We start from the raw sequence: 288,358 nt of genomic DNA on the forward strand, positions 1-288,358 counted from the left end.
GTTGGAACCATGTCAACAGTGAACAGCTCTCGAGTTTTTGTGGAGATTTTAATACCATGGTGCAGACTAGATCCTGCTACCACAGCCCAGTTTGTACCCCTCAAGCAAGCCTGTGTATTTATTTCAGTGTGCCTCCCTAAGAGGAAAGAGCCATTACTTCAGTGAGCATGGCCACTGGGCTTTTGCAAGAGCATGATTAATTTCCTCCTAGGTAACTCGGAACTGTTTGTCACAGTAGGAAGTTATGATTGTTACCTGCATTTTTACAGCTGATGTGACAAAAGATACTAAAATTAAGTTGACAGGTATCAATGCATTTGAGAAAATTGTGCCCCATTATTGATAAATTCAAGGATTGTCTTGTTGGTCAATGAATTGAAAACCATGGAAATGATACAGTGTATGTCTTTGTTTCCCTCACTTTTAAATGAGGTATTCAAGATAAAGTAATGAGATTTCTCCATCTCACCTTTTGGCAGTTTTTTGATGCATTGGTTGCTTTATAATTTCATATTCTATCTATTGGTTAATACAACCTCCAGTTGTTTGGATTACATTGTGCATATTGTTAAAATCAGGAAGAGGTTTAAAAAAAAAACCAAACCCTAGGGACAAAGAGATGTGGTTGTGGGCCTGTATAATTTTGGGGACTCCTTAAGTAAACTCATTAAATGTCTACTGTTTCACTGACAAAACTTATGTGTAACATTATAATTACCTATGACCTTAAATTTTCTGAGTTTGTTACATGCCCTGATATCCTGCAGAAGGATTAAAGCATCTGCAAAAAAAAAAGAATTCCCACTGCTTCACTCTGAATTTGCAAAAATTGAAACCAACAGCTGTTCCAGAGGCAAAAATAAATAAAAAGCATGTAGCAGGTGGTACCATGTATGTATGTCTAATTGCAATCTAACAGTCTGCTAGCCAGTTACCAAAAAGTGAGGAATTTGATCATGATTCAGGCAAAGAAGGGGAGCAAAGAGAATGGGAAAGTGAGAGAAACAATTTTGGTCCAGGAAATTAGCATCTTTGTAGAGCAGAGTAATAAGTGTAGCTAGGAGCAGTGAGTCATTATATTATTTCTTTTTTGAAAAATTCTCCTCAGGACTAGTCACTATCTAAAACTGGCTATAGGTGCCAAGAATACTGGTGAAATTATGGCATGTCCAGTATAGGGCTCAGTATAAGTAAACCTGATGGACTTCCTGTCGGGTGACATGCAGCTCATGGTTCAGAGACTCGGGCAAAGCAGTGGTATGTGTGCTTCTGGGGCTCCTTCCATGTAGAATCATAGAACGGTTTGGGTTGGAAGGGACCTCTAAAGCCCATCCAGTCCAACCCCCCTGCAAGGAGCAGGGACATCTCCAACCAGATCAGGTTGCTCAGAGCCTCATCCAGCCTGGCCTTGAATGTTTCCAGGGATGGGGCTTCCACCACCTCTCTGGGCAACCTGGGACAGTGTTCTACCACCCTCACTGTAAAAAAAAAAAAATTTTCATTATGTCTGGTCTAAATCTACCACCTCCTATTTTAAAACCATTACCCTTTGTCCTATTGCTACAGGCCCTGATAAAGAGTTTCCTTGTCTGTCCTGTAAGCCCACTTTAGGTACTGGAAGGCCGCTCTAAGGTCTCCCCGGAGCCTCCTCTTCTCCAGGCTGAACAGCCCCAGCTCTCTCAGCCTGTCCTCAAAGGAGAGGTACTCCAGCCCTTTCATCATCTTTGTGGCCTCCTCTGGACTCGCTCCAACAGGTCCATGTCCTTATGCTGGAGGCTCCAGAGGTGGATGCAGTGCTGCAGGTGGGGTCTCACCAGAGCAGAGTAGAGGGGCAGAATCCCCTCCCTCAGCCTGCTGGCCACAGTGCTTTTGATGCAGCCCAGGATGTGTTTGGCTTTCTGGGCTGCATGTGCACATTGACAGCTCATGTTGAGGTTCTTGTCCACCAGCACTCTCAAGTCCTCCTCAGGTCTGCTCTCAATCCTTTCATCCTCCAGCCTGTATTGATACCAGGGGTTGCCTCGACCCAGGTGCAGGACCTTGCACTTGGTCTTATTGAACCCCGAACACACAGGGCATCTCTACTCCTCTGCTAGCACCTACCCTTTGAAGGATCAGTGATGGGAACAAACATTTTCATTTGCAAAGTCCTGATGGCAATTCATTTCAACCGTGTGAATGGACTGTTTCCACAGAGTTTTCTCCAGTCTCTGTCCAGAAACTATAATTTATCTGGGTTTCTGTTGATGACCAAAATGAAAGTATTCTGCCTCTCCCCTCTAACATAAAGAAAACCTTTGTTTCAAACACACTGCGTGGGAGCATTTGGATGAGGGTGGAGAAACTTTGCTCTTTTAAAACAACAAAAAAATAACTGTCCTCCTTGAGGTCTGAAGTAAAAGAAATCAGAAAGAATTCAGAGCTGCAAAATGCATGGTCTTGTAATGAGGAGCAAGAATAAATCCCTCCACACCAAAATGTGAGCTGTTTGTGGGGAGTGGCTTAGGTGTAACAGTCAATCATGAGACTACCATGAGCAGTCCTGAAAAAGATATGTACTGGGAGATCTGTTTACCTTGAATAAAAGGAAAATTCCTGCTTTTATACAAAGCACTGGTGAGATCTCCTATCACAGGGAAGGATAGGACTATTGTCTTTTACAAGAAGAGACTAAAAGACTGATGTTTTTCTGCAGAAAGGCTGAAATAACTGTTCTCTGTAGAGAGGGAACACTGCTGGGAAGGAAGAAGGGAAAGAATTGTGTGTGGTTCAGGAAAACGTTGGCGTAAGGACAGATAAGCCTGGACTGGCTGTGAATAAATTTAGCCTGGAGGTGATTGGGATCTAGAACAGCTTTCCTCTGGGAGAAGTAGAGCTGAAACCTGACTTTTCTTCATAACACAGCAGGATAAGATGATGATGGGGAACTGGATAGTGTGATCTTTGCAATAGAGAGGAATTGTGCTCAGAGATTGAGGCAGCCTCTTCCAGCACTGCATTCCTTGTCCAAAAATGGCATAATCTGCAGATCTGCCTTGTATAAATAGTCTGGGCTTCAGAGAGAACTCCCATACCAACAGTAGTTGCAGGTAACAGGAGAGGGATCTCTAGGTCAGTCATACACAGCCAAAGCCTTATCTTGACTTGGTTGCTGCTTCTGCTTCAAACATCTGCAAGAACGGGTTTAGAAAATGGATTTGATACGTTAAGACAAGCTGGATTTGGAGATGGCAGAAACCTGATGGCTGTGTGACTTCTAGGAGAGGAACAAAATGGAATTGTGGAGTAAAGTGTAATCTACAGCAGGATAAAACATAAAATAAATTGGAATGAGGCAATGCTATCTATTAAATGTTTTAATAAGATGTTATGAGATGTGATGTTCCAAGTCTGCTAGATTAGCTTTCTGTGGCAAATATTTTATGGTGTTTCAGTTGCATAGAAAAGGAAGTGAAAAGAAGTATGATAAATGGATTTATATTTTGACTAGCAGCAGAAATAAAAGGGTGGCATGGGAAGTGTGCTCCATAAAAAGATCAGTATTGAAAAAAAAACAAACAACAAAACCTAGTAAAAATGAAAAATACATGAAATCTGCTTTGGGAGCTCTGAAGAAATAAATTGCTACTGTTCTTGGCATTACAGATTTTAAGTGAGATGTTGATTCAAAAGAAACAAAAAATGAGCAAGAATATGCCAGCAATTCCCTCCTAAAATAACTTTCTTAAAGCACTGTATTTTTTGTGTGGAGCTCAAGTGCCCCAGTGAAAAAGATGTTCAGGATAGATAGGAACATAAATGTTGGAAGCTCTGGAGTCACAATTGCTAAGTTTGGTCAAAGCTAGCATGGCATATATTTGGCATGTGATTCTCTTCTCACTTGTGCAATGAAAGTCTGAAGTCAGCAGGATTACGCAGAGGTAAAGCCAGCATGACTGAGAGGAGGGAGCACCAGCCCGTTCCCAGCTGCTCTGTCTCCAGGGTCTGATGGTGATTTATTTTAATGCTGAGCTTTTCACTGACCACCTCTAAAGGTATCATTTGTTTGCATTTCTTGTAATAAAAATCAATCTTCCATCTTATTGTCAGCCATGCACTCATAGCAATCCTCAGTGAATTCTTTCATTTAATCCTAGCTTACCATATAGATCAATCATAAATGATTTCATTGCCTGGAGGACATGAAGTGCTGCTAACTTAAACTGATCTATGAAATGCTTTTCCAAAGTTTTACTGGGGAGCTTTTTTTTTTTTTTTACTGGGCACTGAAGATGCTTTAAAAAAATATTTAAAATCAAAGCATTCAGTATAATAGCACAAGTCCAAGAGCGCTCTTCTCCCTTGTTTGCCACTTTCTTCAGTGGTGAAATGTGCTCCTGCATAGTCCCAGTAAGATATGTACCACTGAAGCCATCCTTGAAGGGCTTGTATCAGTGTAACTGTTGTAACAGCCCCCTGATACTAGTGCAATGCTTTAAAAAGAAAAGGAAAAAAAAAAATCTACAAACCTGCAACTGATTTTGCCAGTTTCCTTTAGAAAACAGACTTCAGCCCAGGGTTGCTAGGGTTTTCTATACAACTTCTAAGAGGCTTTGACTCAGATCTAACAGAAGGCAGAACAGATTTGAATTATAATCTTAGAGGAGGGCAAATTGTTGACAGGTGATGTGGGGCAGTTGTTAGTGACCCTCAGCCTGCCTGAAACAGCTGATCTCTGAATGGACAATGTGTGCTAAGTATCTGGGGGCTGAAGCTCCTCTGGCCTGACTCCCACTTTAGCTGCTGTTGAATGCTCCATTGCTTTAGGAAAGTTGCTGAGCAGTAAATCGCTGAGTATAGTATTTTAATTACTCACTGTCGGTTGTTCTTCCCAGCTTCAGCTGATCACAGTAAGTAGCACGTAAGAGCAAACAGCACACAGCGACGGGGGTGCTGCTGTGTAGCTCAGTACTAGGAATATCGGAAGTCAGAGAATTACGTTTATTAGTGCCTGTGCCATTTTGCTGGTCTTCAGCTTGCTGATGAGCTCTGCTTAATTAAAAGCAGCAGGAACAAGTTGACTGCTTTCTGATCCTGGCCCTACTGTCTGAGGAGTGCTGACGAGGCAGATGCTGCTCTGGCACAGAAACAAAAAGCAATCTCTGTCCTGGAGGCCAGAGATGGGATTTTCTCTGTGGAAGTGAAACGGCAGCTTTCAGGTGTTTTTAGCCCCGGAGACACTTGGGAGGGGCTGGCCACTGCCCTCCCCGTATTTACACAACTCATCATCTGCATTTAAATGGGTGAGGGACAGAAGGCTGCTGCCAAGGAAGTTGTTTTTTGGTTTTGTTTTTCATTTATTCAGGTGGGAGGAAAATACAGAACCTGCTGGATCACCTGGCTGGTTTCACACGCACTTCTGAGGATGGTGTTGCTGATCGTGAAGAGCTGTGCTTCCCACAGCTATGGCCTGGAAAAGGTATTCCCTGATATCCTTTCTTTCTTCTCAATGACCTGTTTGTGCAGCTCCTTGTAAGACTGGTGCTAGAAGAAGCATTTTCCAGAACTGTCATTGTCTTTGTTGTTTTAATTAAGTGGCAGAAGATATTTATAAGTGCTAGAAAACAGAGGAAAGCACCTTTTACACGCATGGGTAGCATAAATCCCGCGAGTGTCCCAACAGCTGAAGTATGGGGTTCTGCCATGCTTTTGGGTAGTGCGAAGCCTCAAGTGAAACATGTGCTGCAAGTAAATTGCAGCTTATTTTCTCTTAGGGGTTTGGGGTGGAGGAGGTGTCCAGCACACAAGTGCCATGTGTACCACATTGCCTGCTCCAGTGGGAGGCTGCTGGTCCCGGGGCGGGGGGGATGAAGGAGGCTGAGGCTGGATTCAAACTTAAAGCTTGCCTAAGGGAATGAAAGAGGAGGAGATAGCTAAACAATTAAGGGTTGAATTTTGTCCTTCCCATTTAAGCAAAGCTCCTCACCATGTAACAATTTTTACAAAGTGCCAGATAATCTGTTATGGTCTATTTCTACTTTTCCCAGTGGGAATATGTGTGTGACAGCGATAACTTCAAATTGGTTTTCTTTATACACTAATATCTGGCCATATGTTTAAACTCCTTGTGTTTGGGAGCAGTAGTAAAAGAGTGTGTTTTCTCATGCCTATGAATTCCCTGACTTGGAAGGAATTTTGTCAGCTTGCTGCTGTGAGCCAGTGTTGTTCTCCAAGCGCTTTTAACCTAGTTTGCCACACTTCTCTGGTTGTAAACCATTAATGGCAGATATTTAATGTGGCGGGGGGGGTGGGGAGGGGCAATCCACAAAATTCCCCAAAGCTGCTTTTTTTTATGCCAGGGCATAATTACAGTATCCTGTGACTTTTATTCTAATTTTCTTTTAAACAAAATTTCAGACAACCAGTTTCCTCCTGATAACAAAACTGTCGCTGTCTGTTTTCAACCATTCTCGCTGCTTCCCAAGATCAAAACCAGCACCTCCACAAAATCCCAAGCCTTTTCCGAAAGTTGCCTGAAGTCTACAGGGCTCTTTAAGTTGGCTCCTGGAAGCAGATTCTTCTTACTGGTAGCAGATTCTTCTTACTGGTATTGGTTTCATGACTTTTGTTCTCCAAATGGTCTTTGGGCATAAGGAGCTTGGAGATAATAATGGATCATCTGTATGAAACTTTGCATGGTTAGGGCAATAGCAGGCCTTGTTTTTTAAATTGAAAGTAAAAACATGGAACACTTTCTCATTTCAGAAAATAATTCTGCAGAAACACAACAACTTAGTGGATAGAAAACTACAGCCTAGCTGCTGAAATGCTGGGTCCTTCTGAGATGAAATTTTAGGAAGAACTGTCCTTCTTCTGTATGCAGAAATGCTGAGGTCAGAGTCTAAGGATGAAGAGTCTAGCTTTGAGCTTTGCTTCAAATGTTGTACTTCAGTGTACCAAAAGCAACATCTGTTTCTTAATTAGGTGCTGCAGATTAGTGATACTGCTCTGAAATGTATTCCACTTAAAGATGTAACTCCTATGATTTTATGTCCTACCTGTCAAGATTTTGAGGGCAATCCCATCCACGTGCCACCTTCATGCAGAAGAGATGTTCAATTAAATGCCACTACTCAGGATACTCTCTTGTTATCCATGAGTTTTCTTTTCAGTATTTAATCTACAAGGACTAGGTGAAGCTGCCTGGACTGGCTAGCTGTCTTAACTTGCGACAAAGCAGGAATATTTCAAAGTCAAATCTTAGGTCAAATAAAGTCTAGATGAAAGCTAATGATAAACTTGAGATTCACTATATATGATCTGGAGAGGAGGAAGTCAGCTGGAGGCCGCTGTTCTTAGGTGCTTCACAGTCTTGCATGTGCAGCATAGGATTCCTCTACCTGGCAGCTCTGGCAGCAGAATTCCCCACCTAGAACTGGAGAGTGGCTCGCTTCTATTGCAGCATCTGCCCTGGAATGGGGCTGGGCTGCGATGAAGGGAGGAACACCGGGAGAGCCTCCACATAGGACTCCTTGGAGCAGCATTCCACTCACAGGTTCTCACAGTTCATTGCAGTACAACAGAGTGTGGCCTGCAGGCAACTGCAGTTGTTACCAGGGCTGAACCTAGAAAGTCTCCTCCTCCAGTGACACCTCAGTCTTTGTAGCTCATGGCATGGGAAATACAGGGAAGTCATGTCTGCCAACACACCTGTTTTAAAAGTGTTAAATACTGACTCAAGATCTAACATGTTTTGACAAGGTGAATTATCCTTTTTGAAATGTCCTTGGCTTGCTGCCTCGTTCATTCTCATGAGCCTTGTTTGTACTAGCAGGTTGTGGCTTCAACACAGCAACGTCATCTGGTGCATTTAAGCTTCATACGTACTGTACCTGAGGGACATGCTGCAACCAGCTAGGAAGCCCCAAGAACATGTATTTCAGGTGCCTTAGAGTGCTAATCCTTCCTCTCTTCTCAGTTTAAGGTTGTTTCTGATCTGCGCTCTTTGGGGAAGGACTCTTGCATGTGTGTTTGGGCAAGGGGAAAAGATTATTAAGAACTACTTGTTTAATAAAGCCTACCAGTAAGTGCAGTGCATAGATGAACCCTGTTATACCTCTGGAAATCAAAATCACCTTGTTGCAGGTTTCTGCATGACTATCGGAGCGTGGTATGGCACAGTTGTAGGGGAAACTCTCAATATTGTTATTAGTGCAAGCCATGGGCTGTGGTGTATGGTGTCGAACTTAACAGTTTTAGCCCTGTGTCTTGAATGAAGATGAGAAGCAGATAAATTCTAGGAGTTCTCCTTCCAAAAAATAACTAGTGATATTGCAATGCTTGGTTAAGGTGGTAGTAGTAGTTAATTACCAATTTGTTGACTCATAGATGCTTTTTGAGGAATAAAACAATGTATAAAATGACAAAAAATGGGCACATATATCCATGGCTTTTCTCAAATCTGACTTTTTGAGATGGAAGTAAGTGTACTTTAGCAACTGTTGAAACACGTTCCTTCTGTGGGCAAGCATAGTGCCAGGACTGTGTACTAGAGAACTAAACCCATTTTCTTCTCTCTTTCTTTCTCTGTCTCATTCTCTTTAACCTTGATAGAAGTGATCCTTACTGAATTTAAGTTTTGTGGAAACTTGTTTGCTTTACAAAGCCTCATGTTTATTTGAAAATAAACATTATGTTTATTTTTAATTGTTCATATTTAAATTTACTTAGAGCACAAAGAGGATACAGAGAAGAGCTTTTCTCAGTATGTGTGTTACTCACCTAACAGGTGTCAATATAAAATTGATATGCAACAAATTAATTTACGATACATGAGAACTACCATAAAATTAGACTAAATTAAGCGTGGGACCAAAGTGCAAAACATGTTCTTCTATCAAGGCTACCAGAACAGAGATAGTTGCATGAAGTGCTTTGATGTTTGTGCATCTTTTTCTAAGCAGGGAATATGAAATAAACCAATCTTTGTAGATGAGGAGCAGCTGAGGACTTTGGGTTTGTCTGGTTTGGAGAGAAGGAGGCTGAGGGGCAACCTCATTGCTCTCTACAGCTTTCTGAGGAGGGGAAGTGGAGAGGGGGGTGGTGAGCTCTTCACCCTGGTATCCAGTGATAGGACGTGTGGGAATGGTTGAAAGCTGTGCCAGAGGAGGTTTAGACTGGCTGCTAGGGAGCATTTATTTACCAAGAAGGTGGTCAAACACAGGAACAGGCTTCTTAGAGAGGCAGTTGATGCCCCAAGCCTGTCAAGTGTTTAAGAGGCATTTGGAGAATGCCCTTAACATGCTTTAGTTTGGTCAGCCCTCAAGTGGTCAGGCAGTTGGACCAGATGATTATTGTAGGTCCCTTCTATTCTACAAGTTATAAAGTTGCACTGCCTGATTTTATTTTTATTTTTACCCTGAGGAAAATATAAGCTATAACTCTCAAATTTCATTAACTGGCATATATCCTGCTACAAGCCACAGCACAGTTAACTCTACAAAGCCATGAGATGAATGGTGGTCATTACTGCTGTAACACAGCACATCCCTGTGAAAAGAGGGGTGGACTTTTTTTTCAGGAAATCCTTAGAATAATTTACCTGGCCTAGTGGAGTGAAGCCTGCCCTGAAACCAGGCTAGATATCTGTACTGAGGGAACAAACAACCCAAAGTTGAACTTCATGCAAAACAAGGAATTCAGGTTTTAAGAAGGAAAGCTATTTTATCACACTTAGAGATGTTAATCACCTTGCAGTCACTTGAATCTACAACATGCTGATTGGGTTGCCTACAGCATGAGCTCTCCCACCCATGTCAGATTTCTGTTTCCAGAAATGATGAAATGTTCACATCTTACAGACCTAGCCTGGTTGGTGAAAGCCCAGGCTGTTTGCCCAAATAAAAAGTCAGTTTTGCCCAACAGAAAAGTGACCTGAACACATCAGTCTGGGAGCAGTTCTTGGTCTGATTTCACCATATCTCAGAATTCTTGCAAGAAACCCCGAGTCTGCAATACAGAGCTGTCGCTCCTTGGAGACATCATGGGAATTTGTAAGTTTTCATCATTTTCAGCCCTATAAAACTTAAGTGAAACATCTGCTAACAAGTCAGGCAGTTTATACACTAGTCCTTTGGGTATGTGTTCCTCCTGTCTTGCTGCAAGGTTTTCTCCCGCTCACATGTACATGTCCTCTGATGCTATTCAGAAGAGTCAGATTTGGGGAGAAATCACTAAGCTTCCTTCCATTTTCAAGATGAGACATATCTACCCTTTAGGGAGGGAGTTTTTAAGTTCTTTTCACAATTATATTTGCTTGATGTCAAATCGCTATGTTTTCCTTTTTCTTCTCGAGTTCTGCATTGACAGAATACACCAGAGGGTCATTTAAAAAGTTGGAGAAGCTGTGAAGGCTTTGCTTGTAAAATCAGTTGTACCCTAAACCCTACTTAGACAGAACAGAAAAAAAAAGCATTTCACGCTGGCTTTTCAGGGCTGCCAGTTCTTGGCAGTGTTGCTGGAGCACTGCTTTTTAAGGTAAGCCACTACATCCTATACCACTGCAACAGTGTGACTTATTGTGCTTGCCAGTTCTAGCTGCTGATGTTAAACTATCACTGCTCCAAGAACCACCACAGCATACCCCAGAATGCTCTGTCTCTACTGACAATACATCGCTGTCTTTTCACTATTTATCTGTGGCTTTGGTGTTCCTGGACCTGACAGCCTGAATGCATGGCCAGCCTACACACCTCTGCTACTGCCATGGCTTCAAGAATGAAGATTAAGGGCACTTGCAGAGTAATCTATGGAATGTAAATCTTTGTTTAGAGGAAATTCAATTTCCATTCTTTGTGTCTGTGACTGCATAACCTGGCTGCGATCTTATGACTGGCTTGTCAGAGTGAGTGCACGTTCATAGCAACAAAACTGTGAAATCATCTTCCTGATCAGACATCCTTTAACCATACTGATAATATTAATTCACTGGAGGAATATCAGACACTTTCCTGTCACCCTTCAGGATGGTGGCCTCACAGATACAAGGGCACCAGCAGTCTCCTTTTGAGTCCCTCAGTCCTCTTCCCCTTTGAAGTTTAAGATTTAATCACAGAAAGTCACTGACAGGGCAGCAATTTACCAAGCCTTGACCGAGTCACACATTCTTCTTCCAAGCGGTGCAAGAGAACTCAGTGTCCCCCTTTTTTTCAGAAGGAAGCAGAACAAGCAGAGTCATTCCACCCATCATATTTCTTTCAATCAAGTAATCTCTTGTTTTCTTCCTTTTTTTCAAGCCAGTTCCAGCCTCTTTAGGAGCTTACCTAAACTGCCCAGGCTATTTGGGTGTCTATTAAACCCTCTGATGGTGCCAGGAAATCCACTCTCCTCTGCTGCTGGATTTTTATCCTGGTTATCTGCGTGCAGAAGCTTGCTGAGGTAATTGGCTGAACTGAGTAGTGGAAGCTCATTTCACTCCAAGCATGGGAAATGTAGATAATGAATTACCTGTTGTGTGATGCGTTTCATGATCCCGATAGCCTTTAAACACTTTTCCAGTTTCATTCTTTCCTACAATGTTACAAGTCTGCTTGATGAAGTTGTGGGCAGTCTTGAGTTCTTTATGTGCCGCTGTTGTGAAAGATGCATCTGTTTTTCCATTACTGTCTGAAGTGATCTTTGTATATAAGAGCATCATTTGTAACAGCAGTCCATTGTACTGCTTATCAGTCCCATGTTGGCCACAGCATGATAACTACAGCTGAACAGTGAGCAGAAAAAAAAACAACCTATCAATCCAATTAGAAATGCTGTCTTGAAAACAACAATAAATTGTACTATTACAAATAATAGACTTGAACAACAAATGTGCATTTGAATCTAGATAATTCTGGAGATCCTAAGATAGTTGTAGCATTATTTTATAGAAAAAAAAAGTTGAGGCTTTTTCTCAGCAGTACTGGTACACCTCAGGCTGAGTTCAGTTTCTTATCGCTATTTTACAAGACTATTCAATGTTTCCAGCTCTCACTAGGAATATTTCATAAAGATTTTCCCATGATACATCATATTTTACTTTCACTGGACAAAGACAAGCCTGATTACCTGCTATATTGCATAAGCACATTGCTGCAGTTCATTGAATATTTGACATTACATTTTCATTTGTTCCTGAGTAAAATCCATGAAGCTGCTATATATGTTTAATGCTTCTCTATAACCCCCAAACCTTCTATTTCTTTGTGTTTGACCTGGATTCAGGTGTCATAACTCATCTGTTGTAAGAGGTATGCAACAGAAAATATCCATATCAGGAATCTGCTTGTCCTGTTGGTCTGAATTCGTACTGACTTTGTAGATCCACAGGGAATACTGGAAAACCTATTCACCCTCCGAAGTCACCCTGTTCCCCAGGCTTTGTGGACTGTAGGCACTTAAATCAGTGATGTTCATTTAAGTCAAAACTTTCAAATCATTTCCAAGGGGAAGGGCAATGACAAGCAAGAATTAACTTTATCATCCAGCAAAGTCACCTTCAGGTATTCAGTCAGTCCAATCAAAGAAACTGCTTTTCTTTGTGACCAGCTTCTTTTTTACAGCAGAACTTGCTCTATGCCAGGAATGTGCTCTCTTGTTAGTGATGGTTATGGAAACTGAACTTCCACAATAAAATAGTATATTGGTTTTTATGCTTCACAAGGAGAATAAAAACTAGGGAAAATATTTCTGGTGGATGTTTAGAATTATTAACTGTTGATAAGTGAAGTAGGTATATTTTGGGGGAGGCAATTATTTTTTATCATTCAAGGTAAAATCAGTACTAAATCTCTCATACGCCAGCAGCAGTGTAATCAAACAAGCTGATTGGGTAGGAAATAAGGAACGAGGCTAATCAGAAATGTATATTGTTTGCTGGTGAATGTTTATAGACAAACTCTTATTTGTGTTTGAGAGAATGGAATGACATGTTTCCCATGTGATACCACTTAAGCTTTAAAGGAGATCAGCAGTTTCAGAAAGGATGTTAGTCATTACTGGTAGGTATGACTACAGAATGCAGAAAATGCAAGAAATAATTCATTCCCCTTTTCATTAGAGCTATCATCTCTCTTCTCCCAGCTTTATACATATTCATGCCTGCTTAGAGGGTTCCTTTACACAGCTGAGCATAGAAACTGCTGTTAGTGAAAGTTACTCTACCTTCATGTTAAAATGTGTGATAAAGAAAACGGACTGGAGCAGCTCAGCTACTCCTGGGCACCAAACTGATGAGGGGAAAATATTTATTTAACTGATTAAAATGCTAGACTGGCTTTTCCATAAATAGCATCCAAATCTTACTGGCCTTAGATATCATGCTTTATCTGAAGTACATTTCGTGCTGGAAGCTGGGTTCTACATTATGGGGTCTTAAAACCTGGAAAGCATGCAGAAAAGAAATTTAACATAATGCAGACAAAATAATGGAAATATGTTTTCGGGTTTGAAATAGACATGAAGGAAATACTGCCTGGAATTGGGTGTATTTCCATTGTAAACAAGTAGAGTCATTTAAAGCCAAATGCAGTTAGACCTCTGTGTAGTCCTACACTTCACGCCAAGAGTTTTTTTTGCTGACTTCAGTGTCAGTGAAATTAGGGACAGCATTACATTCTGGGATTTTGCATGGCAAATGTGAGCTTCTCATCACAGCACCATGTAATATGCTAGAAAGAACAAATTACCGAGTTGGAACTTTTAGATTTTTACAGTTCATACTGCTGTGACACGAGGCACTTGAGATACTTTGCATGAAGTCCCAAAGTGCCTGAAGGGCCCTGCCACTCCTGTGCTCTTGCTGCCAAGCAGCACTCTGGCATCTGTTCTTTCATTTGCTCATTTAAAAGAGCATGGACACTTTTCGTAGAGCTATGCAGAAATTTGCCTTTGCTGATGAGATAAAATATAAGCTACTATACGATACAAAGTAAGAGAAGAAAGATAAAGTTTTCAGATTAGATTTGCTGAATCTCTGTGTCTACTTTACTACTACACAAGCGATGCAGAATGACTTGAATTAGGCTAGAAGTGGTGAGCAGACTGCTAATAGATATCTTTGACCTTTGTCAAAATGATAGGAATAAATCAATGTGCTATAAATTTGGTCATTCTATCAATCTCAAATTTAAAAAAAAAAAAATCTAAGTGCCTCTCAGTTGGTTGAGGGTTTTTTTTCAATACACTACAGCTGAATTGCTGCTGCTTTCTTTAGGAAAGTAGAACTGAACAGGGTTATTTATTCTCGCAGAAAGCTGTGGAAGTTTTGCGTATTTGAGGCCGTATAATGCACTCAGCCAATTCTGTTGCTTTAAGAATGGCAAGCTGTTGTGTGCTGTCTCATCCATGCCTGTCTTCCACACCTCCCCCTTTCACAGCAGGGCAAGAAGTTTTTCTTTTTTATCTTCCCACTCATCTTGGCTGGAGAAGGAGAGCTCTACCTCCCCTGGTGTACATCACCCAGAGGCCTTTGGCTCCCCTTGCACTTCCAGGCCTTTGAGCTAGTCGGTGCCATCGATGAAGACCTGGAAAATGGCTCTGGATTTGTGTAAGGATTCCGGGTAGAGATGTCTTTTACCATAACAGCTGCACTGGATGGGTGTTGAGTTGTACAAGATGATGATGTTCTCCTCCCTTTACAGAAACACGCTGTGGTATGTGTATGTGCAACATCCCTGCGCTCAGGAGCTTGTGGAGCTACCGCTGGTTTTTATCACCAGCCAGGGCACTGCTGCTGTTTGCGGGAGAATGACATAACTCGGTAAACGAAAGACTGAATTCAAAACTTAAACGGGCTCGGTTCAGCGAGAAGGGAAAGCTTCCCGGGGATTTCAGGCGCGTTTCGGCCGGTACCGGTTTGCTGGCCGGAGCGAACCCCTCGGCGCGGTCGGCAGGGGGCGCGCGGGGCCCGCGGGGGGCGGCGGGAGCGGCGCGGGGCTGGCGGCTCGGCGCGGTCGCTGAAATCGAGGGGAAAAGCCCGCGCTCGTCCCGTGCTGCGGGGGTAGGAGGCTGCCCGTGGTCACGGCTTTTCCAGCCCCTGGCCGCGGCCGGGGGCGGCAGCGGAGCCTCGCCGTTCTATCCCTTCCGGTTTAAAGTGGTTTATTGCCCACGCGGGGCTGGCAGCAACCGGAAGCCTTGCTGGCGGCGTGTTTTCGGTCACGCTCTGATCACGGGAACCGAAGCAGCTAATGGGACACCCGAGTGCCTGTTTCCACGGGGGATGTTGCTGGGCGCCCGGCACATCAGCAATCGGTTCGGCGGCTGTGAAGTGCGGTTTTGCATTCCGGGGTTTGCGTTTACTCCCCTGTGTGAGGAAGAGGAGGGCACCTTCCTCCCGGTGCTAGGCACCTGCGCTCTCTTCGCAGTCAGCAGAGGGAGAGAGGCAGCTGAGATCAGGAGGCTCTGAGTCACCCTCTAGAAAAACCCTGCCTCTTTTCACTAACTGCAGAGGAAGCCTAAAGAGACTAAATGGAAATTAAGTGCCTAAACCGGGGCAGCTGCTTTGTTTCACCACTGCCTGATGCTAGCTGTGGGCTAATCGCCATGATTTCCATGTCTGAACTACTTCTGCAAACTGTTAATGGAGATAATAAGGTTCCCACTAAAAAGCTCGATTTCCTTCATTTTTATCTATTTTTAGAGTCAAATCTTTCTTCAGTTTTAAAAGCAGAGGTGTATATATTGGAAGAAAGCTCACTTACTCTTTGGAAGCTACATGGTATGTAATGCATGATGTACAGTACTGTGTTGCCTGCTCTGAAGGGATAACAGCTTTGTGGTGCACGTTCTGCTTCCCAAAGGAGAGCATCCCAGTGTCCGCAGTAGCTCCTCTGACTATGCTGCTGAAAAGTCTCATTAGCTGGGAAAAGCACAAACCCTCTCGGAAGCCTCTAAATTAGACTGGAGGTTATTTGAACCAACCCACAGCAAGTACATCCATTTAAGTAAATGGCAAAAGCACTGACAACTGGAATGTTACTAGGACATTTGGGGTGTCCTGAACCTTTTTACAAAGCATGGCAGAAATAGTTTTCTCTGATTTGAATCACCAAAGGATTATTATGAAAGTGAAGCTTAACTGGTGTAAAACATGCAGGGGAGGTAAAGCTCAGACCCAGAACATGTGTGTTCCCAGGTAAATCTTTCAGCAGGTTCAAAATGTTCCCTCCCCCTGTAACCCACTTGATCGGTTTTCTCTGAGCACATCCTGCCTATTTCAAGCACCCAGTAAACATGAACAAAAAGGAAAGAGAGAAAATCGTTTGTCTACTCTTGCAGTGTTACAGGCATACAGTTTCAACTGAGCATTGAGCCAACCTGTTTGGCAGGCCTTCCTGGCTTTACAGCTAAGATTCCTATTTGCAGCTTGCAGAATATGATTATAGACAGTTTGCAGAGGACTGTTCGAGTTCTGCTGCATTGCAGAATTGTGGTAAGAAAGTTCATGGATCCCACCTGGCTCTGTGCAGAGTCTGTTAAGTGTCACGCATGCCTCTGCGTTTGACATGCCCCAGTTCAAGGTGACTTGCCAAAATATTTTTGGCCTTTCTCGTCACTGCATCTGTGTTCCTGCTCAGTGAGAGGACGCTGGGTCAGTTCTTTCCTGTTCTCGGTGGATGATGGTGGGGGGAGGCACACATCGAGAGGCAGAAAAGAGCAAAGTTCTTTTTAAAATGAGCTTGAAAAACAGCACTCCCTGCTTCCTACTGCTCTGATGCTGGAAACCCGCCAGGATCTCGAGAAGGAAAGAAGCAGCAGGACAATTCGGCTTTTGTCCTGGCTTTGTTAGTTAATCCCGAAACACCTCGGGACGCCTCTGGGAAACGGGTATTCATCAAAAAGAAACCGGAGGCGAGAGAAGGAGGAGGGGCTGCGCGCTGGCTTCGGCCACCCTGCGAGGGCAGCTGCCGGGGGCGTTGGTCCCGCATGGCCTTCCCGTGAAGGGCTCGCTCTGCCAGCTCCCCCCTCCTCCTCCTGCTCCCCGCGTCCCTGCGCCGTTGAGCGGGTGGGAGGCGCCGGGCGCCGCTAGAAAAGGGGCGGCGAGAGCCAGGCAGCAGCAGGAGCCGCCGCCGAGGTGTCCGGGCCGGTTAGCAGCGGGCAAGGGCTGCTGGAAACGAGAAGCGGCTTGTACTTGTCGAGGTACGTCCTCTGCTAAGGGAGAGGTACGGTGGGGTTTATTAGAGAGGGACGTTTTCCCCTGGTAGTGACACGATACTGTTTTATCTCTTTAGTTGGTTTAGTTCTGTTCTTGCAGCAAAACCGTTCAACTTCGTTAAAGATAGTGTGCTGGGCAGGGGCTGTTTTGAACCTGTGGGTTGACTGGGCTTGTGTTCATCCTGCCTGATGCTATTCAATAGCATCTTCTGTGCCTTACTTGGCTGTAGTGTGTCCAAGAAGGATGTTCATGTACTTCTGCATCTCTGTCTGTCTGTAGGCGGATTTGTACTTTGAGCGTTTCAACTGAGGACCTCCTGCCCAGTTGCAGTGATGTGGTTCTTGGAAAAAATCAGAGGATCACATGAAAATGGAAACCTCCCTAGCTCCTCCTTCCTGGGACTTCCACCTGGGCAAAATCTGCCTGAAAAAGCCCGACTGGGGGCTGCTGCTTTTCCCAATGTGCTCACCCCTGACAGAATCCCTGAATTCTGCATTCCCCCCAGGCTGACCAGCTCTGGCCCTGTTAAGGGCACTGGCTCCCAGCAGGACCATAGTTCAGAGGATGCAGATCTTAATTCTTCTGACTACAGCTCCAGCTCTTCTCTGCCACATCTCATTCAGGTGGAAAGTGCTGAAGAGATCCCAGCCTTGGAGGAAGAAAGCACCAACTCGGACCCACAGTCCCAAGCGGCACTCTCCCTGCCTCACTTTCCCAGAGCCCCCACTTCCTACGGCTTCTGCACTTTGCTGGAGAGTCCCCACACCAGGAGAAAGGAGTCCATCTTCCATGGTGACCTACATGGTGCTCTGCCCAGCTTGATGCTCTCTCGGTCCAGAGCTAACACATTCAGTGGCAAAGGGAGTGTGTCTAATCCCATTACTATCAGCTTCGCTTCTGTCAGGCTGCCTCCTAAGCATCTCTCTCTGCGCAGACAAGGTGCCTGTGACAGCGATACTGCTTCCTCCAGCGATTCCTCTCCTTTCAGTTCTCCGCGTCTCAGCAGGTCACCTCCCAGATCCTGCTCCCCAATCAAAACACAAAGTCAGGAGGGATTGCTCTGCCGAGCACTGAAAGCCAAGAACAAATCCAGCATGGCTAGGAACAATTCTCTCTCTACGGAGGAGAGTAGCTCCACTGATAACAGCCCCAGTGCCATCAGGCGGGCCTCAGAGGGGCTGCTCGCCACACGGAGCTTCAGCATGTCCTGTTCTCCCATCTTTCCCCTGGACCTGACCCACAGCCGGGAGAGACTAGTGGGAGAGAGCACGGTGGTAATGGACAGGGGAGGCATGCTGAGGCTCTCGGCTGAATACTGCTCAGAAAATGAAAGGCTGCGGATCCGTCTGATCAGTGCGGAGGGTTTGTATGATGCCTCTGTAGAGCCCAAAAACATAAACTGCTGTATCACCTTCTCCCTGGTGCCAGGGAAAACACAAAAGCAGAGAAGCACTGTTATAAAGAGAAGCAGAAATCCCATCTTCAATGAGGACTTCTTTTTTGATGGCATTGCAGAAGACGACCTTTACAGCCTCTCTGTAAGGATGAAAGCAATGAATAAAGGGTGCAGTATGAAACGGGACTGCACCTTAGGAGAACGGGAATTGTCTTTAATTAATATGTTGTCAGTGTAACACTTCAACATTCAAACAGACTAATTTTGTCTTCTGAAAGTTTTCTACTAAATAAAGTTGGAGGTTGACTTTTTTTTTTTTTAAAAAAAAAGGAATTCAGCACTCTGTTGCTTGGTATTACTTTCGTGCTGTTGTGCCTTATTTTGCTGCTTAACACTTCAAACTCTGTGAGGTATTTGCTGTTAAATTAAAAGGTGGCTGTGGAGCAGGCATTCTGCCTGTAGAGTAGGAGAGGAGGGCAGAAGGGCTAGTTTGCCCTTAGGATAAAGGATTAGGCAGTTACCAAGTCCAAGCTGTTCTTCTTTATGGTTTCAGGGTGTGGAAGGGTGGTTTTTCACTCACTCTGGTCCTTACTCAGGTACACAGCATGTGCACACAGTAGGCACTGGGCTCTGTTGCAGTTCCCAGGTGCTACATTAGTTAAATGGACCATTTTGACAGCACTTGTATTTACAGAAATGAATGTTTTAATGTGTTCGGGGAGGGGAAGAGAGAGATTCAGGATAAGATCAGCTTCTGAGCAGCAGCTAAAAGCCACTGCAGGCAGGGTTCGCTCTCTCCACAGACCTGTGCTATCAACACTGAACAATGAGATGGCTCCTGCCTGGAGTCACTATGGAGTGGGTGACTGCTGCAGCATAGTTAGCATCTTCCTTTACCTTTCCTTTCCATGGCTGATTTCACACCTGTCAAGATGAAGGTGCCAGGTGTTTTGGTCAGGAATGTACCCTGGAACTATAACCCTCAGTAATTCCGCTACCGTATCCTTTCTGAAACTGAAGCAGATATCATAAGATAGCAATATGGCAAGGTCAAGGGATAGTTTGGGAGCTCTGGGTTGAATTCTTACTTCAGCTAATGACTTGCTGGATACCTTGTTCAAGTCATTGTGATACAATTAGGGTAATCTGTACCAGCAAACAGTGCGTGGCTGAGGCACTTGCTTTAACACCATGAGAAACACAAAGGTGCAAAGCTCCTGTATGTTTGAGGTCCCTTTTTTTTTTTTGTGTTTCCTTATCCTGAGGCAGACTAGGGGCTAGGTAAAACAGATAAACTCATAGAAACTGCAGCTGTGCAAGTAGGAGGAGGCAGAAACTCTGTCTTGAATGTCCAGGCCTGTTGCTGCCTCCCTTGATTAAGTTGCAGGCTTCATTATGTGAAGGTAGATAAGCCTTAATGGAAGAGAAATCCACAGAGGCCTGAGGCACAGAAAAGGAAGGTTTCCTTCTGTGTTCCCTGCAAAGCTGTAGAAACAGGGCCTTGCTTGTGCCAAATCTACAGCTTAAAAGCTCTTTTAAAAAGATTTCTGGCAGATCCTCCCCTTGCACAATTCTGCAAGAGTGTAACTGACTGCAAATCATGAGACCATTCATGGGAGGTACTGGTATGGCTTGGCTACTGAATCATTTGATTCTGTTTCAGACTTAAGTACCCAGGAAGGATTTTTTTCCTTTTGATAGCACATAAAGCCCAAAGGATGTTAACTGTGACCACTAGTACTCAGCAATGCCCGCTGCCAATCCCTGATCCAGCTCACGTGAGATGCTAAAAACAGAATCCTCATACAAAGGACAACTTCCACAGGAGAATGGCTGGGTATATTCCCAGAAGCTGATTAAAATAAAATGGAATAATAATCCCTTTGTGCCAAAAGAAAGAATTAAATGTACTGACACACTGTGCAGCTGGAGGTGATGTGCTGGTACTTACATCGTTGAATCTGGGCAAACTGACTGAAAGGGAAAACAGGAAGTGAGAAGTGAAATTAAGAACTGTGAATTCAAGGAAGAGTCAATAACGCTGCAAAAAATTAAGCCTATTTAATTGGTTATTGCATGAGGTCTCCTGAAGGAAGGCAGAGATTCCCTCTTCAGGCTCATCACTCATCCCCCATCACATTTTTAGTTCTTGGGACTTAACATCTCTTCACAAGTATACTCACATGGAGAAAGAGGCTGAGATAATACAGAAGAGAACAGTTACATGTGTCAGAGGGCCACGTCACGCTACATTGGGTATCTGTCTGCCCTGTGATACGCGCTGTGCCAGTGCTGTACTGCAGGGACACCAAAGGAAGGTTGAGGTGGGAAGGGGCCCCTGGAGACTGTATCACCTGACTTCAGCAGGTTGCCCAGGACCACGTCCAGTTGGGTTTAGAGAGTCTCCAAGGACAGAGACTCCACAATTTGCTTGGGAACACTACCCCAGTGTTTTACCACCCTAACAGCAAAAAAGTTTTTGTTTCTGTGTAAGTGGAATTTCCTATATTTCAGTTTACACTCGTTGCCTCTTATTTTGTCACTAGCTACCCATGAGAAGAGCCTAGCTCCATCCTCTTTGCTCCCTCCCATCAGATATTCATACACATCAGTGAGATCTTCCCTGAGCTTTCTCTTCTGCAGGCTAATGGGCACAGTGTAGTTACTGGCATAGAAGTGCTTGTAAAGTCTCATCCTTCATCGGGCAGAGGAGTTAAGTCCTTGGAGAAAGTCCCTTCCTGTCATAGGAAAATAAGTTTTCAGCTGGGCTCATCCAGTCAGGTATTTAAAGAGGTGAAGGTTGCATCTTTGCTTAGTTGAAAGAAAACTGAGCTGTTTTTAAGGCTCTTTGAACAGTGACTTATTTCTGAGAAAGGCTCCATACAGAAGTTTGATGATAGGCCTGCATGCGAGAAGGTGACTTGCTGCCTCAGGTGAAAGCAGCAGCAGACTTGCAGACCTGATTCAAAGGCAGAGTTTAAGCATGGACTTTGCCTGTGTTTCTCTGGTAAATAATCTAACTTTAGTTTTTTCTTGATAATTTTCTTCTTTAATATAAGAACTTTGAATTAAGTACCTATTCAGCTACATTAGTCATACTCAGGGGCTAAGTAGTCGTAACACTAGATGGAAAACAGTTTTGATGCCCTCCCTTTTCGTGTGTCTTTTTACATTTCAGGGTATTTGATCCCTTTAGAGCTTTGGGGTGTTGCTTATCAGGGTGTTGTTCTTATTAGCAATGCAAAGCCATAATACAATTTGAACACTTCAATTTGCTTGAATGTTAGAGGGCATAGGACTTGTTTTCTGGTGCTCTTGGAGGTCAACTAAGCTGTAAGTGGTGAACTGCTACAATGCTGACTAGGCTGCAGCTGCTTTTTGAAAGCGTCAGCCTTATTGAGGCTATTACGTAAAACACCTCCATAAGCAAATAAAAAGGCAACTGGACACTTCAGCCTGGAAAAACTCATGATGCCTTGATGCTTACATAAAAGTCAGCAGCAAGAAGAAAACCCACCTCCTAGAATCAGCACACAGCTACTTAGACTTAAGAAATACTCTCTTCAGAACTTTTCAGAACTTTTAAAATACCATGAAAATATGGTAGCGTAAATTACTCTCTCAAGCAAAACTCCTGTTTTGGGGTAGTCTGATCAGGTATGTTCAGTGGTGCTCGCTGGTTGGAGGATCACCTCTTAATTTCATTTTTAAAAAACCCTGACAATTGATTGAGGAAAATAAAGTCTTTCTGCCAAGATCCTGGACTCCTGTTTTGCTAAGCAAATATTATTTGTTTCAGCTGCACTGGAAGTACTACTTGTGCTGGCCTTTTCAAACCCAGTTATTTTAAGCATGCCTTTTCAATTCTGGACAAATGCTACTGTAAAGCAAGTCTTATGTTTTTCTTTCTAGAAATCCAGACAGGTTATACTCAAATACAGCTTGTGGTGCAAGGTACTGAAGTACGGTAGGGTAAAATGCAATTCCTATAACTGTGCTCCTTTTCAGGTAAAGTTCAGGAATAATACCAAAGGAAGCAAATGTCTGTAACCTAAAAAGCCCAACAGGACAGACGTGTAGACTGGGGATTAGGCAGCACAGTGTTTGCAGTATCAAATTCCATTTATTGCACCACTTGTTCTAAGCTGCTCCCATTTCTCAGGCTGGCTCTGGAGAGGCACTGCTGAAAACAGCACCTATGCTGCCTCCAAGTGCCTCCTCTGATGGGGCTCTTTGGGGAGGCTGGTCTCCTGTGACTTGGCTTTTCACTCAGCCATAGTGACTGTGATGAAAGACCGAACATGTGATGGGGCCTGATGGGCAGAAATTCTTCTATTTCTTAGTCTATTAATTGCTGTGGTTAGCTTTTAGTTTCCTCAGAGAACTGAGGAAAGAACAGCTAGATGAATGTCTAAATCTACAAAAAGCCTACCTTTGTGTTGCCAACCTACTTCCCCGAAGGCTGGGGAAGTTGTCCTGGGGAAATCCATGTAAATCAGCCTGCTCAGCATAAGGACCTCTCTGCAGAACCACTGGAGAGGGCATGCACAGGCCATGTGCTCGCTGGGCCGTCCCCAGCTCACCAGCAACTGCTGCCTGCTGCAGAGATGGGCAGCTGTCCTGCATCTAGGTTTGGGATCTTCTACCTTGCACAGGTGGCTGAATTGTTGGGCATGATATTTGGCCAAGGTAGGAAAGGTAATGAGTCACATCTATTGATAGCTTTTTGCAGCAGGATGTTTGAGTAAAACAAACACTAGCCTTACACTCACAAAATGAATGGCGTAATTAGATGCTATCTGTTTTCCATTACTATGTGCTCTGAACAAAAAAATGCCTGTAAGATTAATCTGCATATTTAAATCAGATGGCATTTCAATACAAACTTAATGCTGATGACTGTCACTGAAATGTACCCTAATATCATTATTAATAGTGTCTTACAAGAAAGGACTAAAATTCTGCTGGGCAATCTGTCCCCATAGCAGATGTAAAATGAAGTTTAATGTTGTGGAGTGTCTGTGAACTAACCTACTTCGTGTCAAGGTGACACAGGAGGTGGCAGGAGGGGACAGAGCTGCAGATGCCCCAAACCAGACGTCAGCCTGGTCTGTGCACAGCGTCCTGCTGCTGCAGAGGGCAGAAAAGAGGCTACGTTCTTCTTTGTGTATCAGCCCATTGTGCCTCCATCGGGATTGCTAAGCAAGTCATATGTTTTATGCTGCTGGTTCTTTGCGTTTAGGGGATCCTTATGAGAGGAAAAGAGCTTCCAGTAGTTTTTTGCTCCTGTCAGGAACAGAAATGACTACAGCCCAGGTTTCTGGTGGTATATGGCAACTGCGGTGAGGTATCAGGAATTGAGCACAGTCCCAGAGATGAGAGGAAGGGGCAACAAGCAGAAGTGAAAAGAATTAACAGCCTCTTTTGCCTAGATACCACCACAGGTGACCAGACAGCTCTGTCTTTTGATTTTGTTATTCCTACTGCTATTACTTTTCTATTTCTGGCTATAAATGTTCTAATGCTGCAAAATTAGCTATCCTGAGTGGTACAGTGAGAACCTGACCTTGTCAAGCATTGCATGTACTAGACAGGAAAGCACTGGACAAGACTTTCCAGCTCGCTTCCTTCCTGTTAATTCTTGATGATTTTTCTACTTGCATTTCTCAGCCTCTTCAGTGCAAAATCAACAAGCAGTTGAAGGAGCATAAGGTGAGAGAGAAAGTTGGCTGAAAAACCTTAGAATTGCTTCTTTTTAGTGAGCGGGCCAGCCAAAATTCTGGGTCTTCATTACGTTGCTGTGTTGAAGAGGCATGTACAGGGAAGCAACTCAGAGCCCATCTGTTTAAACTGTTGCTGTGACGTACAGGAGGTCACGCAAGTTTAGTTTTCCAGTGCTTGCATCCCTATGTGCTGTGGATTTCATATGGCTATGTCGCACCATGTTCCTCAGTTGCCTGTAAGAGCTCTTCCCTATCTTAACATAACAGGTGAGAAAGACATGGAGAAAAGCACTCAGGTAAGAGGCGTACATTAAAGGTGCTCATTTTCTCACATGCAGAGGAAAGGATGAGATGAGATAGCTTAGAATGGCACTGCATGACTTATCATGATTCCTTCTATCTTTCCTTTATGAAAGTGGACAGTTCCAGAAGCTGAAACCATTTAACTTCAATCTTTGCTTTTTGGTGGGATTTTTTTCTTGTCAAACCTTCCTGTGATGACCATTAGCTGTTGTTTCCACTGAGAAGTAAACCTGAACTTACCATACCAGTAAATATAATAGCAGTAACAGACGCTGTCTTGAAATGCTAGAGACATCCTAAGTTTGTCTGAGGTTTTCTGATTTCACCACATTATTTAATTCATGTAATTGTTATTCTCGAAGAGACTTTAGTTGTAAGCATGTGTTATTTGACCCCTTCTGGCAGCCCAGTGCCCATAGCAGAGCTTAGCTGCCAGAATTGCTTTCTGCTGAGATCCCAGCCATTAAATTTTGCAGGAGGAGCTGGGCACTGGGCACACCTGGCTTTTGCAGTGCTGAATGTGAGAGCTGCAGCTGAGCTGGAGGCCCCAGCACTGCTCCTGCATGTACTTAAACAGCGTGACAAAGCTTTGGTGTTAAAGACAGGCTCAGCACGAGCTGCTGCCCAGACTGCAGGGACTGCTGTGCTGAGACTAAACCCTGGAGCTGCAGTTGGGGCAGGAATCACCTAGTAAAGCTTGTTGAAGGCAAATAGCTCATGCTGAGTGTTGGCAAAAGCAATGCCACCAATGATGAAAAAGCGACTGTGGTAAATGCTGACTTTCACACCCCTAATTAGCTTGCTGTCAAAGCTCATTCAAGCCAGTAATTCAGCTGTGCAGTCTTGGATCAGTTGGTCTGTGGCAGAAGGTTGAGAGTCAAGCCTCCACACATGATTTTTAATGGATAAGAAAAGTCTCAAATCATAGCTGAGGCTTTTCAGAGATGCAATCAAAGCTTAGTTAGGCCAGCTCTGTACTTGATATTTACTGCCTCAGATCTTGAAACAGCTTGGAGTTCATCCTTTGTGGAGAGTGGGGCAGGGAGAGATCTGAACAGACAAAGCAGAAAACAGCAATGTGCATGGCGATACACTCAGGTTGCTCAGGATGATGTTCAGTCCCATTTTGAGTATCTCCAAAGGATGGAGACTCAACCACTTCTCTGGGCAACCTGTCCTAGTGCTTGACTACCCTCAGAGTAAAAAAGCTGTGGGGTTTTTCTCCTCTTCCTCCTCTTCTGTCATCTTATCTTCAGATTGAATTTCCCGTGTTTCAGTATGTGGCCATTTCCTCTTGTCTGTTCTGATTGCACTGAGAAGAGTCTGGCTCCACCTTCTTTGTTTCCTCAAATCACACTTCCTTTGTTCTTTTTATTCAGTTTCACCTTCCAAATACAGGAAACTACTTTCCTGGATATGTTTTGCTTATGTTTTGCTAATACCAGAAATGTAATACAAGGTATTGCATCCATCTTGGCTTGCTTAAAGTACTACATGTCTGCGGTCTGATCCTGCTTACATTACATGCAAAGGGAATATCAGAAGAATGTCGTAAGTGCCAAGTTAAAAACTTCTAATACCCATGAAAGATGTAATGTCATCAGTATAAATGCAAGTGTTGGAAAACTAAGTGAGACTTAAAATGTGAAAAGCTGAAAGCCTTGCACATTTACTTGTAAGAAATATTACAATATTAAAGCCTCCCCTTCCATTATTTGCCTGTAATGCAGAACTTGATGTTTACAACTGAAATACAAAATTAGTAAAGTGTCACCCATCAGACAAGCGCAAAGCAACTAACTGTCTCTCTTCTTATTGAAAACAGGCATCTTCTGACAATGGGGAACTAGAAAGTCTACAGAAAAAAATTACACAGAGTACAGTAGAGAAACTAATCAGACTGGTGTACTAAACACTAATAAAAATCATTGCTGATGTTTGTTTGCATTCTGTGTGGATAAGTCAGCAAAGATCTTGAGCAATGTGGACTGTGGATTGCAGAGAATTAAAATATTCAGTGCTGTGAGGGGAGGTCTTTGCAGTGATTAGCTAAAATGGATAACAAAAATAAATGTCACTGAGAAGCTCCAAGACTCAGTGCATCTGCAGTGCTGGTATGGGGCAGAGTGGGATGTAAGTTGCACCAAGGTGTGAACTTCTGATAGGCCTAAATATTTACTATGTGTGATGCCAAATACTGGAAGATTTAGTTTCCTATGGAAAGAGAAGATATATGTACCTATACAATAAGAGCGTGGTGCAGAATTTGAATCAAACTTGTTTAGGAACTAATTTGCTTGCAGCGAGTAGGGACAAAATACCTTAATGAGAAAGGTCTTAAACCAGTACTACCCTCCCCGCCCACCCCCCCCCTCAAAAAAAAAAAAAAGGGCAGTGTAGTATATTTATTACTAGGTACTCATATACTCTGTCATTTATGAGATAACTAAGGCCCCGATCATCAAGATATATGCCTAGAAGGATTTGAACTTTTTGTGTCTAAGCTTAAAATAGTAAATGTCTGGACTAACCGTCAGTGATAATTGGTGTGCACAGCATCTGCAGCCAGTCAGCAGTTGCCTTCTTGGGATGATTTGCATAGTTTTGATAACCCCTTAAACTGACCTGATGGAAGTAAGTAGCAATTCATCTGGCATTTGAACTGAATAAGTTTTATTATTCAAACTGCTGAAGCTGAATAGGTAATTTATTTGTGCTGGGCTCTAGTAGTGTGTGGCTGGTGGGAGTTCCCCTTTCTGTAACTGCCGTGTTTTACTTGTAACCAAGAAGCAACCTGCTGGTGTGGAGAGCTTTGGGCAACTCTAACTGCAAATGCCACCACAGCAAACGTGCAAATTCTTGGCAAGCTTTTTTAATCGCTTTGCACAGTTTAACTGCATGCTGTATTTCCCTTTGGGGCAGAAGACATGACTGGGTCAGGTATTGCACTCCTAACAGTGAAAATAAATGGACTGATGCTTAATGGAAATCCTGCCTACATATTGCTTGCTCTGCTAAATAAGGCATTGTATCTATGGCCTTCCCTTTTCTTGAATTGCAAATGAGGCTGAGATGGGAAACACTGCAGGAAGCTACAGGCAGAAGTAATCCAAGAAGCTCCACTTTGCTCACATTCATAAGGGTTCCCACAAGAATCTTAACGTGGGGGTTGGTTGTGCTGTCTGTGCCTAATCTTAAAACCCAGCTAGGGAAGCCCAAACTGTGTGCAGCTTCAGAAGGGAACTGCCGCAGAGAGGTGTTTCTGCAGATGGCAGAGGAGCCACGCAGCTGTCAGTAAGCAGCAACTCACCCTGATGCTGGGGAAAGCTAGCCCAAACCGCACAAACTGCTTCTTCTTGTACCTGTAAGAGGTACATAGCAAAGAGGTCTAGCGGGAGTACAGGCAATTTAAATCAAAGGGAGTCATTTGAGAAAATAGCATCTGCATTGCTTATAATAACCCAATAAAGTGTCTCTTGAAGACACTTATGTGTGGGGTTTTTTGGTTCTGGTTCTGCAGCCTGCAGACATTTGTCACTCAATTACTGCCTACAGAGAGAGAGAGAGAAGCAAGATCTAATCTGATTCAGGCCATCTTTGTATGAGGTAGAGAAAAGCAGTCATTGGTTGTTAGATCAGTGCTGGAGGTGGCCCCAGCAGAAAGCTTGAGAATGAGGATACAGCTCCCTGTATCCTATATTGCTATGTGTGACAGGAGAGGAAGTTTACCCCCTTCCCTCTGTTTTCCACCAGTCCCTCTTCCTCTTACACTGTACAGCCTTCTCCATTGGCCTCAGTATGCTCTCCTCTTCATCCCCATTTCGTTATGTGAGGGTTATTTGAGGGGACTGGCCACTTCAGATATGGGCTATATGCAGAAAAACAGAGTAATCTGAAGTTGAAAGTCTGTGTAGACTGAAGTGGATAAATGCAACTGAGTAACCTGAAAATTATGCTTTTTTCACCTATTCTATAGTACAGATTGTGAGACATAAGACGAAGGGAAAGTAGTGTGTATGTGCCATAGGTTTCCCAATAAAATGTAGGTACAATAGCAGCAACAATGGGTCTATTGAAGGCAGGCTTAGGCCTTGAAACAAAACATAAAATATCTCCAAGTAAAATACTTGGGAAGGATTTTATAAAATGGCTAATGAGAAAAAGATTGTTTTCTAGTGGAGACATCATAAGGAAAGCAAGGGATCAACCCCAGCTTAATTCAGGTTTAATGACATGAGCATTTTAGGCTCTGCAAAGCTACTGAATTGTCACGAGTGCCTCACATTGCCCTGGTGACTGATGTTGAAAAGATGGGTAACACCTGTCTGCTTTGGAAAGAGCTGGCAACATGCTACAGCTTGGCTTGTTAGTGATGCTCTTATACATTGAATAGGAGACTTGTTAGCTACATCTATGTAGCTACAGGGCTGTGCTACCAGAACTTCTGTAAACTACAAAAGGAGAGACTGTAAGATGTAAATGGAAAGGAGAGAGATCCAGCACATCACACGAAACTCTAGTCCTACAGGTTTCTTCTATACCACATCTACTTCAAAGTCACAGAAATATAGCTATTAACAAAATCTACTGACTGAGTAGGAGTTGCTCAGGTATATGAAGCAGAAAACATTTAATGAGGAAACCAATGATTTTAAAGCATATCTTAAAACATGATTATTGACCTCCTAATTTAATGAAGCATTGCACTTCATTGGAACAAGCAATCTGTCCAATAGCAAAGTTCAGGAAATAAAATAAGGCCTCTTTATATCTCCCATGAATTTAAAATGGTTCTAGGGGGAAGGGAAAAAAAAAAAAGCATGGCTGTACTGATGTCAAGCTTACTTCCCAGGTGAAGAAAGGTGGTGGAGTTGCTGATTCACAATGTGCCTTCTCCACATGTTTTTTTTCCTCCCCTACCCCCCACCCCAATTCAGTTTCTGAGCCTCTCTATACTGACACCCATAAATGTTTTGCATGTTAATGACTGATAAATGTAGCAGAATTCTCTGTACACGTGAGTGGGAAGCACACAGCCAGGCTCGCATCCCTGCTCAGTGCATATGGAAGCAGATTCATAATTTATGCTGCTGCTGAATCCGTCCAGGCGCCAGCACATTGTCATGATTAATTTAACAAAGCCTACTTAGAAATGACACCACAAGTGATAGCTAATGGCATGTTGTTTCACTCTTGTAAGTGCATATTAGATGTTACTTTTAAGGAAGAACAAAGGAATGAAAGCCTGTTTTTCTGAGTCAGTCTGACAGATAAAATGGGAGGTTGCATATTTCTGACTTTTCCCACATTGGTACATAATTGTTCAGGTTAACAAGAGAGGATAACAGCTTCTCCCCATGCAAGATCAGGGATTGAAGATCAGTATAATCAGGATGAATATTTATCTCATTCATGAGCCCACAGTGGTTACAGACATCACCTAACCAGGCTGCCAGCACCACCAGCCTTACTTGGGATGTTTTGGAATTAACCATTGCATCACACCTGGGATGCAGCATCCTCCCTCCATGTGCACCCTGGTCAAATGTATTGAAGAACACTTTGCAACTGTAACTATGTGCCTGTCAGCCACTTAATTCCATGAACTGCTGATGTTTCTTGGTGCAGCTTTGACTTACCAAACAGGTTCTTGAGGGAAGGCTGGCAAAACAGTTCGGTTCAGCAGCTCTGCAGTTAACGTACTTCCCAGACTGCATCAAAAACTGTCAGACCACTGGACCTGCCACATAAACAAATAAACTTGATATAAAACTGCTTTTAACGTGTAATTGAATGGTTTTGTGGGGGAAATTGCCGAATCCTCATTTCACATAAACAGATAGGTGAGTCATTACTGTTGAGTATGTTTATTGTACATGGCAGTTCTTTTCACAACACACATGTTTAAACAGATGGCTTATGTTGACTATTAATGCAGTTCCTGCAATTAAGTTCAGTCTGAACGAAGTAGACAGAGACTGACATTCTATTGACATCAAAGCAGGTGTATTGCATCTTCTCCTTATGAATGTTCAAATTCAGATCTGCTACGACAGCCTTGCCGAAATGTCAACTGTGATAAGTCACGATGTACCTGAAGAGGAGAGGTAAGGTACCTTGCATCTTGCTAATTTACTTTTTGTCTGGGATTTACTATTTGCATATTCATGCTGTTATGTTTTAACAGCGAAAGTCCACGTTTGAGCAAATTACTGTAAATAAACATAGCAGTAGGTGAAACTTGGCTCTCTGTCTCTATAGACATGGTGGGCTCAAAGCACAGGCAAGCTAACTTCCACCATACAGGGAAACCAAATGCTCAATGATGCTGTGCTCTGCTCACCATAGTGCCCACTAAAGCAGCTGCATGGCCCACAAGTGCCTCTCTCAGGTTATGGCCCTGCAGGCAAGGCAGCTGTGCCAGAAAACAGGCATGGCCATATGCCTGGTGAAACCCAAAGCTCCTCTAGTGCAGTGTTGTGTTGATGCAGGATATCGCAATAACGACTGGCAAAGAAGGAGTATGCGAGTAGCTCAGGTGACACAGCCCAGACTACAGAGCTGAGGCTGCTTTGGGGCTTCCTGACCTGCAGCCCATTTTGTTGTGTTTAATAGTGCCTGACAGGTTTCTCCACTAAGAATTTGTTGCAGAGCTTTTGGCATTGATGTAAACATTTATTCTTGTAGCAAGGTGTTTCATACCTTAGCTGTGTGTTATGTGAAAAAGTGTCTTCCCTTCTTTTGAACTTGCTACTAGCTTCATTTGATGATCTGCAGGTCTTGCGTTGGAAGAAACACTGAACAATTGTTCCCTATTCATTATCTTTGTGTGACTCATGATTTTGTAAGTCTTATCTATCACCTGATGTGTTTTGCAGCCTGAGGAGCTCCATGCTATTTCTGATACGGAAGGAGTTTTTGTACGTCTTTATCACTTTTTACTCTATTACCTCATCAGTATTTTACTTACCTATCATTTCCAGATAAACTTCTGTAGCAGGTAATGTGTTGGCTCTGAAGCTGGAGTCTCGTGGCTGTATTTCAGCAAAGAGGATCTCTGGCCCTCTGTGGCCTGTTTAGATGTTGATTATCGCTTCTGGAGTAACATAGAAGAACAGGTATGGTTAGGCTTAGTGAAGTAGAGTAGCTGTTTAAAGCAGCTTAAAAAGCATGTCATGTCTATTAGATACTGCTTACCTTTTCCTCCTTCCTTGGTACTTTCCTAAAGCAAATTTAATCTTCTGCTACTTTTTCTGTTATATTCTTCACTTGTATTTAGTAGTGGAAAAAACCACCATAACATGCATTTCACATATGTTTTTGGATAGAGATGTTTTCAAATGTCCTTTGATTATTCAATAGCAACTTTCTAAACATGCATGCATGGGAGTAGCTTTGTTACAGCACAAAGCTGTGTAGTAGTTACGCTGCTTTGGTATCTGCTGTAGGAGGGCCTGTGACACACATTCTTGGAAGACCTCCAAGTGTCAGTGCGTGATGCTGGACAAGGCTGAGGTTGAAGCAGAACAAGGTCTCTTTTATTTCCAAGCCTGGCACATCTTCATCGTTACAGGGCTGGCACTGCACGGTAGGGAAACATTGCCTCCATGGTGAAATACCACCGTCTGTTGGAGAAGAGAGCTCATTTTCAGTCACTCTAATGCAATTACCCAGACAGCCGTATTCAACAACCTAATTAAGCCTGAGCAAGACGAGAAACTTCATACCTACAACCTAAAAAACAACTAATCATCACTCTTCAAGTGGCCATTGCTGGAATTAAAACCCCCACAGCATTTCTGGGAAAGCCTTAGGAAATGTCTTTCAGGAACAACATGCAGTGCTTAAATTTCTTCCGATTTGTTTTTGACTAGCTTTAACAGAATTTACACAACAAGAATAAAAGGGACAACTGTATCTCCCATTACATAAAGTCTGTGAGCTTTCATTTCAGTGAATATACGATAATAAATATGAACTTTACAGAGTTGTTATTCCAGCACTCTAGAATAGTATTCTGTAAAAACAAACAACTAACCAAAAAAACCTCCACGCAAACCCTTGAAATCCTAATGCAAACACAACACCCTAACTCACCTCAACGCCCCCCCAAAACCAAACCCACCCTTTCAGAAAGGGAGCGAAATAGCCTGGTTATAGTAGATTTACTCTCTAAACAGCTAGAGTTAGCGTTTTACTTGACACAGAACTCCAGGAAAGAAGTCTTAGACCCAAAGGGATTAACAGCCTGGATGGTTTTCCAGTAAGGGGTAACTACAGCAACCACCAGGCATGGCTATTAGCTCTCTACAGAAAGAGAGAAGTAAAGTTAAGTCATGATGCAGCTTGATTAAATATTTGTGAAGCTGATTTAATGTCCTTTCACCAAGTGAAAGTATAATGCTCTAAACAGCTGTGTAAAAATAACCTATGAAAACAGATTCTTTTTATAACTTCTCTTGAAAAATGGCTCCAGAGCAGTACAGGTAATGCACAGATACCAGAAACATTAGGAAGTTGATTACAATAGTAGCTCATAACACTGGTTATTCAGGTTGCCTGACACTTCTTGTCATCAGAGCTGGATTGCAGTAATTTGTAACTTTGTCAAATTATAAGTGTTTGGCCTCATGTTTTCTAGCCTGAATGTTAACCTCAGGCTGCATTTTAGTGAGAAACATTGATCAAAAGACTCAGCTTTCGCTAAGGATTGAGTTTAGGAATGAGATCTTGGGTTTTAATTCTTGTTTCCAAAGGCTTGGAAAAATGATTCACATATAGCATTGGCACGGCTCTTGCCACAGGGATAGACCTCTTAATGTTCTCATGCAAACTAGAAGCTTTTGGTGAATTTTAATTTGCACATGCTCTGTGCAGACTTAGATCTTAGTTGCTAAAATCTCGGTCTGTCTTGTCTGTTTTGTGCATGCTTGATAAAATTAATTTTTCTTGTTTCTGATCAAGCTGTGTATGCATGAACTCGAAAGAGTGATTAAGCCTGATTCAGCCCATGCATGCAAGTAGAGTCAGACTTTCCCCATCAAAGCTGCTCAGAGCTTGTCTTTTTTATGCTTGCATCGATCCTCCTGCTAGAACTTAATGGATGTAATTTACTGAGAGATTATAGAGTAGTTAGTTTATGTTGGTTTAGGCAATGATTCAGATTCTCTCTGACATTAAAGAGCAATCTCTACTTCCTTTTGGCTTGTGGATAAATGCAACAAACTTACCACAGCCACACAGGTAAATGAAGGAGCCTTACAGATAAAGCAAGGAAAAAAGAGTGCTACTTTTTAAAAAGTATCACGCTTCAAAACAGCAGCTATAAGTCTAACCTTGTAACTGCTGAGCATCGGTAGGATTCCTGGGCTGTGCTTCCATGTCCTGTGCTGCCAGTTGTGAGGACGGGGTGCCTTCCCAGCAGTAGCCCTAATCAACCGGTAGGCCATAAAGCTTGATACTCAGATAGAAATAGATGTGACTGGTCATCAGATATTTGTTTGGGGTTTTTTTTTGTTTCCTTTCACCTCAACATTTGCTACAAGTGAAGAGATTTTTCTTTTTCCATCTAGCAGCAATCTGTCTGCATGTAACAAAGCACCAACAGTGTTTTTCCTTGCTAGTATGCAGAGTATGAACCATCATTTAGAGAAAGACATCTCATCAGGCAGCCTCCCCATGCTGGTGTCTTTGGCATACTGGAGGTGCCCTCTTTCTTCTCTATGTCATTTGGCTATGGCAACTCTGAGTGCATACAAACAGATGTCTCAAGCAGGATACACACACCCTCAAGGTACAAAGCAATTATTTGTTGCCTTATGCACACAGTTGATAGGTGGGACTAACAAGTTCCCAGGCTAAGGAGAGCTGGCAGGGACCTGGCAGTGAGGGAGGGATGACTGTGGGCCTCCCTTGTTCCCTGGGACAGGCTCACACTCAGAGTTGCTGAGTTGCCACCCTTGATTCCTGTTTTTCCTTAGGGCTTTACGCCTTTCCATCTCAACCTTCCCAACCTCAACAATCTTGCCTCTGCCTGTGACTTTTATCTTTTTTATTTTGCCTGGCTCTAGCTGACATACTGTCTCACAGTTCTTTCTCACAACTTAGAGGTTTTTCTCAGAAGCCTGAGTGAGGATTATGCTGCTGTGCTGTGCAAAACAGAGCCTGAGATTATGGAGAGCTGCACCAAAAGGAGGAGGGTAACAGTGGAGGTGTTGCCATGAAGTCTGCATTTCCATGGTTGTGTCCTGAGCAAGTTGGTCTGCGAAAACTGGCACATCCCTCCACTCTTGTGCTTTTTTTTTGTTTTTGTGCTTGTTTTGTTTTTTAATGCTAAGTATCTCAGCACAGAAATCCTATGAAATGCTATCCTTGAAGTGAGTGGAGTTGAGGTTACATCATCCGTCATAAAATCTGAATAGTGACCATTAAATGATTACAGATGTGAGACTGAGAAACTCAAAACTGCCTGGACATATCAAGTATCCAGAGACTCATAGCATAAGAAATCAGTCCTGACATACTCCTGACCAGTGTGCAAGACACGTAACAATGAATGAATAGTTGTGATTTGCAGTAGAGACCATTGTGTGCTCAACTATCAAACATGTAGGAGGAAAAAACAGATTTGCTACAGTAATACATAATGGCAGACAAATGAGGAGGCTTGCTAAAAGAAAATTTAATTTAAGCTGTGCAGAGAGCATTTAAAGAACTCTTATCAGAGATCTGGATGTATGCACCCCTATCTAGCATGCCTTCAGAAGGATCAAAGCACAAAGAAAGCAGTATGGCTAAACAAGAAAGGGGCCTGGCTGAAGTGAACAAACATCCTCCAAAATAATCACATCCAAATCACAAAACCAGAGGAGAGCAGAAGCTGGTTTTAGAATTAACTTCCCCTAAAAAGGAAGCCATAAGAACTAATAATAAAAAACCCAAATGCATCTGAAGTAAAAAAACTGCCAGAGGGTCTACAGGTTTAATTGAAGAAATGGCATATATAAGATGGTTCATGAAATAAAAGGTTATACCAAAACCCTTTACAAATGGGTCAGGCTGTATAGTGGAGGAAGAGAAGGTAAAGGAGAATCTTACATGAGGGTCTGTCTTTATAGTGACATGGTCAGAGGAATGGTCTCAAATGATACTGTCCAGAGGCACTAACTTTTGAAACGTATGTATAAACTGAACTATATGAAACTGTGAGGATCACACAATTCTCAGTGCTTAGCTGATGACTGGAAGACTGGACAGCAGATGCTTGGAATGACCATGTTCCATTTTCTGTCATGCCTTATGGCTGTTCTGTGCCTGTGTTCTTTGGGCAAAACCAATTAGACAGCACAGCTGGCACTTGTGGTCATCCTTCTATATGGAAAACATGGAAGAACATCTTATTTTTAAGACTTCTCAGGTCAGCCATGCCACTTTAAAATCTTACTCATTGGTTATTCTAAACACTGACTCTTTTTAAAGGAACTTGTTCCATTCATAGTAGTTGCACAGTTCTTACAATTACCAGTGAAGTACAGTTCCTGCCAAGCTTCAGGACAAGAGGAACGTTCATAAACTGCACTTATGTTATGAATTACGTCATGTTGCTATGCACTTGAACCATTCAGGAAATATTCCCTTTCTTTCATAAAAGTCTTTGATGTGCCTCCTGGGAAAAGAAACAGTTTTTAATCTTTTTTGGTTGCAGAGCAAGACTTTAAAAAAAATTTTAATTCAAGTTAATTAAAATTTATCTAGTATCTCCAGGGAAATTTATGGCTGTAAAAATTGCAAATCAGATTACCAGGTGCAGAACACTGACACAATCAATAGAGTTAAAATACATTGCTAAAGACAAACTGTTCTTCAGAAACACCAAAAATATAAAGATTTGGAACTGGGTTGTTGAGCACTCCCATTTTTGCAGGCCTTGTCCTGTTAAAATGTTTGTCCAGAGCCTCACTCTCTGGATTAGCATGCTCCTTATCTTTAACCAGGGTCAATCTTTGTCAGCACTGGCCTCCTTAGCTCTTCTTCCTCTATAACATTTGTGACAGCTATGAAGAAAAGCTACCTTGCTATCATCCTTCAATTTGCTACGCTAATCAAGCCAAGCTCTTCTGTTCTTCTACTGTAAAATACGCTCACTTGTCCTCTGATCATGCTTGTGGATACATTTTAATTCATCTTTCTTGACAAGGGGTGACCTACTCTAATAAAGGTTTTTGTTTTTAAAAGTCCTAACTTGTGTCACATGAGAGACCCACAAAGGGCTATTAAATATGAAGGCATAGTCTAATTCTGTGTGTTTTTTCTTATTTTATTATTTTAAATGAGAAAGGTAAATAAAAACGTCACAGAAGCACATAGGTTCAATTACTGTAAACTTAAAATGAACAATATTATAATCAAACTAAAGGGACAGTTGAGATTAGATCATGTGCTACCAATTATACTGGCTTAGTTCACCAGTTTATGAAGCCATAAAGTTAGTACAGTGTGTAATCAAAGTGTGTGCCCAACAAAGAGAAGAATTGCTACTTGTTAATTTTGCATCAGGTGTCTGAAAGAGGAGTTGTTTCCTTCTGGTAAAGGCCTATCTGTAATAAAGGACTTTACAAACCTGGGGATTGCCAGTGCCAGGGTTCACTCACCAAGCGACGTTTCCTGGAAGGGAGGATGAAGCCTATTTAGGTTGTCCTAAGGAATTACAGAGATTTAAGCAGGCCCTTTGCTGTTTTCTGCTTCAACACTTTCTCCTGAAAATTTCATCGCAGTTGCAGAGCTATTGTTTACCCTCCTTAGTTATTCCTTGCCTTTACCCATACAAGCACAAAGCTTGCCGAGAGCTTTACAACAAGCTTAGTTTCTGGACCAGCCTTAGGACTAACAGCAGTAGGTCAATATGGCCTACTTTCATACGGCTCTTTTTTGATCTCAGTTTAAACAACAGGATTATGAGCTGGGGTTTGCTTTTCAGCTAATTATGGAGTTTCTCTGCAAACCAGTACTGCCTGATCTTCTGCACTGTCTGACAGTAAAGTTAGCTGTGCACTTTTTACACAATTTGTGTGACTCAGTCCTCTTCAAGAGGGAAATCTTTAAACTTAAGTCCTGTTCAGAGCTGATCTTCATCACTCTGTGCTAAAGAAGAAAATCTCAGAAAGGATCCATCTATCTTTTTTTAGGTTAGGTATTGAGAGTCATACAACTGCAAACATTCTTTTTTTTTAAATTTCATCTAAGAACATATAGTAATTTATGTGCCAAATGCATTTTTCAAGATAATTCTTCTGCATCGTGAAGTTTTCCAGTTTCTGGGTAATCTGAACACACATTTTCTTTTATTAAAAATAAATTCTAAAATGTTGGAAATGTATCTAAGTTGCCATCTCTTGTCTTTACAGTATGTAAATGGATTGTCTTTTGGAGTTTGACCTATTTTAGATCCTAGTCTAGCATTGTATTGTTACATATTCTTACTGCTTCTTAATTATTCGGTAAAAATAAGTGTTTTTCAAAATATTTTGTAAGTGAAAAAATGTATTTTTATACAGCTTAATAGCATTAACTATGAGAGATAAAAATTGGAAAAATTTCATTTTTCCAGTCACAGGCTGAAAAACTCATTTATGATTGAGCTGACTGATGTCATTATTAATTATCATATGTTTTTATCCTTTCCTGACTACACCAATTCCCAGAAATATTGTAAGTGGTGCTTCTGCACACAGTTTAACTTCCTAGTAAACATACCCATCTGCTCATTGTTTTCCTTCCTGCATAACTTTTACCTCACTGGTAAAAGCAGCTGACTGAGGGCATTAGGCAAGAAATACATCTGTTCCTAGAGACTGTCTTGTTGTAATGAAATCGGAAATCAGGTGATATTAGTTCTATCAACGATACCTATGTTGACAAATGCCAGATAAAGTTCAAGGATTTGGGTGACAGGAAGCTTTAGTGCCTACTACCTTAAGTACCCAAGTGCCAAGGAACATTTCTGTTTGCTTCTGGACAGCTGTGCCTTGGAGAGTGGTTCAATTTAAAATTGCTTTTCTCAAAATTGTATATTCTCAAAGTAGATAAAATTTGATGTAGTTATGGGCCAAATTGTTGTGTCATGGAAATGATTATGACTCCACTGACTTCAAATATTTTTCTTCTCCTGTGTTATCTTCAGATGTGACTATTTTAATGGCAGAGGTATACATGAAGTGTTCACATGAGTTTAGGATAGTGGAAGGATCTTTCTAAAGTCTGTGAGAGACTGGAGATGGGTTCCCTTTCATGCTGGTGACAAACTTCAGAAGCAGGATGCTAGCAAACTTCAGCTCATCAAAGCTACGTATACTTACTGTCTCTGTACTTTGTACATAAAAATCTCAAGCTTCCAGTTTTACCCCTGGGAATTTTCTGATAGCAACTATCTGTGTCACAGGCCCCACAGCCTCTACAGGGAAGAAACTTCATTGCAGATCAGACAATTTCAACACCACAGTCATGGTTTACATGCTACTCTTGTGCTGTTACACTGAAATGCTGAAAACAGAACCTTGTTTGCTAGTTGCTGTAATGGCAGGTATTTGTTGTGCTCATATGGTATCTCTCCTCGTAAACCAAAACCAGACAAACTACAGAGAAAGTATGTTATGTGGACATGTACCCTACTTACGTGCGCTCAGCTGCTTTGATCCTCGTTGGAGAGCACTGTCTCACCAGGGAGTCTGCCAGCTCACAAGCTGAATTTTTCTTGGAGGCTGTGCGTCTCCGTGCTGACTCCAGCTTCTCTATGAGAGAGCAGAAGACATTTTCTTCAGTTCAGAGGATCAGGACATATCTTCCATGTTTGTCAGTCCTTGTTTTTTAAACTGAGGACTGGCTGTTCTGTTCTTACAAATTGCTTCCAATTTAATGGGGAATATGCTTTTGAAACAAACGAATGTTTAATTAAAACCCAGTACAGATCTTGTCCTGTGCATTTTAGAGGAGAGAAAATTTTAAAAATGAAATTGAAATTACAAGGACTATCTTCTTCTCAGAGTTGCAGGAGAAATATTTAATGCTGGGACAAAACACTTCGATATCTAACCAGGATAGAATTTGGTATTATATAAAGGTGAAGGTGTTGAATAAGGGCAGCATGGGCAGGCAGGCTACAAGATGTGCTGGAGATTATAATTTAGAGGTTTCAGCTAAAACAAAAACATTTAGTTTGGTATTTTACATTATTTTAAAACTGAGATTAAGATAGAGAACTGTTTGAACACGAGAAATTTTCAGTCTAGCAGTGGTATTCAGATGGATCCCTGTGCCCATGCAGTTAACCCATTTGTGTGAGTAGGACTTGCTGTAATGTTTAAGGTAACAGAGCTCTTGATGTGTGTCTGTAGTTCAGGATTGCTACTTTGAATTCTTAAAATGCATAAACCAAGAGATTTGTCATTCAGTCTGATTTGCACAGACTCCTGCAGCACAGCATGCGAGTGCTTAATTAATGTACATGTTTAATATTTAACAGAGTGCTTCTTTGTTATTGTAACAACAGGAAAAAAAGTACATATGGTTCACTGCTGTCAAAAAATAAAGATGTAGAAGCATGGTAAGCACAGGCTCTTAATTTCTTTCTCATCTCCCAAGTACAGCGTTTAACCTAAAAAAACCAATCACCTGTAAAAGGTAGTTGCTATGCTATTATTTTTATTAGGTATTATTAAATAGCTTTTACTTCCTTCTGATAAGGGACAGCTTACAATACTTACAACAACTTAAAATACAATTTGCATCCATAAGCTTCAGCCTTTCCAAGTCACGTATGCTGACTGTTCAGAGGGTTAATGTTTCATGAGAAAGGCAAGCTATTGAAATGAGGCTAAATCTATAAACAGCTTTATTACTGAATGCTGGTGTTCAGGGTTGTGGAATATGGTGAAAGAGAAGGGTTTGTGTTTCCCAATATTTTCTACAAATAGTTAACAAATTATGTAGTCTAGACTAAGTTGCTTTTACTGCTTCCTCTGCTGAGAAGGACGAAGGTAGGGAAAAGAGCAGTAGAGATAGTTTCCTTGGGTCTTCTCTGGTCAGAGTGATGTAGTTCGATGCTGAAGGCACATAATAAAGAGGGAACATGACGGCTGGCTTTGCCCCATACCAGGGGACTGACTCCAGCAGTTAATGGAGGGGAGGGGAGGCTGCTGTGTGCATGGCCTTTTTAGGACCACTGAGGCAGAGCTCAGGGAGACGCTGTCATTTGGCATGCTCTTCTTTCTCCTAACAACCACTGCGATCAGTGATCAGCAGCCAGGTTAGCGCTACTGTGTTTGATAATTAGGTTCTGTACAGATAGGACATCAGTCTGTCTGGACTACATTGTCATCTAATCCTTCCTGAATGATAAAGTAGCCATTAGTGGTATTGGTCACACCGTCTAGTTTTGGCTTGGCTTATCTGCAAATTTCATAAGTATCCAGGTTGTTTTGGAACTTCAGCTCTCCTTACTATTAAATGTTAAGCATAGTAGACATTAATAGCAATCCATGAAGAACACTGTTATTATGAAAAACTATCATTTATGTGATGGATTATTTTTCCATCTTCACAATTTCTCTTTGAAAACAGTCTGTTAAAATCTCCCCTTTATCCACTTTATACTCATATGTATTCTCCTCTCTATTTTAATGCAATAATTTTAAAATAATTTAAATATTTTGAAAGTATAATCAAACTTTAAATAATACTTAAAGAATAGCAATTTACCACTGGCTACTGAGGCCAATGCGTTGCTTATATTTACCTAGATTAGGTCTACTAAATTCTTCTGGTCTGTGGAGCTAGTTATCCAGTCAAAGAAAGATAGCAGCTGGTATGACAGGATCTACTTTTGATAAATCTATGTTGCAAACTATTCCATTCTGGAGACTCAGGCTTAATTTCTTTGGATATCTACACTGCTTCCTCAGCCTAGAGTTTCCCCTCTAGCTCCCATTCACTCATACGCTAAGCCAGGGCTATGTTCTAACCTGGGGCCTGCATGGCTTGTAGTGCTGGAGGGGAACAACACACACAAGCAGGACTGAGTTTGGATTTTAGTTTGATGTGGAGGGATTATGAGAGGCAGTGCAGTTTGGGGGTTCCTCCTCAACTGTATTTCTGACTAAACGAAACAAATGAGTTAAACTGGAGGAGTAATTTGGAGCTAAACTAGAGACAGAGGTGCTCAGCCAGCTAGGCACCAGTCTGTTGCAGGGTATCACCTCCCCTGACAGAGGTAAGAGCAGGTGCTATTACTCCTGCCTGAACTTGCCACCCACATAATCTGGGCACCACAGAGTGCAATTTGACATGATCTCTGTGAGATATTCCTTAGGCCTGTTGTCAATTCTAAAGACACTGTATCTGCTTATATCACTTTTACCTTGGCATTTTGGTACTAGTTCTGAGATTCACATTTGAAGTGACAGTATAATTAAAAATCATTGCTACAGGACTTATTCTGGCTCTTTCAATACTCTGTCACGGAGATGACCAGGAGCAGCTCATATCTGGGCTCCTCCTGAAAAGCTATGATCTCTACTTCTCTGTACTTGCTGCCTTAGGTACCCGAACATTATTGTCCTGCACTTCCTATCTTTACTAAAAACTGAAGTGAAGCTTCCCTTTGGAGTTTGGCCTGTATTTACATTGCCCACAGTCTCCTCTGTATCGAGTCACCCACTTCTCCAGTCCACTTCTCCATTCTTTTTAAATGAAGTCAGCTCTTGGAAGATTTAGCTGTTGTAGTTCACGTAATAATGTCTGATGGTTCTTATACAGTGAAATGTTTTCCTTGTTGACCCCAGGGCAAGGAAACAGTGTTCTTGCTTCAGTCACATTGCGCTGGCACGTGGCTTGGTCACGCTGCAGCTACAGATCCCTGCCTGAGGTCATCAAACAGTCCGATGAGAGGTGAAGGCAGTGTTAACAAGTGCAGCAATATGAGAAACTCCACAAGATTTGGGGGAGCAAAAGACAAAGCAAAGCTGGTTTGTTTTATCTGGCACATGCCAATTCCATGACCTGGAAATTAAAATTTTTCCTCTTCTTGACTGTTTCTGACTTTTACAGCAGAACTATCTTAAAAAGGATAGTGGAAGTCTGTCTGTCTTCAAATTCTTGGAGTTGTTTTCATATTCTGTCTTTACACTAAGAAATTTGCTGATTATATGGCCTCAGTAGTCAGAAAAAAAATCAGTGGTTCTAGGTTGCACGTCTTTAGATGTCAAAAAGAGGCAAGAGTTTCCACAGGTGAGCTCAGTACCTTCTGAAGATCGCAGGCATTCGAAAGCACTTTGCAAATTTTCATGTAAAATTGAGTGATTTTATTAACATGTATTCCTGCAAGAGAAGAATATATTGTATCCCTGTCACAAATGAAAACTGTTGTACCATTTCACATAAATTTTCTTCTGTGATCTTTCACGGAAGGATGTTCTTACATTCTATGGAAAAATGAAAGGTGATGATAGCTTAATAACCTTAATAACATTCTAGTCCTGCTTTTTGATTTGATACAGTTATATTACAGCATTGAAAAACTTCGGATTTAGCACAGAGTGTTAAACTTGACAACAATTTTATGAACTATCACTATTAAAGTTTCCAATGGAAATGAAGTTTAGCTTTCACTAAAGCAGTATCAATATTTAAATGGATCTGCTATTTGGATGATGGCAGTGCAGGACTGTTGCATTGCTTGTGAGGAAAAAAAAAAGTTGCAATTCTTGGCTACAACTTTAAGTATCTGAATGTCAGAAGAAGCCAAACAATACCAAGTTGTAGAGTAGAGAGGAAGGCCAAACACAAGAGTGAAAGTTGAGGCAGACTTTTGTTCTTAAAATCAGGCTATCTGTTTAAGTTCAAGTACAGTATTTGAATAAGTTATATGTTGAGACCTAACCTTCAAGTGCCTTATTTGTGAAATAACTGATAACGTGCCACTTACTTACATTCATGTACATACATACTTCTTATGTGAGAATCCTGCTATAATGAACACCCAGATTATGAATACAAAATAATAAAGTTGGGATAGTAAGTGTACTTATCTACAATGGAAATTTAAATATGATAAACTGTGAAATTAGATAAGCTTTAAAAACACTACTCAAAGGTTTGTTCTCATATGAATAGTTAGTCTGAACAGTGAAGTGGAAATATAAATAAAGACCATGTTTTTCTGTAATGAGAGATTACAATAACCCTCAGGCTGTCTTTGCACTCTTGTTGAAATGTGTGGAAAGACATATCTCCAAAACTAGCTAATTACAGCTCATGAGTATGCCCTTGCAGTGCAGTGATGGATTGCCTTGCAGGGTCTGGAGAACTCATGAGCCACTGGGAAGAAGTCTGCATAAATTCAGCTCTGAATAATGGATTTTGCATCCCTTGAAGCACACAGTTTGTGTCTAAGAGGAACCCTGGGTCAGCTTCATTATTAAGTGTAAAAATGAAAAAGGACATACTTGAATTAAGAAGCGTGGATCTGCAATAATGGAAGAAACACAAAAAACTCCTGTAAAATATGCTATTGGTACTAATAGTATTATAATTTATTATATGATTCCTCCTGTATTGCACCTGTGTCTCAACTTGTTGAAATGGCTGATGTAACAAGTTGCTACAATCTATGTTGAAGTTGGCATTTTATGCAGGCTTCCAACTGTGTCTTTCTTGCTTTTACTGTCAAAAAAGGTTCAGCCACCAGCAACTGATATGGAAACCTTCTTTTCCTTCAATGGAAAAATCTTTTTTTTTTTTTCCCCATCCTGCCCTTTCCCTTTTGCTTGCCTGTCCTTCCTGTCCTGTTGTTAGAACTAGATCATCACATAGAAACATGGGAGATCAGGTCATATCCTTCCCCTTTTCCTGTAGAATGACCTAACTGAGAATTTGTTATGTTGTGTAACTTTCTGTAGCACCTTTTTTTTTTTTTCTTGGTTGGCTTCTGCTTGTGCACTTCGGAACACATTTTGGTGAAATTGTGCCCCTTTATACAACAAGAAATATCAAATGCAAGGTCTTCTTGATATGTCCATAAATCCCCTCTGTCTCCAAGAACAGACAAGATTTCCAGTAAACAGTCCCTTTTTAGGACTGTCGTAATGGCTAGGCTCAGTATATTTTCATGAACAAGATATCATGGACTGCATTTTCAAAATTTTGGGGGAACTTTCCACAAAGAGGTATCCGAGTCCAAGTTTCTACTTGATTAGTTAACATAATGAAGTAATAGGATTAAAGAAGTCACCTGCATTGTTATAAATAGGGATACAATAAATGTTTTGTATTAAAAATAGCTTTCCTGAATTAAATTCTGGAAGAGGCAAAATCCTCCAGTAATCTCTTTAATTTAACAATCTAGCAGTGTGACTATCAACCAGTATTATCACATCTGACTTTCTGCTGTTGCTCTAAATTCTTAATACGTGTTCTTTCCTTATGGTAACTATAACGTTAAATACTTACATATCATTGCTGTTTTCCTGCAGGAAAAACCTTCCCTTAGAAAATTCACTCGACCTGACGCCTTGCTAAGACTGTACAGGCATCACGTCAGCACACTCCTATGGTGCAGGGAGAAAACTCTCCCCAGGGAAAGGTGGGTCCTTGCAGCCTGGGACAGAGACAAATTATCTGTTACCATACCTAATTATGAGTGGTGACTAACAGTGCCGAAGGAAGTGGAGTTCAGCACTGCCTAACTGAGACATACCTCCACATCTGATTTTTAGAGTTGGTGAATTTGAATAAGATAGTTAATAAATCAAATCAAAACCCAAACAATATCTAACTAGTGAAATTAGTTATGGATGGAATGAAGGGAAATTTCAAGTGGATTTAAGGGAAACTTCCACAGTGAGAGTGGACAAACACTGGAACAGGTAGCTCAGAGGCACTGTGCAATCTCTGACTGGAGATTTTTGAAACTAAACTCTACAAGGCCTGAAGAGACCTTGATTCACTTTGAAGTTAGTTTTGCACTGAGCAGGAAGTAAGACTAGATGCTTCCAGAGATCCTCTCCAACCTATAATCATGCTGTAACTGTAAGTTTCCTTTGAATGAGTAAAGTGAAATGGTGAGGGGCACTTGACAGGTTTCTTTTGGAATGCAGAGGAACATCTGTAAGTTTTCATTGTGGCACTAATTTGATTGTTGCTATCAAAAAATTGTAGCAATCATTTCATTTATGTTGATTACAATACTGATTTTTAAAAAGTCTTTTAGAATGAAATGAAAAAAATAAATAATTCAATTCTTTTCTATTGCCAAAGAACATTTTTTTTTTACACCGTGCATAGATCTAGTTCTTTTGGAGTCTGCTTCTGGAAGGAGAGCCTTTTCCAACTTCTATCCTTTGGAAGGAATGCTGAGGTAAGCATCCAGGTAGTCTTACTGTGAGAGTCTCATTTTGTGTTGCAATGATGGACAACTCTCAAATGCTGTTGCAGGCCTCCAGAAAATAAGAAAGCAAGAACATATTTCCCTGATAGTGCACAGCCTCAGTTGCTTCTTTGCAGAATGCATTGCCTGCCACAGGAACATGCTGCAAGTCCCACTTTAGCCTTGTTTCCAATAATTTATCATGTCTGGCAGTTCTAAGCCAGGGCTTGCCACTTGCTGTGAGTTTTATTAAAGGTTGTTTTATTTTTTCCTTGGACTTTATAAAACAGCATTAATATATCTATGCAAACGGTCAGAGTAGAGTGAAACAATCAGGGCCTTGTGGTGGGACTACCCATTTTCAGGTTAAGTTAATAGCAAGCACTTTGACCTAGATGCCTGTTATTCATGTTAACTGTACACTGCACGTAATTATTTTTTCGTGTGTGTGTCATAAATGTAATTCATACTGTGCAACAAAGTATAAAAGACTCAGAATTTCCAGAATTTGACGTTTTCATACATTACAGATGATGAAATACGCACAGAAAGAAATGCTGTGAGATGAACATGAGGTTTTCAGTGGAAGAAACAGAGCTTCACAACGCAATCATTTCAGACTGTGATACAGTTTATGAAAAACAGATCCTCTGAACTGTTTTTTCTTAGTTATTTCCCAAGTGTAATTGTGCTACCTCTGATAATACTGCTACCACAGCTATTCAGTACATGCCATCTGGATATGAGGAATCTCTACTTTACGCAAAAAGTATTTCACATTAGCTCTTCTTTAATGTGCCCCGACAGACTTTTCGGAAGTCTTGCAAATGCTGCAAAGCTCAGCTGTCACTGAGAATTCAGGAACATACAAGAAAGGTTTTTTCTTTGCTTTGTTTGGGTTTTCTTTTGATAATGTGAATTTAATAAAAGTTACGCATTGCATTTGTTTTTTTCCTCACTCATCAATCCAAATGGATGTATTTTTTATCTCACACTTTTCGGTAAACATCAAGAGCTGTGGGCCACAAATTGCTGACAAAAATACTGTGACATACAAAATGCTGGGAATAATTCTTAACACATGTTGACTTTGTATATTGTACCTATATTGATTCTAGCAGGGTTAATACAGTTTTAAACTTACAGAAGAGAGAAAAGAATCACACGTGGTGTTTGTTTTGTTCTGTAATGTACATTCATTGTCATGACAGATAAATATTGCCAAGAAGAAACATCTGAAGACAATGGCTTTTTAGAATAATACCTGCTGCTTAAGATTTATTTTGGAAGCAACTAGCCCTTCTTTATTCAGAGATCTTTTTCTTCAGAATTTTTTCTCTGACCTAAGTGGTGGCTTTGCTAGGTGACCTCCTGGCTGACTGTGCAGTTGGTGTAATGCATTAGCAAATAAGGTTTTCAGCCTCCACTAAGGTTTTGAAAATTGTAGGGCAACTTATAAATAGATACTGTAAAAAGTAGGTGATAGTAAACATTTTGTATTTCCTGCTCCTTAGATTTTTTTTTTTTTTTTTAACTAAAAGCAACACTGTAGTTCAGCAATGTCTGGAGTAACGGTGACTTTTGTGAGAAGTAAGAAACTCTTACTTTTGATTTTTTTGAGTTCATATTGAGTGGGACATTTGGAATTTTTCTGTACAGTATTATTTAAAGACACACATCTGGGAATTCACTATCTCTGTTAGTAAACAGTAACCGTGCAACATCCTACTGTTCTTAACTGTTTCCAAATCAAACTTTGGCTGACAATAAATAAGTGATTGTGCTATCTTTCAGTATCCTATTTCGTCAATATTTTCTTCAATATATTTTCTGTGGGTACTTTTCCAGAAAAGCAACTCAGAGAATTTATCTCAAACAATTCTGTTGTTTATGACTCAGTGGGTTTTGCTGGAGGACTGTTCCAATGTCCCAATGAATGTGCAAATGACTGAAATTTTTAGCAAGTGAAATGGCTTGGTTTTGGACTAATAGATATTTACATCTGGTTTCACAATTAATAAGTTCAAGTTCTTATCAAGTGAACAAAATTACACTTGTAGTGTAAAAGCAAATGCGTTTGGTCCAGAATAGACTATTATTGCTTCCTTCCCCACTCAAAGGCAACATATTCATTAAAACAAGTGCATTTTTATTTCAACCAATTTTCTTACATAGCTTTTTCATCTTCACAGTACATCACTGAAGAAAAAAGCTATGATTCTCAGAAATACCATCAAATAAAACCCTAATGAAAAATTAAGTTAGATTCTTCTTATGATAGAACTTAGCTGTTTTATGAAGATTCCCTGGCTCACGATAAAAGATAGTAATGAAATTTATATTTCAAATCTCAGTTGGTATGACATGCATGTGATCAATACTGATCAGATAGACTAAGCCTCTTGGCTTAGAAATTTCATGCAGAAATGCAGATTCTAATTAATAAATCTCTTAGATGCAGATAAAGTGCAGCAGATAAAGGAAACAGTTCTTCAGACTCCCTTGAAAACCAGTCAGATTGTCTATGGAGCTATCCTCATTTGTGTACAGAGCATTATTTCTTACCATGAGGTATCTACACTACGCTGTCCTTGTTTTTTTTTTATGATCGTATGAATGAAAAGCTTTGGGTCTAGACTTTTAACAAGGAACAGTCAGTGGGAATACCATTTTTAATCTAGATTTCTCTGAAAACTTGTTCATACTAGCCAATGAGGATAATTTTATGCAAAGTTCGTCTTGGAGCATAATGGGAAAGGGTGCACATTTATTTATTTAGAAACAGATGTGGCATTATTTATAGGGGAAAAATATAATAATTGTGATAGAATTTAGACAACATATCTGGCTTCAAATTATCCTGAGAAACAAAACTGAAGTTTCTTCTGATGATTGAAGTTATTTTTGTAAATAAAGATCAGGTTTGTCCCATTTTAAAGTGGCCGTGCCTTGGTGTTAGTAGCTAACTGGGTACTATATACTGACAAACTTCCATTTGTGTATCACTTAGTTCTTAAATATTCATGCTTGGCAGGTCTTTTATATTTTATTGTTCCATTACAGAGAGAGAGGACACACACTGAAACAGTATAATAGCTTTTTGCAGATGTGAGTTCTTCAAGGCTCTCCACTGAGAACTGAGAGTCTCCAGTTGTCACAGGGGAAAAAGGAAAGCAGATTGCTATGTGCTGGCATCTTCTTAGTGCTTCAGACATCTTAATATACCCTAATGTGTTGGTTTAACTTATGGCTACTGTAATTGAGATAAGTGTTGCAAAAGTATCTCAGAATTATCTTAATAATTATTACTTAACAGTTTTCTAACTGCTAAGTAATAGCAGTTATTCTAACTATTCTGCTATTCTAGTTCTTGTAATGTAATTCGGGTGTTTATTTTAGGTTTTGATATAATTGTTTAGACACGTTTTGTTTTCCCTTATTTTCTGCAAATGCATTTGACGTTAATGAAATCTCCTGTGCAATACTTAGAAGCAAGCTTAAAACCAGTGGAAAATGAAGTTACTAAAAAAATTTTAAATAAAAAAGAAATAAAATTAGAAACAATAACAAATACGACTATTTTCACAGAATACTGAACTTTTCTTTAGACAAGGCAATATAGCAAAATAATCAATACTAATCTCTTCCATCTGTTACGTCCAAAAATATGTGCCTTAAATATATAGTTACTTCGGAGACTGCAACCATCAAAAATTGCAACAAGGGAAATTCTGAATAGCTAAAAGGAATAAAACACCCCTTGTAATCAGAGTGGATAAAGAACAGGTTGCTTAGAGAGGCTGTGGCATAACCAGTTTTGGAGATTTTCAAAAATTGTCCAAACACCGCTCTTGGCAACCTGATCTAACGCACCACAAAGTTCTCTCATCTCTGTAGGCTTTGTCATGAGAGTTGATGCCACATTATCTGGCAGATTTCCCAACTGCTAATAGGCATACACTCTGTTTAGTGCGGTACAGTGGATAAAATTTGCCATCTGTTCTCTTGCCAACAGTCAGATGGTACGAGCTGGAGATTTTGTAATATTAATGCAGGAAAATAGGAGAAAAAAGCTTGGTTATTGAGCTATCAATCCCTGTACCCACCTCAGATTAGCGTTAGAATTGCCGCGACTATTATTTATTTATGCAGGCAAGACTGTGTAGCAGGCGGCACTAAACAAGTACTTGTTGTTGCAGTGTGTATTTCTATTCAGAAAACTGAAGCTTTAACTGGTACTCTCGATGCAGATTGCTTGGGTTTTTTTTAGGCTTCATTTTTTGTAAAGGCTTCCCTAAGAGGTTGGAGCAAATCTTGCCACATAAATAGCAAAACCACAAAGTTAAGTGTTACAGTGTTCTATTTATGTTCTCTTTTTAGTAAATTATTATGCAGTGATGGAAACATCAAATCCTCTTATTTAATGAAGTGCTACAATAATACACAAGGAGCCTCTATATATCAACCAGAACATGTTGTTTTTGATGACTTTCAGCTGAGTGAAACTACTGATTCCATTCATATTTATCAAACCAGCCATGTCTATTCAATCTTGGTATTTAGAAAAAAATGGGCAGAATGCATGGGTTTTTCCCTGAGGCGAATGAACATTGTGTATTTAATGAATGGTGAGCAAATACCAAAATGTCTGTTTGTCCTGTATCTGTTCTTCTAGAAACAGAACTCATGCGTCATGTAACTGTGTGTGAGGTTTTTTGGGGAGTGTTTCCCTGCTCCTGCTGCCATTTCGGACTGTTTACCTTTTTCACTGAGAATACACAAGGAATGGTACCTACCAACAGACAGAGCTGCTTAAAAATGTCATTTTTAAGTGACATCCTATCTGCAAGGGAGGCTCAGGAAAACTAACAAAGGATTGTTTGGTAATAGAGCTGCAAAAATAAGTATCTTTATCTTCAAGTAATATCACAGTACTTTAAGTAGTCACACATATGCTTGATAAAATATCTATTAAAACTGCTGCCTTCACAGCTTTTCTGTTCTTAATTCTGTTACATTTACCTTTTATTTTTGAAAATCTATGTAGGTTTTACTGAAATAGGATATATGACACAGACGTGGCTTGCTGGAGTTCTTTCCCAGGTGAAACCACACTACTTCAGGATTAATTTGTTGATCCGCTAGGTCAAACATTTATGTTTGTTAGGAAAGCACATTTGTAAAGAGCAGTAGAAATTTCGGTTACTCAAATATATGCTGTAACAAGATGATTTTAAAAACTCATGGAGTTCTTCAAGTTCTTTAGGTAAACACTTTAGTCAATTAGGAAATTATTCAACCACATACAAGCTATTTTCTTCTTTTACAGTTGTGATTACCTTTTTTTTTCGTTTTTTGTTTTTTTTTTTCTGTACAGAAATCGTTATGACCATTATGAAAACTGAAGAAGAAAATGGATATATCATCCTGGCTATATTGTACAGTTGTTACAGAGAACATTTAATGCCATTGATTTGCACAATTGTTCTTAAATTTACCTACACTAAAAGCATTAGCTGCCACTGATTAGCCAGTACTTTTGCTAAAACATTAGCTATTCAGCTGTGGTTTGTATATACAAAAGCATAATAAGCTAAAGTCTTTTAAAAATTCATTAAAAAAAAATTACAAATGAAAGTTTGTTACCTAACAGACCAGCAGTGGGAGCTCTATTCACAATTTCCCGACACGTTCTCTTGCATTGACACTTCCCGATGATAGGAATGGTTTTGAACAGCCAACACTGCACAAAAGAAGTAAATAAATAAATAAAATATAAATTGCCATTTTCTACAGTTTCTGTAGTTTACCTAATTAGCAATTTGTCTTCCTATCTGAAGCTAAATAGAGCATAAAATGAGAATTCAGTAATTTTTGACTAAAACTCTCTCCTCCACTTCAAACCCTAGGATATGCAGAAATCAATCAAGTGGTGAAGAACTTCTAGGGAATTATGGAAGAGAAGTTGTATTAACATGTTACTTAAGGGTAAAAAAAAATGGTCAGGAATGAATTAAACATTGTAAAACAAGAAAAAATGCCATGAAGGCACTTGAACAATAAAATTAATGCTATGTTGCTCAGGTATTGCAGGAAACACTTCTGTAAGACAGCTGCTTTATTCTAGGAGTCAGTGCAACATCTTCCTATAATGGAAAGGAACAAACCTTCCAATGTAAGCCTGTATCTGTGACAAACGCTACTGCTAAGTCACTAGCTAGAATATACATAGGATACGGTTAGATATGGAGAGACCTCAGCTGTAGAGATATGCATAATTGTAGTGGTCTTTGGTGGCTGACTTCTTATCGTGAGATGAGAAATAAAGGGTTTTGGGTTGATGATTTTGGTTTTCAGCTGACTTAAAACTGTAAAACTTTTCATAATAGCCAGTCTCTTCTTATTACATTAGTCCCATTTACTGGGGCAAAAGCGTGCTCAGTTGACAAGAAACAACAACTCCTGTCTTCCAGGAAACAACCTGGCATTACTCCTTGGTATGCTAAATTCTGCAGTCACACAGAAATTGCGTGGGTTGGTACCTGGCATTCAGAATTCCCTTCTACCCCCTTCCTTCATTAACTTAATGACTTACTAGAGAGGCTCTAGTCAATGCTGGTTTTTTATACAGCTTTATTTAATTTATCCACATCCAGGCATAGACTGGTTTTGCAAAAGGGCTAGAGTGCACTCTGCTAAGATGATTTTGAGCAATACTGTGACTATTGATAAAGCATCTGACAGTGCTTGTGCAAAAACTGCCACAGTACATGGGAGGAAAAAGGCTTCCCGTGTGCATTGATTCATCACAGCCATCACTAGCGGCTGCTTATCGGAGAGCGCAAGGAGACACTTCCCACTGGCGAACCTCCCTAGCATTTCCCTGCTTCTCCAGCATTCAGTAGTATGACTTCCCCAGTCAAACCTGCATCTGGACCATCACATTTAGCAGCCACTGCAGAAACTTTGGTCTTTGTGGGATGAGGGTCCGACTTATCCATTGAATCGCTGATGTTAAAGATGAGTGCAGGAAACGTAGGCATATCCATGTACAGTAATGGGGAACAGGTGTGGCATTTGTCTCTTACAACGTGAAAAAAGGTGCTAAATAATAAATCTTGTGCTGCTTCCATGCTGTGGACTGGACTTTATCACATATTCAACAAACTGAAAATGCATTTGATGCATCATTACTTGGATGTGGGTGATATAATGTGTGTGTCCACTATTCAAATAAAATCAAAAGAGATCCAAGCAGATCCTCAAATACAGGAAAAGGGAGCTTGCAAGCCTGAAACAGAGGCTGTAACAGGACCAGAGGGCTAACAGTCACTGATGGACCTTTCCTTTATCAGTTTACTTAAATATTTTCCTCAAACTATTTGTGGTTTTGTAACATCTTCTTGCACTAAGCTCCACAATATTTGTGTGCTGCTTAAAGCAATATTTGACTCACCTTGTCTGATCATGTTCATGTAGTCTTGATGTATTTTCGTGTATTTTTGAGGTTGAAACCTATTGCTAATTCTCATTGCCTTTCTCTGGAATACATTTTTAGACTGAATGTGTAATTTTGAGCTTCCAAGTGCTGTTCTTCCATGAATAACAGAGCTTCTCTGAGTTCAGAATAATTTTACATGACCAGTTCGAGATTAGCTCCCCTGATATTTAAAAGCTTTTTCCAGTGTTGACATCGCTTCCTGCAGGTTCACTGCACAGCATTAACTCTAAAAAATCTGGCTTTCGCGCTTGACATTCTAACTTGTGTTGTCTTCGTCTGTGAGTTTTCATGTCACTCGAACGGCCGGGCTAACAGAAACGACAGTTTTCTTACGAACTGTAGGCACAAGCCGGGTTCCGCCTAATCCCAGCCGAACGGGGCCCGGGCCGGTGTCCGCCCGGAGGCCGCACACACCCCCCGTGAACAGCCGAAGAGGAAAGATGGCGCTACCGCACTGCAGCCTGGCGGCGGCGTACGCACATTGCCCGGCCGCACCTTTCGGCGGGAACCGCCTGAGCAGCACCGCGCACCGCCCCCTCGGCTCCAGCCGCACCCGCACGCCTTTCCCGGCGTGAGCGAGGAGCGGGGGTGCCGGTGAAAGGCGGAGGGGCTGCCCCGGCTGCGCTCAGCGCTTGGCCCCTGAGGAGCCGGGGGAGCCCAGGCACCGCGCTGCGCCGCGCGGGGGCGCTTCCCGCCCAAGCGCCGGGCCCGCCGCCCCTGCCACGCGCCCGTTTGCTAACGCAGCCCTGAGGCGCCACCGGCTTCTCCCCGCCCGGTTCCTCGCCCCGGCCCTCGGCCCCGGGAAACGCGCCCGCGGGTGGCGCCGGGCCCGCCCCTTGCCCCTTGCGCGGGCCCGGCGACAGGAGGCGCGCAGCCCCGCCCCGCCTCGGCGCGCTCCGTCACCTGACTGTCGGGGGCGCGCCCGGCGCCGCTGTAAGCTGTGCGCCGCCTGGTAGCCCCCGGTGCTGCGCTCCCCTTGGCGGTGGGGGCCCGTCTCCGCCATGGTGCTGGAGTCGGTGGTGGCGGATCTGCTGAACCGCTTCCTGGGCGACTATGTGGAGAACCTGAACAAGTCTCAGCTCAAGCTGGGCATATGGGGGGGTAAGGAGCCCCTTCCCTCTCCCGCCCCGTCTCCGCGGCGCTGGGGGGGGGCTGCCGGTCTCGGCGGGTGCTTCCTTGCGCCGCAGCGGGGAGCGGGTGTCATGGGCTGCGGGCCCCCCGTCCCTTCGGAGGGGTGGGCGGGCTGTGGGTTTGCGGCCCCGTGTGAGGAGAGGGCGAGCTGCGGAGCCGCGGCCCTCCCTGAGGGGCGGCCGATCAGTCTGTGGCCGCAGCCCTACTCCCCCCGCTACCCTTTCCCGCTGTGAGGGGCGGTCGGTCTGTGGGCCGCGGACCCGCCTTCCCCCCCGTGACAGGCCGTCGCTGGTTGCCTGTGGCCCCCCTCTCCGAGGGGCGGGCGGGCGGACGGTCGATCGGGCCGGTCTGTGGGGCTGCGGCTCCCCGCGGTGGCGGCGGGCGGAGGCTGCGGGGCCGTGAGGCCCGGGCCTGCCCGTGAGGGGCGGTGCGGGGGGACCCCCGCGCCGTTCCGGGGGAGCAGGAGCCGAGTCGGGGGGCCTCCCTCCACGCGGGGCGGGGGTGCCAGGTGCTCCGAGGGGCTGAGGCGTGGGGGGCACCTCGCTGGCCTCGGTCTGCTGTTCGGCAAGGAAAAAAAAGAAACCCAAACAGCCCACATTTATTTTTTGTTGTTGTTGTTCTCGAGAGTGTACTGAGTGGAAGCGCGAGTGTCTGCGGTGGAGCGTGGGGTGGCAGGTGCACGGTGGCCCCGGGAGGCGGGGAGGCCGCGGTTGTGGGGCAGCTGACAGGGTGCTTGAGCAGCCGTGTCGTTCGCCTGCTAATTTATACTGAGGTGGTCGTGCGATAACGTGGAGTGGCGATTCTCAGTGAATAAATCGAACACTTCAGCTTGCTGCCCTGTAGGCATGCAAAAAAGTTGAAGTACTGCCTAGAAAAGGCTGGCTGTTTTAGATGCCTCCCGTACATAAGGGATGAGACGTTTCTTATCACTTTAATTTTGCTCTTGCCATGGTAGTAAGTATTTTAACATTTATAAATTATTAATACCTGTATTGAAAATGGAATATAGCTCTAAGGAATTTGACATTGAAGCAGTAAGAGGTATATTATATGTGCTTTTCTCAGGTATAATTTTGTGTGCCGGAAATCCTGTTATGTTGCCTATGCCAGGAAAAGCTAATGGTTTGTGAAAATAGGCATGCATTTTAGTGGCTCTGTGATTCATTATTTTTCTGTTATGTAAAATAAAAAACAAGATAAAATTTTCCTAGTCTACCCTATGTTGATAGAACTGTAATTACCATTCCCAACAAAGTTAATAGTAAGAAAGATCTCCTATTATTTAATAGAGTAGAAACATGTAGATCTTTAAGTTGGTCATATTTCTGAAGTCTTTTCCACTGTGAAATTTTGTCTGAATAATCAGTGTTTAACGAGTCTTACAATTAAAACTTTATTGTGCAATTCTGTAACTGGAGTAAGGTTTTCAGACTTTGTCTGTGTGTATTTGGGAGGGTTGCAGTTGTGTTCCTTGTTGCAGCTTACATAATAGTTGAAGTCACTTGTTCTGTACTTCTCTTTTTTCTTCAGGTAATGTGGCACTTGACAATTTACAGATAAAGGAGAATGCATTAGTAAGTATTCTAACAATTTTAAAATTGTTTTTATGGGTCTAAAGACTTCATTCATAGGATAAAATACTGCTTACTGTAGTCTCACGTTACACAGTATGACTTTTTACTCGTTATTGAAGCTAAGTCCTTCGTTAACTGTGTCTGATTTTGCTCTTGTTACTGGAATAGAGAAAGAAAAGAAGCTATGGTTGAAAAGATAAGTGTGCTTCTTCGGGAGAGAAGAATAACTTCTGAGAAGTTAGCAATAGGGTTTTGAAGTAAGTTTTCCAGTGTTTATGCATACAGGCATATCCAACCTAGTATCTGAGGCTTGAAATGATAAAACTTTAAATAAGGTCTTGATGTATTTTTGTTGCCATTTTGGTCATCCAGTACAACCTAAAGGATTTAATTTCTGCTGTGACTGTTATAATATAATCATACATCTGTTATGTCATAGGGTTTTTTCCTTGTTGGTATGTCCACACAGTAGATGTTCATGTATTTCCGAATGCTTTACTAGATCTAATGGGTTTGCATAGGTCTATGTATTCTTTTCTCCTGCCCTCCCCTCCAACTTTGGTTGAATAAATGGATTTTCAAGGCCTGACCCCTCCAAATTGATTTATCTAATTTAAGTCTTCTGAAAGACAGTGGTTGCTTTCTCAATTGTTGGTGTGGGGATGAAGGGAGAAAAAGTTCATACTTCTAAATTAGTTGATGCAGTTATAACTGGAAAAGGGTTGAAATATTCCATAGCTCTTGTTTTTCAGTTGTTTCTTTGAGGTGCAGAAAAAGAACAAGCCATGTAAATATTGTCACAAGTTTACTTGTGTAAAGTTGGTTGATGTTAGACACCTAATTGCAGCTCAGAATGTTTTTTAAGAACTGTGGAAATCCAGCAGAGATATTAATTTGGATATTGATCTTCTTTTTTTTGGAGCAGCCCTGTAAAATGTTCTTAAGTTGTTGGAAAAGTAGTGGTCAAGGTTGCTTTCTAGTATGTGGGAAAAGAGAAGAGGTTAATTAACATATGTCTCATTTGGGAGAATGGGTTTGTTTTTTATAATCCTTGAGATTAAGACTTCTCTTCAGGTCTTTGAATTGTGGTTAACCTTTTTTAAAAGAATACTAAAGTGGAAGACTGATCTTAAATCTTGATGTTTTAACTTAATTTTTAATCTTTCCTTTTATTTACTTTCTCCTACTTCCTTTGTACTTTGTCCCTCTTTTTGTATTGTTGGTATTCCTGTGGTTCTTTTCCTGTTACACTATATAGGAGAGATACTTTGTGAAGTTTTAATTTATGGTAATAATTGTTCACTTGTGACATATTCCTCATCTTTGTGAGCCTGTCTTGTTCTTGATGTTTGGCAGGCATTTTGCAAAGAACTTTTCAGTATTGTTAGTGAGACTACTTATATGTTTGTAAATACTAAGTGCTATTATCAAAAAGAAGAGACCTATGTGACAAATGAATAAAAACGTAAAATTGAATTCTTGTATATAGATAAAATTTTACTTTTTAGTAACCTTTGGAGCGAGGTATTATCATAGTTGTAGAAGAGAATTGCAGGAGATGTGTAAATGCTTTTTTTAAAGACTTTCTACAAGTCTCACCGTATTTATGAATTCCTGAGTTCACGTGAGTATTGCTAAATAATTAAATCTCTGTCATATGGAGGACTGTTTCTGTTGTAGAACTTCAGTTCTGGGAAAATAGTTTTAACAGAAGTAAAGGTAACAATTTTGATGTGTAAACCAGTTTATCTTTAAAATATATGGATCTGTTTAATATTTTTTTTTTTTTCTTTACAGAGTGAACTGGATGTACCTTTTAGAATAAAAGTTGGTCAGATAGGTAAGTTTTTGTTTCAATGTAAGTATTGAAATAGAGATTTTAGTACAGGCCTTAAAGTCAGGCTGGCCTTTGCATTTCTTTTATCGAGCTTTCTTAAGTGATCTCTGTAATTGTACTCACTGCTGAAACTAGCGTAGAAGTCTAATGTGACTGCCCTGGATAAATCATAAAATGTTATCTGGCAAACCCTGTTTGTGTAACTTTACAGGCTGGTATGAAAAACATGTCTGAGAAGTTGTCCCCGATACATGGAGGATCAAGGAAGCTGTTTAGTGTAGGCAGAATGTGTGTGGCTCTTTAAAGAACAGATTAAGAATATGAAGAGTTTAAGTAAGATTCCTGAAACTAGCAAACGTGCTGAGGGTTTAGGAACTCTTAGATATAAGGTTTCGGGGGTTTTTTTGGTTGTTTTTTATTTTTAAACGTTCCTTTCCCTGGTGGTCAGCATTGCTTTTTCAGGTGAAACATTTGCTAGAAATGAATGTGTGTTTTGTTCTGCTTCCCTGGGAAGATCACTTTCATCTTAGTGAAATGAACTCCAGTCGTTATCTCAGGTTTTGATATGAAGTCTTCTGACTCAAATGGCATCTTCTGGCTTAAATATGTGGCTTATATTTTGTCTGCACGTATTTTATCGCTTTAAGGGCTTTATAAAATGTTTAGGCCCATATGGTTTCTCCTTATCTTTTAAGGTGTTTAGGACATAATGATGTAGGGCTAATGCTTTTTGATGCCCGAGGTGGTGTTTGGACTAAGCGCAGCACAGATTTTTTGTTTTGATGTAACTGTATCTGCTTTGTTTAGATAAACTTACTCTGAAGATTCCTTGGAAGAATCTCTATGGCGAGGCAGTTGTTGCAACTCTAGAAGGCTTGTATCTTCTCATAGTTCCTGGAGCAAGTACGTAAACTCTTCAACAACACAGTTAAATAATGGAAGAGAAAAATATCTAAGGGTACCATGTAACTGAATATATAATAGCAAATAGTTCATGTAAGCTGCCATTTTCACATTCTGTTCCCTCAGACAAATTTGTAGGCTAATGCTGGCAAGTTAGTTGAAGAAGGATGGGAGAAAACAGCACCTGTTGCTTTTGTGGAAATCCTTGGTTGTATCCATTCCAGGTTTTCCTCTGAAGTGTGCTTATCCTGAATCCACTTTTCTGGTGTGGTTTAGATCTTCTCCCTGTTACATAATATAGTTCATCTGCTTCTAACTGACAACAATTGAAAATAGTCATTCCATTAGAACTGTTTAGAGGGAGAGGGAAGAGGATTGGAGAACCTGATTAGTTTTTTTCTGAAACCAGAACCTCTGGTATATTAAGAAAACTTGCAAGTTCCTAGAGTGTTGAATATATGCGTAGTAGAACTTCCAAATCTGCATTGTATTGCACAAGGGTCTGAATTTCCACGGAAGGGTTCTCCCATGAAGCAATGCTTGAACATTGGTATGATCCTGTTGTGTCTTACTGTGTAAAAATAACAATTTGAGAGGCTGGATGCAGCTTTCAGAAATTAAACCAAGAATAGCCTTTATCTCAAAGTGTTTTGCAACCTAGTGTTGAATATGGTGTGCATTCCTTGATTATGCATTTATGTAACTTGAAATTTAGATTTAAACCTGTCCCAACTTGGCTTACAGGCATTAAATATGATGCAGAAAAGGAAGAAAAATACTTGCAGGATAACAAACAAAAGGAACTGGCAAGAATTGAAGAAGCCTTGCAGAAAGCGGCAGATAAAGGTACTGAGTTAACAATACAAATCTCCATTGTAATTTGAGGACTTATTCTGTGCTATGAAAGAAAAGTCCTGTTTTGTGATAGAAACTGAATTGCATGAGGCTAATGTTATCTTGCTTTAGAGCTTCAGTAGTGGATGTTTAATAATGTGTTTTAGAGGTGCATGTGACAGATTGTTCTTTGCTTAGAGGAAACTCTAAGAAGAGTGGTAAGGTTTGTGAATTTTAACTTCAACAATAATGCTTTCATTTCAGTTTCTGTTGTCTTTTTATGATGTACTGTGTTTTGACTGGTTTGAGAAATGACACTCTTGAGCAGGAAACTCTTCATGACACAAGAAATCACTTGAACATGAGCTTAGGAAGCTTTACTTACACTTTTGATCCAGGCTATTAAAATTTTTTAAACTTTTAATTATAGGTTAAAATAATTGATTATTTCAGTCCAGTTAACCTGATTTGTGAGGTTGGTTTTTTTTTTTTTTTTATTGGTTTGTTTGTTTTGTCGTAACAATGTCTCTAACAAAATTATGATATAAATTAGGCTTCTTTGGAAGGAAACCAAGCTCAGAACCAACGACATGTGATAGAGGAAGAAGTTATTGCTGCAGTGTTTGTCTGAAGTGAGAATGTTTGTTGGGCAGTACAATGGTTCTTAAGATGCATCTCTAGGATACCTGTAATGCTGCAAGTCATTTGCCTTGGAAAAGTTATTGAAAATTAAATGATGCTTAGAACACTTTGAAAAAGATGATTTGATTGTAATCTCTTTGCTTATTTAATTTTCCAGTTCCTGGACACTGTGCTGCCATGTTCCTGTTTTGCTAGTTTGAGATGTTCATTTGCAGTTTCCTTCAAACAGCAATCTGGCAATCCGTTTACAGTGAAGAAAGAAACCTTGCTGTATTTCTTGTCTTTAATATGCCAGAAACTGTATGAGAGCTAAGGCAACTTCGCTGAAAGTATTTTGCAGCCCTTACTTCATACTGGAGCAAAGGAACGTTCATAAGGGTTTAACCTTGGTTATGTAGGACTTGGATACTGTAAAGCAGCAGTATTTCAGCCATTATTCTTTGCACCAGTAGCAATGTGATGAAGGGATAATATAGCAAGAAGAATTTAACCTTATGGGCACTGCTTGAGGAATTCAATTTCTGGAACTTCATATAATGAAGAGTGAGTCTGTGTACCTGTGACAGTTGGCTTTTTTTGAAAGAAACTTACTGCATCCAGCATTTGTAAGGCTTTTTTTTTTTTAAAAAAAAAAAGTAAAAATGATACCTCAGCAGCTCAACTCCTTACATAAAGAACTAGGGTTAGATTTAGTCATGTTTTGCACTTTTAAACTTTCCACTTCGTGAAGGAAAACCTAGAGGAACATTCAAATTGGATTATTTTAAATTGCAGTTATCCTGGCGGTCATACTGCAGCATGATCCTTGTGGATCCCTTCCGGCTTGAGATACTCTGAGATCCTATCTCAGTGGTAGCTATTTGTATTTCTGGTGTTGTTCTAGAGTATTGTACTCAGGAGGACTTGTGTAGTTCTTGCATAAGCAGATCTCTTGCTTTTGCTAGATACAGAAGTCTTAGGGCCCAAGTTGCCTTACTGAAGCATAAACTTCTAAGAAATTAAGCTCTTTCTGTAGGCTTTTAAAAGCGCACAGTAGCTGGTGAAAATCTAGGAAATACATTGAACAGGCAGTTATTCAGGTGTTCTGGTTTTGTTAGTGAGGGGGGGCCTAAGGTGGTAGCTTCTGTAGGAAACTGCTGGAAGTTGCTCCCCTTTTTTCAGTGGACTCGGCCGGGCCTAGGGCGGACCTGCTGCTGGCCAAGGCCGAGCTGATTGGTAGCAGAATGTCCCATGATAATGCCTCTGCGATAACGCATTTAAGAAGGGGAAAATAGAAAAAGAGGAGAGAGAGAGAGACTGCGTAGTCTGGTCCCGAGCGGGGCTAAACTACAACATCAGGGTCCATAGATTCTCAGCTGTATCTGCTTTTCTGATTAGTACTCGCCTTAATATTTTAGAATCCTGATTCAGTACTTGCATTTATTTAAGAGTCTCTTGGCATAAAAAGTCCCGGGGCTGTTTTCTTTAGACATGCTATTCAAATATTGAGCAAAATGGTCGTGTCGCTGTGTGGTTAGTGTAGTGTGATGGGGAAGTGGTGACAAACTCTGCTGATACAAGCTGATAAAACATTATTTTCCATTTTCTAAGCTATTAATACCGGTCAGTATCAAAACTCGTATATAGAGACCAAAGCTTGCAGCTTTTGTCTTTTGCTGGTTGTAAGTAAAATGAAAATTGCGCGATTTGCCTACGTAGATAATCTTTGAAAGTAGATATTCTGGAGTGACTCTGCCTGTCAGATACTGTAATGGAAATACTAATATGTCGTATGAGTTTTATAAACTTAACATTAAATCAGGAGCTGATGTCTTTCTTTTAAATAAAATGCATTTTTTTTGGTTATTTGCTGCCATGTGGACCAAGGCACGCACTCACAAGATTCCTTGTATGGGTTGGAGAGCCTGGTTTACAAGGATGCCAAGCCTGGTGGGTATGCGTGGTTACAGTTTGCATATGCATGATGAGTATGCAGCTTACCTTTTTAAAAACAACGCCTCACCCTGCCAAAGCACCCAAATGTAGAAATGAGCAAACAATACTTTTTTTGGTAAGCATCCGCATATTGGTGGTTCTAGAAATAAGATTTTAATGACTGTGGTTTCAAGTGGAAACTTGCAATGCCTAGTCCTGCCTTAATTGAGTGGCTGTTCAAGAAGACGAAGAGACCATTTGGAAAGACTTCCATCAGCTATATTGAGCTCAAGAATGTTATAAAATGCTGACAACATGCTGCTGTAGTTTTAAGACGCTATCTTTGAGTTGTTTTGAGAGTAGAGGGTAATTCCCCTTATTTAACATGTCTAGGATTACGATACTGGAAGTTCAGGCTGTCTTGAAACCATGGATAGGCAAAATGGACTATAGCAGATTGAAGGCATTTAGCATGCTTTTCCCTGGTTTGCTTTGTGTGCGTTGCTCTCAAGTTAGGCAAGAAAACAGTTTCCACTGAAATTCAGAGGAACTGTTGTTATGTTGTACCTGCTGTATTTTTGTCTTCTTGAATCAGATTTTCAGAAATTTATTCTTAGCCAAAATTACTTAATGGGCTTCTACTTCTTCTACAAATTCCATAGGAAGTGAAGGAAGCTGTCTTGTTAAAATATCATTTATAGAGGATTACTGTTAAAAGGAACTACCTGAAAGAAAATGTGTTTTTCCATTTGGCATAGTTTTTCCTTTTTGTTGTTTGTAGGGTGATCACTACCTGCAAGACAGGTTGAAATCTTGTCAGGCACTTTCTCCTTTGTTTGAACAGGCATGCAAATTACACAAAAATAAAGTTGTTCACCAGAGTTAAATATACTGTTGCACTTCCTTCTTGCTTTAGTGGGATACACCCCTCTCTTCTGCAGCCTCTTAAAGTTAAGCACAGGCAGCCCTATTGCCTAGTTATTTTCCCCTGTATGCCCACAGAGGGGAAAGAAACAATGTAACTCACCAAACTGGTTTTCTTGAGAAATGTGGAAAAATATGAGCATTAAATTAATTCATGAAATGGTTGTGATTGTGTGGGTCATAATTTGTGTGTAAATAATATAATTTAATATCATATAAAGCTTTTAAAGAGTTGTCATTTTTGCGTGGCTTTTTTGCAGTTACTGATACCATTATTTCGGGTCACTTTCATACCATACTGTTGATTAGCATGAGAATAGTATTGAAAAGTGCTCTTTGGATTTCCACATACATCTCAAATATCTTACCTTGGAAATTATGCCCTTGCATGGTAGAAGTCTTTTCTGGATTTAAACTTCCATGGTTGTTCTTTTTCTCGCATGTGTATATTATTAACCATTCATTTATGACAATTACGCGTTTGCCTGGGGTCATTAAAGTGCATGCAATGCGCTTGTGAAGAAGATTAAGTATGTATTTGCTGAGAAGCCTGGTGATTATTTGTAACTCCTCAAACTCTTGAGACATTATGTAAGGAATCTATGGAGGTTGAATTAAATACCTTGACCTTACAGTTGACAGGATGATTAATTCAGTAGAAATTTGGATTCTTAATCTAAAGCTTTTACTGGCTGCTTAGTTGACTTGAGCTTTGAAAGTAAATTAGTTGTTTGCTTTTTTTTTTTTAAAAAAAAAAAAAAGCAAGGCTTCAGTTGCTTCCTTGTGAATTTAGGTATACATAAGGTTCTGTGCTATGAGAAGTAGCTGATTTGTTTCCTTAACAGATCTGAAATTGTTTAAAAGCTTTTAATGAGACCTTACTAAGGCATTCTGCTTTAAGACAAGCTAAACTTTCTTCGGTCTTTTCTACTGCTTTCTTACATTTCTGTTTTACTAACTTGAATTTTATCCTTTTCCCAAAAAATTGCTTGCACTGAAAAAGGACGTAAGCGTAAAAAGTATAAAAAGCATTTTAAGAGACCCTTTAAAGGTCATGATCACTCAAAAGGTGGGTAAAAGTTATGGCTTTTAACTTTTTTGAAGACTCTTTTTTTTTTTTTTTTTTTTTTTTTTTTTCTTACTGTCTGTTTGGATTAGTTTTTTCTTGTCTTGCATATACATCTACTAATATCTTTTTTTCTTTTGTTTGAAAGAGAGGGTATAAATTGGAAAGAGCTCTTTATTTTTTTTTTCTTTTTTGCTGTTATCAGTTCTCTGGATCCAATAAGACTGAAGAGAAACAAGGACTCTCTCTACTTGGATAGCTGTGCCTGTTTCTCCAACTTGAGCTATCTGTAGCATTTACAACAAAAATATGCACACTTGGTAGGCTGATTAGTGGCACTTCGCTGTGACTGGTGGAAAGACTGCGTGTAGAAGAGATATGCATTTGTCTAATTCCTGTAGTGTTCTAGTAAGAGCTGAGTAAAGTAAATCTGATACTATACTGACTATATGGCAGTAGAGAGTCCTTTTCAGCACGTTTCAGCTTCTCTTCTAAATAGCTAGCATAGTGTTACGACTGGTATTTTACTAGCAGTGAAACTGATGTTTTACCACAAGAGGATAATCGTTGTCCCTAAGAGCTAAACTGTGCAGGTCTTCAGGTCTCCTAGCATGTGACTAGGAATGGATTGCCATGTCCTGTGTGGTTGTGTTGTTACGTGTTTGATCTTGGAGGAGGCTGCAGCATAGAGTTGTAATTGGAGTGAAAAATTTGTGGGGACCCTAGATAAGGTTTGTAAGATATCAAACTTTTATTGCTGCTGGTAGCTGCATCTGGCTGGAAAAATGTTAGTGGGTTGCCTGCTTGCACTTGAAGGTCATGAAGCTTCAATAAGCACTTCTGCCTTTTTTTTTTTTTTTTTTTTTTTTTTTTTCCCCCTTAATCAATGTTGCGTTGGTTTCTGTTAATAGGGAGTGAGAGCTGTGAATAAGTTATTAATAGGAGGAAATGTGACTTGTGTGTAGAAGTGGTATAATGTTTTAGTTTCTTCTGAGTTCCTGACTGATTTTTTTTACTTGAAATCAAATGCTTTCTTCGCTAAAATAGTGTTATATTGCATTCAATGGCAAAGTAGTTTAATTTTTAATGGAATCTCCTGAACCTCTCTTAGAGCTTAAATAAAAAAAAAAATCCTAATTTTTATAGCAAGATGCACAAAGTTATATATCTGTGTTGCTCAGCAGCATGCACATTAAAAGTTACAAACAGTTAAAGTAAGCAGAGAGGTCAAATTGGGAGTGCAACCCTGAACTTACTCAACAGCTGTAGCCCTTGTTTCTCTCTACTTGGACAGCCACGACTGTTTCTTCAACTTGAGCCATCTGTAGCATTTCCAACAAAAGTGTGCAAGCTTGGTAGGCGGGTTAGTGGCATTCACGGGGATAGCCACTTTGTAAGGTGGACACTGAACAAAGCAAGGTAGCCTGTAAAGGTAGCTAGAGAGCAAGCAGCTCATCTAGCCATATTTTAGATAAAATGTTAAGATACTTGAGATAATATTTTTAGAGTTATGTCATTAAATAATGAGGGATTGTAAATATTCCCCCACGTGTACACTTGTCTTAGGTGCAATGCTGAATTGGTATGCAACTTGTGCTGCCTGATCTTGTTCAGCATAAGTTCGAGTATCACGACATGGCATAGCAAAGTCTGGTATGGACCCAGCTGAAATGGTCACAATGTAAGTCCAGCGTGGAAGAAATAGAATATTTCAGATTAACCGTTTGTTTTCACTTACGGTACCCAGCTTTTTAACGTTCTCGGGCGGTGTTGTATGAAAGGCTGTAGTGGACTGGTCTCTTGTCATGCAAGTATCATCTTCACCTGGTTATTCAAGAGTACTTTGTGCTAAATTATACCTATTTGCTTGTTGAAACTGCTATTTAATTGCTAAGGGACTCTCTTCAACAGAGCCTTTTACTTTTGAAGGAGTGGGGAGAAGTATATTAAACAAGAACTTGCTGCAAGCTAAGCTATTTTGACTGAAACTTAGACATAAATTTTCTTATGTTTGTGTTGTGCGTGCACAGCTAACATCATACCTTCAGAATATGGATGTACAGAAAAGGGAAAAAATGTAAACATGTAATCCCAATAAGTGAAAACTTAAGTGTTAAGTATTCACATTGGAGTAAACATTAAATGTAAATTAGTATAGCTGTTGGTGTGGTTAAACTCAAAATGCAATGACTACATTGAATGCTGACTATTTTAAAAAATTATTGTTTTAGACAAACCAAAGGAGGAGAAGAAAGATACTTTCTTAGAAAAGCTTGCAACTCAAGTTATAAAAAACGTGCAAGTCAAAATCACCGGCATTCATGTTAGATACGAAGATGATGTAAGTATCTGGAACATATTCTCATCATTTCAAATTGGCCTCCAGCGCAGTCATGACTGTCTAGTCCATAGAGAGAAACTGTTGTCTGCTACCTTGAAAAAGTTGGTGTGGTTGCTTCTCCACTTATTCAGATAAAGTACCCAAGATATGACTAAAAGGCAGAAATATTTGGGATATGTGAAATAGATATTCTCTCTTTTGCCTTGTCTGATGATGCCTTGCTCACTAAATGTGGATGGTGGCTGTTTGTCGTAGGCTAGTGTGTGCAGTTGATGTACAGAATTTTTCAGTGTCCTGGGTGAAGTCCCGAATGGCAGAAACTGGTGGGGTTACAGATGAGTCAGAAGGCAAATAGTTGAAAACACCTGATTAATAAATTAGAATGTTTGTATGAACTAAACTGATATTATTGTAGCCTGCTTCCAGCTTCCTAGGAAAACATTAAAGCATTTTGTGATGAGGTAATAGAATGTAAACCAAAAGTGTTGGATATAGAATATTTCTCAAATCTATTTCAGGACTATTTTTAGGGACACTAAATTTAAAAAGGTGGGAGGAATGGAAGTCATAAAATGATATAGCTGACTGAGATGTGGTACTCTGTAGTTCTTATTTCTTTTCTGTATGAGGACCTTTGAAGGTCCCTTCCAACCCTAACCATTCTATGATTCTATGATTTTAGAAACTGAAAGGAAATTTTCGGCTTGAATTGAAGCCCTAAGTCTTCAAATTACAGCCATATTAATTTTGGCCTAATTTAAGGGATTCCAAGAATGCTTCAGCTAGAATAAATAAGCAAAGAAAGATCCTAAAACAGCTCAGGTTTTCTGTCAACTTTAATTAAACTATACATCTCTGTTTGCAGTGAGAGAAATAAAGAGCTGTTAATTTTCTATTTTTGTAGGTCACGGATCCACAGTGCCCGATTTCCTTGGGAATGACATTGAGCGAGCTTAGTTTACTGGTAATGTGTGTGTGTGCATGGATGTTCTTATGTTTTCAATTTACTTGTCTTTGGAGTAGCAAAAAGGAAAAGTAGCGTATTAAGACAAAATAATGAAAGTATGGATGCAGCTGGAACCATGTAGGCCTAATAAATAAATTAGGGCAAACATTACATCATGATGATAAAGGATGTGGTGTTTTGCCAGGCCTTTTGAGAAATGGGGGGAGAAAATTTCAGCTAACTGTAGTTTTCTGTAGATGTTAGGGATTTTATGGGTAGGATAAGGAGTTGAAAATAAAAATAAACTGACAAATTTTATGTTGGATTTTGACTTGTGTGTATGCAGTCTAGAGGACCTGACTCCTGTAATTGAGTAGCACCAAAATGTTGTGTTCTCTGCTTGAATGTATAGGATAAAACAGAAAATGTGTTAAATAAGATGCACAGAATGACTTTTGTCACTTTGAACTTTTAGACAACAAATGAGAACTGGACACCTTCTATTCTGAATGAAGCCGCAAAGATAATATACAAGGTAATGTGTTTGGTTTTTTCCTACACAAGTGAAGAGAGCAACTGATCTTGGAGAGAAATAATCTGAGGTTCTAAATTAAAATTGGAAACATAGTTGGTTTTGCAAATTCTCCTGGTGGTTTTTTTTTTTTTTTTAGATTTTTCCATGTGTTTAAACAGAAGTAGAGCCAAAATAACTGGCTTTATGTAGGACATAACTTTCAGCTCTATGATCTAAATAATTTCCCTTAAATGCAAATGCTGATCCTCTCATTAAATGTATTATACAGCAAGTCTGCATGGTAATTATTATTTCAAATAGGTTGTCAAATTTTAATTTCCTGCTCTAGTTTGTAAGCCTAACATATTTAGGATTCTGGTAGGTAAGCAGTCTCTTCTCTCTGCCCCCCAACCCCGTGCTGAAAGTAGTATGCAAAGATCTAAGAGATTATAGGTACGATGTAAGAAGGTTTTAATAGTCCTGGCTTCTTTATTAGGCCAAATGTAGGTTTTGTGCACCTTCACCCCTGCAGTCCAGAGTTGTGTTTAATGGATGTGCATGAACTTGTGTGCTACAATAACTTGCTTTTTAGCAATACAATTTTTACTTAAAAGATAGTATTATAAGGTTAAATACATCACAATGCCAATGGTGGATTTGCTGTCTAGTCTGCTTTCTTTTGTTTTCTGTTTACACAAGCGGAAACCTGAGTTCATAGAATGGGTTGAATGCTGAGTATGGAATCTCAATATTTTCTTTCCTGCGCAGCTTTTGTGCCTGGACAGCCTCAGTGCTTATTGGAACGTACACAGCAAAATGTATTATCATGGCTCCCGTGAACAAATACTGGTAATGTAGAAGAAAATGGCTTAAACAGTACTATATTCTATAGCTGTTGTAGTATTCAAAACTAGACCATACTAATTTCCACCTCATTCTTCATACGTATGGCCAACTGTATTCTAATGCGAGGGTTGTATGTTGGTCCATTGCACCATTGATAGTTAATATTTTTTGTGAACTTTGTATGTTATCAACTTCTATATGTTTTAGAAATGATCAGAAACTGCATCTGTAAAATCATGTTCTATTGGCATATTTGCCTCGACTTCATGCTGCTTATGCAGTACTGTTTACTAAATATCTGAGCTACATGAGCTATTACATAGCTCCTGTAATGAAAAAAGGCAATGTTGAGATAGTAAATGAACATAGAATTAATAAAAATTCAGAATATTAGATTTTTGTGGGAATAGGAATCTGTGTCACTTGTTGTCCAGATGACCTAAGATGCAAGGCTGAAATTAAGCAATAGGGTGAAGCCAGGTAGAAGAACAAGATGTTATTAAAAAAAAAAAAAAAAAAAAAAAAGGGAGAGGGAGTAGGTTTTGCTTTTCAATAAACCAAAGCTTAGGTAGTTAGGTATCCATTGTGAGATCTAAACAAAAGAACAAAAAATTGCAGAGAGGCTAATGTGGTAGTTCTTTAAGATAACAACCCGTATTGTGCGAAGTAGCTGTGGGAAAATTTTGGAGAGCTTTAGTAGAATAAGTTATATGGATGGGTGAATGAGTATGCTATGCTTGGCAGATGCAAGAGGGTCAAGCTTTAAATGTGGAATGCACAATAGGACTGAATAATGAAGACTTGTGAAAATGAAGTTGGGTGGATCATAGTGAGGGTGGACTGTCCGTAAAAGATGATACTGGGAATACTTTTTTCCAATTTGATGAAGCTACCTCTGGTCACGTAGAGATTCGAGAAACAGGTGATGGTGCTGCAGTGCAGAAGACGAGAGGCAGCATGAGTGCAGCGAGGGTAAATCAAGACAGAACAAGAGGCAGATATCTTAAAATGGTAATTATAGGGAAAGAATAAAATCAAGTATGTGTGTGCAGGCTTCCTGGAGGCTATATCTAGTTTGATTAATTCATGTTTTGACTTGCTCTTAGCTAGATGAGAGTTGAATACTGCAACTTGTAGTATTGTAAGTGTGTGAAGTGCTTGTTTTGCTTTCATTTCATTGCTATTTTATCCCCTAAGTTTTACTTTCTCAGAAGAGGAACTGGGGACTTTGGCAGCATGAGTAGGGCAATTATATAGATATAAATTGCAGCTGAGGGCCCACATCGTCTTTCTGTACAACAGTGGAGGACTACCAAGTTGACAAAGCACTGTTACAAAGTTTATTTCAGATGGCCACTTCATTCATGTGGTTAAAAGAGCTACTTTTTAGGTAATGAGAAACAGTTAGTTATTCTAATGAGCTGTTGGGTAGTACATTACTGAGTATCGTAGGTTCTGAAAGTAAACTTTAGAATGGATTATGAAAACAAGTCACTTTGCTTGAAATAGTGGACATCTGATCACTGCTGTTAGTTTGTCTGAATCTTATTTCATTTTACTGTGGAGAAGGTACGATGTGCAGTGTATGCTGTCTGTATATCTGCATTCTATTTCTGGTGCTCTGAATAGGTGTTCCCGGTGCAAAATGGTACATTTTTGACCCATTATGTTTAGAAAGGTTATACAGGTGTTCTGTGTGTCCTTGTACAATACTACTTGTTTTGGTTTTTTCTTGTGTTCTCCTCTTTTGCAAGTATCTTTGTTCTTGTTTTATTCTCTTCTTAACAAAATATACACTTAACCCGGTGAGCTTGGTACCAGTATGGAAGGTTGAATCAAAACCGTGAAGTGTTTGAAACCAGCCAGTCATTTAATATTCTTTGAATCTTGTCTGTTACGTGAAACTTGAAACCCAAGTCACTTTATTTTTCTTCTGGTTCCCCTTGTACAGCACTGCTTATTGTCTCAAAATTGAGGTGTAAATTCACTGTATGTAGAAGATAGTATGAAGATATTGATTTCTGTTCCTATCTACAGTCTCTTACTTTGCTCTTTAAAGAGAACAAAGTTCTTTTAAGTTCTTTGTTCTTCAAATTTCCTCAGAGCACTTCACTTTGCCTTTTTATCTATCATAGCAGAAATGCATATGTATTTTTAATAATAGCCAAGTTACTTTAGCTATGGGAGTCTTCTGTGGATGTTTTCTTTGTGGTTTCTTGGTCTGAAGTGAAATGTAAACTCAGACCAGTATACAGTTGGAACTGACAGCAGTCTTAGTGCTTCAAAAGTGTCATTCCAGCACTGTTGGAAAGTTCCTTTGTGAATCAATCCTTGACATGCTTGTGGACAGATGGCTTTATGGGTTTGCCTGACACTGTCTCGGAGCTTAGATCTCAGTCCTTTTCAAGGAGACTTCAACTTACTATTGACTAAGCTGCAAGTGAAGATGCTGATATGGTTTTGTTGAATTTTAGTTTTATGTATCAGGAAGTACCACTTTCTATTCTGTCATCAAGCAAGTTTTTACTAGGTTCTTTATGAAAGAACTGGGAATTTTGCCATCCCTGACTGTAAAATGAAGTTGCCTGTTTGCAAAGCCTGTGGCATATCCTGCTTGTAAACTTTTGTTTGAGTGCTGAGGCAGGGTAATTCCAGTGTGGCAAATAATACCTGATATTCTGACTACATGTTAACTTAAAGCATCTCACCACTTGCAGTTTTTCCGATTCTTGAAATCCTTAGCAATTTTGATGCTGTACACTAGTATCATTTTGCATACTTAACAACTCTGTTATTTGGGGTTTTTTTTTGTGTCTTTTGACTGTTTGGTGACTTCTGTTAGTTTAAATTTGTCGATTGTGATTAGTCATCTTTGTGCCCTTGTTCCTAAAGGGGAAGAAAGGAAGAGCAGGAATAAGCTCAGACCACATCTGAGAAGAATTGAAGCAGCACAGGGAAAGAATGGAGTTCAACATGGGCATAAAATTACTTGCCTAAATCTTATCTCTCACTTGTTAAGTCCTCTTTGCTTCAGAATTTTAAAACCAATACAGGAACTGAACAAATAGCAAATAACATGTCTTGTTTAGTTACATTATCTGTATTAAATACCCGAATACATTTTATATGTAATTTTTAGTGTAGTTTGTTTCCTGGAAAACTAGGTCTTCCATCCAGACAGGCTGGTTTTGTCTTAATTTTAAGTGTCATTATCAGGAAATCAGATTTATCATAGCAGCTAATTGGTCTGTGTTGCAGTAAAAATAAGTAGTCTTTTGCAATCTGTTACTTTCATACAACAGTATTCATAATTAAATAACATGAGTATACAACTGGTGGTGAAATTAGCTGTTTTCTCCTTAATCTCATTGATATTTAGCTTTTATTAATATAGATCAGCAGTCAGGGAATAAGTTGAAATACAACTGTTCTAATGAGAAAGAGTACCTTTTATAAAATACAAACCAGTTTTTAAATAAAGAACTGGGAAAGTATAAGGTTGAAGAAATTCGTAGTTACAAAATATTTTCCTTGTGAAAACTCTTACTATTGCTAGTCTTTATAAAATATAATGGGTACAGGCACTTCATCTGCCCTCGTGTAATAGCGAATAGGTACATCTTGCTAAGAGCAGGCCTCCTGCTTTAACTGGTTGTGCTATTGCAACTCTAAACTAGATAAAACCTTTGGGCATTCTCACAAAATTGCTGAGGAATTATAGCATTAGACAGACCTCATTTTAAATTAAGACTCTGTTCTAGCGTGGTATTTCTCTGGCTGTTCTGTTATTTTCCTAACTTCTTTCTGTCTTGTACCTGCAGAATACCAGAAGGCTCAAGTGGCCTCCTTATGTGCTAAAAATAAGGAAGAATAGAATGTGAATAGATACTCCTGGTACCTTAAAGGAGTTTAAAACAAATGCTTCATCTGTTATGCTACATATTTGAGTGTACCTGTGAGCTCTATGTTTCTAAATTAACATGCGTTAGTTGTTATTGCAAGATTTAGAGAGAAGTTAAATAAAAACTGTACTAACCTTCCACTTGATATGAGAAACTTAAAATTCTTTTTAATCTGGTGTATTTAAAACCTTTACTCTTAAGTACTTGCGCTATATTAGCTTTCCTATTTTAGGGGGAAGAGGCTCTTGTGAAATACATGAGAACTTAAGTTGGTCTACTCAAAGCATAGAGAATGGTAAACAAGTAATGCTTTTCAGCAATTGCTACAGTATCATATTCCTTTACAGGATCAGCTGAAAAGAGGAATTCCATCTAGTGGTAACCAGCCTCAAGACTACCAGTATAGTAAGTAAGCAAGGAATGAGTGAGTGTAAACTGTTCTGTGTGTGTTAGTGTTCTGTGTGTGTAGCCTGAGCTGGTCACACAGGCATGCCCATACCAACTTAATTTTACAAAAAACTAAACATAAGAGAGGTGTTAGAGCTTGTATGCTTTTTTGACTACTGCTGGGCTGTCTTAATTTTTGGTAAGAATTGCATCCTGATTCTGTGGGTCTTGAGCATACATATTGTTAATACAAGGTGGTTGGTGTATCAGGCGGTGGAAAGAAGTACTTGAAGATCATTTCTCATACTTTAATAGTAAGCATAAAATTAGTCTGAATTTTTTTCTCTTTAAGTTTTTAGACCAGTATCAGCCTCTGCAAGATTGTATATCAACCCATATGCAGAAGTAGAACTAAAAACTCCCAAACTTGATTGTAATGTAGAAGTACAGAGAATTGTCATTGAATTCACTAAGCCACAGGTAGGTTGGCTTGGTATCCATTGTCACTGATTTCAGAGTTTGTGATGAATTGTAGAAGTTGCTTTTTTTTTTTTTTTTTTTTTTTAATTGGAGAACATTGTTCTTTGGGATTTTTCTGTTTGTATGCAAGTAGAATGTCTAAACTGTTCAGCTGTAACTGTGGGAAAAGTGTAGGATCATTTTCCCTTTGTGTGTCACTTCCTGGTGCTAGATCCTGACATTCTGACCTTGTTGTCTGTGCACCCTGTGGGGACCATCTGATCTGTATTCAGCCCTTCCAATAGCATTCCTTTCATGTAGAGAATGGAGTCATTCTTGGGAGTAGCCCTTACCTTATACAACGGTAAGCCAACGTTATAACTGCAGAGATGCCAAGATACAAGCGAGGGTGGGAATGAATGGAGTACGCTGGCTTCGGCAACAAAGCCTGCTGAAGTGTCAAAGAACTCATTTTGATAGCTCCACAGCAATGTTAGTGTTTTCATTTATTCAGTGATAATTTGTGGTTAGTTTGCTTGATAGCTTTTTAGCCCTTATTGATGTCAGAGTGTAATCTGAGTTCAGAGCGGTACCCATAAGATTAACTAATGCAAAGGCTGTTCTAAAATTGGGGAAACTGTGTTGACAAATAAAGAGAATACAATAGTTTTGAGAAAGCCTGAGACTTCATGCTGAGCAGGCTAACAGAAATACAATTTGTTTTTGATTTTCAAGGAAACCATGACATGGTGGTGTCCTTTGAGAGCAATGGGTCTAGATGGTCCAGTTTAACATACTAATGAAAGTTCATGGGCTTAAAATCCTATGTAGTTTGGGGAATGCTGAAGACCATAGCGTGCTTATACTTTAAACACTGCATGCAACAAAATCTGAACCTCTGCTAAGAAACTTGTTTTTCTGTGTTTAGTACCTCAGCATGATAGACCTTCTGGAGTCCGTAGATTACATGGTTCGCAACGCACCATACAGAAGATTTAGGCCAAATGTATCTCTCCATAAAAATGCCAGACAATGGTAAGCTGTGTACATTCATGCATTCTTTGAGAGATGCTGGAGTTTTCTCCAGTCTCTTCATTCTCCTTTGTGGTGAAATGTAGTTTTAAAACTAGATCACGTATATCATTAGGACTTTCACAGAGCTTTGCTTAGCCAAGTAAAAAAGGCTTGCAGAAGAGAACGTGTGATGAAAATCTAACTTGCAATGCTAACCCTGGTCCCCAAGATCTCTGAAAAAAATGCCGATGCTCTCTCTAGAGGTTAGAATATAATTTTAGGAGGACTGAGAAAAAAGTTAGCAAATGTGTTAGAAGGGAAACATATACATCAACCGTAATTTTTAGTTCTTAATGTTTTGACCTGATAGATGCTTTTGTGGATTTTTTTCTAAGTGCTAACTGATACTGATTATCAAAATGCTTAAGCGTGCTTAGTACTCTTACAGCCCAAATTTGCAAACACGCAGAAGGCGATAGAGAATGTAGATTTATAATTTTTCAGGCATTAAATATAAACCCTCAGTCCATTTCTCAGAAGTGATATTGAAACCATTAAAATTTTTACAAACGAAGTTGCTCAAATAACAAGTGGTAAACAAAGTGTTTGCATATTAATAAACTGCCTCTGCAACTTTTAAGTTCTAATGCGCAAATGAAAAGGCAAGTTGCTCACAAGTGTGGAATTATTGTAGGTGGAAATATGCAGGTAACAGTGTTCTTGAAGTTCACATCAAAAGACATACTCGTATGTGGTCATGGAGTAACATAAAACAACATAGGCAGCTTCTGAAGAGTTACAAAAGTATGTACAAGAACAAGTTGACACAGAGTAAACTGTCAGAAGAAACACAGAGGCAAATTCAGGTATGTGTTTTTACTCTTTGGAGAAAGTATGTTTTGGTCCCTTTATTAAATAGTTATTTAAATATACATGGAAGTCAAGATTGATGGTTTCACGAGAGCAGAAGAGTTCTGTGGAAATACTGTTTTAATCTGAAGTTCAGTGTAACCTGTTGTGGAGATAAACAAAACGCTAGTGAAGTGACATTTAAATAAACCCTTCTTCGTTGTGAATTGATGAATTTTGATGCACTTAAGGATGTGCAAGATTAATCTATTGAAAAAAATAGACTACCTGGCATCAGGTTTTAGCTTCTAGTGAACTTCTGCAGGAGGTATACCTTTGAAAGAAAGGAGCAAATCTAGAAAGAAAATGTAGTGTAAATATGAAGGAGCTGGTAGAGAATTTGTAGTGGTGAGCCTTTCCGTGTTTTAAAATCAAATTATTTCTTCATACACTTTTACAGGACCTAGAAAGCAAGCTTGATGTCTTCAATATAATCTTAGCAAGACAACAAGCACAAGTTGAGGTAAGAATGTTCAGTAATATTGTAACACTTCAAATAGGATAGTTTTATCATGATAGTATCTTGAAAAAAAATTTGTGCAGGTGAGTATGATAGATGGGGAGGTGGGAAGGCAAGTTTCCTATCCATTCAGAACAAGAGTAAATCCATTTCCTAACTAGAAACCAGTTCGAAAAAGCTACCAGCGTGTGCGCACAGTTTTATTGCTACCCACTTTGTACCATTCAGGCAATTATCTAAGGGTGATGATTTAATGATTCTTTTCTTCCTGTGACACTTGTTATTTCAAGATGGGTTCTGCAGCTGTTCAAGATCAAACACGTACAGATGTTTGCCTCCTATCTCCACCTTTAGATTCTCTCGTTTTAGGGACAGCCAATCTAATTAATAAACAAATCTAAGAGAATTGTTAAAAGGTAGATGGAGTCTCAAGCTGCGTTTTATTTTGGAAATTATTTGTGACACTTAACAAGGAGTTGCATGTTATAACATTACAAAAAGTGTTGTATCTGTGGTTAAGATAAAAACCACCTAGCACACTGAGTGCAAGCTCAGAATAGTCATCTTGTGAGAAGCATGCTACTGGTAGCTATTTTCCTAAAATGAAAATGAACATCTGTAGCTGCATCATGTAATTATTGTTCATGCCAATGTAGCCTCAGTGTTTATCTACACATCCAAAATGTGTGTGAAGTGAAGATGAAAAAACAATAATTATGTTATTTTATTTTTGAGATGTTTATGGTCAGACCTTGATTTTTAAAATGCAAAGTGAAAGCCTGAGTACAAATTATATAATTATATTATATAATTATATAATTATTAATATAATTGCTTCTTTGTATCCTGTTAAATATTCTTTCTCATGTGACTCCTGCCTCTTTGTAGTCTAAACGCTAGTAAAATGTGTAGAGAAAGGCTGTCCAAAGTAACACATACTTGTTCCCTCCTGCATGCTCCCTACTCCCATCCTCTTTTTGCTTCTGTCTGGCGAGTCAAAGTGCTCTTAATACCTTGTGGGATGGTGTTGCTGTCTGTCAGTTAAATGTCTGTTCAACATGCATACATACGTACATTATTTACAGAAAAATATAATTTATAGTAATCCTATTTATTACGTCTGGTTCATAGACAATAAGATCAGGACAAAAACTACTCAAGAAGAAAACCACTGAAGCAGAAAAAAAAAGTGGAGGATGGTTTAGTGGCTTCTGGGGTAAAAGAGAATCTAGGAAAAAGGAAGATGAAGAATCACCTGTTCCTGAAAGTAGGTGTTGACTCTAAAGTCTGTAGAAAAGTTAGTGCATTAAGTTTTTATATACATCAAGAAGTTGTAGTATGTTTTGCGTCCTACTATGCATGAGAGTATGGCATAAACAGCGCAATGCAGTATTGATCCATTTTTATAGTTTTATTTACTGTTTACTGAATTTTGAGTTGGCAAATAAGGTGTACTTCTGAAATGGCCGTAAGCATTTCAAACTTCGGTAAGGAGAAGTGTCAAGCTTACAGCTGGCATTTAATAGACAACAAATGGAATGCTGTATTCTGGTGATTTTGCTGTCTGGATCATAGATGTGTTCTAACAGTACTCCTCAAAGCTATTTTACTTGTTAGAAATTTTGGGTGCTCTTGTAGTATAAAATATATAGATTTCTGTGCTGTCTGTAACGCCATATATAAAGACAGCTTCTGTGCAAATTATTTTACGATCAGGAACTTAGTGCAATACGAAGGAACAAAGAAAATAAGGTTAATATGTCAGCAGAACTTAAGTATGGTAAAAAACAAATGGGAGGAAAAATGCTTATTGTTACTAATTAAAGTGCAAGTTTCTGTGGGTTTTTGATTTTTAGCTATTGATGAACTAATGACACCAGAAGAGAAAGCTAAGCTTTTTACTGCTATTGGGTATAGCGACAGCTGCCATCACCTTTCCTTACCAAAGCAGGTAAGCAACTTCTTATGGGGATGGTTTAAAAACAAAGTCAAAACAATTAACAAAATGAACCAAACAAAAAAAACCTTTCAGAGGCATGTTAGCCTTAAGATAAGCAGTAGAATGTGTGTCAGTGTAAGTCAAGCCTATATTGAATGTATAAAGAAAATTAAAAAAAATTATTAAAACCCCACGAAGAATAGCTAGTGTTTTCTTTGATGTTCTTCTGCCTTGTGCACAACCCTAATATGGAGTGATTTAGAAGTAACAGAACGTGAATGATAGATACCTATCTGCAACAAGTTCACTTGTATGAACTTGTGTTCCTGTCAACTTGAAAAGAGCAGAGTAGCAGCAAGCATCTCTTACCAAGAAAGAAGAGACACAACCGGGACAGTACCCAGTACTGGTGCTTTTTTTATCCTTTCTGTTTCACGTGTTCCTTGCTTCCATTTTTAATTTGGACAAATGAAGTGTAAAGGTGTTTTCATCTCTCTCAGTACCCTGAAGAAAGGTGCAGGCTTCACATTCCGGTAGGAATTACTACTTGATTCTTCCTAAGTTGCTGATTGACAGAGTCATAAAACTGTACCTGTGTCAGGAAGCCAAAACTCTTTCTTGACAAGGTTGAGGCATGACATTTAGCAGCAAGAACAACAAAAGCATATATGCGCAATGTCTTCTAAAATGTGGTTATTTGGGATTATGATAATTTTGTTTGTTAATCTTGCTAGCTCTCTACTGAGTATAGTCTAGCTACGCTTGCTTTCGTGGTTTAAAAAACCTTCCCTGAATCCTGAAAAGAGATACAGACTATATTTGCTCTGCATTTGTTGAAATATACTCTCAGATCAGAAAATAAAGACTCTCTACTTTGCTTCCTGTATAGGGATATGTTTCTTACCTTAGTCGACTGGATGAGCTTTAAATACCATGTTTCGTTAGATTAGTTTGAATTAGGAGTTCTGAAAAAATTATTCATATCAAGATGACTAATTTCCATTTTCTCTGTCCTTCTCACTAGTATGTTGCCCATGTTGTGACACTGAAGCTGTTAAGCACTTCTCTTACAATTAAAGAAGACAAGAATGTGGCAGAAACTCTTAAAGTACAGATAATTGATCTGAGTACCAAAATATCACAGCGCCCAGGAGCACAAGCCATTAAGTAATTGGATTGGTATTTTCTTTTTGTAGAAACATCATCTTCCCTCTGCCCCAACTTTTTACATCTTTTCTTGCTTGGTTGGGTAGTGCATTATGTTGTATATTGACTCTTAAATCTATGGACATTCTACAGTTGTGCTCTGTTGAAAAGTTACGGTCACATAATTTGGTGAATAACATAGAATGGGATGAAGGAAGGAATACTGTTTGTTAATCTTCATAAGCAGTATTAAGCTCTTTCTTGAATCCAAATGTTGAAGTTCTGAATATTACTTTTGAGAAGTGATAGCTAAGCAGTGTGAAATGGTCTAGCTAACACACTCCAGCCAAGCTACTGATGTATTGCTTACTTCCTGTAGAAAGCAAAAACGACATCTCTGTGTTGTGGGTACAAGATTAACCAGCATGTAGGAAACTGAGTCGGTCCTGTGTTTTAAGAGAGGGCACACTAGAACTATTGAACACAAATTATTGCGTTATACAGTCAATGAATTAAGGTTTTCAGTGTCTGGAAAATTAGTCTGTGCACTTTTCAGCTTTCTTTTGCAGTTTCTTCATCTTCTGACTTTATGCATAAGATCATCAGCTCACATGCAAACTCTTGAAATATTTTTGCTAAAACCAGTTTTGGTGAATACTAAAGGTGCATCCTGAATGTTGCACAAAATAAAAAGAACTTGAAAATATTTTATATAAACGTGTGCCATATAATTTATTTGGCAAAACTGAAACAGCAGAACAGATTTTTTTTTTCTTGATTTTAAGTTTCTGGAAAAATGTAATTAGGTTATCTCGATGGAGCCAGGCTTGTGACACTGATTATGACCAAACTGTGTTGACCGCAAAAGTTGGAGATTTCAATGGTGGAGACTTAGGACCCAAAAATCAGTTTCATGTCCAATAGATACTTTTAAGGAAGAACAGATTTTATGTGGTTTGATGGCGTTCGTATGGCTTTCTGTCAGAGGCATTTTTCTGCTGACTGCACTTAACACTATTGTCGGGGAAGCTGTCCATGAAGAGTACCGATTTGCACCAAAACAAGTCTCACCGATTTTGAATCGATATGTAATAGTTCACATTCTTACTCTTTTTCTCCTGTAGTACAAATTCTGCCTTTCTCTTCTCTTACAACTCATTCTCTTAATAAACCTAGGCTGCAAGTTATATATACTCGTGTATTGCTGTGAACAACTTGCCTCCTATTTATTTTTCCAATTTAATAATGTAACAATTTTTTAACCATATGGTGTGTTAGTCCTGTGAAGCTAGTCATGTTTGGCTTTATCAAAGGCTTTCTCATCTTGCTTGTCTTTCCTAGACGGAACTGTGTTCTGTATTCTAATTAAGTATATCTAACTATTCATCTTTAGGGTTGAAGCAAAGCTTGAAAACTGGTATGTTACGGGCCTGAGACAAGAAAACGTTGTACCATCTCTTGTGGCTTCCATAGGGGATAGCAAGTCTTCTCTACTTAAGATAGAGTTCAATATTAACCCAGAGGATAGTACTGCTGACCAGAGTCTTACTATTGAATCACAGCCTGTGGAAATAAAATATGATGCAGTGAGTAGTAACCAAAACTCTTACCTCTTTTTCTCATTCTCCATTCTCTGCCATTATTCTCTTTGCTTTGTCAAGATCTGTTTTTGAGTTTTTACCAAGTGACTTCTGTGTGTCTTGATTATTCTTGTCTTTTTTTTTTTTTTTTTTTTTTAGAGAACAATAAATGCAATGGTAGAATTCTTTGAAACAAGTAAGGGGATAGATCTTGAACGATTAACATCAGCCACGTTAATGAAGCTGGAAGAAATAAAGGAAAGAACTGCTACAGGTAAGATAATAACAAATCTCACCTGAGGTGAACCCTTGAATGCCTTAAAATGTTTCAATATGGTTTTCTAGCCACTTGGCTTATGTTTTGATTGCTGGCCAAGTAGTATGATTGGGTTTTTTCCTTGAGTTTTTGACTTGAAGGATTAGTGGATGTTTTGTGATGAGAAGCATTGAGTTTAGTGAGAGATCAGTAGAATGCTACAACAATAAGTCTTTACTCAAGATGCATTATTGTTGACATAGATAGCATCTCTTCATATGTGGACTGGCATAAATGATTCACTTGTGAATAGCATTTCAACTTTGATGTCTCTTCCTTTTTTATTTAAGGGTTAGTTCATATTATTGAAATGCGGAAAGTCCTCGACTTGAAGATCAATCTGAAACCTTCCTACCTTGTGGTTCCACAGACAGGTTTCTACCATGAAAAATCAGATTTGCTGATTTTGGACTTTGGTACATTTCAGGTAAATAAATGACCTCTCTTATAAGCTCAGAGGAAGAGGATACTCTTTTCTCTCAACATAGCTGTCATCTGAAACAATCTTGTTTTCAGAAGGCAAAGATTGTAATCTGTGTGAATGTATTTATCTTTCTATATTTCTTACCAAATAAATTTGAGTCAGCAATTTGATTCATTTCAGAGCTGTTGTCTTTGACATACTTGTACTAGTTAATTTTCCCAGAAAACATTTTCAGTTTGTAATCATGATTGTAATAGCTTATAATTTAATGTCTTTCATTTCTTCAACAAAACACGTGAACTTTTGTTTCCTTTTTTGTGAAATGATAGCCTATTATTAATAAAAGAATATAATTTTTCTCTTGGAGTTTGAAAGTTAATTCCCTTGTTCATGTAAAGTTTAAATATTACAATAATTTAACTTGCTTTTAGCTGACTGATGAAATATTTATTTTAGCTGTATTCCAGCAGTAAACTTGTAGTCTAAGAAGAAAAATTTTGTATAACTTGAATTAAGTGGATTGATAGAAGTAACAAAAAAATACTATTTATTTTTGATAACTGAAACAAATTAAGATCTCTTAGAGTCCAAGTGTCAATCATAAACTCCTGTAAACCATCTTTTTCATCTTCGCTAGAATTGATAGCATATGTATAAGTTTGAGATTTAATTTTATCTTATCTTTTTTGTGTTTAGCTTAACAGCATAAATCAAGGCAGTAGTCAAGCTCCTAGTTTTTCATCTTTAGAGGAGATTATGGACAAAGCTTATGACAAGTTTGATGTGGAAATAAAAAATGTGCAACTTCTTTTTGGAAGAACAGGTAACAAAACAACATTTTTTGCTGTTTGTTCAAAAGACTGATGAAGGCTACCTCCTGTAATAAATAAATATGGGTTTTAAAGGAAAAAAAAAGGCAAACCAAAACCTGTAGTTAAGTAAACGATAGATTACAATATGCGTGTCTGGTATTAAACTGTGAAAAAAGTCTTTGTTAGTTCCTCTTCAAACAGCTGCTTTTTGGACTTATCACCTCTTTACTTTGATGCCAGCATGCAACATAAATGCATAGAGCTATTATGTTTTCCATCATACGCAGGAAAATACAGCTAAAATTTACCTTAATACTTCATTTGGGCTTAAGTTTATGCAGTCAGCAGAATGCTAGGTTACTGTTGTATATCTGTCTATATATATGTGGGTTGTTTTTTTTTTTTTAGGATTCTGTGCTCAGATACGTCTTTTACTGTAGAATTGACCTTAAGGCTGCTAAGGCAATATAATGTTAAGAACTATTGAAAGTGAATTCAAAAGCTCTTAAAATACTTTACCCAAAATGTTCTAGGTTTCTCTAGTTTGTGAGTGGGTTCTTTATCCTTTCCTAGTAATGCCATTTGATTACTTCAGTGATAACTTAATTAAGCAGTTGGCAAGCAATATTTTTTTGTCTTAAGTTTGCTGAATGTTTGCAGGTGAAGACTGGAAGAAGGCTCGTTTTCAACATCCATCAACTTTGCACATACTACAGCCTATGGATATTCATGTACAGTTGGCAAAATCAATGGTGGAAAGAGATACCAGGATGCCAAAGTAATATATTAATGTTGAGAGGACTTCTTTTTAGTTGCTATGTACTTACAGAAAAGAGAACTGTATTTTCCCCAGAGGTTCAGTTACATTTTGTAATTTGAAGGTATTAACTTGAGAAATAGAAGTAGCTTACTACTTATTACAAAACCTTTTTTGGCTAGTATTTCCCTGGTCACATTCACTGGTGATTAACGATACTATTTAAACTGAATCCAGCACCTGTTTTTAGTGCAGAATCACTAGCTTTACTGTGATGTGATCTTTATATAGGAGTACAGATGTTGGTAAGATTTAAATCAAAAATTGATATGTACTTTTTTGTCTTGGAGTTAATAAATTTTTTTTTTAAAAAGGTTTAAAGTGTCAGGAGGACTTCCTTTGGTACATGTCAGACTCTCAGACCAGAAAATCAAGGCCATTTTTGATCTGATTGATAGCATTCCATTGCCTCAGAAGTCATCTGTGTCAATGCCAAGCACAAAGGTAAGCTGACTATAACGAAGAAAACTGAAATTTAAAAAATTACATCACTCAAGTGATCATTTTCAGTGTGAATTCCTGCTAGTGTCTGTTGTCTTTTTCATTTGAAATGAAAAATCTGTTGCCAAGCTGAGTTAGTTAAAGTGTCTTCGTTGTTGTCATAGTTCAGCCCCGCTCGGGACCATGCTATGCAGTCTCCCACTCACTCCCCCCACCCTCCAAGGGAATGGGAGAGAGATAATATAAGAAAAAGGCTCGAGGTTTGAGATCAGGACAGGGAGAGATCCTTAAAGTTATCGTCACGGGCAAAACAGACTTTGGGAGAACTATTTATTGTTAAAACTGAAGCAGGGTAATGAGAAAGAGAACAAAAACAACTTCCTTCCACTCCTCCCTCTTCTCGGGTTTAACCTAATTCAAATTATCTCTACCTCCTTCTTTTCCCCTCTGAGAGGCACAGGGGGGAAGAGGGAATGGGGGTCGCAGTCAGTTCATCACATGTTACTTTATGCCGCTGCTTCCTCTCCAGGGGAAGAACTCCCCACATTCCTCCCCTGCTCCATCAGGGGGTCCCACCCACGGGCTACAGTCCTTCGTGAAACTGCCCCAGTGTGGGGTCCTCCACGGGCTGCAGGTGGATCTCTGCTCCTCCGTGGACCTCCGTGGGCTGCAGGGGGACAACCTGCTCCACCATGGTCGTCACCACAGGCTGCAGAGGAATCTTGGCCAGGAGCCGCATTACTCCTCCCCCTCCTTCTGAACTGACCTGGGCGTCTGCAGCCGTTCTTCACAACAGGCTGGCAGACGCCTCTCAGAATCTCTTACATCATCCAGCTCATCTCCTCTCCACTTCTTACAGCCGGGCCGGGCCGAGTCGGGCCCAGTCAGCCGCCTGGCAGGAGGCCAGAGGGTGAGGCCTGCAAGGCCCATGAGGCTTGCGCCTCCCCCTCTCTGCCCTTGCTTTGACTTCTTCACTTCTTCCTTTTAAAAATTTTTTTCCCCTTCTTAAATACATTATCGCAGAGGTGTTATCATGGAACATTCTGCTACCAATTGGCTTGGCCCTGGCCAGCAGCGGGTCTGCCCTAGGCCTGACTGAGCCCATCAGACGAAGGGGGAACTTTTAGCAGCTTCTTGCAGAAACTGCCACCGTAGCCCTCCCTCACTAAACACAACCAACACAGTTATGACTTACCAAGCTGGACTTATTCAAACAAGGCTAGCTTGGCCTTTGTGGTTGTCCTACTGGTTTTAATACAAGTACTGGCAAAAGTGACCTTTCTGAGTAATGTGGGAAGGGAGGCAAGGTGAAAGAAACATGCATTGTGAGTAGAAAATATGACTGAACATACCAAGTTCTACAAACTTTAAAATAGTGATTTTTTTTTTTCTTTTTTCTCTCCCTCTAGGTTCCAGCTATTCCCACAATTCCTGTTGTTAGTAAAGGGTTGCTTAATACACCCCAGTTGTTTGCAGAAATAGCGTCAGGTAAGAAGCTACACACATGCCTTTGTGAAAGTAGAGGGCCCTAACATATGGAATAGCCAATATTTTCAGGCTACTATTGATCTTAAAACGTGTTATAAGGACAGTAGAGATAAGTATGATTGAACATCTCTAAATTCAAGTGCATAAGAAGATTTGATTAAGATTCTGCTGTTACCTCAGAATAATAAATGTGCTTTTGGGGATTAAGCACTTCTTCAAATATAAGTAAACTATTAATAACAACTGTATTAGGATGTTATTAGCAAGCCAGTTTAACTATTCAGATGTCATGAGACATCTTTTTAGCAGACAGTATTGAGGAACCCATTATTTCAGAATTGACTTAAATCTAAAAAATTGATTTAGTCAAGTACTAATTGGCTGCTGCTGCCCCTTCAGGACACGTACTTTTGGGTGGGCACATAAAAAGAAAGGTGCATAACATGTCTAAAGGTTGTATACTTTGACATTAAGCAGCAACATGTGGCAAAAATAGACAAACAGACTTAAAAATATCATGTGTACTGTCGTGAGAGTTTTGCATTAGCAAAGCTCTCCTTTTTCTGAAAATGCGGAACTAAAATAACAAATGGCAAATTACTGTATTGACACCGTGGATTTGAGCATTTAGTTCCATGGCTGTTCTGGAGAGCTTTCCTGTAGTGCAACCTGGGAAACTTGTTTCGTGGAGCTTCCTTTATAACTGGTTTTCCTTATCTGTGTTGTTGAACGTGTAATGATACAGCTGAACTTCAGTGCTTTCCTTAATAGGGTTTTAGTTTTCTTCACTTTCATCCAAGGCGTGAGAAAACAGTATAGATCTCAAAAGTATACTTTGTCAGATAAAGTTTAAGCTGCTCATGCAGTTTAAAATCCCATTGGAATGGGAAAGAGAGTGTGGGATATTTACTCCTGTTCCTGGAAAAAAGTTTACTAACGAGTAAGTCACTTCTCTTCTGTAGACTCTGAAGAAGAATATTTTGATTTTGAGGAAAGTTCTCAACCAACTGACAGGTCGCTAATTAAAGGGGAAGAAATAAGAAATAAGGAGGCTGCTGAAGAGGAACTGACAGATCTTCAGCTGAAGTTTGAAATTAAAGAGGTATGTCTTTTTAATTCTATTTTTACTTTCTACATAATAATACTTTAAAAAAGTCAATATTCTATTACCACTGTTCACCAGATTTGGTGAGTGCAAAAACATAGCCACCAAGGAAAGAAATACACATGTATATACACACATATTTCAGTGTATGAGTTATTTATGTATGGTATGCATACAAGGTTTTTTTTATGTATGGTATGTATTTAAATAAAACACATATACATACTTCATCTGTCTGTATGTGTTTAAAAAGTCAGAAAAAAAGCCCCTTATTGGATTATTTTTGGTTGAAAATAATAGTACCAAGTCATAATTTGGGAGTGGGAGGTGGGAAATTTGCACTGGAAGGACCAAGTAAATACACAGGCAAGTCACTGGCAAAGAGCAAATCCCCAGATATTTTGATGATATTTCATCACTCACTTTTCTATTTTTATACTTTAATTCTGTAATAACAATAATACTTGCAGTGAAGCAGGTAAGGCATTAATTTTGCCCTTTTTTCATTATTGGTTTGAATGGTGAGAATACTACATATGAAAAAATGGTATAACTGTGTATTTCTTGCTCATCCAGGTTTTAGTAGAACTCACCAGGCAAAAGAAAACTGAGGAAACGGTACTTGTGTTTGATATAATGCATCTTGGGACAGAAGCAACTGTTAGAACCTATAATTTGGCAGCTGTATCTTATTTAAAGAAAATAAGCTTGGATTACTATGGAATTGAAGGTAATAAGCAATGGAAGAGAAGTATACTTGTGTGTGTATGTATGTGTGTGTATATATATATTTTTATATATCTGTTAGTCTGAAACTGTGGCTCTCCTGTGTTCACTGAAATCCAAATGTTGTTCTGGTTTTCCAGTTACAGTACTTAGTATGCACCTGTCCTTTGACAGTGCTTGTCCCGTTGGTTCAGTTGACATGCTCTTGGCTCCCACCATAATGGTTATTAGATAAATAAATAGTTCAGTGCACAGTCTTTGGGTGGAGAAAGGGGTACAGACCTGCCGTTTTGGACTTAACGAAGAGAAATGAGGGATTCAGATTTTCTGGTGCAATGTGTTTTAACAAACGATACTGCAAGCTAATCCCTATCTTCAAGGCACAGATTGTTTGGTTCTCTGAAAGAACAGAAGTTACCCTAATTCTTGTGTATTTCATGTGGTATGTTACAGGTAAAAACGCACCCATTCATCTAATTAGTTCCTCAGATAAACCTGGCTTAGACCTTCTGAAGGTGGAATATGTCAAGGTATACATAAATCTTTTAAAACTTATTTTTTAAGCACTTCTATATATTATAAAGTCTTAAACCTACTATTCAGAGCTAGTGGATTGTTTTGTATCTTCTGAAGACATGGTAACTAGTTTGGATTAATATTAACCTTCATGCAAAACATTATTTTCAGGCTGACAGAAATGGGCCGCACTTTCAGACCATTTTTGACAACACTGAGCAGATGATTCAAGTGAGTGCTTGCAGATTTTATTGCTTATTTTCTTTTGGTTTACTTTTTAGAAGGGAGGAAATCAATAAGGGGTTTTTGGGTTTCCTGTTCTGCCCGCTCCCTTGCAGCAGGGAGATTTAAAGAGTTAAAAGGTACTTGAAAGTTTTTATTCAACTTAATATAAAAGCAGTGTGTTAATCTGTTTCATAACTATGATGAAAACCTGTCTAGCTACCTCATGTGGATAAAATTAAAAATAATGTAGGAATGCATCTTCCAATGCATATGAGATCATGAAGTTCAAATGCCCAGTGTGGGAAAATGTAGTGGTGTCTAGAAGTCTTTCTCTTTCCTGTCAAATAATCTGTGTGTATCGTGAGCACCGTATAATTGGCACTCTGGGTAAATTTACTAAGAAGTCTAAATCCATTTATGACTGATTTGTTGTGGCAAGGGGAGGGGAGAGCGGAGCATTCTTCACTCTCAAATATGACTCAGGAGCTTCTTGTGATACTGCATTTCCCTCTCCGTTCTTTGTCATAAGACTCTAGAATGAGAATTTGATCTCTTAAAAATTACTCTGATATACGGAAGTGATTTTAGACAGCAAGTACCTAACTTCTTAAGTTCTGACTGTTGTGCTAATGGTGTAGTCTTGGGTCAGAGACTTCAGTCTAAGGAAAAACAGCCTTTTGAGGAATTCTGGAAATAAACTTCAAAGGGCTGTCACTTTTTTGTGATAAGTAGTTCCCTGCCTTTATAACCTTAGGGTAAATATTTTACCTGCAGTTTTTTGGTGTGAAGACTGAAATATTTCCCTTGCCACGTAATAGTTTTAGAGTATCTAGATTTCATCAGGGAAGTCTAGTTAATACCGGAACAGTTTTACTGTAGTGCTGCTGAGGTGGATATACATACTTCACGCTATGGGATGGTGCTGATGTTAAGAGAACTCAACTTTCTGTACATCATCAGGTGTTGCCTTGAAACTCTTGAATAGGACTTCTGTGTCTGGAAGAACTGCATTTGAGCTTTTTTCCTGATTTCAAGCCCATTCAAGTGGGTAACTTCTAAACTCTGTGGCAGGCAGGGTGCTTTTGCGTCTCAGTCCAGCTCCTATTTTTGTAAGTTATTTTCTTGTTACGTGGCGTCTCATGTTTTCAACAGGTAGCTTTTTCATCATTGAACCTTCAGCTGCATACAGAGGCCCTTATGTCTGCTGTCAGTTTTCTAACAGCTGTTAGTCCATCAGGCAGAGGAAGTCATGGAGACATACCAACTAAAGATGACAAGCAAGAAGATGACACTAAATTGAAGAAAGGTACAGCTGGGTTTGTCAAAATTATGATTCTGCAAGGATATGTTGCATGCTGGCAAAAGGATTAAATCCAGAGAAACCTGCTTAGCTTTGTATTGTGGGTTGAAGATCAAAGCTCATGTGAGTGGCACACCAGGCTGGAGGACTGATTTCAAAATGCAATAAATTAATTTAAAGAATGATTATGATCACAAATGGTGTCTTCAGGTGAGCTTTCTATTCTTGTGTTTCATTGCCATTTCACAAATACACGTGAATCTGAGTAAATGAGATTTCTGCAAGCTTAGAGGACTCAAACAGCAGCAAGATCTTAGTGTTCATGGTAAAATAAAGGAGGTAAGTAGTACTTTAATGATTATGCTGTTATTGATCTTGGCAATTTAAATATACTTTCAAAGAAGTAGTGGAGTCCTTTGCTAGCTTAATGAAAATCTTACTGTTCCTGTAGCACTGAAACAAAAACCGAATTTTTTTGTAATGATCAAAGGGCTGGAGCACCTCTCCTATGAGCACAGGCTGAGAGAGTTGGGGCTGTTCAGCCTGGAGAAGAGGAGGCTCCAGGGAGACCTTAGAGCGGCCTTCCAGTACCTAAAGTGGGCTTACAGGACAGACAAGGAAACACTTTATCAGGGCCTGTAGCAATAGGACAAAGGGTAATGGTTTTAAAATAGGAGGTGGTAGATTTAGACCAGACATAATGAAGAAATTTTTTTTTACAGTGAGGGTGGTAGAACACTGTCCCAGGTTGCCCACAGAGGTGGTGGATGCCCCATCCCTGGAAACGTTCAAGGCCAGGCTGGATGAGGCTCTGAGCAACCTGATCTGGTTGGAGATGTCCCTGCTCCTTGCAGGGGGTAGGACTAGATGGGCTTTGAAGGCCCCTTCCAACCCAAACTGTTCTGTGCTTCTGTGAATTTTTGGCAAAATAGGCTCAGAGGGGAGCAGCTGCACTGTCTTTAATACCAAGTGCAAAAACTCAAGCATCAGGTGAGCTGGAAATAAGTTATCTTGTGAGGAATGTTCAGAATCACTTATAATTTTAAATGGCTTGGGTTTGAATCTGCAGACTGAAAAAGAAGCTGCTGTTGTGTACAGTTTAACAAAGCCCATAAACAACTGAGCTCTTGGATTAATACTACTCTTGGATAGCGAAGGTGCAGACCATTGGTGAGGTCTGACAGCTTCTGGTCTTTCCCTATAGATAGTTTCTGACACTTGTATGTGACTTCACCTTATTGTCCCCAGCCTTAACACTTGCTCTCCTAAAACCTAGCTGTTGGCTGCTTGAAATCGGCTTCCAAGGCTTGCCATTTCTTATAAGCTTGAAGTTCCCTACATTAGGATCTTGAAATAGGAAGTATTAGATAACTGGAAAAAAACCCACTACTGTGAACCTGTTGAGTTATTGGCTTAATGTTAAAAGGAAGTATACTGTGCAATTTATTTCACCTTAACCCAGCAATTACTCTTCATTTTAAGAGTAAAATTGTTCCAGTAGAGAACTAGATCACTAGATGGGAGTAATATCGGACACAGAATTACAAGCAAGTGCTGACATGTTTTATCAATAGAGTTGCCTTCAGAGGAAGGCTTGTTGCCCTGAGATGGGATGTTACAGATTTCATCATGATAGTGGGGATGAGACAAACAATAGGAAACAGAACTAAGTCATCTGAATGCCAGCGGCCCCCTTCCCCAGACTAAAACAATCCTCAAATACTCTCAGGAGTTTAAGTGAAAATATGAATAATATGTATGTTGAAGATCTCCCTTTTCTCATTTCTAGTGGCTAGACCTTCCAAGGATAAGGATGTCTTTGAATTCAAGCTTTTTGCCAAGCTGGATGCCTTCTGTTTAAATATTTGTGATGAAAAAAAGAACATTGCAGACATCAAGATACAAGGTATTAAATTCTTTGTTAGTAGTAACTGATCTAGTAGCTTGGTTTCAAAGCAACTGGTTGTAATTGGACTAATAGGTATTTAAGGTGTGAATTTTCAGCATCTGAGTGACTTGGGTTTTTTTTACTGTTCTCTGTACAAACATGACTTGTGGTATTGTTTTCAGAGTAATTTTTATTTATTTTTTTTTTTTAGTCAATCATGTTTGATCTCCAGCTAGAAAAACTTGATATATTATTCTTCAGATAATTAGGTTCATGTTTTGAAGAAGTGGCCTTTTATGTTGGATTAAGCTTTGGATATTTTTCTGGTGTACCTGAACTATGTAGGATTAAAAAAACTCTTAAAAATGTTTTGTTTTGTTTTTTGTTTGAACTCTAAGGGTTTGTTTGGGTTTCTTGTTTTGGTTTTGTTCTCTTTTTTACCCCTCAAAGGGGCTATCAGTAATTCTAGGGGAGGGCAGGGGGGGTATGTGTCACTTCCAAGTTTGGCTGTAGCTGCTACCCGAATAGCTACCAACACTGTCTCTTAGGATGAATATTAATGATGTGGGTTATACTAGAGTATTTAGTACAGTTCATAAAGTCTCTTGCTTGTGCTCATCTTTAAATCATATGATTTATTCACACAAGATTTTGTATGCAAAAATGTTGTATTTAAATACGATATAGTAACATCTTTTTTAATAGAAAATCTCAGTAGTTTGCTTAAGAGATGGAGTATTGTTTGAATTTTTTTTTCTATGAATATTAGCTCTTTTTTTTTTTTTTCAGAGATGATCGATATTGAGACAGTATCTATATTAGAAATTTTTTTATTTCTTTTGTTCAAAGCTGTAGTATAGCAGACAGCATAGTGTATGGACACGGGTTTGAACTCTAGACAATATACTTACATTCTGTGTCTGATAAAATGCAAGAAGTCTCTATTTCCAGAACTTATAATACGTTTTTGATTTTAGAGAAGTTATAGTAGTTGGAGAATTGCTTCTAATTATTCTTATTTGGATACTATTAACAAAGTAATTGTTTGTTGCAATGTATAATTTGTGCAACTTGTATCACCTCTCTTACTGGTGTTGTATGTCCCCACGCTGCAAATGAGTGTTCCTTCTGTTACGCCTGCTGTTTCTCTCTTTTTACTTTACAGGTCTTGACTCATCCCTTCTCCTTCAGCCAAGTCACATTGTATTCTTTGCCCGACTAAAAGACATAGTTGTCACAGACGTTGATTCAAGGACCCTTCATAAAAAAGTACTCAACTACAAGATTTTAATTTTTACTTGATTCTTGGTTAGTTTTGTGTGTATAAAAGTGAAATGTAATACATATTCTTATTCCACTCTCTTTAAAATATTTGATTTGTCCTGAATACCGCGTTTCAGATAAGATATATGGTAAAGCATAGTTTTCATATCAGAAGGACTGATGGCCAAAAATTTATTTAAAAAAACCCAAACTTGTGTAACTTGTACATCTGATAGACTGATGATATAATTAGTTCTTTGTGTTAAGTACCTTTTTTTAGAAGGTACTTTTTTTCAGAAGCTGCTGATGGCTGGTAGATATTGTTTCTCTCTTTCTAGGCTGTGTCTATAGTAGGAGATGAAGTTTTCAGTTTCAATCTGACCTTAGATCCATATGCTACTGAGGGAGAAGCATATACTGACATGTCGCAAGTGGATGGTACTATATCTTTGAAAGTAGGCTGTATTCAGATAGTATATCTTCACAAATTTCTCATGTCTCTTCTGGTAAGTCGTCTTTTCCTTTGTATGTTTCTACTGTGTTCTCAAATTAGTCTTCCTTTTTTGTGTCCTCAGTACAAGTCGTAACTTAAGTTTCTGAAAGACAAAGGATAGGCTTATTTTTTTTGTGTGTAGTATTAAAAAACTTTAAGTAAGCTTTAACTGGTTTGAACTTCAAAAAACTGACACATTGCAAGTGGACCACTTCTCACCCTCTGCTTTGGAAACAGAGAAAAGCTTGGTGCTATTAAGGTATTAAGGGAGTTTTATGTTCCCTGCCCTCTCTACGCTGGCAAAACCTGAGTTCATTGCAAACATATCTGAGCTAACATTAGAGGCAAAACTTTCTGCAAGGTTAGATGCTATGAGGATTACTGCAAATTAATCAGTATTTGTACCTTTCTCGAGTGTCCTAACGTTGACTTTTTCAATAAAGCACTAGTGGCCTTTCTATCATTCAGTAGTGGCTTCAACAGGAATTACTATTCACTGAGGGCAAAGAGGGGCTCTAACAATATGTGTCCCCAAAAGATAAAGAGATGAAGGAATCTTGTAGCTAATGAAGCAAGAAAAAGGTAGAGATGGGTTTAAAATTAGTGGGTGTGCTAGTTAGTATGTTCTTGATCCTCTGATAGAGGTCATGACAGATGTTATCTTCCCCAGGGAAAATTTAACACAGTAGGCAGCATAATTGGTGGCTGACGTTGGTTGTGACTGATATTCTAAAATGAGAGTGATTTAGATTAAAAAACTGTTTATAAACATTTCTCCTTTCTTTTTAATTGCTTATTCTAGACCTTCTTGAACAACTTTCAGACAGCTAAGGAGGCACTGAGTGCTGCTACAGTCCAAGCTGCAGAAAAGGCTGCTACCAGTGTAAAAGATCTGGCTCAAAGGAGTTTTCGACTTGCAATGGACATTCACTTGAAAGCACCAGTTATAGTCATTCCTCAGTCCTCAGTTTCCTCCAATGCTATAGTAATAGATCTTGGCTTGATTAAGGTTCAGAACCAGTTTAGCATGGTGTCTCCAGCAGGCAGTTCGCTCCCTCCAGTCATTGATGAAATGGATGTGCAGCTGACAAAGCTGAAGCTGTCTAGGTAAAGTGCCACTTAAGCCTAAAGAGATACTACGTTTGAGATTTTAAGACGTTACTTCAAAAATGTAACATGTGGCTTAACTTCTAACTTCCTTCTCATGTCTTTTGGGTTTTTCCCCCTCTTTGTTTTAAGGACCACTGTGGAGACAGGTTTGTCGCATCCAGACATTCAGATACTTCACCCTATTAATTTAAGCCTGTCTGTGAAACGGAATCTGTCTGCAGCTTGGTTTCACAAATTACCAATGTTGGAGATCACAGGGTATCTGGATACAATGAATGTAAGTGTGGTGAAAAAGAAGATGGTGAGAAGCTCATAACAGTTAATGTAAGACTAACTTTATGTTACTTCTGGACACAAAAGTGCAATGAGCTGCAAGTTTTTAGTAGCTGTGGAGTGAGTTTCAGGTATATCAACTGAGTTAAAGTTACCTGTGTGAGTGCAGAAGTTTGGAAGTGTCATATAGAACACCTGAAGTACTGTGTACATGCGTTAAACTGAGAGAAATAAAAGAGAAAAGAATGTCAGGGAGTCTTGTTTATTCCCTGCTATAAAGCAGGACAAATGTAAATGTTTTTATGAACAATTCAGAGTCTTTTTTCAGTGGTATGGTGGGGTTTGGTTTTTTTTTTTTTGGGTGGGTTTGTTTGTTTTGTTTTTTTGGAACAGGATTCTTGAGAGGAATTTAAATGTGTGCAAATGTTTGCCTTAGTAACTCCAGCTTCATAACTTCCTATCTCCCTTGAATAATCTCAGGATAGTTTGGTTTTGTGGCAGTTTATATACTGTGAAAGTAAATAGCAGGTACATCTTGGGTGAAACTGAAATTAAAATATGAAGTAGCATGTAATTTACACAAAAGTATTAAAAGCATAGATACGCTAAGTAAAGGGAGCAATGTATGTTGATACAGCTTTAGAAGTTATAACCTCCTTTAATCTCCTAATTAGTTAACAATAAGCAGTTAAAGGAATTTCATTATGTTTGTGTTATTTAAGGGACAATGCTGCTGACGAAATACCTGTAAATGAGCACTCTTCTTGCCAGGAAACCTTCATCTGCTTTGCTAGCTAGTAATAAATTTAAAGAACAATGTGTTTTTCATGAGAACTGTGATCTGTACTTTTGTAGGTTGTGTTAAGTCACGAGGATTTGAATGTTTTTCTCAAAGTGTTGACAGAAAACCTTGGTGAAGCAGAAGAAAAACAGACTCAGGCAAAATCAGTGCTGCAAAAGGAAGGTCAGAGATGGAATTTGTTTGTCATGAATACTAAGTGTGTTAGCTTTCAGCAGTAATGAAAAACATTTATTTTCTGGAAAGCAAGCTTAGATCCGAGAGTATGATGTGTAAGTGGTAAATGCTTTTCTTGTTAATTTAGCGAAGACAGTGTTCGTACTTCAATACTTCAAAAAAAAAGTGGAAACATTACAAAACAAAATTTGGTAATCATGTAAGCTAAATTGTCATGGAGCTAGCAAGGTGTTGAGATGTCAGAGTCATCTTGTTGCCAGAACATGTTTCCATTTCCTTTGCTTGCTCTAAAGTTAAAGACTATGCTTGTGAAGTGTTGCTAGCTATAATAGGTGAATGTAAGCCATCCGAATGAATAAAAGAATTTAATCTGTTTCTTGAGCTAAACAAATGGTGGTAATTTCAAAAGTTAACCAGTTTACTGAATGCTTCAGGTAAAACGAAAGAAATGGAGAAATCAATTTTGACACAGGATAAGAATGTACCGGCAGCAGGAATGCTGACTGAAAAGAGAAAAGCAACATTAAATGAAGACGCAATCAATATGTTACTTAATTTTGAAATCAAAGAGGTATGTATCCATCTGTAAAATTTTTTGTCACTGAATCCAGTACTCAAGCATATTTCTTGGAAGTAGTGGGCTATAAAGTCCGTTTTAACTGTTTAAAGAAGAGGGTACTTACCAACAAAAAGAAAACAAACAAAAAGAGCCCCAGAACCCAGATTCTTCAGCTGTTTTTTAGCTGTTTTCTTTTGTCTTTATTATGTGAGATTGTATTTATAGAGTATTTATAGGGTATTTAACATATACAATACATCTAACAGGGAAAACCAGACTTCTTTCAGATGTTCCATACTCACCTAGCTTTAATCCTTTGTAGTGCTGCCTTATGATTTTCTTAGTAACAAGCCAACTGTTAAGCTAGAACTAGTATTTTTCCCTTAGAGATGGTAAGTCTGAAGATTAGGTTGTAGGTGGGAAAATGTACAAACAATAAATTACCAGATAACTATTCATAAGAAATCATCTGAGCATGTTTTCTCTCTGAAGATGTCTGTGATACTTAAATGTGAAGAGCTCAGCATGGCCTTTTTTTTTTTTTTTTTTTTTTCCCAAGAGTCAGACCAAATGGCTTAGGTATGCTGGTTTACTTTAAGTAGCTGTGGGGTTTGGTAGTTTTTTTTTGGTGTGTAATTTTTGTTTCACTAAATCTCTGTGCATGTTTTCGTACAAGACGAAATCTGGGTTCCTGGTTTTTAGACAGGAAAGAAATGTCTTCAAACCCCAAACTATTCTGTTGCCGAGTGAGAGTTGCATTCAAAGACTAGAAACTCCCCCCATCCCCAGCAGCAGAATATGTATCCCACAGGGAACACCCCAGAATATGTATCCCTCAGAGAAACACGTTCTGTGTGACTGATGTGAAATTGTGTAAGAAAACTTAATTTTAAGGGCATTATAAATATTTGTCCCACAGTTGAAGTGTAGACAGGTAGCAAGTTGATACCATCCAAGGTTTTGGGTTTTGTTTTTTGCGGGATTACAGTTGCATTTGGTTGATAAGCACGGTTATAACAGCACGGTTATCCAGTGCATATCACTGGTACCTTCAGCAACTTCTGACTTTCAGATTTGCTCTTTTGGCTGGGAGGAATTTTTTTAATGATAGAACTGAAACATATTAGAGGCTGGCCTGTAGTGCTCCATGTTGTCATATTTAATATATCTTATGAATGCAATTCTATCTTGTTTAATACAATTTTACACACACTTCACATGGAAATTTTTACTAAGCCAGTGTTCACGTTGTCTGTGGACTGTATATGTAGAGTAATTAATGACAAAATGCTAATTTGTTAGTGTACAAAGAGTATGCCACATAATGATGCAGATGAAGTATTGACAAACTTGAGTTTTTGAACTTCCTTGTGTGGTGAAGTGTTAGACTGTGGCACTATTTTTAGTTCCCAAGACTGGAAAATAACTCCCTCATGAAATAATTGCATTGAAATTAACATTGTTCACTAATAACTATATCTAGTTCTTTAATTTTCATCTACGTTTAGAAACACAAGTTTTTCCTACTGTCAGCATTCTAATCAGTATAATGCTTAGAATCTTCTCTAATTAAAGAATTGTAATGTTGAGACATTTCTGTGTCATTAATTACTATTTGCGTAGCATCAGGTGTTCAAAGATTGATTCACATTGCTGTCTGTTCTTTACTGCCCTTCGTTCCAGACCAGTATGACTTGTAGTAACTGTTTTTTCCGTATCCAGACTCTGTATGTAGCACTGTGTAGTGTCTGATTACAAAACTGAAGCATAGCTTGACAAGTGCTAGGCCAACAAAATTAAGTTCTAATAAAATTAATAGACTTGGGATTTCTGTTTTGTTCTTGAGGGACTTAAGAAGTGATTGATTGGCCAAGAGGAACAGAGAGGAGGGGGAGGAAATCTTTAACAAACTGGTGTTGTAGATTCTCTTTGTAAAAAGGCAAAATGTCTAGATTAATACTACTTTTGAAGCGTAGCAGGGGAGATGATGGCCAATTGTAACTGCTTGCCGTAATACCTGAACAGCTTTACTGAAATAGTGAACTTATTTCCCTTTCCCCATTCAAGGTTGTAGTAACCTTGATGAAGCAGGTTCAGAAGGAGAGATACCCATTACATATTCTAACTGTGCTACAGCTTGGAACCGAAACTAAAATTAGAAATCATGAATTGACTGCGGCAGCATATCTGAAAAAAATTATTGTGAGATGCACTGAAATAAATGGTAAGTCTTCTAGAAAAGTGGTATGTAGTCAGTACAGTGTGTGCAGTCAGCTTTTGTAGCAATAGGACAGTGCGGTCCAAACAAAAAAATTAGCAGGAAGAAAAAAGGTTACGTGCAAATTCACATAATGATCCTGTCTTGTGCAATTTAGATTCAATTAATCTGCTTTACCTGATACCAAGTGTTACTCCTGTTGCTGGAGTTAGCTTTAGTTAGTTCATTTGAGTTAGTTGCCTACTTTTAGTAGGAATAGCCGTCCTGAGAAGTATTCTGTCTGTTCAGAGTGTTTTAGTGAGCTGCTGGATCTGTGCTTTATCACCAGCACTGGAAATCGAGCGTGCTTCCTTAGTTGGTCAGGGAACAGTTCAAAGTGATATTGAAGTAATAACTGAAATAGCCATGTGTTCCGAGTAGAAGAGTATGGGTTTGAATATAAAAATCTAAAGATAGGAATGCAAAATTAATTACAGGAATGCAAATAACTTTCCATTTTTGAATCTTCTTTCAGGACCAGTGTAAGTTAATTTTTACTAGTTTAATTAAAAAAAAAGTGAATATAACATTTCACAAGATAATACTTAATCTGCAGCTTCTCAGTGAAGAGAGATGTTTACCTTCACTAATTCATCAAGAATAGTATATAATAAATGTATAATTGAGAATTAACCTGGGGGCATTCCATAGGCGGAGTAAAGCTTGTGAGCAGAAATACTTCACCATTTTATTTCTTCATTTGCAGACTCAAAAGGAGATCCTCTTTGCATTGTTAATTCTTCAAGTGAGACAGATGAACATCTTCTGAAAATGGAATACATTAAGGTTTCAGTGCCTTTAACTAAGATTATATGGGGAGTAAAATAAGGCTTCTATACTTAGCCTGTGTTAGATTTTTTTTTTTTTCTCTCTTGTTTTAAAACCTGTAGGATTTGTATCTGAAACTTACAAGGTTTTCTCCCAAATATCTGTTTTTCAACTTAGTGCATATTTTCGCACTTTGCTGCTTCCATGTAGTGCTTACTTCATAAGCAGTGACTGAAATCGCTGGTGAAACCAAATGTTTGTATGCTTTCTTTGTAAACAGTACAGATTAGTAATTTTGTGAAACTTAATAGGTGAGATAGTCTTTGCCTATGTAAGTAATAGTTGGCTCTCTACAGGTGGTAAAACTAGCATTTGAGGAGTGATATGTTGGTAGCTAGAGGTCTTGAGCCTTTATTTTAAAAATACACAAAAACCCCACCCTTCAAAAACTGCAGCAATAGTTAGGAATCTGTTAAGTTGTAAAACCAGTGCGCTACTCAGTCTTATCTATAATGACGTAATTTTTATAGAGAAAAACAAGTTAATTTGTTCTGACAAAGTATTAAGCATAATTTCATCCAGTTTAAGTAGATCCTAGGTAAAAGAGAATTTTGTGACTAGCTAGTTGAACTTTCACAAAATATATGCTATAAAACTTCACTGAGCAGAGCATCACGAGTACCCATTTCGGTTGCCTTGATTGTGTGTTTTATTTAGAGAGCTTGTTTCTTCAGGCTTCATCGCTTTCCTTTGTTGTCTTTTGCAATGGCAATAATCCTTGTGTGTGTGTGTGTGTGGTTAATTTAGTTAATTCAGTTAAGGAATTTGGTTACTTTAGTAGAGACTGACTCTGTGCTTGGGCTTTTTTTCTTCCTTTAGGCTGATGCTGATGGACCAGATTTTGTTACTACTTACAGAAGCACCAAGCAAAACATCAATGTAAGTACTGGATGTATTTAACTTTTTTTTTAAGCTTCTCGAATAATAACAGCTGTGTGAACTTGTTAGTTGTCCACTTTTTCTCTTCTCATTGAGGAGGAAAAAAAAACCAAACCCAAAACCAAACCCCTGGCTTCTTATCATTAAAGCTTACTGCTTTATCTTTAACTACGTCAAAGAGAAATCCAGGGAGAAAAAAAGATGACTTTTTAAAAAATAGAAATATTTAGTGTATTAATTTTTTAAAGTAGAAGCTGTACATTTTTAGCTAGTTAAAAGTTATAAGGACATATTTCTAACTGAGGCCTGTAGAATGTATTTTGTTTCTGGACTTAAAACACTTAGCAGCATGTGAAATAAAGGCCTTGTGTTTTAGAGCTTGAAAGTTCATAACAGTGAAATTGAAAAGTTAAGTAAGTGTCAAACAAACGTTCTCAGAGGTCTTGTGTTCGATCAGTCCTTTTTTACTTCTCCTGAAAGCAGTTTTTCGTGTGTAGTTTTCCATGGCTTCAGTGACTTCTGAAGTAAGCAGGCCATTTTGCTTTTAAAATGTTTCCTTTAAAATAGTACTGGTGAGTAGAGCTTGCTTCTTGACAGGCACATGTAGAATTTAAAGTGGCTGGACTACTTCAGAGTCAAGAGGGCTGACATCCCTTAATGTATCAGAGAAACCAGCACTTACTGGGAGTTGCTTTGAGCTAGGAAAAGTTGGCTAGCAGATGCTAGGTTTCACTAAGTAATATTGGCTAGAGTAGTTGCTCTTCACATACTTTCTGTTCTGATGGCAAACTTTTAATATTGTTGTTTTGTTTTATCATATCTAGTAAAATATCTCTGTACATGGTTCTGAAGATGTCAGCCAAAGTGCTCAGTAGTCCACAATGAAATGCAGCAGAACTGAGAGAGCTTACTGAAAAAGCAGAACCACATGAAGCACCCATTTTTAGATTGGCACAGTTCCTCCGTAGCTGTTTTAAGCTTCTCTTCCATAGCTCCCTCATCTGCTCTAGAGTTTGTGTGGTGTGAAGAGGTAGAAGGGTGAGATACTTGTGAAATGGAGCAAGGCACTTTTTTCTCAATTTTATGACAGTCACTCCGAGATGTTATGCAATAGGCTGCTACTAAATAACACTGTTACTTTGTCTCCTTGCTCTCATTTTAGGTCATCTTCTCATGTTTGGATATAGTACTTCACACAGAGGCTTTGCTTTCCATCATGAGTTTTCTCACATTCAGTGTTCCATCAGGTGGTCTTCCCAGTACTGATAAAGCATCAGACCACAAGCCTCAAATAAAAGAGCAAGAAAAAGGAAGTACTCCTAGAACAGGTAACGGGGTATTAGAAAGGCCACTTCTGCTGCTTAACAGCATCTGGCCTCTGGTTTCAAAGGATGCCATTTAATCTAATTAAAAAAAAAAAGCTATGTATTTTTGCTGTTGCTTAATTTACAAATTCTTTTTGCTTGATTTCAGTTTTTCCTAGGTAATGGTCTAACTTTTATAATAAAAGTGGAATAAATTATGTTACACTGAACAGTGCCAAAAGCTTTCCAAAGCATCATTGTCACAGCTAGTTGCTTTCCAATCTGAAGGACCTAAAGAGTTCTTACACTGATGAAAATAAACATTCTTGAGCCCTGAGGAAGCAAAGAGAAGTTCTGAACTGAGGAGTATTGTGCATACTTAAAAAACTGGCAGCTGTAACCTTGAAATGATATGGTTTTGTATGGAAGCTTTTTAAGAATATTTTGTCAGTTCCTGTGTGGTTGATTCTTGTGTTTGTAGTGTTTGGGAAGTTCAGAGTTTCCTATTCTGAAGTCTGTTGCGATTGAGTTTACAGTTGTTGGCTGTTACGTTTTGTGTTCTGCAGGCACCTTCAATTTTGCTGCAGATACTTTTTTCACCTAATATGCCTAAATTGACCTTGCTACTTTAGACAGAAAGGAACATTTCTGGTGCGATTTAGTGTTTCCAATAATTAAATGTACACTTTATTCAGCATACTATTGCATGAAAACTAATATTAATGAGGAGAAAAAAAAGTAGTCTTGATTGCTGTTTGCCTGTGTTAGTCAGTGACTACTCTTCTGCCAGAAAATTGTGTTAATAAAAGACTTATTCCATGTCTTGTCTAATAATCACCAGTAACTTTCAGAGAATACCTATAAGTTGCTTTTTGAATAATTCATATATATATACAAATTAAATAATCTAACATTTGTTTTTAAAAATAGACATATAATGAAGTTCTTGTATGTCTCTTGTGTTTCCTATCCAGTGTCTAGTGATGCAGCCCAGGATGATGTCTGTGAATTAAAACTTACTGCAAAGCTAAATGCGTTCAATGTCACAGTGTGTGATCAGACCTGTGGAATTGCAGACATTAGAATACAAGGTAAGGGGGTTTTATTTAAATATTAGATTAGTTATTTGTGGCAAGAAACGTGTTATTCCCTTCCACTCATACTCTTCTGAAAGGCCAGTATGTGCCCTGTAGATGTCTCTGTAACGTATGTTTGAATGCGTTTTGATTGTATTGGTATGATTGCGGTTAAGTATTCTAACAGCCAGAATGTCTGTGAGAGAAGAAAAAGTTTGACTTGGAAAAAGAAGGCAATTAATTTTGAAGTGGAATAAAACTAAAAGAAATGAAAGCACTATGTTTTAAATCACACAAGCTTCCATTTTTAATAGCTGTATCCTAGATAGTGTTGAGAACTTTTACTCTAGTCTTAGAGTCAATTTTTGTTGGCAAATTTGTCATGTGTAGTAAGGTCATGACTTCTTTCTCGGGCTTAGCATTGGTTGTTACATAGTAGAATTCTGGATTGTAAGCTATTCTTATTCTTTATATTCAGTAATAAATAATACTTCTTTTTGAAAAAGTGTTTACTTAATAAATGCACTTCAACTATTCAATTGCTATCTTCTTCCTTTTGTCTCAAATCAGGAATGGATGCATCTGTAGCTATGAAAACGAAAAAGATTAAAGTGTTCTCCAGACTTGAGGACATTGTAATTACAAATGTTGATCCAAAAACAATCCATAAAAAGGTGATGTGTTGTGCAGATTGTAAGCAAACAAAACCTAAGTTATTTAATGGCAGCACTGTAGTTGGCTTGCTGTGTTGACAATACTAAATTCAGTGTAATGTACCAAATAGTAAGCAAAACTTCATTGGTTGATTTCCTTTATCTTAGGGAAGCAAAACATGCTTCCATTCAGTACTTATTTCTTTTTAATCATGTTTGTATTGAAGTGTTTCATTCTGAGTAGCATGGGCTAAATATAAGGTGAACTGTAGGTAACGAAGTGAGACGAGACATACAATAAATAAATACGTGATTCAGTTTCCTTTTGTGCCTAGCATATATATGTGTCCAGGTGTTGCTGATAAGTTGCAGTTGATCTTTCTGTGGAAATATTTCTTGTTTGATAACTTAAACAATAATTCTATCACAGATTACTGTCTAGGAGTATTAACTATATGGACTTAATCTTCTAGGCTGTCTCCATAGTGGGAGATGAAGTGTTCAGATTTCACATGTCACTTTATCCAGATGCTACTGCAGGGGAAGCCTACACGGATATGTCAAGGGTGGATGGTAAAATGTCTCTGAGAGTGGGCTGCATCCAGATAATTTACCTACATAAATTCTTTATGTCTCTCTTGGTAAGATGTTAGTTTCAGTTATTTTCTCTTTGTGACCTGTACCTTGCGGTGAGCTGAAGAAGCGTCACTGCTTTATAGCAGAATGACAAATAAGGAAGAAGTAGTGAATTGAGTTGATAGCTTTAATAGTATCTTAACAATAAAATAGGTAAGCAATGTCTTAGCTTGTGCATGATTTTAACCTTTCTCTTATGGAACTTCTGTGGTTCATAGAGAAGTTTCATATTTCTGCTACAGCTGTACTATTTTTTTTTTAATTTACTTTTTACCTAGGGCTTCCCTTTTTTTGCAAGGTTTATTTGCTCTCATAGAAATCCTACTTTGTTTTTACTACCTATCAATAGAACTTCCTAAACAACTTCCAAACGGCACAAGAAACCCTGGCTGCAGTCACTGTCCAGGCAGCAGAAATGGCTGCTTCCAGCATGAAGGACTTTGCTAAGAAGAGCTTCCGTCTCTTAATGGATGTCAACTTGAAAGCTCCAGTTATAGTTGTCCCTGAATCTTCAATGTCACATAATGCTTTGGTAGCTGATCTTGGCTTAATCAGAGTTCAGAATGAATTCAAGCTGGTGTCTTCAGGTGAATCTTCTCTTCCTCCAGTCATTGACAACATGGACGTGCAGCTAACTCATTTGAAATTATCAAGGTATACATGGAGTTTTCTTCTGAGCTGAAAAGTGTTTGTAAAGAAAATGGGTTCATACTCCATATGCAGCATTGTTCTATTATTTAAAGGTGATAGGTGATGAAAACATACTAAAACAAAAAAAAAAAAACCCAAACAACCCCAGACTAAGTTTAGGAGTGCTTTTAGGTAGGGACACATGTCCACAATCCATAAAATGTTCTGGAAAGAAAGGAATGATAGGACAGTAAGTGAGTTCATCTTAAGTGCAAACCTGGGTGTAAGTGCATGAAAGCATAAGTTATTATTAATTTTAAAATAAGTATATCCATAACTCTGCTAGATTAGTGTGATGTTATTTAAGATTCTGCAACTACTAAGTACTTTTCCTATACTGCTTACACTGTCTTCTTTAGGTGCATTATAGACAGAGATTCTCAACCAGATTCTGAAATTCTGTGTCCTGTGAGTTTGACTTTACTGGTCCAGAGAAATTTAGCAGCAACTTGGTATCATAAAACCCCAACAATTGGTATCAAAGGAGACCTAAAACCAATGCAGGTAATACCATGGCAAATCAGAGCTGTGTCAAAAGTTGCATATATTCTCAGAGTAGTACTTAGCCTAGTTAAGCAGCTTGTAAACTCGTTGCAATTTCTGTACTTTACAGAATGTTAAAGGACTTAAAGCTTGACTGTTCAGTTTATAGATCTGTTAGGGTTTTGATATCGTAAAATGAATAGTTTTGGTGTAGCTGCATACAAACTGAATAAAGCCTGTTTTTGTTTTTCTGGGTTCTGTTGGAGCTGTCCTTTGACTCACTAGTCAGTAGAGTCATTGAGGTTACCTGTTGAGTTAGCATTTAAAATCTAGATTTAAGATTTAAAATTGTTTAATCTGTAATATTCAGCTTATTTTAGTGTTTAGTAGACTTATTAGAAATTAAAAGGGTAGATGTGGATCTCTAATATACAACGGTTCAAAACTATGGTTACTATCTTTGCAGAGGAAGGGCTTTTCTTTGTCTTTTCCTACATTAACCATTTGTATTGAAGTTGGTAAAAAGGAACTAGGGGACTTTTCATGAGCCCTATTTCGTTCCTGTATCTGTGCTGTGGCCAAATGTAGCACTGATGAAGCACAGAGGAATAAGATACTGAAGGAATACCAGTAAAAAAAAATTAAATGTAGAAAAAATATTCTAACACCATGTATTATGGGCTAAGTGACTGCATTTTGTCACATATTACTGCTTTTTTTTTTTAATGATCATGTTGTGTTATAATTTGATCCAAACTGACTCTGAAGTCCTACTGAATGACAGCTGCGTTAGTGTATAGAACGTAAATCTTGGCGTTAATGTTACCTGGTTATATTTCTGGATTACTGTATTGCTAAGAAATGAGTAACTGATGACCATAAACACATTTTTAGCAGGGGAAGAGCCTTTACAAGACTAGAAAGTGTTTATCATGCGGAGTGTTAGTTCTGGTTGTAACTCCTGTTCAAGTAACAAATGATATTTTAAGAAACATGGGCAAATTAGAGTGTTTTGTCCAGGATCATTTTGACTAGCTAGCTTGTTTATAGTGGAAACAGCATGTTGTTTCTGCTCAACATTTGCATGCTATTGAGAAAGATAGGGTTCTGTGTTAGAAAGAAATACTGTCACCAAAAATGAAGTTGTGCGTTTATCACTTCACAGATTGCACTCAGTGAAGATGATCTAGCTGTTGTCATGAAAATTTTACTTGAAAACCTTGGAGGGGCTTCTTCCCAGCCGAATACTGTGCAACAGAACATTGAAGATATGCGGATACTTAGAAAAGGGGAAGTTCCAGATGAATCTGATTTACGTGAGGGTATGTTCAGTTCAAAAGCTGAGTATGTTTAGGCTGGGGGCTCTTTGAAAACTCAAACATCGTATTTAACTGAAATACTTCAACGTGCATAAACGAATTGTTTTTCTTAATTGCTACATATTCCTACAATTCTTATTGTATAAATAAGAATTTGTATAAATACGAGTGTATGCAGATACCAGAAACGTTCCAGTGTGAGTTTTTGATGGTCAAAAGTTTTTGTAGCATTTTTTTTTGGTGATTCATCTTTTATAGGATGGTATTCTTCAGTCTATATCAAGGACTGTTAAGTTGCAGGTGGTTTAAAAAAGAAAAAAGCAAAACTAACTACCCCAGAATGTTAATGCAGAATTATAACAATCTAGGATGATATTTGTATTCAAATAGTGTGTTAATGAAAACAGTGTGTGTCTCTGGATGAGATATTGTTAACACTTTGCCAAAATCTATTTTTTGTCCAAGACTTAACATTCTAAGCGTCAAGAAATTACTATTCAACCAATAGTTGAATTGCTGTACTATGAGAAGAAACCGGAAGGAAGAGCAGTGCAAACTGCTTGACCAGTCTTGGTATTTTCTGTAGTTCTTAATTAAAATGAACAAAGAACTGCAGAAATTAATGACAGCAGTTTTTAGGGTTCTTAAACCACTCTGTGCTAGGTAATTTTAGCATGCATTGAATAGAACAAAGTAATATTGAATAAATAACACTGCAAATTGTTCTGAGTAGTATTCCTGATTTGGAACTTTTCCTCTTTGTGACTTTCTGACCTTGATTTTAAAAAAAAAAAAAAAGAAGGCAAAAAAGCAAAAAAACCCCCAACAAAATAGTAAACCTAGAAAACCAGTCCCAAGTCCAGTATTCTAAAGAAGTGTGAAATTGTTTTCTTTTCACTGACAGATCCTCTTGCTTTTGGACAAAAAAGTGTTTCTACAGTTCAGTCTTCTGCGGAATGTTACACAACGCTTACATTTGACTTTAATTTTGAGTCACTTTCAGTAACTCTCTACAATAGTGATGTGAATCAGGTTTGTGACAAAGCTTTTACCGTACAGATTGGGTGGGAAACTTAGAAACTTAGGCTTCTCATGTGGACAGAACTCAGGATAGTAAAGCAGAATTTTGTCAGTTGTGTTTGCTTTGTAATGCTTGCCTTATGGAGCTTACGGAGTTTATCCTGGAACTTTGAGGCAGAGAATGTCCTTAATATGAAGGACCTAAGTGCACTTCTAAAAATCACTAAATAGAAGAAATGACCAACCAAAACACCCACCACATGATGTGGTCATTGAAGCCTTGATTCTGGTTATCCAAAATAAAACACACTGCAGTGGGATTTTATTTTAATTTCTTCTTCATACCCTTTCTACTTATTGCTGAGTCCTGCTTGTAAATGAGTTAGTGTGGTGGGAGTGAATGCTAATCAGATCCTTCAATTGATAGATCAAAAAGGTGGCTAGCAGCAAGGGAAATGTACTTATTACTTTGTTCTGTGATAACTAGTCCTACTATTTCTCTTCATGTAGAAGTCTCTGCTTTCGCTGCATAGTGACAAATTACGCCTTGGTGAACTTCGGCTGCATCTCATGGCGTCATCGGGGAAGATGTTTTCAGATGGCTCAATGGATATTAACGTTAAACTCAAGGCATGTACCCTGGATGATCTCAGAGAAGGAATTCAGAATGTGACTGCAAGGTAAGTTTGAGTGCTTCATAAATGAAAAATCTCCATGCAACTTGTGAGGAAGACTGTTTCCTTGTTCTATGTTCTGCTTCACATGGGTTTAATAAATTTTAGTAGGGCTGTCAGCTGTTGCCTGTCCTACTGTTCACTAAGGCAATGAATGATGTCATTTTAATATTGTTAAGCAAGTTTCTTATTTTATGTTGATTTCCCAGGTTATCCAAAACAAAGAAATACCTGGAAGACTTCAGTATTACAGTAAACTGTGAGGAACAGCTGAGTAGAGAGCAACCAGCCTCAGCTAGAGTTCTGTGCACTGAAACTTTAGTATGATTGTTACATGCTGCATATGTTGTTCTGAAACTCTGGCACACAAATCTCAAATTGAAATTACTCTTCTCTTAGAGAAGTCTATACCCTCTTATTTCTGGAGGAAACATTGATTGCTTATGTTGTAATTCTTATTTATAAATGGTACGAGGAGCAGAAATGACACTCTCACATCCTCAATTTTCTAGATCGGTATGCTGTGATGTTTTAAATTTTTCTTATTAAACTTATTTTCCAGAATGATAGACAAGAAAGACAACACAAATGACAGTTCTATGATAGATATAAGTTACAAGCAGGATAAAAATGGAACCAAAGTTGTTGCTGTCCTTGACAAGCTGTACATATGTGCCAGTATGGAGTTCTTGTTGACAGTAGCAGATTTTTTCATTAACTCAATGCCGACATCATCAACTGCAAGATCTGCACAGTTCCAATTAAAGCATGCCGGTTCTGGGAAATCCAAGCCAGAAACAGGTCTGTAAAACTGATTTCCACCTCCCACTCACCTCTTTTACAGACTTCATACCGAAAATAAATCATCCAAAAGTTTTCAAGATGCTATCTTGCTATCAGACTTAAGAAATGAGTTTATTCTTCACGATATGTAAACTGGCCACAGATACCATAGATTGTTGTAAGCAGGAGTTCTAAAACTGCTGTGTTAAGTAGTGGAGTTATGCTCTCCAGCAGAGCTAAATATTGAAAATCACTCATGCTAAACAGAATTTTTACCCATGTTGTATCACAAAGGAAGCATCCTTAGGGTAAAAAGCACAATGTAGATAGTAGTTAAGGAAGTAAAAAGAACTTGCTCTTTAAAGGTAAGTGGTGAATGTCTTACCCTTACTTGTGCAAGCTGTGTATTTTGAAATGGTAGGTTACAGTTCAGTTATGGAAAACTAAGTTTTTGATGAACAGTTTTCCTCTTTTTGATTGAAGACTGAAGGTAAGGCATGATGAAACAAGGGGGAGAAACCACTTCTGAGGTTTTGGGGTTGTTTTTTTGGTTTTAAGTGCTTACTAGGCTTGCCTGAGTTGTAATCAAACATAGTCTGTGGGTTATGTTGCCCAGCTGGTTCCCAACAGCCCTCCCTTTCTTCTGGGGAGCGTGGCAGAGTGCTGGGAGCGAGCCTTAAGTTTTGTGAATTATCCTAGTGATGTCAGCAGTTCACTTACTCTCCTCTTCCCTTGTCGGAAATATGGACAAGCACTGTGATGAGGGAGGGATGGTACACACTCCAGAAAAATGGCACTTGCAGGGGCTGCTCCGGACTACCCAAATGTGTTGCTAGCTGCAACCCGTGACGTCTAGCTTTCTTTGCTTTTCCTGTAGTGCATTGAGTCTCAACTTGGCACCTGTTCCATTACAGAGGTGTGATACTCTGATATTTCCAGCAAATATTAGGCACCCATATAATGATTCCTGGTGTGCAGGAGTGTCACACACCACTATACTGCCTGTCACTGAGAACCAAAGTGACTTGATCCATCACTAGGTTAGAAGGTCTGGCTTTATGTGAATTAAATATGATTCTCTCTTTCTGTTTAGAGACTGAGTGGGTATTCTGACAAGAAATTGTGTACTGCTAATTTGGTTTCAACCCGTTTCCAGCTTGGCTTTGTAGAGCCAGTGCTTAGGTTGACTGCAGCAGTGTATAGAGCTAATACTGTCTTACTACAATATCTGAACAAACAGCATCTTCAAAAGAAAACTTCTGGCCAGTTTACTCTGGTTTCTGGACACTCTGTGATATTCAGTTTTAGCAAAGTATTCCTGTAAGAATTGAGACATTATTTGTTAAATTAACTTTTCTATTCAAAGGGTTTTTTTTTTACGTATTTTCACAGAAATGTCTGTATGGCCAAATATGACAGTAAAAGCTGTGATCATGGATCCAGAGATTGTATTTGTTGCTAATTTGACCAATGCTGATGCCCCTGCCTTAAAAGTTTCCTTCCAATGTGACTTTGCTCTGACATCTGGAAAGCTTGCACAAAGGATGACCGCTCAAGTGAAGAGCTTCAAAGTGTTGGCCTGTGCCTTTCTCAAAGAGAAACAAGACAAGAGTGTTACTACAGTAAGAAAACTTGTTTTTCCATAATGAAAGAAGTAATAAGAACTGTTGGCAGATGTGTCCTTTAGTTGGCATATCCATAGCATTCAGAAAATTCAGTTTTCGTATTGTTGATTATTATGAAGATAGGAAGGAACTGTGTATCTGTGGTATGCCACTTGAAGCTGAATCTTCTATCAGTAGGTGCAAGACATCATTACGTAGAGCTCTATTTGAAACTTTTGTAGTGCGTTTGTAAAACAAATTAGAAGTTTCTTAATAAATAAATTGCATGAGGGGTTTTGAAGACTAAGAATACCTTTCTGCAACTTTTTTTACTTCCTGTCAGTTTACTTGCTGCAGTAGAGTATGCGATCAGCGTGTTTCTGGAATTTCATCTACTCATTCCTGACAGGGAGCACTGAGGCACAAAAGTGGTATTGTCCTTATGCATTTAGTTTACTTAAGGATTTAGGGTTTGTTGTTTCTTTTTTTTTTTTTACTATACCATCAGTCTGTCTGTATGTTGGATTTTTGTTTTGTCTATTTTTTAAGCCTTATATCAAAAGCTTTTATTTGACTGACTTTTAACCTTCCAGTACAAAACTGCTCTTGTGCAAATTTGGATGCCAGAATGAAGCACAGTAACACTAGGAAAAGAATGCTGTTACTTGGAAACGTGTTGTTATTTTATGGGATCAGCATCCCTTTGGCGTATGGGATTAAAAAATACAAGACTATTTGAAAATATTAAGTTTCAGGAGTTATTTTAATAATAAAATCATATTTTTCACTTAGGTGTTGCAGCCATGTTCTTTGGTCATGGAAAATATGATTCACGTCTCAGGGTTACAAACTGTGGTAGTAACAATAGAAGAACTTACTATAAAGGTGAGATTATTAAAACTGCATTTGGAAGACCAAGTGTGTTTTTCAAGCTGTAGCTTGGGTTTTTTTAATTTACATATTGCTATTTAAAACTTCCATTCTCCCTAGTAGTTTAAGTCCAGAAATAGGCATTTATCTTTTTTCAGAGCTGCTCTATATTGGCAAAACTCATTAGATGTTCCTTGTTTTGACAATCTCTTGGCAAAAAAGGACTAATTTAAATATGTCACATACTAGGATTCCTCCTACCAATTTCTTCCAAATTTAAGAAAAAACCCTTCCCACTGCTACCACCGCCACTATTTGTCTCTTCAGAGAGACTTATACGCGGGAGCTTGCACACAAGTGCATGTAAATTTGATGCTGTTAACATGTTTTTCAGAATGATATACAATGTGAAATACCTTGTTCTTTATGGGTAAATTAATAATTGTGTCTATAGTAAAGGTCTCTCTGAATATAATTTGCTAATTCTCCTATTAAAAGTTCACAAATTTGTGTTTATGATCTGAAAAGTTGGTCAGTGGTGAACCCTTAAACTGTAAGTAACACTACATTATTCCTAAAGTGTAAAGCTTTTGACGGATCCACTGTACTGCTGATTGAAGTGGTGGTGTACATAGCTCTGCAAACGTGCCTTTTTTAACACCTTGAAGATCTTAAAAATAAATTAATGTTTTATGGTGTAGTAGGGAAAAGGTTGATATTGATTGCTGTTACGGGAGTATCGTGTGTTAGTAAAAGCAAAATTCCCATCTGAGAATGTTATTCTTGAGCCTGTGGCATTGTGAGGAAGGAATTGGGAAATTTTGTGGGAAAGTAAAATTAGAGATCCGTGAATTGTTTCTGTTTCTTTATCTTGGAATTTAAGTTGCATCTCTGATAATGGCCTTTAATGCTGTGTATCTGCATGAAGAACCCAAGAGTTATTTCTATTTATCACATATTTTTATCATCTATTTTGTATTTTAATCAATTTTAAAGTATTTTGAGCTCTAAATGGTTTGGTTTTTGTTTTTTTTTTTTTTTTGTTCAAGATCTCCCCAATAATTCTGAATACTGTGGTGACCATTATGGCTGCCATAAAACCCAAAACAACTGAGGAAGATTCTAAAGGAGCAACTGAAGTTCCTGAGAACTTGTGGCAAGTGAAGCCCGTAGATCAGTGCAGTGCTTGGTTTCTTGGTGTTGATATAGCCACAGAAGCAACAGAAACTTTTAAGGACCGTGAACATGTTCTAAAACAAGAGAAATTTGACATTGAAGTGAAATCAGTTCAAGTCACCTTGGAATGTGGTCTGGGACATCGTACTGTCCCTTTATTGTTAGTAGAATCTGTGTTTTCTGGTGTCCTTAAAAATTGGTCCTCACTGATGGAGGTCACTGCTGACATGTCACTGGAGGTACGTAGAATTAAATAGTTATCAATTTAAAACACTTCTGCACGTTTCATAAAGTTGAAGTAGCTCTTTAGTACATTTTCTATGTGTTTAATAATAGGTTTAAATTTGTAATGCTTTTAGGAGTTCTTTAGTAGTCAGTGAAGTATGACTAAGCATAATGTGGGTTTTAGAAAAACTGTGCAGTCACTATTAGATTTGACTGACAGTTGCTACTGTGGAATAATCCAATCCTACCTGTTTCTCTCTTATTTTTGCATATTCAGTTTTTGCTGTTTGAACAATGAGTTTGGCTCAGCTGAATATTCATATTTAATCTTATTGCCCACCTATTTTTGTTTCTCTAGCATTGTGTTTATTGTTAAGATAGATGTTACACTCTTTTCTCAAAATTTTCTCTTCATCTCAGGCTGTAGTAACACCATATTTTGTTTTGCCAGCTGTTGCAACACTTTTCCCCAAGATAAGGTAAATTTTGAGTTGCTGTAAGTCTCTTACAGAGGCAACATATTAAAATTCCATACAACCAGAGGTGTGTTAATTTTTGAAGCCATTAAAAGTTAATGCTAGACTTCCAAAATGTGAAATGAAGATTAATTTCTTGTTAATGTTTTTAGCACTAAATGCTGTTGGAGGGAACTCAGTTTTTTTTTATTTTTAGGTGCCTTATTTGATTTTAATTCTTTCTTTAGGTTCATTATTACAATGAAACCTATGCAGTGTGGGAGCCGCTTATTGAACGAGTTGAAGGAGGAAAGAAGCAGTGGAGTTTAAAGCTGGAAGTATGTAAGCATATTTGAAATGGTGAAATAGTTTGAATAGATAACTATTTCTTAAAAAGTTTGATATGACAGAACATTGACCTTTTGAATGCTGTTGATTTGAGGGAGCTATGCAATTTCACATGAAAAAAAAAATCTTTAGACATGTATGGTTTTCCTGAATAGTGTTAATTGTCCAGTGCATGGGCAAAATGTAGTGTGTAACCACACATACAGAAAGGAAAGAAAATATCTTGCTTGCCTGCAGTATTGGTATTAATTTTCTGGCTTTTTGTGAGGTGTCTGGGATTTACAAGGTAAGATAGGTTTTCCTTTGCTTGGCAAAATTCTTAGGTGTAGTCAAGTTTGTTTCCTGTTTTAACACAGGAGAAAGTAATTTATGTGTTCATAATTGCCTAATGAAATGTTTGTTTTAGATGAAGACTAACCCTGTCCAAGAGAGAAGTTTGATGCCTGGGGATGATTTCATTGTTCTTCCTGAGCCACAAACTGCGGTTAACATCTCTTCGAAGGATACAATGAATATAACAATATCCAAATGCTCTCTTGCTGTTTTCAGTAATTTAGCGAAGGTAATGCTAACAGGCAGAACATGCCAGTTATGTGGTTTTATAGGAAATTCTGGTTTGGTGGTTTTTTTTTTTTGTGGTGGGTTTTTTTTTGGTGATTGTGTGTTGGTTTTTTTTTTTTTTTTTTTGTTCTTTGGGGTGGTTTTTTGTTTGTTTGTTTGTTTGTTTTTTTAAAAAAACTTTCTCTGCTGCCAGTGACAAGCCAATGACTGTTCTTCAGCCCTGACAAATGTTATCTCTCAGGGCTGAAGAGTTTTACTCTGATTAGTCCTTTAGGGTTAGCATAAAGGGGGTGCTAACTTTTGATAGAAGGAATTTCTAGAAGAATTAGAAGAACACATGTCCTTACTTATGCAGTACTTAAGGAATAGTCCTACAAGCAGGCTGAATGAAAATAAAACCCTCCAGTAAACGCAACTGTCACCTACAATCCTTTTCCTGAAATATTAAAAGAGAAATTTACTTCCCTTCCTCTTATGTCCTTAATAGAATAAGGAAAGTGTGCATTTTAGCACTCGTTTCAAACTGTATAAGTGGGATGTCCAGTGTGTTAAAGTATTGTGGTTTTTTTCTCTGTTTTTATTGTCATAGTAGATGTTTATGAATGCCCCAGGCATTTTTTTTCCCTTCTTTATGGAGGGGGAAGAAATTTTGGTTACTAAATCTAACTATTTTTACACAATGTGCCTTAGCCTTATTTAGTTCTTAATTCTAAATAAGCAACAGTTCTCTAAGTTAGTCCTTGCTTATGCCACAAGTCTATATTGACAGTTACAATGGCTTCTGTGTAATCAAACAAATGCTTGTAAGCATAAGTTGTGGTTGAATATGAAGTATGTACATCGTGAATGTGCTTGGGACTTCTTTGTCCGATAACTTGTTTTTCCTTTTCAACTCAACAACTGTAAAAAATTCTGTATGAGGAGCGTGAATGCTTACTGTAGCATCAACATGCTGCAAATCGCAGAACAATAATGAAATTTTCTGGAAGTAATGTTTACTTCCCTGAAATACTGCTATACAAAGCATAGGTATAGCTATATCTATTGTTTCTTTTGTCTTTTTTGTCTTTTAAAGCCTTTATATATATATGTTATTGTGGCTATTTATGTATGACGTATTATATGTGTTGTTAATTACAGGCATTTTCAGAAGGGACTGCATCCACATTTGACTATTCCTTTAAAGAGACAGCACCCTTCATAGTGAAAAATGCCCTAGGTGTTCCTTTCAGAGTGCATCCTAGCTCCAATTTTCGGATAGTTGGTTCAGTTAAAAAAGAAAGCACGAACAACGTAGAAATTGGTCAGAACATGGAACTGGAATACTCTGCTTTTGAAGTGCCCCAACGAGGAAGGTTGTCTGCACTGTACCGACAAGAAAGCTCCGTCTTCTCTTTAAATTTAGGTATTATGCTAGGGAACACTGTGCATTATGACATGTTGAAAATGGGAAGATGGGGAAGTCAACATGGTTAAATTCAGCATGATGAAAATTTAGGTGAAGTACATTGTGTTGAAACTACCTTAGAATACTGATGACAGTTAAAAAAATTAAACTGGCTACTGGACTTCTTAAGAAGATGAAAAATTCCTTCTCACTAGATTTTTGGAGAGTGAAGAGTACAATATTTTTTTCTTCCCCTTTGGAAGAAATGAAAGACATTATAGTGGAGTTGTTGATAGACCATCTTACAGACCCCTGGGATATAGGCCTATGGGTTCCACCTCCTGTGAAACAGGATCTTCATTTCTTGTATCTCTATTACCATTTGGCTTTCTGTAGTAACCGAGTTACTTGAGAGCAGTAACAATTTTTCTGTGTTTTTAGCTTTGCCAGAAAATACTCCTGTGAGAACAGGGTATAGTAACTACTAATAAATAATCTTCTGGGGTTTTTCCTTTCCATCCTATCCCATAGGTATTTGGCCATGATACAAAGATAATGGTCTGTATTGCATTTTGTTAACTCACCCAACAAATACCTTTGTTTACTCTTTGGTGTATTTATCGTGCTATGTGTAAATCATAATCTAAAGTTAGATATTCAAGAGTATTATGACCTTAAGGCTTTCCTTCACTGGTGCTCAAATACCATGTCAAGGTGCTTTTGCCAAAGAGTGCTTTGATCCTGGTTGTTCCTGAGCTTAGCGATGCTAAAGTACTGTTCAAACAGGAAATGGTAATATGATTTGTTTTGCCTAATTAAGATTCCTGTGTATTTTTGTGGATTAGAAATTCAAGGATATAAAGAAGTGGTAAACATTCCTATAGCCAAACCAGGTCGACGACTGTACAACATAAGAAACCTTCTAGCTGGTCATTCAGACTCGATCGTTGTACAGATAGATGCTACAGAAGGAAATAAGGTTATTACCGTACGATCTCCTCTGCAGGTAAAAAAACCCAACTGAACAAACCAAAAGCCTGAAAGCAATGCTTTTCTCTGAGTGACTTTGCTTTTCTTCCTTGATGCATTTATTTGAGATCATACTTTTCCAAAAAGCTACTTAAAGGCAAATTATTTTAAAGTATGAAGTATTTTACTCTGTTTGTTACATGAGTTTTTATCTGTATTCTGTATGTGTGTGTTTTCCTGATAAATGAAAAATTTGGTTTTAATTTTAATTTTTGGCTTTCTAATATCCTTAATGTTGAGGTTGGAATGTGTAGTTTTTATGTGACTTAGCATTTTAAGCACGTTTTTTCAATTCATGGAACTTAAAGTTGCATAGTTTTGTCATCTTCTTGCATATTGTTCTCAGTCAGAATTGTATCTCTTAGTAAGACGCATACAAGTCTGTTTCCCAGAGGAGTTTAAGTAGATCTACTAGTGGTGTTTTTCCTTGTTGCTATTCATACTTTTTCCTCTAGAAATTTGTACCGTAGAAATGTAATGAAAATTATGCATTTTGATCCTAGATCAAGAACCATTTCTCAATCCCGTTTGTAATCTATAAACTGGCAAGAGACTCCATGTTGCTGGAGCCAATTGGCATATCCAAGCCAGAAGAGGAATTTCATGTTCCTTTACATTCATACAGGTACGCTTTTTCTGTTCTGTAGGGCCAGTCTTTGTGAGACTGACGCACAAATACAGCCTTAGTGTGGGAGCTTGAATTTGCATTTGGAACTCTTCCTGACTGGGCAAAAAACCCTAAGTGCTACCTTTTTTTAGGTAATTAGTGTGCTGCAAAAGCCCTTCAGGGCATTAGCAATTACTTTGAAATGGGTGAAGTTACCTGTCAATGCAAAGCTGCTGTTTGCCATTACCTGTCCTCTTCCCATAGGTGTCATCTGTATGTTCGACCCACGGGAGTATTAGAGGGTCAGTTTAAAGAGTCCACGACTTATGTTGCCTGGAGAGAAGAGCTACACAGGAGCAATGAAGTAAAGTGCTTATTACAGTGCCCAGCCACTGAAACAAATTTCTTGCCTCTAATAGTCAGCTCAACAGCTGTACCTGATGAACTAAATTTTATTTCAACGTATGGAGAGGAGTGGGATCCTGCCTACATTATCCACCTGCACCCTGTACTGACTGTGAGGAATCTTTTACCATACTCCTTGAGATATTTACTGGAGGTCAGTTATTTTATGGTTTTATTTGTAAATCCTTTCCTTGATTTTTAAGTAAGACTATATTTGCTTAGAAGTGGAGGTGAAGGTAGCGTGGAAGATACCGAATGTTGTTTTTTCTATTTTCTATTGTAAATTACTGAGTCAGCTGGCGGATTGCTTCTGGGAGCTCTGGTGATTAATTGTTTTTAATTTGGGTGTACCTAACTAATTCTAACTTGCTCCTTAAATACGAAGCCTGTACTGGATTGGTCTTTCTCTTTTACATTCTTCTGAGATCCTGTTTGTGTTTCGCAAGATATCTTTTGTTTCACAGGGAGAGGCATTAGAAGGGAGAGGCTCCATTTCTGGAGCTTTTCTTCTGTATAGAAAACACAACTTCTCCCCATTCTGACAATGATTCTCTGCTGAGGACTGCTGTGAGGTCTCCCTTGCACAAATGAGAAGATTTCTTTGCGAGTGCTATACAGACTTTTTTCCTCTTCTTTGACTATTTTCAGTATTTAGTATTTCTTTGTGAAAGCTGAGTGACTTTTGTAAATTGAAAAGGTGTGAGGATTTAGAACTGTCATCCTAGTTTGTCCTGTTTTATCCTACTCGCGTAACTGGCTGTGGAATTCATTTGGATCTTTCTTTCACTTATGTCCAACATCCTAATGGCACTGTTTCTGCTTTTTCTTACTTTTACTGTGCTTCAGTACTCAGAGTCACAGAATGTAGAACAGAGAGCCGCTGCCATGATTGAGGAGCTAGAAATTAGTAACTGAAATCTCTTTCTGAAGTCACTGTACCTGTAGATGGATATGTGCTTACTGTCTTCACATCCCTTGACTTATCAAGTCTGGCCACTGTTCAATACAGCAAAATATAGTGTTTCTCAGGAAAAATTAGAAAAGCTCTTGTTGTGGGACAGTACTGCTTGAGGAAAGCTGTACTAGCAAACCATACAGCAGAGCTGCTGGCTTTCTGCCTTGGATGTTCTTTAATGTGAAAAGTCCTTGCTGTACGTCTGCAGCACAGTCCAGTGCAGTGTTGCGCCCAGTATTCTAAGATGATGAATAAGAACTCATTGCCACAATTCACTGGAAATCAAGGAGGAGGGAGGGAGGGAACAGAGACAGGGGGTACATTGCACCTAGTTTGCCTTCCTGAAATCTAGCATCAAGCAGTCTGTACTGCAAGAAAAGTGCAATTGATCTCAAATTATTCATGGGATTAGGCTCAAATGAAAGTGATCAGAGACTGGGACCTGTGATACAGAGATACCTGAGATGTTGATCCTGCTAGAGAAGAATAAAATGCTGTGTTTTAATACCTAAATTTTATATATAAAAAACTTAATTTGACCCTTCAAATTTTGCTACAGGGAACAGCAGAAGCCCGTGAATTGATGGAAGGGAGTGCTGCAGATGTTTTTCATTCAAGAATCAATGGAGAGATAATGGAGCTTGTGTTATTAAAATATCAAGGCAAAGACTGGAATGGGCATCTTAAAATTCATGATGGGATGCCTGAGTTTTTTTCCGTGTGTTTCGCATCCCATTCTGCGACAGTGGTGACAGTGGATATTTACATACACACTAGGCGAATTGGAAGCCGTATGATCTTGTCTGTGTTCAGTCCTTATTGGATAATCAACAAGACTTCCCGTATTCTCCAGTATCGAGCTGAAGACACTCATGTGAAGCATCCAGCAGACTACAGAGATATTGTTTTGTTCTCCTTTAAGAAGAAAAATATTTTTAGTAACAATAAGGTATGCTTATTTTAGGCAGTGATTTTGGTGGTGATGTGTTAAAATCCTGCCCTGATGGGGGTAAAACACACACACACATACATATATATTTTGTCAAAGGAATTTTTTTGGTAGTATTTGAATCTATAGACTTTCACTTGGCTGCTGCTTTCTTCTTGTGAATTATACTTGGACTAAGTAAAAGGGAAGGCAGGTAGAGAAAAAGTCTGTTGCAACTTTCTGGGTCTTGCACTGCACACCATTGGCTGACTTTCATCCTGGCACTGAGAAAACTCAATGTGTACCCTGCAAAAAAACTGTTTCCTTGGGAAGAGGAATTTAATGTAGATCCATAAATTAAGATTGTGGATTCCCTTTATAGTCAAAAGGAAGACTGCTCTGAATCTTCCTGTGGAGGCATTTTCCGCTGACTAAAGAGGAATCACAGGCTTGTGTTTAACTCAGCTAGGTACTTAAACATTTAAAATGCACAATGTAAATATTCTATCCTATGTTAAACATATTTCTTCTGGTTTGATTTTGTTTTGATGCGATATTTGTATGGTCAAATGAAGAGTACTACAGTCAAGGATTTTTTTCTGAAGTGGCCCTTCTTTCCTTTTTAAATAAATTTTTTTTCCACCCAACAGTAGTTGAGGAAATGGTTAAAGAAACAGTTTTGACAAGGTGTTCTTTTGATTATTTCTTCCTCTCTCTTCAAGTTTGTGAAGCACCATAGAATTGTAGCTTTTTTTTTTCCATTTCTGTGTGTGCTGTCATGAACATAAGAGTCAATGAGAACTTCTAGATTTTGCTGTCCTTTACTGTAACATCTTTCCCAGAGCTTAGGCACAGACTAGTAAATCAGACTATGAATAGTAATACTACATGCTTACAATTATCTTAACTTACAGAAGGTTTTAAAAGCAGTGAGGTGTTGTCTTTGTACTGCTATGTGTGATATAATTGCACTCCATAATGCGTGAACTGTAAAATTAATGTGAATTTGTTGAAGTACTTGCTATGTTGTTCTTTTCTGTGTGTAGATCCAGCTATGTATTTCAACGAGCACTTGGTCCAGTAGCTTTTCCCTTGATACTGTAGGAAGCTATGGATGTGTCAGGTGTTCAGCTAGTAACATGGACTATCTGGTAAGATTGGTTTCTGTGTTTCGTGGAGCTCTCTTGGGGTTCTTTTGGCTTGACTTCTTTTTCTCCTTAAGGCCTTTGTTTCACGACTTATACTACTTTTAAATCATGGAAACATTTAATATCTAGGGTAGTAATTTTTATGCCCCAGCTATTCAAGTCTGCACCTGGTGACAAGTTGTTTCACCAACAGAAGTTTCAGTGTAATTCACAAACGTGGTTTATATGTAGTCCTAGGCTGTTGAAAGTACAATGGTGAACTCACGTAGTGGAGATAAGAGTTCACATTCAAAATCTGTAATTGTTTGCAAGTGTTTAGATCTTCACTCAGCTGCCTTGAATAAGACTACATTTCCACAGCTAAGCAGAATAAAGAATACCCTATAATAATATGCAGGTATGTGGAGTGTTGTGTTTCCATATACTCTTTAACAGATCTCTGATGATCCAATCATTTTTGGTAGAGGGATTCCTGTTGGATTTCCCCACAAATGCTACAGCTATGAAATGCTACAGCTAGAGCTGTCTCTTTACCACAGTGTTGTGTAGTTCGCTGATTTTACTGCCTGCTCTCGGTTCTTTTATTACAAGTGTTCAAGAGTGTTGTGTGCTAGCCTTTGCAATTACAGTCATGTTGGCTTTTCTTTTTTTCCATCCTGACTTTTCTCTTAAACTTGTTGTTGATTGTTTGCTCAAATTGTTCTTGTTCAACAGGTTGGAGTTAGCATCAAAATGAGCAGTTTTAACCTTACCAGGATAGTTACCTTCACTCCGTTCTACACAATAGCAAACAAATCTTCTCTGGAACTAGAAGTTGGGGAAATTGGTCCTAATGGCTCTTTTCCAACTAATAAATGGAATTATATCTCTGCTTCAGAGGTAACATTTCAGGTTTTTTCCTTTGGATATTGTTGTAGACACACAGCTGGTCGTTAGCTGTCACTTAAGGAAAAAGCAGGTCTCTACAGAAGCTCTGTCAGTTCTGACAGCATGATGTGGATGCTTCACATCTCAGGGCTTGAACAGGGCTGCTGTTGGTCAATTAATCAAGTCCTTCAGTTTAGGTGTTTACTAAATGTAGATAGGATGTTCATTGGTATATATGCAGTTAGAACAGCTTGAAAATTTGAAATAGTTCTAGTCACATAAGACTGGCTTACTATATTGAACGTATATGAACTGTTAAATTCCTGCATGTTTCGTGTTTTACAGTGTCTTCCATTTTGGCCTGAAGACTCATCTGGTGAACTTTGTGTAAGAGTAGTTGGCTGTGAAAGTTCATCCAAACCATTCCTATTTAAAGCCCAGGATAATGGTACTCTGTTGAGGCTGGAAGAATTGGTGAGATTGATTTTTGTGGTCTGATCTTAATATTCCAGTTTAGCCTTATGGTATTGAACTTAGGGAAGCTTGACTCCCCAAGATGATCAAGATTGAAACCTTGTGCCTTAAGGTGTTGGTGCACTGCAGTTCGGTTCTGTTTGAATCAAGTTTGCAATGTTGTTAATGTTTTCATAGCTGTCTGAAGTGGTCAGGTTGATGTAGTTTTGAGAAGCTTATAGGAAGCTTAACAGGTCTATTGCTATTAAATTAAAAATGGTATACTACATCTCTAACATCTGTTTTTTTGCAGAGGGCATTTCTTAGGTGTCTTCAGTTTATTTAAATAATTATCCTAAAAGAGAATGTATTTTTTTTTTGTTTTCTTGATAAGCTAATACATACTGGAGATGCATAGTTCATGGCTAAAATAATTCATGATTCAATTAGTAGAATCTTAATTATTCCAGAACTCACCCTAGCCTAGCATTAGGGAACATGTATCTAAGTGTAGCATGTCCAGACAAGTCTTTGGAGATAATGCTGTCCTGGTTCTGGCCAGGATAGAGTTAATATTTACCTGAGCTGGGTGGAGAACTGAAGCTGGTAGCCCCTATGGCTGGGATAGTTAACTAATTAGCTAACAGCTGGGGTTAATTTACCCAAATTAGCCAAAGGGCTATTCCATCCCATCTGACATCATGCTCAGTATATAAGTGAGGAGGGTGCTGAAGGGAGGCCCCCTGCTAGTTGGAAGAGACTGGATGTGGAGATCTGTTGTGAGCTATTGTACTGTATTTGTGTTCCATCACTGTCTTGTTTTCTTCTGTCATTACTGTTAAATTTACTTTTTGTTCAATCTCAACCCGCGTGTTTGGTTTTTTTTCCTGGTTTTCTTTTGTTTGTCAAATCTCCTCCTATTCTCTCGGAGAGTGGGGGGAGTGAGAGAGAGACTGCGTAGTCTGGTCCCCGTTGGGGCTGAACTATGACAAATGCTTATTATAATTAGCTGAAAGACAAGTGACTGAGGATAATCTGGCTCTCCAAGTTTGCTCCAAGAAGCAGTTTGAAAAAATGTTTTTGGAACAAGATGTCATCAATGACCTGATATTCTGTTGATGCAATTAATTAGAACAGTGGAGTTTTTTTCTTCTAAGGTAGTAGATGGCTCAGCTTTGCAAAAGAATCCTTTTCTAGTCTCATACGTAGTGAGGTCTTACTATTACTGTGTAGAGTGTTAAATGTAATTTCTCACATCCCTTTGGTGTGAGCTGGAGAACGTGTAACATCATCTTTTTCAAAGGTAGATGTGTCCCCTCTCACCTCTGGAGAGACCTTACAGCATAGCAAAACCATCACTTTATCTTGCTAGACAAGTATTTGAGAAAGCTATCAAAACAGGCTATCCAAAAGGGAAAGCATGAGGTACTTCCTTTGTATAAGCAAATGAGAAAAATTGTGCTCTACGTATCTCAGAAATATCTTGTTGAATATATTGGAAGAATGGAGGATTTTGAAAGACATTAGAAGAAAGAATTTTATGATGATTTTAGAGGTTTAATCAACAGAACTTCTCTGCTCGGTGATCAGTTCGCTAATATGCTATTGCTGTATTTGTCATACCTTTTAAAACCTTTAGTACACATGAGAGTAGCCTTTCAGAATTTTAGGAGTACGCAGGAAATTGCAGTTTCTAAGTACAAGTTTTGTAACAGAAAGTGAAGGGAATACTTGTCTATACTTTTTACTGAACTTAGCCAAATAAAGTAAATATTAAAAATGTTGTAACTTGAATATAATTTTTCAATTAATTTAAATCAACAGGTAGTTTGTGGGTGCTACTGATGTCTGTCTTAAGCCAGTGACCAATGCGCTTGAGCTTACTGTTACTAGATAATGTAGAGTACACTTCCTTTTTTTTTTATTTGTAAGAGGCCAGTGAAAGATTCATCTGAAAATAAAAATGTAATCTCTTCTAACTTGAGTGTATGCATAGAACAAATATTGAACTTTCTGTCTAACTTTCTCTCCAGAATGGAGGCTTACTCGTAGATGTGAATGTTTCTGAGCACTCTACCGTCATAAGCTTCTCTGATTACCATGAGGGAGCTGCTCCAGCTCTTATTGTTAACCATACTTCATGGGACTCTCTCAGATACAAGCAGAGGTATGTGAAAGAAACAATTCACATTGCTTTTTTAAACCAGGGGGGATCCTTTCTGAAGAAAGTAGTTCTCTCTTACCATTATGGTGCCTTGAAAAATAGAAAAAACTCTTTTCTTTTTTGTTATTTTAATTATTTTATCTACTTCTAAGCAGTCTTTACTGTTTGAGAAAGTAGAGAGAATAAAATGGGAGTATAAATTTTGGTTCACTCAGAGCCTAACTATCCTTTTTTTTGGAGCGAATAGCCTAGGCCCTTCTTGCCTCACCCCAGGAGGCTGGAGGGGAGGAGTATATAGCACCGCGATCTGCTTGCACCACTTCAGTCAGTGGTCTTAACCAATGAATGCTATCATTTTGCTCCTTTTCTTTTAACTTGCAGTGGATTACAAGAGGAAATGGAGCTGAAACCAAAGCAAGTGTGCCTGTTTGCATGGACAGATCCAACTAAAACAAGAAAATTAACTTGGGGCTACTCCCAAAATTTTGGTGAACATGACCTACTTAAGGTAAATTTCTGAAGGGGAGAAGTAAATGCTGAACCAGTCTAGGATAGTAACAAGATTAAAATCTGGGAGAAAGCTTCTTCAGTAACTTTGCATCTGTCTTGTCCTCTAGGGGACTTCTGAGTGTACTCTCAAGTAGCAAGATTGTAGGTGTTTAGATTAATGTAACTGGAGGATAGGACACAAACTCCAACCTGCATTTTCTCCAGGGTTTTCTTGCATATGAAAGAAGCATGAAGTGTATGAGCTGTGAATGTATCTAAATAGTACAAAGGATAAATAATTCAGCAATTTTCTAGCAGTGCTACATTCAGCTTAAGTGTCTCCCTAAAGGTGGAGAAAACCCCTGACTGTTGTGACTCTTACTTCCGATGGGAAATGCTTGCATGGAGCAGAATATTGAGTTGCTCACTAAGAGCTATTTCGGTGCTTGTAACTCATGCAATATTAAAATAGGAAAATGTGTGAAGTAGGGGCAAAATAACAATGATCAAGATGGTAAAATGAGTGAGGGAAAGAGGGAAACTGTAGCTAGAAGCAAAGGTAAATCTAGGATAAGACTAGGTAAGTATTTCCTTAAAGAATGGGGAAGCAAGCATTGATGGAGGAAGAGTTTTCTCACTTGGCTGGAAGGCAGGCTAAATAAAGGCCTATGTGTCTCGTCGCGAAATAGTGGCCCTCTTGCACCTTTTACTAAACTCTGAATTCTTCAGAGGTGGCTTGGTTTTTCTGTTAACTAGGCACAGGTAAGATAAGAAAACTGAAAATACTAGGAGCTGAAAGTAGGGACAGGAAAGCAAGTTTGTGTTTCAGTTATACTGGGAATAGATTCAGTTTCTCACAGCTGAACTGACAGTTAACCAATTACAGTGTGCTTTAATGCATGAGCACTTTCTCTGGGCAATTCTTTTACATATAAAAATGTTTTTGGTATGAAACTGCTTTCCTTAGGATATAATTGTGGTTACATTCCTCATTATGTAGGGATTTTTGAGAAAAGGACTTTAACTGTCTCAGTTTGGCCTCACAAATTAACAAATAAAGAATATCTGCATTTGAAGAGCAGAGGTCTTAATCATTGTCTGGTTTTACTGTTTTGTGGTATATCATTTAGTGCCTTCTTCCCCCATCACCTACCATTCCAAGTCTTTTTTTTGTCTGTGAAGGCCTTTGTTTCCTAATGATTTCCAATATTATTCTCATGGACAAGTATTACTGGAATGCCTACTTTTTAAAAAGGAAAAAAAAAATAAATCCCAACTCTCAGCTTCTTTCTAGTGTTGGGATACAGGATGTCACCAAAGCAGTAGGATGCTGTAAGCTACACAAACAAGAAATATAGGGAATTCAGGCTTGTATCTGTGCCAGTAAACTTGCTTACTTGTAGATGAGCAGCAACAACCTGGATTTACAATGTACTTATTGTATATCTTTTTTTTTTTTTTTTTTTCCTCCCCCATACAGGATGAATGTGGGCAGTTCCCTTACAATGCAAACACTCAGATCCACTGGGTGTCCTTCCTGGATGGACGCCAGCGAGTGCTGCTTTTCACAGATGATGTTGCGATAGTTTCTAAAGCACGACAAGCAGAGGAGCTGGAGCAACCTGATCAAGAAATAAACTTGTCAATCCATAGTCTTGGACTTTCTCTTGTTAACAATGAAAATAAGAAAGAAATCTCTTATATAGGAATTACTAGGTACTGCAAGTGAAAGCCTAAGTATTCCTTTGAATCATCAAAATTTGACAGCATATTGTAGTTTTTCCAATGCAGTTGAGTTGAAGGGGACATCTTTCAAATGACATGACTATAAGTGAAACCTTTTAAAATGAAATTTATTTCTGCCTTTATTGCTGTTGTGCAATTTGAATAAATAGGTTTTAACTGCCTCCTTTCTAAACTTCTATTAAAAACCAAAAAAGTAAACAATAGGGGGTTTTGAGCCTGAAAAATTAGGATAATGTCTTTTTACATCGTTTGCATGCAAAAGAAAGTTTTCAGTACTTTTAAATTGTTAATCTTATTATTTGTCTTGCAGTTCTGGTGTTGTTTGGGAACTGAAACGGAAGCAAAAGTGGAAACCATTTAGTCAAAAGCAAATAAACCTGTTGGAACAAGCCTATCAAAAGTATCTTTCTAAGAGTGCTTTCCAAACTACAGGTTGGCATAAACTAGACAGCAACACTGAGGTATGTTTTGATGTTCCACTGTTTATTTTGCTAAGTAAGGATAGATGCTGTGTTAAGAGAAACGCAAACAAAAAGCCACCTTTTCTGGAATAGTTTCACATTTATACAGTAGAATAGAGCTGGTGGATGCCCCATTCCTGGAAACATTCCAGGCCAGGTTGGACGGGGCTCTGAGCAACCTGATCTGGTTGGAGATGTCCCTGCTTCTTGCAGGGGGGGTGGACTGCGTGGGCTTTAAAGGTCCCTTCCCACCCAAACTGTTCTGTGATTCTAATACGGAGGCAGTATTGAGGTATTTTCCAGACTTATATTATAAAGTAGCAATCTTAAAGAAGTTTGCTTTTGTGACGTAGAAAAAATTGCTTGGTCACTGCATGTTAGTTATGAACCTGTATTCTCACTGATGTAACTTAAAAGCTTTTGCAGTAGTCTTGGTTTCAGCTTCTTGGTAAGCTGCAGTTCCCATGACTTGTTGTGGTAAAGGAGCCTGTAGTATTCAAAGACTCTTGAAATTGATTCACTTACCTGAACTTTTTCAGACATAAAGTGTCCATACCTGTATTCTGTGCATAAATCTAATGTGTTGAAATGGCTAAGTAAAATACAGATGTCTTATAGTAGCATCATCAGGCTTGTTTTCTATATCATCCTGTCATTTGAAAAACATATGTACCCTCAGCTGTATGAATACTTAGGGTTTGTACTTTGCAGTAGTACATTTAAAGTATGTGGTGTCGAAAACTTTATCTGGAAGTCATTACACTTGACTTGGAGTAAAGGAAAGCTTTTTCCTTTTGCTTCTCGTAACTTGAATGTTTCAGAATTGAGATAAATGTGTCAGCAGAGAGTATTCAGCTGCATGTAAATATCTTTATGCCCGTGTAATGTGTAACTTATGAAGAAATAGTTACTAAGAAGACACAGAGGTTCCTGCTTGGGACAACTGAAGTTGCAATGTAATGTGCTTGTCAGACTGACTTGTGGTTTTTGTTAACTTTCCATGTGGATAGTTGGATTGATTAATTCAATAGCTCTGTGATAATGAATAAGGAAAAATGCAGGTTATATTTGCTAATCTGTTTACTAGTAACATAACGTTTTATGATGGCTTTAGTTAAGCTGTACATTAGCTCTGCTTTCTTATATTTCCAGGTGAATTTTAGTAAGGTGCCAATGGAAATGCGTCTGCCAGTCAGATGCAGCATCCGACGCAACTTCCTATCAGGAATTCAGGTTGAATTCAAACAGTCACCTCACCAAAGAAGCTTGCGGGCTCAATTGTATTGGCTGCAGGTACCATCTTTCATCGTATTCTATGAACTAAACATACACTTGAAGGCTTTTATTTTATTCATTTGTATGAGGAAATGTTTCAAGATCTTAGATATGTGGTGCTCTGTTCACTTTGTCAGAGTAGCAGATGCGCTACGAGTGCTCCCTTGATGGAAAAGTACTGCAGAACTATAATCCCCAGATTTTGCAAGTAGTATGGAAAAAACTCCACAGCATTGTGGGTTAATATAAAGCAGGGTGCTATGATGGGAAGTTTATTTCTAAAGAGAGGTATTTTGGTGTTTTAAAACAAAAACTTCAACCTTTTTCAAAATCTGTTTACCATAGTTTGTATATAGTAACATAACATATTATTCTAGAGAGTGTATCTAGAGCTTCAGAGATCTTTAGTATAAAAATTATCTGTCTAATGGAAAGTAAATAATAAACAATAGACATGTAAATATACAGAAATAGTATGCAATAATATATCTGCATGTAAGCCTAAGAGTGAGTTAATGTACGACCCTTGCACCTGATCAGCATGCTTCGGTCAGCACTAGTAATGTTACTAAGTTAACCGATAGAACACTTGAGCAGGTACTACTGAGAAGTGCTTAGTACTAGAGGAAAATAATGGTGAGAAATCATCATCATTGTCTCTTCATCTCCATTTGCTGCACTTTAGAGGCCCCCAGAGGGGTTAGCCTTTGAGGACCCTGATACTTTTCCTGACCAGCTGGTGGGGAAGAGTTTCCTCTTTCCTTTATCTTTTACGTTTTGTTTTTATTTTTGCCTGAAAGTAGTTTTTGTTATTATAGTCAATGTATGCCATCAGCCACAGCCCCTCTGAATGAATCTTTGTGAGTGTGAACCTGTGTAAGCATCCCTTGTGCAATACTTCCAACCATCTGACCTTTTATAACTAAATGGGGAACATTCCAAAATAATATCAGAATAATGCTCTTCCTCTTTTCTCCTTCCCCCAAAGTAGGAATGACGTACATCTTGAACACAATCGATAAACAGGCTTCTCAAACCTTCTAAAATGGAAATGGTCTTTGATTATACTGTCATTAAAATATTCCTGTAATTATGCAATAATTTTTTAGGTTGATAATCAATTACCAGGATCGATGTTTCCTGTTGTATTTCACCCTGTAGCCCCTCCCAAGTCAATTGCTTTGGATTCAGGTAAGGGAAAGCCTTACTAGATTTATACAGCTTTGAAAGTAGTACCTTGTCAATTTATTTTTTTACATATACTTTGATATTTTTTTTTCTATTTAGAACCAAAACCCTTCATTGACATCAGCATCATCACTAGATTCAATGAGTACAGCAAAGTACTGCAATTCAAGTGAGTTTAACAGTGTGTTGTAATACAATTTTAGAGATTTAATGCTTTTCAGAAATCAACCTTGTTTTAAAGTACATGTTGTCCTATCCAAACAACTCCTGACTTCGGATTCAGTTTTTAAACATCTCCAGTGAAAAAACATCTTTCTAAAAGAAACTCACTTGTAGAAAGTAAAGAGTGGCCCCATGAAGGGACTGTTATGCAAGTTCTTTAGTAATCAGAATTATTTCCTTCTTGTACTACAATATCAGAGTTGCATGTCTGCCTGTTTGCTGTACAGCGCTGGGTTTATTTGGTGCTGTAACAACAGACAGCTCATACAGTTTTTGATGTAGCCCATTGTGAAATGTCTGTTCTTTAGTTGATATATCTGTGTCTTGAATTTTTGTACTAAAAATGAGACAAAAACCTTATAGTGGTGGTTTCTAATGCAAGAATCTGCACCCACCTAGGGTGGCTATAGTATTTGAGGATGGTGAATTTTAATAAATTAAATATTCAGTAATATGAGTTTTGGAGAGAGAGAGTTGAATAAGAGGAAGGAATATGTTGTTTAGGTGCTGTTATCCGTGGAGCATCTGTTAACCTAGTATATTAATAGAAGTAGTATTTGGTGATTGTCAATATTTTTAGGTAAATTCTGAAAGTGTTAAGACATGAATGATCTGCAGTATCTTTGAGGCTGGTCAGTCCTTCTAACTGTAAATAGACAATTGACATTGTAGATTTAAAGTCTTGATCTGCAACATTGTGCAACAAAACCTCAGTTACATAGGGTAAGCATGTGATATTTAAGTTAAACTTCTATAAGTATACACTGTTTGTTTCGGGGTTTTTTTTCCCCCGTTTTTAGATACTTCATGGTTCTTATCCAGGAAATGGCATTGAAAATTGATCAAGGATTTTTAGGAGCACTCAGTGAGCTTTTTACTCCGTCTACAGACCCAGAAGCTGAAAGACAAAGGGTAACGTATGACAGAAACTGACTTTTGCCAGAACAGGCCCTTTATGGTAAACAATGTTGTGATTTTCTGAACGTTTCAGTTTAAATGAGTGAGTATTGCATTTGACAACAGTGAATAAAGGGACACGGTAAGATAATTTTCAGTGAAGCATTGATATTTCTGTTAAACATGGGCTGTCAGCATTACTAATTGACAAGTTTAAGTAACTGATACTTGGATATGTGTAACTGTCTCGTGCTCCTTTAATGTTTCATTAATTGATGACACAATTATTTCAACTGTGGCTACAAACTCTTAGGGGTGGTAGATGAAATATGCTTAGGAGTGGCCTTCTGATTGTTAGTCTACAGCATCTTTTGTCTTTAGAGACCAGAAGGAACAGATTTTCATGGCTCTAAGTTAAGCCTTGTATAGGTGGATTGTATTCAGAAAGGTCACATTTGGTTCTAGTGTGTGTATGAGAGTGGTTCTTACAAGTTTCTTTTTCTTAGAAATTATATTTTCAGATGTACTCTATAAAAACTCTAATTTTGTGAGGAAATACAAAAATGCCAAGAACCTCAGGAAGTTAGTTATTTGCTAATATTTCTAAATTAATTTAGAAGTGATACCTTAAGTGACTGAGGAATGTAAGGCAATAGCAAGTGGTATGGCATAAAATGGAAGAGTCACCCAGAAATGATTGTGTGTTGTTTGGTTGGGTTTTTGTTTGGTTTTTTGTTCGTTTTTGTCCGGGTTTTTTTGTTTGTTTGATTTAATCTGGGATAAAGAAGTCTCTTAGTACACTTGCAATCTGGTATTAGTCTATTTCCAGTTTTGGAAGTTTTGGCTATTTAACTAGTTAGTAAACTGTTTTATTACATTTGACTATGGTTATTATTTCTGCTGGTTTTTGTATGTATATATTTGACATATATTTATATGTAATATTATTAATTACATTACATATATGTTGAAGAGAGAAACTTAAGTTCTCTCTTTTTCTTTTTTTTTTTTTTTTAATAAAACCAGTTTAAATTAATTCAGCAAGATGTGGATGCGCTTAACACTGAGCTAATGGAGTCTTCCCTAACGGACCTGTCAATGCTCAGCTTCTTCGAACATTTCCATATTTCTCCAATTAAGGTATGAAAAAGAGATACTTTCAGTTAATAAAACACTTGATATCAATGATCTTTTAATTCCTTAAGTAAATATGTCCTCAGATCAACTTTCTGGTTAATTGAGAGCTTCATGCGGTCTTCCTAATGGGGATTTTTTTTTTTTTATGTCCCCTGAAACTTAATACTTTGTTGAAAAAGTTTTAGTTGCCCATGAGTGCAGACCCTTAATCATTGCCGAGTGGGAAGAGTCAATGGGTATAATAATGAAGAAAGCTAGATGAAATGCTGACGTGAAGGTATCCAAGTAAAGTACGATAAATTGTAATTGTCTTTGTTTCTCTTTTGAACCAGTTATTTTTTTTTTTTTGAGCAAGGGAAGAAAGATCATCAGTTATATCATATGTTCATATGTTATTTTGAATCAACAGGATGCTCCCCTAAGGCTATCGGATTGAATAAGAATTTAGAGGCAAATAAAGTATTTATTTTCCTTTTCTTTTCACCAAATGTCTAAAAGACAGACCCGATACAGTTTGTTAAATTCTGAAACTTCTTTCAACTTTTTACTTATTTCACTAGATACCTTTTAGGGTATACTTAGATTTTCAGATTTTTTTTCTAGAATGATTGTGCTTATAAACTTGTGAGAATAGAATGTGAAGCCAGGGAAAACGCTAGAGAAACAAGACACTATTGTGATAGTCTAATGTTATCTTCTAGCTAGTCTGGTTAAAGTTGTTGAAGAAACAGTTATAATTTTAAGTCTCTTCTGCATCTTTATTTGAAATATCTAGACGTGCTGTCTCTTAAGTACAGGAAGGGGCTTCTCTTTCTCCTGTTTTTTTCACCTTCAGTGACTCTCTCAATATTCCAAACCACTGGATAATGGGAAGACTGTGAAAACGGCTGTGTGGCCTTTTGAGAAAAACGGAAATTTGGAATCCTGAAAGAGTCAAATGCGACAGGTTAACTGCTATGCCCTCTGTTAAGAGAGTAGAAGGGAGCAGTATTGGTTATAGTCATGAACAAGGGAAAAGGGGAATAATTTTCTATTGCGCTCTCCACCCTTAAGAAAAGTGAGTGTATTTCTTTTAAAATAAGTGTCTACAACACTAAACACTCCCATTTTACAGTGTTAAAGACAATTCTCTAAAGTTCATGCATTCCCCAAAAGAGTGACTGGTTTCAAAAATAGACACATGCTACTTAGTAAATCAGAACTTAAACTTTAACTTGTACTGGGAATTAAGCTCCACCTATTTAACATGTTTTTTCTCTCATTGTTTACACAGAAGTTTACAGTTGTAAACATAACAAAAGTTAAACTTCTAGGGGAGTTAGACACTTCTCTGTATGGACATATAAATACATACATATGTTGTCAAAGTAATGCCATTGTGAGTTCAAGCATGTTGAAATTGTACATTTCCTCAAAGTGAGTAAAAATACACTTACCACTGTTTCACCACTGGTTTGTTTACATGTGCACCACCCAGCATGTCCTGGTGTCTGTCTTTTTTTTGTCTTAATTTATCTTATTTCACTAATTCTGTCTTGTCAGTTACATTTGAGTCTGTCTCTGGCTTCTGGTGGAGAAGCATCAGATAACGGGGGAGAAATGATAGCCATCCATTCTCTGAATTTGCTGTTGAAAAGTATTGGAGCTACTCTAACAGATGTGGATGATCTTATTTTCAAGTAAGCTAATAAATATTTTTAAAATTATTTTGAATAAAGCTACTGTACATTTAATAATTGGATCCATGGTAAACTTTGCTGGCTGACTCCGGTGTAAATGTATACAGCCTTTGGGGAAAGGGAGGAATGGAGGGAAGATGGAGTTTGGGCTCCTTTTTAAGAAAACAGGGCTTCAAGATTATATGAAGGAAAAAGAACTATTTAGAAGGAGAAAGGATATCTATAACTAATGTGTGATTATTTGTCTTTCAGACTTGCTTTCTTTGAAATTAAATATCAGTTCTACAAGAGAGACCAGCTGATGAAGAGAGTTGTTAGACATTACAGTGAACAAGTAAGCTTATTTAGTCAAGCTTTTGTGTAAAATTTTTAGTAAGTATCTTATCGAATGCAGAAAATAAGAAAAGGTTAATACCTCTAACAGCTACTTAGTTTTTTGGTTTGGGTACTGAAGTAGGAATCTGGTGGCACATTACAAAAATATAAGTACAAAAGTGTCCTGAAAATGTGTTTTAAGAATTTTAAATGATTGCTTCTGTTCTTCTTACTTATATATTTCTTCACCAAAGTATTTTAATAGTTATCCATACATATACCGCATCTTTTACCTAAGCCTATCTTCGTTCTAGTAGGACTACTTACTTGAGTACTCTAACACCTTACTTAGTAGTAAATTTAAAAAATAACCAGCTTTGGGTTCTAACATGGAGCTATGTGTAACAATAGCTAGTAACACTGTGTTTGTTTTTGTGGTTCCCCCCCCCCCCCCCCCCAACTATTTAGCTCCTGAAACAGATGTATGTTCTAGTACTCGGGTTAGATGTTCTTGGAAATCCGTTTGGTTTAATCAGAGGCTTGTCTGAGGGAGTTGAAGCTTTCTTCTACGAGCCATTCCAGGTATGACTTCCTGATTCTTCAGCTGTCTATAAAGAGTGGCTGATTTGAATATACTGGTGTGGTTGTAGTTTTGTTGTCACTGTACTCTACACCCTGAACAGTTAAGAAAGAAGTTTTTGTTAACATTAAAGAAATCACATAATCAAATGGCCTTACTTTCATCAGTGTAAAGGAATTGATAGTTTTTCTTGCAACAGATGCATAAGTGTATAGTATTTTACCATTCATAATAAGCTTCATTTTTAGGGTGCTGTTCAAGGACCTGAAGAATTTGCTGAAGGCTTTGTAATTGGTGTTAAAAGTCTTCTTGGACACACAGTGGGTATGTATCACATTGTTACCCTTTAGTAAGTTAGGTTAACGCATGGGTTACATTTAGGCTTTTTTTTTCTTTTAATTTTGAAGGGAAAGTTTTATTCTGAAACTATAATGGTAATTTTTTGCTGAGTGTTTTAGTTTCTCAGGTACTGTTTCCAGTATTCACGATACCATCTAAATGGCTGTTTTGTAGATTGAGTGAGCAAACTGAGAAGTATTGCATGTGTAACTGAATTTGTAACATGCTGTGAATGAATAAGGAAGATTATTCCAATTGACCTGAACTGTCTGGAGAAGCCTGAGGAATGTTCTTAGGACCTGCTACTGTTACAATTACCTTGTATCTTTATTTAGCTATGTGTTCCAGTAATTAGAGAAAATAGATTCCATCCAATATGCTATATAAAACATGTACTGGAGCTTGTCTGCTGTTACATTGTGGAAGAACAGTAATTTTTGCTTTCTGCTCTGTTCCATCAGGTGGTGCAGCAGGGGTGGTATCTAGGATCACTGGTTCTGTTGGAAAAGGCTTGGCTGCTATTACTATGGATAAAGAATTTCAGCAGAAACGGAGAGAGGAAATGGGTCGGCAGCCAAAAGACTTTGGTGACAGCCTGGCCAAAGGAGGAAAAGGCTTGTTACGGGTATGAATTTGAAGTTGAGGATGTTAGGTGCCAACTCTTGATCCACACTTGAAAATTGTATGCAGACAAGTTTAGTGTCGTCTTTATCAGTTTATGAACTAAACAGAGGAAATGAAACAGGCAGTCGGTCTATAGGAGGCTCAGCATAGCTTTAGTGTTTGAGGTTGTGTTTTTGGCCAACCTGAGGAACTGAAGATAGGAAAGGAAAAGCGTAGGAAGAAATGCCAGTTTCTCATGTGAATTATGTAAATAAGCAAATAGTTACTCATCTTCAACAAATGTGTTACCTAATTAAAGTAACTGGGCCCTCATTTCACCATGCAGTAAATTCTGTCATTGAAGTCAGTTGGATGTGAATTATGAGCTCTGGGCATGTGCTGCATAGTAGAAATGTCTTCCTGTATGTTGAGGTCTCATAAAAACTCCTAGGTTTTCTTGACTTAAAAGAATGTGAACATAAAACAAGTGGATTGTGTATAAAAGAAAGTACTACATTAAGTCAGAGAGATTTTTCTGAAATAGAAAGTCTACAACCTCTGTATTTTTTTCATAACCTAAAATCAGGAACCTTTTCTGGTTGCTGAAAGATCACATTTATTTCTCGTTAGTGTTAAGTATGAGACAAACTCGTGTAAACAATTACTGAGAGATCTGTATTACCTGAATGCAAATTAAATCTTCTAATAAATTCTATCACTTGCCATTCAAAATAAAAACAGTTAACGTATTTCTAAGTAATGATAACTAATAAACATTGTGGAGTTGTTTCTGATACTGTTTGCTGAAAATTTGGAAGTTAACTCAGTGGATTTTTATTCTTCTGCCTTAGTGTCATTAAACTACTTGACCTTTAAAGTTTTCCAGAGAGTTATTTGATGTTAATTCATTTGGAATATTTGGTACCAGTCACTCACAACTGGGAATTCTGGCAGCTTCCTGTTAGTAGTGAAAGTGAAACAGTGACTTTCTTAATTATTACAAGATTGATTACTGTACAAAAGATTTGTTGGTCTGTCTTGTCAGCATAAATGTTTCTTTGGCCATTTTAGGTTTTGTCCCCCTCTTTTTTTTCTCCTCAATCATAATTTTCTTAAAAATTTAAAGTTAAAAAAAGAAACCCCAGCCAAACAGTGTTTCTGATGTTGAACTTCCAATGTTTATACAGTCGTAAAATGAAGGATGAGACACAACTCATGCCCAGCTGGAGTATAGCATTCATGTTTCTAAGTAGGAACTCACTCATCTTCTTGGTTTTAGGGTGTTGTTGGCGGTGTGACAGGCGTGTTCACTAAACCTGTAGAAGGTAAGCACTAAGGTTGCACTGCAGTGCTTAAGTGGTTTCCCAAAACTTTTCAATTTGTTTTATAATATTAAGAAATATCAGTGTAAGTTTGGTGATGCTAATGCTTTGTATTTCTAATTCAAATGTGACGTTATGTGAGGATTTACTCACGTATATTTATAGCTTGCCACCTTTTCAGACCTTGTATGAATTAAGGAATAGTTGTCTTTGATGTATTTTTTTTAGGCCTGCTGTAGTACCCAATTTGTTGTTTAAAGCCAGAATAGAGATACTAAAAATAATAAATTAAAGAGCACCAGTTGAAAAAGTTTTTTGAGACTCTAAAGGTTGGAAAAATCTTCCATAGTTATGTATCACTAGAAAGATAGAAATATTTAACTTCCATTGTATGTGTGCATCTTGGAGTCTTAAGATTATTTTGTTGGTACTCTCAACGTACAAAAACTGATATATTGGCCTACAGTCCAGACTGAAAGTGTGGGGAGGAGAATCTAGTTAGCATCTCAGTTACGTTGGTTTGGAGGCTGAAAAGGTTCAGAGAAGAGCAACATGTCTCAACAGACGAGGAAGCAACACGTGACTTTGCAGAGAGACCTTTTTAATAAGTGGATTGTACGTAATCGTTGCTGTGGGCTGTTTCCAGTGCAAAACAGTTCTAGTACAACCTGGAGCAATAACGGTTTAATTTTCTGGTTAGTATCTTCAAGTAGGTCATTAAAACTATCTCTCTTTCTGTTTCCTTTCTTTTAAAGGGGCTAAAAAAGAAGGAGCAGCTGGGTTCTTTAAAGGAATTGGAAAGGGGCTTGTAGGAGCGTTAGCCCGCCCGACGGGTGGCATCGTAGATATGGCGAGCAGTACCTTCCAGGGGATTCAAAGGTAAAGTGGCAAGTGGGAGGTTTGAAGTATCTCTGTATGTTGGATACCAGGTGGTAAAGTAGTCCAATAATTTTTGTTAAATGCAATATGCTGTAGGATGTGGGGTTGAGATGTCAAGTAGCCTGTAATGAATGTATTTTATGATGATCTCTGGCAATTGGTGCTTCAGAATACATCTTGTGGTGTTGTAGTTCAGGTAGACATTACTAATCTATTTTCTCCTTTTACTTCCTCCCTTGACTGGAAAGTAATTACAAGCTTTTATGTAAATTTTACTTTTGGGATAGGTTTGTACTGGTGAATGCTAAATGTCATCTAAACTTAATGTAAAAAACAGACCATTGAATTTTTCAGAGAAAAACTTGCTAGCTTGTAATTTGGTCAGCAGTACACATCATGTGCTTCTTGTGTTTTGAGGGGACCTTTGGAAAGTGTGTTAATAAACATGAGAACCCTTACTAAATCATCCACGGTTGGGAGTAAATTTATCCAGGTTATTCTTTCTAAATGGCTAATGTTACTCTGGATTTACTGCTAGCTGTGTGTCTTCACAGCTGTAGGGTCCCCAGGAAGTATAACTGGGATATGTAGCAGTGACAGGGTGACTTTTTAAAGATATGTTGGTGAAACTCAGATTTGTAGTAAGCTTACCAGAATACTGTTCCACTGTCTTTGTCAGGGTGGCAGAATCAACTGAAGAGGTATCGAATCTCCGTCCTCCACGTTTCATTCATGAAGACGGCATCATCCGGCCATATGATAGGGTGGAAGCTGAGGGTTATGATTTATTTGAGGTATGACTTGCCTTGTAAATACAGTTAAAATTCTCTAAGCTACAGGGTTCCATAAAGCATTATGTTATAAAAAAAAGCTGCCAGGGGTCTGTGTCAGTTATCCGAAGTAAAAATTTGCCCCAGCCATAAGACAAGCTTGTAGTGAGCTGAATATGACAAGAAGACTGCAGCATTGCTGTTTACTGATGTTATGATCTGTAGTTGCTCTGAGAGGAGGTAGTAGGATTAAGATTAAGATTTGGATATGTGGAAGCAAAAACATTTTGATACTCAGTTCTAATGTTTTGCTTAATAACCAAGCTGAGGCTGGTTTACACACTAAGCAATTTTGAAATAGGATGAATAGCGCTTAAATTGTTTGGCAGCTAATACAACTACTGACATGTTGGGTTTTTTTTTTTTTTTTTTTTTTCCCCCCTCCTGGTGGTATCAGCAGTTGAAAAAACTACATGAATTTGCAAAATACCACCTTTTGGTATTTCCTTACATTGTTTTTAATAGCAGTACATCATAGCTACAGGCATTGTGTGGACATTTAGCCTGCTTCTGCATCTGGATGTGGCTAACATATGGAGGATGAATAACAGCTATTTTCAAGTCCTAAATAATCAGAATCCAGTTAATTTCAGACTTCATGTTCTTAAAACTTACATGAAAATGCTTATTTTGTTTATAAAAAGTTAGAGTAAAATAGCTGTCTACACTAACTTTTTAAGACCAAAACTTGCGTATTTGCTGCTTCCTTCTAGATATTCCTTTAATCCTTATTTCCTATTCTACTTCTAATGTTTCTCTTTTTTCTCTTTCTCTCCTGGCATACGCAGCAAGAACTGGAATAACAGAGTAAACGTTTTCCATATTTATTCTCTGTTTCTGTCACGGTTTTTTATCTGCTTTACATATTTAGTTTAAGGACATGATTGTATTTAAAATGTCCTCTCGACTTCATTCGTGTCTTTTCTTTGTACCAGTTGAGTAAAACACTGTTTCACACTGTCCAGGCTAAGCAAACAAAGAAACTTACTTGAATGACCATCTTCGGTAAGATTAGAGGACTGAGTAAGATGTGAGAGATGAGGAGGGTTTGTTTTCTGTATATTTGTTTTTCTAAGGATGTGTAGCTCCTTGTGAATGACAACAACAGAAAGTACTTGGAAAATCAGTCACTCTGAGTTCATTGATGTATTAGTGCTCTTACAGCTAGGGCTGTGGATGAAGGGAGAAAGCAATATTTTGATACTTGTGCAAAATTTGGAACAGTGATATTGAATGGAATTTTCTTCTGTGAAAATGCTTATAATTTCATTATATAGAAATACTGTTTCTATATAAATGCTAAGAAAAGTTGTATTTGTGGTTTCTTTGATATGCCATAGGCCTGTCATTTGTACATCTGTCACTTCAAGTTACTACTACTGCTTCTTTATGAAAGGTTACCAGTTACAAAGTGTAGCCAGCTCAGTAGACTCCAGTTTCAGTCACAGAATCTTCTGGGGCTTTACTGTTCAACAATGCAAACATTCAGCTGTTAACATGAATTTACCTTTTTTCTTTTTTTTTCCCCTAAATTCAGTGATGCCATACATTTAATTTCTAGTACAGTGTCTCATAAGTTAACGAGCTAAGCCTAACAAGCTGTTCTCAGAACAAATTGCCTATCGTAAATGACAAAAACCAGAACCGTTAATCAGAGACATCTCTGCTGCTAATGCCTTTTTAGAATTTAGTGGTCAATAGTCGGCTTACTTTAAGTTGTTATAAAATACATTAAATGTTGGGTTTTTTTTAGCTGATTAAATGAGATTAAGTCGTCATGATATATACTGAGCAGACTAAATTTCTTCGTGTAGTGAGGTTGGTTTTTTTCCGCTGTATTTTTTCCATCTATCAAAAAGGAAAAGGTACCACAATTGACACTGAAAAATGGATTTTATGCAGTTCCTGCACATCTAATACTTGTATTTTTTTAGATCTAAGTGGTGTAGATTGGAATTGCATATTAACCAAGAATGGATCCTCTGTATAGTTCACTAAATTCAGTTTCTTGCTTTCAGAAGGCAGTTAATTGAATACAAGGGTTGGGGTTTTTTTTAACTGATTTTGATTATTATCCTAGAGGTTAGTGTTGGGAAGGTTTTGATTTGTGGTGTTAAATCACAAGCAAGAGGGAGACAGTGTCTTTACAGGAAATAGGATATTTTACAGGGAAAATGAGTCAGTCAATTTTACATGCATTTACAAATGGAATCGCAGATAACTCAACTTGAAGGTACTAGTGCTGTTTACTGTTTGATCTAATTTTGTCCCAACGTTACAAGTAGTTTAACCAGGATCCTCACCCTCTCATCTATTTTAACTGCCTTCGATGCGTACGTATGTCCCTTGAAAACAACTATACGCTTACGGAGTTGAAGGCTTGTAAGGTTACTTTAAGGAATGGGTGCCTCAGTACTATCTAGGGGGTGCACAAAAAGGTGCTTCACTTAAATACTCACTTGTATGTGAAATAGAGACATTGATAGACATTAGAGCTTGGCTTAGGAAGAGCACACATGTAGATCTTAAAAGACAAGTTACTTTTTTCCACTCAGAAGTCTTTTTTTTTTTTTTTTTTTTTTCTTTTTTTTGTGCAGAATGAGAGCAGTAGCCAGATGGAGTCGATGAGTTCACTTGAGTAAGCTTGTTATGCAGTGCATTTCCCCAGAAGTGCTGGATCTAATGTATAGGGGGTATATAGGGGTATGCTCAGGCAATCCAAAACCTGGAAAGTCAAATTTAATGTCTTTCAGGCCATGTCTATAGCTCATGTAGTGAGAATAAGTAGTCCAGAACACGTTCTGTTAAATGTAAATGCAGAGTATACGTTGCTGGAGAAATCACAGAACAAACAGGCCAGCTTTAGGAGAATTGTTTTCCAAGGAACAAGTTCTCATGAGTTTTAATCTCTGTATGAGGAGTGTTTGCAGTGGATGAGGTTTAGCAGAACAGATAACAAGTGCCTTCTGGCTTTGTGAGTCTGCCTTTTAATGTCCAGGTATTGCTGCCTGCTCTGGTGAGGAGACTGCATTCTAACCCCAGCACTTAGGGTCTGACATGACGAATTCATACATTATTCACTGTCTGTGGTGGTACTTGTTTCATTTCCCAGTTAAAGCAAGGAGCTTTATAAAGAATGCAGAACACTTCATGAATAATTGAGACGTGGTGGTGAGACAGTGTTGTGTGGCGGAGAAAATACTACGCTAGGTTTCAAAAGCTGCAGGTTTTGTTTCTGGTTGAGTCACTGTTCTGCTGTGTAAATTTGCACTGCTTCTTTCATTTCCATGTAAGATAAGAATGAATTGAAGTTCTCTAAAGTGCTCTAGCATTCTCAGAAAAATAAAAGCTTTTGATAAAGATGCCAGAATTTTCCGAGTGTGCAGATCATGCAGCAATTTGCATCAAGTGCAACCCCCTTTTTATATAATGCCACGACCACTGCGCTGATGTCTGTCGGGTGTACTGAGAACAGCTCTGAGAAATACTGCATCTCTTACGCAGAGCTCAGTGGGAACTCTTACTTTAGTAATTGCATGTAAAGTATAAAAATAATACCAGGTTTGTTTCTGAAGTTGTGAGAAACACGCTTTCTCTCCAAAGCTTTGAGTTTAAATAGAAGAACGTGGTGATGAATAAATCTGCTTAAATATGTGGCACGTCTCATTTCTGCATATCCAACAAAAGGGTTCAGAGTATGGATTGCAGCCTTTGAGTTGCAGTCTTATATGGCGGTGAATGTTGTGTTTCTTCACTTTACTTGTTTTTAAAATACCTATGTCTCAAGTATAAAATGTGAGTTTGTATTTTGATTTTAGTCAGATGCTGCCATCTTTTCTCTGGTGTTTTGAAGAGACTTTGAGATACACAGTCTTTCTGGCATTTTTTCCTCTTGTGTATGCTTTACAGTTTCAGAAATTTTTTAGGATGGTGAGAAAGTGATATTTTTTTACAGAAGATGTGGACCCTATATTTCTGGTTGCTGGAAAATGCTGAATTAAAATGTTTTTCAAAACATCATATCTCTAGGGAGCAAATCCAGGAAAACACTATGCTGTTGATTTCAACTCTTGAATATTAATCCACTTTTGAGCTTAAAGTATTTTTGGGGTTGATTGCAATGTATGATGATGCTTTAAGATGTTTGTTGAACTTCAAAATATATGAAGATAAAATGTAAATACTGATAAACGTTGAAGGCTCTTTTAATTGATTCTGATGTAAGCTTACTTGACAAAAGATCTTTCGGTTTTGGTTACTTAAACTATGTAGAGTTCTTAGCCCGTGTGGTTGATCATCGATAAATGCGGAGTCAAGTTTAGCTTCTGTTGTAATCTTACCAGTTTTATAGATCCAGCTATGGGAATAGAGAGGGAAAGGTATCTTTACAAGGAATAACTAAAAACATACTGAATATTTAGTTCTCCTTCCTTAATTTGTTCTTACTAGTTTGTCAGAAACAACTTGAGAAATTTACTGTTATACAGAGGCTGAATTCCACAGTGACAGCTGTAAAATGAAACATTCAAGGCCAGATTGGATGAGGCTCTGAGCAACCTGATCTAGTCGGGATGTCCCTGCTCCTTGCAGGGGGGTTGGGCTAGATGACTTTTGAAGGTCCCTTCCAACCCGAACCATTCTATGATTCTATGAACTGCAAGTCATCTTATTTTGCTGTGAAGAACATGAAACCAATTCGGGGGCATCCAGTTGCAGGCACTGAACATTGGTCTGAGGCAGCACCTGTATGGCCTTCATTCTTCCTTATGTTTCCTCATGTTCCTACACAGGAGCTGCATGTTTTCCATTAAAACAGATTGTGTGATAAACGGGGTGCTTGGTTGGCTATATAGTACAAAGCTAACATGCACTGACATTATGCCTATATAACTATCTCTGTTAATTTTTACTGATTAGACATTATTTACAAATGGAATGTGTATTTTGTAAAGAATTTTTGCATTGATTTAACATTCTTAGTGGTAGAGGGTAGAGTAGATGATGGAGGTGCACGTACCATAGGTTAAACTTCAGCATCTCTATTGATTTCTCTGTGGTGATAGTTAAAAGCTCTTGATGCTAGCAATAAATTGTTTTGTTTTGTGACCTGGGAAGACTGTAGTAATTTGAGTTGCTGTAAAATCCTCTATTGATGACCATCGTTATTTTTAAATGTGAAGAGCTCATGGTTGTCAGAGAACATAACTAGGTTAGTGACCCTGACCAGGCTTTTGCGACTCCTGTGCTGGAGCCCTGTGTTTATTAGACACTTATTGAGTATAAATGGAATCCAGATGCTTTTGCTGGCTAGAGTTATGGGGCAAAGTCCTGCGTATGCACGTCCCCTTTCTAACACTTATTTCCAAGGTTGAGATGAGACTACATAATGCAAGTGCTCTGCTGTTGCCGGTATTGTTGGCCTCTGAACGTTGTCGGGTTGCTTATGAGTGACTTCACAGAACTACAGTGTCAGTGGCACTTTGATCTGCAGGTTCAGAGACATGAGACAATTCAAGTACAGGAGTGTATGTATTGCATATTACAATACACTTGGCTTGGCAGTCCAAAATAAATGCAGGATTAGCTTTAAACCACGTTGTGTATATTCCTTGTTCCAGTTTTTTCGTGCTAAGAGTTTTCATCTTTTAAATGTGACAATGTATGGCTTCCCCAAAGAGAAGGGTAAGCATGGGTATTTTAGGAGTTTCCCAGTGAGGTGTTCTGCTTGTGGTTGGTTTTAGATACGACGTGTAATGTGACACTATTACAACGGAAGGTGTGCTACCCAGAATTAATGATCTCTGCTCTTAACACAACTTGTGTACAGATAAGGTTCTTTAGTAACAATTATGTATTTACCATGCATGTGACAATTACAGTCAGAACATGAATTCTAGCAACCTTACAGCTACTAAATATGTTCAGGATTGTAACTGAAAACATGTATTTAATTCTAGTAGACCACTTTTGTCCTGAAAACTAACATTGACTCAAACTAGCGACCCAAGTGCATTTACCTGTAACACATAGTTAAAGTGTTATGTTAGTTAATGAGGCAGATGACAAGTAGGGTGGACAGAAACAGATTGCGTGCTCTCTGACAAACTTATAGCAGGAGAACCAGTGGTGGGCACAGGTTTATTCTCATACCCAGTTTGAGGTTGGGTTCCCATTGGTAGTACATTATTCATCTCACAATTCTGCCTTTTTCTACGTGATGTTTTGGTGTGTATCCATTTCCCACAATTATGTTGTGTCGCTCTGTGAATCTTGTTGCCTTTAAGCCAGTGTGTCCTGGTTCTGGCTAGAACAGAGTTAATTCTCACCTGAGCTGGGAGAGGGGCTGGAGCTGGTGGCTTGGGGACACAGCTGGGATAGGTTACCCAAATTGGCCCAAGGGCTATTCCACACCAGGTGATGTCACACTCAGTCTATAAAGCGGGGATGGTGCTGAGGGACAGAGTTTTGCTCCCTGGGGAGGGAGCTGGGTGTCAGGATCCGCTGTGAGCTGTTGGGCTGTAAGTTTTGTGCTTAAGTGTGTTCTGTTACTGGTTTTGTTTTCCATCTGGTTTCTCTTCCTCTGTTGATATGTTAAACTGGTTTTATCCCGTCCCATGAGTTTTGCTTTTGTTTCTTGATTCTCCTCCTCATCCCTTTGGGAATGGTGGTGAGGAGGGAAGTGAGTGAGTGACTGTGATATTTTAGCTGCTCAGAGGGGCTAAACCACCAGACAGGGTTATTGTGAGCTTGATTTAGGAATGACTGTGAGACTGTCTTCTGCGCTGCTCTTTGTTGCTGATGGAATATTGTAATCCTGGTGACGTGCTGTAGAAAATATTCTGCTTCAGTTAAACAGCATGTACAGAATAGGAAATGTGAAAAATATGGAATAAAAAAAATAATGAAGAACTGGGAAAAAAAAGATAGGAAGTACTTCAGTATTTTGTTTGAGAAATTTTAAAACCTCTTTATTCATAGTTTGTCACTTGAGTTGTAGTTGTCTAATAGAAACCTGGTGAATAATTTGGCCTACACTTTCATACCCATTCTTGTTTTGGATGTTGAATAGACATGTCCGGTCAGTGCTTCAGATGCCTGATCTTGAGATGCATGGAGTATTTGTACTTGGTAGTTTATTTCTGAGGATCTGGGTCGTTTGCTGCCACCTTTTAAAGGTATTGTTGCAGGATTTTCACACTTTAATCAAGTCTGCAGCATGGGTTGTGACAGAATGAATGTTACTAAACAAGTATTAGCACAGAAAGGAAATTAAAGCTGAAGAAATAGTCTGATACTGCCGTGTCAGTGTTCCACCTGTTGAGTGGAATGAATCAGACCTTTTGGTGACTGAGCTTCAGGAATGAGAACACTGTGAGAACTTGTCTTTAAAGAACCAGCTCAAGAAGGTAACTTTTTAAAAGGCTTTTGAATTGAAAACACCGCTTTGAATTTTGTTTTTACAGATCAATAATTACTTCTTATTTCTGTTTCAGAAATTGCATATCAGAAAGCTGGAAAAAGAGAGCTATCGATACCACTGTGCGCTTCCAAGAGACAGAAGAGCAAACCTTATTGTTACCAATAGGTATGAAGGTTTGAAGGCTTTCTAAGGGCTTGTCTTGGTTTCAACTTGGGGATTAGATGTCTAAGTCTAAAGTAATTGCTGTACTGTGCATATATGCTTTCCACAACCATTTTATTATTGATTTAAAAAAATATACTGTTTCCTTTATGAAAAATGTGGTATGGTAATGATGTCAGTACTAGGTACTAATTTAGGAAGACAGTTTATTCTGAGGTCAGTGACTATTTCAAAATACTGGAGGGTAATATTCTTTTTTCTCTCTGTTTCTAATTTTTCAAAGTAGCTTGTGATAAATGCTTGCAGTCAAACCAGCGTTTTGATAATGCAGTTGTTTACAGTCTTGTTAATTAAAGGATACTCTAAATGGAGTCCTAAGTTTTTGTACGAGTATGAAAATCAGTATTAAACTCATTAGACAAGTTTTAGAATTAAAGATGTTACTAGTCTTGGATATGAAGTTTGAGGACGCAAAACTATCTAAACTACATTTAGATAAGGAAAAGGACCCCATGGATTATGATCTCCACATCCCAAATGTCCTGACCTTCCACGTTGCCTGAATGTATGAGATACGCTTATCCATAACGAGACTATGGGATGCATCCCACCATGTTTGTTTTATAACAACTAGCACACCTCAAAACTCAGGCTGCAGCTGAACAAGCTTTTTCAAGATGCTGACAAAGTCCCTTAATGATAGTTAGATGATTTAGTTGTGTGCAGCTTCAGATAAATGTGCATTTCTCTCCTTATCCCAGTTCTTCCCCACATGTGTAACAGTTATAGTTTAACTCCATTCAGAACTGCCACCTGTTGGTATTGGTTTGGTTTTTTTCTCTCTCAGTGTGCTAGCTGACACTGGAGCTTTGGCAGCTAGCTAGCAACTGTAAACAGTAGCAACAGATCATCTGTCAGTCTCATAGTAATTGTGTCACTGTGTAGCTAGTATGTAGCTGTTTGACTACATCTGGTAGAGGCTGGCTTTGAGGAACTGTTTTGAATTAACTGATGGCCCTCTAGTATCTTGTTTTTGTGAAATGTTTGGATTTGGAGGGCTGGGTGGGTTTCAGTTAAGTTGGCCTGCCCTTACTATCCGATACCATAGATCATCTCTGAGTCTTAAGGACAAAGTGATTATCTCAGAGTATATATTAAGGAAATACAGTTCCACTGTGACTGAGTGCATACTTCTAATCCATATGGAAAATACCTTTTCATATGAATTTATTTGTTTAATTTTCTTTTGTTTTTCTGGCAAAGTTCTAGTCCCAGGGAGAAATTAATTATTAACTTTTTTCTTGTGAACAGGAGAGTAATATATGTAAAAGAAGTGGAAATCTTAGGCCATTTAACAACAGAGTGGGATTACTTATTTGAAGACTTTACACGCTGTCCCTCGTACGAAGCAAATGTTTTAAAAATAACTGTTTTGGTAAGAAAAGCATGTAAACTTCTTATATTTAACACTATTTTGAGGTCCAAACATGCTCACATTTATGGTTCTAACTGCTAACTATGGGACTAAGAGACAGGATTTACTTAAGATTTCCTGGAAGTATGAGTTGAGTTGGATAGAGGCCACATTGAAATCTAACCTGAAGTTGACATTCAAGCCGTTTAAGTACCAGATTCTGCATTCTTGTGAGTCACCTGAAGTACATTTTTGTTCCACTCTTCAACAGGATCAAAGGATGTTCCAAAGGAAGGACAGTACAGGTCACGAATGTGTAAGGACAGTTCAGCTTCAGGATGAAACTGCAGCAAGGGTATATTCTTTTTTTTTGCTTTCGTCTTTCCTTATGATAATGTTAACAGTTGTTGAAACTCAGTAGGAAAAAGATGGTAGTGTTCAGAGACCTGTTGTAGCATAGGCTGCTGTGCCTGAGAACCATTTACCATACTTTCATGTTGAAAAACGAGTTTAACCAGGAGAACGATGAGACCAAATAGTCTAAAGCATTCAAGAGAGGACATGGGATAATAATTCAAGGTTGAAGTTGCATAGTTTTATGTTTTGTATATTAAAACACATTGAAGGAAAATAATTCAGACACCTAAGGTAGTAGGTTAAGTTCATTAGAGTCTCTAGGATGCAACATACCTCTGAGTTCTGCTACCTCCTCATTATTTCTAGATCACTGGACTAACCCAATTAAGTGTATCTTGTGTGAAAAGGCTTCCTTAGATTCCTCTCTGCTTCCACACCTCACCCTCCCCACGTGTGGACGTTCTACCATTTATCTCAAAGTATTTTCTCATATCGATGCTGGAGGGGTTGATTTATTTTGGGAGCTTTTGTTCTGTGAATGGTTGGGTCTCATAGCGAACTCACGTAAGCTGAACTAACAATTTGTATAAATTCCAGGCTGCTACTTCAACAATACAAAACTTTAGCTAGGAAACCATGCATCTTACTGTAGTTTTGTATCAGATGATGGGAGAGGAGGAGTTCTCCCTGATACCAAAAGTGAAACCAGTTAGATCCACAGCATCTTGGAAGCACACTTGAAATTGTAGCTCCAGTAAATGGCAAGTCAGGAGCTAGAATCAGGATAGGGGCCAAATTGCTTCTATTAAATTGATCAAGCCTTCAAAAAGAATGGGTTAGTCTGGGAAGGGAAGAAATTGCTATCATTTGAAGGCACTTTTTTAGGTACTGGAAGAGCCTAATGTTAGTTCTTTATTGTTTCCTGTCTAAAGAAAAAGTTCCTTCAGCTTTTTCTTACAACATGTCTTCCAAATCACACTTTTGGTGAACTAATTTAAATCCTTTTAGTTAACTAATTTAAATCCTTTTAATTGTCTATATGTTAGTGTCAGGGCCAAAGCTGAAACTTTGTGCAAAACATGCAGGCCACACTAGAAGGATACTTTGTGTTTAATTTTCTTTTTTTTTTTTTTGTTTTTGCCTAACTGCATGTTCCTTTACTAGTCTTTATGCTGGTATGTATGCATTGAAAATAAATTTTTTTTTCCTGAAGTGCGACGATACCCATTTACCTTCTGTAGATTTCTGTTTCTTGAGTTTATCAGCGTTACTCCTTGTTTTACGTTTCCCTTCTTTGAATAGATCCCGCTTGTAGAACTATACCAGTTTGATAGGAAAACACAAAAAAAAGTACACTTCACAAATAATTGTCACTTCTGTGAAGGCTTCTGTGATGCCTTTGTATGCGCATGAAACAAATGTCTTTAAGATCAGGTCAAGGTTATCTGTAGCTTCCTTCTTCTTTCTGTCTCCCCTAAAAAACAAAGGGGTTTAGGTTTGTTCTTCTTTAGTCCCCTGAATCTTTCCCCAGCCTCCATGAGTTACCGAAATCCATAAATGTTTGAAGTACTTCAGGTATACCTGATGGATGTTATTTCTCCATACAGCCTAACTTATTCTTTTTTTAGTATTAATTGTTGTGTAAGTGAGTATTACTTTTATGGAAGTCATGGATAAAAAAGCCTTTACAAGCATTTCAAACACTTCAGCTTTCACCAAAAACTAGAATTACTCAGGTAAAGTCAGTCACCATCCAAGCTACCTTTGTAAATTTTGGTTTGGTTTGTTTGTTTGTTTTTTCCCCTAGGCATTTATGTTTATCACATTGACATTGGTTTATTGGTTTTCTCAGACTAGAGATATATCGCTATGTTAATATTATGCATATGCATTTTATCCATAATGTACAGTATGTTGAATGTTAGACAATTGAGACATAGTGGGGTTAACTACTGCAGATCGCATGCTTCAATTTTCTTACATGTTGCTTTACAGAGAATTTGTTGTGCCATTCAGGAAGCTCAGGCAACAAGAAAACAACAAAAGCTGGTGAAGCAAGCATCGTTGCAGTTGAAGAAACCGCAAATGCTATCTTGATAATGACAGGATTTGTCAAGTTTGGCCTTTGGTATGCAACTTTATCCCTAAAATTGGTTAGAAGCAACATGGAAACATTGTGCAGAAAGAAAAGATAAAATATGTAAGGTCTTCCTTCAAAGTTGACAGCAATAAACACTTTATTTTAAGAAGCTGTGCTTCTTTCTGAAACTATGGATTTCATTAATCTAAAATATGCCTTTAAATTTAAAAATTACAACTTTTGCTGAAATATTTTCCCAATCTGAGGTTTTCTTTTCTGCCCTTTTCATGTTAGTAGTTCTTGTAAATAGGTTCTAAAATGAAGTGGTGGTCTGATTTGCACTCTTAAGTTTATGGTTTACAGACAGATTGTAGTAATTGTGATTCTAGCATTTTGCCAAAACTTACATTACTGATTGAAGCTGATGAAAAACTTCTTCTATTTTAGGCAGCATTCTCTTTAAATTCAGAAAGAAGTGTACACAATTTAGCTACTATAATTTCAGCACTGTCTGTTCAGTATTAGAAAATACTGCACTGGAGCAACGTAAGAATGAATATATATGAAAGAAATAGGCTATTGTTGTCTTGAAGTGTTTACTCTGGAATGTTGTCGCTTATACTGTAAATGAAAATCTACGCTTTAAAAATGAAAAATATTACTCACCTGTTATGTGCATGTATATGGTATTGGTTGTATCGCTGTAGCTTAAAGACTTCTCCAGGAGGAACAACATGCTGGTTTTAGACAGCGTTGTATGTCAAAAGCTTAAATCAAAGTAATTAGATTTCCGTATTTCAGTGTATAGTTACTCTGCTGGAAGAGTGCCATCTCATTAAGCCAAAAGTCACTTCTGATATAATATTTTTGTTGCAATTTCTCTTCCTGAAGGCTGTTAGCATTCAGTTTAGCAAGATATTTAAGTGCATTTAAGGTATACGCCTAGTTCTTAATGGTATGCATAATCCCATGAACTTCACTGAGACAAGTTCCATTCTTAACACTAGACACACATAAGTAAATGTCTTGGTCAGGGACTATATAAGCAAACAGATTTGAGTTCAGTGATCAGTGAACTAAGAGATCTTGCTGTCAATCTTTGGCTCTGAATAAGATATACAGTGTCCTTGCAAATAATTACTCCTGAAAATTTGCTCTTTCCAACTTAGTTCACTTGCGAAGAAGAATTTCTGGTTTTTTATTTGATTTTGTACTAGATAATAGTTATAGATAAGAACTCAATGAAAAAAATGGCCATGTTCTTGCGTAGATCTATTCAGTAAGTGGAGTAATTGTGAGAACTAGGCCTTTTTTAAACTCTCCTTATACTTAAGGGCTGGTGGATTCTATGTACTCTTAATCTGTACCTGTGATCTCACCAAAGGTAGAAAGCTTAAGCTATTTGCAAGTAAGCTGCCAAACACAGAACTCTTAGAGCACATCTGCAGATGTGATTTTGTTGCTACTGTATGCACATGGCTATTTATCTGGTTTGCTATGATGGAAAAAATGTGGTACAACCTTTAATTCTGTGATATCACCTATTTTCTAGAAAGCTCTGCTTGACATAAACTAAATTAGCTGTCTACATTGTATGTATTTCAAGGCCATGTTTTTTTTTAAAAAAAGAACAATAAATTTTATGTGCAATTATTTGTGCTATGACTTTAAATGCTGTTCCTTCTCAAATATATGCAGTTGTTTTCCTGTGTCACTAGGCACTATATGAAAAAATTATTGGAGTACTAGTGCACTGCAGAAGAGCTTTCTACAGGCCAGTGCTTCTTTCAGCTTGGGTTCTGGCATGTAAGAGAGTTTTGTAAGTGTACTGCCTTTTAATTCATAGTTGAAAATAGATTTCACTTTAACCTACTCTCCGTGCATTTTTAGATGGTACCCTGTACCTATTTTGAGGTGGAGAATGGGAGCTTGAAAGGGTTGTGATGACACGTTTCTGACTGCAGTCTTCTGCTTGGTTCAGTTCTGTACTTCCTCATTTTTATTTGTAAACTTTCTGGCTTAGTGTAAAAAGTAGATGTTTTATTTTCTCACTTTATATGTGATTAGGTACAATGAAGTAGCTTCCTATTTTTAAAAGTCTGAAGAAGCAGCAGGGTTCTGTAGAGCAATTTTTTATTTTGAAATGCATGTCTCTGCAGTTTGGGTTGCAAGCTGTATTTGAACTGGGAGATGGTGCTAAAAGTTCCAGCTGAAGAATTAATGAGCGACCTTCTTTACCACTTGGATCAAGCACTCAAGAGGACGCGAGAGAGATAATTTGCTAAGGAAATCTGTTTCTTGCTTAAATGAAGATACATGTTCTGGACCAATAGGCTTCCAGTGCTTCCTGTGCTTTCCTCCGTTTTACCGTATGTCCTTCTGTCTTTGCTCTGTTTTTTTTATCCAGCCTTTTGCATTGCTGCGTTCTCTCCAGCTGCAAATGCTGTTGGCTGTGCCTAGGCTTTGCTCTCTGACTTCGGCTGCTTTCTTTTCCTGTTCCTTCTCTGCTCTTTTCCGGAACCTGGTGCATCTTCTTGAAGTGCTGGCTGAGGGAATTGGCGGACAAGAAGGGTCTCTTGTCTAGTCCCAAAGTACATGTCCAACATAAGAACAGCTACAAAATTAAATCCTGTTTTGGTGATCTGTAGGAATGAGGCGTTGTTGGGGTAGAGTGCATTTTCAGTGCTGCAATGTAAAGTGAAAGAGCTTTTTCAAAGGTTTTGGCTTCTTTTTTTTTTTATTTTTTTATTTTACTGTCAGGAAGTGAAGTGATTTCCCATATGCTTAAGATTTTTTGTTTCTATGAAGCTGTAGAGTTTCACTATTACTGAGCACACAAGTTGGCCAAACTGTTGAAAACTTCCTAAACCTTTCCTTACAATGAGCTCCCAGATGTTTTTTGCTGTTTCAAAAGCCAAGTTTTACCAAATACATGAATTTTCATGGAATACTAGCTTATTAATTAGAACTCCAAGGATTTAGGTTGGTCCTGGGTCCTTGCTTTGCTTCAGTTACTCCATTGCTTTCTGGCTTATCGTAGGTTTCTCTGTCTCTTCAGAAGCATTTTAAATGTTTGTTTTTTTTTTTTTCTTTTTACAAGGCCTGGATGGGTATTTGGTCCTTGCAGCTGTTTTCTCAGTCCCTTGCTAGAGCTGTGGCCTCCTTTCTGAAACTTTCTCAGTCCTTTCTGTCATGCCCTCCCTCCCCTAGCACACTCAGTTGCTTCCTAGGTAGAGAGCAGTATGTCCTGCCTCGGTCTAGTCACTGTTTAAAAGGACAGCAGTGGAAAATGATATAAAATCAAACTATTTCCTGTAAAAACATGTTAATATGCTTTTGCTTATGATTTTAGAACCATACAGTGCTTTAAAAAGAAAAAAAAAAAAAACTTTTGGAAGAGCTAATGGATATATGTGGTTCTTCACAGGGTGGTGCTGTCCATTCCACTTAACTGTGGGCTTTTTATAGGGAGTGTTTCTGTGATAATTTAGATTGAATTTCTGTCCAGTCTGGAGAGTAGTAAGTCTTCACATGCTGAAAATGTTGTATTTTAAAAATACAGTCAGCTTCTTTACTAATTTATTACATGAGCTTGGTCCGTTTTGCTGTTAACTGTTCAGAGGGATTTTTAGGATCTTTTTCAATGGGCATCTTAAACTTCTGAATTTTATTCAGACTTTTTCCTCTTAAAAGGACCCTATATTCATTAAGTTTACTACTACCAGTCATTCTCTACAGAATTACAGTAAGCCAACCACTTCAAACTAATTAAGTTAACCTTTAAAAGAAGCCAATACCACCAGCCCTCCCTCCTCACCTACCCACCCCAGCACTTTTAAAAGCACTCAGATTGTGGAATCTCCATCCTTGTAGATATCAACAACCTGAGCCAACATGGTCCTGGACAACCTGCTGTAGCTGACTGGTGGGACTGTGCAATCTCCAGAGACGGCTTCCAGCCCCAACTGGTCTGTGGTTCTTCCACAATAAGAAATCTGAAATACTCTCTTCTCCAAAAAAGAAATACCCCAAAGATGTCAGGTTTTGTGTTTCCTGGGTTAGTTTAAATTATATCTGTCAAAACAACTTCACACGTTTCACCATCATGTTCACCCCTTTTCTCAACATTTGGAGAGTCTGGAAGAACGTTTGGTTTATTATAGACACTGAATAGGAAGTGTTTTAGTAGTAAGAGATTAAATAGTTTAGAGGGGATTAATTGTGAAGTTCAAGCAGGAAAAAATTAAGTAATTCAGCTTAAGAATCAAGGTACAAATAGCTTTATTTCGTGGCTGGCAGTAAATATGCATTTGTTGTAGTAGAGTAACATAGTGATTATGCTAATTATATCCTAATCTTGGTCTCTGGTTGGCAGCAAGGATTTATATGAGGGGATCCTGGGTCACTCAGTGTGTTTAAAAAACAAATAAAAAGGATTTAATTTTAAAAGTGAAAACTGTCTTGTGAAACTTTTTGAAATTAGCTAGCATCTGTTTGACAAAATAATTCTTTCAACAGCTTATAAAAGTCACGTTTAGTCAAACCTGAGTGTGAAGACTTAATTTGGAGTAGATGCCAGTGGACTGACCACTTCAAGAAAATGTTAATGCGAGAAACAAGTGGAGGGATTTGAGAATCAACATATACAGCTTCAGGTTCCAGTGGAAAAATCAAAGCCTTAGTCTCTTTATTGAAATTTCCTGGACAAAGGTATGCTTTTGAGGGAGAGGGCAGTTATCAGTTAAACTTATGATGCCGCACAGCACATGAAGGACAGACTGAAGGAAAAAAAAAAAAGATATCTAGATATAAAATAAAATTTGTTCCAAGTATATGAATATCATTCAGTTTACTAATGATCCTAACGCAATTCCCTATTCCCTTCCTAGGATTATAGATCTCATTTGCATAATCACTAAGTAACGATGCAGATACACAGATCTCCACACTTAGCGTTTATTATCTCTCTGCTGCAATTTGCCTCCTGTTTTGGAGTTGTCAAGATGTTTGTCAGCAGCTAAGATGGTAGCTTAATCTAGTCACCTCAGCTGTGAAGGAGAAAAGCTTAAGTATGCAAGGAGAAATGATTCTGAAAAGGAGTTGACCTATCAAAAGGAATGTGTGAATTCAAAACTCGATTCAGTTCATTCTATCCTCGCCCTTCCTACAGGTCAACTTGTAAACTTCTACTTGGAAATTTTATGTTCTTTGTTGTTTACTTTAGAGTGAGAATGTTCATTGTCTATCCTGATCTAGCCTTCAGATTGCATTGGGGCAGGGGGGTGAGGGAGGTGGGAGGAACCCTGTAATATTGATGCCGTAGGTTGGGAGTGAAGGAAAAGGAAAGCAGGATGGTAATAAATCTGTAAAATGGCTAACTCTTTAGAGGTAAAATATTGGTAAAAAGCTAATTCAATATATTGAAATCCTGCTACAAATTCCTTTTACATCAGGAACTGGGAAAATACCTCATCTAGTTATGGAGACAAACTGTGCTATTTGAAAACAATATCTGTTGAATTTTAACAAGGGAAAGAAATTTCTATTTGGATTTCAGTCAGAGAGGCAGAACCATTCCCAGACACTTTACTGGAATCGGCAGATGGAACACTGAAAATTCTCTTTGTTGGCAATATGACAGCACTCAAAATCCAGTGTTCATCTTGTGTATGTGTCCGCGTTGTTTCGAGGCTCTGCTGTTTATCAAAGGTAAGCACAGGAAGGATGTAGAATTCTGAAAAATGCTTGTCCAAAACAAAGACTTGAAAAATAGGGAAGCTGCTAAAACTCTGTATAATGTAGCACACTTCTAGGCGTTTGAAATGTTTCCCCATCAGGTGTGACATAAATTCCTCTCATATGTAATCAAAGTTTTATAGGTAAATCGCTGAGCTGTGCAGGTCCTAGTCTCTGTTCTGATAAATGTGGCCCTGAATCTGCCCTTGGTTTACTTGATGTATGAGAACTGTATTGTGTCTATAAAGCTTCCTCTTGTGTTTATTGTTATCTTCGCCTCTAGCTATGTGTTCTGGTTCTGGCTAGGACAGAGTTAATTTTCCCAGCTGGAGCTGGGAGAGGAGCTGGTGGCACCTGTGGCTGGGGACACAGCTGGGATAGTTACCAGTTAGCCAGCAGCTGGGATAGGTTACCCAAATTGGCCCAAGGGCTATTCCACACCAGGTGATGTCACACTCAGTCTATAAAGCAGGGATGGTGCTGAGGGACAGTTTTGCTCCTTGGGAGGGAGCTGGGTGTCAGGATCCACTGTAAGTTTTGTGCGTAAGTGTGTTCTGTTACTGGTTTTGTTTTCCATCTGGTTTCTCTTCCTCTGTTGATCTGTTAAACTGGTTTTATCCCATCCCATGAGTTTTGCTTTTGTTTCTTGATTCTCCTCCTCATCCCGTTGGGAATGGTGGCGAGGAGGGAAGTGAGTGAGTGACTGTGATATTTTAGCTGCTCAGTGGGGCACCACCACCAGACAGGGTTATTGTGAGCTTGATTTAGGGATGACTGTGAGACCGTCCTCTGTGCTGCTCTTTGTTGCTGATGGAACATTGTAATCCTGGTGACGTGCTGTAGAAAATATTCTGCTTCAGTTAAACAGCATGTACAGAATAGGAAATCTGAAAAATATGGAATAAAATAATGAAGAACTGGGGGGAAAAAAAAAGTAGGAAGCACTTCAGTACTTTGAGAACTTTTAAAACCTCTTTATTCATAGTTTGTCACTTGAGTTGTTGTATATAGTCAAATAAGAACAGAAAATGAAAATTGAGTATAATGACATTCTGACAAACATATTCAGGAGCAATTTTACAATTGTTTTTAAATTAGAATAGTATCAGTAGACTTGTCACAGGGAAAGTCCTGGAGAAACTTTTCTTTTAAAGTTAAACACCAGTTAGCTAGCTTTTTTTCTGTACACTCTTAAGACGTTCTTCACACTAACAGAGCACTCCAACCTTGAGTAATTGATTACTGATGCTGATAAGCATCAGAAGAGTAGACATTATCTAAGTATTTGTGGAATTTTAAAAATAAAACAGAGCATACTACTTAAATCAACTTCGAGTTAATTGCAAAGATTTTTTTTTAAAGTTTGACTCACTGTGGTACAGCAGAAATCTATGTATGAAATTTGATAGATTAATGTGTCTGGGTGGCAAATGATGAGCTGCTACTGTAAATTGTTGTTTCAGTAGTTACCCACAAGGTGGGGGAATGAATCTTTATATTGTACTGCTGTTGTCTTACAGCTTTTCTGCTTACCCTCCTCCTGCCTGGATACCATACTGTTACAATCATCTAGTGATATGGTCAATGCAGAGCATAGAGCTATAAATCAGAGGCTGGCAGAAGCTTTACAAACTTTTTTTTTTTTTGTGAGAACAGAACTTCATTTCCAGAGCTAACTGTCTTGTCTCTTATATGCCTTCCTATGTGGAGGCATATTTAGGACCCCTCCCTAATCTAAGGACTTAGCAAATTTGTAGACCTGGGAAATACATAACTTCGCTGAAAGCACATTTAGGGCCATGATTGCCAATAATAAGCATTAAACAATGTGGCTAAAGTGATATTAAAGCCACTTAGGCAGCCACTTAGTCTTACCAGTGCTGCAGTTCTGGTAAGATGGCAATTCTGTTCATTGGGGGTCTGCCTTCCTCTTTCTTTTGGTTCTTCTGTGGACCATGGCACATGGAACAGGCTGTTGTGTGACAATATGAGGCATTTAGCAAGAATATTGATTTGTGGAGTTCAAAGGCAGTCCAAGCCACTCATTCATGTTTCCGCGCCGTGCTCTCAGCTCGGTAAATTCGACTGTTGAACCAAACTCTGAATCAGATCGGGAAACTCATGTGGCTTAATATCAGTGAAACCTGTCAGTTGTGGGACTGAGCAGGTGGAAGAAGTATTGAGATTGCTGCCAAATGATTTATAGCTTCAAATCACAGCCTAAGTAATTCTTGTTTTGTGCTTACTCTTATGACATGTCATGCTTATGTAGATCAGAATGAGAACTTGCAGTTTTTAAAGGCTGTTTCTGTTTTTAAGCAGAAGCTATCCGCAGTTTATGTATCCTGCTACATCTTTTGGGGGAACTACTGAATTATCCCTATACTTTAGGATTTTGGTTACTGCAATACAGTAGTGAAGTCAACAGCACATCGCCAGCCTTTCTCCTCTGTTTTGATCATTCACAGCAATCAAAGCATCTATGCACCAGATGATTGCTTTTCTGTGTTTTGTTTCACCAAAATAGAAGGCAGCCTTATGTTTCTTACCTTGGCAAAAGTTGCACCAAAATTCATGTGTCACTACGTGGTACATGTGTGTAGTGTATACCACCGCATGGTTACAGTCCAGTAGACGTTTAGTGTGCTTGGCACAGTCTGTGTTTGATTAATCAGAGGACAGCTATAAAATACTCTTGTGCTTCAGCTCCTTGTAACGTGTAAGGAACATAGATGACGTTTGTTCAGACTGCTTGTAAAATCAAATGAGTGGCGTGATTTAATGTTGGGAAGAAACTGAAGTGGTATGAATTGTCTTAACTTTGAGATCAAACAAACAATGGAAGGGTGGGAAATACACATGTTAAATATTAAGTACTGTGATACCAACACCTAGACACAATCAACACAATTACCTGGAGTGGGTTAGTTTAGTAAAGACATGTTTCCCTTTTCCTGTGCTGATTCATCTTCTGCCAGGTTAACAGCCAGCTGAGTACCCTGAGAGGGGAAGGAGTGGGAGTAAAGGTTCCCTTCAGATGATGGCAAGTTGTTAGGTTGGCTCAGCTTCATCCCAAAAGCTAGGATGCTGAAGAATTAGTGGAATTTTTTCAACTGAAGCTGCACGCTAAAGACGTGAATTTACATTTGAACTAAGCTTTTCATTGAAAAATAACAGCCTTCCACAGTGTGTCTGGTTTTGTTGTCATTGAAGGATTAAGTAATAGAAAAGAAATTAAAAAAAAAATCATCTGGAAGTTGAAATACTCTGGTTTTCAAGTGTTATAGTGTTGTCTGATATGAAGTGTTACTGTTCAGTGTGTTCTTTTCTACGTGCTGAGGTCTGTGACCTGTTTGTGGGGCAGATGCATAACGCTCACATGGGCAGAGTGGAGTCAAGAAAATGCCCCAAAATTAGAGTCAAGAAGCAAAGAAAGGGAGTATGAAACTCCAGCAGAGAGGCTGTTGGCAGGCAGGCAGTTGATTAATCCACCAGCAGATACACAAGTGTGAGATGTTTTCTAAGGCCTATGCCAGATGAACAACAAGTAAGCAGTTAAACCTCCAAATCCTTCCAGTGACAGGAGTCAAACAGATGCCAGTGTGCAATAAACAGGGCGTGATTTAGGGTCCAGTCACCAGCAAACCTAGTGAGGATAAAGTGGAATAAAAGCTTCGCTGGCTGAAGTCCATCAAAGGTGGGATCAGGGCAGCTATCCACTTGCCATGAGATAATAGTGCTTTCCAAGGAGTTTTGGGAAGAAAGACCTCTTAACGTTTCAAGTTTATAAATATACAAGGAAAATGGTGTGAGAGCACAGCGTGTGTCTGAACTGGGGCCACCTGAGTTTCTAGCAGTTCAGTCAAGAGACTTATTGTGCATTTTCAGTGGAACTTGAAATAGATTCTGTTCACGAGATACAAAGCAATACGGGGCAGAAGAATATCATTGCCCCCTCTACACAGATGAGTGTTTCTGCTATCGGTCTTTGTTAAGAAAGCATGCTCTTTTGTAAGCATCCAAGTGGACATCATAGCACAGGTGAATGCATGTGTGATGGATTATTCGGCTGTTGCAGCAGGCCTGTGCTATTACAGGTGATAAGGGCTTGGAAATAAAGTCTTTAGGGGGAGTGCATTTCCATTTGGGAAAAGCCTTTGTAATTAAGACTATTACGTACACTGCTTTTAGCATTGACTCTGGACTAAAAGTGGGAGGAGGGGACAAAAAAAAAAGCCTAGTTTTGTCTTGCATTTCTTCACTAAAGTTAGAGTAAGTGTTTAAAGCTGGATCACAGGGGAAAATATATTGAAACTTTTAAATGTGAAGTGATCGCTTGTGTGAGTGATGCAGGTACTGTATGCTAGCGAGTACTGCTTTGTATAGTTTGTATTAGAATATAGTGATAGTGTTAGAATATGAAATGAAGGGAGTTTTATGTCTTTTTACAATCCTATCAGCTTGTACAAGCTAAGTGGCATACCAGATGATTTAGCTGGGATCTCCAAAGAAGTACTGACAAGAGTAGTCTGTTATGGAGCATAAAAAACGCTTTCTGCTTGGAACATGGGAATGCTGTGAGAGTAGCGGAGTTCTGCAACAAAGCGTATGGCAGTGATGGTCAGTTAAAGGTATTGTAACCACTTTATAAGCAGTACTGTCGCCACTGGTCAAAGTAATTTAAAGGTTTCCTTCACAGGTGGTTCACAGAGGCATTTGCTTTTCACTGGGGTTTGCAATGCTAGTTTGGGGTTTTTGTGCAGTTACTAACACTCTCTCAGACTTGTAGTGTGCCCTGCAGCGGAGTTCTTAGGTGCTTTTTATGGCCTCAGCTTTAAACACTCCAGTTTCCCATCTGGCAAATAGGGTTGCAGTGCTTTTGTAATTGACTGGTATTGGATGTTTAAAATTGTCAAGTAATCAAGTGTAATTATGTAAATACTGTTAACTGAAGTTAAATCTCTGTTTGAGTGATCCTGTGCATTGACAGTGCAAGTATGTCATTAACAAAGTATGATAGATATTTGGTGGTCCTTTGATGTTTTATAAACATCAGAAAATATTAATCCCTTTACACAAATTATTTTTGGCTGATGCTTGTAAACTAAAGCATGCCAACTAAGTTCTATCTCCTTGTACACCTTACCTTTCACTTCTGTGACATTACTGAAGAGTTCTTGTGGGGCGCTGGAAAATACATCTAGAATTGCTGAACAGTATTTTAATAAAAATGTGTGGATTCACCGAAATCTTTAAAATCTCTGTACTATGTCAAACTTGACTTTTTTTTTTCTTTTTCACAAGAAATTGATTTAAAGACAGACTGATCCTTTACTGTCCAGACCTCCTACTCATTGCATTATGAGATCTAGTTCCCTATTAGGGCAGCACACAAATTTGAAAATATTGAGTTTTACAACATGAGTGTTTTCAGTCCTAGTGAAAACAAATGTTTAAGACCTAAGAATTTATTGCAAAATTGGATGAATGCATTGAACCAGAACTCTCTGAGAGAACACACAAATTAAACACGCTGGCTTGTTAGCCTTCTGAATAATGTTTTGCAAAAAAAAAGTTTAGGAAGGGGAGTTACTGCTGAATTTTCATAAATTGAGTATTTTGTTTAAGAGAGGGAAAGCAGATTAATTAAGAGTGTAAATATGTTGACACATACTGACTTGAAGGACAGTTGCTTAGTTAAAATGTGAAATCAAAACAAGAGACTTCTCTTTCCCTCTTCTTCACTCAGCTAAAAACAGTAACATGGTAACTGCAGCACCAGTCTCCCACATTCCAGGTAACCATATGCTGATGAAACTTTTTTCTTTCTTTGATTGTACTATGAAACCTTCAAAATTTAGTGGTTTTGTCCTAATGAGTGAGGAAAGAAAAAGTTACAAAGATATTAGTGGAACAGGAAGTCAGATTTTCTCATAGCTGTGAATCTAAGCTAGATTTTAAGTTCAACTTTGTCCTGTTAAACCGTAGAAAAAAAATTGTCTGCTGAGTACATCAGTCTTCTCATGATACTGTGCAATGGAGAACACAAGACAATGCTGACTTCTCCTCGAGATATCAGTATTCCAAAGCGGTTGGAGCTCTATTTCTCCCATGTGGGTGTTTGAGCATTTGAATTAGCCATCTGTAGGGACAGCAAACTGCTTAAACTTTGTTTTCTTCTTTGGGAGATATTTCTATAACAGTCTGAGATTTAAACCAGAGTTCTAATCTACAGAGGAAATTCAGATGGCTAGCCATTCCTTTTTACAAAAGTTAAAATGCTTATCTGGAGATTTTTCCTAAGAACTTCAGAAGGACTGTAAATAACAGCAGTGAATATTTTCAGTTTATATTTAAATTCAGAAGTATTTACTTTATGCATTCTGAAGTCTACATTGAGTTAGTTAAAATCATAGCTGTACGGTAATAAATAAATAAATTGCTCAGAGTTTACACAAAGTTTAAAAAAGTCTTAAACTTTGAAAAACAAAAATTAACTGGTCTGTATTTTACTTGTTTCTGTCCTCACTATTGTCAGTGCTGAACCAGTGAGCATGGTTTAGAATACCTCTAATCTGATTCTGCCTGCTGAAATTAACTTTCCAAAGCATATATTTCATATGTGTTACAAGAAAATTGGCTTTTGCTTTGATTAGGCATAGATTTTCCAAGACTCTTATTTCTAGTTTGCGATGAAGCTTATAGTTATTTGTCTCATGCAAGGTTTCTACAGATACATACTCATTAGTGAATTGTCAAGATGTTTAAAAGCTCAATAGCTTGCAGAGCTGCTGGTTGACTTCTGTTCAGAAGTTTTTGTTGAAGACCCTCCATTACAGAGCTTTCTGCTTTTGACAGTTCAGTATCTATCTCAATTTTCTCTTTCTTTCCAAAGAGGCGATGATTTAAGACTCGCTCACAACATAAGGTAAATGATCAATGGTAGCTGACATTTGCTATTGTTTGTTTGTCCAAACAGGTTGTATAGGCACCAGGGTCTGAACAATTAGTCCTGGGTTCAGTTTCTCTTTGGGCTGAAGCTCATTTTCTACACAGTGTTTATTTCTCTTGTTGACCACATAGAAAGGTGTTTTTCAGTAGTTTAGGCTCTAGGAAGTATCAGGACTGACATTTCTAAGAAAGAGCTTGTGATATAAAGTTGCAACTACCTTTCTAGAAATTAACATTTTCTCGCCAAAAATGAGCCTATGAAGAGGCTGATACTGTTAGTGATATTTGAGGATAAAATTTCTTTAAAAACAGATTTTCCTTGGTTGGGTGTTAAATTCCTGCACACAAGATCCTTGTGTTCTATTTGTATTCTACTTGAGACTACAATGGCCTAGCAGGGGCTCTTACAAGGAAATCCAGAAACACTGAGAAGGCACACAGTTGTCTTTCCTTCTGGTCTGTCTTTATTTAAAATTGAAGTACCATAGAGAAGCAACTGCTGAGTAGTTATTTTTGCCATAGTGATTCTGATGAGAAAATATGTTCCTTAGAATGTGAATTCTATATATTTGAAGAAAGCAACAAAGAAGAGGAAAGAACACATAAAAAGTTTTATATAGAATCATAGAACACTTGGGGTTGGAAGGGGCCTTTAAAGCCCATCGAGTCCAACCCCCTGCAAGGAGCAGGGACATCTCCAACCAGATCAGGCTGCTCAGAGCCCCGTCCAACCTGGCCTGGAATGTTTCCAGGGGTGGGGCATCAACTGCCTAGCCTGAAGCAGTAAGAGATAGATAAGGGTTACATTTGACATACAGCTGTTTCTTGTTGTGGAAAACATTGTTTACAGGCTAATGAAAAATTGAGACTGTTTCTTAAGGTTGTTTGCAGTGGCCCCATGTTATCTGCTTTTCTTTCATTCCTCTCTTGCTTACCTGCCGTTACATGAACTATTTCTCTGCTAGTGGATGTTCTGGCAAAAAAAAAATGAAATAGAACTTCTTTTGGCATTGTTATGACAATGCCTACAGACTTTGGTAAAAGGCCTGTATTGCTGTTATAACCTGTCATTTCCTGCACTGTTCTCTAAAATTCTATTTGAAATCCAAAAGGTCTCGGTGATTGTATAGTTTTGGCCTGCCAGTCAAAATTACTATTTTGAAAACTTAAGATCCTCCTCCTCCACAAGTGATTTATCAGTTGTTTTAACATGGTGGCTCAAGTCACACACTGACTAAATCCAGAGGCCAGGTTTAGTGCGTAGGGAGTCAGAGCCTCGGGAGGGAAGAGATGGCCTGCTTGTATAACGTACAGACCTCTTGGTAATACAGTGCGTACAAAAATGGTTGAGTCTGCGTCCTTTCAAAGAGTTAACCAGGTAAATGCAATGGCATTGTGATCAAAGATGTGGGTTAGCAACTGCCCTGGAGCCTGGGGGCCAGAAACTGTGCAAAAACCAGATATAAGCACTGATAACTGGAGAGGAAATCTTGCATTCTTGTGTTGAGGCCTGGTGTGTCCGTTGCATTAGTGAGTGCTGCTGGAAGCGTTTGTCATCAGCAATGCTGCGGTGACTTGGGGAAAGGCTGCGGCCTTTGTACTAGCTTCGTCCTGACTGGGTTTGTACTGGCTCGCCTGGCTTTGTACCGACGCGATGAGAGGCCCTTCGGGGTGGAGTAGAGCTTTTTGTGACACTTGTGACGTTTCGAGTGTGTGGGTGAGCACACTTTGGTTAAATCGGTGAATGGTCATGGAGCACCTGAAAAAAGGCCCAACAAAAGGTGGTTTTGTGCATATGTCAGAGATGTTTCTGTTACTGAGAACTGAAGTAAGGCCATTTAAATAAATAATAGATATATAACTCTATTGCCCTCATTTTGGTTAGGTAAATGTTGGATTGAAGGAGAGTTTTCCTACTTTCTTGCTAATACTGAATTTCTCAGTGCTACCTGCCGGCGGCACTGCCACCTGCCGTGTTTTTAAATTAAGATACACTAAATGCTCCCATCTTAATTGTAGAAAATTAATTCCTGGAAACTCTTTAGGACTGCTGTATCATTGGTGTACTCTATTTATACTTAAGTGCCATTCTGCATTTCTTTTCTTGGCAAATATCAAATAGAGCATATTTAAATATCCCTGTTTTTGACTCTGAGGCCTGTTTTATTACTGCTTATTAGCCTAGTAAATAATTTCTGCAGTTTGTTCTCCAGTAGTAACGTCAAGAGGGATGCCCAGTAGCTTTCAAGCTGAGGAACATGACAGAACTTCTTATATAAATTTAACTTCATTGAAGAGACTGGGGTTTTTCTGAGTGCTGCTTTTTTCCTTCTCTTTTTCTATTTGTGGATTTATAGCAAAATTCTCTAGGAAAAATGGCTGTTCTGGAGTTTAACTGGAGAAGATGGCTAATAGAGGCTCTTATTCCAATCACAGCATACTTAATTCATCCTTCATTATGCTGCAGCAGAAAGAATAGCTTTTTTTGCAAGCTTATTTGCTGAAAACTTTGAGATGCTGTGTGTTTCACGCAGGCCGTTTGAGGAGAATGGCTTGTATTGAGTTTGCTACAGTAAAATCCGTTATCCTCTGTTCTACGAGTGTGGTGCAGTTGGCTGGTGCTTCAAATTTAAGCAAAGCACTACATAGCTGGTTCAAGAAATACTTGTCATTTTATATGAAGTGGTGTCATGTGAAATACAGTGCTATTTGTAAAGATTCACATTTGGACTGAGTATAAGCAGCAAGAGTGCAAGCTGTTGTAGGGAGACAGTGTTCTACACGGAATTATCTGTTTGGAGAAAATATCTTCCAGGCTGGATCCTGCGATACCCTCAGAAGAGAAGCAAGCAATAAGGTACCATTTACAGGGGTTAAGGAATTAAGTTATGGGTGGGTCTTTTGGTTTTTTTTTTTGGGTTTTTTTGGATGTTCATGTTTATTTCATGAAGCCCAGTTAGTAGACTGTACAAATTTGATCTCAGCGAAATTAATAGTTAATTTTATAGTAAATCTGTGAATATGAGCTTTTTAAAACCCTTAAAGAATTTCCCTATTCCAAGAGAATTGCTTATAAATCACTCTTTATTACAGTGGTGGCAGACAAATTTTATATGGTAGGAGCACTGCAATGGTTTGGAGATTACATTACTTAAAATGGAGGGGAACTTTAAAAACACGTTTCTTTGTGAATAATTGTTCTGTTTCTGGTGATCGAGATAATACTGATAGTTTTAAATAAATAAAGAAGAAAAGAAAAAGAAATCTTTCTAGGAAGACAGCAAGTCCTGTATGTACACCAAGCACATGAGAGCAGCGACACTGCACCAGGTTAGGTATGAGTATACATTCATCACTGTACGAATCATTACGAGTCACCTTAGAAACATGACTGAAGTGTTACGCTAAATAGTAAAGCAAATGCACTACTTATTTCATAAAAGGTTTTGGTATTAGCTGATACTTAATCTGTTTCAGAAAGAACTTTTGCATTTTCTGCGATATTGCGGCTGAAAAAACCATGGTCAGAATTTTCACTGGCCTAGAGTACCTCCAAACGGCTTGTATCGGAGACATTAAAATGCCAGGTTCCACATTTGTGATATGTTGGGCTTCCACTAAATATGTTTGAAGCTTGATATGAAAAATAATCTGAAATTTGGATAAAAGTTAAGAGACGCTGTAACTTCGATGCAGTTTTCAGAATTATCTCATTAATTATGAAGGGATGTGTAGCTGTATGCTCAGTAGCTGACTAAGCTTGAACATCTCCCAGCGCCACTGAAGCCCTTGAAGGTTGTTAAACTGGATGCAGCCTCCTTTTTTTTCACCATACTTTTCCTTGGTGTTTGAGCTACCATAAGCCAATCAGTCTGAGATGCACTAGCAGTGTTGTTTCCACAGCAGAGAGGAAGGATGTGAATCAGGAACAGTGTTTAAACTGGAATCTGTTTGTATTGTTGAGGCCTTCCAGAGCCTGAATTGCAAAATTCGCAGCACCTTTAGTGTCAGGAGCGGGTCAGTAGAAGCGAGTCAGCGTGTGCTTTGTACTTTATGTAATTATAAAGAATCATCTTTCCTTGGTCCTCGTGGACTGCTTTTACTACACAATTCTTCCACTTTTTATTCATAGTTCTTGCCACTTCTCTAGTTCCTGCTGTCCTCACTGGTATCCACTAGCTATTCTGCTAGTTGTCAATGGCAGTGATACACTAAAAAAGCCCAGCAACGTTGCAGTAAAGTTAGAATTGATAGCAGATACCTGGCAATTACCACATACGCTGGTCACTGCTAGGCAAATGGCCTTGTGAGTGAACGCTAGGATTGCTTTGGTAAGCAATTATCCTGCTGCTGATGCTAGCTGAATGCTTTCCCACCTTATTTGTTCGGTTCATAAAAACCAGCAGCACCGGTGTCTATGCAACTATGCTTGTGAACAAAGCAAAGAAGTGTTAAAAAGAAAAAAGTACTTCTTAACCTGGGTCAGTTTTCTTAGCCAACGCACAGCCTGGCCTTGCAGGCAGTTGTATGAGCACCACCAAATGGGCAGCCTGAGGGCAGAAGCAAGCAGCCAGCTGGAACCCCTTGCGTCAGTATGATTATGAAGGTGGTATCTGGAGGCATATCCTAAGCAATACCAGTTAAAATGGTTTGGTTTGTGAACTCTCTGGTATGTGATGAGCTGATTAGGAATCCAGGAACTGTATAAGTTCTTTGTAAGTGATGTCATATATCAGAGAAATACCCGATTTGCTCGTGTTCTCTCCTAGTGGGAGCAGACTGCAAAAGCTCCAAAATTAATTAAAGCAAGAAGCCAGAGAAAAGAGCCAAAAAAATATGGCGGAGGAACTGCACTCCCCTAATAAGGATATTGAATTGTACTTGGTTGTCCATGAGGGATGTTGCAGTTCGTACACAGATGAAAAAGTGATTGTTACACTAAAACCCAAAGTATGAGGTGATACTGCTTGCTTATATCCCCATGCACAGTAGAAGTAACCCACACTGAAAAATCACATGGCAGAAGTAGGGAGAGTCATATGAAATTCTTACCCTTTGCTGTTTTGAAATTGGAGACATACTTTTTTTCTAAGCTGCCAGAGTTGCTGCTCACTATTTCCTGTCATATGGCAGACAGCTGTAAGTATGCGTTTACTGCAGTAAGACGGCTGATCCAGGAGGTGTTGGTAGGAGCCGTGGGGAGGGTTCTCTTCTGCTGACAGAAACACTGTCACTGTGTACTTGTACCGTGCAAGCACGCGGGGGCGGCGTCTTGGTCTGGTACACTGAGGAAACCAGAAACAGGAGATGGCTGGAGCTTGTGAGCTCAGAAGTATTTGTAAGGTATATATTGTCACTATTGTCATTGCAAAAGGTGTGAATGAGAATTAACCAAGAAAGTAATTTTTAAGAAGTCCTCAAACATCACCGCTTTCAGGGGAGGTCACTAGTCCAGAACAGTAATTCAGAGCTGAGAGGAATCATCCCTCAATATTGTTACTTCTTTCTTTTATGGTTAATTTCAATCAAAATCCTTCAGAGTGGCAGTGGCACAAAGAATTTCTGCTTTAAAAGTTCAACAATAACTTAAAAAACATCTTTGCACTGTAGTTAAAAGGTGCACGGAATGGCATTATTGGTCACATCTCTGAATCTGCAAGGCGCCTGAACTACTATGACTCTTACATGAATCTCTTCATGGCCAAACTACCCGTAGGATGTTTTATTATTAAAAGATCTCAGAGTGAGATCTAAAAATCCATCTACATGAATATCATTACCATCTAGCCATGTATTACTTGGAGTTCTGGGGTGTTGCTTAAACCAACAATTCTCTGTATAAACCTGTATTTATATTTTTTAAGTGAATGAGGATATGATCAGATATCAAAATTGAAGACGCATCAGTCCCCACTTGACCAATTATTTTTGTAATACTAATAATTACAGCTCTTGAAAGGATTAATTTGACTCAGATTCAAAGTGGATCCATATCTTAAATGTCATCGTTTAATGTGAGGGACCAGTGGTGTAAAAATGGAGTAAAAAATTTTAATTGACTGTGGCTTTGAATTTTTAACTTGCAAGTAGCTTAACTTTCTGAGCAGGAGTTATCATTGATTTGTCTCCAGAAATATTGTTAACAAGTGGAAGCATACAGGCTATATAAGGAGTTTTAAAACTTTTAATTTCTTGTCTCACCAGTTGCCTTTTAAGTATGTCAGAAGCTTTTCATCTACTCTATGGTGGCAGTATATTAAATTATATAAAACTCAAGTTTTGTGCTTCATGATTGAGAATCTTGGGTAAAAATACTCTTGGTGACTTCAGTCACTGTTTTGTAATCATTACAGTTTTCTACCAGATACATTCTGAATTTTCAGATGCAATAAATTAAACATCTGCTATAGTCTGTTTTTAAGAAAAGCTGTATTAAATAATGCCCATGGCAAATTTATTTGCCTTTGGCTTTGCCTGTAGCTTGAAGACTGTCCAAAATTTGATGTTACTGAAGGGGCATTGTTTCCAAGGGTTTTGCCGTGTTAATGCCAAAACATTTATATGCACTGTGTTTGGGCTTATTATAAACTTAAATTGTGACTATTTCAAACAGTGAATTTTGATAGTAATGCAGAAATGAATTTCCCAGTCAATGAGCCTGCACACTTTCTATAAGCGACGCACAGCCTGACCGGTGTGTCATTTGCCTAGTTATTTCTGAGTTAGGGTATTTTACCTACCTCTGTCAGCTGACTGGCGTAGATAATCTGCGTGAGTTTCCTACCTGGAAAGCTCAATTAGCAAGTATTGTATTGTTGAGTGGCATTGACCAAAAAGATACAAACCGAAACCCTACTACCCCTCCCCAAAAACTTAGAACCTTCTAACACCAATTTCCCAGCCTGGGCTGTTGTATTGGGTTCTGCTGTGTCGAGTCATCTGACATCCAACTTTTAATCACAATAACTGAGGAATTTTCCCTCTGAAATAGTTTCACACTATTTTAGCAGTGGTTGCTAAGTGCGATACTGAGGTGACATTTCATCTTAATTTTACGGTATTATGATTACATCATAAATCTCTCTGTCCCAACTGCTTTCATTTGTCTGTCTAAAATTTGGTCTGTTTTCACAAACGGGCATAGCGGTAGGCGTCAGTATTGGTGAGACTCAGCAGCTGCAGCTTTCTTTAGAGCAAAGCTCCTGCTACTGCTGGTTATTTTTCCAGTAGAGTGTGATCTTCATTAATGCAAGGTTATTGCCATTTCCTTCTTTCATTTCTCCCCATGCCACTGCATCCCTCAGCAGGTCAACTTAAATAAATAAACTAAATTAAATAAATGGTCTTTCCTTTTCAGCTACATTTAATGTGCCATGATGCTATGTAATTTTAAAACTGCCATTTCTAAGCGATGGCTGCAAACAGCAAGGAATTCAAATGCAAGATCATCTCTGCATACATTTCTTTTAAAAGCAGCTATCCCGGAGTCTCTTCTCCTGAAGTGTACCAGCCAACGGCTTCTTTCCAGTGAAGCTGGAGGATGGGTGTGCATGTCACGGTGTTCTGCACACTAACAAATATGGTTTCCATTGAGCCAGTGTAAAGATATTTATGGACGTGTTCGCAAAGGCTGTTAGGCTCGAGAAGCTGTCTCCTTAGGTTTCTTCTGTAGATGAACAAGAGATCCAGCTGATAGCGATGCAAAGAAGGAAAGCAGCTGTTCCTCAAGGATTTGTTGTCCTTCAGTACCATCCAACTTGGGCAGAACTCACGGCATTTTTGCAGGAAGGTTTTGGAGCTGGGGTGTGCTGTGTTCTACAGGCTCTGACCCACAACCTGGTGGGTCACTACATTAACTTGCAAGGTGGCTGTACTACTATGATCAGCTGTGTAGTATCCTAAAATATTCTTCCAGCTTATTTTGAGGAATAGCATTTGGAAGCAGACTCCTTTTAATCATGATAGTAATAGCATCCAAAAGTTTGCTGCTTTCCCAAGGAGAATAGGCAAAAAAGCAAGTTTGGCTTCAATAGCTATTTTCCAGGAGCAACTAAAAAATAGTACCATATACAGATTCTAAAATAGTGGTATGCAAAATGGGCATTTCCCTGCCAATGCATTCAGTTATTGTCTCCTGTTAAGTTAATACCAAGTTACCTTTCTATTCTGTTTGCTGTTTCAGTCTGGTGCAGGATATGCTCTTCACCTCTCCAGTTGCTTAGAGTGCAAGAAAGAGGTAAAACAGGGAATTGTAGCCACTTGGGCTGTCAGCTGTCATTCAGATTTCTGATGCTTTGGTATACCACATCGGCAAGAGAGGGGACCAAAACAGGCTTCTCTGGCATCCAGCCTGGGAGAGGCTTTATTGCAGAAGAGCAGTTGGCCAGGTTGTGACCCATCCAAGATAACAAGATGGGTCTGGAGTCTCTCCTGCATTTTTCCTTTCCTGTGGACTACACCCTCGTCAGTGAAGTGGGCATGAACAGGGCTGTCAAAAATAGCTTACAGAGCTACACAAATTTCTGGAGATGGAAGGATGCCTTCTCATTCTTCTCAAGACAGTAGCAAATACTGCATTATTTGAGTGGAAAAATAATTCATCCAGAAAATGTTTTTATCTCATAGCATGGCTTTGGTACTGCCTTCTGAAGCCTGAAACAAGCTGATGGAGGTCAAGAAAATACCTGCCCCGTGGATTCCAGCTATTTAAAACTTTGTTGAAAATGTTTTTTAAAAAATCCTGGTAAAAATTGAAAGCTAGCGTGAGTATGAGAACTGATCTTTCTCAGGAAACAACAAAATAAATGGCTGTTAATTCTTCCTTGTAAGCTGGAAATGGTAGTGGTACCCTGCATATAGTATATTTCTTCTGTGTTCACATAGCATTTGGTTAAAATAGAAAACTTATTTAAAAGGACGCTGTTTTCTCTTGACTTACTGTTGTGAGTTAAACTAGTTGAACAACTTTTGCATGAAATTCGTGTAACTTTAATGCCCTATTCAGGCATTGTTTACTTGACAGGCTTGTAACAGCTACACTGCTTGAGCTCCTAGAAGACAAAATTTGTTTCATACCTTGAGGGTGCAAAGTCCCAGGGCAGCAGATGGCCCTATGATTATTATTTCCAACCTGTCTTACCTGACCATTCCTTCCCTGTATGAACAGCTGTTTCGTTCACTTCAGTGCAGCCCAGCCCGATCGGCTATTTTTCTTCTGCCCTTTTCTTTGCACATAACATAAATCTCTTCTTTCCTTTGACCTGGCCTGCAGTTCCATCCACCTGTGCATGCCTGAAGCAATGTCAAACTCTTGCCAGATCCACTTCCCTTTTTCTAGAGAAATTCTTTTGAAACTAAACTTTTTCTTTTTTTTTTTTTTTTTTTTTTTTTAGCAATGCTGAATAGGTAGAAACAGTTTGTTCACTTCCTAGATACTCACTTTTTGAGTGCTCGGTGAGTGTGACTTTAGTCACCTTGCTCTGTTTTGGTGGCCTCAGTGATTGAGTGGTGTCAGGCTATTGGTCTTAACTGGTGAGTGGGCCCACCTTCTGCAACTTGCAGGTTTTCAGCTGTGCAAAGCAGTTCATATAAACCAGTGGAGTGAATTTCATCTCTAGTATTGCAAAGGCAAATGCTCAGATTAGAAAATCTCAACATTAAGATGTTCCCATGCAACCTCGGTTTGGCCTCCTTACGTGCCAATGCACTTGTGAGGTGATTTCTAATTCTGTAATTACATTCCTTTTCTGCAAGACCTCATTTCATTCACTATGCAGGATACTTAGTGCTCAACAAATGAGTAGTTTTTCAGTGTTTCGTTTTAACCTTATTGCACAGGCTGTGGCTCATGTCCTATTTACTGTGCAGTGCTCGCACTGTGCTGAATATGGAAATACTGATTTCAGTGAGGACACTCATCGTCCACTTTTAAGAATTTATTTTTGAAGTGGCACTTGCAGACAAGGTAGAAGCATTCCTTCCAGTTTATGAATGGACAGCTGGGACAGACCAAAATCTGATGCATACTCTACTGAATTATGACATTTCTACAACCTCAGTTCCTGATGCTGCATTTTTTTAACCATAGGGACAACTCTTGTAGTGATTAACAGTGCTCGGATTCTGCAAACCAGATTACTCAAGCTGGACCCCCAAAAAATGAAGAATAAACAGAAACCACAGAGCTTCTGCCCTGTGTGTTGTGCACAGCATCACAAATTCCTGGGGGCAGAGCCAGCAGCAGGATCCAGAGTAGAAAGCATGACGTGAAGTCTGTTGTTTTGCTTGTGATATATTTCTCCTCAAATCCTTTCAGATCCTCTCAGAAAGGAAGACAGAAAGGCAAGGGGACACTACAGACACCAGCTTTCTTCCTCCTGCTATTCTGTGTATTTCCTGGGCACTGTCCTTTCACTCCCTTACATGAGCCAGGGCTCCTGTGATAAAATTTAGAGGGGTCAAATGATGCACATTCACAAAGCGAACTTGCTGAAGTTGCACAGACGTTCTAATGTTTATCATTCCTTGACTTTGAGCACTTGGTCTTGTGGATCTGATGCTCTTTTGATATCATTTTTTAGGTTTCAGTCATACGGAGACTTCCCATTATCACCTCCTTTGGTAGATAAGAAGAATCCTGCCATGGTATAACAGAATAACTTGTAGCACAGCAAATTTCTGTTGTTGTTGTCACTCTGTGTCTGTCTTTCATTACATGGATTTTTTTTTTTTCCCCTCAATCAAATGCCTTGATTCAGAACCAAGTGTCTGGCTTTATCCATTTTGAAACGCTGATAGCAGTTCCTTTTAGGTAACGTGAAATGCAAATAAGGATATATTTGATACAAACTAATCCCTAAAAGGACTTGATGAAGTGCTGTAAGCTTATTTTTCTGAAAGCTGAGTCAAGTCCCACTTAAACATCAAACTGTCTTCCAGCACATGTTCTACACAAAATAATGAGTAAATGATGCTTTAAAAAAGCATCACCAGACACATTTCTGATTTTTTTCTCTGATTTTTTTTTTTTAAGTAGAAATAGTGTTTTACTAGATCTAATTCTCTATCACAAGTAAAAATATGCATTCCCAAAATGGTGATTTTGTATGGCAATTTGAAGATCAAAAAGGAAAAGATGTTCCTGAAGAAGTCTCTGTAGATCAGCCACCTCAAGCTAATAGAGAGAGAGCTATAGGTATGTTCAACCTGCAGATTTGCTGCTGTTTGAAATATTTACCAGGAATGTGAAACAGGTGTAAAAGTAAGGGGGTTTATGCAAATTTATTTGTGATATAACTGCAGTTTGTTCCTTCATTTCTCTCATGGAAAAAACCCCACCTTTTGCAGGGAAAACTGGGTAAGAAAAGATGAATTTGCCTTTAGGTTTTAAGCAAAAGATCTGGAAATCATTCAGTATCTGTGAATCTCTGGAAGACCTACAGTGAAGAACTTATGTACAGATATGTACATAAGTTAGTAAGAACAAATCTGCTTATTTTTGATAAACATGTTAAATTGCGGAGTCAAAGATGTTGCACAAGAGCAGTAGACATGTTTTAGTAATATTGTTAGTTAACACAGTATGTTCCTTCCCTCTTTCCGAAGCTATATCGATAGAAATAAGTTTGTTACATTTCCTGCAAAGACCTGGATTTAATTTCCTGTATAGTAATGTGCTCATCTTACGTATGCGAGCACCTGTAAACTCTTACAGATTACTGAAATGGGAAAAGTGTCTGTTTTAGACCTATGGACATGAGAGAACATCTCACATGTTATTTGAGCTCTGCTACTAGAAAGACAATGTTAATTTTTTCTATCCTATTGTATTGCAGAATCATAAATGGAAGGGTCATAAATGATGACCAAGTATTAAAGTAATAATTTAAAAAATCCTGAACTTTTCCTTACTCAGTTATTTTTAAAATTGAAGTAAATTTTAAATGTTTCCACTGCATGTACAAAGTTATTTTTTCAGACTCAGCTGTTGAAATGCAAATGCCTGTCACTAATTCAACCAAGATTTTTAATATGCTCTTTTGAAATAGTTTACAACTAGAAATATTTTTTTAAACATAAGCATGGATTTTTTTTTTTCCCCAGGAAGGACAAAGAAGGCTGGAAAAGCCATGTCATGTTTTAGCACCCTGCCTGAACTTTATTCCATGAGGCAGTGACAGATAATATGGTTTTTACTTGTAGAGTTAACTAAGGAAATGTTTACAGAGACCACTGAAAGTGAGAATAAGAACAACATTTAAAACACTTCTCTTAATCAGCAAGCTGTATCAATTAATTTCCACATTAAATTTCATCCACCCCATAATTAATTTTCTTTTTATGACCACAGATCAAACATTTCTTTTGCTTTTGTGGGAAGTTAAAATATCAGGATATCAAATTCTGAGGGCCTGAGATCCTTTCTAACATTAATTCAGTATGGATATCTCCGATTTTGAGGTAACTGTCCTTAGGCCACTACAGACACAGAACTTAAGAATTCCTTAGCATTAAGGATATTCCTCAATATTTCTGAAGTAGAATTTGGGATCACGTCTTAGGTATTTCGGACACTCAAACGTATATCAGCAGTGTGTTTCATCTGAAAGCTGGTGGCAAGTGTATGTGTGTGTATGTCCTTTATGATACACTTCAGATACTGAGTCTTGTTTCTTCCAGTCCTGTCTGTAAATACTGATAAAAGGAGAAAATATTCTTCCTGAGTCTCCCTTAGATATATATATTTTTGTGAATGACTGACTTATTTAGTAATGCTTGAAACAAAGAGGGAGTGATAACGCTCATTCTGCATTTTAGCTGGCAGAAATACAGAACGTAGACAACACGGGCAGTGGATTTGCTAGGCATCTTAAAAACTACTGGTAGCAAAAGCTGCTGGGTCTTCTCAGAGCTCAAAGAAATGTCCAGTCTGAGGGAACAAAGCAGATAACATAAGTTCTTTGATATAACTTTGAGTGCCCAGATAAGGAAAAGTCAGCTGAAGTAAAGAGCTGATGACTCAGAAAGCAATTAAATTATTTTTATTTACCAAGTCACTTCTGCAGATGGAATGTATTGAGACTTTGAGCAAGCCTTCAGTGGAGCTGTGTCACCTGACTTGGAAGAGTGTCTCGTAACTAAACAAAACATGGTTTTTGCATCTAGTTGTGAAAGCTGAGGCTTGGTTAAAGTCTTGGTGACACTTGGAGGTCACTCCCTAACCTGCTAGAAGTGGTGGAAGTTGTAACAAAAGCATGCAGGTAAGGCTTGGAAAGGCTGTTTGCTGGGACGGGCTGGAGGGTATATGCTTTTGGTGCTTCTCTTTATTGCACAGTGAAATACAAGCTTTTCACTGTGGTTTAAGTCACAGTGATTTAAACCCACCCAGGAGAAGCACTCCTCTTCTGTTTCACTCTCCACACTGCTCTGTCTTCCTCATTTGTAGATCGGCAGAACCTTGTGTATAAGATGAAAGTTGTTCCATCTTTCCTTTCTCTTGCTTTCTTTAGCAAGCACGTGCTCACTCTTTTCGCTCTCTTAAATTCATTCTGTTGAGGTGGGAGTTTAAGGGTGTGCAGTCTGCAATCTTATTTGTAACGGAAGTGATAAGTGTAGAGAGGATTTCTAGCAAGAAATTCCTAGTGTAGGGAGAATTACTGAAAGTTTAGATGTGTTAGATCCTGTCCGTGTGTATGTTGTCAGAGGTAGATTTCCTAGAGAATACCATGTGCTGTGGAGCAACCTTTCCTTTTCCAGATCACCTGTTTCATGAGAAAGTACACTGGGAAATCCCACTTGTAACCCTTTGCAAGGAGGGTGGGTGGATCTGTATACCTTGCAAGAGCATGTGATGAGTTTGTCATGCATTCTTCATGCAGCAAAAGAACTGAGATGGATTCACAGTGTGAAAAAAAAAAAGTGATTATCCTAAATAAAATCAGTTAGAATTCATTCACGTTCCTCAAAAGGTCAAACTCATTGGCAGAACTGACAAGGTGAGGGGCTTTTCTGCTCATCTGCTGAGCTAAACTGCCAATCAGGTATTTGAGCCTCCCAGAGGAAGAATGCCTACCCGTTTTGTTGCCATAATCATTTAATACAGCTTTATTTCATAAATGGCATTGTTACTGTTCAGCAGTTAGGATAAAGGAAAGCTCATGTGGAACGGTCTCTGGAGATGCTGCTGAATTGCACCTGGGTCTATTGAAACTACGCTAACCTGATGCCTCTTGTCTTGGCTTTCAGGAAATGCTCTTCTCCTAGGATTTTACTAATTTATGTTAAAAGTATCATGAACTATCTAGAGTTAATCATACCAATATATTTGAGATCTGCTGTGACAAACACTGAGCCAACTTTATCTTTTGAAGGTGCAGCTAAAAGCCAGAAAATAGAGGACTGAGTTAATAGCAAAAAGCTGAGCTGACATTTGAATCAAAATGGATTTGTTTTAGTGGTTTAACCTCGCAGTATGAATTTAAACCTCTTTTGTATTTCATGTATACTGTGCAAATATGCTGGCATAAGGTTGTGTGGCAAGAAGTAAAAAGGAAAACTTAAACATTAGGTGTAATATAAGATGTAAAATGCTAGTGAATATAAATGGGAATTAGGAGATGACTAATAATACCAGGACACCAAACTTATAAAATCAGAGTTGTGAATTATTAAAAATAATCGATGTTAATGGAGTAAAGCATGTTCTGAGTTTTTGAGCAAAAGATTTTCCTTCTGAATTGAAGGTCAGAGCGCTTGCCCTTTTAAAAGCCAGCTCTGGCACTGTTGTACCATTTCAAGCTTTCGTTAAGTAGTGAAAATCTATGTTAGGAAGACTTTCATTTCCCTAATTTAGTACTTTTACAGGAGCAATAGTTAAATGGAAAACGTAGTAGCAAATCTACTTCTTAACTTAAACCTGGAGTCTGTGTTGCCTTGAACAAATATGTTTCTAGGGATAATTAGTTATGCTGTTTTTCTTGCCATCTAGAATTTGCCATTTCCCTTTATAAGGTCTTGGTTTATACTCCTGGCTTGACTTTTTGTGATTATCTCTTAAATGCCGTACCTGCATGCGAAAGGGAAGGTGCAGAGGGAAGCTTGAGCAACTGTTTTCCTTAGTGTTTGCACTAAGCATTGGGCTCTGTATTTTTATTGTGCATGTGGGGTTTTAAATATCTTATCTCTCATTAAAGCTGAGTACATTTGATTTGTATGGGGTTTTGGCTGGAGTTTAGACATATGTTTTTTTAACACAGTTCTTACTTGCTTTAAATACATAGGAAGTCAGCTTATCTACGGGTAGCCATACAGCATCTTGTATTTTGGAGATTTTAACGGTTTCTGTGTGCTGTACGCTAAAGTTTCTGCCAGCTCCTGGAAGTCTTCCCTGATGAACAATGCTGTTCATACTGCTTCCTTTTACAGTCTTGTTTCTGCGTATCAGCTTGATACTACAGAAACTTTCCTGTTGCCAGACATCAGGAAGATTATTGCACTGCCAAAACACTTAATTCCAGACATACATTTTCTTCACAGCATACTTAAAAATCACCCTTTTTTTCCAGTGCTTCTGATAGTCATCCAAGGCACGAGTTCCAAAGGTATGAATGTCTTCCCTTTGTTGGTCTCCTTCATGTGCTGTTTTGAATCTGCACCAGAAAGTGTTGGTTAATGAATTATTAAGCTTTCTAACTTTTTATGAGCATCTATTGGGACTGTGCTAGTGGAGTAAGCAAATAAACAGTGTGTTTACCTGTAGTTTGCACTGACAGCAGTTCTGGGAGCAATAGAACAATGTATTTTGTGCTGAAAATTGGAAAAAGGAGCAGCAAAGACTGGCTGACGCTGCCAGGCTTCTTGGAAGTTTAAACTACTAAGCTTATTTGCAAAGGTGGTTCCCCTTCCTTGACAGGAAGAAAGTATCAGGCATATTTATAAAAGGCTTGTCTTTTTCTGACAAAACATACCAACTTTTGCGAAATTTTATCATAAGTGCCAGTGTAATTGCCATCTGCTGTTACTCTGTTTCCCTTTTGCATCTGGATACCAACATATCTCTGTATAAACATAACCCACCTACTAACTCGTCAGTCCTGTAGCCTACCTCAGAAATTGTAGCACTTAAATGATGATCTAACCTCTCATTAGCCTGAACAAGAGTGGACTGTGACCTCACTAAATTAATGACTCTAGCTAGAAGGACGTGCTGAGTAGGCATTGAGCAGGAGTCAAACAGAAATATGTCCATTTAGAAAGGATGCAATGGATGGTTTGGGGCAAGGGGTTTGCATATCCAGAGTTGTCTCCATGCCTGTGTTGGCCCATTGTGATGTTCATGACTAGCATCTGCTGTGGGGAGCATAAATATGCAGAGGAGATGGGTGTCTTTATCACATCATGTTTCTAATGCTGAGCAGTTAGATTTCTGAGAAGCTATTAAATATGAACTCTGAGCTTTGCAAGTTTCTGATGGCTTTTCCTCTTATTAAAAGGAAGCTAGTCTGAGCTATTCAGTCTCATGTTTTGATTTGAAATGTTGACTTGATTTGCTTTATTCTTCACCACAGTTCTGGATAACTGGAATTGAGGGTTCATTTTAGAATGCAAATATGTGAGTTGACAACAAGCCTGTTTGTGACCTAGGAAGCTGGCGACTCATTCCTTACTCCTTCCAGAATTCATGTTTTACCTCTTCATGGTCTTAGCACACTGTAAGGCAATGGAACATTATTTGTATGACACATGTTACTGGTTTTATACAGAGAAGGTTGGGGAAGGGTATAGTTAGGTGTATGCTGTACTCGGATCTGTTCTTACACTTAACTTGCTGATGTCTTCAGTAACTGATACCATAGTACTGTTGGTATCTCTGGATGTGAGGTTGGAAAGTCTGTCTTCAGCCATGTTTCACCAGGACAGCAATTTCAGGATGGTGCTTTGGAATCCATATCTTAGCAGAGCACCTAAGGGACCTCCAAAATAGATGCTTGTACGTGTGAAATAGATGCTTCTCATTTTTCCAGCTGACCAGGGCTACATCTCTCTGAGGGACTGAGGCTTTGTTGGCATCAGACAACCTGTGCTCCTAATAAAAATATTGCAGGGGCCATGTAAATGGCCACTGAAATCACCTAGGTCTACTGGGTGAATACCTACTTGAGTAAATCACTTTCTGACTAAAGAAATTTCACCTGTACCTCTTCCTTCTGGTGTAAATTGAGGTGAAGTTCTTGAATGCCTGGCACCTACCAGTTTAACATAAGGGCAAGGGAATGGATTCCTTTAGGTTCAAATTAATCACACCAGGTTACTTTTATACATGAAATACTGTATAAATAATTGGTGTGATGGGGTACCCCACTGCCACCACTAATCTTCCATTGATTTCCTTAGTTTCCTGCTAGTTTTCTTTAAGGTAAGGGTCCCAGTCTCTTCCTCCAGTTCAGTCTGGTCAGATTTGTCCTGTGATTGAATAAGAGACAGGGTAGCCAAAAGACTGGGCTAGTGCATCCAGAATCATTAATTCAGTCAGTCAAACAAATGGGAAGCAAGAGAAGAAGAACCAGTGACCAATTGGTCACATGGCGGGGGATCTGCCCCGGAGCATGAAACACACTGAGTTCAGCCCCAAAGCTGGACGGTCACAAATGCCATAATGATTTCTTAGCGTGGCCCTGGCTGCGGTAGCTCGTGCCAGCCTGCTGAGCAAGCTTGGCCAGGCTTCTTGAGATTCGCAGAGAAGATTTATTCCTGAAGCCTGACCTACATGAGTGTGTATCTAAATGTGCGAAAGCTGTGATTTGATGGCAAGCAATGAAAGGTCATAGAAAAAGCAGGCAATGCATTTAAATCAAAATGATGAAGCTGGGTAATTTCATTAGCAACAGTTGTATTTACTGGAAGCCACAGATGGTGCAGTTTAGCTTATGGCCAATTTGTTAAGACAAAATAAGTATAAAGAAAGAAATATTCCAAGTGAGAGGTGGTTAAAAATTAAATAGGCACCAGATGGCTCAAGATTGTCCTTCATACAAATTTGGTGAAAGAAGACATAAACAATCCAAAAGCATTTCTGAATGGGACACTTGCAGGCTGGCTAGGCCTTTATCAGAGCTAGGTTTAAACGCAGAGCAATTAAACTTCCCTCACGTTGCAACATCTGACATCCCAGCAAAATGTTCTACATGAAATTCTGAATTATTTTCTGTCTGATATGTTGTCTGAACTGAGAAGCAAGGTAAATGGAATAATCCATAAACGTATAAACCTTCAGCTACTGTTAAAGTACCCTCAGCTGTTATTTAAAACATGGAGGAAAACCTTTACTGTGCAATGTATATTTGTACATCTAGATGTGTGCATGTCAACACACAAGCCTTGATGCTCAGAGGTATAGCATTGTTTTAGATCTTGCTTGCTTTTGAGAAACGTTAGCAATTGTTACAGATCACTGATGCTAAACCAGGGTTACAGCCATAGACTGTATTCCAGAGGATACACATTCATTTCCAGGCTGTATCACAAATATTTTCCTGGCTCTGGAAAAACTCACTTTCCACATTTCTGCACTTTGTCTATACACTAGCACCTGTGGTGAGTTTTGGGGGTCAGAAGCTATTAATATTTTTTGCATAGTGTCTAGAACTGCTAGAGCTGATCATTAACGTTGACACCTTTGAACTCTCTTGTAAAACAATTAACAATACTGATTCCCCATGTTTCTAGGTGGATAATATGATTTTCTTCTACATAGTGCTTTGATTCTGATTTGTGCTCATATGCATATCATACTGTTTCTTACGCAGGTAGACGTTAGGGGATATATAATGTTTTGTCCCTGCTAAAGTACACTCCTGTACAATACCAGTAAATCTTAACAGTTAAAAAAAAAAAAAGTCAAAACATTATAAATGATTCCAAGGAAAAGGAGTCAGCATAACATTACTAAAATGTGCTCCTTGGTTTTATATGGAGTGCTTAATATAGGTGATATCAGAGACACAGCAGAAATCTCTTTAAAGCAAGCTTCATGTATGGAGCTGGTTTCCCAGGGGTGGGAGGGGAGGGAAAAAAAAAGAAAATCCAAGGAAAACAGTCTTGAATGAGAGAGGCAGCTGGAGACTCTGTTGACTAATTAATGAGCAACATACACTTAAGAGCTTTTACTCATCCTGCACTAGCTTTGCACATTTTCTACTGCATGTTACATTCGCTGGGAATGAAAGCTCTGCAAGTGGTGCCTGCTTGCAGGGAAAAGGCTATACTGGAAAAGATGGCTTTGCTCACTGAAGGGAAATGAAAACATTTACAAATGTTCTGGAAAAGCCTGGAAGAGTCCAGATGGGGAACATGATTTGAGGAATTTTGCAATTAAATTAAATTTAAGAAAAAAAAAATCAGTATGATCCAGGAATAATTTTCCCATGTGCCAAGGTAACAGTAACGCACATGCACCAACCGCAGCCTTGCCAGGGAAATACATTCTTCCATAAGGAAGATTTCACGTCTCAGCTGCCAGAGTTGCACCTATGAACAGGAAGGTCATTCAGGCATGTCTTCGTGTTGAAAAAGATCATCCAAGTTAGGGTAATAATGATTTTTTTTTTTTCCCTTTAAAGACAAAAATACAAAAATTATTTTACTGACTTGACTGGAAACAGCACAGACTCTTTATTGTGTGCGTCTACAGTGCCTTCTGTGTGGAAAGAGAAAAGGGGGAGGGTGGAAAGCCAGGCTAGGACGAAATCAGGCTCTTTATAATGTGCACCTTGAAAACTTTGTGTTCAGCTACAGCCTTCTAGTTACTCCTGCCCTTTGCAAAGTGGTTAAATCTCAGTGCCCAGGCAGTGAGTCTTCTGCTGTGTTTTGGAGAATCTGTCACCTTTTGCCTGAAGTTAGACCTGCTCTGACTGTACCTGAGTAGTAACAGTAAACCCCAGCAGCATCTACACCGGTAAGATCTGACCCTCACTGTTCGGCACATACCACACCAGCCTGCGTGCCTCCCATCGCCCTTGCTGCTCCAGCAGCTGTTTTGTAAGCACGGTTCTCTTTCATGCTCATAGCCAATGCAAGTTGTCCTGAATTCACAATTAACTTGGTTATGGGCCTGAAGCTACAGAAATAGCGCTGAGCATGGTTTCTCATCACCTATGTTTGCAGCTAACGTGTGCCACAGTCAGGCACTCCTTGTTGCCGATATCCTTTGTCAGCAACGCGCAGGGACACTAGCATAGGTGGAAAAAGAAGAAAGACTTACAGGTGATGAGTGACAAGTTGAGGCTTTGTAGATAGCTGAACAAAAGTTGATGCTCTGAAATACATGTCAGCTGCTTTTTAAATGTGGCAGAAACACTACAGCAGAGAAAGTATAAAGCCTCCAAATTACCTTGCACGAAATTTGTAAATGGGGTGAAGTTTCAACTCTACATCCAATTTTCTACCAGATCAGTTTCATCATTAAGCAGGTCAGATGTTTGTAAGTTTTAAAAAAGTGTATTGTTGGAGGTTGCCGTAGTTCAGCCCTGATCAGGACCAGACTACGCAGTCTCTCTCTCACTCCCCCCACTTTCCGAGAGAACAGTGAGAGAAAATATAAGGAAAAACGGCTCGAGGTTTGAGATAAGGACGGGGAGAAATCCTTAAAGTCACCGTCACGGGCAAAACAGACTCGACTTGGGGAAAAGTATTCATTTATTACTACAAACAGCAGGATAATGAGACAGAGAACAAGATAACCTCCATCCACCCCTCCGTCTTCCCGGGCTTAACATTATCTCTACTACCTTCCCCTCCCTGAGCGGCACAGGGGGGAAGAGGGAAAGGGGGTTGCGGTCAGTTCATCATACTTTGTTTCACGCCGCTGCTTCATGGTCGGGGGAAGAACTCCTCACATTCCTCCCCTGCTCCATCGTGGGGTCCCTCCCACGGGCCACAGTCCTTCATGAAACTGCTCTGGCGTGGGTCATCTCTTCCACGGGGTGCAGTCCCTCCAGAACAGCTGTCCCAGCGGGGCCTCCATGGGCCACAGCCGCCTTCAGGCATCCACCTCCCCCGGTGTGGGGTCCTTCACGGGCTCCAAGTGGATCTCTGCTCCTCCGTGGACCTCCATGGGCTGCAGGGGGACAACCTGCTCCACCATGGTCGTCACCACAGGCTGCAGGGGAATCTGGGCCAGGAGCCGCATTACTCCTCCCCCTCCCTCTGAACTGACCTTGGCGTCTGCAGCCGTTCCTCACAACAGGCTGGTAGATGTCTCTCAGGATCTTTTTTTACATCTCATTCACTTCTCATCTCCTTTCCACTTCTTGCAGCCGAGCTGGACTGAGTCGGGCCCGGTCAGCTGCCTGGCGAGAGGCCAGAGGGCGAGGCCTGCAAGGCCCATGAGGCCTGCGCCTCCCCCTCTGCGCCTCTGCCCCCGCTCAGCTTCTTCACATCTCTTCTCTCTTTTTTTTTTTTTCTGTTTTCCCCTTCTTAAATGCGTTATCACAGAGGCGTTATCACGGGACATTCTGCTACCAATTGGCTCGGCCTTGGCCAGCAGCGGGTCCGCCCTAGGCCCGGCCGAGTCCACTGAACAAAGGGGAGCGACTTCTAGCAGTTTCCTACAGAAGCTACCACCTTAGGCCCCCCCCACTAACAAAACCACAACATAGGTGAAATTAAACTAATTTAAAACTTGTGGGAATGATGCTTTCTGCATGTAATCAGAGAACAACCGAGGCTAAGTGTTAAACAGCTGGTAGATGCTGTTACACACAACGTATGTAAGTGGTAGTAGAGGTGGTGTTGCCCTCACATTCATTCATGTTACTTTCTGTATTTTAAATCCTGTAAGGTTTAAATCATGTGTGGGCTGTTAAACCTTGGTATCCAGAATAATGCAGGACTGTTCTCAGTTCTCTTGTTTTTGTTAGTACATCTCTAAAGATTCAATAAACTCCTTTAGCTAACTCATTTTATTGTGCTATCTTGAAGATTTTTGTTAGCCGAATTTAATTTTTTTCTAGCAAACCTAGGCCTTTAGATGTTTTTATTATGGAGGTTTTGTTTTCAAGTATCTGTTGTCAGTTTCAGTATGGTAATATAAGGTAGAACTCTTCTTCTAAAGACCAAAGACAGAGATAAATTCAGAACTTTGTGTATTGCATCGGAAAACCTCTCCACAGTTTGTGGATTTGCCTGCTAATCATGGTGTTTGGATTGTGCAGTCAAACCTTAAGGAAAGAGAAAATGGCACCATTGATGTAGCTCAAACTGTCTTGTGAGTAGTATCATAACAAGTCCCATTATTTGCCCAGAGAGTAAAATTCCATTTAAATCTGCTAAGCTGAAACCACCTGAAAAGTATTATTGGTCCCATTCGTCATTCCCAGAGGTGCTTACAAGCAGCATGCTGTGGCAGAAGCTCTCTGTTACAGTCAGAAGAAGGTTCAGAAGCGTGACTGAGGAGCTCTATTTATGTGAGTTATATGGAAGGTTTTTCCTGATTACTTTGCTAGCATGTGGGATGTGTGCATGTAGCTGGAAACAACAGGGGATTTCGTATACATCTCCTTTAGCTGGTGCTGTGTGGATTCTTGCGCAAGGAAAGCCTTTCCTGGCTAATATTTAATCCTGAAATAATTGTCCTTCTGCTCAATTATTCTCTTTGAAGACTTTTGGGTTACTGACTCTGCCAATACCAATTAAAGCCAAGACGCAAAAGTTTTTCTTCCCAGGGCATGAATTTACTACAAGTTTTTTTCCTTTTTCTCAGCAGACTGGTCCTGATTCTATCCTCTGTGTTCTTCAAGTATCAGCTTTGATGAATGTTTCTATAAGGTTTGTTGGTCTTGAGTCTGCTTAGTTTTACTGACCTCTAATTTATGGCTTGGTTATGTTGCTGAGGCTCTACCTGTGTGCGCATCAAGAGAGTAATCTGTAAAACTGAACGGTTATCCTAAACGCCAATTGTGTTATGAGTTTTGTATTAGTTGGTTAATTTTCACTAGCTTTGTGCTCAACTTGTGATTTTAATATATGTAAAACAAGTATCAGGTTTAAAGTGCAAATTAGTATACAGGACTTCTGAAAACTTCACAGTGAAAAGCTTGGAGTTCAAATTTTCCTCTCTCTAGGGCTGACTCAAGACTCAGTTACAGTCCCCCAGTCATTGATGAACACCTTGGAATTAGTAACGAGTTCTGAACTGGGGAAAATGTCTAGGAATATATATGCTTGGGATTGAAAACTTTGATAAAAGAAAGTTCACAACACATTTCATAAATAGAAATATATGAACAACGTAAGAAATTTTCCATAGGCTGTAGAAAGGTTGATCCAGGAAAATAAAATTCTTACCAGTTGAAACCAGGTGGGAAGTTATAGGTAGGTAGAATAGGAAGGCAGTTCGTGTTACTAGATTGTACTGGCTTATATATGCTCCTGTGAATCCTGCCTGTATTCAAGAAGGTTGATGGATAAAAGGAGAAGAGCTTATGACAAAGCATCTGGATCAAAATCCTGGAGAGACCTTGTTTGGTTCAGAGTCACATGGGGATTTGTGAAACCACTCAACTTAGAGCTCAGCATGACTTTCCAGGTTGACTTTACCCTTTCTGCACAACAGAGGACAGCATTTCTTTTTCCTCTCTGGAGGCGTAGGCATTTCAGTAGTGCACCATTATTTGATTTGTTTGTTTGTTTGTTTTTCTCCAGTTAATTATTTTGCAAGATGAGAAGATCAAATTCATAATGACAAACAACACAGAAGGGATTGTGTGGAGATGTGTGAGCTGGTAGATCCAACAGCAAGTGCAGTGTATATACACAGCAACTGAGAACTGTCAGACAGTCGTAGAAATTGTCGTATCATAGTACTTTAAAAGCAATTTACATCTTGTAAGGACCATGCTATATAAACACTAATTAATCTCTAATTAACTTATCTATATGTATTAGCCAGTTAATCTCTAATTAGTTTATTTGCAGATTCTTTCACGTTGGGAACTAATTTTGGGTGAGGCTTAAGCCTCGTGGGACTAGTTCTGCTCTCTCAAAGAGGTGTAAGTCAGGAGGATGTGTAAATCCACTATAGTGTAGTTGTAGGGATACACCAGCGAGTAATTGCTCCAAGGAATGTATAAATAAGGCTCTTGGTGAGTTCAGAGCGATGTGCTACGTTATGGTGAGAAGCAACATCAAAATGCTCAGAATTAATTAGCCAGCATTGATGGGGTTTGATTTTAGAGTCTTGTTATTTTTACAATTTATTTCTTCACAGGGCCACATATTGCTTGAAGAGTATTAGCAGGGGCATACGAAAGTGGCCACAAAACCTGAGCTGGCGAACTTCCTGCTAATGAACCTGTTGTGGGTAGAGCTCTCGGAGTGATGGAAGGAGGCTGAGGAAGAGTAAAACTTGCCATTTTTAACACGGAAACTTTGTTCTATCTCCCCTTGCACCGTTCATCATGGCTGAAAATACTGTTCAGAGGGATACTTCTGACACACGTTCGGCATAACGATCTCAGATCTTAAGCTCGCTTATCTTTTAAAGTGATCAAGATAATAACACGTTTGGTTTTCAGGGATGCCGAAGGCGCTGTGTGTTTTACAGAGTTGTCTCATCCTGTCTCTAGACTGCTGTCTGGATACGTGTGAGGGAAGGAGCTCGTTTCCTCTGCATTTGAAGAGACTGTAACTGGTTTGACTACTTCAGTGATGTCCATTCCCAGCGTTCTCCTCTATCGTGTAGGATAGAAGCGAACCCTCCATGGTGATGGCACTAAGGCAGCCCAGCTTTGCCTTAGTGGAATGTGGATGTCTGTTCACTTTGGAGCAGGAACGAGCCTGAGTGTGGAAGCAGAAGGGAGTAGGGTAGTTCAGCTCTAGCTCCTGAGGATTTCCAGGACCATATTGCTTCATGCCTTGCCCAGACAGATCACTAAATATAAATATAAATCTGAAGTCTGAGCCTCGGCAAAACTGTAATGTTACCAAATTGCTGTGCAGTTTTATTTGCTGTGCGATTAGGGGAGAAAGACCTGTTAATTCTTAGAAAGTTATAAAGCTCCTTCTATTACTTTTACTGAATTAGTTAAATCGGCTGAAGCTGCCACGCTACCACTTAGGAAGACTATGGGAACTAGACTGCCAAATGCTGATGCTGATCATGACACTGATATTTTATTTAGATATCCTTGCAGCACAGAGCTAGCTGACATCATGTTTATAGCCTGCATGCAATAGAAATGTAAGAAATGGTGTACATTTTGGTAGGTAGTGTTCAGATTCAGTTGTAATAATTCACAGCATTGCTTCAGGGCTTCCATATTGCTTTGGGCATAAAGCTGTATTATAAATTACAGCACACAAAGCTGAGTTTGACCTACCAGTTGATGCATAATAAACTGACTTAATTCTGAATATTAACTACATATTGTGGCCTAGAGGATTTTTCCTCTCTAAGTGTAGTACTGAATTATAGAAGAATCTTTTTCTCTTGGGTGAAACCTAAATATAAATACATTCCCAGTCTTAATACCACACAGAAAAGTGCCAATGGGAGAATATTTTCCTCCTAAATATTTCTTATGGCAGCAGAAAATAATTTTTGAATATTGCCAAGTACAAGTAGTTATTGAGACTTTTCAAAAAGTAAGCATCAGGAGCTGATGGATATCTGAAGGATTTTAGTAGTCATCATTGTGCATAGAGAAATATTTGGTCACAGTGCCATATAATTCCTTGTTATGTCTAGCCCTGCCTTACAAACGTGTATTTTAATGGATCCTGGCTCAAGTCTAAAATTTTGCCTTAGGCTGAAGTATATGATAAACAATTTAAGCCCTGGTGAAGATGTCTAAAATAAAAAAAAGATATGGTCAAACTGTCTTGGAACTTAAATTCCACTCCCAAAGTTCTTGCTACGGATCAATAATGTATGTTACTATTATCTGCAATATACTTACCCACCTATACAACTAGAGATGTGTCTTTAGAGACTGAATCAAAATGTGCTTATTTTACATGAAAATATTGCTACAGGAAGCTATAAACTAGTTCCTTAGGTTACTTCACAACTATTTAACTATTTAAGAATAATTAAAAATCATGGGCTCCTATATTTTTTCATTCATCTACATGCATTTATCTCTAGTATATATATAGCATTTTCTATGAAATTCTTAAGTATTTGCAGGATTTTTCCAAAAGGAGTAAAACAAAAATATCAGGTACAGGTATTTTACATCCTTTATGAACTGTATCTTATACATAGCCAGTTTGGTGGTGTTTTTCTTTTTTTTTTTTTTTCCTTTCAACTATACATCAACCTTATCAGACTTCTAAGAATCTTGGATATAACAGTATCATTTAATGTAAAAGCTGTAGCATATTTAAGGTACTTTAACTCACAGGGATACAATGCCACAGCACCCAACAGTATTTTCCATTGCCGATACATTTAAAGGTTTAAAGCTCTAGGTCTTAGTAAGCAATTGGCTTCCTGTTTGTTTTTGTTGTTGTTTGGTGTTGTTTTGTTTTGTTGTTTTTTTTTTTAATAATTTGTCTAGTGTTGTTCAGAACCTGTTCCGCTGTCTTCCAGCGGAAGGCACAAACTGAGCTCTGAACGGCATTAATGATGAGGGCCTGTCTCACTGTACAGTGCTATCCCTAGGAAAGCCATGACCTCTTCCCATGCCCAAATCTTCCAGGGGACAGGATCTTCACAGGGGGTCTTCTTTAAGCCATCAACTGTCCTAAAAAAAAATGTTGTGGCGATATAAAATTCTTCAAAATGCTGCATTGAAAGATGAAAGAATTTCAGTGCATATTTTCTCTTATGGCAGCTGAAAAGGAGAGAAGATGAGGGGACCATTTTTACCTCTGCTACCATCCTGCCTTGGGGGGAAAAAGGAATGGAGAGGAAGAATGTGGAGTTGGTCTGCTTGGGATCTTCCGCTCCCTTATCCTCCTTGCAGAAGATGGAAGAATGAAAATTCCAAATCCCAAAGTTCTGCCTTCTAGCAAGGTCCATACCCATGGTATCAGTCTGGATAGGCCATGGACCAGCTTTCACAATTTAATCAGAGGCAATCTGGCCATGGTAGGTTTGCAGGTACCGATATCATCCAGGTTTTTTTTTTTTTCATCCTTGCCTGAGACACTTCAGGTGGAACATGGGTGATAAAAATTCCTACTGAATGCTAAAATGCATTTGAAAAGTTGTGATTCAAGAGTACTTTAAATACCAAGTCATCAGAAAATTGTTTTTAAGGAAAAACAAGAAGCTCATTTCAAAATATTCTGAAAATAGTCTTGAATCAGCTTTTAACTACTTAAATTTATTTTTTTTTCCACAGTATTTCTGTCTCTGCAGTTTCTTATAATATTTTATCCTGGAATTAAAACCTGTTGTGATATTATCTTATTTTCAGTGGAGTCCTGGTGAGAAGCATGTGACAAACAGCAGTACCCCCAGTCATTTCCAGATACATATTTCATCCATCATAAATATTTAAAATTCAATAATTAATCAAAAGAACCACGTACTTCCTTCAAGTGATCAGCTACTAATAGCTGAAGAACTCTGATGTTTTTAAAAAAACAACCCAACCACGGTTTTTCATCAGCTTCCCTCTGACCCAGCCCTTCTTTCTGTTCTGCAGAACCTCTTCAAGAGAACCTCTCAACTCCACCCTATGTGAGTACTTTAAACTTGGTGCAGTTACTTTGCAAGAACGAAAGCTTCTTGGCTTTGCTTTAAATTCTAGCTTGCAGTCACTGTTATTTCAAAGCTGAAGCTTATGCCTGGCAAACTTTGAGTGAAGCTCAGCAGTGACAGCAGGATAAAACTGTAGTGATGAGTTCTTGTCTTGGCTGTTTCTTGCCTGGCAGGGTAGAGTGTTGATTTGTTCTTTTATTTATTAACGTTAGCAATTGCATTTATAAGAAAATAACAGCTGATATTTATGTGATATCTGAATATACACTGCTTGTTACAGTCAGATTTCATCTGTTTGTGCATTTATTTTAAAATGTACATGTGAGGCAGCTGGTAGTGTGACTCTGTCTGCTCTAAGAGTGCGTTTGAATTTGGTGGAGATTATCTGGTATCCTGGATGATGAAGCGACACAGAGATCATCCTAGTTATCTTTCAGCTATAATATCATGACTCCTTATTTTTGTGCTGTTCAAGCCCACAGCCGGTCCCAAGATACATGCAATATGATTTAGTTTCCAGCCATGTGATGGAGTTAGTGAAGTACAAAGTGAGATAATGTCTGAAGTGACTTGTTATTTTCTGCCTCCTCTCCTTCCAGAGAGAAATTCAGTAAATTACTGAGACTGAGCAAGTCTGTATAAATAAAGACAACTTGATATTTGCAGAGCAGTAAGGCTCGTTACCTGCAGTTGTCTTTTCCCTGTGCGGTAAGCATTGTGGACCACCTGCTCCCCTCACCACAGGTCCATGTATGCCCCTATTGCTCTCCCTGTGCTACTCGCACGCACGATATTTTACTAGAGTTGCTGGACTGCTAGGTCCTGTGCGAGACAAGTGCAATATGGGAACTGTTTTGGAGACAGTCCTGTTTTGTGCCGTTAGCTGGACTATGAGTTGCAGATACTGTAAAGTAACACCCTAATAAAAAGATATTAGAGGTAAATGACTGCCATTTCCCCCTTTTTTGGCTGTTTTCCTTGGAAGTATTTTGACATAAAAGACTAGAAAATTTTTTTGAAACTAGACCTGAACACAGTTGGTTCCACAGACAATCACTACCTGGTTCAGCTAAATAAAGCTATGAGGCTGATAGGAAATAAATTTGATACTAGCATCCCACACAGAGCTAATGAAGTGCCAGAACATCTTCATTTGTAAACTGTCTGTCTTTAGAGACTGTTACATTCTGCTCTCCTTTCTTTCCATTGATGACACAAGAAAGAAGCAGAACGCAATACCTGCCACTAGGTAGGAGTTTCTTGTTCTTCTGTATTGAGGCAGTCGTAGTGATTGGCTGGGTTTTTTGTTTCAATAATTCTAATTTTTGGTTTGGGCTCTTAGCGTGTTATGCTGTTTGAATTATATTTGAGTCTATGTGGACATTAAACAGGTCTAGGACAGTCTTGGGTAGTACAAGATGATAGCCTTGTTGCAAGTCACCTCACTTGGCCAGGTTGCCTGAATTTGTTCATTTGAAGAAGAAATGCTGTGGTGGGTAGTTGGGGGTGAGGAGCCTCGCTAGTCACTTCATTTTGGCTTTATGGTGTTGTGTACTCTTTCAGGTTTGTAGACTTTTTCCTCCTACCTGGTATTCTCACTCCCTTTTCACGATAATCTATCTTGGTAATTAGTTGTAGCCTGTTTTGCTTTTGGTGTAAGTGACCCATAACTCGATCACATTCCCAGAGATAAACTGCAAGCACTGTATCCCTGGTCTTACCACCTGATTTGGCCACATGTGATAGTAGCTTCTCCAGCCACCCCAGTGTGGTTTAGATCTCAAATGAGGGGAAAGAGCCACCCTCTACAATTTTGGGGTACCCTTTAATCAAATTCCTGAAGCTTTCGTTGCTTTGTGGCAATCTTGGCAAGTTTGGTTGTTTTTTTATTATTATTATTTTTTCCTCCTGCCTTGTCTTCAGATAACACATCTGTTCCTTTGGTGGTCATCTATTACATCAAGCTCTACTTTGATGTAAAATCTTACACAGACATGTAAAAGAATTGTCCCAAATTCTACGCTGATTCACAAAGGCCGTGGTCTCAAGAACAGTGTACCTCTGTTCGCAACACTATTTGAGAGTGTTCTTCCTTTTGCTCTTCTATGTATTGCCTCCTCTGTGGTCCCACTTTCCTGTTGAGCAGATTTTATTTAAGCCGGATCAGTTCCTTGACTCAGTGCCTGTGAGGAGGAAGAAGAGGATGCAATAAGGGCAGTGTGGAGGAAATGTAAGGAAATACTGTCACTAGGAAGAGCTGTCACCAAAGACTACCTGTTGTGAACTATGGCCTAAATGTCTGTTGTCTTGTGGCAACTTTAGACCCTGGTCAAGAATCATCTGTCTGATTCCCAGATTCAAGCAGCAAGCGCTTCTTAAGATGCTATTTTCCAGTGTCATTCAGCTGGTTTTTCTCTTCACATAGTGATTTGATAGGAAGTATTGTGTGTGGCTCCGTACTGCTCTCACTAAATATGATATAATATATATATATAATATATAATATTCTTTCTAAATACCATGGATAAGCAGCTCAGTGAATGAGTTTTCACTGTGATTAAATGGCGTTTGGAGGGGAAAAGATGCTGAAAACAGCACATACACTGTTGAGTCTGATCTACTAATGGTAAAAGACTGCTGTTGTACAGATACATCAAGACATTAAATGTAGGTAAAAAGACACTTCAAAGACACTAAAATCAGAACTTGCCATATTTATTTTGCAATATTATCCATTTATTCCTAACAAGATTCTCGCATAGAGTGTTTGTGATGTGAATGTAAATGTTACCTTTAAAAAACATTTCATTATTTGGGAAACTAGCCTGTCTACATAGAGAAAAAATTATCTCATGAATGATCTCCCCAGCTATTTAAATGGAGAAATGGTGTTTCTGAACTTTAAGAACACAGATTAAGTAAGGAATTCAAGGCTATGAAGGATATTAGATGCATTATGTGCCTAATTAAAAAATAATAGTGACAAATTCTGGAAGGAAAATTGGATCATAACAATGGGATGTTCCTTGTAGGAGGGAAAGAAATTACCTTTTCTTTTTAGAGGCACAGCATGGTCCCAGACCTGTAAGCCAGACTGCTGAAATACAAATTTAGTTACACAGACCTTGACAGAGATGACAGATTTTCACATCTGGAAAACTGGATAACAACAACAGTTCAGTTCATGTAGAAGGATGAAAATTATGCTTTCACTTCTGATGCGTGGCATGAACTCTAGATGAGCAGATACAAATTTCAGTTTGTAAGAGTCAACTTTAAAAAAAGAAAAGAAAAAGAAATACTAACTTGGAGGAACTGCCTTTTGGTGAGTTCTAAAATAATTCTTATCACATATCTAGATTTTTTTTTTTTTTCTCCTGCTGCTTGCAACGTACATCATCTATAGTGGAGTAAGTGATAAAGTACCATCTGATGGAATGCTAATGTTTTTGAGCTATCAAGCAGTAGATTATCCAATTTGTTGTATACACTGCACATGTGCACCTGCTAATTTGAAATGCTGATGCACCAGAGAGAATCTAGGCTGGCCAGGGAGTCAGCTCTGACCCATTTCTTTGATATATGGCTTGTTCTTTCTTTGATATTAGCAAAGAAGTTTTCTATCTCCTTGTAGTTTGAGCAATAATAGCTTAAGGCCTGAACACCACCTATGACTTCCACTCCATTGTGAGAATCCGTATACCACACAAACCCAAAACACAGAGAATTTATAGACTTCAAAGGGAAATAAAGTCAGAAGACAGGAGAAGCATCTTTTCCTTGCGCCTCCGAGGTTAGAACAAAAAGGGATCTACTAAAGCTGAGCTCACAAAAAATGTCAGACTTTGTATATTTAAAATAGAAAAATGTGACATTTTTTCCAGATTAAAACATGTTAATGGGGAAAAATTGCAGCCATAATAAATATTGTATGAAAAGCTGCCAAGTAACAAAGCCTTGACAAAGTCAGGAGAACAAGGAACTTCAGTTGATGCTGCCACTTTATTTTTATATTATATTCTATCTGCTCTTTCTGTGTATGCAGAACTCCTCAGTGTCAGTAGGAGTTTGGCATAAAGGGCAGATTAACTGAGGCATCGCATTGATACACGTCTTCTAGAACAGCATGTGGCCCTGTGGTGCTGTTACCATAAGATACTACGGTCTTTGTGATCTCATGGGAGAACCTGTATAGCCAAGGTGATCCCTACACACATTTTTATAATTTACAACTTTTTTTATGCCTGATGGACCAAAAAAAAAGCAGGAAAAAATGCCCTGGTATTTACTGCCAATAATGATTAATCTTTTAAGAAGTAGCTTTAAAACTCTTTCTTTCCTAGTACATCTTCCACAATAGATAGAATAGCTAGGGGTGGGCCCTCACAACTTAGCTGCTCAGTGTTCATCAGCCAGATGTTTCAGCAGGATAAACACTTTTTTCACTCGCATTCCTTGGTGAGGCTATAGGTTTCTCACAGGATGCTGTAGGAGCTTGTTACAGGAAGAGTACTCAAGAGAGGCATCAGACAGGCTTGTTCTGAGTTTATTGTCTCCCCTAGGGACTTGCTTTGGGTCACTGTTAAAAGCAGGACGCTGTGTGACATGGATCTTTGGACTAGGTGTAGTTCCCTTATGATCAGTTATCTCTGCTCCAAGAATTCTTCTTGTATCCTCACCACATTCAAATCAATTTCAAGGCAAAACATGAGGAAGGTAAAGCAACTATTTAAAAGTGAATTTTGAGGAAGGCACAAATGTAGCTATCCAGTTGTAAAAATAACTTGTAACTTGGACAGAGGCAGTTTTGCAATGATGACATTCTTTCCCAGACGTGTGTTTCTAGAAGTCCTCCTAAAGTGTGTGGAAATGCTGTATTCTAGGTATCTGTTACTGGAAAAACTAACTTCTGTCCTGGTACTTGGTAAGTGATGATAGCCACAGTGGTCTGAACTATCTGCCGTCGTCTTCTGCACAGTGAGCTTGGAATCCACATTCAAGAATTCCCTGTCTGTCTGAATTCAAGGTGTAATAGTCTGCTCAGTGAAATGTAAAGCTATCATAATAGTCTTAAAACTCAAATGATCCAGATTCATCCCGGAATGGCTGACTGAGCAACTCTAACAGCACTGCTCCTGTGTGTGAGGGTTAGCTGAATTCTGCTAGTTTTATCCACAAAGCTGGATGAATCTGCAATGTTGCTGTCCACCACCTTACTAGAGACAATCTGTCTTGCTCTCTGATGCTTATTCTTCTGGTGTACTGATCCATAGCCTCCTGAAAATACCCTGCCAAAAACCCAGTGCAGTCCTCAGAGCTGAATTTCCACCTCTACAACATGGAGAGCCAAATTGCTCTCTGTGTGTGGCAGATCATTGGCGTTGTCTTAATAGTAATTTCTGTAAACAGGGATTCAGCCTTGCTGTAGAAAATGATGTGCGAGTTTCACAGACCTGTACTTTATTTTGACTCTTTATTTTCCTTCTGTTTCGCGTAATATAAAGTGGTGAAGAACAGACTGTAACAGGAAGAATTTCCAAAAGCATTGGCATCTGAAATACAGATAACTTTCTGTTCTGTATCTCCTTGTGCATAACTCAGCTTCTTACCCAAACGCAGAAACATTAAAAGGCTCTGTATTACAGCTACAAAGAGAAAAGGGGGAGGAGGAAAGTGGAGAGAGAGAGAAATTAAGCAGCACAGGCAAGGGAGCAAAGCCTTTTGATACTGCATTTTCAGACTCAAAACTTAGATTAATGAGGACTGAGCTTCTCAGATTGCTTTGGAGTACTGCACATGAACTTCATCTGAAAGAAAAAGGACGCTTTCAATGTAACCTTCACTCTACGGTTCTGAACAAGCTGCTTGCTAATAATGCAGAAAACTTCAAACTGTCTCTAAATATTAGAGTATCAAGCCAAAGAAAGAAAGAATGACTTATTAAGGTGTTAGCACAATGTGAGTGACCTTCTTGATGTGACATTTGTTTGGCATGAGAAACACCTTCAGCAGATGTTTAGTAGTTAAAACTATTTCAGAAAACTTTCCTGTGGAAGTAAGCTGCTAGATCATTTAAACAACATATAACAGGCTCTCTGCCCACACACGTAGCAGTGAAGTAATTTTTATGACATGTGTGTAAAAGAAAAAGGAGATGCCTCTTTCTGTCAGAAGTGGAGATGCAGGGCTCTTCTCTCCGGCTCCCTCACTTCCTGTATGGTCCTGAGGAAACGTGTTCTCCTCTGGGCCTCCTTTCTCCTACCTGCAAATTGGTGGGGGTTTGGGGGTTTTCTGGTTTTTTTTGTTGTTGTTGTTGTTGTTATGAGGTTGTTTGGTTTTTGGTTTGGGTTTTTTTGTTGTTGTTGTTGGGTTTTTTTTTTAACATCACATTGGTTTTAAAATTCGTCTGTTGTCTCTGAAATGTTCTGAGCATCCCACTGAGAAGTAGGGCCGGTTGTACTGTTAGAGGACAAACACAGCCTGTTTTGTCTGAAGGGCATTCTTGCCCAAAGTGGTATTTTCTTTCTGATGTCAGGCGGATCACACAGCATAACTTTTGTCTTGCCAGAGAGAAACTTGCCAAGGGATGTAGTTTAGAGCTGTGTAGGATGTGTTGAGCAATGCTGATTTCAGATTTGGAAGTGTCCCTCAGTGTCTCTGCAGAGGGGACGATGCCTACCACTGCTCTGCTCAGGGGAAGGGGAAAGAGCCAAGCTCCGATCCCTCTGTCAGATCAGTTACTCTCATCCTACTGGCGTCTCACACTGGATGCCAGCCCACTAGTGACTGGGGAGACAGAAAAATGGTTTTCATTTTGGCCTGAAAATCTGCTGTGGGCCCAAGAAACCCTTTCTGATTAGCATGTCTTTGAACTCAATACGTTCCTATCAAAGCCCTTTGGTTTTTGACCAATCCATTGTGCTTGCATTTCCTGATGGGGAAACTAGAACTGATCAGGAATTTTTGTAAGTCTGTACTTTATCAAACCCTTAAAAAGAGAAATGGGAAGGAAGAAAATGCGTACAACTGGAATTCATGTAGTTTGCTGTCTTGATCAGAACATACCTTTAATGAACAGCTTGGTGGAGTCTGGTGTCTCCCAGGTTTTGCCCGTACCCTTGGGCTGTGCTGTTGCCTGATGTATTTGCATATGAAAGAATTTCACTATTCTAGTAACACAGAAGAAAGAGCAGAACACAGTTCACAAAATTCCACGCGCCGTAGCTATGGTACTTCCTGAAATTGAGTTCCATGTCCAAAGGCCGCATTGCCAGGGTAAGTACCAGTGTAGTCCATTTCTGCTATAACTGGCTTGGTACTTTTCCAGTGGTGGTATGATTTAACTTTTCCAAGTGTGTTTTCATCTGCTTTGATGTACTTGATTTTCCTGGATTTATTTTAAACTGTAGGCTCTTAAAGAGGGGGAAGAAGCACTGCTCCTTCAATGAATAAATACTTTTCAAGGGAAAATTTCAAATGACATATCCCATTCTTTTTATTTAAATGGTGAGTGATGAAATGGCTTCAAAATAGGAGGGGAAATGAGAGTCTTTTTCTCTGTGTAAACAAGTGAAATGAAAACAAGCTGCAGTACAGAACAAATATTGCCTGTACTGCCGCATGAAGTGTACCTGCACACATTGTATCTCAGCCAGTTTGAATTTTGCTAAGCTCTTGGCCACCACTGTCTAGAAATAAGCTGTACAACCTGTTTGTAGACCAAAAAGACAATTATTCTCCTCTAACCGTGTTGAAGAAATATATTTCTAACAAGAAATAGTCTTACCAGACTTGTGTTTACTGTTGTCAAAATAGTCACATCTCTTTACATTTAGGTTAAAACCTCCCACTCTTTAGGTCCATACATAGTGAGGATTTTCCAATGTTTCTGATCATTTTCAGTGTTCACCACTCATAAAGCACTCCATCACGTCTTTCTACTTCTTTTTGAAGTGAAAAAAAGCCAATACAATAAAAGAACTTAGATTTATTAATTACATACATGGAATCAAAATTATTTTCCCAATTTATTTTCTATAAAATGTATTTTGCATCTTAGGTGGTTTGTATTTTTTTGTTGTTGTTGTTTCTGTTTAGAATTGTGCCTTCATTCAGTTGTCTGCAATAATATGCATGTCTGTCACGATGTAATGTGGACTCTGTAAGATGCTGGCCTTGTTCAGATATTCCTTCAGCGTAGAGCATTTGGCATGTAATTGCTTTTGGATCTCACGTTTGACAATGTTGATTGCTCACCAGGGTCCCTCTTAAGAACTTGATACTCTCTCTGTCATGATTAACCGGAATAATTTCATGTAATCTGTGTATTTTGTAACTCCAGAGCTCCATTCACTTTTGACGTAGCAGAGGGAATCTGGGTAGGGGCAGAATGCTTGAACATATTGGAAGCTGCGTTAGGAACTAAGTTATCAGGTTAGTGCTTCTTAGCTGTATATGAAGGAGTAGATCCATCTCAGTAATTTGAATTTGAAGTTAAACCTCGGATATAAGATTTCACTGTCGAAATGTCACTGCTGAGATGCAGCTCAAGGAAGAGTTGAGGGCTATAATGGCAGCTCTTCTGTACTTTATATATTATGATTTTATAGAATAGAATTTTAAAGAAGTGATTCAAAGTGTCATGAACATTGACATTATTGTGTAAGAATTCCGTGTTGTTTTTCTCAGGACATTAGGAGGGAGGCTATGTTATTGTTTTATTTGTAAGTTATGATGTATCACCCATTTTCGGCTTTTCTGTTGTTCTTTTGAGACTCTTTTTCAGCTTGTGAACAGTCTGTGATGTATTTAAATTGATGCAACTGAAGGAATTGGATTTGTGAGAATTATTTAAAACTCTTTCCAGTAGAAGTCCAGTAAGAGAAATGATTAAGATCATATTCGTATTATCCAAATGGCAAAGAATCAAAGCTAATTATAAGACCTGATCTGACTCCCAGGGAAGTCAAGAGAAGTGCCTTTTCCAGAGTTAAATCAGGGCTCACCGCATGGGCTGGAAGTCAGTGGTTACTTGTAAGCAAGAGAAATAATAGGCTTTTTTAAAATCTGCAAACAAAATAAATGAAATATTTTGGTGACATCTTTATTCAAAGTCTTTCTACCTAAAAGCATTGAGTATCGGAGCATCTGGTCATATGGCGATCATGTTACAATAGCAGTGCCCTTAATTGTACAGAAAACAAAGAACAATGATTTCATTTTAATGCTGCTTGTATTATAAACTCCAAGGACAATCTGTGGCTCCAGCTGGGGGAAAGAAGAGCCACAATTGTAGTCAGTTTTTACTGAACTTGAAAGTGTAACATCCTTCTGTGAATTACTGAGCGTTTTGGTGTATTTCATCTATTGGTGTGTGTCTAATGATACCTGAATAGTGTCTTTAATAGCTGAAATAGTACTTTATAGATAATTAGGAAACACAAGAGGAAAGTATAGCTACTCATAGAAACATGAACCCTGTGTAAAGGTAGGTTAATGCCTGTCTTTACCTTTTTCCCTGAAATACATTGCCTTAAAATTCCTCTTAAAATGGTTGCAAGGATTCCTATATCCTTGACAGCCGCAGAACAAAATATATTTAAAGCTTGAATGGGCAACCAAAACATGTTCTTCTTGACATAGACTGAGCATGTGTGTTACCAAACATAATGGAAACAGGAAAGGAAAAGGCAGTTTGTCTGCATCTGTTGAGATTACTCCTCACGTTCAGATTATACAATTATCTAATTCTTTAAACATGACAAGGTTTGCAGGAGGACTGTCTTTTATTAGGCCAGCTAGCATAGCTGGAAGAGGAAAAGGACTTCTGTACCAAGTCCTTTTAGGTTTCAAGCTCTTCTGATTGCTGTAGTAGAAGAAGGTACCTCCGCCTGTGTCCTTACAGTGCTTCACTAAGGACAACTCAACAACCTGTTGCTGGATTTGAGAACTCTAGAGAAGCTGGTTTTACTTTGTCAGTCGTCACAGAGATTTGCTAGGGGCCTGTGTGCATCAGGAAACATTGCTTTGTTTTAGTGAATGCAATGAATCAAATAATTCAGCCAATGATTCATTGAAATGTTCAAAATGGAAATATTATGAAGAAGGATCCCCTATGAACTGCTGTGATACGCGTAGTGGGTTGATGACCTGGTACTGTGTGCTTTTTGCAAACTATTAAGATTACATAAAATCCTTGAGGAAGTCAATGCTCACATGGTGAAAGTATGGGTTTCAACAGAGTTGTGGGAAGTCAAAGCAGCGTGGATCTTGGAGAGAGGCACAGGTAATGTTTCTGTTGGCTAGCAGTAGTGAGAGAGCGGCTATTCCCCTGCTGATGATAATATATGGTACTAAATTTCTTCCACATGTAGTCTTACAGCTTTTGACTAGAAGTGCTCAGGTTTGCCTTTCCTGCTTTGGAGGTATAGTGCATCTGTCAGGGCAGTTCTTGCCTTACATCTGTCACATGCGGGCTAGAACTAAAATCCTAGACTTGCCTATCTGTGTGTACCCAGCAGGTCACAGAGCTAACGGCAGGCCGTGATAGCACGTGTATGACTGTGGTTTGGATTCCCCTTCCCCTACTCCCTCTCCTTCTACCTCATCATCTCCCCATGCACGCCCCCCACCCCAGTTGCTTTTCTCAGGACCTTACAGGGAAAATTTGTGGTCTAAAAAGCTTGAGTCAGTTGTGAAAGGCTTTTTATTACCTGCCAGAAGTCACTTGTCTTTGCAACTCTTGCATGATCTTCTGGTTATTTTTACTTGGAGGGTGTTTTTTTTCCCCCATTCTTCAGCTGCCGGGCAAGATGGCGTTCATTTGGCTTCAGTTCTGACAAAAGATAAATGAGCTCTGGGCCCTCAGTGATTCACTCTGGCTGCCAGGGGGCTCCAAAATAGCAAACTATTTTTCATAACTGCAATGTGATATGAAGTGAGTTGCAGCAGGTGCTCTAACATATACTACAGCCGTCTGTGGAGCAGGGAATTCATTAAGTTTCCTCATTTGTCCAAAAAAAGTCACCTTTCTGAGTGGCTAGCATTCTGTCTTTGCCAGCTGAAGGTACGCTCTTGTGAAGCAGAAAGAGAGCAGGTTTTTCAGTTGTGTAGCAAGTACGTATGGAAATGGTACTGTGAGGTTAATTTGTTCATATTGTGAAGAATCATCCTCATTTGGTAGATCCATCATTTACTTTTCCATTTGGTGTAATTTGTTTTGTCGTTTCTCTCAGGGATGCAGACAGCATGGCTCCATGATTTTTTTTGGCCTGTATCTTATTTGTAATTGCATTGCAATGTCTGTTGCCTTTACAGATTTGCTGCAAGTAGAACTTTTAATTGTAGTTCAGGAAAAAAAATTAAGTATTTAAGAATTGGCAGTGTGCTCTTAACAGAAATCTTCCTTTCTTGGACCCACAGTGAAGAAACCAAGTATGCCAGCTAATCAGATGATTCAACGTGCTTGGTCAATTTTTGTGTGAGATCATGTAACAATATGTATTTTCTAGAATAAATGAGAATAAATGCTCAAAGGTATTGGAACATCTCAGAGCCATGCAGACTTCTGGGTAAGCCCATAGGGGAATTAGGCGGAAGGGGCTTGTTGGTGACAGAAAGTGGGGAACGGCAGCTGGCTGTACGCAGAGGCTGCAGCAGGGATGTTCCCTAGGAGAGCGCGTGCTGCTCTGTGCGCTGCCAGCGGCTCTGTGTCCCTCAAGAGGGAAGCAGATGCCCCTTCAGTGGTTTTAGCCACCACCTCTGCTTCCTCACCAGGAGAGGGGGTGAGCTGGTGACCACTAAAGGGACCACACTAAGAAAATTGAGAGAAAAGTCCCTTAAAGACTTTTGAGGGAAGCTGCTCCGCAGCCCTGAACACGCTGCTGGGAAAGAGACTGCCAAGCTGAAGGCAAACAAGTGCCAGGGTCTTGGACCTCACCTCCCAGTGGGAGGCCAATGCTGATGTAATGAAGGACGTCTTAAAGGCCAGGCACAGGTCCCTACCTGAGATCCCAGGGACATAAACAGGATAGCATGTAACCACTCCTGCAGAATCAGCTCTTGAAGAATTTATGCCTGTGTAATTGCTCAGACATGGAAAATGTAATAAATATTAATGTTATTCTCAAGGAACAGTTTCCAAAGAAGATATGTGCAGATAAATTTAAACTTATGCATATTTTAATCCATAAAATATAGATTTTTTTTTCTTAAAGTGCTGGAGTAGTTAAAGCTTATATATAGCCAAGTATTCTATACAAATGTTTTCATACGAGTGGGATTTATGTGGCCATATATTGTACCTAGAGGTCCAACACACAGCATCGTGTTTACAAGCACATTAACCAAAACACATCTTTCTTCCATGAAGTATGTAGCACCCAAATAAATAAATGCTGGCAGTGACTTAGAGGCCCCTCTCGTGTTGCACATACCAGCGTTACAGATTCTTGTATGGTTTGGGGTTTTGCTTCTGCTACCTGGCAGGAAATCAGTGATCCCAAGGACTTGCCAGAATTCACCTCATAAAACCGTAATAAAAAGTGTTCCCTCTGATGCAGCAGCGTAGATAGTGGATGGCTCCACCTCACCCCATGGGCTGTTTCCAGAGCACGTTTGGTTCCTTCTGTGGGATTTGTAGTAGAATTTTTCACTGTAAAATTTCGTCTCAATGGTTTTCTGCTGCTGAGGAGCAATGCAGAAAAGAAGAGGCTACAGACTAACTGGCAGGGAAATGGAACGTTGTACAAACTCTTTGTAATATTGTTGTCATTCTCTGCCTCTGATTGAGGTAGGAGAGAAATCTCTGTTACAGGTACATCGCTCTTGCCCTTTCAAGGAGCAGCAGTACAAGCAGCTTTCTGAAACCCCCAAAACCTAAAGGAAAGCCAGGAGACAAGACTTGATTTCCCTGTTGTGATTAATATAAAACACATTTTAAAAGCTTGCTGGAAAGGGATGGTGGTGAAGGCTAATGTCTTTAGACTTCTGTCACACAGTATAATGCTAAAGGAAAATGGGGTTAGAAAAGCAGTAAAACAAAGTAATTAAAAATGTATTCATTAAGTGATCTGTGGTGCAGTGTTCATTCAACACGTTGAATGTATTTGATTGTATTTGATGAATGTTGACTTTCTGCTGTTCTTTACCTTCATTTATAATGGTGTACTTCCTCTGAAACTCACAAGGCAGAATTTGTCCTTTGGTAGATAAGAGAGAGGGCAAACAATAAAAATAATATTTGGTTTCATATTTGCCTGTTTATCCCTATGTCTGGGTAGAAACTGGATATACAGTGCATGATCCAGACCAGCTTCCAAATAGTACAAGGATTCAGGGTTCTGAGTAAGGAAGAAATCTTGGCTTTTGTGGAAATGCTGTTCTTAACTAATTTCTTAAAGAACAGAACGGTGAGCTCATCTTTTGACGCCAAATTCTCAAGCTAACTGCCCTTCACGTCTCCCTCAGCACACTTTTTGCATCTAATACGAAGTGCAGAAACAGATTTCGCACAATATCTGTAAGTGTTTTGACAGATGAGATCTGGCAAATTCTTTCTGCACTGATTTGCAATGTTAATTAGGAAAAAAAACCAAAACCCAACAACAAAAAAGTTGAAACAAAAAACCCCTTTAACTTCAGATATGAAGCAACAGGTTGGAATTCCAGTGCAGGAGTTGATTATAGCTGTGTTTTCTCCATCCTGCTGAACTCTTGGCATCAGTAATACCTTTTGCGATCGGATTCAGCTGTGTCGGTTGGGCATGTGTGGTGATGTGGGATAATCTTTTTAAAATAATTTCTGCCTGGCAGTTTTGCTTGTTCACTTCCAGTTTTTGTGCTATATAAGTGGATAAATTAGAAATGCCTACTTTTTTTTTTTTTTTTTTTTGCATTAGACATATTTGATGCAAGCTAAAAAAAAAACCAAAAACCAAAACAAAACAAAAATCCAACCTGGGTTCAGCTTTGGGTTTTGTATTAACAGGTGCAGGCATCATTAGGAGACTTGGAACATTTATTTATCTTCCAGTCACTGCTCCTAAACAACCTAAAGCTGCTGATTTTCGGCACAAGCCAAACAGAAATGTTATGCCTACAAATCACTGCAACTGGGATATTTTTGTTGCAGCTTGCCCCCAGAAATTCAATATAAGGAACACACCAAACTCAGAACATTCTAGTCTGAGTGGCAAATTTATAGGGGCAACTTGATTCCTGTCGTAGTTCAGCTCCGATCAGGACCTGACTATGCAATCTCTCTCTCACTCCCCCCACCACAACAATTACATTGCCATCTCTTTTCACAGTATTTCTCTAATCTTTTTTTTTTCTTTTTTTTTTTTTTAAAAAAAAAGGCATTTCTTGTCTTTCTAAATGCCTTTTGTGTGGATGTTTTCTTTTCCTTTTTTTGGCATTGACAGCTAAAGTCAAGTTTGAAATTTGATTAAATAGATCACATTCCTGTTTGCAAGATGAGATGCAGGATATTGTTTCTGTCATTTGCTTTGGATGATTTATGCAAGTATATTTAGGAATACAGGATGGATTTAAATTGCCAATATTAGAAAAGAGCTATTTGCAAGCAACCTGTAGAACAAAAATCATTATAAAAATTACAATTTCAGATTTTTGTTCTCTTTTCATGTAACAGTTGAAAGTTTTGAGAAAATCAACATAAGCTTTAACTGTAATAATTTTTTCAGTATCATAGCATAGCACTTTTTTTTACATTTCAATATTGTTTGATATTTTAAGACTGATATGATGGTTTGTTAAACTGCTCTTGAGCAGACATCGTTGTGTTTGAGTGATTGCTGCAGCTGAATTCCCACCAGTGAGTTTAAAGAGTTCAGATCCCTCCTCTGACTGTGTAATGTCTAACTTAATTCTGAAATCTGCCCAGCTCCTAGCTTCCAGCTTTTCAGAAGGAAAACCACAGGAGTCATTACCACAGTGGTGATTGCTTTGAAAACTTCATGGAAAATATATGTGGTGAGGTTTGTTTGTATGTTTGGTTTTAGTCAGATTGATTTGTTTGAGAGGAAATATTGATAACAGATAAGCTCGACAAAGCTGTCAAGCAGCACCACTAAACTGGCACTGTAAGATTGCGGTCTGCGTGTGAGACACAAGGATTTGAACTGTGGCAATGAGGTTTTTTTTTCCAGGAAATAAGGGTTTTCCTAGATAATAAATTCATCCTAGGTTTAACAAGACAGTAGTTCTCCAGGCAGGCACCTCCGCTGTTACAATTCTTGTACCCTTAGCTAGAACCTGACAAACAGCTGCAGTCCCTCAGAGGCTGTCTGGCACAAGCACCTTGATCGCTTCCTGCTCCCTTCCTTCCTCTCCTAGCATTTCTTGTTCTTGTAAAGAGGGAGCCCTACTCTGACCCTGCTCCAAACAAGGAAATGTCTGTGTTTATAAATAATTTTTCCCTTTTCTTTTTTGCATTAGGTTGGTACTTTCCATTCAAGGATTTAATGCTTCATATGTGTGAACTTTGTGGTATAGAACCTAGATTTTGCTTTAGAAAGTCAGTTGTTCGCCATTGTATTGCTGCCAGCAGCACGGCCTCTGTTTTCCACCTATTCCTCTGTCTATAACCTATCAGAGAAACATATAACATAGACTTATTTATCACTTGAAAGTAAGAGACGCACCATTTTCTGCACCCAGTTGTGTTCTTAGATTGGAAACGATGCCACCTGCAGCTCTAAACACCCTCCCTTCTCATTATAACAACATCCTTAAAACCTGGTCATTTTAGGTGTTATCAAAAGGTGTTATTCTAGAGATGCTGCTGGAGTTAATGTTGCATCAGCATTTTATTTTAAAGACATTTTTCTCAGGCCTGTATCCAGGCCATAAAAACTTAGGTGAGGCAGCCCTTTTTCTACAGGAAAATGTTGAGCTGCTGGTGAAATCTGATGTTAAAGGAACTCTGTCAAGCATTGTTAAACTTCCTATCATTAGGAATATCGCTTATTAATTGTTCTAAATATAAATTAATGTTGAATTTTGGGGGATGTAAATGTTAAGCAGTCTCCTGCAGTGCTGGTAATCTAACTGGAACAGAGTGGTGTTCAGATTGTCGGAGGTGACATTTGCCTCCCAAAAAAAGAGATGTGCTCGAAGGCACAGAGTAAGAGAAACAAATCACTGAGAGGGATAAAGCAGATCTGTGAGATGTTTTCTAGGTTTAATTTCTGTGAATCAAACTGCAAAAGGATGCAAGTCAAACCTAGACTGATTATCTAAACTAAGTACATTGATATCACTCTGATTTGAATCTAACAGTAAACAAATGAGTTGTTGATGGCATTTAACTCAAATAATTTTTTGACAAGCAAGCAGAAAGGCTATTTCAAATAATTTAACTCCTTTCAAAATCTTTGTAGGCAATTGTCCTTTAGTCATAGCAATGGCAGAGATCTGCAAGTGTGTATTTGCTGCATGTGCAGATACCCAAGGGCTGCAGATGTACTTCAGTCCACCTGTTTTTCACAGCTAAAGCTCAAAACCCCTCTGTTCAAGATACTCTGTCATCCCTGGTCACTAGATTTTGCTTGCTAATATGTGTTATCTCACAAACTTAGGTTGAGCTGCCTTTGCATCTTCTAAAATACTGTTCTGAGAAATTGCATAGTAACTGATCTATAATTCATTGCTTACTTAATTAGCGCATTGAGGAAGAGAGAGAAGGGCTACTGCAAAATGTGGACTATGAAATCCTCAGCTTTTTCACAAATTCCATTACTGTTTCTACATTTCTGCACACGAAAGGGTGGTGTTCCATGGAACATGTCACTTCTCTGCAAGACAATCAGGAATATTCAACGAAACAGGATGATGTGGTCTGTCATATGGGCCCCTCCTTAGTTACACACATCTGTGTCTCTGGCTGCCCGCTGCAGTGAGTTCTTGTGGAGGAGGTGTCCTGAACCAAGAGCCGAAATATTGTGGAGCTGCAGGTCTAACCTTAGTTCTTACTCTGGAAACTCTTTTCTGTTGGCTGCAATTTTGAACATTGCACCTTCAGTAGAAACTGCTATCACGCTACTTGAATTGAAGATACTTTTGTTCAAAGCCTCCAGAGCTATTTCTGTAGGGCAGCAAGGGGCTACGCGTTCTCAGAGAAAGCTTTTTACCATGAAAGACATCCAACACAGAAGTCTCTGGTGTCATATCTCAGGAAGAAGGATGTCTTTTCAGTCTTTTCTGCCTCATCAATCTGCATTGTCTAACTTGGTACACTCAGACCTGAGTTCCTAATGCTTTCCAAAAAGTGAATGAAAGGATGAGGCCACTGTTTGTCCTGTCAGCTCTGCTTTGTAAAGGACAATTAGATGGCAAACCAATTAGTTCTGGAAATAGATTGAGTACGTTTGTGACATAGTTACATGTTGATACACACATCTCCATTATATCTACTGCATTAGTGCAGTGTCAGAGAGCAAGAGTTGGCCCCTACTCTACGTTTTGAAGAAGATCTGGGTGTTATAAAAAGCTTTTATGCTATTCATTTCATTTGGTCACAATAGAAATGTGGTTTCAACAGAACTGAAAAACATCTTTGGCTAGCAGAACGCTCCTATTCAAATGAAAGTGTTCCTTACGAATAAATTGTGTGGCAAAGCTAGTATTACTTTTTGGCTTTGTATTAAAGTCATCTCCAGAGCACTAGCACATCCTTATATGAATATGCATTCTGAGCTCCCTTTCTCTGTACATCTTAGTCAAAAATGAAGTACATGTATTGCAGAGAGGGAAATACACTGCAGAGTGATCCTCACTCCTCAGCTACAGCCACGATTCTTCACTTCCAGTACAAAGCAAACTACGGAGTCCAGTGAATTAGAGATCACTACGGGTCAAAGAGAAATTGCTTTAATATTTTGATGGTTCTCTTTGTTCTCAACAGATGACATATTAAAATATGAAACTGAAAGGCTGCTGTGAAGTGGTTTCCAGCTGTGAAACACTCTTTTGTGGAAGCTCAGCATTATGCTTGTTAGAAATATTTTTTTTTCTCAGCTGTACTGGCTGATGGCTCATGGTTTTAGCCTTGGGCAGCACCCAAAATGCTGGAGTACTGGAGATATCCCCATACTGTCTGAGTCATCCAATGGGAGGGTTGGCCGTATCCCATTGCTGCTGGGTGAGTTGTTTTGATTGCTTCTCTGATGTAAGGCAGGACACAGGAAAGGGCCTTGCAGAAGATTCCCAAGGATCTGGGTCCTGTTCCATTGTTCCACCAATGACCTAATATGTGAAAATCCAGACCCCAGAGACATTTGTGCTCTCTGGGTCTCTGTTTATCTTCTTATTCTGTCTGGTAGTGCCCCTATCAAAAAACCAGCGTGGTGTTTGTGTGTTATACTGAAAAAATCATAAGTGCTTCTATAAAATTGTGTAAGAAAAAGTTTTGTTTCCACCCAGATATTATGCAGCTGTGAATATGCAGTTGTTCTGTTGCCAGCTGCTGGAATAATGTGGTCTCCATATTATGAAAAATGAATCAGGTGTGTAAGGTTTGTGGGAACTCTTTTGGCTTGCTCAGGAGTTTTCTTTAACTGAGGCCTCTCGCAGTTCTTTTGTCGGTTCTGTGGCTGGCACAGATTAGCAAGCACACACATAGACACACCGCAGACTCTGATCACTGATCCTGGCACTATATTAGTAACAAATCGGGTTAATAATCCTCTGAATCAAGGAAGAAACAAACCGCAGTAGGAGTGTGCCACTATGGGTACTGGCTTGTGGCTTGTATTTGAAGCATTTTAAGGGAGTTTCATCTTCAAAACCTGCTGAACCTGAAAACACTGCTCTTTATGTACAGATACTCCTGCCCGAGCTGCATGTGTGCTGAGGCTCGTCTGGTCTCTGGTGGCTTCTCAAAGCTGAAATGTAAAGGGCTTGCAAATTATTTAAAAGGATAGCATTCTCTTCCTGCACATGTCTTAGTACATGACAAAACAGAGGAAACTGAGATTTGCTAGATCTATTCTCAATCCCATGTTCTTTTTATATTGCATTCACTTCCAAAGTCCTATCCAGCACTATATAGAAACTTGGTAGCTTTTTGAAATACTGGTCCTCAAATAGACTTCCTTAGGCTCAAAGCTACGCTACTCATAAAACTCCAAATGACGTAAAGTGGCACATAACATGTCAAACAAATGCACAGTGTAGTTGATTTTTGTGTTCCTTCTTTTTTTATATCTCCTATCTTCCTCTGGGGTTTTGTATTCCCGAGAACATAATTTTTACCATCCCTCTATACTATAGGAAGTACAAAGAAATCTTTCTTATTGGGTGCACACGGAGGTGATGAGTTAAGCTCTGCAGGAAGTATGCTAGAAAATGTGGACTGGATACATGTGTATGTGCTTATGCTGCTCTGCTTTCAGATGGACTCTCACACTCCCTGTCCTTGTCTCTCTGCCTTCCTCCCCTTCTCCTGAGTGTTAGAATACGTGAGCAGAATCTCTAAATTCCAGTGAAAGTGCTATTAAAAGGTATGCTGAGCAAGAAGACTCAAACCAGAACACTCTGCTCTAATGACATTTTGATCTCTTTACTCTGTCTTTTTAAAGAAAAAAATGCCAATATCTGTATCGCTAAAAACATCTTCGCGAAGGTCTTCTGCTGTGATAAGGTCTGGCACAAATGGCTGGATGCATCATGTGAGTGCGTGCTTTTTTTTTCTGCCTCAGTTCAAACCATGCCATGCAAGCTGCTTCCAGAAACAGGGAATGAAACTGGATGATTTGTCTGCTCCAGTATAGCAAACCCTACATCTCCATCCAGAAATGTTAGATGGTTTTCCTTTCTCTCTGAAAATACACGGTGTGGCAAGCCTGACGTGCTTTGCAAATGAAACATCAGTGAGGCCTGCGTTCTTGCCTATATAATTATTTTCATGCATTTTGTTTGCTACTGTGGTCCTCAAACTTGATCTGAAAAGCTTTCTGTAAGAGCCTAGGCTTTGCAGAATAGTTGACCTTCTGAAATGAGCTTCTTTTTGCTTCACATGTGAAATGTTTTCACAGTACACATGCTGCCCTCATTTCTACCTGTGCCACCCTGTGACTTTCCCAGAGGTTGCGCAGGTGTAAGCGGTGTCAGAATTTGAAGCCCATGAGGGTGCGCAGCTGGTCTGAGAACCTGACCTTAGCAGTGCTGGCAGTGCCTCTTCTCCCTCTTGTGCTGTGTGGCTAACGCGAGCCTCCAGCTGACGAGGAATTCAGGTCCCTGATCAGTTCTGGAGATGCTCCAGTACAGGATTGTGCTATCCTGACACGTGAACCCGTGGATATAGATAACTCCCTCAGACTCATCTTGGATCTGCAGCCCTGTAATGATGAAAGGCAGCTGAAATCCGAACGTAAGCGGAGATGAGACTGAAAATCCATGCAGAAATGATCTGTTGAGTGAGACGGTGCCATCTTCACAGTGTCGCATCTCAAGAGTAGAAGTGCACATTAAATATCTCAAAAGCTACAGAAAAACAACACCTGGATATGTAACAAACTGACAGGTTTATTCTGGGATGACAGCGTTAAGGATACAGAATCTTCCTCTGTCTGTCTCCATGATGTTTTCTTTTAGCATTCTCCCATAGCTTTCCAGGTAATCTGGGCAAATCTGAAAGAAGGTCCTCGTTTGGTTGTATTGGATTTTTTTCTTCCCAAATGCAGAAAGCTTTAATATTTTTCAGTTGGCTTTTAAAGATGGTTTTAATCTGATTCTTTTGCAGTAAAAATACATTTTTACAGTAATGGGCAATGCAGAAATTTCTGAAATATTTCTGGTCAATTTTCTTCTCTGGTATATTACTTTGAGATGGCCCCACCATGCCCTGGTCATGGAGCTCATTAGCTGCTAGCTTTTCTGGTGTAACGTGGTGAGAAGAGGGGATGTGTTAGCTAGTCCTAATGACCAGGCAGGCAAGCAAGGCTGCTGTCGGCAGTGATTGACAGGTAGAATTAAGTCTGGATATTTCATTCTTCCAAAGTAAAAGTAAAACAAAAGGGTTGAAGGCTTTATTGGGGAAAAAATGTTCTATCATAGAGATTTTTCTCTCTCTCCCTCTCCTTGTTTCTTCTTTTTTCTTATCTCTCTCTGTTTGTAGTATGAGTACAGTGAGCAACACCAAATGAGTAGTTTCTGGATGTTTCCCTGGTCTGTGAATTCCTTCTCTTTACTTTTGCTTCATTTTTCACAAAATTTGCACTTTTTTTCCAAACACTTGCTTCTTGAGTTTAAGTCGTTAACTACAATGATTTTCTGTAAATGGAAACAGACTGCTTTCCATCTTGTATTGGTGTAGAAAGGAGAGAGGAAACCCAGAGTGCTTATCTTTCCTCAACGCTAAAGACAAGTTTCAGCTATGTGTGTTTGCTGCTTTCTCTTGTTTCAGCTCCAAGGCTCAGCTGTGCACTTGCACAGCTGGTAGAGACGGAAGAAGTGGGAGGGATGCCCATCCACCACTCATCAATGCCTCAGATGCAGATGTTTGATGTTGTGGCTCTGAGTATTCCCACCATTGCTCCATTTCCAGAGAGATTTGAAAAATTAATGCAAGGTATTGCTCACTAACTACACAAGCTTTCAAGCATATTGAATTTTCAGGATTTTTGCGAGTTTTCAGAAGCAAGAACCTCAAATTGAACTTCTAAGTGATGAGTAAGGGCTTTTCCGTGTATTCAGCAGTTCACATGGAGAGTCAGCTGAAATTGGTGGGAACAGCTAGGCCCTCAGCAGTTTGGTAAATGAGGGCCATTACTTAAGGTAGGCTAGAAGTGTATTTAGGAGTGAGCCTGAGGGAAATCTATTTCCCTTCCTTTTAATGATCCCTGGTTATGTACAGAGAAATGCAACCCCAATTCTAAACAGAGGGGAGGTGTAAGTCAAAAAACTTTGCCAAAGTAATTTTCTATTTACCTACTTATTTGATTAAGGCTTTAAAAGAAATCACTAAGGTCTTCCTGTATCTGAAAAATACGGAGGATAGTGTGTCTTTATTTGCTCGTAAGCAGTATATTAAAATAGTTGGATCTCCTCCTTCCATCTCCTGCACCACTTCTGGTAACGGTCTGTTTGGTGGTAAGGGCTTATTTCTTCCTGTGGCTCCACCAGAAACCTGTTCTGTGGAGTGAAAGGTCTTCACAGAGTATGCACTCTGTGCTCCAAGAGGTACAAAATTTCTGTCACGTATCTCTGAATGTTCATATTGACCGATTCAGATTCTCAGATAAATAAATGTGAGCTTGAGGCTGTGTGGAGCATAAAGGGCAGATGCTTCCTGACTGGTGCCTCTCCATTTGGGAACTGTATCCTACTTCCAGACAGGTGGAAAACAAGCTCAACGGCCTTCATGTGAGGAGGCAAAAGGGAAGGCTTGGAATTGGTCTCATTCAGGCTGTTCACCTGTACAGCTGCTACCTTTTTTATGTGATTTGAGATGAAGCATGTTCTGTAACCTACATGTCATAGAATCATAGAATATTTTGGGTTGGAAGGGACCTTTAAAGGCCATGCAGTCAAACCTCCCTGCAAGGAGCAGGGACATCTCCAACCAGATCAGGTTGCTCAGACCCCCGTCCAACCTGGCCTGGAATGTTTCCAGGGATGGGGTATCCACCACCTCTCTGGGCAACCTGGGCCAGTGTGCCACCACCCTCAGCATAAAAAAAAAAGTCTTCCTTATACCTGACCTAGATCTACCCTTTTTTAGTTTATAAACATTACCCCTTGTCCCATCGCTACAGGTCCTGCTAAAACATCTTTCTTCCAAGTCCCCTTTAGGTCTGGAAGGTCGCTATAAGGTCTCCCCGGAGCCTCCTTTTCTCCAGGCTGAACAGCCCCAACTCTCTCAGCCTGTCCCCATAGCAGAGGTGCTCCAGCTTTCTGGAGCACCTTCATCTTCATGGCTTCCTCTGGACTCACTCCAACAGGTCTACGTCCTTCTGATGTTGGGGGCTCCAGAGCTGGACACAGTACTCCAGGTGGGGTCTCACCAGGGCAGAGTAGAGGGGCAGAATCCCCTCCCTTGACCTGCTGGCCACCCTGCTGTTGATACAGCCCAGGATGCAGTTGGCCTTCTGGGCTGCAAGCACACATTGCTGATGTCCTCATGTAATGAGACCAAGTATCGAATTGGATCTTTGGGTATTATGGTGCTGTATGCCTGGGAAAGGAATTGGAAGATACTGGAAATTTGATATGTTATATATCTGCTGCTCAGGTGAGCCCCCTTGAACACAGAATGATCCTTTGCATTTACAGAAGAGGATTTAAGCATATGAGTGGTCCTATCTCTGTTAGCATGGTAATACCCACCAGCTTAATTTAAAGCATTTACTGAAATGCTTTGCTAGGTTAGGACTATACATCAGTGATGTTACGAGGTGAAGTCTTTGCAAAAGTATTTTGTTAATAGACATTTTAAGTATCTTTAAAAAATGTCAGAGTAGAAGAGCGGGTTGATGCTGGAAAGGAAATAAAGTGGGATCAGATCAGTACAGCCTAGGTTTGTTTCCTCCCACACCTGCTTTATCTGAGATTATCAAAGCCAACAGCAATGATACCTCTTCAGTTACTGTCACTAGGCAAAGCCTGCCGGATATGTTCCAGCTGTTTGGCCTCAGATTTCACCATCTCTGCTGGAATACAGCAGTGATCTAAAACCCTGAGACAAGACAGAAGGGCTTCTCAGCTGTCTGAGACAAGCTGGCACAAAATAAAATATCGTGGACCTCCTTGCTGAGATAATAGTAGCCAAACCTACAGAGTGGCTGCTGCAAGATGGAGTGGGAAGGTAATGAAATGCAGCCAGAGGTAGCTGTAGCGTAGCATATAGGTTGACTTAAAACGGGGGGGGGGGAAGGATTGAAGGACTTTTGCAGAGTGAATGATTTCGTAGATAATTGATTTGGGCAGCAGTTTATTTAAACATTAAAACTCTGAATGAAGCAAGTTACCCTGAAGAAAAATGTGTCAGGTATAGGACTTGTTACAGCTAACTGGTTAGCCTCTGAGGACTTTGTAAACTGTCCAGATATATTTATTATAGAAAATATTTTCTTGAGGAAAAAAAATAGACTGTTTCCCCCTCCAGAGTATACTGTGGTATTTTCTGATGTGAATGCTTGAATTTTGTGGTCTGTTATCATTACAATTACTGTATGACTGTGCTCAAGAATTTTTAACAACCTCCCTCTGTTTCTCAGGGAAAGAGAATAAAAAATAACAGCTCAAAGAAAAAAAATTGCTGCAGCAGTAAATAGCAATAGTTGTATCATTACCCATCCAGGTATATTATTATCCTCAGCGCTGTCTCTGTGGAGTGCCCCACAGCGACACAGAAGCACATAGAAGGCCCTGTCATTCAGCCATGGAAGGGGGCTTTAGGACAAAGGATGCCAGAGCATGTTCCTGCATTCCTCACGGCTCCTAGAAATCTGTGGATAACAAATCCCTCGCACTCCTGGCATTACTGCCCTCCTCAGCCTGCCTGCCTGTCCCATGTCCAGGGGGAGATCCCTCAGGTACAGCTCAGCTCTGTACAGCTCTGCCCCAAGAAGTACTTCTTACCTGACATGCGATGGCTGTTTTTGTGCAAAAGTTGGCTCTCAAGCTCTAGAAAGTGTTTTAAACTGTCTTTTAGAATTATCTCTCTGCCCTCTTTCTCATAACCTCTAGCCCAGTGCTTTCCAGATGCCTTTGGATGATATTCAGGCAGCATTCAAAGCCAGGGCTCTAACATTGGATGTCACTCTGTGGGAAGGTTAAAAGTTGAGATTTGTGTCCTGAGCAGGAAGGACACGTTGATTTGTGTGTAGTGCTTCATTCGTGGCAGAAGTCAAATGCTGAAAGAGCTGCTGCTAGCCAGATCCGCTTGGCACTGATTGCCAATGGGCCTGCGTCATGCACGCCTAGAACCCGAGGCCAGTTCGGTCAGACTGGGAAAGTGTTTACCAATAGCAGCCTCTCACAACAGCATTCTTTTCAGACATTTTGCGTGTATGTTTTGCCTCCTGCTTTTAAAAGACCTACAGAATGAGTAATGGTCAGCCATTTACTGTACAGAGGGAACAGGAGCAGCAAATGGATTAGCACTGCAACACCTGCGGTTCGGGTGAGTTGAGTGGACAAAACCTGTGCGGTTAGCATACAGATTAGGAGTGCCTGATACTAAAGCTCATTACTTGGGAAGTAGAGCTAGTTTGGGTTAGTTTATTCACAGGAAGTGCTCTTAATGGGGTGTCTACTCTCCACCTTGTGTGGTTCCTTTCCCCTGGTTAGGCATCGCCATCACTCCCCCCCACCACAAATTGCGCCATTTGGGATTTCAGAGGATTGCGTTTCTTTGCTGTGTGTTTGTATAAGCTGGTACCAGGTCTGGGTGTGTATTGCTGTTGGCGTAGCGGTTCAGGAGTTCCGCTGCATGAGTGCATGACTGGCTACCTTAAACCAGACTTAAACGCGTCCCTCATTGCTAGGTAAACGCAATACAGCAAACACTGCATCAATAATTTCTGACTGTCCCTAAAGCAGCTGTTGTAAAGCAACAAACCTGGCGTTGAGGTTAATTTCAAAGAAAGAAACTCAAGCAGGAGGGCGCAGTACCGTCCTCTCTGTGACCTGTGCCGAGGGCCATATCCGCTCGATGAAGGTACTGCAGGGTTTATGGTCTGTGATCAGTTCAAACAGTCTTGGTTGGTTTTGTAAGGTAGGCTTGATTCTTTTTTCTCTTTTGTGGTACTAGAAAGCACAAACTTTTGTACTAACCATGATCCCTCTATTTTCTCAAAATAGTATGTTTGAATTTATCTTTATTCAGATTTATCACAGTAAATAATGCTTTTGTGCGAAGGCAGGAAACAGGGAACACCAAAGAAGGCCAATGAAAACATCTGTCATGTATTCCACCTTAAATTTCTGGCAGATATTCTACTGCAATTCCACATCCCCAGAGGTTTTGTTGTTTAAATATTTAAACAATAAAAATTACTAAAGCTCTAGAATCATGTCTCATGATATTCAGTGACCTGAAGATAAGCTGTATCAGCCCTGAAGAAGGTAAAGAAAAGCCTTGCATGTAGAAGATGAAGAAATACAGTCTTACTAAAGCTCTGTAAGTGAAATTACCCTTAAGAGTCTCTTATACCAGGATATGTTATGTGACAGGCCAGTTCTGGAAAATGCCTGTTGTCTTAACTAATTAAGATACATTTTTGACAGGATGGCTATCATATAATCTAAGCAAGTTGTACACAAACTAGCAATTTAATTTTTCCAAGCAAAGCTAACTACGCTGTGCAAAAAAAGACCTGTCACAGGAAAATGTCAACATAGCAGAGGAACCGGGAGTCACTTGGAACGCATTTTGAGGCAGACATCTCAAAACCAGCTTGTATGTCTAGCTGACTGTGTGTACAAAGCCTCAGCCCAGGAGACTACAGTCTGTATGTTTTTGCATGTTGCAGAAGGCATTATTGATGCTGTCCTCTTCATGTGAGAGGAATGTAGAACATGGTCATTTTTTAACCTGAAAGCACTTACCTCTTGCAGCTACAGGTCTTTGCATTTTCAGTTTACACAAAGAAAAGAAAAATTATATTAGAAAACATCCTGCGTATTTAAGAAAAGTAAATTTCAGTACCAGAGTGGATTCACTGGGACTTTATGGAACACATTACTTGTAATGGATGATTTGAAAGAGCATGTTGGCTTTTGCAGACGAAACTCTGGCTGGGTCGTGGACATTGGCGCTGCTGGGTGACACCTCCCGCACAGGGCCAGCCGATGGCTGGCCACACCCCAATGTGCCTTTTGCAGGACTGTCTCCTTTATAGTACTAGACCAAAGACTTAATATTGTATAGCAAGGCAGCCTACGGTTATTCCTGGACGTTATAGGACCTGGAGATTGTAACCGTGCTCCAACACAAGCAGCGCTCATTTTGTTGGAGGTACAACATGGCATATCATGCACGGAAAGCAGCCCGCCCTGGGCGTGCTCTAGCAGCCCCTGCATTAAACCCTGCACAGCAGCTGCCAGGGGATGTTTTATGCCTCTGCTGTTCCTTGGAAATCGCTGTTTCAGTTGTCCTGGTTTGAAGTTTAAGGAAATGAATTTGCTCAATCAAAACATTTTTCTGTTGAAAAATAACGGCAGATTGAGTCATGTAATATCATAATGTACGTTTGTCATATCATAAATTTCAAAATTTTGTGTTTTCAATCCACACTTTGCTATGAATTTGAAAAGAAGTTATTCACCTCTTCTGTTAAGCAGAAAGGTAAAGTCTGACAGTACGGGGGAGGAGAAACCGCCTGCTTATGTAAGGGTCAGTAGCATTCCTCTGCTTTAATGCTCAGTGACTTTGAATCCTGGTGGCAAGACCTAGGTTAGAATCTAATCTTGGCTGTGTTTGGTACCCAGAGTTTTCATGCACAGGCAGCCACGCTCCCCTGCGCCCCAGTTAACGGTTGCCCCAGCACCATTTGGTTAGGTGCAATTCAAATTCAGGCCCATATGTAAAGTGAATCCCAGATGGCTTTATGTAGCTAGGTTTATGTGTTTGGTTTTTTTTTTTTTTTTCCCTCCTGTATCTCTTCAGTGAAGCTGAAATTTTCTTTCCAGTTACACCTGGTTTTTTTTAACCCTTCCTTCATCAAAAAAGTAACCAGATGGTGATTTGCATTTCCCAGGGGAAGAAAAGCGGTGAAGGCTAACACTGCCATAAGCATCCCTCCTCTGACCATGCAGTGCACGTTTCTGGGAACCTAATCCAGCTGCAGACAGGAGTTTCTTTGAGTTTTGTGGTTTGCTAACCCAGGTTTCGACCAACTAGACTGAAGTAGAACAACTGGTGTTGTCGCTGTTCACGGCTTGGTCCCACGTGAACTCGCACTACTTTGCACAATAAAACCCATCATATGTTTAAATCTAAAAAAAGGGTTTGCCTAAAAGGAGGGTGTGAATATCTTTGAAATAGAAATGTTTTACATTTTTATGCGTGAACGTGGAAAAAAAAATCCCTCCATCATGTATTACCAGTTTGTTACATTACATACCGTTGGTGTGGTCCGTACCTCAGCAACATGCAGCTGTGCACATGGACACGTTGCTTGGCTTTTGTCAGGTTGCATCAGTCAAAACAAATGCCGCCTTCTGTTCCTCAGCTGCTTTGCCCACGCCTGTGCCCTCCTGGTTTCTTCGCTCAGTGGAATCCCTTTTTTTGCTCTCATTCTGTCTGCTAGAAATGGGTAGGAGTGGGAGTCAGCAGAAACAGTTTGATTTTTCATTTCGACTGAGGACAGCAGCGGGCAGAGCGGAGCAGCCAGGCTCTCCAGCCCCTCGCTGGGGCACAACGGGCTTTGCAGAAAGCTAAATTAATGGTAGGACTTTTTTTAGACGATATATTTCTAGCTGCTGTGTGGTGTTTCTGCTAATACACCCAGGCCATGCAACTTCTCCTCCTACTCTTGGGGCGAGTGTGGGAGTGAAGCTGTTAACAAGGATTTGGTTGGGGCTGGCCAGGCCTCGCGGAGGCCTGCAGAGCCTAGCAACTGAAACGCCTGGGCCTTTGTCAGTTTTTTGTCAGTTGGAACTGCTTTCAGAGGCTCTGGAGAGAGCTGGAGTGATGACAGGAAATTTTAAATGATCAGCAACCTCTGTATTTGGAACCCACTGCACTTCTGTTTACTTGGCGTTACCCTGGTCTTGCACCTTTGCAAGCAAGTGTAACAAAATCAGTAGATTTTAGGAAACCAGTGCCAGTGTGACAATGACAAGTTTTAAAGTCTGATCAGGAGGTGAGTGGTTTCAGGCCTTCAGTCTTGGCTTAACTGTTGACTTGAGAGCAGTATCTGCAGAGGAACGGAGCTATTTCTGTGGGTTTAGGCCAGTTACACTGGGTTGCACCACAGCAATGGACAGTGTGAGCTGCATGGGAGTGTTACAGGAATTATTTTAATGCCCTTTTCTGCTTTTTTTATTTTGCTTAGTTTTGCTTAGTTTAAGTTCCTCAGAACACCTTGCAATTCAACAAATGACCAAGTTAAATCAGCACCTTTTTTCCATTTTCTTTTTTCAGTTATTTTAATTTTTGCATAGACTGCTTTCTTTTCCCCACTTCCATTTCAAATCCCCCAATGTTAGGGTTGGCTACCTAAGTAAAACACTCTTCCCCTTTGGGATCTCATAGCCTCTCAATTCAAAATTTCATTCTTATGAAAAACCTTTAAAAACACAGTCATTAAAACATCATGGATAATCAAGTGAAGCGATGAAACAGTCCCCTAAGAGAAAACACATTTCAATTCATAAAATATTCCCTGCAGAGGTCTTAGAAAACGTTCCCTCTTCTCCTGCAATTCCCACTAGCAGGATGACATGCTTTGCATTGTAGATATTTTTCCTAAGTGTCAGGCGTAAGCACTCCTTGGAAACACTGTTCTTTCTCATTTGCATTCTGTGAGGTCTAACCTAGGGGATTTCTTCCGGGGACATTCACAGGCAGAGGTGAGATGGATCCAGACCTGTATGCTATGCTGTGTTAAACAGTCACGTAGAGTCCTTTTTTTCGAAGCAGCTACTTTAGATAAATTGGGTAAATCTGTAGAAGCAGGTAGGAAGGTACTCACTTTGGGCTTTTTCACATGGGTACAGGACTTTGCCTTACCTGTGCACGTCAGGGTATCCCTGTGGGGACGTGGCTTTAGGTCTGGATGCACCAGAGTGCCTGACACTCTGGATGTATTTACTACAAATGGTTTGAGAGCAGCAGACAGGATACGGTGGCCTGAAATCTAACGCTTCCCCAACTCAATTATTAATTTGAGGTTGATAAATTTCCAAACCTGAGATATTTAGCAAGTCAAAAGCAAAGCGTGCTCTGGCCACTCCTGAGCCAGGAGTTTTGAACTTGGGCAATTCTGATGCCTGTTTTATTAAGGAGATGTTCTTTACCCAGTCTATGAATTTTGCTCAAGGCCAAGTTTTGATGTTGGGGAGTCATGCAAAATTTGGTTCTGGCTTGCCTTTACCAAAGACAAGACCTGTTCTGACAAATACATGGCACGACAAACTGTTTGAAAGCTACCACAGCCTCTGTAGCTGCAAATGCTCGAAGAAGGAATTGTAGGACTGACTTTGGCCCTAAAAGCTGCCAAAATAATTTCTTTGCCCTGGACCTTCTCGTATCAAAACAGCATGATGCAGTGCACAGAGAAGGTCAGTGTTTGTTGAGTTAAGGTCATTCTTTATTTTGGTATTTAGTTTACTTTAACGGCTTGTTTGAAATTTTCCCTACCAGCTGTGGCATAATTACCTATTAGGGTGTAAATCAGATGTTTATAAAACAGTAAAGCTGCTTTTTCTCTCTCATCTCCTGCAGTATGACCTAATCCTGGTAGATGTTGAGGGTTTGGTGGTTGTTTTTTTTTTTTTTTTTTCCAAATGACTCGAGGGCTGATAGTCATGACTGCTGTCATGTAAAACACCATCTGTGATTCTGGCTTGGCTGTGCTGTGTTCCAGAATGCACAATGCCTGAGCAATAGTTCAGATTGTGGTAATGCATTGCTCTTTCATGGTACTGCATCTACACGACAGATTTCCTTAAGGACTTCTTTAAAAGCAGTGTCCTGAATAAAGAGAGCCAACGCTATCAGTTTAATGAGATTTGAGGTAAACACTTTGCATACTTACTTAATTACAGATCATGAGCTTGTGAAAATCCCCATAGCGCATGGTTTATTAGCAAGCAAACGACAACTGAGTGAATACGTAATTCCAACCAAATGAATACATTTTATTGAAGATAGTTGTAAGGTAGAGTGAATGAACTTAAAAGCCACACTAGCTCTGGCCAATTTCATGAGAAACATGTTCTAGACTACCTAAAGCAGTGCCTTAAAACCTAAGGATTAGACTTCTGCAGATGTTGAGTTCCTGCAACTTCCACAGACCAACATCTGGCATACCCCCCTGTTAATGGTTTGGAGGCTCCTGTTGGCCACAGCACAAGCTAACAATTATTTATTTCATCTTCTATGAAATAAAATAGAAAGATTAAAGATAAACCTAAGCATCATTCAGTCCTGATGAGGCATCTTGGCGGAAGAGGTCCTACAGGAATAAATGAAAAATGCTTAAAACAAAAGTTACATAAACCCCCTTCTGAAACTCTGTGATCCTGGTGTTTGAGAGCAAGGTCCACTCTGTCCTCTTGGTGTTAGACACAGACAGAAAACCACCACCACCAAAGCAAAGATTTGTGTCCCAGGAGCAGCATCCACTAATGCAACTGAAAGACTTAAAATTTGTCTTTATGACTGAAGACTAATATGAAGAAATTAAGGAGATACTAGAAGGTCAGCTCAGAGAAAAGATAGGCTTGATCTTCCCCTACCCATCTTTTCCATTAGAACTATTATCTGTTAGTGCCTGTTATCTAGTTATGCCTATTATTATCTGAGCTGTGTTTGTTTATATTTGTGCCTGGCTATTCTCTGATGTATCTGTTATCTCTCGGTATCTGTTATGGAGATTTGCACATGGTATGCCTAGGTGTACATCAACCTGTGGTAATCTCTGTTCCAGAACCATGGCTCGCGTCTCTCTCGTAGCTGAGATGACTCATGGCTGAAGGCCTGTGTGTAGGACTTTTGCCTGTTTGTGGGTTAATGTGGGTCACGGTTATTCCTCCTTCTCATTCTAGATGAAAGTCCGTTATGGGAGATGTTTTGGGGAGAATTTTGTCTTTCATGTCTGAGTTTGGTGAGAACCTTCTCCACTCTGTTGTCCTCCCTCCTTCCTTTCTTATTTCCCCTTAAAAAAGGGGCTGTAGGAGGTGAAATTCCTTGCAGGTGACCCTAACCTGAGCTCTGAGGGTGATAGCATTGCGTATCTTCTTAGAAACTTGGTGTCCTGTTTCCAGCTTTGTATACACTAACAATATGCGTGCATTTGTAAAAACAGAGACAGCTAGCATATCTAAGTCCAGCTCAACTCCATGAACAAGACACTGATTTTTATTTATAGCCTTGGATGTATGTAGGTGCATATCTAATTCTAACTCACCACAAACAGAATAGAAGTTTTTATTTATAGATCTGTGTACAGCATGTTCATCTCTACGGAATCTCTGAATTGTTCCTCAACAAGACTGACAGCTGGCAGTCCTGACCAGCTTGACAAGGTGCTTTTGGAAAGATTTCCTAATATTCAAGACTAACAGCCAAACTCTCCACTTTTTTTACATAACGAAAATGTCAGATAATCAGGGTGCAAGTAATGTACAAAAAAGAAAACCAGTAATGCTTTACTTTAAACTTTCTTCTTCAGGATAATTAGCTCTGGGTTACAAACTCCATACTTAGAACTTGCCTTACCTATTTTAAAAACTAATCAGATCTGAATACAAGAAGCAAAACAATCATCACTGAATGAAAGGTTATTTGAAGCACTCCTTGTTTTCAGTGGTTTATTGTCTAACTTGGTTTGGGGATTTACAAGGAAAAGTTGCATCTGGTGGTCTTTTTTGTGGCTGTCACCTGTGAGGATGCTGTTACAGAGAGGAGAGGAATTGTCCTGAAGGAAGGTTTTTAGTGTCATTTTTATCTACCTGGTCATATTTGTACTGCTGTAGAAATTGCTGAGCAGATTGAGAGTACTGTCTCCATCTCTGTTTCTCCATTCTGTGCTCCCCATCTCTTTGGGGAACCCTCGGTTTTTCACCTGACTGCAAAGAGACACGCAGGCTGACCCTTAGATGGGTAGCATTTCTGATGAAACCCAGTGGCTGAGGGCTGCCTACTCTGGAGAACAGCAGCAATACTTCTTAGCCCAGGGTGGGACCCCACCTTCTGTGGGCAGGTGGGATCTTTAAGTGTCAGGAGGACAACAAAAGTTTTTGAGGGTTGTGTTTATACTGAGCAGTACATCAGGACTGGCCACATTCTTATTTGTACAGCAGCTGCCGTCACGTTGCAGTGTGCAGCTGAGGTTCTTTGTGCCATACAGGTGCAGAGGAGGAGAATAAAGCCCTGCTCTGCAGAAGCCGCAAGCAAATGTAAGGCCAGACTCTACAGGTGGGAGCAGACAGGGTAACAAATAATTGATTCCAATTTTTCTGCTTCCTGAGCTAGCAGATTTGTAAACAGCTGGAGATCCCAATTTGATTTTGAGCTACACAAACTTCAGAATTATGGCTTTGATCTTTGTGTTGTTTATGAATTGACAATATTATCAAAATAACAATAAGCTGTGTTTTCAGGCTTAACTACACCAAGGATTGTGCCATTTCCCACCCATACCTATCCTTAAACCTAGGTTTGGGGTTTGTTGCTTGAAGGCTGCTCCAGCTTTATCTGTGTGGTGTCGAGAGGCAAGTGAGCTCTGCCAGTGAGTCAGCAAACCTGCTTCACCCTTCCCTGCAGGACCCGCAGCAGCTCCTGGCAGAGGATATTTCAGGGAAATGCCGTTAGTCTATTACAAGTTTTACTGGTCTAAATCAGTCCATGCAAGCAGCAGTGCTGAAAAATCTAGTCATGTACAATGTCTGGGGTTTGTCACATCAGAGGTTTTAGGGAGCTCCTAAACTCAAACCTCCACTTCATCTCCAGAGTACAACCAGATCAGTGAATGGGCACAAGGATGCACAGGTACATCTTTTGTGTAAATACGTGGGTTGGGTTTTGTGAATGTGACAGCATGAAAAATGAACATGCCGCATCTGAACTCCTCAGATACGGTATCACGTTCAGAAAGCTGCTCTCTCCTCCATGTCTGTTGCTTGCAGACAAGGATTCTCCTCCCAGCTTCCAGCACAGGTCAGCTTGCCATCGTACTGGCGTCAGGAGAGAGAAACAAGCACAGCCTGGGGAGAGGATCACTGCGAGTCACTGCCAACAAAACTCGCTGCAGAGCTTTTCTCTGTGCATCATTAAGGTCGGCAAACTAGTTTGTAAGTAAGAGGCCTGATTTGCAGCGGACCTAACCTGTGCCATTTGCTTGGAAGTCAGCGTAGTGGCAGACGAGACCTGGCAGATGTGACTGCAGCAGCTGAGGCCACCACTGCCAAACCCCACTGCTGCCTCTGCTCGAAGGTGCTGCTTCTGTTGTGCCGGGTGGCACAGTGAGGAGTTTGCCTGCGCCCCGGTCATCCCTGCTCATGCCTGACTTCTTAGCAAGATCCCACCCTTTGGTTTAGATGAAAATGCAAAGCTTCCCCACTCTTAACCCAGATAGTTTCAGATATTCAGTTTCCACACGCAGCTGTACTGAGAGAGAAGAAAAAAAAAAAAAAAGAGAATAGAGATCTGTAGCGCTAGGGTGGGAACAAGCAGGCAGGCAGAAGTGAGGAGGAGGCAAGCCTGAGGTGAATTCTGGCCATCACTGCCATTAAAGGAAATGTTTGTATGTAACTGGAAGGTTTAGACTGACCAGAGTAAGATTATGGGCCTTCAGCTGCTCCTGCCATTGGACAGTGATGTAGGGTGGGCAAAGGGGAGCGGGATGCAGCAGAGGACACTAGTGTCAGCTAAAACCACCTGTCTCCTGGCCTGGAGCCCTTCACATCCACCATGCATGAGCAACATCTTTCTGTTAACCACCCTCATTTCTCTGCCAGTGAGCACTAGGCACGTAGTCGGAAAAATTTATCCCACAGCATTTTACCAGGACAGTGATCAGCTGTTTATAAACAAGGGGTCAGACCTGGGAGCAGCACCTGAGAAAGAGTTTGTTCAGTGCAGTTGTAAAGCATCCTTATGTTCTGATTGAAAACAAAAAAATAGAAGGGGGTCAAAAAAAAAAAGAAAGCCGCTGGCAGTTGTGCAGCGAAGTGGCTGGGGGGCCCTGAGCCAATGGTTTTGATCATTTTTCACCTGTAACTGTTGGGGAAAGTGAACCTTCCTGGTGGAAGGGACTGCTGCAGCTGGTTGTTCTGGTAACGCTGTGCCGTTGCCACGTTGAGTTGTGTTCACCGTCTCACTGCCTACTGAAAGACAGAAACAATGGGAAAAATACATTCTGTATGGCAGTGCTAGCGTGGATCTCTTGGCAAACAACTACAATGAGCCTAGCTGAATTTTAAAGTACAACTATTAATTACATGCTGTTGTGCTAAACATTGATGAATTTCTGTGTGGTAGAAAATACGTGCACGTTTTTTCCAGGCATTAAAGGCTTTTCTCTTTGGTGGTGGTAATTAAAAAACAAGGGCAATGTGACTGGCAGAAACTGGAGTGTTTCTTTCTTTTTCTAAGAAGACATAATTTATAAATTAAAAGCATGATGTCTCAGCCAAGAACAAGCTGAAAGGTGGTCTTCTGAACTATGGTATGAATGTCGTCAATGAAAATGAAAGATAAAAGATGAAAAGCGTCTTCTTTTCCAGTTAGAATGAGCATTTTGCTAGTATATTCAAATTTCACAGAGATGAGTTTGTAACCCTCCCTGACTCACAGGGACAACTGGTCAAGAAAATACTGTCTCCCTGAAACCAGCCGTTACGGAAACGTGCCCAGGTCACTGACGTGTCCGAAGATGAACAGAAGGAACCCCTCAGTGTCAGGAGTGTCTGCGTTCATCTGGGAAGGCCTTGCCTCTAGAAACAAAATCAAACAAAAGGGAGGGTGCGTGAAGGACCTGGTAACAAGTACCAATAACTAAGTAAGTTCTTATAAATATGCTTTTACTTTACAGATTAGTAACGATCCAAAATAACATATGAGGGGTGCTTTCCACAGTTGCTGTGGATATAGCCGATGTGCACCCCATGTAATATTTCCTGTAATAAATGCTTATCCAAAGTGGGGTGCCCTTTCACCGCTGACTTAAGACTTTCTACATTTCTTTTGCCACTAAAAGGAAGAGTTCAGCCCCTCGTCTTCCTCTTTTATCTCCCTTTTTAGCCTAACATTCATGAGAAGCTGACCTGAGTGCAATTTCAGCCAGAAACAACAACAGAAAAATTTCCCCCAGTTTAGGTCCTGAGTCACACTACTGAGCAGCCCTTTCCAAGGGAAAAACCAAAAAAACACAGATGAAGGAGGTAATCTGAGCTTAGATCAATTTAAATAAAACATGAATGAATCTATTCTTAAACAGAGCCCAGTGTCTGATTCAGTTAGCTACTTTCCTTGTTGTTGAGGTGTATACCCTAAACTGCTTGGCTTTAATCATCCTGGAAGGGCTGGGCTGCTTGTTGGTTTGGTTTTTTTTAATAAATACTTTTTTTTGGTTGTTTTTGTTACTTTGTGAATTGACTTGTCTCTCTTGCACTCCCAGTTGCTCCAAAACTACTTTTTGGAGCTTGAAATCTTGACTGTGGGTGGGTCTGCAGCTTTGCATTTTGTTCCCAGTCCCTACAAGAGAAGTTGCAACTGTGCAGTTCTCGTCGCTTATTAACGGGTGGTTTAGGTGTTGCTGGTCCACTGTGGCCCTGAAGGGTGGTGCTGTACAGTTAATTCTCTCCAGTTGTGTTTTTGTTCTTTTTTTGATGACGCTGTGTTATCCTGCCTTGTGCATGTCAGTAGGTTAATAATCTCTATCTACAAGTTAATTAAGAGTAGGGTTGGCTGAGATTTTTTTTTTAAATTAAACCCAACATTCTGTTTTCAAAACTATGTCCCTAAGCCTTAAAAATCTCTGTGAAAAACGATGAGTTTTCTAAGACCTTTCCACCCCACACACGCTTTTTTTTGTTCTCTTTCCCTGTTCTCTGTCCCTTGTTTCAAGGTGGTTTTTTTTTTTTGCTAGGGACAAAACTGGGGGAAAAAAGGCACAGAGAGGTGGGAAATAAAACATCTTTTTCACACAAGTACCTGTCTTTCAATCAGTGCGGGTCAGAACGAGCTGCAAATGCATTTCTGTGGCCCCAGCACGCCTGCACTGTGCAAGCACCTTTGCCCTCTTCTTGATATTTTTAGCCCTGCTTTTCTTTGGTGTGTCTCAGCTCTTCCTCTGTGTTAGAGGACAACGTGGTTGTCCCATGTGGTTCACCTGTTTTCACTGCCCTTTCCTGACCCCTGGCATTTTTTCCTAGAGGCAGGAGGATGAATTTTACCGGTGTTCAAGCTCCAGGCACGACACTACCATCAGTCTCTGATGACACCGGGTATCACAGGCACGGCTGAGAACTCCGCTGGCGCTTTTGAGAGGCCTGATTATGCAGTAGGTGTCTGTCTTTGTGTCCGTACACTGTGTTCCTAAGGGGGAGCTGAGCAGGAGACGAGTTCATCTGAGCTCTTGGGCCATTAGAGCAGCCAGAGCCTGGATGGCAGCATGTATCGCCTGGGGCCATCCTCCCACTTGGGATCTCCAGCCTGACACGGCCTCTGCTAATCCCCTTTGGGTTGACTGCGTGTTGCCCCAATACAGAGGAAAAGAAGCATCATCTGCCTTTGTCTGACACCGCTGTCGAAGCTTTTCGCTAATGCGACAGTAGCGTTCGTGTTGCAGTTATCCTGATGCAGGAAAACTGCGTGGGAGGTCACCTAAGCGCTGAGTACTGGGGAACTCGTTGGTGGGCGGCAGATGAAAACCAGCAGCAAGTGCTTGTGTTCTGCCTTCTTCCTTAGGGTCCGTGCCTGCCGGAATCCAGCCGGCTATTCATTTTCATTCCCTGGAGAGGCGAGGAGATGGGGCTGGGGGGCAACCAGAGCTCACTGCTTTTGCTTTTTTTTTTTTTTTTTTTTTTTTTTTTCTCTTAAAGTATCGCTAATTTCTGAAACGTCCAGAGATGTTGAAATATAGAAATAATATCACAGGTCCTACAGCTGTCAAAAGAAAAATGAGAACAGGATGCTGATTGAGGAAAGTTGTGGTTTTCACTAGTAGAATACTTCCCCAAAAGTGATGATTTTTTGGTAGTTATTTAGGTGCTCAGAATGTAGATAGATTTAGAATACTGGGGTCTTTCTGATGTTGGGTTTTGGGTTGTTTTTTTGGTTTTTTTTGGTTTTTTTTGTACTAATCTGCTAACAATAGAAGTGAAGTAGTTGGGGGTTTTGCTTATGATTTGTCAAGTGAAAAAATGTTTTGAAAGGGAAGCTGCTTACTGGGTTAATCAGCTCTCTGGGTCACTTCTCTGAGAGTGGGGGAACTGACTCCGGTGCCTGTGGAGGACAGCGTTCCTGGTAAATTGAATATGAGAGCTGCAGTGAGATCTGACAGAAAACCTTTAAACCTGTGACTTTGCTCTGGGTATTTAGACTAGGTTTTGATTTATGGATCTTAAAGATCAACAACATTGTGTAAGATTGTGAGATACACCAATGAAGAGGTGCTTGGCATGGTGCAATGGGATCAACGGCCTGAGCAGTCCCAAGCTTTTGCGTCTGGCGTAAGATAACTGTTCTGTCAGCAATACTGGGTATTCCATGGGATTTTTCTGCAAAATTTAGAGATGGCAAGTTGTGTTCATTTCTGCCATGATCAAAACAGTCTATGGGGACGAGAAAGCCATCAGACCTGCCAGGAATTTCCCACAGAGCTGCAGCTCTGGCTTTGTCCAGGACAAGAGGCTCCAAATGCTTCTGGATGCACTGTTGTGTTTGGGTATTTCATCTGCTTGGTTTAAAATCTGACAGTGAATTCACAATATGTACTTAGAACAGGAACTGTTCCCTCCAGGACTAAATATGCAGTTGCAAAGAAAATAAATAGGAAACATAATATGTAAATTTTCATGTTGCAGCTTCCTCCTGCTGCAGAGAGGTCCTAGCACCTTTTTGGAAAGCAGCTCTTCCACAGCAGCTGTATTATTTGGGCTTCTTATTTTAGTTTCTGCTGTTGCATGCGCTGACTATTTTTCTTAGGGTGCTTTAATGCAAAGTTAGAACTAGAAAGAGTGACCTTGTTATGAGAATACCTAGCAGACATTCAGTATGCCGGCAGGGCTAGCCTAGTAAAGTTAATGGCTTGAAAATTCAATTTTGAATGGTACTTTGATTTTTCTTTTCTTAAAAGAATTTCTCGTTGCAGTAAATTGACATTTAAATAACGTGGCTAATTCTACTAGCAGAAGTATTAGAAAGCAGTGCTGTTTATATATCATCTTCCTGTGGCTTCTAGGGTAGCTGTCTGGCACAACATGAAAAAAAAAGAAATCAGAAGAAAAAAGGAGACAGCTGGACACTTGAAATTCAGCTACAGAATTTAAAAAGTCTCTTTCTTATTTCTTTTTTCTAGGTGTAACTCCCATTGTAGATCTTCTGTATTTGTGTCTGATAAACTATCAATTGACTTCAGTTTGGTTGTTACTGAACTAATACTGAACTGCAGTTGGGATTTTTCAGGGATATGTGAGAAAATGTACAAGGAGAAACGAGCAAGGATTCAGCTGGATATGTCCCATCTAAAGAGCACGTAGACAGTAGAAAACTGGGAAAATGGAAAATAGTATCTGAATGTATTCAGAGTTTTGAGATCCTCACGTGAGACTTCTGTGCAGTTGAAGCAATGTTTCTTAACACCAATTCGTTATCTACAGCGGAGCTCTTTTTCCGTCTGTTTTTCCCTAGTTAATGGCTTACTTAAAAATATATATATATATATATATATTCTGTAGTTGAAAGACCCAGCAGGCTCCACCTGCCATGCTGGCACAACTTGCTGGAGCACAGCACAGAAGACTAAGCAGCGCTTTTACAGCTAGCATGCCGCAAACTGCTCTTCATGGCCAGCCTGTGACTTTGCGAGTGGGGCAGCAGACAAGGGGTTATGTGAACTTGCGCATGTTGGAGCACAAACATGTCATAGCCAATTTTAATCCTTAAGCCTGCTTTTGTTTCGAAGGTTCTTGTTTGCTGCAGGTATCTAAATTTAGCCATATTTTTGTCAGCTAGAACTTATGTTACAGAAAAGAATGCTAGCAAATCTCAGCAATGTCACACTTTATTAGTCATGCAAGCACTTAAAAGCAAGGTTAGAAACACAAAATTCTGGAGATTTGAGGTGGCAGTTGTTTAAAAATGCCACACTGAGCTTTTTAGGATTTACCTTCTGAAAATGGACCAAGTTAGAGCATTAAATTTCATGAACAATGCAGCTTTCTTAAGTTTGGAAAAAGGAATATTTAAATCCTGAAGAAAAGCTTCACTGGACATGTATGCTCCTCTTTCTTTGCCAGATTCCCAACTCCATCACATTCTCCTCCAGGTTCAAAGGCAGAAAATAGTATTTGCTGACAACCTGCTTTTCTCTTTGCTAGTGGCCGCTGGCTGCTTGGGTCCTGCAGATAAGCTCGAGGGACTCGTGGCATCCCCCTCTGAACATTTTTTTTTCCTTTCTGCTGCTGCGGTGCGGGCTGGCTCTCTCAACGTTCCCTTGCTGTAGCGGGGAGGGTGAGAAGGCAGAAGCCGTGCCGTGGGGCAGCGAGTCCCACGCGCGGCGCCTCTCTAAGGGTGCTAAGCATGAGGCAGTGCTGCTGTTTCTGCTGTGGAGATCTGCTGTTCAGGTGGCAGTATGTAAAAACTTCCCTTGCGTCTGTTGATGTGCATTCACTGAACTGTTCTGTGTAAAAGAGAGAAGCTCCTCACTCAATTATGCTTACTTTTCTTTCTTTTTCAACATAGCTGTGTGGAATTGACAGGGGGAATTTAAAACCAAAGGCTCTCCCTGTGCTTACACCCTGGACTTTTTGCGATTTATTACCTTTTCTTTCTGCTTGTGACCATTGAATACTTGAAAACTTGGTAAAATAATACATTTTTTTAGTTCTGTCTTAGTAAAACATGCACAGAAAGTTCAGTTGCATACAAAAAACCTGGAATATTTTAATATAACGTGGAAATTTCGTCCTTCTTGTGATAGCGCCACTCTGGAGAAATACTCGCAAGCACCCTGCTGTCTGGTCCAGTTTCCAGGCAACCTTTGTGTCTTGTGATGCTTGGCCTGGGAGAAGAGCCATCGCTAGCACCAAAGTGGCAGTCTGTTGGTGTTAGATTTCTAACATGGGTGCCTCAGAACATCCCAACACACCTCGTTCCGCATACAATGACTTTCCAGCTATTTTATTAGGGGATGATGTTCTGCAGAGGGAATGGTTGACCGGTTATCTACATAGCTTTTCAATAACCGTCCAAGGTCTCCAAGATGACAAGGAAGCAGCTTTGGGAGCTCGGGCTGTGAGCAGAGACTCAAAGCAATCCCTTGGCAGTCCTTGTGGAAGGGATGGCCAGACAGTAGAGAGCCAGGCTGGCTGAGGGGCAGAGCCAGCGTGGCAGCCAGGGAGCAGGCGGGGAGGCCTGATGTAGCTGTTTTCAGAAGGAACGAAGTATGTGGACAAGAGAAAAATTGTATGTGGAAGGGGTTTGCTGAGAACTTGTTAGCTGCTGTCCTCTTTAAGCCGCTTTTAACCAAAGGTCTGAGTGGAGAAGTTCTGGGTGAATCCCCATTTATCCATACCACAACTCTTCCAGAAAAGTTTCAGAGGAAGTGAAGTACACAGCCAAGGGTCTTGACTTGGCTTCTCAGCTGAGAGTTACGCCTAAGCATTCGGTCCTCGCAGCGCGTCACAATCAGTGGTTTTACATCTGCTGGGAACTTCAACAGTGAGCAAAAAATTCAAGGCATCGTTACAGGCATTGTCTTCATTACACTGGCAGTTGCAAAGCTATGTTGAAACAGATTCACAGATTACTCTGATATGGAAGATATTAGAAATATTTCAGGCCTGAAGATTTGTTATCTTCTGTTAGAAACAATATTTGGTTTGGTATCTCATTGTGGGGGTTTTGGAATTGTTTTTTCATTTAAACTTTTTTGCTTTAATAGAGTTTTGTTTCTGTAGACTCAAAAATGTGGACTCTTTCGTAAAAGAGCTTTTTTTTTTTTTGTAATACCTAGGTAAGTTTATACAAGTTGTCCTGGCTCCAAATCATATTATACATTACTAATATTACTGAGAACTTTTCTGCTTTTCTCTGGGCAGGGAAGATATTTTGTAGCTCTGATTTTGTCGTGGTTTTGTTAGTGAGAGGGGGCCTAAGGTGGTAGCTTCTGTAGGAAACTGCTAGAAGTCGCTCCCCTTTGTTCAGTGGACTCGGCCGGGCCTAGGGCGGACCTACTGCTGGCCAAGGCCGAGCCGATTGGTAGCAGAATGTCCCGTGATAACGCCTCTGCGATAACGCATTTAAGAAGGGGAAACAGAAAAAAAAAAAAAAAGAGAAGAGAAGATGTGAAGAAGCTGAGCGGGGGCAGAGGCGCAGAGGGGGAGGCGCAGGCCTCATGGGCCTTGCAGGCCTCACCCTCTGGCCTCTCACCAGGCAGCCGACTGGGCCCGACTCGGTCCAGCCCGGCTGCAAGAAGTGGAGAGGAGATGAGAAGTGAATGAGATGTAAAAAAAGATCCTGAGAGACATCTACCAGCCTGTTGTGAGGAACGGCTGCAGACGCCAAGGTCAGTTCAGAAGGAGGGGGAGGAGTAATGCGGCTCCTGGCCAAGATTCCCCTGCAGCCTGTGGTGACGACCATGGTGGAGCAGGTTGTCCCCCTGCAGCCCATGGAGGTCCATGGAGGAGCAGAGATCTACCTGGACCCCGTGAAGGACCCCACATCGGGGGAGGTGGATGCCTGAAGGCAGCTGTGGCCCGTGGAGGCCCCGCTGGGACAGCTGTTCTGGAGGGACTGCACCCGTGGAAGAGATGACCCACGCCGGAGCAGTTCCACGAAGGACTGTGGCCCGTGGGAGGGACCCCACGATGGAGCAGGGGAGGAATGTGAGGAGTTCTTCCCCTGACCGTGAAAGCAGCGGCGTAAAACAACGTATGATGAACTGACTGCGACCCCCATTCCCTCTTCCCCGCCCCATGCCGCTCGGGGAGGGGGGGAAGGTAGTAGAGATAATGTTAAGCCTGGGAAGAGGGAGGGGTGGAGGGAGGTTACCTTGTTCCCTGTCTCATTCTCCTGCTGTTTGTAGTAATAAATGAATAGTTTTCCCCAAGTCGAGTCTGTTTTGCCCGTGGCGGTAACTTTAAGGATTTCTCCCTGTCCTTATCTCAAACCTCGAGCCTTTTTTCTTATATTTTCTCTCCCTGTTCTCTCGCAGGGTGGCGGGAGTGAGAGAGAGACTGCGTAGTCTGGTCCTGATCGGGGCTGAACTACGACAGATTTGTACAAATAGCTATCTGCCTTGGCCACAAAATCACATCTCTAATGGGAATAATCCATTTTGGATTATTATTGAATAATGAGTGGGGAATTATCCACCTTTTTCAGCAGAACTGTACATTCTCCGTGTTGATTTGTTTGTGTGTTTCATTTCACAAAATATCTAATTCCAAGCTCCTGAAATGACTACCAAAATTCTTGGTAATAGAGGGCACTCAGCATTTACAGAGATAAAAGCCTTCAGAAATAGACATCTCTGGGAGGGCTGGATGCAGACTGTACGCAGAGAATAAAATAAACTCTATACGAGGTGTACATACAGAGTGGTCACCTGCAAATAAGGGCATTTTGAAGGCAACATTGTTAAACTGGATTTGTGCCATTCAGAAGTATTAAGAAACAAAGTCAGAATTCCACTATTTCAACTTCTTTGCCCTCTTCCCAGCTACAGAGCTACAGCTGCTAATTTTACAAGCGACTCTGTTTCCAGGAACAGCAATTGCAAACCATAAACATCAATGAATTGCACTTAATATGGTTCCCAGAACAGATTTCTGAAGGCAGCACAATGTGAAGTTGTGGGTAATTGAAGCCTGGAGGCATCCTTGTCCCTTGATCTTTACCTGGTTACAGAACCTCATCCTCTGATGCCAAATCCCATTAGGATACCCCAAAATGACAGATGGCTCTGCCGAACTGCCAGTCGGCACAGATGTGATCCTTGGTTTTGGACAAACAGTAGGACTTTTTTGTATCTAGTAACCTAAATTTTCCTGGCCAGAGCCTAGCTGCTCTGTGACAGTAATGCAGGTTGTTCTCTATAAATTAAGAACGAGATGTGCGTGTGTACGTACATGTATGTCTATAAAATTTCTATGAAGCAGAATTACAGATCAGGATCTCCTCCCGTGGAGCATTCTAACCACAGAGTTCTGCCTTAGTTAACCTGAAATGAAGTGGCTTAAACACACCAGCGTAACAGAGGATACTTTCCTCCATAGACTAGCCCACAAGCTAATTTAAAAATGCGTATCTGTTATTCAGATAGCTATTGGCGAATGTTTTATTAAACATGGTTTAAGTATAAACGCATCCTCACAAAAAGACTCAAGTAGACCATTTAGCCTTCCTATTATACAGTTGGTAAACAATAAATATTAATACAAAGCAATAATTTCCGCAGGATGTGGTACCTCGCTGTTGAATGTATTCCTCATGAGTTTTATTTTTGCTGTTAGTGACTTCTCTAGCTGCGAGCAGCAAGACTGTATAGTCTAGAGGAATCACAGTGCAGAGAGAAGGGCATCTTTGGCAAGCAAAAGGCGTTCCTACATGTGTGAGTATAGGAGTGGTTCATGGTGTCCATGTACTTCTACTCCCTTTACTCATTCAGGTTTTGAACGGTTACTCTGGATCAGAGCCCTTACGTGCAAGAGTGTTTGCTTGCTGAAGGTACCGCCTTTGCGTACCTACACATAACTTCATGGTGTGCATTCCCAAAATCACCAGTGAATCTGGCATTCTCAAGCTCTCAGTTCTGAGGCTGACACGCGTCTGTTCAGCTTTCAGAAATGCGGAGCCACCTTAGCTCGTTGCTGCAGCTTCTGTGTCTCCACCTGAACAATGGGAAATCAAAGACCTCAGACTTTGCTGCTTGCTCTGAAAATTTAGACACTGTGGCGCAAATTCCCAGGAGTGTTCTATGTCTGGATTCAGTTCCTCAGATGGCAGTCATTGCAACTCTAGTGTTTGTTGGAAATCTACTTCAATATCATTTTCAAATAACCTTAAACCCTTTCATTTTGCTCTCAGTGTGCTGAAACCAGCAGAATGGCTAACTCGCAAAGTGCCCGTGTGACATCCTGCATTTGCTGCTTGGGGACATTCGCTCTGAGCAGCAGAACTTGTTCCGGAATGACAGCAGAAAGCTAAGCTGTGAGGGCAGTGACAGAAGGGCCAGAGACGTAGTCAGGGTGCTGTGGAAGCTGATGAAAAATTTCAGTCTGTAGGACTGGTCTCAATGAAGGTAACAGAGAGGGAAAGTGCTCGCCATTTGACCATGCTGGCACTGGCACTGTGCTTCTCTTGTGTCGATCTGGCTGGAAAAGATGGGGCTGGGTGGGGCAGGCTCTGGAAAACAGGGGTCCTGCGGAGCCAGCGCGTCCCACCAGTCCCTGTGGGGCACCCGCTATAACGCTTGGGCAACCAGCAAGAGTCCCTGTGGGAAGGGCTGTTAGCTCCAGCGGCTCTGGGGCACACACCACAGCGGTGTGCTTTTACTCCAATAGAAACACCTCACGTATAAGAATCCCCTTCCTCCTTTTCAGGTGATATCTTTACCATGAGAAGTACCCCCTTATTGGAATGGTTGTTATTTACATCTTTCCTAATTTTTTAGCAACTTCTTGCTTTGACACATTCAGCTAAATGAACAGGGGGAAGCTTGCGTTTGTTTACTTGTTCTTTTAGAGATAAAACACCTCTGTGCCTCAGCCTTTGAAATCCTGTGAATGATGGGTTTTGAAAGTGAATTTAGAAAATATTCTGAATTAAATATTTATGTTTAAGCTTTTCAAGGCAATCTGAATAAGCCTTTTGGGTTTTTTCCACAGCAGACTTAATTGTGCTTGGCCATATATGAGAGTTTGAGTCCCTAGCTACAAAAGCCTTCTGTTGGTTTTTGTGGAAAGTTCAGGCCCTCCGTAATCTGAGCGCTAAGGTGTTGAGCTGTGATGAAATTAAGAGGATTTTGCCCACAAATTACACTCCTAAAGCATGACAGTGTAGATGAGTCCAGTGAGTGAAAGGCTACGTGGCTGTAATCCCGGTGGATCAGAATAGGTTAAATGCACAATATTCTCACCGAGTGCCCTGCGCCATTTAGGAAGCCAGGAGGTTGTGGTACCAACTGTTCCAGACTTGGTGCAGCAGAGAAATGGTTCTGTGCTGGAAGACTGAGTGAAGAGGAGGGTCATGTAGGTGCAGGAGATGGCAAAGAGCAAGCAGAGGGCAGCATGCTCTACAGAGGGAGCGCAGAATGCTGGAGAGGAACTGCACGTCCGTGTTGACAACAGGAAGAGAGAAATCTGTACGGTTTGGGACTTCTCTGCCCGTCCTCAGAGAGCAGCAGCACATGCTGGTTGTCAGGAGCAAGGACAAGAGATGGGGGACCAGAGGCTGAAGCGATGCGTTCTGCTGGGCGCGAGCAAGACTCCACTAGATGTCCTTCATGTCCACACAAATGGCACCGTCAGATCGCGCTGAGCGGCTGGAAGGTGCTTGCGGGAGTGAGGGAAGACAGCCCAATGCCTGGATCTGCGAGCACCGCGGGGTTCCTTTCTGCATGAAGTGAATTAATGCACGGTAGTGAGTGGCTTGCTCAAAAATGTGACCTGTGTCCCTGGAGAAGTGTTTTTCTTGGTTACAAGTACTCTTTAGGTTCCTGAGGGAGATGTCAGAAGCAGTAACTAACAGCTTTGAGGGGCTGGTTATGTATTACAATCTTGTTTGTGTGTTTGAGGTGGCTGCTGGGGTTTTGTACGTACTTCAGTTTACAATATCTTATTGTGTATGTTGACTGTGGCCACCGGGAAACTGGTGTGGGTGGTGGGAGCTTCCTAGAGACAATTTGATGGAAAGCTAGTGTCACCAAGGTTGTGGGGAAATGAAGGAAGGAGTTCAAGTTCCCAGTTTGGATGAGGAAGACGGCATCTGTGTCACTGAGGCAGACGGTTATTAGTATTATTAATGCTCATATTATTAATAGTTATTAATAATATCTTCTTTGGGACATAATAAGATGGGCATATTGTTGAGACAGCTTGAGATCTCTAACTGTGTTCACAGACTGGGCAAAGAGCTACTGAATGCAAAGCTGTAGGTGAAGAGGAGGCTGATGAAATTGGTGACATATATGTAGTGAAACAGAATATTTCCTGTTGGTACTCTAGACAGGTCATGGAGAGGGTGGTGATGAGTATGCTGGTGGCATCTGTTAATGCACTGGATAGTGCTAGTGAGGAGATCATTGATGGTGCACAGTTTATGGATGTGGTGACAATGCATCGGTGCTCGGAGCATTAGCCTCAGGAGGGAAGAACTGGAACTAGCAGTGAACAGCGGAGAACAGATACTGCTAGGAGACAGAAAACAACGCTCTTGAGCTGCCGTTCCGTGTTGTGCTGGTGCTCATGCTATCTGCTTTCCACACGGTTGCACTCTAGGTCAAACAGGAGAAGTGAACTTGGAAAGAGAAGAGAAGGGCAGGGATGGGAAGGAAAGAGAAGTAAGAGAAAAGAAAATGGAAATTGCTGAGGAATTGATTCTTGGGCAATGCCTGCTCAGTGGACTGTTAATTCTCTCAGATGTTTAGTTTCAAAAGGTTTGCCAGGGCTTTTAGGGATGCTGTGCCTTTTCTAACTACCTGGTGATCTTAGCAGCATCACCGGGTTACTGCGCAACTTGGATGTCCCCATACAGTGTGTTACATTACAAGATGGTATCAATAAGCACAGCTTTCAAAAGCCAAATGTTCTTTTATGATCAATATTGACAAAATAAATGTCAACTTGCACATAGCACATCTACATCCCGCAGCAAGCTGGGAGATCACCAACTGTCTGGAGAAAAGCTACGTTCTGAAGGAACAGGACTGGGAGTGCCTAATACCGTGCATTTTAATAACTGCCTACTACGGCATGCTCGATTAAATTGCTTTCCATTATGTTTGCACAGAAAGTATTAAATGAACAATGCAAAGCTTCTGGATTTCTGGTGTTTAATGCTGAAGAAATATGGGCATGTGCTGTTAGGGTTTCTCAGTTGCCTATACTCTGTCTTTTTCGGCTGGGGAAGGATGAAGGATGTTAGCAGCTTGCATGCCTTCAGAACGTGCACAGACAAATGCGTGCGAAGTGATGTGCTGTTTGAAGTACAAGGGCAAAATTAGTATTACTGAGACCGTGGCAAAGGTGTGTGATGAATTATACCTTGTAAGAAAGCACTTTATATACACTGGATTTTGAGTACTTTTATACTTTGTGCCTGTTGGTATTAAAAATGATTGATTAATCTGACATTATCTGAGAAAACTGTGACTGCACTGTTCCTCTGATATCTTACAGGAACAATATCTCAACTTAATGGAATGTATGGCAAGTTGCAGAGCTACTGTGGCAATATTCCGCAGAATAAAGTTAAAAAAAAGACATAAGCTTCTGGATGGTACAGAACAGAGGCTTGGGGAAGAGAAGGGTCTCAGAGTAAAGACAGGTTGACGAAGATGGAAGGATGGGTATGGTAAAACAGGAATTCAAACAGATGTGGCAATTAGTTTTACAACATAACCATAAAATGCCACTTAAAACCCCTCATTTATATTCTGTGTCAATATAACAGATGTAAATCTTTCAAGGAGTTACTAAATATACATTTCTCTTGGCAAGTACAAAAAGTATATGATCAATGGGATGAACTTGCGGGGATTCTTTGTTGTTAGGACAGCACAACTTAACTTTCTGGGGCTGGATCGCTCAGACGAGCCCTCCTCTTTAGGCCATTCCTTTTTGACGTTTGATTACTTCACAGCATTTAAACATTTGTTTTTATCTTACAAGTCGTAGAAACTGGCTAGTGACGTGTCTGCTTTTGACGCTCATTTGCTTCTTGTGCAGAGGTCCCATCTGCCTCGCACGTATGGGCTTCTGCTAGCTGCTCTAAATGATCGGCATTAGGAAGAGTGTCACTCCCTGGGAATGTGGGTATCGCTGCAAATGAGGCCACTCTTTGTCAGGATGAAGGGAAGCAGAGGGTAAGAGAAATTTCAGTGAAAAAAGGACTCATCTGAAAAGACACAACAGATATCAACAGAATCATCGAGGTTTCAGGGTTTCTGAGTAATAACCCTGCAAAAACAGTGTGTGACAACCTCAGTGAGTCTCACGGTGGCTTGCCAAGTCCACTCGGGTTCAGCTTGAAATTCAGTTTCCAAATAAATTCCAGAAATTTCAAGAAAAAGTACTGTTGGTGAGGATTGCAGTATTGCCAATTAATTACTTTCAACCTCGAGTTCTGTAGGGGAGCTTTCTCAATCTGTTTGTAATATGTTTCTCATTTAGGGATTAATGGGGTTTCTTCCCTGGAAGGATTATATTCTTTTCATGTTTGGCCCTCTTTTCCACAGGAGCATTGTGTAAGAAGTGGGATAGTCTCACAGAGGGTCAGTGAAGTGTGTTACCTGTATTACCTGTACATGAGGAACAAGAACCTTACCGTGCCTGCTGCTAGGTCCTGCCCTCTGCAGTCAAGGTAGGAACCTGCTTCATCTGGTCCAGCATTCAATTGCAAATAAAATTCCTAACTAACTTCTGAGTTATAAGATGTCCAAATTCTACTTTTTTTAGGAAGTGGAAAGTTGTCAATATAGGAATAGTTTTGTGTTGCTAAAAAGAAGCTGGCATCTGGAGAAGTATTGGCACAAAGTATGTTTTTCTAGGTTCTCCTCTCATTTTCATCATTACGCTATTTAGCAACACTGCCTTATCCAGAAATAAGCACGGTCTTCCTCGTATTTGGACGTATGTTTCTGTCTGTCATGCTAATCTGCAACATTCTTCTGTAACTTGGACAGTCTTTGAACAGATTTAGTACTTTATTGGCTACAGTACACTGAGGTTAGTTTTCTCCTTTAAAGTTGTCTGCCTAGTGAGGAGGCTAAGGCTCTCTTTGTTTGCAGTCTGTATGCAGACTTTGTTCCGTGGTCATTTGCTCAGAAGACCAGAGCAGAGATAGTCTGTTCATCTGCTGGTACCTGTTGTCGTCCTGTTCACTTTTACTTGTTTGCTACACCGCATGCATTGACCTTTGAAGTCTCGTTTTAAAAGACTAGCACTCTGAAATCTAAACATTGACCTGTTCTGAGACAGCTCAGTTCAAGGGTGTATGAAGTAGTCAAAACTATTCCACAAAGCTCTTTGCGAGAAGAGGGTGTTTACATCCTCAGTGGTTCGGTCAGGCCGCTCTGGGTTGACACCATTGACCTCAGAAGGTTGAGTGAAGTGCTGAAGGCTGTGACGTGTTTAGCATCGCACAGATCTGCACTGAGGCAGCCCAGACCCAAAGCCTGCCTTGTTCTCACTATGTGACCTAGCTGTGGGAGTGTCCACTTTCATCCTCTCACATGCCATTTGGCTTGGTAGCTACTAGATGGAACAAGCCAGTTTGTTACGTAATAACTGGGTTTTAACGCTTTTTTCTTAGAACTTTACTACATATTGAGAAGATGCACATGGCAGCTCTTTGCTGGTGTGTCTCTTCCCTATTCTCTCCCAATTTTGCCATAATATTTTCTGAAAGCCTAGCAGTCATCTTCCAGAGTACTCAGCTGGAAGTGCTGCTTTGAGGTACTCCATCTCCGAGAAGTGACATGTGTGTTTGTTTTCTTTCTGACTCTGGAGAAGTGGGTATTTCTTGGATCTGTTTTCGGTGTCTGGAGGAGTGTGTATGTGTAAACTGCTTCGCTTTGCAGTGGTTGCCCACAACAAGTGCTGCTCAGGCACGTGTACTCCAGCTGCTCTGTGTGACTGGTAGGGAATGAAATAATGAACTGGTTGTTTGCCTGGAAGAGCAGGGTGGAGGTAGTCTACTCCAGCAGAGTTAAAGCCCATATTTGATGCATCTGTCGTAATCTCCTCTTATCTGCCTCTTGTTTCCTTATTCTCTAGTCATTCCTTCCACTGATTCAATACTCTCCAACAGCTAACACTCCTGCTTTCACATCTTCTCCTTTCTGTATTGACTGTTTTCCACGAGACAGCTGTTTCCTCCATTGCCCACGGGACATTTGGCCGTTGTGGCAGTCTGTGGAATGTCTCCCAGTGAACTCCCACGTCACCTACTGCTCACCTTCCATCTTGTCAAACCACACTGTCAAGGGGTTTTCTGTGCCAACTGATTCGCTAAATATTTAAGCTAAATAATCTGCCAAGAATGGTGTTAGCAGAAAAAGGATACTGCAAAACCTAGAAAATAAGTCACAATACAGTCATATTCTGAAAACCAACATGAAACAAAATTTCGTAGAGCTCCATCTTTATTCCCTCTCATGACTTCGAGTTTTTTGATGTGAAAGGTCAAATAGCCTTTCTCTCATTATTTGTTGTGATTGATTTTCAGCTTTTTGCCACTGAATAACACAACTAAGGGAGTTACCTCGTCAATGATAATGGAAGGTGGAGTTGTGGCTGCAGGCTTAGCGAGGTATCTATAGGTGGCTGGGTCTATGGTCTCAGAGCATTTCCTCTGAAGAATTACAAAGTTGTATCTTTCTAAGAACACCTTTCTTGGACTGTCAATCTGAGTATGACATATCCTGTTTTACTTGTACACCTTTTCCAGACGCCTTGCTAAAAATCTCCAGACAGAGTTCCACAGTCTGGAGTGGGCGTAAGTGTAAGTCTGGTTTGCAATTTTCATAACAAAGAGGAAAAGAACACAGAAATGGATGTTTGTGGCAATGCAGCTAGACTCTAGAGCTATAAACCCCATTCCTGGGGTGTTTTGGATGGTGTCAGGCAGGTTGATGTTCTCTGTGTGAGCCTGTTTATTCCATTTAGAAAATCTTTGGCAGATGGCCCCCATTCTTGCTGCACATATATACAACTTCAAGCACCATGGGCTGCTTGATATGCAAAAATTACATGTAGACCATTACATGTTAAGTAGGAGCTAGGGGTTTATCCAGCATTGCAGACACTGGTCAAATTGTAGAAGTTTTATGAACTGTACTTAGAACCGCAAACAACCTCTGTTTCCTCTGTTTTCCAATTTTGCCTCCTAGCCTGAAGGGCTCTGTATCAAGGTTTAGGTCAATGTAAGTAAAGGACTTGACTACAAAAATTTCAGGACTGCGTCTCTGAAACTTCCAAACCTTCCACCACTCCCCCACCACACTCCCCCAGTCTCTCTTTGTGCCCCAGTCTCTCACCCAGCATGCAATGCACAGTGTCGGTGACTGCATCCCAGACCAGCCTTCCAAGGATGCTCTCCCCTTTCCTGCAGTCTCTTTGCGTAGCGCTTCATGGTGGTGATTTGGCCAGCTGCCTGGACAGTTTGAGATGTCCTCAGAATGATCATGAAGCACCTCATAATGGCACTTGGCTGTTCCTTCCTCGCCTGCCTTGCTGCCTGCCTTTGCGTGGTCCTGATATGACAAAACAACGTCTGCGGGCAGGGGTATCAGGATTCCTTCAGAGTTTAGTGGACAATATTGCAGCCTGGCACAGTCAGTCAGGTCTTTGTATTGCCAGCATACCTCTGCTCTGACAAGAAGTGTGTGAGAGTCAGAGAGCTCAGCAGAAACAATACATGATGGTGGCTTCCTCCGGTATCTCTCCAGCTTCACTAGTTAAAAGACTTGAGACCAAGAGAGCCGAATACTATGCTAGAAGCCTTTCCAGACTTCAGCAGGAGAGGAACCCAAGGGTTCAAGCACCAAGACAGAGGGTACCTCCGCTGCTGATGGGTGAGGAAATTCTCTAGCTTTTAACCAAAGCTGCCTCCGTTCTTTATGAGATCAGCCACCCTTAGCAGCCCGTATTGTTACCCACAGTGATAAATCGGAGATGGTATTTATGCCAGTGTTAGTGCAGGGCCCACTGTGGGCTATGAAGGATGGAGAGAGCTCAGTAAGAAAGAAAAATCAGGCAGATTGGAGGAAATAAGTAAGGAATATATTTTACGTTTGTATTCTATGTAAATCTGTGGGAAGTAAGTGCAGTAGCCTACTCTGTCCTTGTGTTTTCCAATGATGAGAACTAGCCCAAAGCAAACTTAGCAGAGAAATCACATGTTGTTAGTATTTTCATATTTTTATTATTCCTGGAAAGACTGAAGGCTCTGGCAATGTGAAGGAAGGAGCAATGATGTATTCTGCTTTTCCTCTGGCTAGATATTCATCAGCAAGCTTAAAAATATTGACCAGGCAATTAGAGAGCAGATACTGCTCCAAACAGATGCCTTATTATAACATTCTCACAATTATTCTAATTCTCATTCAAGTGACATTTAAATATGCTTAATCCTGAATTTTTAGGCTTTATTTTGCATATCACAAAAAGATGCAAGCAAATGTTCTGTAAACTGCGGATTTGATGTCTTTAACTTTTGCGCCGTGCAGTAATTTGTTTTGCTTTCACCACAAAGCTGCGGTGCTTTGGTTTATATCACTTTTTCACCAGCTAGTTTTCAAGCAGATGCTTAATCCCAAGCTGCATTTGCTATAAAAACAAAAACACTCTTGAGAAGCAGCAGTATTAAAATGTGTTTCTTGGTGTTATATGCTTTCCATCTTCCAGAAACACACTGTTAATCTCAGAGAAATGTTAATCTTCGGGTGTACACAAAAAGCAAATCTTTTTTTCTAATTTCATACTTAAAGATAATAGGCTGATTCACACTGGAAGCAATGAAGCCTGAAAGTGAAATAGGTTTAAATTTACAGCTAAGCAGTCTATTTTGTGTTTTGTCTTGCTTTAAACAAAGATTCATAGCTATTTACATGTAATTGTGCGCACAGAATAAGTCATTTACGTAGTTATATATCTTTTTCCCTGATTAGAGCTTTTGTTTGTTTTCCGAATCTTAAACCAAAAACAAGGTTTAAAAAAATCAGAATGAGAAGGCTAAATGCAGAGAGACTGTGTCAAAATGAAGCAAACTGTCAGGAATCTATGAATATAAATAGTTTTTAGCAAAAACATGTTATCAAGGAGTTCTCTCAACTATATTTGGCATTTTTGGAGCAAGAGTGTTGGTGCTTTATTAAGGAACAGCTCGGTGGAAAGGGCGAGTTTGCGGAGCCTCAGCCTGGAGTGTCCTTGGGAGGAATACAGGGAACCTGAAAGGTGCGCTTATGCGACAGCGGCAATATCCAAAAAAACCCAGTATTATTTTTTTATGTTTTTGGAGCACACATCAACCAAAAAGCTGTAAATAATCTACAGGAATGCTGAACTGTCACAAAATTATTTATGATGAAAGCGAAGGTTATAAAATATTCATCTTTTTTTTTTTTATTCATGTAAGATGGTAAAATTAAACAAGGTGAGCAGCACACCTATTTTCTGTATCTTCTCTGTTCCCTCTTACTGCCTAATAATGATGAGGAAAGGTGGACTGGGAGCATCCCAGTTACAGTTCTGAGCAGAATTTTATATTGTTACATGCCTTTCTCTCAAATTTGTTCTGAACCTGGTAACTTAGCCTACAAAGCACATGTTCCCCCTCAGCCACACAGACTATTAAAGACAGAATTATAGGCTTGTCCTTATGAAGAAGAAGGAGCCATGTTTTGAAGCGGGAGCTCGTTACTGTACATGCAGTCTTCTGCTGCTCTTCCTTTCCAGAACTTTGGTCGGAGTTATCAGGGGCTGGATGTAAACGTAAAATGCGGGACCAGACTCCGAGGTGCTAGGTAATGCAAATCTCTTCAGCCTCTGAAATGGAGTGGAAGTTTCTCTATTGTTTCAAGCCAGATGACCGTACACTTTGACCATCATTCTGCTTTAGCAATGCGGTTGCTGCTGTAGGTGCTCACCACGTCTGCGCGTGAGCTGAGAATCACCATAACACGCTCGCCGGTTTTAGGGGCAGTAGCTCTTTGGGGCGGATGAGCTTGCAGGTGTCTGGGTTGGTACTGGTACGTCTTCTCTCTGGTCCTCGAAGAGGTATCACACTGACAAAAGAGCTTCTTACTGCACACGCTGTAAATCACTTTCCTACTGGCCAAACTGGGGGCATCAGAGGGGAAAACAAGGTTGAAGGGATGCCCAAGGGTGGAGATTTGGATAAAGCCTGCAGCTGAATGCTTAACAGTTTCTCTCTTCAACTAACTCCAACATGGGAAGGAAAAAACCACAAGAAGAACGCTCACTTGTGTGGGCTCCTCTTCCTCTATCATTCCTTTCCTGTGCCATTTTGCCCAGAGAAGTGACCATGTTAAAGGGGGCCAGACAGGGAGGGGGAAAGAGCATGGAGACAGGGTAGAAGGGGAAACAGAACCATCCGGTCCCTGTGATGTGATCTACTTGCCAAAAAAAGGGATACCACCCACTTTCAGGATGAGGATCAGGCTGCTGCAAGTGTTTATTCAACTGCCAGTGCTGTATTCAGTTCTCTGGATGCCATTCCCAAAATCGTCTCCCAGGCCCCAGCTGTAAACACAATTCCTAAATGCATACCTCATAAAAGCACTTCCAAATGCAAATGGCCCCCTTTTCTTTTGTGTACAGAAAGCCATTTGGGCGTGCACGGGGGTGTGCATCATATTCAATTTGTCTGTGATTGATAGACTCTCTTCCAGACCAGAGGAATAAAAAGAAAAGTGGAAGTCAAAGCCTCTGATTTTTATTTCAGCGGTAGCCAGGCGCATACATCTGTGTGCAGAATCTGGCACGCAGCAAACCTAACTTTTGCCAAACCAACAAGGGTAATTGGTGTGACAAGGCTCTCGTGAAATGAAAACACGCACGAACTAAGTATTTCACATCTCTACAGTGGAAGTTATTTTTAGGGTCAATTTGGGTTATGCGGTTACGTGGTTTGTGATTAATATCAGGCCTTTACTGTGCAAATGGTGCCTGTAAGGAGCAGAACCCAGTTGGTTTAGCTGCGCAGTCGTAACGGCCCATGGCCTGGCCAAGGAGGTGTATCTCAAACTCGTGGGATGCCATTCTCCCGTGCCAGACCCCGTACAGTGCACCCCCAAGCACAAATCGCTCTCGTGATAGGTTGCAGGCAATGATGAGAGAGAAGTTTGAATGATACACGGATGCTGACTAGATATTGTGGGGTTTTTAATATTTTTTTTTTTTTTTTACTGTTGTGTCTATATTGTACGTAGCTCTGTCACCAAGGGACACACTTATAGATGTGACACTGTGGAAAATATATTGATTGGAGCTGGTTACGTGGCACTGAGGTGAAATCGCTCTTTCTGAAACGCTTCTTGGAACTAACACAGGTGGTGAAAGTCCTAGCTGGGCACTTGTAGGACAGACCATGCAATTACAAAATTACTATTTCTGGAGTGATATTAACTAAGTTATTATTATTCTTTCAAATGTTGTGATTTTTGTATGTTGCAGATTATTTTCATTTGCTTCCCAGTATTTGCATCTGTAGAATGTCCTAGGATTGTGCTTCCATTCTTTTCTCTGTAGGCAGAATGGCTAGAATTTACACGGGAAAGAAAACTAAGATTCATGTGAATCAAACATTTCAAATGTTGTCTGTCTTATGACAAAATCAGGAGAACTGGATACACTCTTTGTGTTTGATTGAAGCAGTGTGCTGTAGCATTCAGGGTGCCCGTGAGGATTTCGTGCTGACGTGGGGAAGGCGCAGTACTACCAACGCCTCGCTCCCTTTAAGACAGAGATTGGTGAAAAGGGAAGGGGGAACAGAATTTAACCCTCTAACAAATACTGAAAAATTATTTTTGTAGGGTAGGTCATTTGTGCATCAGGTTTATCAGTTCCTGAATGTATAGGTGAACAAGAAACATTAGTTTGTTTTCACATAAAGCTTTCCATGAAAGCTTTATAACTTTCTGTGGTGGGAGGAGGGAAACCCTCGGTTTTCCCTTCCCCAAGACGAACGGGGACATTCCATACCCAGGCTTACAACTCCACAAGACATGGCAGAGATCTTTGAAACAGGGATTCAAGGAATCATTCTTCTCTGTGATTCCTGTGAAAACTGAGAGCTGTACAGTTCAAGCTGGTCCTGCTTTAAAGTAACATTTTTTGGCGAAGAGAGAGGATACCTTTGATGAAAATGGAATTGGTTCCTAAAGACTGTTTCAACTGACTTACCAAAAATCTCTCAAAGTTGAGTTCAGACCAAGAAGAATCTCCTGCCGTGTATCTGCTTTCACGGGCTTGATTCCTCCTTGGCACTGATCCGGATTGGAACATCTTTCTAAAACCCAACTAGTGGCAAAACTGCTAAAAAGAAAGAAGGAGAAGAAAAAATAGAAAACAGGAAAGAAAAATGTTATCATTGATTTAAAAAGTCTACTCTTGTGAGCTTTACAGCTCAGGTTTTTTATTTTCAAATAATATAGTTACAATAAGCTCTTGGATGCTCATGTAACCTCCACCTAATCGCACTGAGCTTTGTGTGCCGGGGAGGGACAATGCCTCACTGCACGTGTTGCCCACACTTTGACGCCTTTACAGATTACTTTACAGAAGCAGAACAAGCAGATTCCTAAAAATACTTAAAAACAATTTCTGAACAAAAATTGAAGACCATCTCTTAAGATGAAAAGAAGAATGCCCAGCTACTTTGTCTAGAACAAAGCAGCAAAGCGTGCATTATGCTGAAGGCACGGGCGCTTTTAAATAATGAGATCGGCTCTGAGAACAGAACGGGAGTCCTGGTCCAGTCACCCCCTGAAAGAGCAAATGTTTCTTGCTTGATAGTGTCAGATGTGGTTCTTGTCTTATTTTTATTCTTTAACAGTGCATAACCCATATTATCACTCTGCATCAATATCCCCTAGACAATGGCCGTCCGTGCTTTAAAGGCTTTGTAGGTAAACTACTGCTATTTAATATTTTCTTTTATAGTCAGCCGGTCTCTCCCTTTTCATGGAGGAGACCACAGTGATCTGGCGATACAGCCTAGCACTGCTTTGTCTGTTATAGGATTGTTATGTTTCCATTTATATCACAATCTGCTCTGTACTATTCAGATCCAGAAAGAAAAAAAAAAAACCCTGCTGCAGTTAGATTTTCTGTTTATAGAAATGCACTTGATAGCAGGGGGAGGGAGTGTTTTCATAAAGTTCAATTTTTTAATAAAACCCAATTTCCTTTTCACATCACAGCCACACTGTGACAAAGGAATTGCAGCAGGTATCGTTCATGGCAGGAACTTGATGGTGGAGCTTATGTTCTGGCGTCCTGCTTGCTCCAGCTCTCGGGTACTGACGGCCGGGCGAGGGGCTGCCATGAGCGGGACGGCCGTATCCCAGCTGTGGCTAGAGATGTCCGCAGCAAACTGTGGGGGACTCTGCTCTGGTGGTCTCTGTCCTCTGCTGCCTGTCACCCTGTGCTGTCCCCTGTCCTGCTGAGGTAGGTGCCACCGAGGTGCAGCGTGAACTCTTAATTCCCAAAGTGCTCTTGCACCCCAGCCCAGAGGGCAGCGGTTTCCTCGTTCTGTGGTTTTGGTCTGGCCGTCGCTATCACCACGTGAAAGGCGATGGGGTCACGCTTGCTCCAGTGCCGTTGTGTCACAGAGCGAACCCCGCTGAGGACAGGGGCCTGTGCCTGCCCCTGTGCTGCCGCAGGGGAAGGAAGAAAGGAGTACAGCAGGGCTGGCCTCGGCCAAACCTTTGCGTTTTGTGAGCGAGAGGGCTGCTTCGGACAGCCTCTGGTTTGCAGTGGCACCCTGCACTTCCTCCTGCCCCCCAGAGTCCTCAGTTCTGGACCTGTAAGGGCGCAAAACAGGAAGACAAATGGTTGATTCTCTCTCTTCCTCTAGCTTTTGCCTTCCAAAGCGCTCCTTACCACCTTGCGCTTCAGAGAGGGCACGGCCTGGCACCACAGTGAGCTGGGCCGCTCTGATACTGCAGACTCAGAGCGTGTGAAGGTCTGGATGACTTTCATCTTCATAACCAATGTACAGATTCAAGAAAAGGGCACCCTGCCATGGATATTGTACCTTTGTCACTAACACTTAAAACCTGTGTTGAAGCAGAGAAAGCAAAAAAGTTCAAATAGAAAGATTCTCAGTAATGTACAATAGCCTGCTGGATATCTGCTTGGTTTTCCCTGTGTTCTCGATCTGAATAAGCAGTAATTTCAATATTTTCCTTTCCAAAAGGGACTTCCTGTTCTAATGGAAGGATCTCAGGTACTTGTTCCAGGGAGGTGGTATGCTACCGTGACCTCAGACAGCGTTGTCCTAGCCAGGCAGGGAACACTCATTCCTCCAGCCAGGTTAGTACAGGTCTCAGATATGAATTATTTCATTCCACAGCTTCATTTCTGGCTCATAGCATGAAACGTTGAGGCTACTGTGCCCAGTGCCATGTCTGTCCTTTCCAAATCTTGGTGATGAAGTCTACTAGCCCAGAAAGAATGATCATCGGTGTTCTGCCGTCACCTGAAGACAAGGTGTCCTGCTGAGCACCGCGTAATAGTAGGTAGCAGCTGCTGTATGCTTCCGTGATACGGTTTCCCCCTGTTTAGTAACCTTTGATTGTTGCTGTCAGTTGTACAAGGCTTATAAAACCTGATTTTAGCTTCAACTGTGTGCGTGTATCTCTTCCTATTGTCTGTATGCTTAGGTAATCACTTATGTTGACAGAGAATTTCCCCTGTTCTCCCAGGTCAGAGACCCTCTAGTCATTACATTAATTTCAATAGTTTAAGAACGATTAACAGCAAAAGCAGAAAACACCACTTGCTTTCTTTAAATAAACAGCCCATCTTCCCGCAACTGCAATGGGCTCTGCTTATCTCTCTCACATGTTGTACCATAAATTTATGCTCTCTGTGAGCTCTGACGTCCTGGATGTTTCATAATTATTCATACTGCATCCTTGGCAACAATTCCGACTTGCAACCTTGTCACTAGCGATGTTGTCCAAGTGTCTGAGATCAGATGCATTGTGTCAAGAAGCTGATGTGGCTGACACAGGTCTAGCACCACTACTACAGTAGATGCCTTTAGATAAATCAGTAGGAAAATCTCTCCTTTCTTTCAAATGGATTATTCTCTTGGTCTTCAATAATATGGGTGTTGATAGGGTTCAGCAAGGTCCTGATTTGTGGGTTGTTTTTAACCCAGCATTACATCAGAAGTGTTACTGAATCATATGGGATGTTTTCTTCTGTTCCGTTCTTATTCTTTGTTTGTTTGTTTTTAGTTGGATCTTTGCATAAATGACACTTCACAAAAAAAATTCGGTCCAAACTCTTACTTCAGGTTAATACATTCACTTCTCCATGTCAAGCTGTCCCAGTTTCAAAAAGCTATGAATCCCTAAAAGCAATTTACCACCATCGTACCAGTGGCAGATTTAACTCTGGACAAATCCACGCTGGATTTGTTAATCTGTCAGATGGACTTTTCAATGGACAGCCTGCTCATTTCTCACAGCTTCGAACGCACACAGCTGGTGCAGCGCTATTTGTTCCTGGGTTATGCGTCAAGCTTTACCTTCTTGTTTGCGTGTCCATACTCTTAGTCTTCTGAAAGTATTCTCTGAATGAATCTTCCTGTGTTTATTTTGTGGTTATCTTTCATGTGCAATCAGTGTTTTCCTGCAGTGTTCCAGCTTCTAGAAGACTCCTGGGTCTAGATTAGGAATCCATGGAAAAGAGGGGCTACAAACCCCAGTGGTGAGATGAGCACAGGGGTCAACTCAAAAAAAACCGGAAGGTGGTACCAAACCCAGACACATCCTCCTGCCTCCAGACATCCACCAGCCTGTTAGCGCATGGAGGGAGCTGGGAGCAGAGAAGCTCGGTCCAGTTTTGCAGCTGACTGAGCAGAAGCAAATCAGAAATAGTCCTGCTGCTGGCCATGTCCATGGCAAGCAGAGCATCAGAACTGTAGCACAAACCCCCAGTAGCCCGTCCCAAAGAAGATCTTAGCAAAAGCACAAACTTTTGGAAGAGGAAGCAAAAACGCTTCCTCTCCATTCAGCTGATAATGTCTCTGGTGGCACTGCCAATCTGGAGGATGATTGTTTGGGTGGCTTTTTTTCATTCTCAACATCTGCCCAGCAGAAACCAGATTGATCCATGCAACTCAGAAGCTGCTGAATAGCTCTGACGTGGAAATAACTCTTCTTTCTCTGTGCTGTGGCCTGAATTTGAACTAGTCACCTGAAGGCAGGAGGCTCTGTTTGGGTAACATTTCCAGGCAGACATTCAGGAAGTTCTCCACCTTTTTCCATTTTACATTAGGTCTTTTGGTTTGGAATTTGTAAATTGAGTTCAAATAAGTTCAAAAATAAGATTCCCTGTTCCTCCCCACCTACACACATATCAAACTTTTCATCTATCAACTTGCATCAGACCTTTCCCTTTGGCTAATTGTCCAGAAAACAGCCTCTGGACTGGGCTGCACAAATTGCACGTGGAGATCTGAAATGTAAAGGTACAGGATTCAAGTTCAGAGATGTAGAGTGTAGCAGGGAGGTTGCTGCAGCCCTTCGCAGTAGAGTGACATCTGTAGGTATGAGTGCGTCCATTGCAACATAGAATCACAGAACGGTTTGGGTTGGAAGGGACCTTCAAAGCCCATCCAGTCCAACCCCCCTGCCACGAGCAGGGACATCTCCAACCAGATCAGGCTGCTCAGAGCCCCGTCCAACCTGGCCTGGAACGTTTCCAGAGATGGGGCATCCACCACCTCTCTGGGCAACGTGGGCCAGTGCTTCACCACATCTGTGAAGCTGACCAAGTGAAGTAAGTGTTGACAGAAAAATGTATTTTTGCAGCCAGGATTGGAACTTGCAGGGACATCTGAAGTCTGATTAACGGTTTTCTTTCTCATCATCTACGTTCAGAAGATACAGTTTTCTAAAATAATAAGCGAGAGGCATATTCTATGATTCTATGATATTGGGCTATAGCAGCCGTAGGGTAGTTTGGATTCCAGCCATTGATTTAGATGCTTGCTACCTGTCAGCAATTTAAAGAGGAGCTAGCGGTTGTTTTTAGTGCAAGACACAAACTCCGCCAAATAAATCCAATATTAATAGCTTGTCTCCTCCCACCAATTACTTCAGAGTAATTGGATGTTTTGAGACAAGTATTGAATTGTTATCAAAATGTCTCAATCTCTCAGCTCAGACGTTGACATGTTCTATAGGAAGCTTATTTCTTTAGCCAGAAATATGGCATTGAGGATTCCGCTCAGTAACTTCCCACTGAAGTTATAGATTTTCTGTCAGAAAAAATAAAATCATGCTTGTATACAGCTACAATTAAAACATATGGCTCTGCTTTGGCATCTGTTCTTTTTTTCTATTTAAAGACTTGGAAGTGTATAATAAAAGGGGTGGTTCTGTGACTATAGTTTTTGTTAGGGATTTTACACTGATATTACTACAGCCTTTCTTTAAGAGCTATAAAAATAGTCCATCACTCCCTGGTTTCTGGATCATAGCTTTTTCACAGGAGCTGTAATGCCGAAATTAAAACGTATTCGATTAAACTAATAAAAGACAAGATCTGGAAAAGGTATTTAAGTTTGTTGTAGAAATACAGCATAATTAAACAGAAGATTTGCATAGCCACCGATACAACTGGAGATCCCTTTTGCCCCTCTGAGCTGTCTGAATTGGAGAGCTAGGGTTGGAGTAAAGAAGCCATACTGTCCTCAATAGCTACCTAGACTAAATTTGGGGAACAGAAAAGGTGTCTGAAATGTGCATGTGACTTTTCCTTCTGAGCCATACACTTTACATCTCTGTCAAGTGTATCACTTTTAAAATAAATTTGGTTTCCATTTTGATGCCATTCTTACTTCTCACGTTCCAGCTTCTGAGCGATCAGATCGAGTGTTACAGTGCTATGGACACAAACATGGCAACGGTCTTGGTTGTTTGGCAGCACCGTCGCACTCCCCGATCAAACGCTAAGCGCCGGCTGATCACTGTGACAAATCACAGCAAAGAACACAGTTTGCGGCTGGGTTATCAGGAGCCACAGAGCAAAGTATGTGCTAACGTATTCATTGCATTCGAAGATGAATACATTTGAGGAAATCATGATCTTCACATTGATAATCTTTGAACCAAAGTAGGCTGAATTTAGTGAATAAGTTACTCATGAATTATTTGTTCAGCTCTGAAAACAATGATGAATGTTTTAAAAGTAGCAGTGAGTTTTTTGATGAGTAGGGAGCCTTGAAACCATTTGGTTGGGATGCATCTGTATATTCACATTTGATCGGAGTCTTCTTTCACTAGAAGGCTAATGCGAGAAATAAAACTTCTACTGCCAAGAGACAAATCCTCCCATTGGAGTTGTTGGCACTTTGGCCACTGATAAATAGGAACCACAATCCCCTACAAGTCCCTGCATGATCTCAGTGGTCTGGCTAATGATTCCACTGGTAGCCAAGAAAATAAATTCCATCAAACACGTTTCTGGTGCATATCGTTTCCTATGACACATCAGAACAACAGCGACGATAATAAACCCACCGACGGAGGCTGAGAGAAGCAAGCTTTGTCATTAACCTCTTTTGAGTCACTGTAGTGCTCTGCTTTCCAGTTGTGGCATTCAGTGACCCAGGAGGCCTTTAAAACAACTGCTTTGTGGCTACTAAATACCGCAAAAGGAGGCAAGAGATCTCATGCTTTGGGGCCTCAGGTAATAAATGACAGAAAAAACGCAAGACAGAATTCTGCACAGCTGACTACAGTGAGTGTAGGAGTGCTTGCCCAAGGCATAGCCATTGCATCGTGGGGCCTGGAGAAATGACCAGGGATACAGCTCCTGCGGGGAAACTCCTTCCTTCATCTCCCACTGCCTCACACTGTGTGTGGTACACGTGGCATCTCTGTGGATCGATTAAGTCATAGAATCATAGAACAGTTTGGGTTGGCAGGAACCTTTAAAGACCATCTAGTCCAAGCTCTGATTTTTTTTTTTTCTAACCTTTTCCTTGCCTCTTTGAGCAATTCAGAAGATCTATTCCTGGATGAGTTGGAGATATTGCATAAGTCAGAATGCCAAGCTCTCCCATCAGCAGATTTCTAAATACTTCAGTAAGAGTTTCAGTGCCCTTATTCCTTATTTTCTCTATGCGCAAGCTGAGGCATTGAGACATGACATGACCTCACTGAAGTTAAGGAAACAAAGCACAAAATACACCCCTATCTCCTGAGCCGCCTCCTTGTGCTCTCCCCATCAGGCTACGCATGCCCCGTGCTATTTAGACCCAGTGGCCGCAGTCATCTTGTTCAGAAGTTTTCTTTTACTCAGCCTTTATAATCTTTTCTTTTTCTTTCTTGCAGGCTTGTTTCACACACATTTTAAAATCCATTTGTATATTACTCTGGTTGTTTATTCCAGCCGGTTCCAGGAAAGTTTACATTAAATGACAATGTGTGTCTATCTGTCTCAATTTCACATTTGAAGACAGTAAGTAGTGGTGGGATTTTTTTTTTTTATGACAGCACAGCTTTGGCCTCCAGGTTCTTAAATCAGCAATGTCACTTTATGGCTTTTAATTTATGTATTTTGAGTGTTCCAACCTGACGTGTTTTGAGCATAAGACATTCAATGAGTGCTCGATCTAAAAATGTAGATTCATTGCTGTGACTCAGAGAAACAGAATTACCATATCATAAATTCTTGGTAATCTGTCTTTCCTAGGGCACCTACAGTTTTTACCATCTGCTCATATTGACATCTCCCTTTTGGCCAACTTGAGTAGTCAGCTCCTTGAAACAGCACGGATTTTCATTATATTAATGATCAGAGAGTATGCGATGGGTGGAGACCTGGGCAACAAACATATCAGAAGTCTTTCCTTTTCAAACGCTCATATATTTTTTAGCTTTTTGTTGTTCTTGCAACCTTCTTCTCTTATTGCCCTTTCCGGATGCAGTGACTTACAGAAGCTTCCTTCCTTGCTGCTCCTCATGGAAAATCTTTTTTTTCCTACTATTTTTGAAAGCTATTCAAGATGCTGTTTTGTGTCTCTTGCATACTACTTCTTTGGAGAGAAGCTAGAGGAGTATTTAGCTGGATGCAGATTAAGATCTTAATCACTGCCACTATTTCTTTTGGCCTTGTAGACTTAAATTTTACAGGTGCCATCTTGTGAGCAATAATATTGCTTTAACAGTAAAGATCTCAATTGCTCTCAGCGAGCTGAATGCATCAAGATTGTAGACACCTGAAAGGATAGTTAGTTTTGTTAGCTTTGACCTGCCTTCAGAGGAAAGCAATTTTGACGGTGGATATTTTTTAAGGTGGCCCTGGTGATTGGGAAGGAATCAGAGTTAGATGCTGGAAATGGGTGGGATTTGTAGGATGAAAGGTCATAAGGCAGGTAAAGGAGAAGGATGAAAAGGGAGGATCATGGTGGGAATTGTTCCATATTGCTTTCCAGGGAAAAGGTACATCTATGTGGAAGCTGTTTAATGAAAGTGCCAGGGAAAGAGTAAAACAGGAGAAAAGCAGGCATTCACAGGCCCAGGAAAACCTCCCAGTTTGAGGCCTGGAGAAGAGGATACTGTTCACACACTGAAAGTGAGGCCTTCGCAGGAAGGCGGAAGGAACACTAAATGCCTAGGGAAAGAGCTGGAAGCGTGTTTTGTTTAGCCTGCTTTTTTAGTTTAACCTCGCAAGGGTAAGATTTGGCTTTGGAGAGATGACTACAGTCACAGGAGCTTGTGTGAAACAGCTGGAGGAGAAGTGGAGAAAGGTAAAAAGATATAAGAAATGGTATCTGTTCACATCTTGTTCTAACAGTTCAGTCTTGGGCCCATAGATGTCTTGATAGAATATTTGTTACATGTGAAATTTGTTAAAGGATAAAATCTCTCCATGCTCAGTTCAGCTTTGTCATGGTAACTGCGGCCTTACCAGCTGATTTCTGTCATACACCACTCTTGCTGTTAGTCAGAGGTAAAATGAAAATCCTGTGTGTGATACCCCATGGAGCAGAGAACTATTCTTAAGATTCTGTTAGCATTTGAAGAATAATGGGTTTAGTTATGTCTGAATAAACATAAAGCTGTTATTCCCTCAAATGACTTTGTTCACAGCGGATGTAATAAATCTGGTTTGCCCTTTTAATCTCTTCTAGATCTCAATTCAAATGCTGAAATGAATTTATCACAATACTCCCACAGCTCATATTATCTTTATATGGGCAAGTTTTACTTGGAAGAATATTTGCAGAAAGAGAATTTGAGATTCATGTATAAGTACACGTGGGAACCAGCTGTTAGCTGTCCATGAAGAGTTGCACTGAAGGGCTAACCAGCTATTGTATCACCAAAGCAAAACCTGTGATTTACCTGAGACCTGGAAATCAAAGTAAATACATTGAGCAGGGAATTTCTGTTATTAACACTTCATAATTTATATCCTAACTTTTTTTTCCCTTAAAAACAGTATTAAATTTGTTTTAAGAATGAAGAAAGTGATAGAAATGGCCAGCAGCTTGTGGTTATTTTGCTACAAGGGCAAAATTCCATCACGTTATTTTCTTAGTTCCAACTTCTTTGTTTAGACAGCTACCATGTAGACTGCCTTCTCAGAAGAAAAAGAGAGACTTATCAAGCCAAAAGAATAAAATTACAGAAAGGCATTTCTGTTGTCTCTTTTTTTTTTCTGGAGAGGGAAACTATTATCCCTTGTATCAAATCACCAAATTTGGCCTCAAGTTGGTATTATTTTCTCTCGTTGCTTTTCCTCTGTAAGCCTCGATGTGCTTGACAAACCCAGCCTGGCCGTGCCGAGATCTGACCCGGGAGAGCCTCTCTCCCTTACTGGTCTGGGGCACGGAGCGGGCTGTGCCTGGGAGGGTGCAGGGCCTGTCACCAGCAGCACTTCGCATGCGTCTCTTACCTTCCTGCTGCCTCTGCTCTTCATAGTCAGAAACAGAAAGGGTTTTACCATTTCTCATAAGTTTGAGCACATTTTGGCAAAAAGAAAGATATTTCTTTCACTTACTCACATTTCTGTGCCACATGGCTTGCGTCTAATTTCCTGGAGAGCTATTTGCTTAACTCGAGGATTTACCACTAGATGTTCTGATGGGAACTTTTTTCCCTGAGCTCAAGTGCTCTGTAAACACTTCCCTTGTTGCATGTGAGAGAAATGTCTGACAGATGTCACTCTAAAGCCTGATATATCTGTCTTTTTCCTGTAAAGCTTCAGGTAGATGTTAGCTAAGGGAATGTTGGAAGGAGACTGTTCCTGCTTTTTAAAGAAGAAATGCTGACAGTGGAGCTAAAGGCTTCTGTTGAAATTCAGTGTGTGTGCCCCTTACACAGCCAAAGCCGGAGCCAGCAGCGAAGCTTCGCTTCCTTTGGTCTTGCAGGCCTCAGTGGAACAGCAAAAAAATCTCACTAAGCAGGGGAAACTCTTTGAAGTGAGTATTTCTTTGAAACTACCTGGCAACCACTTCAGTTTACGCTGTATCTGTATCTTATTTTAGTTACCCCTGTACTCTGAAGTGTTTTGAGGAGTATTTTTGGACCTTTTCGGAAATTGTGGCAAGTTTGGCCCAAACGCACTGTATTTTCCCATGTTCAAACACCCAGTGAGACAAGGATGGAAGTAAAGGCTTCCAAAGCAATTTCTAAAAATGTATGAGCGAAGAGCTAGTACCTTGACCCGTAGATGATAGTGGGTAGAAACGGCTGTTGTAATACACTTTGAAAAATCTTTTCCCTTTGTGAATAGTACTTTTTGCAAAACTAATGTAGAGTTTTATAAACTGTAGGCTTTCATGTCTCAAACTGCAAGCTTTAACAGCTTGTTAAAAAGCCCTGAAACTCCTTAATTCGTTAAGGCAGAGATTCCCTTCTCTACATGTACATTGAATCCTGAACAGTATGTTGAATGATACACAGGAAGTTACAGTGGGCAAAGGAAAGTGTTTTATAACAGAAGGAGAAGAGCCTTTCAAGTTTTCACTATGAAAACAAATGTCTGGGGCACCCAAGCCCAGTTATTAATGTTTTGAAGTGTCACTTGTTTTGGTTCTGTCCATGGAACAATCAAATATATAAGTACCTACTTGTCGTGTAACCCTTAGCAGCAGATAAATCAGGTCAACTGACTTCTTCAGTAAAACATTGTCATCGTTTTACAGATGGGAAACTGAAGGGTCGCCCTGCAGTTCCTCGTGCCTGAGATCACGCTGCCTCCCTTCTGGAAACATAGATACTTTTAGAATGGAAGCCTCCTCTAATTAAATCCATTCCTCCTTCCCTACACAGGAAAACTGCAACTGCCAATGGGGCTACGGAAATGGGAATTGTGAATTACTCGGTGCAGTGGATTTGCATAATTTGGGGTTTTCATTCCTTTTCAATATCTGAGCTCCATTATCTGAGCTGACTCAGGGTCGAATGCCTGAAGCATTTCATGCACCCAAAAGCAACGTAAAGGCCATAGTTGTGATCCTTAGGGAAATAAAAGCAACATGCTCTCTGCAGAAGGATCACAAGTTTCACAGCAAACCGAGGAGATGCTTGTGACTTGCCACAGGACAAAGCGGAGAGGTATGGGATCAAAATCTGCTGAACTCAGGGTCGTGATTCATTCGTACCCTTCCCAGTGGCTGAAAGAGCGCACAAACCAAGGGGACCAGAGCTCCTGCTGCAGAGCAGGGAAGGGCCCAGGGACCTTCTGCTTCTCTTCAGTCTTGCAAATGAGGTTTCTGTCCCTCTAACTCTGCTTTCTTGGTTCTCCCAGGGAATTCTCAGGACCTAGGTATGTACTCCCTGGTCTCAGACAGAGGCAGAAGCAGCAAACAATCTCTAAGGAAAAATACATAAGAAATAAATTACAAGCATCACAACAGCTTTGCAAACAAATGGCATAAAGCTTAGCAGGCTGACATGCCAGCGCCTCCCCAGAGGAAATACTGGGAAAGAATTCAGCATGGAACACTTTTATATCTGCAGGAGGAATGTGGGGTAGAAATCAGAGCCATTTTTTAAAGCAAGTGCATTCCAGGAAACTTACAAATGTAAGTTCAAAAAGGCTCCAATAAAGCTCCAGTGAAGCTGATTCCTTCTGCTTTCCTTAATAAAAGGAGGAAAGCAGAGCTTTAGTTGGGGCAGCCGTTAACTGAGAGAGCGTGGCTGTGGGTCAGGCAGCCCCGAGGGGCGTTGTGCTGCTCTGATGGGGAGGGGACGGCTGGAGAGGAAACGGTCAGAGATGTTTTGGGGATGTGCAGCATGGATCTGCCTTTGCAGAGAGGTGAAAGAGATACAGAGAAGATGGCTCCTTGGGGTGGGAACCCCCACAACCTTACCTCATGTTCTCTGAATTCATTACCTGTTCATATCTATCTGAAATATCCCAAATCAGGCATCTTTTGCAGGAGAAACGTCTCTCAGTACTTTGGTCTCTCAGTAAAGCGTAAGAGCAACAGACACATTAAAATGTTAAAACGTTGTTTAGAAGTTAGCTGCAAGGCAACTACGGCAAGGAAAACTAGGAGCAGAAGGGCTGCTTCCGAATGGATCCAGTCAGCCGGTTTCTGCAGGAATAGTGTTAGCTGCTGGAGCAGGCTGTGGGTTGTGCTGTAAAAGATTTCTTAGAAAGGGATAGCTGGTACTTTCTTACATTAGGAAAAATAATCACAATCTGGATTCCCAGGTCCTGACTTCCATAGCAGTAGATTATTACCTGCAATGGAAAGACTGCCCTTTTTCCATTGGAGCCAAATGTAATGAGTCTCATTAAATGCTGTGATGGATGTGTGGGAATCTGAGTGGAGACTGTCATGAACACCTTTCTCTTCTCTGCAAACTTAACAAAAAACGTTAATATATTCCTAAATAGATCATTTCAGATTTGGACAAAATTTTACCTCAGTTGATATGAATTTCAAGCTGCAGTGGTGGCGGCGGCGGCATTGTACTCCTTTATATAGAATGTTTTCTTAGTTTGTTATAATAACTTTATCTAATGACAGTAAACTACAGTAAAAGCTAAAGACTGTCAGATATCATCTATGACCAGTGTCATGCAGTGTAGTAATAAAATATAGGTCTCCATTTCCTTGATTGTTTTTTTAGTTTTGTAATTCAGGAGAAAGAATCTATTCAAATCAACTCATTCATGCTTCATGTTGAATAATGAATTATTCTAGTACCATGTCAATTTGTTATCGCAGAACAACCCGAAGAGAGTAGTCCATATTATATTCTACCTAGGAAATAACTTGGGGAAAAAAATAAAAAGAGGGGTTTTTACTCAGGAGAGACAATCAGTATTCAACTCCTTCCATTCTTGTTGGCTTCGTAATATTTGTCTGGATCCATTCTGCTGGGAGGATGTGTGAGAGCGGGGTGGGAGGGTAGTGAGAGATCTGAAACCGCGGAAGCTCAGGCAGGCGTGGCCGTGCGAGCAGGCAGAGCTCTGGGTCAGTGGCTGGCAGATGGCTGCTGAGCTGAGGAGGCTGCTGCCAGATGGTATTGACAGAGTGGACAAGACAAAGATTTTGGCTACAGAAAGGGAGCTTTGGAGAGACACTAGAAGTCTAGCTTTCCTGATAAGAACACTGCCCAATTTGGATGCACATCACATCTTGTTTTTTCTTGGTTTTTCTTTTTTACCAGAGAAGAGGGAGAGAGGCTTTGCTGCTGTAGGAAAGAAAAAGTGACTGAAACAGAGAATGTGAGGTCTGTTATTTGGTCTAGCTCCCGAATTCTGACCATTCAATAACAACAAAAACCCCTTACTATGTGTAATTGGCACGTAATTATTTGTGATTACTAGTCTGATTCCTCTGCTTCTCTCACTGTTACTGAACTAATTATGCCTCTTATGCAACATTAGCAAATTAAATCATTCCAATTATCCACATTTCTTTCCTTGTGCTTTCTCTACTGCCACAGTTCCTTCTCGTCACCCTGTGTGACGGTGCCTGTCACGCTTTCACTCGCAACCTACTTTCTTCTTAGGCAATTAGTGGGTGCTTGGGCTGGGAGCCAGGTCCTGAGCCAGGCAAGCGCCTAAACCAGCTGCCTGTGCCCCTGTAACGCAGTGTGCCCTGGACGGGCGAGTAATGGCAACGGATGATGTACAAAGCTAGGTGTGCGCCCCTGATGGCTCCAAGGCAGAAAGCTTGTACCACTCAAAGAGACTTGGAGAAGTAAAAACTGGCTTTAAAAGTCATTTTAGACACAAGTGAGCTGAAAATACTGTAAGAGAGTGCATGGTCTGCTATGGAAATGTTTGTCAGCAATGAAACTCTGAATTGGTTTGGCGGAAATGAGCATCAGGGACTTCAGGAACACGGCATACCTTCTCCCTGGGTGTGGGAGGGCACTATCAGGGCTGGTGCTTTGCTGGCTGGGAGGCAGATCTCCATCAGGCACCTACCAGTCCTTAATTGCCCTGATGAGCCCTACCTGAGGCCTCCCCTCATCCCGCCCCTGTCCCCAGGGGTCATTTAAGCTCAGCCTGGGCGATTTGCTCCTGCTTTGAGCTCTGCCTCTCTCCAGCACAGCCACAGCTCTGTCTGTGCTCGGCTGTGGGTCCTGCTGGTCTAGACCCCTGGAAGAGCGGCTGGCCCTCACCACGCTCAGATGCTTGTATGAGAATGGGGCTTGAATCCTAGAGCTGCCATCTTTGTCTTAACTTCTGGGGAGCGTAGGTGAGCTTCTGAGAGTGATGGCACAGAAATGGCTCTGAGTTCAAGTGACTGGGCTCAGCCCTTGCTTCCTCACATTATAAAATATACTGTTTCATGGGATTTAGGTTGTGTTGTGTACTTAGAATATCCTACTTCTGCTATAGTATAATTGAATGTTACCATGTAATACAAAAACTGCAAAGCAGAGGTGTGTGCCCACTCTACTGTCTAACAAATGGCTGTCAGTGCTGGGCAAGAAGTTTCTGTTCCTGGCTGTGGGAATAACCACCTGCAGCTGCTACCCATGGCATAGAATCACAGAGTCATGGAATCATTAGGGTTGGAAAGGACCCGTAAAGGTCATCTAGTCCAACCTCCCTGCGAGGATTTTCAGCTCACATGACTGAAGGATGCGCGCTGCATCTAAGGGTTTGGGTACCACATCTGATGTAAAAGATAATTATGGTACCTCTGGGTGCAACTTTGATCCTCCAGTTTTCTGTGTTTAATATGCTGGACTAAGAGTAATGCCTGTTTACTTAAATACTTGACTGTAAACTAGATTTTCTCTGTGCAGTCGTAGGTGAGGTACTGTTGCCTGTTTAGGTGTCGGAATCATAAGGTGATCAGATGCATTGAAGTTGCTGTTATATTTTATTTCCTGCTGTCACAACATCTTCCTTTGTTACTATAATGTCTATTTCTACTGACTTTCAGACAAAACAATTTTAAACCGCAATCTAACACAGTATATATTTTAGCATTTAACCTTAGGAAAAAAGCATTATATCTCCCGTTAGGAGGGCCTAAGTAGCGACAGGAGTGGATACAAAACAGAGTTAGAAAATAACTTATTAACAAGAATCCAGTAAGCACTGGGGGAGAAGTCGGTGTTCTTTGCTTGAGCCTTAAACTTGGTTGTAATGTTCAAATTTTAAAGGCCATAAAAATTTAGAGGGGAATACAGAGCAAGCGTCTGTCCAAGCCTGAGCACTAAAGAGTGAGGCAGGGACCTGACAAGCATGGAGCATATTTGTGTGCCTCAGACTTGCCTGAGTGTTTGGGGTTTTCCCATGTGCAGAACAGAGAACAGGTGACAAGGGTTGGTAATTAGTCACAGAGGGGTTCTGGTTCCTTGCTTGATAGATAAGGACCTTGCTTTACAGGAGGACTAGAAGCAGACACTTAACTTCTTTGTATTTAAGATATTTACTCGAGACACAATTAATGTGTACCAACAGGGTCTAATCGGAACTTCTCAGGACAGTGCTTGACAGAATGAATATCCAGCCCTGCTGAGCTGTCGTGCCACGACTGTACTGTAGAAAACCCCTAAAGCCTGCAAAACTTTGTCCTCAGGAAAACCTGACCCTGTACCACGTTAGCACGCACTGGAAGGATGCGGTGTTCATCATCATCTCTGGCCTGCCAGTACAGTGCAGCCGTGTTTGGTTCGGTATTCCAGTACAAGAAGTTGAATCACTCAAATCATGCTTGCAGGTACGGTATCACCTTGTCCGTCGGTAACAGTAAAAAGCACTGTGTGTTTGTTTGTGGTGACAGGTGATGTTTAGGATGGATGGACAACCTTGCAAGTATCTTGTCCCGGATTTGACATATGCAGATATAAGAATCTGCACGCTCATGAAGAAGTGAGGAGCTTTCCTCAGCCAGGTTAGCTGGCTCTGTAGCACGCTGAGGAACTTCCCAGTTCCCTGGGCTCCCTCCTGAAAGAATGTCGATGGTACAGAAGGAATTACTTTAACATCTTTATTTCTAAACTTGCTGCTTTCTGCCCTTTTGGATATGAGCAGCAACTGCAAGATTCAGAAGTTGGAGTCACAAGGAACACTTGAGGGACTTCTGTGAGTGTTGTAGGCTGTTTAATTTGAACTTAGTGGGCACTGCCTAGCATTTCTGGTAATTCTGGCAACTTGAAAGTTTAAACAGAAGCTTTTAATTACTGAAATGCAAGCTGATGATTCAGTTTTATGTCATAATAATCTGCATAAACAGGTGACTTTCAGTCAGTGCTTTCTAGGTGTACTGTATGAGATGAGAGATGTACTAATACCAGCAGCTAGCCACACATCGGGCATGTCGGTTATAGCAGCTGTCAGTTCTACACTCTGATTTCCACCTGTTTAACGAAACATTCTGGCAGTTATAAGATGTGTCCTGCCAGTGGTTCTGTGAAGGGTTCAGTACTCTGCTTTTGAAAAAGCAAAGTTTTGAAGTTCCATACTTGTTAAATTTGCTGGCATCTTCTTGACAAGATATTCTTGGTGTTAACTGCACTTCTCAGGTACTGCAGTTCTGGGAGCACGATTGCCATGTTTAGTGTGATGCTGCCATCCATTATCACCAACACCACCTACTTTTGCAGAGCTGTAGCAGTGGGCGTGATGCTGTCTGGTTCACATTATTGGCCTACAATTCTGTACACAGGAAGAAAATAAACTTCAGAGTTGTCATAATGTGGATAGACATTTTAATTTAGTTTCAGGATTAGTATCCATATCGCTAACTCAGGAATGCTTTTTTGCAATGGGAATCTGCTTTCACTCGGGGAAGTGCAACCCTTTCTCCCCACGGCATGTGTGGCCGCAGCGGAGCGGCAGCGTTTGGTCGGCGGGCAATGCCGTTCACAGCGCGCCAACACCTCTTCACCTGGTCAAGGCAGCGTAGACGGTGGTTTTTTGTGTGCGTCTGCTTGTGTCACAGCCAGCTTAATTGCCGCAACTCTAATGAATCCTGCTTTCCAGTTCAAGGCAAGCTGAACCAAATAAAATACATGTGTCTTTCGCAATGACGTCGAGGGGAAGAGCAGGTGCTGTTCGTGTGCGAGAGCTTACCTTGTGATCTGAATGGGATGCGATACAGAAAAATAATTGGTAGATCTTCTCAGGCATAAAGCAAAATTCATCAGTCCAGTCATGTTACCATACAATGTTAGCGTACACACCAGAGAGGATGGCAAATTCTCTGTAACTGATGCTAAAAGATGCAAATATTTGCTGTATTTTGTACACAGTGATGAAAAGTTGTGACAGGGACCAAAGACTCCTTTTATGATAGCAGCCATCTGGTAAAATAGAAAGACATAATATTTGTGCAAGATGGCTTACAACTTTAAGGTAGGCTAAAATGCTGCCAGACTTGCTCTTGTTGCTCCTTTCTGGTCAAGCGCAGGCCTGCGCTGTTTTATCTACATACCAGAACGACTGATAACCCGGCTCCGGTCACATTTGATCTTCTATTCATTAGCCAATATTTATTTGCAATTAAACTGAGCAGAGTTTCTGGACGCCATGCAAGGTACCAGAGAGCCTGCACTGCAGGGTTGCCCTTTGCTCAGGGAGTCTTCGGGCTCTTCACCTCCCTACGACCTTTGGTGCTTTCAGAGGGGATGAGAAAGAAGCTCCTGTCTTTCAGCTCCTTCTTGTTCATGAATTCCTCTCAACTCATTCAGCTTTCACCGTTCTTTCTCCAGAACTCCCGTGTGAGCCTTTCAGCCCTTCTGTTCGCTACTTCTCCTCCACCTTGCAGCCTTCCTCCTCTGCAGCCAGTCCAGCTTCCCTTGGTGGCCCAGGTCCTTCGCTTGCCCCCAAGGCAGGAGGAAGAAGGCCAAATGTACGCTGTCCCAGCTGGACCAAGCCTCTCTTGATGAGACCGGTTATTCTGTGGCAGGTGCATATATAATAGTTATGGCAGAGAATAATTTAAATTACAAAACAACTTTCATTCCTGTACGGCTGACCTCAAAGGAGCATGAGCTGAAATAACCTTGGCGAGTTTTTGAGCTACGTAATGTATAAAGAACCTGCACAGCAACACATGAACACACAAAGCTTACATTCAAGTTCACATAGCCTTGTTTTTGTACTGTGATGGAGGAGCAGCAAAAAGAACAGGACCTTCTAATCTGACCCTCGGTGGGGAGGGACTGTTTCTCCACGCAGGGACTGATGTGGTTACTGACTTTATATCGTGTTCTGTTCCTGCTGCCAGGACACAAGGTAGACTCCTTTGGCCTAGTAAAAGATGAGGATAAGATGCTTGTGATGACTTAATTAGATCTGTCAGCTGTCCTTAATTCTAATAAACGTGGAACTTGGGATGGCTGTGTGGAAACAGCAATTTTGGGTGAACTTTCTTAGGCTGTCAGGTTGGGTATGGCAGGGATCTTTTTACCTTTATTCCTGTGGAGCACATCTGTGAAATTATTTGAAGTTGCTCTGAGATTCTGTGCTACTGATGGCTCGTATTCAGTCACACAGAAACAAGATACCAGTATGTTTTGAAAACTGGATTGGATGAGATTGGACACGCTCAGCTCTCAGCTAGAGCAGGTAAAGTGCAGTAAAAATGGAGGAAAATGGAAGACAGTATTTGCAGTCATGGTTGTGTGTTGCCAATATCAACCTGCTGCAGGGGAAATAATTTCCTTAATTTTTGTCCTGTGATTGTCTTTAGGCCAGACTGGCTGCAGGACAATGACAGACCAACTGTAACTCGAGAATGGAAACCTTACAAAGCTTGGCTGGAGGCATCTGACCTTTTATTCTCACATGTTAACATCATTTTGCGTTTTGGTACTTCAGACTTTGACTGCAAAGACAGGACTGACAGGAGCTTATGGGCTGATACTCTTCTCAACTCTACCTTAGGAGCTGGGGGGCCATCCGATGGCCTGTTAGGAGGGGTCTCTGCACAACAGCTATAGCTCCCGTGTTTCAAACCAGGCTAAACTAAAAGATCATGGGTAGGGTTGGCTTTGCCTGTAGAGTGTAGGATGACTCAAATCAACCAACTCTGTCTTCAAAGCATGTTTCTTTGAAGTAGTGTCAGCCCAAGGAAAGCCATTCCCACTGGAACTCCCGTGAGGCCCCTGGAAGGGCGGTCAGCAGAGCATCCAGGTTAATGCCTCCTCCAGCCTCCGAGCCACATCCCACACTTCTCCCCTGAAACCCAGACAGTACTGCTGAGGTTCTCCTGTTGTCTTCCACTCCTTTATTCAACTTGCACAGAAACCCTGGAGTGAGTCAGCTCCCCCAGGCGCGTACATACCGTTCCGGTGGAGGCGGCCTGTTCAGACAGTTGCCGTGCAGCCCTGTTCGTGGGGCTGGCGCGGCACCTGCCCTCCCCTTCAGGCGGGGTTCAGCTCACCTTTGCATAAAGGATGAGGAGGCTGTCAAGGCACTCGCACAACACCTTGCCCTGGCCTGTAGGTTTTGGCCAGTCTTGTGTCTTATCTCCATTATTTCATGTAGTGTGCTCTCAGCCAGGTGTAGGGAACTTCTGGAGAGAAGAGGAGGGAAGGATGGAGACGGGAGGTGGCAATGAGAGCTGCTAGTGTGCTGCCCTCTTCCTCTGTCCCAGGTTTGTCTGAAGGCACAGGGAGAGATGCTGCCTTCATAACTTAGATCTGCCCGGGTGTACTCGCTTCAGGCTTGTGTTTTGCTCAAATGTGCAAATGTAATGGCTGCAAATATGATAGTGAATGTTCTTAAGTAATGGCATATTACAGTTTTGGGAGATGCTGCAATAAATGCACGAGTGCTGAGGAAGTCAGAATCAATGTACCGAACAGATGGGAAAAGCTGAAGGATGATTTTATTCGTTATACAGGATAACTGCATGAAAATTGATGGGATTTTGTAGGGTGCATCAAATGCATTTATTTTGTCAAGAAACCTTCATCAGGAGATCTGTGTCTGGTGATCATTGGGTATGATGTTGGTGTTCGCAGTGGGAAGACTGGGAGATGTTTCTATTGCGTCAACCTTGTAGTCAGACTGGGTAACCGAAGCTTCTGGTGCTGTTTGTTTGTTCTTGATGTATGGGCATAACCTGGCACAGAGAAACAAGCTTAAAGAGCCAGATACATTCAGAAGCTTTTTAAAAGGGAAAATCCTGGGCGAAGCTGCAAGATTTTCAGATTTCATTGACTAGTTATTTTCTAAACCTGAGTGAGAAAGCTGCCTTCTAGAACTCTTAATTTTCCCTTTGGCTACTTGAACTGCAAAGAACAGCAGTAAATAATAATTTGCTTGCTTTACTCAGCTCTTACAAGGCAGAAGAATGTCAGTCTGAATTTGGGCTTATTGGGCTGTTTGTATCACAAATAATTTTTACATTTAACATTTTTTCAATAAAGTTTACTTCAGGTACCAGACTTAGTTGAATTGCATTTGATGTTAGCTAATGTATTCGTAATCCCAAAAATAAGATTAGTGTCATAAACCAGGACATTAACTAGGTAACTGTTAGCAAAAACAGTATACTGTTCCAGTAGATATTTAGTGGCCTTGAAACTAGTTACAAGAAACAAAGAGAAATATTTAGTCCTAACCACAAAATTAGCACATGCTATGTAAGTATTCATAATAAAATTCTACGCAGAATTCAAAAGGAATTAATTAATCATTAATTCATTACATTAATTCACAAATGGACCTGTGTTAATGGACAGTGTTGCAGTGGTGCGGGTGTATGAATTTTCTTGGAAAATAATGAAATTAATATCTTGTCTGGGTATCAAAATGGCTCAGTTTTGCAAGTGCAAGTCTCTCATACCAGGCACAAGAAGTAAAGCTAACGTATTTTGTAAATTCAAGTTGCAGCACGAGATGACTATTTTCACATGATGGCAAATAAGCACAATAGGACCACTGGAAAAGCATGTGAAATGAAGTGGTGTGTATTGCAGCAGTACCTCAGACAAAACTGAATTTTGCAGAGCTTTAATTACTAGTTAACTAGATTCAAAATGGATCTGTGTATCAGCTAAACAATAGATACAAAAGAGCATTATGCGGAACACAACATGCCTCTAACCATTGTTTGTTCCACTTGATTTGAAGTTCCACATAACAAGATGCCATTTGGACTGGAGATTTACTGCATGCCTTACCTTCAGCAGTTATGCAGAAATTTTAAAATCATTTATAGTCATTAGTCCAATTAGAAGATAACTACTTCTAAGCTTTAATTTTTTCCTAGAAATATTTTTAATAAATATTTCATTACAGTAGACTGGAGTATAAACTCACCACTTTTGGTAGCTGGAACAGAATAACTGAGGTCGTTTACTTTGAACACCTACATGCATTATTTACCTCTAATGATTTCAGACACAGCTTAATTTATATCTGATCTATTTACATGTGCGTACATATATGTTTTGTAAGTCTTTTACCTTCTGTATGATCTTTGAGTTAGACTGGGCGGTTACTGGGCATTAAGTGCAGCTAAAGCAATTTTAACTGGTTTGGGACAGGGACGTGAGAGTTTGTTTTCAGTGTGACTTGTGCAGTGCTTGGGTAGAGGACTGTGCTTGATTGAACATGGGGAAAGGAATATCCCTTTCAAGTTTTCCTCTTTGATATACGGCTCGGTATGGTACGGTGTGCGGAAAGCCTGGGTGTTGGTACGCTATGTGTGGGAGGGAAAGTAAATCCCACTGGTCGTATCAGTCAGGTGTATACCTAGGCTGGCAGTGGAGATGCTCATTTCACGTGTAATTTCTTGCTTACAAATGGGTAACCAAGGCTGTTTCAGGGTGAGACGTACTGTAACGATTCTCCCGTCTGGAGAGAGCACCCTTGTCACTCTGCTGAGCTACTCGCAACGCGTGACTCTGGCAGCGTCCAGGCAACACGTTGGGAACACGCTGTAGTGAATGGAGTGAGAAAGAGCATTTTCAACAGCTAATAGGATCTTGGGTGTGCATAACGCAAGCCATTGCTGACAATTCCCAGATAGAGTGAGATAATAAAATCTAAACTTAATTAACTCACAGGCTGGGCATCCAGTCCTTTCTTCTGAGCCTCCAGAACAAAGCAGATCTCACAGTGTAGGTGTGGCACAGGTTACAATGTGATGTCCAATATTTTTCTGCTAGTAAATAATCTTCTGAATTAATTCCATGCAAAGATCCAGAGGATGCATTAGTTTTTAATTAACTTCAGAGCAACGCGAGTTGTGTTTCCATCCCTGCGCAAGCAATTGTATCAACATAATAGCAGGTATGAAAGAGCCCTATTGCTTTCTGCAGTCAGTGGGCGTTTATTTGTGGAACAAATGGCCCTCACAGTTTATCAGAACATAAATTTGCAGTCCACGTTTGAAATTCAGTAGTATCTTTCATCCATACTTATATTTGTAAGTTGCCCTCTCCAGAATGGCTTACATGAATTTCTGAGAAAACTGACAAAGAAAACAGGTTCGAAGGTGCAATTTTCAACAAAGAAGGAAAACTGCTTCAAGTGAATCTGCCCCATTCACTTGGAGCTGGAGCAATGCTGCTTCGATTCATCATCCCAACTTCTTCCAGCCTTTCTCTCTCCTTTCCTCACTCCTTCACCTTGCAGAGAACCAACCGCCGCTCAGGTGATTGAGAAAGAAGTGACACAACAGGGAAAACAAAACAAGCGGAGTGAGGGACTGGAAAAATTCAGTGGTGAGGCTTTCAGCCCCGGATGGGGATGTGACAGACCTACCAGGGAACGAAAAGCTCTCGTGGCTGCCGAGCAGGCTGGAAAGGGCGCTCGTACAGTGATAAGGAACCAAGTAAGCTGATGGAGTACGTTAAAGGTGTCAGCTGTCACAAACCATTGCAGCAGCTTACTCTCCTCTAGCTTTCCTCATTTGTGTGTATTTTGTGCCGTTTCATCTGAGGTCCATGGTCAGTAACAGCAGCATGGAATAAGTTTTCTTTTATTGCTGAAATTTGTGGAATAGTGCAAGTTAGCGAGTTGTCTGTTGCTTTTTGTTCTGGCACTGCTAGCGAGGCAGAATGGGGAGAGAAATGGCAAAATGCGTGTAGTTTTGCACTTGTTTTGGCTTCCATGCCCCAGTCCTCTTAGTCCAGTCCTAGTGAGGATGGCTTGCTGGGTTTGGGGCAGTCTTTCAGCAACTGAAGTGTAAACCAGGGATCTGATGCTTAAACTTCCACCTACTCAAGCAGGAGTACTGAGCCATGGGTTATTTCATTGTAGCCTAAAAAGGGTTTACTTTCGTAACAGAATAGAAAGTAAAACAGCTCGTTTAACTGAAAGTAATCTAGAAACACTTATTATGTATAAATCCAGGAATATCTGGGCTGTTAGAAGAAAGATCAAAGAGTGATTTTTACATTCATCATTGGATTCATAATAAAAATGCATGATTCATTACACTGTCATGTGTATCTACTGAATTTGCAAATTAAGCAGACATTAATACAAAAAAAAGATGATTTATTTTATTGACACAAAGTAGCAAGTTGTTCCAAATTTAGAATATGAACTAAAAAAAAAAGCACACGTGGATCTGATGAAAAAGTAACTGCATTACGCTTTGTACTGCTTAGGTGCATGTAAAACTGGACAAATGTGTAACAAGGGTCCCTGTTTGAGTGCCTGGCTTTCTCAGGTTCTAGGATGAGAGGCAGCTCTTGTTCAGCAGGTGGGACTTGCATGGATGGTAAACCAGACTGGTCCAATTCTCTCAGTAATTGTTACTTGTTGGTACCTATATTGCAGCCAGGCTACAACTACTACACAGAGAGAGACTACCCATCAGTGTAATTTTTTCCTAACATCTAATCTAAATCTACCTTCCTCTACTTTAAAACCTTTACCCCTCATCCTGTCATAACAGGCGTTGCTGAAGAGTCTCCCCCATCTCTCCTGTAGGCCCCCTTTAGGCACTGGAAGGCTGCTCTAAGGTCTCTCTGGAGCCTCCTCTTCTCCAGGCTGAACAGCCCCAACTCTCTCAGCCTGTCCTCACGGGAGAGGTGCTCCAGCCCTCTCATCAGCTTCCTGGCCTCCTCTGGACTCGCTCCAACAGGCCTACATCCTTCTGATGTTGGGGGCTTGCCGTATGCGAGCAGCCTCCTGCATCTGCAAATAGGTAGGGTAAGGTAACTTATCCTTTAATGGATAAGTAACATGTTTGTAGGAAACTTTTAAACAGCACGGTGGGAAAGAGCAGTGTCACAAGTGACTGAAGAGACAAGACACCACAGACTGGGTTTCAAAGATATGCAGTATTTAATTACTGTGCTGATATCAACATAATCACAGTATCCATCCAGTGCCCATGGAAAACAGTTCTGGTTTTAGGTATATTCATGGAGGTCTGGATCAGGATACAGTCCATACCTGTGTTCAAGTTTGCTTAACAATATTATTTTTGAGGCATGACTAAATAACATTAAATATTTGCATAATGTCCCTTACCTGGAAAATTAATTTAGCTACTGAAAATTAATTTAGAGCGGATAACTGCTTTGACTGATCAAAAGCCCAGAAATCTCAAAAGCTGTTTGTGTTTCTTGGTAAGCTGTGGCAAGGCGTACGGTTTTGGCGATGAATTCTTACCTCAAAGGAAGCTCAGGCCGGTTGTTAGGGTGTCTCATTGCACGAGCTGACAGGGTGCTATAATGGACCTGGGCACATAAAACATTGAGAGAAAGCAGGGTGTGTGTTACAGTCATCAGCTGCTCTGCAGCGCTTGCCTGAGCGCCTGTCCGTACCCTGCAGAATCTCTGCGGTAACGGGGTTCCAGCTGGGGAGAGCTGGCACGAGGCGTGATCTCCAGTTACGCTGGGGAGACCCATGTGCTGCAAGTTCACACCCCGGTTTACTTTGCAATAGTTCCTTTGCGTATGGAGTCCTGATTTCTGGTATTGGTAACAGAAATACTGGGTGAATTTCAGAGAAAATAAATTTTGAACATATCAGTTACCCTGGGACAATGTTAAAAAATAAAAAAAAAAAAATCAAAAGGATTAAGTACTATATAACTTTGGGGACAGATCAGTCTGATAAATGTGCTGAAAAGTGTCCACAATGTTACGGCACAGGCATGCTAATATATTTTAATGTCTCTACGTTTAATCTATTATCACTTTGCTGCTTTTAGACCCTTTCCTCCCCACGGATAGGATATTTGCTGTGATTGCAAACAATAAAACTCCTTCTTGGAGAGAGGAAAACATTTTCCTCTTGCGAAGGATAATCTCTTTTTATGCTGACCTTTCTGCTCATGCCCTGAGAGATTACCGGAGGGTACTGGCAGTGTAATGTCTTCAGCAGAGAACAACCTTTCACACTCATAGTTGTGATCCCTTACTAGCTTCCAGTCAGAAACCTGACTGGTGAGGCAATACATCGTCACGGTGCAGGTGCAATTATTTGCCAAAGCTGGTACATCTTTTTTTTTTTTTACATATTAACAATTTGTTTTAAAATTTGTTTAAAATTTCAAGGCCATTCTGCGATTTTGGTTTTGTGATGGAAATAAGCTCTCTAGTCAGCATGAATTTAAAGGAACACATTTCTCTTCACTCTTTACTATCACGAAGCACATGAGAACCTGCAGGACTCCTAGGGCATGTATCGTGTCTAGAAAAGGGTTATTCGGTGTAGAAAAGCCTGTTAATGAGTTTGTTCCTGCTTTCTCTTTATTACTGGTAACCTGTTACAATCATGATGTGAACCAAAATTGCACCACTTCTTTCATTTGAGAAAATTGTCAGCCACTCTGGATGAAATTTTCTCTTAGAGCAGTTTTTAAGTGAAGGATAGACATAACAACAATGGAGCATCCTACTTTCCAAATGGGACTTGATGCACAGCACATTCAGACACAAACCCAGTACTTTTCTGATATGAGGGAAAAACGCTGATTTTGGCTGATCTTACAGTGTAACCATTGGCAGTCGAGTTGTAAGTAGTAGTATGTTTCAGGACTTGATTTGTTTTCTTTTTCTGTACCCTCCAATACTTTCCTTTCTATATTAAATATCTTTTTCCCCCAATTGTCCAAATATTTTTGCCTGTGAAGTAAACAGGCAATGTAAACAACAGCACACAATTTAAAAGTATTGTTAGCAAAAGGAAGAAGATAATCAGAAGCACAGACAATTCCAAAGCAGCTAGACCAACACGTGCCGACCTTGGAGCAGAGAAGGTGCTGTTGATGCAAACACCTGATGGGGCAACTGAGCATTTGACACGGACCGGGGATATTCTGCAGCCTTCCATGTTAGCTGTGTTGGAAAGTGGGATCGTTGCTGTGTGTCCAGTGGCTCCTTTGGCTGGCAGGATGACAACTGCAACAGACTGTCAATATCATGTGCTTGGCTTTACTTTTTCCCCTTAGGGTATCGCATGTTTAGCTCAGCTGGTAAAACCCAGCACATCTATACTTGCTCTCCATTTGTCCCAGTAACTGCATGTGTGCTCAGCAGTGTGCTTTTGGACTAGTGCTCTGCAGCTCTGTTACTCCTTTTACTGCAAATACTGCTTAGCAAAGAATGAATGTTTCATCCTAACAGTTAAAATAGTTTGAAATAACACAGATTTTATTTTGTTTTTCTTCTTGGCTGCTTGCCAGTACCATGCCAATAGACATCATTGAGCTGTGGTGCTCTCTGATTTCTCACATTTCACTTTGGGTCCTACCTGAGCAGAGAGGATTACTCCACACTTACCAGACAGGGCAGCAGTGCTTGTTCTTCCCTAGTTATACTCGCCATGTGTCCAGCTTTAATTATTTTAGTTGTACTTTGTTTCTAATTCGCAGTTGTAGGCCAAGTTGAATCTTCATTTTTCAGTCCCTTTTTGTTCGTACCCTCACTTCTCCTAATGTCTCCCATGCAACATGATGTATTCTTGAGTTTTAATGCTATTTCATATCATCACACTCCATCATTCTGTGTTATGTTAACTTCCTGTCCTGGCAACCTTTTCCTTTCAGCACAGTGTGTGGTGGTTTTTTGTATCTGCCATTACTGCATGTTGACCAACTGATTCTAGACTCATTTTTTTCTGTATTCTTTTAAGTCCAAGTGTGACCCTTGAATCAGGCTTAATAGCTAGTTTGGTGTTTTAGTCTGCTTGTAATCCATAACCGATGGCCATCTTTAAAGTCCATGATATTACCTGAGAAGGTGGAGAATTGTTGCTTGCCTTTTAACAACTGTAGTTTTTTCTCCACTTCTTCCTATAACTATTGTTAGGTCTACTGTGGATTTGGACCTGTATAGCTACAATAATGTTCCCACTTTTTAAACCATGGGATAAAACATCTTAGCCTAAAATCACATCAGATTTGTCCCTCTAATATGGACAAGGCCCTTGAAGGGTCAAAGACTCCTACACTTACTGTGTGGATTGCAAATGCTCACGAGGACGTGTTTTCATTAAAATTCATGGAACACTCATTCTGCAAACATTTTGTGTGAACAGTATTTGTCAGAATCTACTTATTATACCTAAGCCTCCACTAGAAGTTTAACGTCCTAGGCCAGCACTTCTTTCAAGGCTGTAACAGGTTATTCACTTCATCAAGCAGGCTGTTTGCAACACTTTGTGTTTCACTGCATGTCAGCCATAAGAAATCATGGATAAGCTACGAGATTGGCTTTTCTATGGGAATTCATGTCTGCTTGCACACAACTTCTTTAGCTAACTCTATTACTGTACGGTTATTATCAAGTAGATATATGTGGTGGTGACAGCTCCTGACAGGAGAATGCTTTATTACATAGAAGTTTGCAAAGAGAAAACCTGAACGTTACAACATGACAATCTTTTATGCCCAGAAAGCTACATATTGGACAAGAATCCACATAATTAATATTAATTGTAATAAAGTGTGACAATCGAGAAAGAATAACAGGAGATTCTGCTCATAAGTCAAGACCTCAATAGAACGGGAGAAATGGAGCCAGCCAGAGATGGATGATGGAAGAACACTGTCACTGAATAATTCATGAACGAACACAGTATATTGCATGTAAGATCTGAAGCCTTTTAAAGGCCTACAGATAGATGACAACATTCACTCAATTCCAGTAAGAAAGAGAGGAGGATTATGGAGAATGTACATATGATGTAGCATGAACTATTAATGTACGTTAAAAGGTCATATACTTCCCATGTCAAATTTGAATGATCAGGAACAAAAACGCCAGAAGATACGTTTCGTATGTAACTCTTAAGGGAAAAAAAGAAAACAACAAACAAATATCACCTTTGTAACAGCTTTGATAATTTAAAGGCTCGCTAGCTATGTATTTTTGTCATTTAAAAAAAAAAGCTACTTCATTTTGTAAATATGTGCATAGGGTATTAAAACCAAGTATGGAGCATACAATATGTGGGAGCAGTAGGTAATATATATAATACAAAGAACAGGTGTTACATAGTGATCTCACTTAATATTGCTTCAGGAAATTATGGTCGTGCTCTTTAAACAGATCTTAAAGCAGGGAAGTAAGGCTTTGGAGGATTGACTAGAAAAGATGTCTTGTGCTGAATGAGGATTCCACTACAGAGACGAAGGAATGGATTTCTGGGTAAAACATATATCTGTAGAGAGACCATTTGACTTGAAAGAAAAATATGACTGAGTTTTAAGGCTTGCAAACAGATTGAATCATGAACCTTGAATTCTGGCTTCCTGGAAGTCAATTAACTGGGACCATCAGCCTTGTCACTGACCAGCCAGGCCCGTGCTCCCTTCTGGGGTTGTGAAGAGGCATAACTGGCGTTTACGAGGGTCTGATGGATTTTTCTGGCCAATCCCTTTAATTTGCTCGAACAGAATAAATCAAATAATTACTGCAATGCATAAGCGGGAAAAGAAGTAGAAAAGTGTGTCTACCTTGGTGAGAAAAGCCAAAAGCATTTGTACCCATTCTTAGCAGTAATAAGTGCGTGTAGTGTATGGCGATCGGTACAGCTCAGGCTTGGTGAGTGAGATAATGTTGTACTGACAAAATTGGTTGGGTTTTTTTTTGGTACCGAGCTGGCATGCTGCTGCAACTTTTCCTAGTATAATCAACAAGAGTTTCCTGAAGTCTGAAATGTATGGATGCGGTTATGGTATGTCCTCTGTCAGATATTTGGATAGTAAACAGAGTTTATTTTACACTGTCCTCCCTTCCTCGTTTCTGATGTGACAGATTTGTGTTGATGTGTATAGTTGCACAGTAGAGGTTGTCACAAGGAAGTGAGAAGCTCTGGCAGCTGAGTAAAGGGCATTTGGGAGCTATCAGTGTTGGGAGAGATGTGGGAACTAGCTTGGAAGCTGGGTATAAGCATGTTGTTTCTGTTTTCAACAAGAAGGAACAAACAATGTAGTTTCAACTTCCAATTCAACTGAAATGCATGGATAGTTCACACTTTATTACCATTGTTTTGACTGTCAACAAATCTAAGAAAATTATCTTGAATGGGTTCTCATACAATTAGTCTTTTCTTGATTCTCTCTAACTACAAGAATTAAGGATAATTTTTTTCAGATCTCTCACCTAGGGTTGTAACTAAGTGGGAGCACTAGCTTGTTGGTCTGCCTGCTGTAACACCTAGAAACAATGCAGGAAAATGTTTTAGCAGGAGAGCTTATTTTTGCTGGAAGTGTGAAAATAACCATTGCAATGAACAAGACAGAGTTACTTTACCTGTGTACTGCATTAGCTTGGATATATGGGCAATGTGTTTAGAAGCTGGTTTGTTTTTTTCAGCAAGCATTTGTATTTGAAAATAATTTAGGACACGTAGTAGTATCCTTTACCACATCGCATTCAGTGTTTTGCTGTGGTCATTTCTAGTAGGGAGCTGAAACTCAAAGTATACAGTACACAGAACACAGAAACAGCACATCTAGAAAACTGGGAATCAGTCCCTGTCTAGGGAGTTGGGAAGGCATCCATAATTACGGCAAGGTGATCACTGAAGACACTTAGTTGCAGATGTGATTGTAAGAGCAGATGGGAAAAGGCATTTAGCTGAAGAAAATCTGTTACTGTAACTGAAGTCTGTTTCAGGAGCATGCATTAATCTTAGCTTTAGGTGGAGTTAAGCTTTTGAATAACCAATAGGACTTGGCTGGCAAGATGGTCTTTTACACGTGTATATGCTAATGTAAATGTCATAATGCAAATTTAAGCACTCAAGAACATTATGTGGATTTGGGAAAATCCCTAAAATTTTAATTCCATAAGCAAAATATTATTTTGGCAGCACATGACAGAAATAATCCTGCTCCCAGATGTTTCATACTATTGCAGTTGAGACTAGTTGCCTGGTCTTCTTCAAGACAGCTCTAAAATCGCACAAAAGCTTCTTGGAATATGAAGCAACTCAATGACAGAGTGAAGCAAAGAACCATGTCTGAACTTTTAACATTGCACAGTCTTCTGGGGAAATACGATGGGGAACAGAGTCTCCACCGGGTTTTCAAGTATGTCAGTTAGAGGATGGTGTGGAAGAAAACTCTTGAAACTGAAGAAGGGAGAGGTGGTCCTCTGTAGGTTTTGCATGGACGCCATGACGCGCTGTGTGCCTGTGCTCTGACAACTGACCTGGCCGCTCCGGAGCTGACGCAGAGAAGTTCAAGTACTCAGACTGTTTCTTGATCGTTGACTTCTGTATCCTGTTCAAAGGAAAAGTGAAAAATAATCTTACTACACTTGTTATATGCCTGTTTTGTCAGCAAGTTCCAATGCCGTTATTTTTCTTTTTTTACTCCAAGAACTGAGTCTTAATGAAAATCACTAGGTGCTGAACAAAATATACAGAAACACTTGGGGATGTGTTATTGAGAGAGGTGGGTATTATGTGTTGCTCCTTCTTTAGAAACTGTGGGGAACCTTCCTGTAGAGAAACACTTTTTTGAAAAGTCATAATGAAATTTAAACGTTTACTGTTATTGACGTATGTTTCAGTGTCTGCTGCCCTCAGGGGCGGCTGCAGAGGAAGGACGAGGGAAGGCCGTCCCGATTACCGGGAGCCGTGCCCAGTCCCGAATGCGGGTGCGGCGGGGAGCCCCCCCGGGCCCGCGCGGCCCGGCCTTCCCGCGCTGCCGCGTGCCCGGCTGCTTCCCGCCTCCCGGCGGCGCGCGGAGCCCGCCCTGCAGCCGAGCCCGCCGTCCCGCCTCGCCTGACCGGTTGGTACCGGTTCGGTCACGGAGCCTCCCGGCTCGTTAGCCGGGGTCAAGTGACAGCGGCTTCGAGGCGGCGCGGCCGCCGGGGGAGGGCGGGCCTCGGTCTACCCCGTGTCTCCCGGAGGCCTTTCCCGAGGCCCCCGCGGCCGAGCCCCTGCCGGGGTCAGGGTTTGACAGCGCCCGGGCTGGTGGAACAGCCCCAAAATTGCCTCTCAGCTCCCGGACAGGACTCGTTTGTGGCTTCCTCCACTTAACAAGTGTCTCTTCTGGTATTTTGACTCCTAAATGGCAGCTTGATTACTTGTCTAAGTCCATCACCACCTTGCAAAGTACGCCTGCTCTTTTACATGTATTTTAATTTATGTAACTGCAGAGGGTGAGTGGCTTCTTGACATGTGCTGCTCAGAATTATGTTGCTTTTTGTATTTGATTGTGGCTCCTCAGTGGCCTCAGCGAGGTCCCATTTAACAGCCTTGTGACAACATGGCGGTTGTCCCTGGAAAATGGCGAAGGGTAACAAAGACCCTGTGGTGGTGGTGGTGACACTGTCACCTGGACTGGCAGCATCAGTGACAGGCGTCAAATGAGTCACCTTGCCTATAACTCTCGTAAGCTACTTGTGTTCATATATTTTACAGTAAATACACTGTTGAGGGTTTTTGTTTTTTTTTTTTCCTCCTGCTGCAGGGTAAATCCTACCTGAAGTCAACCATGCAAGTGCAAGAGAGGATTTTCTCTGTGGCAGGAGTCGTGTTAAAGATGGAAATTGTCACTGAGGACCAACACATCCTACTTTTGTGAGCAGATTTTTAATGGAATGCTGAGGACTTGTGTATGGTAAGTACAGCTGTTATAAGAAAGATATAAAAGAGCAGGATGTGGAAATAAAGACACAGACTCAAAATAAGGAGATGTAAGAATATGTTATAAATACTGTTTTATATACTACATGTTTTCTGGTTTTGCTTTTCAACAGTGTGTAATTCCAAGTACTGTAAATGCTAAAAATGTTTCCATTACTCACTGGATGGAGGAGAATAACAATTTGTTCACACTGTAGTTTAATGGTACAAAGCCTTGCAGATTCATTGTCACAGGCACCTTTTCTCCTTATTCCTTCTGCCCTGCAGTTACCCTTATTTGTTTAATGTGTATGTTGTATCGTAATGCCTTGTACAAAAGCTTTGCTTGGCTGCCTCCTTGAATGGAGGAGTGAAGGGAAGAAGGAGGAGGATGTATTTTTCCCTCCTGCATCTCAGTGTAGCAGTGGAGAGTACTTGTTAGGTATGCTCTATTTTTGGGGGGTGGCGGATCTCATTTTACAGTGTGTTACAACTTTGTGGGATTAGCAGAGGCTTCAGGAGCACAATTTAATAAGAGTGTTCTGGCAGTACTGCTGATTCTGATGTCCTTTGCTATTATGAGTATAGAAATTCTCTGATATCTAAGACTGAAGAAAACTTATTTAGATTTTAAAAATATTCACCAGTAATAAAAGAAAAATACAGGTTGAGGAGGAGAATCCCTATAAATTGATGTTAGGTCATACAACAGTCACCATAAGGGAGGGCTAAATGTAAGGAGCTTAGAGTGAGGCTGGATCTATTCCAAACACTTTTTACACTCTTATGAAAAATTTAAGGAAATAGCATGTTGAGCACTTTCAAATTTAATTATGAAAAAATATAAAATCAGAGTGCCTGGCTGAAATCTCTTGGACTGTAACAATAACATTCCTTTCTGCATGTCTAATGTATTATGCAGTTAGATGGATTTTATTTTAGACAGAAGCTAGAAAATTCTATATTTCTTTTTTTTTGAAACATTGTTAGCTAAGAAATCTGGGTTGAGTTTCATGGCATCCTATAAGGCAGTTTTTCCCATGCCCTCATGTTAAATGAAGGAAAAGAGGAAACATTTTATTTTCGTTCTTCTCCAGATGATCCCAGGGTAGCCAGCACTTCCCTTACTTATTTCCAAGCTAATACGCCCAAGCTATATAAACAATGCTTTTACTCAGTAGTTAAACCCCTCTTTAATTATGGAAAAACACTAGTCTGCCCTTGGAATGAGAAACTCACTGAAGCTGTAAGCCTCACTTTTGACCTAGGACAATACTTCACGCTTCTGTAGAGCTCTCTGTAAGAGGATCTCCACATGCCTCAAAATCGTGAAGGAATTGACTTACCAGCTGTCTTGTGAGGTAGGCAAGTACTGTGTTAGTATGCTGCTTCTACAAATGGGGAAACCAAGAGACTGAATTTCTGCTTTACTGCCTGAAAAAGCACTTTGCAGAACATAGAGAAGACATGCTTGCCTGGAGGAGATTACAGCATAAAGACAAACATAACATAACAAATGGATACAAGAGAACAAAAGAGACCGGAGTGAATGAAAAGAGGAGAAAGGCTGCAAGACCATGTGGTCACTTTGGGACTCATATGCAAATCTTAGTGCTTTGGCTGTGGATTTTATTTTGTAAGACTTCAGATTTCTCAGTGATGTCATATTTGTGGAATTAAACAGGGACAGGTTTGAGAAGCATCATGGACATAGGTAAAATGATATTAAGCAGAATATAGTTCTGCTGGTAGACAGAAGGCAGATTAAAAGTGTTTCATCTACCACAGACAACAAAATAGAAAGGCTGGCATGCTAAGACTTGAGTGAGACTTGGCTGACTCAGACAGTGCTTGGGTTTAAGTGTGGGAAAAGCCAGTCTTTGCCTTCCGCTGGCATAATGCTGGCTGCTGTGCTCAGGCCAGCCCGGCGAGCTTGCCCCAAAAGCTCATGCCAGCACTGGAGAGTAGAAGCAACCAGATACAGTACCTCTACTTCAAGCTGCCTTTTTTGCATTTTCTGAGTAATCAGTCTTGGGTGATAGACATCCACTAGATGATTCCGAGGAAAAGTGAATCTTCCTTCTGTGAGATGATGTTAGAAAGATCTGTTACAAAGATGATGATGTTAGAAAGATCTGGGTATTTCTGTAATAACTTTGGAAATCCAAATCTATTTCCCAGTGTGGCAAACTCCATTTGACTTTTGTTGTGAGCCTCCTACTATTTGTGATTGCATTAAATCGCTAAGGAGTGATCTGTAAACATACAATCCTGGTGGCTGCAAAGCTGGAAAAGGTTACCAGGGAGGTTCTGAAGAGTTATGAAAACCCCTTAAATTTAAAAAAGCAAGGAGGGATCCATTAAAATTCCCATGAATATTTGGGGCAGTGTAACTCGTGCTTTTGGATACAGAAGTGTACTGCTATTGATTTTTGTTACAGAAAGGACTGTGAAATTTTGAGCGATAACAAGCTAAAATGTTTGCTTTGGTGCTACTACTGCTTTTGTAAGATACATTAGGTCTTGCATTAGCAGTTGTCTCCTGTTTTGGTGCCAGCAGGTAGAACTGTAACCTATATTCAGCAGCTAAACAGCATTCCTCCTCTTAGGCTACGGAAGTGGGCCTTTTCCATCCAGTTAAATGCACAGCATCTTCTGTTAGAAGATAGAAAGCCTTCAACACTGGAGAGAGGGCAGTGGCATCAATGTGTGTCTTCAGGGCTCTAGAAATTGCTATTACTGTGTTTCATTTTCAACTGTAATATATGTCTGGATGTAAAAATAAACAGATGGGTAGGCCTTCATCCGTAGGATCAGTTTTGTGAAAAGTTGCATGCAGAGAAGGGGAAAATACAGCTTGACTACTGTGTGCTAGAAACTATCGGCTATATTTTGATTAATATTTGTCACTAGCACCATTTAATGTCAAATGCTTATTCAGCTTATGATTTAAAGTTGTACAATGCACTGCATAATTGTAAGTAGGCAACATTTGTGCATCTGGTATTTAAATGGAGTGTGTGTACTTTGCATTCCAGAGCATCCCTAAACACTGCTGTTATAATTGTCATTTTAAAAATATGTTTTGTCCTGCTTTTAGAGCACATTTAATCTTTTCCCCATTAATCTGCTTTCCCTAAACCTTTCCCTAATTCTTCTGAAGGATCCCCCACCTGCTGTGCAGGCTACACAACACAGTGAATCTAATCATGTCTGGAATTATCATTTTTATCAGTTTAATCCATATTTTTCTGTTATTTGCTTTCCAAAGCCTTAGACATTTTGTGCACTGTGGTGAGTAATGGAGCAATTGTGGCAGCTAGTGTCTCTCTATAAAAGCAGTGACAATACAGTTAAGATAATCAATTTAGATTATTTTCTGGAATGCAGCATTAGCGTTCCATGGAAGTTAAGCTTGATCCTTAGATTTATGGAATATATTTTAAACTCTGAATTGTAGATGAGTTGAGAAATATCCCTGTGTTTGTTAGAGCAACTGTTCTGAATTGTCCTGATCAACACTTGCACATTCTTGATTGTATACTCAACATTCTGCTATCTCTGAATTGTTAGCATACTCTTTTCATTTGAAGTCTTATATTCCTATTTTCTGGAAAGCTTTTATGAAATGACTTGCGGCTAAGACAGCAACTATTTTCCTTACGCTACAACTTGCTATCATGAAGTGCGTCTTCAAAAAGAAGCTCATCTGAAATTACAACGATCTAAAGATGAGCAATTGATTTGGTGTTTCACTCTCTTACTTCTATTACCTGTGCTGCTTGGGGTCATTAGTCAGATGCTGGTACTGGAAAGGTCTTAATCTAACAGAAAATAACTGCTAGCAGTACCTGTACCAATTTGGAAGACTGTGTTTTGCCATAGATAGATGAGATGCTTAGGAGATTCCATACATGAATAGCTGTGGAGGTGCCATCTGGTTTTTGGGTTTCATCCTTTCCTTCATATATGTCAGAACTGCTTTTTTTTCTCTTCTGCTCCTGTCCATCACTTCTTGTTTTGCTGTGAGGCTCTGAGATGCTCAGCAACAGCTAGCTGCTTGTCTGTGTGAAGATCTAGTACTGCTACATTGGTAAGGCTGTTCTGTGAAAATGTAATTTAGCGGAATTCCTGCATAAACTATCAGACTGTAAAACATTTGCAGAAGGCTATGGTTTGTACTGTTTTCATTCAAAGCAGGACATTAGGGCTCCAGCCACATTTCATTATCATTTTGAATGACTTTTTTCAATTTAAATTGCTCTAACCGTGAGCACTAAATTAATACTAGATTCTCTCTCTGCCTAGTGGGAACACTAAATAGATAAATAAAAATCATTGCGGGATAATTGTAGGTGCTGTGGGCTGAAAGCCAAACCAGGCCAATTCAGCCTTTGAGCCCTGTCTGTCTGTCTGCTTTTCTTTTTCCTTGCCCATCATAATAGGGTATTCAATTATAATCTTTTCTCTGTGCGTGCACAGTGGAGGTTTGCATACAGTGGCCCAGAGGCATTATTAATCTCAATGCATTCGGAGAGTGAATGAAAAGACTAAAGGTTTAGGGGGGGGGAAAAAAAATCTCTCCCCCCTGTAGCTGTATTCATCACTTAGGGTCTTTGTCAAAAATGTACTTTTATTTCTCCCTTCCCCCATTCCTTGGAGCATAAGCTGGAAATGACTCCAGAAGTTAAAGGACAATGGAAGCATTAGCACAGGGATTATGGATCTTGATGTGCAAGATGGGGGTTGGGGAAAGAAGGTAGAGGCCTGCTATTGCTGGGATGGAAACTTAAAATATGTGGCTAGATCGGAGCTTACCACTACATGAGAAAGAGGCAATAGTGCAATCTCTATTCACATGAAGTTTTTCAGGCCACTGAAGAAAGTATACAAGGGCTCTTTCTATAGCTGGCAAATAAATAATTGGGTTGCAAGTTTAGTATAAGGATCTAAAGAAAATTTTTAAGAAGAAAAACAATGTATTTGTGTGTTTTCCAAAGGAAGAATTGTCTTCTAGTAGCTTGTGACTTTCTGTAATTGATTAAATCCAAGTCCTCTGCATAGGTTTTATGAATGATAGGTTCTAGGAATGGCTATCGACAGTTTGTTTTGTGTTGGGTTTTTTTTTCTGAGCACTTCCCTGTAATACTCCTGTGGGAATTTTAGGGTTTGGAGAAAGTGAATGTCATGGCTGCTATTGACAGAGTTCTGGTTGAGTTTAGCTGGGTGTATAGCTCCTTGAACTTGAATCAGGTGTTCAACATTATAGATCAATTCAACATGATTTTCAAGGCAATTTTCTGTGAGATGAGTAGCTTGAACCGGCAGTGGAACATGACAGAGCAATTAGCAAAGTCATCCAAGTCATAGTATCTATTTGATGTAGGTTAACCATTCATAAATGTTAGTGGTCCAAATTATCAAAGCAATAAATGTTGTTCCTTCCTGTGAAGACACTAGGTTTTGGTGCTTTAACTTTGGTAGTCAGGCTGATTTGAAGCATTGCAAGTTAAAGGAGCGGTATTGCTTCCTCTGCTTCAATGAATGTAGTTACACAAAATCACTTCCAGAGCTTTTACTGGTCTTCCTGTGCAGGTTTAGCAGATGCCCTTTGGTAACTGTAGTCTTTAAAGCAAAAGTAGGTGTTTACTTTGTTTATGATGTACTAGGTCCTTCACAAATGTTTAGATGCTAAAATCTTGTTTGGAAAGTTTTTCAAACTTCCAGATTTGCCTGGGCATATCTAAGTAGAAATTTTAGAGAAAAAAAAAGAAACAAAACTGTTACGTTGCCCATGTATATTCTCAGCGATGTTTATGAAAGCTGCCTTTCTTACATGCTACTGGCCTAATTGAACAAGATCAGAAATTACTTTAATGGCAAATCAACAAATAGTCCTCCCTTCTGCTCACCCTGCCCTTTTGATAGAACTGCTGCACTGACTACTCAAAAATAAAGAAAAAATAAATAATCTGTTAGAGTGTCTTTAAAAAAACAACAACAACAAAAAAAAAACCCAAACCAACCAAGCCACCAAACTTGTAGAATTCCTCAGTAGAAGACTTCACGCCTGCCTACTAGTAAACTGGTATTTTACAGAATCTGATTTAACCTGGATAATGCTTTAACAGTGTCTTCCAGCATAAAAGCTTTAACATTTCACATCAGGACCTTGATTTACTTACCATCTGCTCAGGGGTCTGTCATCAACAGAGATGATTTCTAGCTCCCTTCAGATAACTGGCGTTTGGCAGAGTTCTGCTAAACAGTCTATAACCTTGAAGACAAGGGGTATATGATAACTCATGCATATCAGTTAACCTTTAAGTGGCTTAATAGTCTCTTTTCCTAAGTAAAACTGCCAAATACTTCAGTTTGCTGCTGGCTGTTCCTGATTTTTTTTCTCCTCCTTTATGTCAGAAAAAGCCAATGAGACATTGGAGGCAGTGAAGAAATTATCTTCTGTTTTATTTTTATTCACCATTAACATCCTTAAACTTGCTTTTCTTTTTGTCTGTATTTTTTTATGGCTCTTGCAATGGTGTTTCTATCCCAAGAGTTTGTCTGGAGATTAATATATTTGTGGCAAAATAAAAAAAAAAACTATTTTTCTGTGTTATTCCAGTAAAGTCAAGAAAATTATTAGGATCAGTTTGTCAAAAGTCAGGCAGTCAAAAACCAACTGACCTCAATTTTAGCTTTAATAGTAAGTTTGACATTTCAGCAGACTAATAATACATTTCTTAGGCTGTCGAGTTAATGACAGAGTTAGTCATTAAGTTTAAAGAGCAGAAGAATATTTCTGTAGAGGAATCTTTATGCTTAAAAGTCTGCTTAGACTTAGGTTTAGATGTTTTTAAAGACAAATTTACCAGTGCTTGATTCAGACCGAGTCATATAAGTAGTTAGACCAGAGTTGCTTTTAGACCAAGTGGCCAAAAACTTTTGTGAAGTAAAAGTTTCCTGTTAATTTAACAGACAGTTATAGAAGTTAGTGTGAAACTACATAATTAAAAACTACAGCAGTGCTTGAAGCTGTATGGATTCTGCTAACAAAGACCAGTGTGCACCAGTGTGCACCATTCACCAGTGTGCACAGTAGAGTGGACAGCTACCAGATGATGTCTCTTTCAATCTATTGGATCAACTACTGGACATACGCGAGGCTTCTTTTCTGTATGTTTTATTTTTACTGTTTGTTCAGAATCTGCTTTTTTTCTTCATGGCCTTTTTTGACTGATTGGAGAGGAGGATTTTTAGGATAAGCTAGCTTGTTGTTCTCTTCAGACAACTGGAAAGAGTACTCCAGTTGGTCTAACATAAACTAGACAAAAGAGCTTGTGCTTGTCTAGAATATAGAACACTATATTCTACCTAGTTAAAGTCCTTCTTTGGAATTTTTATATTATGGGGACAACTTTGATTTATTCACTGTTCCCATTTGTAGATAATAAGAAATGTAAGTCTGGGCAAAGAATTTAACTCAGATGAGTTTGATATCTACCCTTCTACCTGATTTTTTTAAAACAGGTTTCAACCTGCAGTGCTCAAACTTCTTGGCCACTGGAGGAACAATTGCTAGAACCTTTATGTCTGCTTAGAGGAATCCTTTTCAGCAAGACTTCCTCGTAACTTTTTTAGGCTCATCTCATTAAAAACTGTCACAAGTAGGTCAACTTTGCTTCCTCCTGTCAAAAGAAGCACCAAGCAGTTATAGAAGACTGCTGTGTGAGCCACACTTACGAACAGGGAGAAACACACTAGTAGGCATGCTGCATCCAAGACAAGGCTCAGTGTATCGCTCTGTGGTTGAGGGCTTGCATTCAATATTGTTGTTTTTTTTTCATTTGAGGAGGTGGGTGTACAGTTTGGGGTGAAAAAGAAAAGGTAAATTATTGGAATCCTTGCAAGCTTGCCTTCCTTCCCCTCCCCCCACCTTTTTTTTTTAGCCTGCAATGTCTGCGTTAGTTGGCTTCTTTATTACACTGTTAAGAAACAAATCAGAATGAAGGGTAGCTTTGAGGAAAAGGCCATATGCATACCACCTTTAGGCCTGTATACTATGATGGAAGCCAGCTTCCATGTTTGCTTTTGTGTCCTTTTTTTCTAAATACTTCCAGCAAGTTAAGAAGGGTTTTTCCACTACCCTTTGAATTTTACATCCCACCACATTAGCTGGTAACTCATCACTGAAGTGAGTGTCAAGTTGATACAGTGAAGATCTGGTAGCAGATTACTTCCTCCTTTCCCATGCGTTTGACCAGTTCCATGTTGGTTGTTGACAGTAAGTGGATCTGTCGGGTGTGTTCCGTCTTTTGAGCAGTTGAGTACATCCCAGTGCTGTCAAAGTGATGATGAATCAGTAGACACCTAGCTGGTCTTGAACTGTGAGAAAAATGGACTGGGGCTTGCTTGAGCTTCTGTTGGACACGTAACAGAAGAAAAGCATAAATAATGAAAAAATCCATCTAGGTTCATGATACATGAACACCACACATCACTCCTACATGAAAGGCTAGTGGAGCCACAGACGCTCGTGGAAAAGTCTTACCCATGTTTGCTTTATGACTTTTACCTGGAGAACAGTAATGGAAGATGGCTGTGAGACTTGCCAGAGTGAAGCACATGGAGAAATAGGTGAAAGGATTAAAAACAAATTTGCTGAAGACACAAACTAGCATTGCACATTAGCAACTTCCAATAAACATATGTCAAAAGAAGGAGATTAGTCTAAATAGGACTGCCATTACCATTTTTCACCTACAGAACACAGAGGTAGAGTAATTAGCTTAAAGTTACATAACAATGCCAATCTGCTTTTAGGTCTTGGGAGGCCAGCTGGGAATTGAACCGCGAACTGTCCCTCAGTCTTTATTTCTGAAGCAGCCGAGTTGCGAAAGGAGACTTTCAATGCTTAATTTGTCAAAACATTCTGCAATAATCTCTTGGATGGCTTGGATATCAATTTTAATGGCATTATGCCTGATGTGCTTTGTTTTTTCTATTTAAGATGAAGAATTGAATAGCATAACTCTGAATGGTGTCCAGGTGCAGCAATACCTTTCTGTATTGCTTTCTGAATTCCTGACTATGTGCTAGGACTGCAATTAATTTATAATAAGGTTTGGCAAAAAACACCATAATTTGGCTCTGAAAGAGCCAAAATTAGCTTACCCATGATTAGCCTATGAATGTTTCTGTACTGCTAGTGATTGACAGGAGTCCTGTGGACTTCGTATTACAAATAGATACACTTTATCCATTAATGAAAGTTGCTTTGTTTACTGCTGGGCATGTTAAAATAAAAGCCACTCTGCCAGTGCGTTGTTCTTGAAACCCTTAAGCTTGTTGATTACTGCACAAGCAGTACTCACAAGCATCTGTTCGGATTGTAAACCTCTGTCACCTCTGCCTGTGCACATGTTCTTTTTCACTGGTGGACACACACCAGAACAGGTCATGAACATCTTTTAAATGCACAAGAAGTGGCCTTTTGCAATGCATGACATGAGTTTCTGTGCCTCAGAATGTCTTGTGACAGAAGTCAAACACAGTATGATTTTTCTCCTTGTAAAAGGTATTTAATCTAAATATTTACTAAAAAGCTAGAAACATTATATACTTCTGCAGAAACTGTAGCTTTCTGTTCTGGCTCTATTGTAGAATGCATCAGGAATGTATTTTGACAGAGTTTGGCATATTCTTGGTGGGATTTTTGGAAGGCTTAACATCGATGTGGCATTGACCTACAATGGGTGAGCTTGAATGCTTAATTCTGAAAATCTATGTAAGCTTGGAGGAAGTTGTAAAGAAAACAGAATATACCATGACCAAACTTGTTTCTCTTTGAGAGTAGTGGTTCATTGGTACTAGAATCTTGATTTTTATAATGCATTTTCAGCTAAATTTCTGTCCTGGTTTCCTTCCACTATTCAAATGTCTTCCTTTCTATCTACATTCCATACTCTATTTTTTCTGTCATGCTCTAA

General features: G+C 39.9%; 2 protein-coding genes and 1 long non-coding RNA gene across 12 annotated transcripts; 2 read left to right on the top strand and 1 right to left on the bottom strand.

The window, feature by feature from the left end:
- Window positions 1-15,653: 15,653 nt before the first annotated feature.
- LOC104474457 (C2 calcium-dependent domain-containing protein 4C) lies at window positions 15,654-18,879 on the top strand. 3 transcript variants are annotated; one of them, XM_086757406.1, is made up of 2 exons: window positions 15,654-15,730; window positions 17,447-18,879. In XM_086757406.1, exon 2 carries the CDS (start codon window positions 17,500-17,502, stop codon window positions 18,799-18,801), a length of 1,302 nt encoding a protein of 433 aa, XP_086613532.1. In that variant the 5' UTR covers window positions 15,654-15,730; window positions 17,447-17,499; the 3' UTR covers window positions 18,802-18,879. The 3 variants fall into 3 exon arrangements, with proteins under 3 accessions (XP_086613532.1, XP_086613533.1, XP_010123200.2); XM_086757407.1 differs by lacking the exon at window positions 15,654-15,730 and adding an exon at window positions 17,015-17,174; XM_010124898.2 differs by lacking the exon at window positions 15,654-15,730 and adding an exon at window positions 17,015-17,151.
- A 10,323-nt stretch (window positions 18,880-29,202) lies between these two features.
- Window positions 29,203-39,375, bottom strand: LOC147599302 (uncharacterized). 2 transcript variants are annotated; one of them, XR_015259934.1, is made up of 4 exons: window positions 39,261-39,375; window positions 31,787-32,214; window positions 31,560-31,685; window positions 29,203-30,329 (listed from the first exon to the last, which is right to left on the bottom strand). It is a non-coding gene; the product is annotated as an uncharacterized LOC147599302 (long non-coding RNA). The 2 variants fall into 2 exon arrangements; XR_015259935.1 differs by lacking the exon at window positions 29,203-30,329 and adding an exon at window positions 30,498-30,683.
- A 15,057-nt stretch (window positions 39,376-54,432) lies between these two features.
- On the top strand, window positions 54,433-150,337 carry VPS13C (vacuolar protein sorting 13 homolog C). 7 transcript variants are annotated; one of them, XM_086757703.1, is made up of 85 exons: window positions 54,433-54,606; window positions 56,167-56,210; window positions 58,008-58,050; window positions 58,855-58,950; window positions 59,695-59,796; window positions 62,293-62,355; window positions 64,268-64,333; window positions 66,562-66,671; window positions 67,576-67,635; window positions 68,093-68,152; window positions 68,900-68,980; window positions 73,227-73,284; window positions 73,619-73,746; window positions 74,654-74,760; window positions 75,434-75,605; window positions 76,049-76,111; window positions 77,240-77,375; window positions 77,965-78,059; window positions 79,072-79,214; window positions 80,587-80,779; window positions 80,933-81,047; window positions 81,380-81,516; window positions 82,210-82,336; window positions 82,986-83,103; window positions 83,457-83,586; window positions 84,993-85,071; window positions 86,034-86,173; window positions 86,753-86,906; window positions 87,356-87,432; window positions 87,590-87,649; window positions 88,796-88,949; window positions 90,733-90,849; window positions 91,997-92,100; window positions 92,433-92,600; window positions 93,390-93,694; window positions 93,827-93,974; window positions 94,826-94,934; window positions 95,381-95,517; window positions 97,573-97,729; window positions 98,469-98,548; window positions 99,410-99,469; window positions 100,632-100,797; window positions 101,748-101,864; window positions 102,420-102,523; window positions 102,976-103,143; window positions 103,488-103,792; window positions 104,188-104,332; window positions 105,477-105,633; window positions 106,535-106,662; window positions 107,161-107,330; window positions 107,887-108,125; window positions 109,500-109,729; window positions 110,504-110,596; window positions 111,631-111,996; window positions 112,686-112,775; window positions 113,192-113,347; window positions 114,487-114,751; window positions 115,579-115,739; window positions 116,266-116,387; window positions 116,634-116,928; window positions 118,289-118,678; window positions 119,704-119,808; window positions 120,520-120,684; window positions 121,018-121,146; window positions 123,159-123,292; window positions 123,671-123,797; window positions 125,259-125,494; window positions 125,835-125,985; window positions 127,138-127,278; window positions 128,370-128,451; window positions 128,548-128,617; window positions 129,471-129,582; window positions 130,594-130,707; window positions 132,247-132,383; window positions 132,636-132,717; window positions 133,167-133,280; window positions 133,527-133,602; window positions 134,079-134,242; window positions 135,500-135,545; window positions 136,298-136,421; window positions 137,101-137,215; window positions 144,745-144,836; window positions 146,145-146,268; window positions 146,519-146,602; window positions 148,600-150,337. In XM_086757703.1, exons 1-85 carry the CDS (start codon window positions 54,507-54,509, stop codon window positions 148,699-148,701), a joined length of 11,289 nt encoding a protein of 3,762 aa, XP_086613829.1. In that variant the 5' UTR covers window positions 54,433-54,506; the 3' UTR covers window positions 148,702-150,337. The 7 variants fall into 7 exon arrangements, 6 of the variants coding, with proteins under 6 accessions (XP_086613829.1, XP_086613823.1, XP_086613824.1 ...); XM_086757697.1 differs by lacking the exon at window positions 64,268-64,333; XM_086757698.1 differs by lacking the exons at window positions 62,293-62,355; window positions 64,268-64,333.
- The last annotated feature ends 138,021 nt before the right edge of the window (window positions 150,338-288,358 follow it).

Source organism: Chlamydotis macqueenii, chromosome 12, assembly GCF_036417535.1.
Source record: "Chlamydotis macqueenii isolate bChlMac1 chromosome 12, bChlMac1.mat, whole genome shotgun sequence".
Classification (NCBI taxonomy): Eukaryota; Metazoa; Chordata; class Aves; order Otidiformes; family Otididae; genus Chlamydotis; species Chlamydotis macqueenii.

Bases quoted from the DNA above. Each gene is read 5' to 3' on its own strand.
- LOC104474457 (XM_086757406.1), top strand. From the start codon at position 17,500: ATGTGGTTCTTGGAAAAAATCAGAGGATCACATGAAAATGGAAACCTC.
- VPS13C (XM_086757703.1), top strand. From the start codon at position 54,507: ATGGTGCTGGAGTCGGTGGTGGCGGATCTGCTGAACCGCTTCCTGGGC. The intron at 120,685-121,017 runs GTAACATTTCAG...CGTGTTTTACAG, and splicing joins ATTATATCTCTGCTTCAGAG to TGTCTTCCATTTTGGCCTGA. The intron at 129,583-130,593 runs GTAACGTATGAC...TAATAAAACCAG, and splicing joins CAGAAGCTGAAAGACAAAGG to TTTAAATTAATTCAGCAAGA.